At 45.1% G+C, this 215,058-nt stretch overlaps 6 protein-coding genes, 1 long non-coding RNA gene and 1 pseudogene across 13 annotated transcripts; 2 read left to right on the top strand and 6 right to left on the bottom strand.

Annotated features, from left to right (window-relative positions):
* Nucleotides 1-6,514: 6,514 nt before the first annotated feature.
* LOC117367628 lies at nt 6,515-31,371 on the top strand (annotated as a pseudogene).
* A 13,225-nt stretch (nt 31,372-44,596) lies between these two features.
* LOC117367658 (ARL14 effector protein-like) lies at nt 44,597-64,956 on the bottom strand. 3 transcript variants are annotated; one of them, XM_033960441.1, is made up of 3 exons: nt 64,813-64,956; nt 46,466-46,503; nt 44,597-45,840 (listed from the first exon to the last, which is right to left on the bottom strand). In XM_033960441.1, exon 3 carries the CDS (start codon nt 45,824-45,826, stop codon nt 44,738-44,740), a length of 1,089 nt encoding a protein of 362 aa, XP_033816332.1. In that variant the 5' UTR covers nt 45,827-45,840; nt 46,466-46,503; nt 64,813-64,956; the 3' UTR covers nt 44,597-44,737. The 3 variants fall into 3 exon arrangements, with proteins under 3 accessions (XP_033816332.1, XP_033816331.1, XP_033816330.1); XM_033960440.1 differs by lacking the exon at nt 64,813-64,956 and adding an exon at nt 48,527-48,721; XM_033960439.1 differs by lacking the exons at nt 46,466-46,503; nt 64,813-64,956 and adding an exon at nt 48,527-48,721.
* Nucleotides 64,957-79,711: 14,755 nt separating this feature from the next.
* On the bottom strand, nt 79,712-112,839 carry LOC117367634 (zinc finger protein 708-like). Its single transcript, XM_033960393.1, has 8 exons — nt 112,639-112,839; nt 108,272-108,398; nt 106,932-107,045; nt 106,560-106,673; nt 101,352-101,480; nt 99,422-99,529; nt 92,254-92,367; nt 79,712-81,760 (listed from the first exon to the last, which is right to left on the bottom strand). The coding sequence occupies exons 1-8, from the start codon at nt 112,660-112,662 to the stop codon at nt 79,854-79,856; spliced, it is 2,637 nt and encodes an 878-aa protein (XP_033816284.1). The 5' UTR covers nt 112,663-112,839; the 3' UTR covers nt 79,712-79,853.
* Nucleotides 112,840-116,438: 3,599 nt separating this feature from the next.
* LOC117367635 (zinc finger protein 345-like) lies at nt 116,439-152,095 on the bottom strand. The gene is made up of 9 exons (XM_033960395.1): nt 151,842-152,095; nt 148,607-148,733; nt 147,039-147,152; nt 146,706-146,819; nt 144,014-144,142; nt 135,960-136,067; nt 129,232-129,360; nt 127,022-127,129; nt 116,439-120,214 (listed from the first exon to the last, which is right to left on the bottom strand). The coding sequence occupies exons 1-9, from the start codon at nt 151,863-151,865 to the stop codon at nt 118,494-118,496; spliced, it is 2,574 nt and encodes an 857-aa protein (XP_033816286.1). The 5' UTR covers nt 151,866-152,095; the 3' UTR covers nt 116,439-118,493.
* Nucleotides 152,096-152,363: 268 nt separating this feature from the next.
* On the top strand, nt 152,364-213,172 carry LOC117367672. Its single transcript, XR_004540814.1, has 7 exons — nt 152,364-152,535; nt 154,002-154,101; nt 158,597-158,736; nt 167,036-167,113; nt 174,430-174,522; nt 210,059-210,172; nt 212,590-213,172. It is a non-coding gene; the product is annotated as an uncharacterized LOC117367672 (long non-coding RNA).
* LOC117367663 (ferritin light chain, oocyte isoform-like) lies at nt 161,349-163,972 on the bottom strand. Its single transcript, XM_033960447.1, has 4 exons — nt 163,769-163,972; nt 162,323-162,469; nt 161,868-161,993; nt 161,349-161,583 (listed from the first exon to the last, which is right to left on the bottom strand). The coding sequence occupies exons 1-4, from the start codon at nt 163,868-163,870 to the stop codon at nt 161,425-161,427; spliced, it is 534 nt and encodes a 177-aa protein (XP_033816338.1). The 5' UTR covers nt 163,871-163,972; the 3' UTR covers nt 161,349-161,424.
* Nucleotides 168,965-171,744, bottom strand: LOC117367664 (ferritin light chain, oocyte isoform-like). Its single transcript, XM_033960448.1, has 4 exons — nt 171,541-171,744; nt 169,877-170,023; nt 169,437-169,562; nt 168,965-169,150 (listed from the first exon to the last, which is right to left on the bottom strand). The coding sequence occupies exons 1-4, from the start codon at nt 171,640-171,642 to the stop codon at nt 168,992-168,994; spliced, it is 534 nt and encodes a 177-aa protein (XP_033816339.1). The 5' UTR covers nt 171,643-171,744; the 3' UTR covers nt 168,965-168,991.
* On the bottom strand, nt 171,695-207,611 carry LOC117367620 (zinc finger protein 271-like). Of its 5 annotated transcripts, none has more exons than XM_033960353.1 (11): nt 207,365-207,591; nt 203,905-204,031; nt 199,889-200,002; nt 197,978-198,129; nt 195,619-195,745; nt 193,516-193,629; nt 193,257-193,370; nt 189,959-190,072; nt 185,625-185,732; nt 181,287-184,919; nt 171,695-171,830 (listed from the first exon to the last, which is right to left on the bottom strand). In XM_033960353.1, exons 1-10 carry the CDS (start codon nt 207,386-207,388, stop codon nt 181,291-181,293), a joined length of 4,623 nt encoding a protein of 1,540 aa, XP_033816244.1. In that variant the 5' UTR covers nt 207,389-207,591; the 3' UTR covers nt 171,695-171,830; nt 181,287-181,290. The 5 variants fall into 5 exon arrangements, with proteins under 5 accessions (XP_033816244.1, XP_033816245.1, XP_033816247.1 ...); XM_033960354.1 differs by lacking the exon at nt 171,695-171,830 and having other exon boundaries at nt 175,857-183,507; nt 183,676-184,919; nt 207,365-207,611; XM_033960355.1 differs by lacking the exon at nt 171,695-171,830 and having other exon boundaries at nt 175,859-181,549; nt 182,390-184,919; nt 207,365-207,611.
* Nucleotides 213,173-215,058: the final 1,886 nt, after the last annotated feature.

The following is a 215,058-nucleotide window of genomic DNA, read 5'->3' as shown; positions in this document are numbered from 1 at the left end:
CCCCATGTTTAGGGGATGAGCTGTTCGGAGATTCTATGGACTCAACGACCCAGAAGCTCTCGGCTCATGAAACCCGCTGGGATACCCTTCTTAAGACCAAGAAGAAACCTCCACCTTCACGGCCATTCAGACAGCAAACGGCCTATCAGCGGCGTTTTGTGGCTCGCCCCTTGCAGCCTTCCACTCAGCAACCTAGGAGGCAGCGTCAACAGCAGCGGCAAACACCTAGACCTCAGCAGCAACAACCAGCTAAGCAGCCTCCTCCACAAAAATCGACTCAGCCCTTTTGACTTGATCCTAGAGGGCATAGCCAGCGTTCAACCATCTCCTCTCCTCCCTCAACCGATAGGAGGACGACTGTCTTTCTTTCTCAGCCGGTGGGAAGTTATCACTTCGGACCAGTGGGTCCTCAACATCATCCGCCACGGCTACTCTCTCAACTTTCACACCCTTCCGGGCCAAAGTCTACCAAAAGAGTCTGCTTTGCACACTCCTCAATCTGCCCTCCTTTGTCAGGAGGTTCAGTCCCTCCTACTTCTAAACGCTATAGAGGAAGTTCCTCTGGACCAAAGAGGGCAAGGATTCTACTCCCGGTATTTTCTAGTCCCCAAGAAAACAGGAGACCTCAGACCAATTCTAGATCTGCGAGATCTCAACAAATGTTTGGTCAAAGAAAAATTCAAAATGCTATCTCTAGCTACGCTTTATCCTCTCCTCGATCACAACGACTGGCTATGCTCTCTCGATCTCAAAGAGGCCTACACTCACATTCCAATTCATCCGGCCTCCAGACAGTACCTTCGCTTCATGATAAATCACTGTCATTACCAATACAGAGTGCTCCCCTTCGGTCTTGCCTCCTCTCCAAGAGTGTTCACAAAATGTCTGGTAGTGGTGGCAGCATTTCTACGCTCCCACCACCTTCAGGTTTTTCCCTACCTGGACGATTGGTTAATCAAGGCCATTTCATCTCAGACTGTTCTTCTGGCCACCAACCAGACCATCTTTTTTCTACAACTCCTGGGGTTCGAAATCAATCTACCCAAGTCTCACCTTCTTCCTACGCGGAGACTTCAATTCATTGGAGCGGTACTGGACACGGTCCAGATGAGAGCCTTCTTGCCGGACAACCGTCTTCACAACCTCCAATCGCTCTGTCAGCAGGTGCTGTCCCAGCACTCCATTTCTGCAAAGCAGATGATGATTCTCTTGGGTCACATGGCCTCCACAGTTCATGTCACACCCCTGGCACGGCTTCACCTGCGCACTCCTCAATGGACCCTGGCTCTCCAGTGGTCTCAAGCGACAGACTCTTGCTCACGACACATATCTGTGACATCGTCTCTTCGTCAGTCTCTGCAATGGTGGTTGATATCCTCAAATCTCTCCAGGGGCCTTCTGTTCCATCTGCCTCCTCATCATCTGGTCATCACCACCGACGCCTCCCCTTATGCATGGGGAGCCCATCTGAACGAGTTCCAAACTCAGGGCCTTTGGACTCCTCAGGAAAAGAAGCATCACATCAATTTCCTGGAACTCAGGGCAATGTTCTATGCCCTCAAGGCCTTCCAACACCTTCTATTTCCTCAAGTCCTTCTAATTTGCACAGACAACCAGGTGGCTATGTACTACATCAACAAGCAAGGGGGAACGGGCTCTCGCCTCTTATGCCAGGAAGCCCAGAGAATCTGGTCTTGGGCATCCTCGCGCCGCTTATTCCTGAAAGCAATTTATATTCAAGGGGAACAGAACTACTTAGCGGACAAGCTCAGCAGAGTTCTCCAACCCCACGAATGGACTCTCGACCCATCGACTCTACAGTCCATATTTGCACAATGGGGCACTCCTCAGGTGGACCTTTTTGCAGCTCCTCACAATCATCAGTTGCCCCAATTCTGCTCCAGACTTTACTCTCCTCACCGTCTGGCAGCGGATGCATTTCTTCTGGATTGGTCCAATCTGTTCCTTTATGCTTTCCCTCCTCTGCCTCTCATGCTTCGGACCTTGTTCAAACTGAAGAGGGAACGAGCCACCATGATCCTGATTGCACCACGGTGGCCCAGACAGCATTGGTTCTCCCTTCTACTTCAACTCAGTTCCAGGGATCCATTTCTACTTCCACTGTTTCCATCTCTGCTTACACAAGATCAGGAAACCCTCCTCCATCCCAACCTGCAATCTCTGCACCTGACAGCTTGGTATCTCTCGGGCTGACTTCAGCTGATTCTTTGTTATCTCAGCCTGTTCGCTCCATCCTGGACGCCTCCAGGAAACCAGCCACTCTACAATGTTACCATCAAAAGTGGACGAGGTTTTCTTCTTGGTGTCTCCTACATCATCATGACCCCAGGTCTCTTGCTGTGGAACCTCTATTGGATTATCTGCTTTCTCTGTCTACTTCTGGTCTCAAGTCTACTTCCATCAGAGTTCATCTCAGTGCCATTACGGCTTTTCATGAGCCAGTCCAGGGGAAACTCCTTTCAGCTCATCCCCTGGTCTCCAGATTCATGCGAGGTCTTTTCAATCTGAAACCACCTCTCAAAGCACCTCCGGTGATCTGGGATCTGAACGTGGTTCTCTCCGCCTTGATGAAGCCTCCATTTGAACCCTTGGCTACTGCCTCTTTCAAGTTTCTTACTTGGAAGGTACTTTTTCTTATTGCTCTCACCTCTGCCAGGAGGGTCAGTGAGCTACATGCACTAGTTTCTGATCCACCTTTCACTGTCTTTCATCACGACAAGGTGGTTCTACGTACACATCCAAAGTTTCTCCCTAAGGTTGTTTCTGAGTTCCATCTCAACCAATCTATTGTACTACCTGTTTTTTTCCCTAAACCTCACTCTCATTCCGGGGAACAGGCTCTTCATACTTTGGACTGTAAGCGGGCTTTAGCTTACTATTTAGACCGTACTAAGCCCCACAGATCATCTCCCCAACTTTTTCTGTCCTTTGACCCGAATAAATTGGGACGTCCTGTTTCTAAGCGCACACTATCTAATTGGCTTGCTGCGTGCATTTCATTCTGCTATGCTCAGTCCGGACTGACACTGGAAGGTTCTGTCACGGCACATAGAATTAGAGCTATGGCAGCATCTGTAGCTTTCCTCCGTTCCACGCCCATTGAGGAAATCTGCAAAGCTGCTACGTGGTCCTCAGTCCATACTTTTACATCTCATTATTGTCTGGATGCTTTCTCCAGACGGGATGGACATTTCGGCCAATCTGTTTTACAAAATTTGTTTTCCTAATGGCCAACCTTCCCTCCATCCCTCTTTTTGTTAGCTTGGAGGTCACCCATCAGTCAAGAATATGCTGCCTGCTTGTCCTGGGATAAAGCACAGTTACTTACCGTAACAGGTGTTATCCAGGGACAGCAGGCAGATATTCTTGCGTCCCACCCACCTCCCCGGGTTGGCTTCTTAGCTGGCTTATCTTAACTGAGGGACCGCGCGTCGGGGTCGGGCGGGAAGGCACTCGCGCATGCGCGGTGCGGTCTCTAGAACTTTCCAAGTTCTTAGAGTGCAATCACTCTAAAAGTGTCCGTACCGGGGCTCCGTCGGTGCCGTCACCCATCAGTCAAGAATATCTGCCTGCTGTCCCTGGATAACACCTGTTACGGTAAGTAACTGTGCTTTACAGATCGATAGAAGGAAAATGGAGTCACAATAAGCGTGGGAGCGAAAACAGAAGACAGGGAAGAGAAGAAAGCGTGTCAAGATGGTGGCAGAAGCACATGTGAGATCCAAACAGCAACGGTTGTAATAACGAACATCAGAAGCAGATCGTAGCATCAGAAAAGCTAAAAAACTAATGTTTAAAGCAGGAGTTTAAGATAAACAGCATAATAGTGAAACATGTTGTGAAATAGGTAGCAGGGTTTGACAACAAAGTCATCAATTAACGCCGTGCGATAACAGCAAGTCGGAAGGAGAACGTTCTTTTTTCCCCTTTTGGATTTTACAAAATATCAATAAATTTTCATGGTAAAAAGAACTCACATAATCCAATTTCGCAACAACTTCCTTTGAAAATACAGAGTTTTGATTAATGACTGATTTCAAGAAACCTTCCATTCTACTATTATTAACCATAAATTTTCCAAGAAAATTTCCTGTGGAATCGCCACTGCATTTTGTTCCTCGGTCATATCTTCTTGCCAAGAGAAAACTTTAGGCATTTTCTTATAGGACATTTTTGAAGATGCCTGAGGTTCCAAGTTTTCAGGTGGAGAAACATTAGGACCTCTCTCAGAACCTAAATCACTGGTGGAGGAGTTCGATCTAAAGGACTGAGAGATGCCCCTGACATGGAATCAACTCTTATAGTTTGTGGAGAAGTCAAATTAGGAGCAGTCAAGTGACGCTCAATCGGACCGGATAATACAGGAGTAGAACTTTGAGTTTTAACCTTCCTTAATAGAAAAGAAAAATTATTACCTTAGAATTCAAACTTCAAGAATAATATTTTTTTTTTCAAATAAAAGCTTTTATTGAAAAACACAGAAGTATACAGCAATGGCACACAGCAACAGCAAAGTACTAAAGAAAGAATCAACATTGCTGTCAGCAACTGAAACAGTAGTTATAACCCTAACATTTCAAAAACCCCAACCACAAGTCCATCAAAACCACAGCAAACCCCCCCCAGGGATAAAGCATAATGTCCACACCACTCCTTTGGGTAAAAGATCTCCTAACCCCACCAAGAAAAACAGGCATGATAAGGTCTCTTCCAGGCCCAGAGTCCCAATTAAACATCCAATCCAACCCCCCACTCCCCCCTCCCACTAATCCCTATAGAAGCCCGAAACCTATGCCATATATGAGCATAGCCATGGTATCAGCCGGAAGTGAAGGTCCACCACCACGGCCTCCCCTCCCACTCCGGAATCCACGATCCACTTGCTGCCATCTCGAGGCGGGTGGAAGCCCCCCACGACTGGGCCCCGCACTCACAGGAGGAGCAGGTTCTTCTTCAAAAATAATATTCATACTCCTCGTGGCTACAAGGGGCCTAGCATGCCCCTTAGGCCATGCCCTGCAGTTGCGTGCTGCTGCAGTGGCGGCTTTTCCAAGCAAAACCCTAGGTCCTCAAAGATGTCACCTATTTGTGTTCATGAGTGCTAGATGGAAATCGGCACTTCTAGAAGCAACAGTTCCAGATGAAACTAGTCATTCCTTAATCTTATACCTCTTTTGAAATAGATTCTGATTCCCTTAACTTTCCTCACCTTTAACGAATTACTGTTCTTTATCAGAAAATTTTCCTGCCCAAATTTGCCTCATGGTTCCATTGAATTAATTGTTCACTACCTCTTCTTGTACTGAGGTGCTGAGTATTTCTTATTATTGAGATAAACATTGAGATATTCTCTTTAATAACTTTATTTTATAATCTTCCTTAACTGGTATTTTGATCTGCTCATACTCTTTGGTTCATACTCTGCGTCAGTTCTCATTAACTTTCAGTGAATTAACCAAAAAAGTTAATGAGCTGCATTGCCTGCAAACTCATACAGATCAATCCATTAATATTAAAATGCATTAATATAAACTTCATTATGTACTGTTATATATACTACTCCACCATCAATACAAACATCCAAACTGTATCCTGTTCATCAAGGTGACGGGAGAAAAGCGCGTGAGACTTCAGCGCACTGACAATTCGGCGCAAGACTCCAGCGCACCGCCGAAAAAGTTACTTTTAAAGAGCTCCGGTGGGATGTGTGTGTGGGGGAACCACTTTACTTCATACTCTTCGTGCTGTCATTGGGGGGAGTGTGGGGGGTGCAACCCCCCCCCCCATTATAGAGAAAACTTAACTTTTTCCTGCGCACAAATGACTATGAACCGTCCATCAGTCGTGTTCCCTCCATAACAGAGAAGCCTCCTCCTCACCACCATTTCTTTTAACAATACGGATTTCTCAGCCCCATGATATTAGGATTTGCAGATCTGATCTCAGCTCCATCAGCTGCCTCCTCCATCTCCAAGGCAGCCTACTCCATGCTAAGTAGGGGAGAAAAAACCCCCAAATGGGATGAAGTGAGGATGATGACCTTTTATGCATCTAGCATTAAATGACTGAACGGTCCAGGCTGACCTTAGTAAAAATGTGCAGGATCTTCCTCTTGCTTAACTGTCAGTGATGAAACTCAGACGTTACAATAGGAATTCTGCAGCTACAGAGATGGATTCTGGCTGGAGATTTCTTGGAAAGATGAACAAGAGAGGAACAGACTTGGCAGATATAATCCTTCCTCTCCCCCTCTGCAGGAAGGGACCTGGGTCTCCCAGGGATTTCCAGTTGCAGGACCCAGAACGCTTCTGATTCTCTTCTGAATCTTGAGACAGCAGAGTAGATTCCACCCAAGAACGATCTGCTACCTGTAGCTGCTATTTCTACAGCTCCACCTTAAGGAGGCGGGATATTCCAGGATGACCTCACTGGAGGGGTGGGGTGAAGAGCTCTGCACAGACTCAGTTGCTTTCTCTACTTCCGCAGAGCTGCAAAGAACAGACAAGATTTAGAAGAGAAGCAGAAACTTTCTGTGTCCTGCAACTGGAAATCCCTGGGAGACCCAGTTCCCTTCCTGCATAGGGGTGAGGAGGGATTATATCTAAGACTCAGGGATCAGCCCAATCTGCTAATCTTTCCAGGAAGAGGGAAATCTCCAGTCTGAATCCATCCCAACAGCTGCAGAATTCAGAGGGAAACAGGAGGGAAATGTCTGCCCTGGGTTGTGATCAGGTAATTCAAAGAAAGTATTTAGTCTAATAAAAAGATGTCTTATTTTATTTGCTTTGATTTCTATGTCTATTGCCTTGTATCACAGGTAAGAAATTCTTCTTTCTATTCTTGAAAAAGGAAAACCTTTCCCTGTGCATCTCTTCCAGCTTTCCCTTCTCTTTCCTTGTTCCTATGAGAGGCTTCTTGGATAAAGGGACTGAGGGGACACTTTTGGGCAAAGGGACCGAGTGGGAACTCTTGGACAAAGGGGCTGAGAGGGACTTTTTGGACAAAGGGACTGAGGGGACACTTTTGGGCAAAGGGACCGAGTGGGAACTCTTGGACAAAGGGGCTGGGAGGGACTTTTTGGACAAAGGGACTGGGAGGGAACTTTTAGACAAAAGGGCTGAGTGGAAATCTCCAGAAAAAAGGCCCACAGATGCAATGCAGGGGCCCAGTGCCCAAACGAACCTTACAGGCATGGTTGAAAGAGAACAATGGGAGCAAGAGGACCATCCAAAAAAGGAGATACTGGATGGGGGCAAAACGGACACGCCACGGGAGGTGGATGACCGAGTAAAGGCAAGCCAGGTGGGAGCGCCGAGCCATGGAAAGAAAACAGCAGGGCGGGCGACAAATCAGGACCTATATTGCCTCTACACAAATGCGAGGAGCCTCAGGGCCAAAATGGGAGAGCTGGAAATTATAGCCAGTCAAAAAGCCCTGGACATAATTGGAATCACAGAAACGTGGTGGGCTGATGACAATAAATGGGATGTGGTCATACCAGGGTACAAACTTTACAGGAGAGACAGGACACACAAGAAGGGTGGAGGAATAGCGCTATACATAAAAGACTCCATACCCTCAACCAAAATGGAAACAGCAGTAAGGTCGGAAGGCTTGGAATCAATATGGGTTAAGCTACCAGGAGGATCTGGAACAGACATCAAATTGGGTCTATACTATCGTCCGCCTGGCCAATCGGAAGAAATCGACCGGGACCTGGAGACGGAACTGCGGCAGGTATGCAAGAATGGAAGTGTGGTGGTGATGGGGGACTTCAACTACCCTGGGATAGACTGGAGTATCGGGCACTCAAGTTGCGAGAGAGAGACCAAATTCCTGGAAGCCACGAGGGACTGCTTCCTGGAACAGCTGGTCACGGAACCTACACGAGGAGGAGCTACTCTTGATCTAATCTTCAGTGGACTGGGGGACCTGCAAAGGAAGTAGCGGTATCAGACCCACTGGGGAACAGCGATCACAACATGATCCAGTGCAGACTAGAACTGGGATCATCCAGGGTGAAAAGAACCACAACAACAGCGCTCAACTTCAGAAAAGGGAATTATGATGCAATGAGGAAAATGGTGGGGAAGAAACTCAACGGCAGCACAAGGAAGGTAGAGTCCGTAGAAAGCGCCTGGACCCTGCTCAAGCGTACGGTGCACGAAGCACAGAACCTGTACGTCCCCAGGTTCAGAAAAGAGTGCAAGAAAAATCGAATAAAGAACCCAGCATGGATAACGGCAGCTGTAAAAAAGGCAATCAGTAACAAGAAAGCATCTTTCAAAAAATGGAAACAGGACCAAACGCAGGCCAACCAAAAGGAACACAAGGAAAGCCAGAAGGAGTGCCACCGAGTGGTTAGGAGAGCAAAGAGGGAATATGAAGAGAGACTAGCGGGAGAGGCAAAAAATTTCAAATCATTCTTCAGGTACGTAAAGGGAAAGCAACCAGCGAGGGAGGAAGTGGGGCCCTTGGATGATGGGGATAGAAAGGGAGTAGTGAGGGAGGAAAAAGAAATAGCTGACAAGTTAAATGACTTCTTTACGTCGGTCTTCACGAGGGAGGACACATCCAACATTCCGGAACCAGAGGAAATAGAAAATGGAGATCAAGATAGCAGGCTGGTCCAATTAGAGGTGAGCCAGGAGGATGTCCTCAGGCAGATAGACAAGCTAAAGAGCGACAAGTCACCAGGTCCGGACGGCATTCACCCAAGGGTGCTCAAGGAATTAAGGAATGAAATAGCAGAGACACTTCAGCAAATATGCAACCTATCCCTAAAAACTGGAGAGATCCCGGAGGACTGGAAAATAGCTAATGTCACGCCCATCTTCAAGAAGGGTTCGAGGGGCGACCCGGGAAACTATAGGCCGGTAAGCCTCACATCGGTCCCGGGAAAGATGATGGAGGCACTGATTAAGGACAGCATCTGTGACCATATCGAAAAAAATGGACAGCTAAGGTCGAGCCAGCATGGGTTCTGCAAGGGTAAGTCGTGCCTCACAAACTTGTTGTACTTCTTTGAGGGGGTAAATAACCAGGTGGACAAAGGTGAACCCATAGACATAATTTACCTAGACTTCCAGAAAGCCTTCGATAAGGTACCACATGAGCGGTTGCTCAGGAAGCTATGGAATCATGGGGTGCGCGGGGAGGTCCACCGATGGATCAAAAACTGGCTGGCAGACAGGAAGCAGAGGGTTGGTGTAAAGGGCCATTACTCGGACTGGCAAGGGGTCACGAGCGGGGTTCCTCAAGGATCGATGCTGGGACCGCTCCTGTTTAACATATTCATTGACGACCTGGAGGCGGGAACAAAATGCGAGGTCATCAAATTCGCAGATGACACCAAACTATTCAGCAAGGTTGAAACCACGGTTGACTGCGAGAATCTCCAAAGGGATCTTACGACATTGGAAGAATGGGCGAAAAAGTGGCAAATGAGCTTCAATGTAGGGAAATGCAAGGTCATGCATATAGGGAGAAGGAACCCGATGTTCACTTACAAAATGGGGGGATCAATGCTAGGGGTCAGTAATCTGGAAAGAGACTTGGGAATGATGGTAGACACGACATTGAAGGCGTCGGCACAATGCGCCACAGCCTCGAGGAAAGCAAACCAAATGTTAGGTATCATTAAGAAGGGTATCTCGACCAGAACGAAGGAAGTCATCCTGCCACTGTACCGGGCTATGGTGCGCCCGCATCTGGAATACTGTGTACAGTACTGGTCACCGTACCTCAAAAAGGACATGGCAATGCTTGAGGGAGTCCAGAGAAGAGCAACTAAACTGATTAAGGGTATGGAAAACCTTACATACACTGACAGACTGAAGAAGTTGGGGCTGTTCTCCCTGGAAAAGCGGAGACTCAGAGGAGATATGATAGAGACCTTCAAGATCCTGAGGGGCATCGAAAAGGTTGACAAAGACAGATTTTTCAATTTGAAAGAAACCACAAGAACAAGGGGTCACTCGATGAAATTGAAGGGGGACAGGTTTAAAACAAACGCAAGGAAGTACTTTTTCACACAGAGGGTGGTGGACACATGGAACACCCTTCCGGAGGCCGTGATAAGAAATAGCACAGTACAGGGTTTCAAGGATGACCTGGATAGGTTCCTGGAAGACAAAGGGATTGAGGGGTACAGATAAGAGCAGTGGAAGGTTTAGAGATAAGTGTAGAGGTAGGCAATAAAATTAGTCAGGGACCGCTGACCAGGCAATATGCCTGATGGGCCGCCGCGTGAGCGGACCGCTGGGCTGGATGGACCTCTGGTCTGCCCCGGCGGAGGCGACTACTTATGTACTTATGTACTATCTGTTTTGGAGGGAAGACTAACCTGTTGGAGGTAGATTACAGTAGTCTGTATAATGGGGTTTATGAGATCGGAAGAATAGATGGTAGGCTCAAGACCAGGGCAGGATTAATTCGTAGAGGGCCCCCCCCTCGCTCTACCCCACCATGCCCCACCCCCATTTAGTTACCCATTTTATTTACTTCTTTATTTCCACTTTATTTCTTTTATTTATTTATTTTTCTCACTTAGCTTTCAGAGGTTAAAACCTTTTTCTTCAGGTAAGTAAACTATACTGCTGTTACAGTTTCCCTGTCCTGACTTGAAGAAAGGAGTTATGGTCTCTGAATTAGTAAAAAATGTATTTAAATTAGTCCAATAAACAGGATCACTTTTTTTTTTCATTTTCTATTAATAAACGATTATCAACACAGCTACAATAATACTTTATCCTAAAGCAAAAAGAACTAAAACAAATAGAAATTTTTTCCTATCTTTGTTTGGTTTCTGCATTCCTCATCTTCTCATCATTCTCTTCCTTCTATCCACTGTCTGCCCTCTCTCTGCCTCATCCATATGGCATCTGCTCTCTTTCTATGCCTCTTCCAGAAATTGTCTGCTTCTCCCTTTCATCTCTTGCTCCCTCCCCCCTCATTGGTGTGGCATCCATCTTCTTCCCTTTCCTCCTCCAATGGTCTGGCATCATTCTTCTCTCCTTCCCTTCCCTCTCCTACACACCCTTGGTCTGGCATTTCACTCTCTCCTCTCCCTTCCTCCACTTCCCTCAGCATCTGCCCCCTTTCTTTCCCTCCAACCCAATTCCATCTGGTATCCTTCCCCATTATTTCTCTATCCTTTCCCTTCCCCCCACTTCCATCAGCATCTGTCTCCTTTCTCTCCCTCCACCACCCTTCCATACCACTCTGCCCCTTTTCTCTCCCTCCACCACCCTTCCAAAGAATCCTTCCCACCACCCTTCCATACTACCCTGCCCTCTTTCTCTCCCTCCACCATCCTTCCCACCACCCTTCCATACCACCTGCCCCCTTTCTCTTCCTCAACCACCCTTCCATACCATCCTTCTCACAACCCTTCCATACTACCCTGCCCCCTTTCTCTCGCTCCACCACACTTCCATGCTCCTTTCTCTCTCCCTCCAAATATTGCAGCTGCTGGCTCTGCCCTCTGAGCTCCTTTGCAAAAGGCAGCCCAAAAACAGAAATAGAACAGCTGGTTACGCCAACACCCCCCCACACACACACATCAACGGCAAAGGGCCCCCAGCATCAACTGTAACGTGGCTGGTTCTGTTACAGGAAGGTCCCGCGATGACTGTATCTGCCGGTCGATCCCCCTTTGACGTCACTTCTTCTGGAGCAAGTACGTGACATCGGAGGGGGATGGACCAGCAGACGCAGTCATCGCGGGACCTTCCTGTAATAGAGCCGGCCACATTGCCGTCAATGGAGGGGGGCCCGTTAACATTGATGCCGGGAGGTCTGTTGCCTTTGATGGTGGGGGGGTCTGTTGCTGTCGATGGGGCGAGGCCATTGCTGTTTATAAAAAATGGCAAGGTGAGTCGAACTCCTTCAGCGGGCTCCCCTCACAGTTTCGGGCCCTAGGCACATGCCTACTGGGCCTATTCATTAATCTGGCCCTGCTCAGGACTGGGGTCTACTAGAGTGCATTTACTGTATGCAGCAGAGGATGTGGGATTTCCCTGCTGCATTACTGCTTGCAAAGATCTACCATATATGCTAATGTAGCCTGGAGGTAAATTCATATCCCAAAGGATATGAGATTGGGTGCATGAATCTCCCCAGCCTAAGCAAAGAACATTAGCAGTCTCTATTTTAGGGCTACCTATGTGTTAAAGGTGGATTAGAAAAATGGATAACAGCAGCTCTGGACTGGAGTTCCTGCCTCTTAGTATAGGTCAATGAAACCTGACATGCATTGTTACTGAACAGGAAACAGCTTGCAATGTCTAGAAATGTGCAGTGCATAAGACCTCAGGCAGGGCTTGGATCTCTCTGGTGGATTCACATCAATATATGACTGACATCAACAGCGATTTCTTACACTCCTGCCGTGGGCGGAAGAATGTCTTTTGGGCTATGTCCACCAATAGATCAGATTCCTATCAGCACAGGGGATCGCACAATTACGAGATATTAAAACAACATGCCATCTTTAATATACTTGAATATGTAAATAGTTTGTTGTTTTGTCCTGCAACTTGCTGTTCTAGAAGAGCCTCTCTTTGGTTCTAGAGAGATGGAATAAATTTAAAGTTTTGTTCACTAAAACCATCTGTATAGTCTGGCATTATTGAGAAGAATACTTTCTCTGGCCTACCAGCAAATGTCTGGTCCTGGCTCACAGCTCGCCTAAAGGAGTAAATTCTGAGGATCTCTACCCTACTGCTGGGTAAAACAAGGGGACCATCCTTACACTAAAATTTAAACCCATCCAAATGTAAACTGAGGTAAACTTTTAACTGAAAAGAAGGTTACAACTGCTGCCTCAGCACCCTGAGGTTGTGAGTTCAATCCCAGCCTGTCCTTGTGACTGGGCAAGTCACTTAATCTCTCCATTGCCCCAAGTACCAAAGTTAGATTGTGAGCCTGCAGGGACAGAGAGGCAAAATACCTATGACTTCCTCATTACTATTCAATGTATTGTAAACCATTTGGGGTGAATCTCTTCATGAAAAGGTAGTAAATAAACATAGTATCCACTGTGGGAACTCGCGTCGGCCATTTTGAATAGTGGGACTGCATGGGGCAGGAGCAAGGAGGATCGCTCTTGCTCCGGACTTGCCACTGGACCAGCAGGGCTTAAACTGGGCCCAGGGAGAACACTCAAATATAAACCGAGACCCCCATTTTTCGGTCATTTCTTTGGCCCAAATATCTAAGTTTATGTTCAACTATATGCAGTATTCATCCTTCCTTACTCTGCCATCTCTATCCTTTCTAAACAGATTACAGACTGTTAGTAGCAACAACACAGACAGACAGACTGACCCCAGAACTCTTCTGCACTTTCCTACCTTCAGATATCAACCTACTTGCTTCTCTCTTTTCCTTCTCTTTAACTTTTGCTGAAGTTCCTTTGACCAAAACCAACTACCTTCTTCCAACTACTAAATCAGCCAACATGAGAGATTTACAGACTTTGTCTAAGAACTGTATTCATACTATAATGTACCAGAGATCTGATCTTACTGATAGAAGTTATAAAACAAAGTCTTCTATAATAATAATAATAACTTTATTCTTCTATACCGCCATAGTCAGATGATTTGATGATAAGGAAACTGACTGACTGTGTCCTGTCTGCTTTCCAGACATCCATCACATTCAAGGATGTCGCTGCTTATTTCTTGGAGATGGAGTGGGACATTCTGGGAGAATGGCAGAAAGAGCTGTACAAGAAGGTCATCAAGGAGATTCATGACATCCTCATCTCACGAGGTGAATACACCTTCTTTATCATCTATCACAGGTACGCTATGGAATAGGTGCTGTTATTTTCTGAACCCTGGAGAAATCCCAGGTATTGGGTCCCATCATCATCTTAAATTTAGAACCTGGCTTCTGATGCCATCCCATATCTAATAGGAGTCAATGTAAGAAGCCTCTAGTTTAAGGTCTTTCAACTCAAAATTGCTACAGAGACACAGACACACATGGAAGTAGATGGGATTCTACAAATATAATGTAAATATCATTTTCCTATTTCTTATTAACAGGTTATTTAATCGTTAATCCTGATATTATATTCAGGATTAAAAAAGATGAGGAGAAATATTTTCTACAACACTGTGAAATGGAGGAAAAAGGAAACCCAAATGAGCCCACCAAGAGTAAGCAGGCTTTGCATTTTCAGAGCACGATTGACATTAAACATTTAGGGGCCCTTTACTTAAGCTTAGAGGGTGCTAATGGAAGTGATGGATGCTGAATCCTTAGAAGCTCATTTTATATGTGTGGGCTTCTTAGCAGTGGCATACCAAGGGGGGGTGGAGGTCCGCCCCGGGTGCAGCCTTAGGTGGGGTGCACAGCCAGACAGGTCAGGAAAGTTCCTGGGCTGCGACAGCACTCAGCGGCATCGGCACCCCCCCTGCCCCGCGACAGCACACAAGTTTGGCCTCCTTCTCCCAGGATCAGCAGAACTTCAGATCGGCAACAGGTGCTCAGTCAAAAGCTTCCCCTGACTCAGCTTCCTGTTTCCGCCCAGGCAGTTCAGTCAGGGGAAGCTTTTGACTGAGCACCTATTGCCGATCTGAAGTTCTGCTGATGCCAGGAGAAGGAGGCCGAACTTGAGTGCTGTCGCAGGGCATGGGGGGCGCCGATGCCGCTGAGTGCTGTCGCGGGGGGGGGGGGGCACCGACACCGCTCAGTGCCGTCGTGGGGGAGGGCCTTGCCGATCTTGTTGCCAAAATCGGAAAGGTAAGGGAGAAAGATGGGCCTGTGGTGGATGGAGAGATTGAGAGAAGGGGACAGATGATGGAAGTGAGGGGGAAAGAGAGAGAAAGGGCAGATGATGAAAGTGGGGAGAGAGAAGAGGGCAGGGGGGGAAGAGAGAGAAGGGACAGATGATAGAAGGGTAGAGAGAAGAAGGTAGATGATGGAAATGGGGGGAAAGAGAGAGAAGGGGCAGATGATGGAAGGGGAGAGAAGGGGAGAGAAGAAAGCAGATGATGGAAATGGGGGGAGAGAGAGAGAAGGGGCAGATGATGGAAGAGGAGAGAAGGGGGAGAGAGAAGAGGGCAGATGTTGGAAGTGGGGGAAAGAGAGAAGGGGCAGATGATGGAAGTAGGGAGAGAGAAGAGGGCAGATGATGGAAGGATGGGGGAAAGAGAGAGAAGGGGCAGATGATGGAAGGGGAGAGAAGGGGGAGAGAGAAGAGGGCAGATGATGGAAGTGGGGGGAAAGAGAGAGAAGGGGCAGATGAAAGTGGAGAAAAGGGAGAGAGAAGAGGGCAGAGGATGGAAGGAGGGGATAAATAAAAGGAGGGCACATGATGGGGGAAAAGGATTGAGTTAGGGAAATACTGGGGGTGAGGGAAAGAGGTGGCGAGCTATAGGTAGACAGTAAAAAAGGAAATTGATGAGAGGGTAGTAAGAACGTAATCTAGATGGATGCAGAAAATAAATAGAAAAGGAAAATGAGGGAAGAAAGAGATTGCAGAAGAGAGGTGTGGGAGAGGGAAGGAGAGGAGAGAGATGCCAGACCAATGGGGGTGGAAGGAGAAGACATACATTTCTGGAAGGGGCATAGAAGGAGAGAAGATGCCATATAGGGGCAGAGAGATGAGGAAAGCAGAAACCAGAGAAGACAAAGGTAGAACAAAAATTTTCTATTTATTTATTGCTTTAGGAGACATGTGTCACTGTTTCTGTGGTGTTGCATTGTATGCAGAGTCCAGCTTCTTGCTGATTTAATTTAACCTTTGTCTATGTATTTCTATTTTATCCCCCCTTTTACAAAACTGTGGAGCGTTTTTTAGCGCCAGCTGTGGTGGTAGCAACTCTGATGCTCAGAATTCTATGAGCGTCAGAGCTGTTACCACCGTGGCTAAAATCCACACTACAGTTTTGTAAAAGAGGGAGGGGTTAGTTTGTGATGACATATTCCATACTAGGTGAAGGTATTTTCTGTGTTTTGTGTGTTCGAAAGACATGGTTTTCTGTTAGGATTGACGGTGTAGGATTGATCTGTGCTGGTCTGACTTGTTTAGTTTTACAACGGGTGTATTGATGTACTGCTCACTGCAATATGTAAGATGCTGCTTTTTCCTAGGTACTCATGTGTGACGTGTGGCTTGTTACTAAAAATCATGTTTTTCGTACAGATGGGGGGGGGGGGGGGTGCCAAAAAATGATGGGTCCCGGGTGTCACATATGCTAGGTACGCCACTGCTTCTTAGTATTTAGCACATGCTAATTCCACTAGCATGCACTAAACTTTAATAAAAGGTCCCAATACAGACTTAAAATCTATTTCCTAATTTATTAGTATCAGATTCTTGGTGAATCCGAGATATGTTTTCTTTTAACAGTGTTTCCGATTGTAACATCCGTTTTCTCGCTGAGCGTTAAACAAGAGGAGGATCTCCCCTTCATAGATCCTCATGAATCAGAGGCATCTGAACAGACTCACTTTTCTGTACCGAGTAAGTATCAAATTCCTTCTGCACAGCTTTACTAAGGTCAGCCGAGACCATTGAGGAACTTGGTGGTGGTGAGAGGCCATCATCCTCTTCTCCTTCCAAATTTCCAAGTTTATTGAAAACTTACTATACCGCTGTCCGTTCCCCTATTTTGATGAAGTAAAGTGCCCACAAAGGCAGAGGAGGTGGGTGTCCTAGGGGTGGGATCAGGTCTATAAGACCCTTAAACTAGAATCTAAAGGGGATGAGAAAGGGTTGGTGGTGGAGAGGCTTCTCCATTGTTACAAGGGGGAACCTGACCGATGAACGTGGTGCATTTTGACTTAGGCATGGAGAGCTTTATTGAAGGTGGATCAGTGCAAATCACAGTACATAATGCAGTTTACAATAATGCTTTAGATTATTTAGGGATCTATTGGGATTTATTATCCACCTTTATGAAGAGATCCATCTGAGGCTGTGTACAGGAGGTACAGTTTAACATAACACAATTTGGTTAACAGCATAACAATAGTAAAATGACCGAATATATACAGTCAATGAGGTAAACTTGGAAATGGTGAATTGAAACCTAGTGATAAGAGTAACATTAAATAGGATCTGAAATACACACATTTAACTGCTGTAGAAGAATCACATAACAGAAATATAATAAATGTCTGTACGAAACACAGTCCCATAAGAGACAGCAGGGAAGAACATTCTAATTAATTGACTGATTTGGCCCTGATTCTATAAACTCTGCCTACTTTTAATTGATCTATAGACTTAATCAGTGCTGATACTGGCACTCAGCACCTCACAATCGACCTTAATTGGACTTAATTGAAAGTTAGGTGCCTAACTCGAAAAACGCGATTCTATAGAAAGTAGATGCCTAGTCCAAATGCCTACACTAAGGTGCGTTAGGGCCTTAACGCGAGGTATAGTGCAGGCTAAATTGCTTCGCGCGCTAGATCTTAATGCCAGCATTGAGCTGGCATTATTCTAAAAGCATACCGCGCAGTTTAGCGAGCGGTAATTTCGTGCGTGTGCTAAAAACGCTAGCGCACCTTAGTAAAAGGAGCCCTAAAAGTTCCCAGGGGGAGATATTCAGGGGCCCTGACCCAGAAACTGCCCCTGAATATCTCCTCTGACGGCTGTAGCACTATCCCAGAGCCAGTCGTGGGGGGTCCCAGAATTAAACCGGGTAGCGGTGTTGTTCAGTCCACTACCCAGTTGCTCATTATTATTATTGTAATTCAATATTTTAATTGTAAGCCCGTGAGATGTTTTGCAGATTCAGCTGTAGCAGGGACTGTCTTCTTCTTTGTGACTTTGTACAGCGCTGTGTACAATAGTAGTAGTCGTATATCAAGAATAAATGAACTTACTGGGGGCTGACGACCTCTCCAGCCCCGTCTCATTAAATCCGAACACTTTAGCAGATCTCCAGTTGGTGGTGTCAGGCAACAGAAGGTGGCAAATGTAAATGCTTCTAAATCAATCAATCTGTGTAAAAAGAAATAAAACAAACCTCCTGATGACCAGAGCTGTTTGTAGCTCTTGAGGAAAGGACTTGCCCACTTCAGTAATAAGATAATCGGGGTCTGGGGTAATATTTTTTTAAACATATTGTACTAATGAAAACTATCATCCCGTAATAGGCTCCAACAGTATCAGGCCTGAGATTTTAATCCGGTTTGAGCAAGAGGGATTCAGGACTGACCCTCCAGGATCTGAGGAAACAGAAAATCTGACCACCACAAGCTCATGTGAGGAACTTCATGAAACAGGTGATGGAGTTTGAATTAAAACTAGTAATGACGAGATACAAACTTTTCCTATAAGAAAGATTCCTCCTCGGGATCTGGCACAATGAGAACGAGATGTTATCATCACAGTCCCTCCTTTAATTATGTGTGTGTTCTAGTTTCCTTATTTTTACTTTTCTCCTTTCATTATCAGGTCTGATTTTCTATTTTATTTAATTTGGGGGGAGGGGGCAGGGGGTTATACCTTCTCTTTTTCTTATTCCCCCTCACCCTTTCCCCATGTTTCTCTCCTTTAAACATCTACTGTCTCTCATCCTATTTGTGTTGAATGCCACGGTTCATTTTCCTTAACTCCTTCCACCAGGACACTTGAATTTTCAGAGCTCATCTCAATATTAGCAAAATACTACTTCTTTAGCACTCTCCAGACCAGTAGAGGTTAACTTTACGAGTGGGTATATATCTAATCATGACCAGCAGGTGGAGACTGAAAACAAAACTTTGGGACAGTATATCCTAGCCCCTCCTCTCTATTTCCCTCAGTCTTCTTTCAGTCTCCAGCAGGTGTTGATGTGATCTGTACCCATCTCCCTTGGTAGGGCTGTTGGAATTTGTTTAGGGGGTTTATTGTCCCTGTTTTTGGCCGGACGGAGCTTGGGCGGACTCTGTTTGGGGGTTCGTCCGACCTCGGGGGTGTCAAACCCGGCGGGTCACGAGCGGGGTCCCTCCCCCCACTTCCTCCACCTCCCCACATTTTTTTAGAGGAGCCTCAGCAGTAAGCCTTGCCCCCTAAATCAAGCAAGGCATATTGCTTCGAGAGCCTGTGGAGTCTGTTCTGTAAAAAAAAAAAAAAAAAAAAAATCCTGAGGTAGTGCTGGTCTGAAGGGTTGTTTCCCTTTAAGAAAACTGTATTTTACTGTATTTTTTCATGTAACCGGCACTTTTTTCTAGCTAGGTCGCGTATGGAGCAATTGTGCCCTTCTCCGGGGGAGTAGGACACAAATTTAGTCCAGCCGCGAGGCACTCGCGGCCGGCCTGAACTCGGCGGTTTGGGTCGGTGAGGTGGTGGAGCTCCGTCGGCAGCGGCTGCAGGCGCCCAGAGCTCCCCGCCGATGGTGCCTCGCGAGTCGGCAGGGAACGGTGGGGAAGCCCGGTCTTCTCCGTCCGCCCACGGAGGGAATCCCCGAGCCGCCGACGGTCGGGTTTTAGAGGATTCCCTCTCAGCTGATTTTTTGACAGCTGATGCCGGCTTGCCTGCTTTAGCGGCTGAGACTATTCAGGTTTCTCAGCCGCTTCAGGCTATGGAGGGAGCTTTTTTGGCGGGAAAACCGCCATCTTCTCTGTCTGGCCCCTCCATTTTGTCTTCCACCTCAGGTGACCTTCCCCCTGTTTTGACTATGCAGGGGCAAGGTTCTGCTGGGTCCCCTGCTGTGGCAGGGAGTCCCTTGGGACCCTCGGGGGGTTTTCCCCTGAATTTTTCTTTTCTTTATGCAGAGCCTATTTTCAGGCGGCTGGGGGTCCCGGTTGCGCCCAGGGGGTTTCGGGGGGTGGGGTTTCCTCCGCGCTCCCTGCGGCTTTGCCTCTCTCGTCTGACGTGACGTCCCCTCCGCCGCCTCCCTTGTCCAAGCGTCCGCGGGTGTCGTGGGACGAGAATTTGTGGTCGGAGGAACGTGTCGGTCTGGAGGAGGACCTGGACCCTTCGGAGGAATTCCAGGACCCTCTGGAGGGGACGGAAGCTGGCGGCGGGTTGTCGGATTTCCCGTTCTCCAGTGACGAGGCGTCCGTTGTGCGCCTTTTTCAGAAAGATGAGCTGCCTGACCTTATTCAGCAGGTTTCTTCGGTTTGGCGTTTTGAGGACGCGCCGCCGGGGACTCCGCGTGTGGGGGACCCCCTGTTACGGGGGATCCGTTCCGTTTCCCGCTCTTTTCCTATGCATCAGGATATTCGGGATATTATTCTGGAGCAGTGGAAAACGCCGGAGACGCCGTTTCGGCTGGCGCGCAGCATGGCTCGCCTGTATCCCATTCCTGAAGGGGATCGGGCTACGTTAGCTTCGCCAGTCGTGGATGCGGTGGTCTCGGCAATTTCCAAGCGGCATACCGTGCCTGTTGAGGGCGGTTCTGCCTTGCGGGACTCTGAGGAGCGCAAATTGGAGAACATCCTTAAGCAAAATTTTCAGGTCTCTGCCTTTGGGGTCCAGGCGGCTATTTGTGGGGGACTGGTCGCTCGCGCCGTGTTTCGGTGGGCGGAGCGGGTCTTGGATCGAGAGTCTGACAACTGGTCTCTGGTGGATCAGGAGGTAGCGAAGATTGAGATGGCGGCCTCATTCCTCTCAGATGCTCTCTCTGACTTGGTGCGGATCTCGGCTAAGTCTATGGCTTTTGGCGTGGCCGCAAGGCGTGTGTTGTGGCTGCGCGCTGGGGCGGCGGATGCTGCGTCCAAAGCTAAGCTTACTAAATTTCCCTTTCGGGGGTCGTTTTTATTTGGAGAGGACTTGGATAAGTTGATTCAGACTCTGTCGGACTCGAAAGTTCCCCGTCTGCCGGAGGACCGTGCCCGCCCGGCGTCTCGGGGGGGTGCGGCCCGGGGGCGTTTGCGGGAATTTCGCAAGTATCGCCCTGGGCGTGGGGCTGCTTCTTTCCAGTCTCCGGGGTTTTCCCGGGGTCGGTTCTTCCAGCGCATGCAGCCCTTTCGGGGGGCCCGTCGGGGGGCAGGGAATCCCTCCGCCGGTCCCCCGCTTCCCGTCCTGCGCAATGACTCCTTGCCGGCGCCCCCTTTGGTTCCGGTGGGGGGCCCGGCTGCGCAAATTTTTCCCCAAATGGGCCGAGATCACGTCCGATCAGTGGGTCCTTGAGGTGGTGCGGGAATGTTACGCTCTGGAGTTCACCCGCTCTCTGCCGGACCTTTTTCTCGCTTCTCCATGTCAGACTCCATGGAAGACGCAGGCTTTTCGTCAGACCCTTTGTGGTGGCCATAAAGGAGGGGACCTTTCGGCCCATCCTGGATTTGAAAGGGGTCAACAGAGCTCTCAAGATTCTGTCTTTCCGCATGGAAACGCTGCGGTCGGTCATTCTGGCGGTTCAGCCGGGGGAGTTTCTTACGTCTCTCGAGCTGACGGAGGCCTACTTGCAGGTTCCAATTCGGGCCTCTCATCAGCGCTTCCTTCGCTTTGCGATCTTGGGGCGGCACTTTCAGTTCTGTGCGCTTCCCTTTGGTCTGGCCACGGCTCCTCGGACGTTCACCAAGGTAATGGTGGTCGTCGCGGCAGCCTTGCGGTCGGTGGGCATCCTGGTTCACCCCTACCCGGACGACTGGTTGATTCAGGCAAAGTCGTTGCAGGAGAGCTCCCGGGTTACGGCTCGGGTGGTGGAGTTTCTCCGGTCGCTGGGCTGGGTGGTCAACCTTTCCAAGAGTCGGTTGGTCCCGGCTCAGCGTCTGGAGTGCCTTGGGGTTATGTTCGACACCTCCTTGGGGAAGGTCTTCCTTCCAGAGGTCCGGGTGAGCAAATTGCAATCTCAGATTCGCCTGCTTTTGGCGTCCCGGGGTCCTCGGGCGCAGGATTTCCTCCAAGTCCTGGGGTCAATGGCGGCGTCCCTGGATGTGGTGAGGTGGGCGCGGGCCCACATGCGTCCTCTTCAGTATGCTCTGCTCCGGAGGTGGTCTCCCCGGAGGCAAGATTTGGATGTTCCGGTTCCCCTGCGAGGCTTGGCGCGCTGCAGTCTGCGCTGGTGGCTCCGGACCCCTCACCTGGTTCAGGGGGTGGGTCTGGATCTCCCGCAGTGGACGGTGCTCCTTACGGATGCGAGTCTCCTCGGTTGGGGGGCTCAGTTTATGGGCCACTCAGCTCGGGGCACCTGGTCCGCGGAGGAGGCCTACTGGTCGATCAACGTGTTGGAGACCAGAGCGGTCAGGCTGGCGCTGTTAGCTTTCCACTCCCTTTTGCTGGGCAAGTCGGTCAGAGTCCTGTCGGACAATGCCACGGCGGTGGCTTATGTCAATCGTCAGGGGGGCACCAAGAGCACTCCTGTGGCGCAGGAGGCGGCTCGGCTCATGGTTTGGGCGGAGTCCCATCTTATGGACCTCTCGGCTTCTCATATAGCCGGGGTAGAAAATGTTCAGGCAGACTTCCTCAGTCGACACTTCCTGGATCCAGGAGAGTGGTTTCTCGGCGCCGGAGCGTTTCGGTTGATAGTGCAGGCTTGGGGGCAGCCCCTGATGGACCTGATGGCCACGAGTGGCAACGCCAAAGTGCCCCGCTTCTTCAGTCGGCGCATGGACAGTCTGGCCGAGGGTCTGGATGCTCTGGTCCAGCCGTGGCCAATGGAGGGGCTCCTGTATGTGTTCCCTCCTTGGCCGCTGGTGGGCAGAGTACTTCTTCGCATTGTTCGCCATCCGGAACTGGTGGTTCTGGTGGCTCCGGATTGGCCTCGGCGTCCGTGGTATGCGGATTTGGTGAGGCATCTGGTGGCGGATCCTCTTCCTCTGCCTCTCTTGGACGACCTTCTGACGCAGGGTCCCATGTTCGACCCGTCTCCCTTCTGTCTTACGGCGTGGCTCTTGAAAGGGGTCGCCTGAGCAGGAAGGGTTATTCAGGCAAGGTAATTTCTACACTCTTGGGGTCCCGTAGGCTTTCTACCTCTCGGGCTTATGTGCGGGTTTGGCGTCTCTTTGAGGGATGGTGCCGGGCGCGGGGAGTGGTCTCTTTTCGCGCTTCCCTGCCTCACATTCTAGAATTCTTGCAGAATGGCCTGGATAGAGGCCTGGCTTGGTCTTCTCTCCGGGTGCATCTTGCGGCCCTGTCGGCTTTTCGAGGGTTGGTGTCAGGTCAGCCTTTGTCGGCCCTTCCTGATGTGATTCGGGTTTTGCGGGTGGCCAAGTTGCTTCGGCCTCCCATTCGGCCCTCGGTTCCCTCTTGGGATCTCAATCTGGTTCTCTCGGTTCTGGTGCGTCCGCCTTTTGAGCCTTTGGATGGCTGTTCTTTGAAGGACCTTACTTTGAAGGCGGTCTTTTTGGTGGCCATTACGTCTGCTAGGCGTGTTTCTGAGCTGCAGGCGTTCTCTTGTAGGGCTCCCTTCTTGGAGTTTTCTAGGGAGCGGGTCGTCTTGCGGCCTGTTCCTTCCTTTCTGCCGAAAGTAGTGTCTTCTTTTCAGGTCAATCAATCGGTGGTCCTCCCGGTCTTGGGAAATCGGGAGGGCTCGTCTGAGCAACAGCAGCTGCGCAAGTTGGATGTCGGTCGGGTTCTCCGCTCTTATGTGCAGCGGACTCGGGAATTCCGGAAATCCGATCATCTCTTTGTCCTTCTGGCGGGTCCTCGTCGGGGTGCTGGCGCTTCTAAGGCTATTATTGCGCGCTGGATCAAGGAGGCGATTGCTTCCGCTTATCTTCTGAAACAGAAGCCTGTTCCGGAGTTTCTCAAGGCTCATTCCACTTGGGGTCAGGCGGCTTCTTGGGCTGAGTCGTCGCTCGTGCCTCCAGTGGATATTTGTAAGGCTGCGGTTTGGTCCTCCTTGCATTCCTTTGTTCGACATTATCGGGTAGATGTTCAGGCGCGTCGGGACGCGGTGTTCGGTGAGCGTGTTCTGGTTTCGGCCCTTCGGGGGTCCCGCCCGTAAGAGGGACTGCTTTGGTACGTCCCACTCGTAAAGTTAACCTCTACTGGTCTGGAGAGTGCTAAAGAAGGAGAAATTAGGTTCTTACCTGCTAATTTACTTTCTTTTAGCTTCTCCAGACCAGTAGAGGTCCCCACCCTGTCTGTTGTTGTTGTTGTTGGGGCTGTTGCGCGGGCAGTTTTTGGTTTTTGCTGCGGGTTCTAGTATTTTTCTAGGGCCGGGGAGAATTGAAGAACAGCGGCTGTGGCTCGGCTGGCTTAGCTGGCGAGCTGTGGGGACATTCTTCCTTCGGGAATTTCTCCTCTGCATTTTCCAACAGCATTTTGGGTATGTTATTTGTTACTCCTTTCGGAGTATTGTTTTTTCTCTCTGTTTTTTTCCAGTTCTTGGTTCTGCTTGGCTATTCGGCAGACTGAGGGAAATAGAGAGGAGGGGCTAGGATATACTGTCCCAAAGTTTTGTTTTCAGTCTCCACCTGCTGGTCATGATTAGATATATACCCACTCGTAAAGTTAACCTCTACTGGTCTGGAGAAGCTAAAAGAAAGTAAATTAGCAGGTAAGAACCTAATTTCTCCTTTTCTTAGGTTGTAATCTCTCCTTTAAACCTGAAGCTATTTTTCCATTTTTTCCAGCCAGCCAAAGTTACACTGCTGAGAATACAATAGAGAATCTGAAAATGGAAGAGGATCCCGACAGTGACCACCTAGAGGGAGTAGTTGAGGATACTGATACCAAGAGCGGTGAGCCAACAATTCCTTTATAATCAAATCCTTGCTAGTTGTTGTGGAGTATTTCTAAATTTTCACTTAGATGCAAATACTAATATTCAAGATCCTACATGGCATTCTTCTTCCCCTAATTCCACTATCCTGGAATTCTTCGAGACCTGACACTACCAGATCCACCCATAAACTCTAACTATCTTTCCCCTTGTTAAAAGGCGTCATGTGTGTAGGTAAATTAGGGAAATCCCTTTTCTTCAAATTCACTGAGCTTTGGAATAACTTCCCTGCCCCGCTGCGGAACCTAGGCTCATTCCAATTATTCCGAAAGCATCTGAAAACCTGGCTTTTCTCCAAAACATATAGCTATCTATTTAAAATGTAAAGCTAGCTATCCTCTTCATATCCTCTAATTTCTTATTATGTCCTTCCCTCATTAAATTTACCTGTATACCGTGCCGAGCTCTATCTTTATGGAGATACGGTATACAAATTTAAGGTTTAGTTTAGTTTAGATCAGGGCACCTAGGAAAGAGGTATAGAGAGAGAAGAGGTCCTAAGATAGAACCCTGGAGTACACCAACCATTATCGGGTTAGCGGAAGAAGAGGATCCACCAACACACACACTAAAGGTGCGTTGGGAAATGTAGGAGGCAAACCAGGAGAGGACAGATTCACAGATTCATAATGAGGACAGCATATCAAGGAGTAAGCTGTAAGCTGTGATTTAGTTTCATATATTGCAAGTGTCAACTGCAGTCTATGCAATTGTCAGAAATAACAGAGATGTTTAAAGATGAGCAGCTGAGGACTGTCACGTAAGGTGTCCCTTCTACGGGACACTCTGCCATTTCAGGCAAGCCAATGCGGAAACAGGCATCTTAGAGACAGTCCCCGCCACTATAGCAAGGTTCAATGTAGATGTCGCCAGTTCTGGAAACAGTTTCAATGCCTCCTGCAAAGTGCACAACCACTGCAATTTACCCTCTCAGTGGAAAGTTAGTGCAAAGGGGTATTGCCATTTATATTTGATACCCCTGTCAGCCAGTAGATGCGTGCAAGGCCGCAGGTCACTCCTGCAGCATACTGTGGTAGCAGCCAGATCCTGAAAGAACTGAATAGGGTATGTGTCCCATGTAAAGGCTTCTACTTTGCGTGCAATTGATAAAATAAACTCCTTCAGCTTAAATTCAGAAAAACATACCACACTATCCCATGGGACATTCATGCGTAATCGACCCAGGGTATAATGAGCCCGCATACTCGATATTCTCTCAGGCACCAGTGGTTTGGACGATTCAGCTAAGAGCACACTCACTAGTCTCTGAGTAGTAAGCTCACAATTGTTATATTCAGATAGCTCTGGTAACCCCTGGATTCGCAAATTGTTACTTTGAGACCTATTTTCCAGGTCTTCAATTTTATCCATAAAATATGAATTGGTGGTCTTACATTCATGCCAAGAGGTCTCCAAAGCGGTAATCGTATCTTGATGCTTCTCAAGTCAGTTCTCTGATTCCGCCACGTGGCCGCTCAGTTCCACTATTTCTCCTCATAGGTCTGCTGAGAGAGTAGTTAGTTCCAATCAAACTGCTTTTATATCAATTTTGATTTCCTCGAAGTTGTCAAAATTCCAGAATTGGATCTGACATCGTCAAAATTAAAGGCTGTGATCCTGCACTGGGCTGCGACCCAGATGATGGGTCTCCCTGCACATTCACAATCTTTGCTGGACAATTCAGCGTGGGTGAAGGTTGATAGGCAAAATGGTCAATTCTGACCAAACCGCGGTCCTGCTGTGCATACTCCCTGAAAGCACCACTATTGAAATGGAGGCTGCTCTCTCGCCGGATGGGGAGAAATGAGGTAAGACGCTAATTATTGCAAAATAGGGCCAGGTCCAGCATGGGCTGTGATGTCACTTCCTCTCCCCTTCGCTAGGTTTTACTTCATGTTATTCACACCATCTGGGGTGACTACTCTATTCTATTGCAGATTTTGGTATCATCCGCAAAGAGGAAAATCTTACCTGACAGCCCTTCAGCAATATCGCTTATAAAAATGTTAAAAAGAACAGAACCTTGAGACACACCACTGGTAACATCCCTTTCCTCAGAGCGATCTCCATTGACTACTACCCTCTGTCTTCCACTCAACCAGTTCCTAACACAGCCTGCCACTTTGGGGCCCATCCCGCCGGCACTCAGTTTATTTACGAGACGTCTGTGTTGAACACTGATTTTGCTAAAATCTAAATACACTACATCTAACACACTCCCTCTATCAATTTCTCTGGTAGCCCAGTAAAAGAAATTGATCAGATTTGTCTGACAAAACCTACCTCTAGTGAATCCATGTTGCCTCTGGTCCTGTAATCCACCAGATTCCAGAAACTTCATCATTCTGTGTTTTAAAAGCGTTTCCATTAATTTGCTTACCACAGAAGTCAGACGTACTGACTTGTAATTCCCTATTGTGGAGAGACCACATCCGCCCTTCTCCAGACCTTCGGTACCACTCCCAAACGTAGAGAAGCATTGAAAAGGTCAGTCAGCGGAGCCACCAGAACTTCCCTAAATTCTATGAGAGCCCTGAGAAAGGGCTGTGAGGTTGCGGCCGCCTGTTCCAGAATGGAATTTTGACCTTGTCCTGGATTCCATGAGCAAAACCCCTTATGAGCCTTTGTAGGATGCTTCGCTTATGGATCTCATGGTCGAGATGTTTTTTCTTGTAGCTAGCTCCTTGACGAGGAGGGTTTCAGAGCTTCAGGCTCTCTTGTGTAGGGAGCGCTTCCTTCGATTCTCCTTGCGCACAGTGCCTTCTTTCCTGCTCAAGTGGTTTCTGCCTTCCATATGAATCAGGAAGTTCGGCTGCCAGCATTTAATCCAACAGATTCAAAGATGTAGGAAGAGGCCTTTGCTCAACTGGATGTCCACAGGGTTCTGCTCCGTAATCTGGAGGAAACAAATGCCTTTCGCATTACAGATCATCTTTTCATGTTGACTAATCCTAGCCATTTGATTTCGAAGGCCACTATTTCCAGGTGGATTCATGCAGCTATTTCCTCAGCATACATCGGATGTGGCAAGCAGCATCCGGTTTCTTTGCAGGCACACTCCACCAGAGAAGTGGCTACTTGGTCCCTGCTTCATAATTTCATCCAAATTTTCCAGAGTGGACGTGGCAGCTTGAATGGACGCAGCAGGCTTATGTGTCCCACCCTAATCTTGAGGGACTGCTTTGGTACATCCCACTGGTACAGACTCGTACGCCCTTTGCACTAGATGGGAATATTAGGTACTTACCTTGAATATTCTTTGTAGTAGAAGGGATCAACAGAAGGAATGAGGAAAGATGGCCAAATTGGTGACTCCAGGAGGGAAAGCTATAGGAAGGACCACACTGATAGCAGTAGAGGGTGTGAGTGGGGCAGAATGACAACATGGTATTAATGGAATGGAGGCATTCTCTGAACTAAGGATCCTTATCTCCTCTTACATTTTCAAAAGTCATAAAAGTCCCATCATCTCAGTTTTAGCCAAGTTTTCACTTTTCTTTTAAATCTTGAAGTGATTTTCTATTCTTATTATAGGCTGCCAAAGTAACCCTGCTGACCCCACAGGAGAGATTCTGAAAATTGAAGAGGATCCTGCCAGTGACCAACTGGAGGGAGGAGAGGAGGATGCTGATATGAAGAGTGGTAAGCCAAGAATTGCTATGTAATGAGATTTTGGTTAGTGAGTATAATCAGAGTAAAGGGAATCATTGCAGATATTGGAGGGGAGGATGAGATGTTCAGAACCAGCAAATGAGATCCGGATGGTCTGTTTATATCTTTTCTTGTGCCATCGCTCACCTGTCTACAAAATGACTTTAAAGATATCTTTGGAGATATTTGCTTATATATGTGTTACTAATAGCTGTATAATTTACGCATATACTTTCATTTTTAACCAACAGATGATGGATTTGGGAATAAGAGAATGAGAGTATGTTATGGGCAGCAGAGGGAGGAACGGACACACAAAGACCCTTCAAGAGACAGCCCAGAAGGTATTAGTAGTATAAAACCACCTAGCATGAAAGAAAAGACCCCAAAAGGAGAGAGTTCAAATGTATGTACTGAGCAAAAGAGAAATTCCATCAACTGCCCAAATCTCAGACAAAGTGAGAGAATCGGAAGGCAGAAACTTTGTCAGAGCACTACAAGTAAGGAAATGTTCACTGGGAAGTCAAACTTCAGTCAGGTACTTGAACTGAGAAAACATGACTTAATCAGTATTAGCAAGATACAAATGCATCAAATGAACTCCAAGGGAGCAAAGCTATTTAAATGTTCTGAGTATTATAAAAGCTTCAATCAAAAAAGTAATATTATACCTCATGAAAGAATCAGCACAGGAGAAAAAACATATAAATGTTCTGAATGTGGAAAATCCTTCTATAAAACAAGGAACCTTATAACTCATAAAATAATTCACACGGGAGAAAAACCATATAAATGTTCTGAATGTGGAAAAGCCTTCAATAACAGAAGTACCTTCAACACTCATAAAAGAATCCACTCTGGAGAAAAACCATATAAATGTTCTGAATGTGGAAAATCCTTCTATAAAACAAGTAACCTCATAACTCATAAAAGAATTCACACGGGAGAAAAACCATATAAATGTTCTGAATGTGGTAAAGGTTTCATTACTAAATACAAACTCAGAACTCACGAAACAATCCACACAGGAGCAAAACCATATAAATGTTCTGAATGTGGAAAATCCTTCAATAACAGTAGTAGCCTCAACAGTCATAAAAGAATTCACACGGGAGAAAAACCATATAAATGTTCTGAATGTGGTAAAGGTTTCATTACTAAATACAAACTCGGAACTCATGAATCAATCCACACAGGAGCAAAACCATATAAATGTTCTGAATGTGGTAAAGGTTTCATTACTAAATACAAACTCAGAACTCACGAAACAATCCACACAGGAGCAAAACCATATAAATGTTCTGAATGTGGAAAATCCTTCAATAACAGAAGTAGCCTCAACACTCATAAAAGAATCCACTCTGGAGAAAAAACATATAAATGTTCTGAATGTGGAAACTCCTTCAATAACAGAAGTAGCCTTAACACTCATAAAAGAATCCACTCTGGAGAAAAACCATATAAATGTTCTGAATGTGGAAAATCCTTCTATAAAACAAGTAACCTCATAACTCATGAAAGAATTCACACGGGAGAAAAACCATATAAATGTTCTGAATGTGGTAAAGGTTTCATTACTAAATACAAACTCATAACTCACGAAACAATCCACACAGGAGCAAAACCATATAAATGTTCTGAATGTGGAAAATCCTTCACTAATACAAGTACTCTCAGAACTCATGAAAAAATCCACTCTGGAGAAAAACCATATCAATGTTCTGAATGTGGTAAAAGTTTCAATCAAAAAGCTAATCTTCAAGTTCATGAAAGAATCCACACAGGAGAAAAACCATATACATGTTCTGAATGTGGAAAATCCTTCAAACATAGAAGTAGCCTCAACACTCATAAAAGAATCCACACGGGGGAAAAACCATATAAATGTTCTGAATGTGGAAAATCCTTCAATAAAACAAGTAACCTCATAACTCATAAACGAATCCACGAGAAAAACCATATAAATGTTCTGAATGTGGAAAATCTTTCACTAAAACAAGTAGTCTTATAATTCATAAAAGAATCCACACGGGAGAAAACCCATATAAATGTTCTGAATGTGGAAAATCCTTCAACTATACAAGTAGCCTCATATCTCATGAAAGAATCCACACGGGAGAAAAACCATATAAATGTTCTGAATGTGATAAAAGCTTCAATCAAAAATATAATCTCACAGTTCATGAAAGAATTCACTCTGGAGAAAAACCATATAAATGTTCTGAATGTGGAAAATCTTTCACTAATAGATGGAGCTTCAAAATTCATAAAAGAATCCACTCTGGAGAAAAACCATATAAATGTTCTGAATGTGATAAAAGCTTCAAACGAAAACATAATCTCACAGATCATGAAAGAATTCACTCTGGAGAAAAACCTTTTAAATGTTCTAAATGTGGAAAAGCCTTCAATAATACAAGTAGCCTCAGAATTCATAAAAAAATCCACTCTGGAGAAAACCATACAAATGTTCTGAATGTGGAAAATCCTTCACTAACACAAGTAGCCTCAGAATTCATAAAATAATAGAGGGGCCTCACAATTCATAAAAGAATCCACAAGGGAGAAAAACCTCATCAATTTTCTGAATGTGGAAAATCTTACAATAATTGAGGGAGCTTCACAATTCATAAAAGAATCCACCCTGGTAAAAAACAATATAAATGTTCTGAAAGTGGTAAAGGGTTCAATCGAAAAGATCATCTTGAAGATCATGAAAGAATCCACATGGGAGAAAAACCATATAAATGTTCAGAATGTGAAAAATCATTCAAAAATACAAGTAGCCTCAATATTCATAAAAGAATCCACTTTGGAGAAAACCAAAATAAATGTTCTGAATATGGTAAAAGTTTCAATCAAAAAGATCATCTTGAAGATGGAGAAAAATGATATAAATGTTCTGAATGTGGAAAATCCTTTAATAAAACAAGTAACCTTATAAATCATAAAAGAATCCATATGGGAGAAAAATGAATTTAATCTTCTATTTGCATCGCTCATATCTAGGTAGGCTCAAGGTGACTTAAAGAGGGGTTGAGGAAAGAGAAGGGGGAGGAGAAGTGAAGAGGGGAGAATGGGGGAGGGAGAGGGGGGAGAAGGGAGGAGAGGATACAGGTGATTAAGTGTCAAATAGATTAGTTTTCAGTTTCTTCCGGAATAGGGTGCAGTTAGGTTCCGTCCTAGTCATTTCAATAAGGTCATTCCAAGTTTTTACACCTAGAAAGGTGAGCATGGAGTGGAAAACACATTTGTCATAAAAGAATCCACTCAAGTAAAATCATATAAATGTTCTGAATGTGGTAAAAGTTTCCATCGAAAAGCTTATCTTGAAGATCATGAAAGAATCCACACGGGAGAAAAACCATATAAATGTTCAGAATGTGAAAAATCTTTCACTAATACAGGTAGCCTCATAACTCATAAAGCACAGTTACTTACCGTAACAGGTGTTATCCAGGGACAGCAGGCAGATATTCTCACATGTGGGTGACGTCATCCACGGAGCCCCGATGCGGACAGCTTTTCAAGCAAACTTGATTGAAGATTTCAAGTTTGCTAGTGCTGCAGCACGCATGTGTGTGCCTTCCTGATCCACTAGAGGGCGCATCCCCTCCTCATGGTCTTCAGTTTAGATAGCTAGCAAAGAAGCCAACCTTGGGGAGGCGGGCGGGTTGTGAGAATATCTGCCTGCTGTCCCTGGATAACACCTATTACGGTAAGTAACTGTGCTTTATCCCAGGACAAGCAGGCAGCATATTCTCACATGTGGGTGACCTCCAAGCTAACCAAAAAGGGACGGAGGGAAGTTGGCAATTCAAGAAAACAGATTACGCAAAACCGGCCGTCGCTCCTGGACAGAGTATCCAGACAGTAGTGGGAGGTGAAAGAATGAACCGAAGACCAAGTGGCAGCCTTGCAAATCTCGATAGGCGTTGACCTGAGGAAAGTTACAGAAGCCGCCATCGCTCAGACTCTATGTCCCGGGACTCGACCATGCAGCGCGAGACCAGCCTGAGCGTAGCAAAAGGAAATACCAGTAGCCAACCAGTTGGACGAGGTGCGCTGGGAAACTAGGCATCCCACCCGAGTAGGGTCGAAGGACAAAAACAATTGAGGAACCGTCCGATGAGACTGAGTGCGTTGAAGATAAAAAGCCAACGCCCTCTTACAGTCAATCGCAGGAAGCGCCACCACGCCAGGATGAGAGTGGGGCTTCGGAAAAAAGACCGGAAGAACAATGGAATGATTGAGATGAAAGTCCGAAACCTTCTTGGGCAAGAACTTGGAATGAGTACGCAGGACCACTGTGTCCTGATAAAATACAGCAGAAGACGGGTCCGCAACCAGAGGTTGCAGCTCACGAACTCTACGAACAGACGTGAGACCAACCAGGTATACCACTCGCCAGGTGAAACAGATCAAAAGAGCGTTATCAATGGGTTCAAACGGAGGTTTCACCAATTGAGCTAGGACTACCCTAAGATCCCAAACCACCGGAGGGGGCTTGAGCGGAGGATGAACATTGAAGAGACCCTTCAGAAAGCGGGAAACCGTCGGATGGACGGAGAGCAGCTTCCCATCCAGCGGCCGAGGAAAGGCAGCAATCGCACAGAGGTGGACTCGGATAGATGTCGATTTGAGACCAGACCGAGACAAGTGGAACAGATAATCCAGCACTGAAGGCAAGGAGGCAGAGAGTGGATCCATGCAGTGCTCAGCACACCACGCAGCAAATTAGGAGCATTTCTGGGAAAAGCATTGCCGACTGGAGCCCATACGAGAAGCCTCGAGAATATCCCCACCGACTGAGAGAAACAGAAGGAGGGAGGCACGATGCGAGGAACCAAGCTGATAAGTGTGGAGACTGCAGATTGGGAGGCAACAGAAACCTCAACACTGAGACAGCAGAGAAGGAAACATAGGAAGAAGCAGAGGCTCCCTGACACGCTGAAGGAGCAGGGAGAACCACAGCTGTCAGGGCCACAGAGGAGCCAGCAAGATCATGGTGGCGCAGCCCGACAGGAGGTGCATCAAAGATCTGAGAATCAGAGTAAAGGGAGGGAACGCATAGAGGAACCTGCCCATCCAATCGAGAAGGAAAGCATCCACCTTGATGCGAACCCGGGAGAACATCCTCGAGCAATATCGAGGCAACCAGTGAGTGAGGGGCGAAGCGAACAGAACTACCTGTGGGGTTCCCCACCGAACAACCACATGCCGCAGAGTCTGAGAATGGAGCGACCATTCATGCGGCCGAAAAGGGCGACTCAACGTGTCCACCAGACAATGCTGCTCGAAGAAAGAAGTAGTGGTGTAATGCCCCCTGCCAATGACGAAGGGCTTCCCTGCAAAATAACAGGGAACCTGTACACCCTGGCTTGGTCACAGAATACATCGCCACCGGGATGTCGGGACGCACCAGGGCCCCGCAATCTTGCAACCAATAATGAAAATCCACCACGGCATTATAAATGGCCCGGAGCTCCAGCAGATTGATGCGGCTGCGACGGTCCGCACCCGACCAAAGACCCTGAGTCCGAAGGCCGTCGAGGTGCACCCCTAAGCCCATGCCGAGGAGTCCATCGGCAGAACCTTCTGATGCGGGGATACGAAGAGGTGGCCCACCAACGAAACAAGCGTGTCAAGGAGGGAGGCACCACAATGTGCTGGGAAGCGGGATCCCGATCCTGCCATCACTGAGATGCTCGGGTCCAGCGGGGAACACGAAGATGAAACCAGGCGAACATCGAACCCATGATCCCAAAAGGATCAGCATCAGCTCGGCCGAGGCCGAAGACCGCTGAGACACCAGCTGACTCAAGCGCAGACAGACGGCCTGCCGAGGCAGAAAAGACCGGAGGTGGGCCAAGGACAGAGGGGCCACCTTCCGGCATAAACAAACAAGGGCCTCCCCCTGAGGCCGAGACAAGAAGGATCACAGACAAACTGGGTCCAGGTCCGCCCCGACGGACTCCCGAGACTGGGGCGGGCAGAGTCTGAACCACTCCCGGACTAGAAACTAGTGCAGATCACGAAGGGCCAGGACCAGACGCAGATGGGAGGATGGGAATGCCCAACCGACAGAAGCAAGGCTATACTCCCGGTGCGCAGATACGGAGACAACCCTCCCGAAGAGAGGGGAGGAATCCCCAGAAGGAGAGCAGCCCGGAGGCTATGCGAGAATAGTCATAAAGACGGCCAGGAGTCCATAACCCGGCGCTGCTGCAGCTATTACGGCTGCTGCGAAGGAGGCCGAGATAACACAAGAAAGGAATCCGGAGGGCCCCACCGGAGAAGGAGTCCAAACCACCAAGGCAGACGGGATTCAGCTGAAGGCATCCCGATAGGCGAAGGACCGGTCGCGTTCTGAGAGGCGGTTAGTGGCCACTGCAAGAGAGGCCTCAAGAAGCACAGAACTCACGCAAGTAAAAGTGGCGAGACGATCCTGGAGGTTCAGATCCTCAGCCACACTCTGCGCCAAGCGAGATGACGCATGGCAGGAGCAATAGAGCCGGAGCAGGGAGAGAGTCTCCTCCAGGAAACCAAACTCCGTACTACAAGATTCCGTCACGGCTGCCCGGAATGAACCGAAGAGAAAGCGGGGGACCCTTTCGAACAGGAGCCGGAGACGCCGAGGCACAGAGCCCCAGACGACGTCAAGGCACTAAGCCCCCGTCGATAACAGGGCGCAAACCCGCAATCGACGCCGAGGCCCAAAGCCCCAGCCGCTGCCGAGGTATAAAGCCCCCAGCGACGTTGCGGCACCAAGCCACAGTCGACATCGAGACACAAGGCCACAGCCAACCAAAGGGCACAAAGCCCCAAGTGACATCAAGTCACAAAGCTCCAGTCGACGGCGAGACACGAAGCCTTGGCAACGAAGAGGCACAGAGCTCCAGCCGACAATGAGGCCCCCAGCCTCAGTCGACGATGAGGCACAAGCCTCAGGCGAAGTCGAAGCACCAGCGTCAAGTGACGCGGAGCACACGGCCACAGCCGACGTCAAAGGTACAAAGCATCCATCGACGTCGAGACACCCAGCCTCAGTCGACTTGGAGACACCAAGCCCCAGTCGACGTCGAGGCAGAAAGTCGAAGCACAAAGCCTTAGACGACGTCGAGGCACCAGGCCGCATCCTACGTCGAGGCACAAGCCGGAGTCGAGGTCGAGGCACGAAGCCCCAGTCGAGGTCGAGGCACCAAGCCCCACACGACGTCGAGGCACGAAGCCTCAGTCGACGTGGAGGCACGAAGCCCCAGTCGACGTCGAGGCAGGAAGCCCCAGTCGACGTCGAGGCAGGAAGCCCCAGTCGACGTCGAGGCAGGAAGCCCCAGTCGACGTCGAGGCAGGAAGCCTCAGTCGACGTCGAGGCAGGAAGCCTCAGTCGACGTCGAGGCACGAAGCCCCAGTCGACGTCGAGGCACGAAGCCCCAGTTGACGTCGAGGCACGAAGCCTCAGCCGACGTCGAGGCACGAAGCTCCAGTCGACGTCGAGGCACATCGAGGTTCAGAAGTCGGCACCGTACCAATGAAACTGGTAATAAAGGTGCAGCAGTGCGCTCCATAAAGGGCAACCTCGAGATGAGTATTCCCATGAAAGGAGGCACGCTTCGAAGGTCTCGTAGAGGCAGGCACGACTGCACACGATGCCTGGAATGCCTGAGACTCAGCCGGTGGCATTACCGAGGTAACGCAGCTAGAAGAACAGAAAGAAAGAAGACTTATCGGGGATCGAAGCTACTCAGTCCGATTCCAACGAAGGAAAAAGGGTCCCGGCCATCCTGCTCACACGAGGTGAGCCCAGAGAGAGGCCAGGGAAGAAGAAAATACAGCTGCAGCCAATTGAGGCCTAGTCGCATGGCTGAGGCCCAAGAAGGGCCTTCCGGTAGAACCAGCAGAAACACAATAAAAAGTCCTTTTTTTTTTTTTTTTGAAACAAAGAAATACACGATCAATCAACAAACGCACAGTGACTCCCTAACAAAATAAAGAAGCCACGGTGCTAGAAAGGCACTTAGAAGAACGCAGAGAAGAGAGACAGGGCTTTCTGGCTCCGCGGAAAACTAAGAACTGAAGACCATGAGGAGGGGATGCGCCCTCTAGTGGATCAGGAAGGCACACACATGCGTGCTGCAGCACTAGCAAACTTGAAATCTTCAATCAAGTTTGCTTGAAAAGCTGTCCGCATCGGGGCTCCGTGGATGACGTCACCCACATGTGAGAATATGCTGCCTGCTTATCCTGGGATAAAAGAATCTACACGGGAGAAAACCATATAAATGTGCTGATTGTGGTAAAAGTTTCACTACTAAATACAAACTTGAAACTCTTGAAAGAAGCCATACTGGAGAAAAACCATATTAATGTTCTCAATGTGATAATTCCTTCAATAATATAGTTAGATTTATAGGTGCTGATTCTGTAAATGGGTATCCCGATTGTAGGCGGCGGTACTCATCCCACTGCTGTCCAGCAGCCAATCAGGACACATCTTTTTATTTAAACAAAAAACCCTCGAGGCAAGGTACATACACTGTAGGTGCTTGTTGCGATTGAGGGAGACGCATCAAGCGTGGAATTGCCCAGAAGTGGTCTTGGGTTAGCCTCAGCAGCTCTAGGTGTCTCCCTAGGGCCGCAACACTCTCTGGCCTACATTTCAAATAGATGTGATCATTGAGCTAATCACGGCAAGGAAATTCCCCTACCATGATCAGCTGAGCGGCTGCATCAAGGAACTCCCCCTTCCGTGAAGTCTCCCAGCAGGAAGTATGCTCAATCCCTCCAACCGGAACCCCTGAACCCCTTCCGAAGCAGCCACACAGTAGGGATGCCAACTCTCTCCTGCCACCACATCCCCGGAATTTCCCACCCCAACAACTGGTTACACCACCCTTCCAGACCCAGCACCCCCCATACCATTCCAGAAAAATGTCCTGCCAGAGGGATGCTTACATCCTTTGGTTGGCAGGCCTGCCACTCCAAAGGCTTTCCACTTTCCAGTGCATTCTGGGATACACCAGGGAGGGGGCCTAGGCATTGATTGGCTCAGATACCTAATGCCCCTCCCACCTGGGCTAATTGGAGTTTTAAGCCTCCTTCCCAGTGCCTCTTACCCTTTGGCATCCATCGAAGTCTTAGGCCACTTCCACTGCATCCCAGGATGCACTGGGAAGGAGTACTAAGACTCAGATTGGCTCAGGTGCCTAAAATCCCTCCTATGGTAGGGGCTTTAGGCATCTCAGCCAATCAGGGCCTTAGGCTGCACTCCCCTGTGCATTCCAGAATACACCGGAAAGGGAAATGCCTTCCAATTTGGATTGACTGGACTGCCGGCTAGAGGGTGTAAGCATCCCTCTGGCTGGACTTTCTTCTGGAAAACTGAGGGGGGGCTGCAGGAGGGAGTGGACATTCCTCCTGCTCGGCTGGTTCGAGAGGTGTTTAGGGATAGAAAGGAGTGGGTATCCCTCCCGCTTGGCTGCTTCTTAGGGAGGTGGTCAGGGCTGCGGTGGCAGGAGGGAATGGGCATCCTTCCTGCCAATTTCAGTGGGACTTGTGGGGGTCCCCTGCTGCAGTTGCTCAGCTGATGTGACAGGGGGATTCTTTTGCTGCGATCAGCTGATGGCAAGGGATCTCTCGATCAAGCAGGTGCGATTCTCTAACCAACGCCTGTGACACGGATGCTGGTTAGATAAATGCGGTTCTTTATAGGACACTGATGTATGATTCTCAGCAGGCGGTTGATGAGACTAGTGTCCTATACAGAATCTGCCCCATAACTCATAAAGGAGTCTACACTGGAGAAAAACCATATAAACATTCTGAATGTGGTAAATGCTTAAATACTAAAGCTAAACTCAACATTACAGATAAACTCAGAACACAAAAAAGAATCCACTCTATAGGAATACACAAAAAATAAAACCAGACAACCAACAAACACAAAAACAAAATACACCATGGAGAGAAGTCCTACTAAACACGAGATCCATGAATAAGAAGGGAACTCAGATTGCGGACTTAATACAGGAACAAACACTGGACTTCCTACTGGTAGCAGAATCCTGGCTCACAGACAACAGTGGGGTCGTCATAAGTGAAGTGTGCCTAGCAGACCACATCATGCTCCAAAATAGAATAGGTGGTGGGGTAGGGATTTAGCAGTAATATACAAATCCAACCTGGACTTCCAACAAATGAAAACTACCCAGCCAACAGGAGCAGAATGTCTACTTCTTAAGAGTAGGAAACACAGTGAGCATAATGGTGTTATATGTCATCCCTAGACCTAGACACAGAAGAGTAGGAAAAATTGTGAACCTCATCACAGAAGTCAACCTAAAATTCTCCTCATTCTGAATATGTGATGACTTTAATCTATACGTAGATGACCCTGAATGCCAAAAAGCCCAACAAATAGTCCAACAAATGGAAGGTCTAAGATTACACCAAACAGTGATGGAGAAAACCCGCCTTAAAGGACACACATTAGATGTACTGTTCGGCAGAGAGAAAGATATAGGGGACTGCAACCCCACCTCTATGAAAGTATTAGTACACTTCGAAATAAGACAACCAGACAGTAGGAAGCAATCAAAAACTCCGGAACGAGACCAAAAATAGGGAGAGGATTCATAGACAGCATCAAATTCAAAAACAGACTGGAGACATACCTCAGAAAAGTAAAACCCGAGATCAGAGACTGTGAGACGAGGTACTGGAATGTAGCCTAGAGGAGGTGGCTCCATTAAATTACAAAAACCAATTTAAAAAAAGATGGGTTCACCCCTTAGATGAAATCATGAAGAGAAAGAAAGAAAGAAGAAAACTCAAAAGGAAATGAAAGAAATCAGATGAAGATAAAAAAATCCAGAAAAACCTGGTTTAGAGTCAACAAAATTACTATCAAGAAGAAAAGAAAAGAGGGAATTCCTCTCAAAAAAGATCCTAGAAGCCAGAAACTCCACAAAAACCCTATATCAGGTAGTGTAGGGTTTCTTGGGGAAAATAGAAAGAAATCACCAACAAATGTTCCCTAACCAATAAAGAATTCAGCAACTTCTAAAATAATGAAAGACAAGGGAAATGGGAGCCAGAATGGAAGAGTTCAAATCCATCGCAGAGAACCGGCTGAAGAAACTTCTGAGATGAGTGAAACCGGACCCACTAATCCTGGATATATGCCCGATACACCCTATGAGAGAGCTTGAAAGCCCAGGACTCTTACCTCACAGACCTTATCACAATCTGGACATGTTCCACTTGAAACTGAGGGCTAGATTCACTAAGCAAACCGATCGTGTATGCGACCCGATTGTTCCCAGACCCGATTCACTAACCATCCTTCCGATCCAATCAGCACCCGACCAGATCAGCGCATGCAAATGAGGGAAATGGCATGAAAATTTTGGAAGGCAGCAATTCACTAAACAGTTTGTACAACACCGATTGGGCTTGCCGATCAGAAAAGCAGTGACTGCTGAAGACCAGTTGCTTCTATCCTTGCCCAGGCTCGCAATGCTTTTTTGCAGAATATATAAAAAAGGAAAAGTTCCTTTTTTATATATTCTGCAAAACTTTGCAAGCCCGTGGTTTTAACCCGACAGTGTGCCCCCCTCCCGGAACCAAAAAATGCCCCCCCCCCTCCGCATCAAAATCCACTGCCATTGAGCTCGACTCTGCCCACCAAAGAATGAATATGGCAGGAGGGATGCCAACTCCCTCCTGCCATTGGCCCAGCTGAGCCCACCCCTGCCCGTATCTTAAAACGCCACTCCTGCCATCTCTACTACTTACCCACCCCATAAAACAAATGGCAGGAGGGTTGCAGATACCCTCCTGTCACCCAAGGGATGCCCCCTCCCGTTTCCTGGCTGGACCCACCCCCTCCCCGTACCTTTACAGTTGGGAGCAGGAGGGGTGCTCAGTCTCTCCTGCTCCAGGCCTCTGACGAGTGCAGCCTTAGGCCCTGCCCGGTGCATCATGTGATGCATGGAGTGGGGCCTAAGGCCCTGATTGGCTGAGGTGCCTCTGGTTCGTGCCTTGGGAGGGGCCTGGCGAACCTCAACCAATCAGGGACTTTCTTAGGGAGGAGTCCAAGGAAGTCCCTGATTGGCCATTGTTTTTGGCTAAAATAGAAGAAAACAATTTTTGCTTTTGAGGCCGCAGGTTCTGCAGTTAGGAGCATCTTTCACTCTGTTACCCCTGTAAATGTGTAATGATATTTAAACAGAATAGATATATATATATTTTATGAGCCGCAGCATCTTTCTAAGTTTATTGTTACTAAAGGTCAATTAACCTCACTGTGAGGATTGAATTCAAATAGATCTGCTCAGTGAATATGGTTCTGGGGTTGTCAAGCCCCGTCTTTATCTCATTTTTAAGTTTTCCTGAAATGATGTTACTCAGTCTATTCTTTAGTTCTGTCTTCGGTTACTGTGGATTAACTATACTTTGATAAGTACAGCTTATTACTTTAAAATTATGGATCAAGAGTATTTGATTCTTGTTGATAAAAACTGTTTCGGTTCATTGTATTTTTGCTTTTTGATGGATATTATTGTCAAATATTGAAAATTGTCAAATGTTGAAAATATAAATAAAGAAATCAGAAAATGTCTGAGCTGCATATATGCAAAAAAGTCCCCTCGAACCCCATTTACTCTAGTAACTAGATCATCAAAAGTAGGTATGATCCTCTTTGCATTACATCTCTAAAGGTAATTAGCCCCTGAGACTCCCATTGCTCAAGAGCCCCCCCGTTCTTTACCCACCAAAAACTGGGGCTCACCCCAAATCGAAGACAGAGAGAAGATACCAAAAGATCCCCGCTCCGTAAGACGGTAGACCACAATTGCAACAAATGTTTTAAGAAGGGAATAGCCCCCCTCCCGAATCCTCTCAGCTCAGAATAAGAGGCCCTAAACCAATATTTCAAAGTCTCTTACAGAATACAGCTTTGCTCTATCCGCACCCCCACTTTAAACTCTGCTATAGACCAATCTACTAGAAAGCACAACTGCTAAATAGTACCAATGTAAATTCGGAAACGCTCACCATCCTAACTCTCTTGCTGTCGGCTGACTCGAAACTTCTACGTTTCTACAAGCAAGTCTGCTTGTGAGGCTGTCCGCATCCAGGCTCCGTGGATGACGTCACCCATATGTGAGAATAGGCTGCCTGCATGTCCTGGGCTAATGCTAGGAATGATCAAGAAAGGGGATCATGAACAGATCAGAGAAGGTTATCATGCCGCTGTACCGGGCCATGGTGCGCCCTCACCTGGAGTACTGCGTCCAACACTGGTCGCCGTACATGAAGAAAGACACGGTACTACTCGAAAAGGTCCAGAGAAGAGCGACTAAAATGGTTAAGAGGATGGAGAAGTTGCTGCACAGTGAGAGATTGGAGAGGCTGGGCCTCTTCTCCCTTGAAAAGAGACTGCGAGGGGACATGATCGAAACATTCAAAATACTGTAGGGAATAGACTTAGTAGAGAAAGACAGACTGTTCACCCTCTCCAAGGTAGGGAGAACGAGAGGACACTCTATAAAGTTGAAAGGGGATAGATTCTGTACAAACGTAAGGAAGTTCTTTTTCACCCAGTGAATGGAAGAAAACTGGAACGCTCTTCTGGAGTCTGTTATAGGGGAAAACACCCTCCAGGGTTTCAAGACAAAGTTGGACAAGTTCATGCTAAACTGGTGAGACTGGACTCATTTGGAGCACTGGTTTTGATCTTGGGGCTGCCGCATGAGCGGATTTCTGGGCAGGATGGATCATTGGTCTGACCCAGCAGCGGCAATTCTAATGTTCTTACCCAATGGGAAAAGCCATCTGTACCGATGCCCCTCCGCCCGAAGCACTTATGTCACCTCTCTCATTTTTGTAGTGTTGCCCAGGCCAAGTCTTGATATATTCCAACAAACACATTCTGCCAGCAGAAGTCTTGCTTCTGGAGCACCAGTAGGAGAAGTTTTTCTTTAAGCGCAAATTGTTCAACGCAAGCTATAATGTCTTTGCGCTTGAGCTTCTCGTAGGGTTCAAATTTTGGTGGGCCCAAACAATGGCAACAGATGCAGGAGCGGATCCATCAGCCTCAGTAAGGAGTTCCAGACAAATAATGTGCACCACCGCCACGCAGTCTTTATTGTCATCTGTTTCTGGAACGCCTTTAAATTGCAAATTATAGCAGCGAGATCTGTTCTCCAGATCCTCCACCTGGCTCTGTAGGTCATGAATTGTGGAGACAGTCTTATCAGCTTCCGCTCTCATGTCTGCCACCGCTGGAGTGAGCCCAGATACATGCTCTTCCAAGGCCGACATACAGCCTCCAAGTTCCGCTACCTCACCACTAAGCTCCACTAATACTGCCTTGACATCCTTACGGACTCCCACCTGAACTGCCACAAAGGAGGCTAACGCCTCCAATTTGTCCAAATTTAGGCGGAATCCTGCTTAGTCACCATATTCTTTAAGTCCAATAAGGACATTAAAGAGGGCAAAGGATCCATAGGGTGTACTAAGATATCATCCGCAAAAACCGATAACTTAAAGGTAGTAGCTCCGATATCAATCCCCCATATGGACGGCATTGCATATTGTGACAAACCTAGCACCAGCACTAGTTTTGCCCCTAATAAGATCTGGTGCAGAAGAGCTGACCAGTTTAATTCTGGTGACCAACTTGAGGCTGACCTCCCTTGCCCATATGATCAGAGCAGTAGTGATCCGGAGCAGAGGCAGGCAGACTGGCAACAGCAGCCTCCGGTCTATAAGGCAGCTAGGACAGCCAGAGAGAAATTAGCTGCACCTAGAAAACCCAGGCAAGGAAAGCCTACATGGGAACCAAAGCCCATCCCCCTCTACAGGCTGAAGGGGATTGGCTGTGGGTTGATTAAAAGCAGGCAGAGGCAAGCAGCAAGGAGAGGAGCGAGTGACGAGGGTGAATCACTCCAGCAGCCCAAGGCAGTGCCAGAGCCTTGGGATCAAGCAGCAGAGGCAGAGTTTTCAGATTGGCCAATGCAGGAGGTGGAAGAAAGCCTCCCCACTTCTGACTTCCAGATTCCTGAAGGTGTAGAAGGAATGGAAGTACAAGACGCTGGCCCTTTACCAGAGAGCCAGGCAGATCTCATGAACACAAACTGAGAGTCAGTGAGTAGCTGGAAAACTGGTGGTGTTTTGTTCCTTTCTAAGACACAAAAGCTTTAAGTATTTTTGCTGCCTTTGAGCTATCTATTATTTTGGGTACAAGAAGGGTACTTTCCTGCATGTGGATAGCTTGTTTTCCTAAATGGAAGTTTGTGGCTAAAGAGCTTAGGAACTGTATGAATGGGTTTCTTTTTTTTCTGTTTGAAAATCTTACTGTGACTGCCGTTTGCTGGTAAAATAAAGAGGGAATACACATAGGAACAGCATAAGCCCTATTACCAGCCGAGATGATTATTAATTCCCTGGGACTCCTATTAGATGATACTCACAAGAGGCCGGAGCAGGAGGTGCACACAAAGCTTCCGACGGTGATGTCAATTTATGTCACCCCATGCTGCTCACACTCAAAGCAGTGGCGGTTGGGCAGGCTGAGCCCAACTCCTGTACTCACTGACCCCCGACCTCATCCTGCTCCTTCATGGGCTTCTTTACCATAACGGCAGTGACAGACAACGAGGGGAGGGACGCGGAATTGTTTCTAGACTAGGCCCCCTTCTACTAAACCTCGCTAGTGGTTTTTATCGCCGGGAGCTGCGCTGAACGCTGCACATAGTTCCCAACACTCATAGGAACTCTATTCAGCGCAGTTCCCGGCGATACAAACTATTAGTGAGGTTTAGTAAAAGGGGGCCTAACCTTCATTCGTTCACCGTTTCCTTCACCAGCCGCGAGCCACCGGAGGAAGTGGGGGAACTAACCCGCCCGCACAACCGTCCACCAATCACCTACCAGCTCTCTCCCCAAAGGGGAAGGGAGAAGGCGAGAGCAACACCGACTCACACACTTCAGATTCAATCCGTGCCACGCATAACCCCACCCCGAAGCAACAGCAGCCAATCTGTGGGCACCAAATCGGGAAGGCCAATTTTTTTTTAAAAGGGAATGAATTCGAATCGATTCACCCGAAGTGAATCGGTGAACTGATTCGAATCGTGAATCAGGCAGCAGTAGTGTGAATCCACTGCTTAAATTCAATGATATCATCTGGATCATGTTCACCAAAGAACTCAGTAAAATATTCCTCCAGAGGGATCTGCCTAGGACATATTTCACACCGCTGCAACATGCAGTTTTTTTTTGTTTATATCACATACAGTTTTATTTAGAAGCACCTTGTAGTCATCTGGAACTGCAATTGCTGAAAGCATAAGTTTCACATTCTGGTGGATTGTGCAGACACAGACTGAATGAGTCCCCGATGAACTGACTGTGACACACCACTTTGGTCAAAGCTCACAGAACTTTGAGAACCTAATTTCAGGCCCATGCTGACTGCAATAGGTGGTGTACAGTTCCTTCAGATTGCATAATAACAATCTTTTCTGCTTTTGCACTTTTTCACCACTGATCCAAACAGAGACATAATCTTTTTCGCCTGGGCATATTCTAGAGATTTCATTGTCTTCATAAAAATCCAGGACTTTCTGTGTAATCTGCTGAGCAAGCACTTTTCCTCTCTTTGTTACTGGAACAGCAAGAATGCCATCCTGCTGTTTTAGCTTCCTGGCCTTTTTAACCATTCTTGTTGAAACACCAAATTCTAAAGCAGTTTTCTCAACAGTCCAGCTGTGTGGAGCAAGAGTGAGAATTTGTATTTTCTCCCTATTACTAGATAGTTCCAGTTTCTGCTTCAGTTCAGTCAATAGAAGATCACAGTCAGAACACCTTTTACATTGGCCACTTTCTGGTTCTGCTTTGATATTAGCTGGAGTTAAGTCATCAATAACTGCAATTTGGTCTGCAATTGCATTAGGGGCTTCAGAGAGTTTGTGTTTAGCATAACTTAAGGAATTTTGCTTGCTAATCCGTTGAATCTTTAGAGGAGAGATTACTAGTGGTGAAAAGCTGGCACTGAGGTTTTCAGATGCATTGGTAGGGTCATCACTGTCAGAATCAGACTTAGGGCTACTTGGATCTTGCAGTTTGACACACAAGTCTTGCCTGCATCTTGGGGAAAGCTTTTGGCCTGGTTTAAATTCGTGTTTTGTGATAGCTTTTAAATCAGCTGTAGGAAGATCAATTGGGTGTAGACCTTTGATATTGCTGTGATTCTGTTTTCTGAGCAGATTACAGCAGTTTTTCTGTAGAAATTCAAACTTCGTCAGAATCAAGGCTTCATGATGAGTACAGATATTAGATTCCACGGACAAAGTAGAAAGTCCAGAACGTCTTTTAATTAATTCTTGGTCAGGCAAAGAGAAATCAGAAATAAGCTTCAAGCAGCTTTCTCCAGAATAGAAGGTAGATGATTTCTGGCACTCAGAACTATCATAGATTCCAATATTGCAGGGCTCTAGCTTATTATTAGTCTCCATAAGATAAGAATCACCTAAAAATACAGAATAAAAGTAAGGTGAAAAATATCAGTGTAAGAACACAATGAAAACAGAGCAAAGCAAGTTGTATATGTCAGCAAGTGCAGAGTAAGTTTCCAAAATCCACACAGGCATAGCCTAGTTAACAAGGGAAAGAACCAGATGCTGCACAGAAAGAATAGATGAAAAGCAACACGCCAAAGGAAAGCTTTGTCAAATAATGAAGTCATATGGTGTTATAAGGTCATAATGAACCTTAAAGTCAGTCTTGTTCATACAGCCACTGTGCTGTGATAGTTGCAAGTCAGAACAAGTCCAGAAAAGCTGCATGTATCAGACATACTACTACAGCTATGCGTACATTCTTGTGAATCACATGATTATGCATTTGGGCTTGCACGCAGTAAGTAGTTAGTGCAAGCCAGTGCATGTTTTAACTGTCATCTTGCAAAAGTACACAGTAAGTTTGTCAAACGCTGAGCATAGTATGAGACGAATACTTGTGGCTGGCAAAGCTTGGTTATAAGTTTTCAGATCAATATAGTTCCACTGCACATTCACAATGAAGTGCCATTGACCCTTCAACATAACATGTTTACGCAAGCAAGTAATGCTTATCTTTAAACCATCAATTCTCACCAAAGAAAGGTCAGGTCCAAGATGAAACAGCATAGCTTCTGTAGCAAAAAAAAAAAAAAAAATGCTCTTTCAAATGATATAAAAAAACAAACAAACTCCACATTAGAGATATTTGAATCTGAAAAACTGTGAAAATTTGCATAAATGCATAAAGCCCTATTTTTTTGGATGGTCATATCTTCAGCTTCACTTGACTAAAAGCTCATACTGCAAATCTTGGAAGTACTTCATAGTACATGTCTGCTGGTAAAGTTGTACCCTCAGCTGACTTACCTACCAGCAGCAATATGGAGCCAAACAGTGCCAAAAATTTTCATTTGTGAATTAAGCAAAGTTGGCGTTTTAGGTCACACGAGGCATGGGAGTGGATCGATTGCTTTTGTTCAACCACCCCTAGCTCCTGACCAAATTGAGATAGACCCGAAAAATTTTGCAGTTTAATTTGAGACACTAGACAACACCCCTGTAAAATTTGGTTGGATTTCAAGGGGGTCAAGCGTGGGCGGTTTTCAGTATTGGTCAACTTGACATGGAATGACCCTCTATAAGATGCACTTTGTCCACCCCCAAAAACGGGCAGGAAATAAGGGTACATCTTATGGAGAAAATACCCCCCGTAGGCAGCCCCCTGGTACCTTTCTTGAAGTTCATTGGTGCTTTCCCTGCTCATGCCTGTCTCCCTCGCCGGACAGCTCTTCATCAGTTTGGGCTGAGTGGCGCAGAAGACAGGCGCATGCTGTTCGCATTCCTGCCTGGTCTGGCGCCGCTCCCCGATTGGCTGCAGTCAGTTCTCGCGAGCGGCGCCAGACCCAGCAGGAACATGAACAGCACGCGTCTGCCTTCTGCGCCGCTCTGCCCGAACAGAAGAGCCATCCGATGAGGGAGATAGGCAAGAGCAGGGAAAGCTCCAATGGACTTCAAAAAAAGGTATCGGGGGGGGGGCTGCCTGTGCTGCCTCCGGGGGGGGGGTGTGTGCCTGCCTCTGCTGCCTACAAGGGGGGTGCCTACGCTGCGTAAGGGTTTTTCACTCTATAAGACCTTGTCCCGGCCTACCACTAGACCACCAGAGGGGGGTATAGGGCAGGGTGGTGCGAATTATTTTTCTTGGGTTTTCCTCCTCTACAGGTGGGTGCATCTTATGGTCAGGTGCATCTAACAGAGCAAAAAATATGGCCTACACTAGAATAGATGACATGTATATCGTGTACATAAGAGTCTGTCAATGTTATGAGCATCTACTTGCGTAAGGATACAACTACCCAGACAAGAATCATTGTTTGACGTGAAAACCAACAGTATGTAATTTTAGTTTTTATGTAGTAGTTATCCTAACTTGAGCAACAAAGCAATCAAGGCTTTGTTGCCGTTTGGATCTTCTTATCTTTGTGGACTTGGATTTTCAACTCTGACAGAAATTAAATTAAAAAAAAAAGAGAACTGCAGATGGTGGATGGTGAAATGCCTGTTTGCTTGTCGACTATCGAGCTGCATTTTGATTTAATTTGCACACAAAAACAAGCACATCCATCACATTGAATAGCACTTTTATTCTATCTACTTTAAACCCCTTTTTATGAAACTGCAATAGTAGTTTCTAGTGCGGAGAGCCGCGCCGAATGGCCCGCGCTGCTCTCATAGGAACTCTGGCTGAAAGGTGGGAATGAAAGGGAGGGGGGAGGGGTGGTGTGGTAAGAAACTTTAACCTGCCAGAAGTGGTAGTCCCCTTCCCCATCTGCCTTATCACTCCCTCTGTAATTCCCTACCTGAACAGAGTGTGTAGATTCAGCCTTTTTGTCCTGGCTGCAAAAATGCATCAGTGGTAAGACCTGATCCTCAAAGACCAGACACAGGCCTCAAAGACCAGACACAGACCTCTTCCTATTCTCATAAATCCCTGGGGCCAGATCCCCCAAGGACAGAATGCTGCAATCTACCTCCAACAGGTTAAAATCTAATACCAATAATCAAAAGAGACCAACAAGGAAAGAGAAGGGAAGATTTTCCTTTTAGTAGTAATATACTGGCAGCCTGTGTGTAAGAGGAGAAACAAGAATTTCTTACCAGACACGTCCTTCCTGTTTCCCTCTGAATTCTGCAGCTGCTGGGATGGATTCAGGTTGGAGATTTCCTTCTTCCTGGAAAGATGAGTAAAACTCATCTGATTCCTCAGATATATTCCCTCCTCTCCAGGAAGGGAACTGGGTCTGAGATTTCCAGTTGCAGGACACTGAAAGTTTCAGTTTCTCTTCTGCAGCTCTGGGGGATGTAGAGAAAGCAACTGAGCATGTGCGGAGCTCTTCGCACACCCTCTCTACTGTGAGGTCATCATAGAATATCCCACCTCCTTAAGGTGGTTCTGTAGACACAGCGCAGCAGGTCCCACCCAACAAGTATCTGCTATTTCTACAGCTCCACCTTAAGGAGGTGGGATGATCCAAGATCACCTCAGCAAGGGGAAAGGTTGAAGAGCTCTGAGCATGCTCAGTTGCTTTCTCTACTTCCCCAGATCTGCAAAGAAACAGACAAGATTCAGAAGTGGAAGCAGAAACTTTCTCTGTGCTACAACTAGAAATCCCTGCAAGCCCCAGTCTCTTTTCTGCAGATGGGACTTTATCTGAGACCCTCATCATCAGCCCAGCCTCCTCCTGTTTTACTCATCTTTCCAGGAAGAGGGAAATCTCCAGCCTGAATCCCTCCCAGCATTTGCAGAATTCAGAGGGAAACAGGAGGGAAATGTCTGCCCTGGGTTGTGATCAGGTAATTCAAAGAAAGTATTTAGTCTAATAAAAAGGTGTTGTCTTATTTTCTTTGCTTTGATTTCTATGTCTATTGCCTTGTATCAAGTAAGAAATTCTTCTCTCTACTCTTGTAAAAGGAAAACCTTTCCCTGTGCATCTCTTCCAGCCTTCCCTTCTCTTTTCTTGTTCATCTGTTTTGGAGGGAAGACTAACCTGTTGAAGGTAGATTACAGTAGTTTATGAGATCGGAAGAGGGAAGGAGAGCTGCATGGTCCCTTTAATAGGGTCCACTAGAGTGCATTTATGCAGCTGAGGATGTGGGATTTCCTGCTGCCTTACTGCTTGTAAAGACCTACCATATATGCTAATGTAGCCTGGAGGTAAATTCATACCCCAAGGGATGTGAGATTTGGTGCATGAATCTCCCCAACCTAAGTAAAGAACATCAGCAATCTCTATTTTAGGGCTGCCTATGTGTTAAATGTGGTTAGAACAATGTGAATTGGATAACAGCAGCAGTCTGGACTGGAGTTCCTGCCTGTTAGTATAGGTTAATGAAGCCTGATATGCACTGTTACTGAACAGGAAACAGCTTGCAAAAAGGCAGTTGTAAACTCAGACCAGGATTCTCAAAAACCTGCATTAAAAAGCGACGGTCTGCTAATGCAGCCGTTTTGATACCGAATCTAAAAACCCGAGACATTCTTTAAAAAAACTGCACATGCAAATGAGGTTGGCGGATCGCAGCGAAGATTCGCTAAATTTGCATGTGGCCATCGCTGGTGATAGCAATGGGCACATGTGCAGAAAAACGCTGACAGCTGTAAAAACAAAACACACAACAACAGCGGGAGAGAGGCCCATACTCTCCCGCTGCCCTAAAATCCTGGCCACAATCCCCCTGCAACAGGAGAGATGCCCACTCTCTCCTGCTGCAATAAACTCTGCTACTGCGTTGTCTAAAATGGGAATTCCCCTCCCGGGTGCATCTGGGCCTGAGGCTCTGATTAGCCCAGGTTGTTTAAGGCCCCTCCTATGAATGCATCGGGAAGGGTCCTAAGGCTCTGATTAGCCCAGACATACCATAGGAGGGGCCTTAGGCATCTAGGCCAAACAGAGCCTTAGGACCCTTGCCAATGCATCCAGGTAGGGGCCTGAGGCTCTGATTGGCCCGAGTTGTTTAAGGCCCCTTCCATATGAGGGGCCTTAAACAACCTGGGCCAATCAGAGCCTCAGGCCCCTCCCTGGCACATCCCAAGATGCACCTATGAGGGGAATTCCTATTTTAGACGACGCAGCAACAGCTGGGAGGAGGGTGTTCACATCCCTCTGGCTCATCTATTGAGGTAAGGGGGAGGGAGGCGGCGGAGAGGGGGGGTCACTACTAAGTGGGGGAGCGGTTGGGTCAGGTCGTGGCATGGTTTAGTGCAGCAGGAGTGGGCATCTCCTGCTGCAGGGATGGGGAGAGGCGGTCGGATCACGGCAGGATTTAGTGCAGCAGGAGAGAGTGGGCATGTGCTAAGGCCACTTACCAAGTTTTTATCTTGGATCATCAGGTTTTCATATTTAGCCATTCCCACTCTATTCCTTCGCTACCTTTTATGTTGTATGGGAATTGTATGGTTTTCTGCTTTTTTTGTAGAATGCAGTAGCAGTTCCATAACAGAGCTTTTTGTAGCTCTTCAGGAAAGTTGTTATCTATCTCAGTATTAAAATGATCATGGTATTGTTAAAATTAAATTTCTGATGATGATCAGTACAGCAGCACCCTTCTTTTTTTTTTTTTTTTCCTCTCTCTTCTGATGGCTCAAGTGACTCAACATGGCATTAGTGAAATGGATGGAAACATTTTCAGAACTACCCATATTTCATGAAGGAATCCACACTGGGAAAAAATTGTATACATGTTCTGGATGTTGTAAAAGTGTCATTAACAATGGTAGCTTCAGTAAAAATGAAAGAATTCACACTGTAGAGAAACCATATACCTGCTCTGAATGTTGTAAAGGCTTCAATAGTAAGGATTGCCTCAGAGCTCATGAAAAAAATCCACACTAGAGAAAAACCATATACATGTTCTGAATGCGGTAAAGGCTTCAATACTAAAGTTAAAGTCAGAACTCATCAAAGAATCCACAATGGAGAAAAATCATATAAATGTTCTGAATGTGATAAGACCTTCAATTACATAAGTTCTCTCAGAACTTATGAAAGAATCCACACAGGAGAAAACTATATAAATGTCCTGAATGTGGTAAAGGCTTCAATACTAAAGATAATCTCGGAACTCATGAAAGAATCCACACTGGGGAGAAACCCTATAAATGTTCTGAATGTGATAAGAGCTTCAATCACATAAGTACTCTAAGAACTCATGAAAGAATCCATACTGGAGAAAAGCTATTTAATGTTCATAAGAACATAAGCAGTGCCTCCGCCGGGTCAGACCATAGGTCCATCCTGCCCGGCAGTCCGCTCCCGCGGCGGCCCAAACAGGTCACGACCTGTCTGAATCACCAGAAGGGGCTCCCTTGCCACCTTGGTTTCTCATTGAAGTCCTATCTTCCCATCGAAGTCCTAACCCTCCGGTCTTGCACATGCACGACCTGGTTGGGTTTCTATACTTGTGTTACATCCCAGCTCCTCCCTCAGTATCCCACGATCCCTTTATCCCTCAGGAATCCGTCCAATCCCTGTTTGAATCCCTGTACCGTACTCTGCCTGATCACTTCCTCCGGTAGCGCATTCCAAGTGTCCACGACCCTTTGGGTGAAAAAAAACTTCCTTGCATTTGTTTTCAACCTATCTCCCTTCAGTTTCTCCGAATGCCCCCTCGTACTTGTTGTCCCCTTCAGTCTGAAGAATCTGTCCCTATCCACCCTCTCTATGCCCCTCATGATCTTGAAGGTCTCTATCATATCTCCCCTGAGCCTCCTTTTTTCCAGAGAGAAGAGCCCCAGCCTATCCAACCTCTCGGCGTATGGGCAGTGTTCCAGCCCTTTTACCAGTTTCGTTGCTCTCCTTTGGACTCTCTCAAGTACCGCCATGTCCTTCTTGAGGTGCGGCGACCAATACTAAACGCAGTATTCCAGATGTGGACGCACCATCGCTCGATACAATGGCATGATGACTTCCCGCGTCCTGGTTGTTATGCCCCTCTTTATGATGCCCAGCATCCTGTTGGCTTTTTTCGAGGCTGCTGTGCACTGTGCAGATGGCTTCAGTGATGCATCCATCAGCACACCCAAGTCTCTCTCAAGTCTGCTGTCTCCCAACAATGAATTTGTAGTTGAACAACGGGTTCTTTTTCCTTATATGCATGACCTTGCATTTTTCCACGTTAAAGCGCATTTGCCATTTGTTTGCCCAGTCTTCCAGCTTGTCCAGGTCCCTTTGCAGGTCCTCACACTCCTCCCTGGACCTAACTCTGCCGCACAGTTTGGTATCATCTGCAAATTTTATAACCTCGCACTTTGCCTCCTTTTCCAGGTCATTGATAAATATGTTGAAGAGTAACGGCCCCAGCACCGATCCCTGTGGCACACCGCTTGTGACTCCCCGCCAGTCAGAATATTGGCCCTTCACTCCGACCCTCTGCAGTCTGCTTGATCCATCTGTGCACATCCCCTCCCACCCCGTGGTTCCACAGCTTCCTAAGCAGCCTTTCATGTGGCACCTTGTCGAAAGCCTTTTGAAAATTGAGGTAAATGATGTCTATGGGTTCCCCATTGTCCACCCGACTGCTTATTCCCTCAAAGAAGTACAGAAGGTTCGTTAGGCACGACCTTCCCTTACAGAATCCGTGCTGGCTTGTTCTCAGTAGGCCATTCCTCTCGATGTGCTCGCAAATGCCGTCCTTGATCATAGCTTCCACCATCTTCCCTATAATTGAAGTCAGGCTCACCGGCCTGTAGTTCCCGGGGTCACCCCTCGATCCCTTCTTGAAGAAAGGTGTGACATTCGCCAATTTCCAGTCCTCTGGTACCTCACCAGTTTTCAAGGATAGGTTGCAAACATGCTGGATTGTGCCCGCTATTTCTTGTCTTAGTTCCTTCAAAACCCTTGGGTGGATCCTGTCCGGGCCCGGTGATTTACCGCATTTTAACCTATCTGTTTGAGGACATCCTCCTTACTTACCTCTATGTGCTCCAATTTTTCGGCCTGTTCCCCACTCATGAGCTCCTCTGAGTCCGTGATAAATGATTCAATAGTGATGATATGAAGGCTGCCAATCAGGTGGAGATGGCTTCGTCCAAGGCAAGACAAATGATGGGCTGCATCCGTAGGGGTTTTGTCAGCAGAAAACCTGAAGTCATAATGCCGTTGTACAGATCCATGGTGAGACCTCATCTGGAGTATTGTGTTCAATTCTGGAGACCGCACTACCGGAAAGATGTGTTGAGAATGGAGTCGGTTCAACGAATGGCTACCAGGATGGTCTTGGGGCTCAGGGAACTCACGTACGAAGAAAGGCTAAAAAAACTGCGGATGTACTCGCTGGAAGAACGGCGAGAGAGGGGAGACATGATTGAGACCTTTAAGTATATTACGGGACGTATAGAGGTCAAAGATGCTATCTTCTGTCTTACAGGGCCCTCGGTTACAAGAGGGCACTCGCTGAAAGTCAGGGGAGGGAAATTTTACGGTGATACCAGGAAGTACTTCTTCACCGAAAGGGTAATCGATCATTGGAACGAGCTACCTCAGCAGGTGATTGAAGCCAACAACGTGTCAGATTTTAAGGGAAAATGGGATATTCACGTGGGATCTCTAGGGGAATAAACGTTAGGGAGTGGGTCATTGGTGTGGGCAGACTTGATGGGCTAAGGCCCTTTTCTGCCGTCAATTTTCTATGTTTCTAATGTCTGTGATAAATGCTTCAATTATGCAAGTAACTTTAGAATTCATGAAAGAATCCACTCTGGGAAGAAAAACATATAAATGTTCTGAATGTGATAAAAACTTCAATCAAAAAGGTAATCTCAGAACTCATGAAAGAATCCATAGTAGAAACAAACGATGGGCTCCTTTTACAAAGGTGCATTAGGGCTTTAAAGCGTGGAATAGCGCGCACTAAAATGCCACGCACGCTAGCTGCTACCGCCTCCTCTTGAGCAGGCAGTAGTTTTTTGGCTAGCACACGCTAATCCGGTGCATGTGCTAAAAACGCTAGTGCACCTTTGTAAAAGGAGCCCAATATAAATGTTCTAAAAGTGATATATCGTTTAATCATACAAACAGTTGTAGAATTCATGGAAGAATCCACTCTGGAGAAAAATCATAAAATGTTCCCAATGCGATAAAAGTTTCAATTGAAAACATAATCTCAGAACTCATGAAAGAATCTACCCTAGAGAAACTCCATATAAATTTTCTGAATGTGGTAAAGGCTTCATTACTAAAAAAAAATAAACTTAAAACTCATGAAAGAATCCACACCGGAGAGTAACTATATCAATGTGAATGTGATAAAAGCTTTGATCAGAAAATCTTAGATGTCATAAAAGAATGCAAAGTGGAGAAAAACCATATAAAATCATGAAAGGCATAGAGAGGGTGGATAGGGACAGATTCTTCAGACTAGCGGGGACAACAAAAACAAGAGGTCACTCAGAAAAACTGAGAGGGGACAGATTCAAAACGAATGCAAGGGAGTTTTTCTTCACTCAGAGGGTGGTGGACACCTGGAACACGCTTCCAAAGGAGGTAATAGGACAGAGTACAATACTGGGTTTCAAAAAGGGACTGGATGACTTCCTGAAAGAGAAGGGGATTACAGGGTATAGATAGAAGGTTACACTACAGGACAAAAGCAAAAAGCATATGTGAGTTTTAGGGTAGGAGCACTATCAGGTCCTGGACCTGAGGGGCCGCCGCGTGAGCGGACTGCCGGGCACGATGGACCTCCGGTCTGACCCGACAGAGGCAAGTCTTATGTTCTTATGTTCATGAAAGGCATAGAGAGGGTGGATAGGGACAGATTCTTCAGACTAGCGGGGACAACAAAAACAAGAGGTCACTCAGAAAAACTGAGAGGGGACAGATTCAAAACGAATGCAAGGGAGTTTTTCTTCACTCAGAGGGTGGTGGACACCTGGAACACGCTTCCAAAGGAGGTAATAGGACAGAGTACAATACTGGGTTTCAAAAAGGGACTGGATGACTTCCTGAAAGAGAAGGGGATTACAGGGTATAGATAGAAGGTTACACTACAGGACAAAAGCAAAAAGCATATGTGAGTTTTAGGGTAGGAGCACTATCAGGTCCTGGACCTGAGGGGCCGCCGCGTGAGCGGACTGCCGGGCACGATGGACCTCCGGTCTGACCCGACAGAGGCAAGTCTTATGTTCTTATGTTCATATAAAACACCATATAAATTTTCTGTTAGTGATCTGTAAGATTAGAGCAGTGGTGTACCTAGCATATGTTAGGATAAACACTTTCAAAAGGAGTGTGGTAAAGTCCAATAAAGTAAATCAGACAGACACAAGCATAGACCAAATCACTTCAATATGAAGGAAAAAGCCTCAGAAAAGGCCCTCCCACCTCACCAAAACGGCTTAAAGAGGCGGTCGAGCGGTCACCTCACTGGCAAAAAACCTTCAGTTTATTATGTTCATGTCTTATGCTGTGCTGTATAATGCCAATGAACTTATCCTGCTGATCGGTACACCAATGGTGGCCAGCGTTTCACATTCTCATGCTGCCGATCAGACTCTACAACACATGGTGTACCGATCAGCAGGATAAGTGGATTTTATTCCTCTATCTTTAATGTTCATTGGCATTATACAGCACAGCATAAGACATGAACATAAACTGAAGGTTTTTTTTGCCAGTGAGGTGACCGCTCGACCGCCTCTTTAAGCCGTTTTGGTGAGGTGGGAGGGCCTTTTCTGAGGCTTTTTCCTTCATATTGAAGTGATTTGGTCTATGCTGTGTCTGTCTGATTTACTTTATTGCACTTTACCACACTCCTTTTGAAAGTGTTTATCCTACCATACATTGAGTTTTCATGATATCTGGGTTTTTCCAGCTATAGTACCTAGCATATGTGACACCCGGGGCCCATCATTTTTTTGACACCCCTCCCCCCATCTGTATGAAAAACATTATTTTTTTAGTAACAATCCACACGTCACACAAGAGAGTACCTAGGAAAAGGCAGCATCTCACATACTGCAGTGAGCAGTACAACATCAATACACCCATTGTAAAACTAAACAAGCCAGACTAGTACAGATCAATCCTGCACAGTCAATCCTAACAGAAAACCATGTCTTTCAAACACACTTTCTCCTAGTATGGAACATGTCATCACAAACTAACCCCTCCCCCTTTTACAAAACTGTAGTGTGGATTTTAGCTTGGGTGGTAACAGTTCAGACGCTCATAGAATTCTGAGCATCAGAGCTGCTATCGCAACGTCTGGCACTAAAAAACGCTCTACAGTTTTGTAAAAGGGGGATAAAATAGCAATATATAGACAAAGGTTAAATTGAACCACCAAGAAGCTGAACTCTGCATACAATGCAACACCACAGAAACAGTGACACGTCTCCTAAACCAAAAAATAAATAGAAAATTTTTTTCTACCTTGTCTTCTCTGGTTTCTGCTTTCCTCATCTTCTTGTTACTCTCTTCCTTCCATCCACTGTCTGCCCTCTTTCTGCCACTTCTATATGGCATCTTCTCTCCTTCTATGCCTCTTCCAGAAACTGTATGCCTCCCCCTTCCATCTCTCCCTTCACCCCAATTGGTCTGGCATCTCTCTTGTCTCCTTCCCTCTCTCAAACCTCTCCTCTGCAATCCTTTTTTTCCCTCATTTCCTTTTCAATTAATTTTCTGCATCTCGATGTAGGGACATTGGATCTTCTGCTGTTCTATTGTCCCTTGATACTTAAGATTTTGGAGATCCATTTGGGGTCAAGCGAATAATTTATTGGAAAATCCAGTGTCATTGACATACAATACCGTGCTATTTGGAACGTCAATGAGTGTTAAAAACCAAATATCTTCTCTTAATAATAAACTTCTCTTTATAATGACAGGGGTTGCCATACAACTTATTATGAAAAACTGGAAAAATTGGGATCGGTTAAATTATAATTTCTCATGAAACTCTTTATGCCACATTTTTAAAATGGAGTGTGTGATAGCCATACAGCAAGGGCATTATAGGAAATTTAAGGATGTTTGGGAGCCATTAACAAAATTCTATAAGGAATGATTAATATTTATTCCCTTTGAATATACACGTCCAAGGTGGGTGGGGGATACTTTGATTTACTTATGGTCAAGGGCAACTGTCATGTATATACTGGGAGGGGGGGTTGATATACATATTTGATATGAAATATAATTTGATGAAATATTAAGTGTTGTTAAAGTGTAAAATGTTTCTTTATTATGTTGCACTTATTGTTAGTTTTGAACTGAATAAAGATTAAAAAAAAAAAAAAGAAGCTTCCAAGCCTGCCTCAGCTCAGTTGGAGGATACTTCAAAGTGTCAATCGAAGCCTAGGTCATGGATCCCTGCTTGACACATGCAGCATCAGATAATTTTTCTTATCACACACCTGAGCTATGTCCCTATACATGTGTCAGAGATGGTTAACTTCATATGGTGCTTTTCCATCTCTTATTAAGAGTTTACTGTCTAAGAAACATGTTCTACTTAAATAACCAACGACCCCTTTTATCAAGCTGCGCTACAGGATTTTAGCGTGGGCCAATGAGGTAAGTGCTTCTAGGCTCATGGGAATTCTGTGAGTGTCGGAGCATTTACTGCGTCAGCCCGCGCTAAAAACCTCTAGTGCAGCTTGCTAAAAGGGGCTGTGAATTTGAAGACACATTTTATAACTGGTTTTTATTTTATTTTGACTTTATTTAGTAATTCCTGGAATGATTACTTCTAATGTGTAATCTACCCTGAACTAGTTTTGGTGTTGGTGGAATAGAAATACTGGATAATGTAATGAGATTTTAATCAGCCGTTGTCTGCTAATCAATAATAGCGATGAGCTATATTTTGTAATCCAAAAAGGAGCCGCTGAACAGTTCAATAAAGTTTATTAATCATCAACCTTTGATTTAACAATGTGTTTGTATTGTCCTACCATGCAAGTGTGTTAGAAAAAGCCCAACATGTTTCAGCAGCTGACTGTCTGCATCAGAGACACATTAGGTTCTTATAATTAGGACAATTGCCACATCTAAAATAACAGATCAGGTTAAGTACAAATAATGGAATGTATAATTATAAATAATATGGTCTTAATGGCTCAAATTCATATTTAGAGTGTACATACAAAGCAAAGCACTGTGTTAAAAACATGCAAAATAACTCAATCGAAGAAGGAAAGGAAGAGGCTATTACCTTACAATAGGTCTTTCAAAGTAGAGAATGGCAAGGTGACAAAATTCATCACCGTTCCCGTCCCCGCGGATAACCGCAGGAAAAGCACAGTTACTTACCGTAACAGGTGTTATCCAGGGACAGCAGGCATATATTCTCACATGTGGGTGACGTCATCTACGGAGCCCCAGCGCGGACAGCTTTTCAAGCAAACTTGATTGAAGTTTCAAGTTTGCACACTGCACCACGCATGTGCTAGCCTTCCTGCCCACTAGAGGGCGCATCTCCACCTCGTGGTCCTCAGTTCCATATCAAGCAAAGAAACCATCCCCGGGGAGGTGGGCGGGTTGTGAGAATATATGCCTGCTGTCCCTGGATAACACCTGTTACGGTAAGTAACTGTGCTTTATCCCAGGACAAGCAGGCATGATATTCTCACATGTGGGTGACCTCCAAGCCAACCAAAAAAGGGCAGGTGGGAGGATGGCAATTTAGGAAAACAGATTACGTAACACCGACTGGCCAAACCGGCCGTCGCTTCTGGACAAAGTGTCCAGACAGTAGAGAAAAACGCAGCGACCGCGCCGAAAACAGGACACAGCCGCGGCGACAGAAGGCAAATTGAAGAGCACAATTTTCCACAGGGCTTCTGGCTCCGCGGATGAAATTGAACTTAGGACCACGAGGTGGAGATGCGCCCTCTAGTGGGCAGGAAGGCTAGCACATGCGTGGTGCAGTGTGCAAACTTGAAACTTCAATCAAGTTTGCTTGAAAAGCTGTCCGCGCTGGGGCTCCGTAGATGACGTCACCCACATGTGAGAATATCATGCCTGCTTGTCCTGGGATAACCATCTTCATGTCATTCTTTAAGGAGCGAGGAAAGAATCAGAGTATAATTCGGCACAACCACTGACCCACAAGCTTTGCTTTGAAGAATGCTGGTGTAGAAGGACCAAGGTTGAAATAGACACTAGAAAATGACATAGGATTATTTCCCGCGGTTTTCCACGGGGACGGGAATGGTGATGAATTTTGTCACCGTGTCATTCTCTAATTCAAAGCACAGAGGTTGCTTGCCCTGGGCTCAAGAGGCCACTGTAAATAAGAAAAAAGAAAAGCACAGGGATTGCATCGAGTCATTCTACAAAACAGTGTTCCAAGGCAATTGAGGCGCTAAGCCTAGGAAAAAGCCAATAACACTCTTAGTGGCTGATTCTGTATAGAACGCTGGTCTCATCGAGAACTGACCTCAGCCAATCACGGAGCAGCGCAGGACCAGGCAGGAAGCACAAAGGTCGCACTCCTGCGTTGTTTACCGCTCTGCAACGAAAGGCAGCCGTCCATCAGGAGACCACGCTGGACCACCGCCAGTTAAAAAAAGGTACCAGGGGGGGCTGCTTTAAGCTTTCCAGCACCAGACACACCTAGGGGGTGCGTGTTAGGGGCCCGGTGCATCTTATAGAACGAAAAATACGGTAATTACTGAAGTACTTTCTTTTTCTTTTAGTGGGGTTAGACTTATTGATAATCTATTTCTTTGAAAGAGAGAGATTTTGTGGGTGACCAAGGGAACATGTTAGACTTGAAGAAGATGATTGCACTGGCTTTGTTGTTTTCCATACCGGAGTGGAATCAAGCCATCATTGCCGCTCCAATGTAGAAATCAAGAAAAGTACACTTTAAACAACACTTCACAATTAAGGTAACAGAAACCAACAACCCACAGGTGATACAATTTGATGTGTGCGCTTTGATAGACTGTGGGGATGTGCAAAGTTAAAGAAAGTATAGTGCTGAAGAAAAATATATGTATGTAGACACCTCCTGTTCTGTTTGGGAGCAGGTGTGGTAGTCCACCCAGGCATCCGGATTAAGGAGTTCATTTCCATTGTAAAGGGATACCTTAATCCTAGTTGTGAAGATAAGCAATGCCACACCATTTACATGACTATCAAGCAAACTTCATGGAGAGAACACATTGAGGGACAGAATCAAGACAATAGTGTAAATAACACTTTGGGCTAGATTCACTATGCCCACCGATCAAGTCCCGACCACTTAGCGACCCCTTTGCGACCCGATTTTCCTGCGACCCGATTCACTAACCTCTGTCCCGCTCATCCTCCGATCCGCGCATGCAAATGAGTGGGAACGACATGCAAATACAGGCAGGCAGTGATTCACTAAAAATGAGGCACACCCACCTGGGTTGGACAATCCCAAAACAAGCGTCTGCTGGGGGGATCGGTCGCTCACGTCTTTCCAACTGCATCTCCTGCTCTCCCCCCAACTTTCCAGCTCTGTCTGCCCCAATCCCCACCCTGCTTCTGCCCCGACTCTCCTGCTCTCTCCCCTAGACTTTCCAGCACTCTGCCCCGATCACCTTCCCTGCAGTGCGAACCTGTGGTTTTAACCCAAGGGTTAAAACTACAGGCTCGCAAAAAATTTTAAAAAAACTCTGCCAGGCTTGGAGGGCCAGCACATGCACAGACCATCTACAGATGGTCTGCGCATGCGTTGGGATCACTGGGACGCGATTCCGAAAGCCCTCATGCTTCGTGAATCAGCCCCTCGGCCATGGATCAGATCCGATCCATGGCCTTAGTGAATCTAGCCCTTTATTTGGATGGGAGATACTGGAATCAGGGATAAGAACATAAGAATTGCCACTGCTGGGTCAGACCTGCGGTCCATCGCGCCCATCGGTCCGCTCATGCGACGGCCCCCAGGTCAAAGACCTGTGCCCTAACCGAGACCAACCCTACCTGCGTTCGTTCTGGTTCAGCAAGAATTTGTCCAACCTTGTCTTGAATCCCTGGAGGGTGTTTTCCTCTATAACAGCTTCTGGAAGAGCATTCCAGCTCTCCACCACTCTGAGTGAAGAAGAACTTCCTTACGTTTGTACGGAATCTATCCCCTTTTAACTTTACAGAGTGCCCTCTCATCCTCTCTACCTTGGAGAGGGTGAACAATCTGTCTTTATATACTGAATCTAATCCCATCATTATCTTGAATGTTTCGATCATGTCCCCTCTCAATCTCCTCTTTTCAAGGGAGAATAGGCCCAGCTTCTCTAATCTCTCATTGTACGGTAGCTTGTTGCTTTAAAATTCTAGTGGAAAAAGATAAGGCAGAAAGGTAAGATCAGCATTCTCTACTGCCCCAGCACACGCCTTTCAAACCTCCCAATGATCCCAAGGTGGTAAAGGTTTTTGAAATAAAAGACTAAAGACAGACCACAGAAATAGAAACAGGTTCTAGGGATACTAATGCCTGGGTAGAATGGGTTAAATTTACAGTAGCAAGTTTGCAGAAGAGTAATTATTATGCATGTGCCTCTGAGCGACCAGTGGCTCAGGTAGTACCCTTCCCTTTGGGATGGGAAAAGAAGACCCAAGGAATGCACTGCATGAAGGCGCTGTACTAGGATCCGAATGGACGGGGAATAAGGATTGCCAGTCTCTCTCTTGAATGTTCCCCGCTATGCAACTAAATGACAGAAAGGTGCCACCTGTGCTCTCTACGGTTAGTGGGATCCACACTGCTTGCCTCTCATGGCAGGGGGTAAAGTTCACACATAATTTGGGGGAACTGACTATCTTTCACGTCACAAGCAGGGAGGAAGAGAAGAATCCTTTGGTTGTCCCAGCAGCTGCCGACACTCCTGCGCCAGATGATACAAACAAGACATGACCCGAGCATTCCGCAAAGGAACTCTCCAGAGAGTCAAAGTGTTCTGTGACTAAAAAAACTCAAATCCGGATGCCAGGGAAAAATGGCAGATTGGGCACGCGTACTGCGGAGCCATGGAGAAGAAGAGGAAGGAGGGGGCTTGTCATCCAAGCCCAATTCCTGTGAGGATTCAGCAATCAAGTGGGGGAGAGCCGCAACTTTAAAACAAGCGCACCACAGTTGGGTCTTCTCCAGGATCCAGAGTAGAGAATGACATGGTGACAAAATTCATCACCGTTCCCGTCCCCAAGGATAACCACGGGAAATAATCCCATGTCATTTTCTAATGTCTATTTCAACCTCAGTCCTTCTACACCAGCATTCTTCAAAGCAAAGCTTGAGGGTCAGTGGTTGTGGCCATTCATATTCTGATTCTTATGGGAGCCAAGGATAATGAAGCCATTGTGACATCACTGATGTGATTGGTTCTTAGGCACTGGTGGAATGAGGCATTATGACATCACAATATCTGTTCTGGATACCAGAGACTGTCATTCTGTAGTGTCTGTTTCAATCTCAGTCCTTCTACACCAGCATTCTTCAAAGCAAAGCTTGCGGGTCAGTGGTTGTGGCCATTCATACTCTGATTCTTATGTGAGCCAAGGATAATGAAGCCATTGTGACATCACTGATGTGATTGGCTCTTAGGCACTGGTGGAATGAGGCATTATGACATCACAATATCTGCTCTGGATACCAGAGACTGTCATTCTGTAGTGTCTGTTTCAACCTCAGTCCTTCTACCCCAGCATTCTTCAAAGCAAAGCTTGCGGGTCAGTGGTTGTGGCCATTCATACTCTGATTCTTATGTGAGCCAAGGATAATGAAGCCATTGTGACATCTCTGATGTGATTGGCTCTTAGGCACTGGTGGAATGAGGCATTATGACATCACAACATCTGCTCTAGATACCAGAGACTGTCATTCTATAGTGTCTGTTTCAACCTCGGTCCTTCTACACCAGCATTCTTCAAAGCAAAGCTTGCGGGTCAGTGGTTGTGGCCATTCATACTCTGATTCTTATGTGAGCCAAGGATAATGAAGCCATTGTGACATCACTGATGTGATTGGCTCTTAGGCACTGGTGGAATGAGGCATTATGACATCACAATATCTGCTTTGGATACCAGACTGTCATTCTGTAGTGTCCTTCTACACCAGCATTCTTCAAAGCAAAGCTTGCGGGTCAGTGGTTGTGGCCATTCATACTCCGATTCTTCCCTCTCTCCTTAAAGAATGACATGAAGATGGTTTCCCGCGATTATCCGCGGGGACGGGGACGGTGATGAATTTTGTCACCGTGTCATTCTCTAATCCGGAGCCCCTAAGAGATCCAGTATCCCAATCCGGATCCTCCAATCTGGGGAACAAATAACCAGCGAGGTCCAGGTCCGCTGCTGCCATGTCCTGAACAGGCTGTGAAACAGCTTGAGCGGTCTGAGAAACTGACAGCCCTGAAGAAATACAGGCACTGTGCGACGGCAGAGGGGCAACAGATGAACACCCTGCAGCCAAAATTTCATGAACTCCGAGAACACATCTGGGGCATAGAGACACCCTTAGATGACTTAGACTTGCGTTTCTTAGGCTGCGGAGAGTCCGTCTCGCGGCGGACGGACAAAGCTGCAGAAATCTAGCCCCCCCCTCCCCCCAATAAATGTGGCCACCCCAAAGGGCTAGCTGAGCGTGTAATCATCTGCTTCTGTGAAGTTTCAAGTTTATTTAGATTTAATGGTTCGCCTAATAAATTCTAAGCGAATTACATAACAGTTTAATAGGGATAAAACAATTAATTAAATAAAAAATATTAAAAGAAAAAACAAAAAGAGACAGGGTTAATACAGACTAACAGTTTGGACAAGACTGGAATAATGGGAAAGAACATAAGGGAAAGAAAGTTACAAATTTGTTGAATTCCCAATGGGAAGAGAAGAAGATAGTAAAGGATGGGAAAAAACACTAAGGATGGGGTTTTAAAAAAGTAAAAACTTTTCTCTTTTATTATTTTAAATTGTCAAGGAAAAAGTTCCTTTTTAAAGATTGAAAGAGGCTTTAAAGAGAAATGTTTTTAAGTTAGTTTTAAATAGGGAGAGGTCTTTGATATTTCTAATATATAAAGGGAGAGTATTCCAAATGATGAATTCTAATAATGAAGGGGGGGCTGAACCAGTCGTTACCTTCCAGCCACCCACCCCGGACCGCGCCACGCTGCACGTGGCGCAAAACGCTCTACACGCAGAAATTTTTGCCCAAAATGTGGCATAAATCCACACAAGGAGACCCTAAGGACTCCATTCCGGCAGTTTTCCTGGCAAAAGTTTGAATTTTACAGAGGCAGGGGAAAGTTGAAAAACGGCTCATTAACAATTCAAAATGGCCGACGGACCCGAATGACTTCAAAATCGCGCCCAAAAAAACCCCCACATTTGTGAAACTTAAAAAAATTACAAAAATAATAAATGTCAGGTGGGGGAACATAGAGGAACATTAGGAAACCTTCAAACCCCCCTCGAAATTACTTTTTAAGAGATCGATTTTGGAGCTTCTCAGCCAGTAGCGTACTAAGGGGGGGACGGTCCGGTCCACCCCGCCCCGGGTGCCAACCCTGAGGGGGTGCTCCCGGCCTTGCCGTTCAGTCCCCCCCCACCCCCGAAGGACCGCTCGCCTCCCTGCACCACCTATGAAGCAGCCCGCAGCTGGATTGCGATGTCGGCGATCCCTGAGCTGCTTCCTGCGCCGCGGTCCCGCCCCCCCTCCTCTGACGCTAGAGAAGGGGCGGGACCGCGGAGGAGGAAGCAGCTCCGAAGCGGCTGCTTCAGATGGTGCAGGGAAGCCAGGGGGGGCGAGCGGTCCTTCGGGGTGGGGCGGGCAGGCAGGCCTTCAAGGGGGGGGAGGGAGGGGTGACAGGCAGGCCTTCAAGAGGGGGGACAGACAGGCCTTCAAAGGGGGGACAGGCCTTCAAGGGGGGGGGGGGGTCAGGCAGGCAGGCAGGCTTTCAAGGGAGGGACAGGCCTTCAAAAGGGGGGGGGACAGGCAGGCAGGCAGGCTTTCAAGGGAGGGATAGGCCTTCAAGGGGGGGACGACGACAGGCAGACCTTCAAAGGGGAGACAGGCAGGCAGGCCTTCAAAGGGGGGACAGGCCTTCAAGGGGGGGGGTCAGGCAGGCAGGCTTTCAAGGGAGGGACAGGCCTTCAAAAGGGGGGGGGACAGGCAGGCAGGCAGGCTTTCAAGGGAGGGATAGGCCTTCAAGGGGGGACGACGACAGGCAGACCTTCAAAGGGGAGACAGGCAGGCAGGCCTTCAAAGGGGGGACAGGCCTTCAAGGGGGGGGTCAGGCAGGCAGGCTTTCAAGGGAGGGACAGGACTTCAAAAGGGGGGGGGGACAGGCAGGCAGGCTTTCAAGGGAGGGACAGGCCTTCAAGGGGGGGAAAGGTCTTCAAGGGTATCAGGCAGGCAGGCCTTCAGGGGGGGGGAGTGCAGGCCTTTAAGGGGTGGGATGCAGACCTTTAAGGGGGGCCCTGGTGTAGAAATACACGGAGGGAATGAGGGGGTTCAAAGAGACGCGCATATGCCGGACTTTGGGTGGGAAGAAATAATGGGTCTGAAAATAGAGAAGAGGGAGAGATGATGGACCATAGTTTTTAGAGAGGGAAGGAACAGAAAGGGAGAGAAGTTGGACACAAGGGATGGTGTGGAGGGGGGATAGAGATACTGGATAGGAGGGTAGTTGGGAAAAGAAAGGGAGAGATGGTGGACCCTGGGGTGGTGGGGAAGGAGGGAGAGATGCTGGATGAAAGGGTAGTTAAGAAAAGATAGATCTGTGGAGGGAGACGAAAAAAGGATAGATGCCAGACCTCCTGGGGAGGGAAGGGAAACGGGGAGGACAGAGATGGCAGATGGATGGTTAGCATGCAGGAAGAAGGAGACCCTGGCAAGCAAGTTATCAGAAGACAACCAGAGCCTTGGACCAACAAGATTTGAAAAATAACCAGACAACAAAAGGTAGAAAAACTAATTTTATTTTCTGTTTTGTGATTACAATATGTCAGATTTGAAATGTGTATCCTGCCAGAGCTGGTGTTAGACCGCAAACGTGAGCTAGGATTTAACAGAGAGGAAAAGTCCTTTTTGTTTCTTTATTTTATTTACACCACAGCGCCAGTGTGGTTAGGAGAGGCCAAAGGGGGGTGAAAAAGCTATAAAATAAAGCCACCAGGATGTTTTTAAAAAAACAAACAAACACCCAATTGGGCAGGAAAGTTGAATTGAAAAACCAATTCAATAGGCTGAATTGAATCGAAAATATTTTTTTTTTTCTTGAATTGGGCAGCACTAGTTTGCACTACTGTCTTAGACTTTAGGACCTGGGATTGGAGAGAGATGGCATCCTCAGTACTTTATAATGCAAGTGAAACGAGAATTTGGTCAGACTTTTGAAGGGTCTGCAGAAGAAAAATATTGTATAGGCCGGGAACATGAGACAGCAGGAAACAGGAACTTTTCTTCCTTCTATTTTTGTGAATGGCAAGGCTGAGGATGTCAGAGAGTTCAGTTAAAATATGTGCTTTATAAGAAAATATAATAATGTGTTTTATAAAGTTTATAGCATTGCTGGCCTACCCGGTGAGGTGTTCCTAGTGGTGGTGGTGGTGGCAGTGTGTCAATGTGTTGAGAGGAAGAGGTGGTCTGGGAAATTCTGCTGAGCAAACTCCGGGCCCATTTCCACCCCCCAGTTAGTCCACTCCACTCAACTGGTTCACACACTGAGTGGGTCTTTGGGTGTTGTTTTGGGATCTCTTCCAGTGGTTTGTCAGTATCTCCTTCTGGTCCAAGGAAGGAAACTTTGTTAACCTTAGCATTGACCTTCAGAATATGTTTGTAACAGCGCTGCTTGTGTGGCATTAGACTATGTAGTGATCGAAAGAAAAAAACAGATCTTTGCACATTTTTGCACTATATGGTGGGTGTATGAGGAGATTCACATTTCCTGCACAGCTAAGTCCTTGTGAAGTTACCTTGTTCTTTCTGTATTTGACATCTAGCAAGGTCTCTGTTTGGAAGGAAAGAACTAAGCTAAAAAATGAAGTGGCCAGAAGTTATGGTAAAAGCAGATAGCATTGCTGATTTTAAGAAAGGTTTGGACAAATTCCTGGAGGAAAAGTCTATAGTCTGTTATTAAGACATGGGGGAAGTGTCTGCTTGCCCTGGATCGGTGGCATGGAATGTTGCTACTCTTTGGATTTTGACCATGTACTAGTGACCTGGATTGGTTACCATGAGAATGGGCTACTGGGCATGATGGACCATTGGTCTGACCCAGTTAGGCTATTCTTATGTTATGTTCTCATCTGTAGGGGCCTTTGTGTTCACTTCTTATTTTAATGTATTTTTTTTCTAGGAACTTATCAGTGTTTTTTTAGAATGGGAACAAAAATGGAAGAGAATTAATGTGTGTGGAATGGGGGGGGGGGTTTACTAATTTCTTCAGCTAAATAATTAAATCCACTTCAACCAGATATAGGAGAACTCACGCACCATTCACACACCCTCCAACCAAAATCGTCAAAAGAAAAAAACTGTTCGACAACCTCCTAGCCATTCGAGCTGCAACACTCGACCCCCAACTCTACAACCTATTGACCTCGACCACAGACTACAAAACCTTCAAAAAAGAAATAAAAACCCTTCTATTCAAAAACACATAAAACCGAACTAACACAATCAGAACTGTCCCAAGCATCACCTGCAACTACTCCATATGTACTTCTGATGTCATGACAATTCAGACATAATTTATGTTATGTTTGGATTAATGGTTACATATATGAGGTTCAATAAAAGAAAATTTTCAGTGCCTGTTTCTATTATGACCATTTATTTTTCATGGTTATTACAAAAAATATTTTTTTACATGGTGGGGGTGTCAAAAAATGATGGGCCCCGGGTGCCACATACCCTAGGTACGCCACTGTTCTCAGCTCCTACTCACAGTTACAGAGAGACCCCCTCCCACCCCCCCAAGCCTTTGCACTGGCCAGTCTAGAATTCATTGCCACCCCGCTGGAAATTAATCTTTCAAACTGATCTTCGGGCTGCTAGTCAAACACCCCCTGTCTGACTAAGACTCCACCCCTGCGGACCACCGGATGTGCATCTGGACGGACGGAGGCGCGAAAAAAAACCAACAGTCAGCGCGCTGCGGAACACCGCTGAGCCCCCCTAAGCGCGCTACAGAATCTGCGCTCGACACCCCCCCCACCCCCACCTTGACGAACAGGGAGTGAGACTAGGTCAAGGACGGCCCTGAACTCCAAGGAAGACTAAGCAGACTGGCTAACGGGTACCGCGAAGGGATCGGCCTGTCAGCTACAGGCCCAAGTCTGTAAATTCTCACGCAGGAAGTGCTTGAAAAGCGAAAGGGAACCAACTTCACCCAATTAAAAATAATAAATGTGGTTATTCTCAAAAATGTAACTCCTCCTCCCTCTCTGGTTATTCTAGTCCTCTAAATTTTCTCTTCATTTTGCCTCCTCCCTCCACTGGAGTTCCTTTCTACCCTAACTCTTGTTAACCGTGTCGAGCTTTACGAATGTAGAGATGATGCGGTATACAAACCTAAGGTTTAGATTAGATTAGATTAAAGAGCAGAACTCTACCACCTGCAGCCATGCAGAAAAGAAAGACTGATGGGAGGAGCTAAGCTAGGCTGTGATGTACTCTAGAAGCCGAATGGAAAACCTGGAATGGTTCTCTTCTGCAGTCCATGCGGGTAAAGAGAAATAACCCTATGGTCTAGACCGGGGTAGGCAATTCCGGTCCTCAAGAGCCGAAGCCAGGTCAGGTTTTCAGGATATCCACAATGAATATGCATGAGATAGATTTGCATCTCAAGGAGGCAGTGCATGCAAATCCATCTCATACATATTCATGGTGGAGATCCTGAAAACCTGACCTGGCTCTGGCTCTCGAGGACCGGAATTGCCTACCCTTGGTCTAGAACAGTGTTTCTCAAAACTGTGTGCCTCCTGAGATTCCAAGTGTGCCAGCTGACTTCCCTACGCAGTACAGCGCCAGTGTTGCCCGATTCGCCGAAGGCCTGCATGTTTCCCCCTTCTCTCTAGTGGGGAAGGGGTAAAACACAGACCTGACGGACCTCGCAGATCTAAAACCACACATCCTTAAAAACCTGAGGTCCGTGCCACTTGTAGTTTCTGGCCCTGACAGACCTCGATGACAATTTAGCTCTGACGGATCCATCTCAGCATAGGGAGGGAAAAGTATTAGGATCCGTCAGCGCTAAAATGTCATAGAGGTCTGACAGAGCCAGAGACTAGTGCTAGAGCAGGGATCTCAAAGTCCCTCCTTAAGGGCCGCAATCCAGTCGGGTTTTCAGAATTTCCCCAATGAATATGCATTGAAAGCAGTGCGTGCACATAGATCTCATGCATATTCATTGGGGAAATCCTGAAAACCCGACTGGATTGCGGCCCTCGAGGAGGGACTTTGAGACCCCTGCGCTAGAGCATCTCTAAAACAAATCCTTTAAACCGGTTTCCTGGTAAAAGAAAGTGAGAGGTGGTTGTGCTTGCTATATCCCTATCCCACCCTGCCTCTGGGGGTCTGCTTAAACCCAGCCAGTCAGGTTTTCAAGATATCCCTAATGAATATGCATGAGAGATATTTGCATACCTGTCACTTCCATTATATGCAAATCTCTCTCATGCATACTCATTAGGGATATCTTGAAAACCTGGCTGGCTGGGGGGTCCCCCAGGCCAGGTTTGGGAACCACTGCTCTAGCACTAGTCTCTGGCTCTGACAGACCTTTGTGACATTTTAGCGCTGACAGGTCCTAATACTTTTCCCTCCCTATGCTGAGATGGATCCGTCAGAGCTAAATTGTCATCGAGGTCTGTCAGAGCCAGAAACTACAAGTGGCACGGACCTCAGATTTTTGAGGACGTGTGGTTTTAGATCCGTGAGGTCCGTGTTTTACCCCTTCCCTCTCTAGTGTCCTGTGGCTTCCCCTTTGGCCTCCCAGTCTTACCTTTAAAGCTAATTACAGTAGCCTGTAGAGCAGGGGTAGGGAACTCCGGTCCTCGAGAGCCGTATTCCAGTCGTTTTTTTCAGGATGTCCCCAATGAATATGCATTGAAAGCAGTGCATGCAAATAGATCTCATGCATATTCATGATGCAAATAGATCTCATGCACATTCATTGGGGAAATCTTGAAAACCCGACTGGAATATGGATCTCGAGGACCAGAGTTCCCTACCCCTGCTGTAGAGGATCGCCGGTAGGTAAAATGATTTTATTTTCAATATAGTGATTGAAATGTGTCAGTTTTGAGAATTTATATCTGCTGTGTATATTGTGTGTATATGAAAAATGACAGGAAAAAATTGCATTACCAGTTAATAAATCTGGGACAGAGCTTGGGTCCATGACCTAGTCCTCGACTGATGCTTTGAGGTACACTTGGGCTGAGCTGAGGCAGGCTTGGAAGCCTTTAAAGCCTATGAAGACTGTGTCTGCAGTAGCCCCGAAAGCTCTCGTTTTGAGCATAGCCTGAAACTACTTTTGAAGAGACGGTGTCAGTACTGGACAAGACATTGGCATGAAGGAGCTTGATGTACTGATTGTCGTGTTCACCATCCTTTCTCTAATAATTCCTAGCATCCTATTTGCTTTGTATGTCACTGCCGCACAGTGGACGGAAGTCTTCAGTGTACAGTACTCACCCGATATTCGCGGGGGTTCCGTTCCAGGAACCCTCGCGAATCTTGACAAACCGCAAATGCGGTTTTTCGTGGGGGAGAGGGCAGCGGGAGAGGCAGAGCAGCGGGAGCGCTGGCGAGTGCAGGAAATCACTGGCTGTATGCTCCGATCGCCTCTTCCTGCACTAAGTCGGGCCTTACCAATCAGGAGCTGCTCTCTCCTGCCTCTCCAGCTGTCCTCTCTTTGTCGGCGGTTCGCGGTCGGAAAATACCGCGAATGACTGGGATCGCGAACCGCCGACCACGAACGACCGGGGGAACACTGTATTGTAAACAGTGACACCTAGATCCCTCTCTTGGGTGCTGACCTCTAAGGTGGACTCCAGCATCTGTGATTTGGATTATTCTTCCCCATGAGCATCACTTTGCACTCACCACATTGAATTTCATCTCCAATCTCCCAAGGTCTTCCTGCAATTTTTCACAGTCCTCATGTGTTTTGACAACTTTGAACAGCTTAGTGTCATCTGCAAATTTAATCACCTCACTTTCCATTCCTATTTCCAGATCATTTAAAAATATGTTAACCCTTTCAGGACCATAAGGATCGTAGGCCAATTTTTGTGGTTTTGACGACATTTTTATGGTAAAAAGGGCTTGCAGATGCCAAAAAATTGATTTTTTGTGTGAAATATCATTATTTTTTTAAAAAAAAATCACACTTCTGGCTTATGGACAGTGTGGCAAGTGAATCTTCTCGTCAATCTGGCAACGACGCTAATGAATGAATGTCGGAACCAGTTTGTTTACATAAAGGCAGTATCCTATGGAATCCGTACATATCAAATTTAGAACTGTAGACTATCCCAATCAAAATTTATAGGATTTTAAAGTTATGGGACAAATATGTCCCTTGGTCCTGAAAGGGCTACATAGCATTGGTCTTGGTACATACCCATTTACACTCTTCCATTGAGAAAAATGACCATTTATTTTCAAATTTATATACCTCACAATAACCATGCGGTTTACAAAATTACCATGCATACATATTTAACAAATGCTAAACGTGTTTCAACAAGACAAACACAGGAAGACCTTAACAAATGGTATCATTCTGTAAATCTTTCAATTCATCCTTCAAGATGGAATCACAAGATCCCATAAAATCATTTACGGGACAGGAAGGCATTGACAACTAATTGCTTTTTAAAAATTTTCTTAAAGTTCAATCTCTCATCACAGATTCGCGGAATACCAGGCAGCGCATTCCAGAGCTTGGCGCCAGCCACAGGCAGCATTGTTGTCCCGATCTTAACATTGAACCAAACCCTCCTGTTTTCTGTCCAATAACCAATACGGAAAATTGCCTCCTAGTCCAAGACTCTTCCATTTTCTCATGAGTCTGTCATGAGGAACTTTGTCGAAAGCTTTCTGGAAGTCTAGATACACTGTGTAAACTGGTTCACTTTTATCCACATTTATTCACACTTTCCAAAGAAATCCAGCAAATTAGGGAGGCAAGACCTCCCTCGGCTGAAACCACGCCAACTCTGTCCCATTAAACCATGTCTGTCTATGTGTTCCGTCATTTTATTTTTAGAATAGTGACCAGGATTTTCCCTGGCACTGGTCAGGCTTACAAGTCTGTAATTTCCCAGAGCACCCCTGGAACCCTTAAAAAAATTTGCCACTATCTAATCTTCAGGTTCTATGGATGATTTTAGTTATAGGTTACAGATCACTAATAGCTATTCAGCACATTAATATATATATATATATATAGCTTTTCTCCAGTGTGAATTCTTTCATGAGTTTTCAAGCTACTTTTTGATGGAAGCTTTTATCACATTGAGAACATTTATAAGGATTTTCTCCACTGTGGATTCTTTAGTGAATTTTAAGGTGACTTTTTCAATTAAAGCTTTTATCACTTTCAGAACACTGATATTGTTTATTGAAAGCTTCTATACTGCTAGGTATACCTTGAACTGCAAGGTAAAAGCGGAATAGAAATCACTAATGTAATGCAATGTAATGCTACTAATAACTGAGGAGTCAATTAAGAACGGTTTACATGAGCTTCTGTAATGGTGTTACAATACAGAGTTAGCGTTTTCTGAGAATGTGTTCAATACAGACACGTTTATACCATAATCAATCATCCTACATATACAGTATATACATATAATACTAGTATCGTGTAATATATTCAAACTAAATCCTACATATTTGTACACGTAATTCCTGTATCATGCTCTATGTCATGTTCCTAGTGGGGACCAGCCAGCTATCTCCTCTATGTTGCTTTATTAATTACAGTAGTCTGTGAAGAGGATGAACTTTATCCCTTTCTTGAACTTTCCGGTGTCCTTTCCTAGTTTTAATTCCTTCGGAAGAGAGTTCCACCACCTTGGAGCCATCACTGAGAACATTCTTGTCCTGACGCTTTTGTATTTGACGTCTCTGAAGGAGGGTATTTCCAGCAAGTATTCTTGGCTTGAGCGTAGGCTGTGTGCTGGTGTATGGTAATGTAGTCTGGCTGCTAGATATAGCGGTTCTGAGAGATGAATGATTTTGTGTGTCAAACACAAGATCTTGAATTTCACCCTGCTTTCAATCGGGAGCCAGTGTAACTCTTTCAGTAGTGGGGTGACACTCATCTCCCTCGATTTTCCCAGCAGAAATCCTGCTGTGTTTTGTACCATTTGAATCTGCTTGATCATGTACTTTGGAATGCCCAGTAGGATTGCATTGCAGTAGTCAAAGATTGAGAGTACCAGGGTTATTATGATGATAGACTCTGCTTGAAGGATGAGTTAGGGTTTAAGTCCTCTAACCCAGTAGAGTTTGCAATAAGCGTTTTTTATGATTTGTTTGATCTTTAGCATCATGTTTAGGGTTGAGTTCAGCATTATACTATAACCCTTAGGAAAATAGCCAATACTATCCTAAAAATGATAATACTAAAGAATTGGCTAACAAACTTAATCCCTTGGGTAAAAAGTCTGAATTAAAGAAAAAAAATAAGAAAAGAAAAAAAGAAAAAACTTCTATAAATAAAGTATGAGCCCTTGGTGGATACACGAGAACTTATGGCTCAGGCGATATCTCATAGGTGACCAGCGCCAGACCGCAGTCTAAATGAGAACTGCCTCATACATCATATAGTCCATTGTGAAATAGATAAACATGTGAATGAAATCACACTCCCCCCAAAAAAGGAAAAAAATTTTTGCTCAGACTTATGCACCCAGGGAAAAAGGTGACAAAGGCACAATAAATACATAATTTACCCCCCAAAAAAAACCAACCTAATAAGTGAGATAATACAATGCAAGATATAAAGTGCTGAGTGATAAATGACAATAAGATGAGTTTAAGGCAAAAGTGCAATTCTAAATAATAAACAAAATATACTATAATGAGATGCTAAATAACAAATGCAAGTGCTCACTGGCAATTCATGAAATTCAAAGATGGATTCAAGTGTGATATAAAATTATAAATATAAAGTGCAACGTGCCAAAATACACTAACAGTTCATATATATGTAAAAAAGGGGACAATCTTAATGCAGACCCACTAACCACTAACTAACCATACGAATATAAATACATAAGATGGGCCCAAAAACACTAACTACTTCTATAAACAGAACATGCATACTTATAACAAATCAATACATTCTCCGGACAATAATTCATAAGATTGCTTAAAGAAAAAAGATTAGAAAAAACTCATACAAAAATTGAAAGACCAATGTACGAGTCCTCAAAAATCCATACGGACATAATGCATGAGTCCGATAAAGTTAAAAAAAATAAATTATTAAATAGATGAATGACTAAATAAAGTGAATGAAAAAATACATGTCCAAAGCAGTGCATGAATTAATGAGTCCCTAACGTCATTAAGTAAATGGCATTTTTCAACCAAAAGTACTTCTCATTTCATAGAAGGGTTCATTCACAATAAAGAGACCTCATAATAATATGAGGCCAGAAGCACCCATACAATGAAAATTGCTAATCAATAAATGTCGTCATTGGGATTCCAAAATCACACATAGAATGAATGTCACCAGTCGAAAAGTATCACCACTCAATCAATAAATATCATCAAGGAGTTCCCAAATCACATAGGATAAATATCACCAATCGATAAAAATCACCACTCGACAGAGCTCCGTTTCGCTTTTTCGTCAGGAGCGGAGATAAACTGACATCAGCTGCTCAAGCCTGTCGATCAGAAGATCCACAACGTACAACAATCAAAACGCTGGAACAGGAAAAGAAAAAAGCATGGCGTCTTTGCACTTTATATTTATATCCCACTTGAATCCATCTTTGAATTTCATGAATTGCCAGTGAGCACTTGAGTGATCGAGGACTTGGACGCTGGCCGACAATGGCGAAGTACAGCAATCGGGACAAAAAGGTGATCAGACAGCCCAAAATCATTAGCACTCTCCAAATAGTGAAGCAAGACTCTCCGAACATCCAACTTGCGTAAGAGCTGATCTATGCGCTCCGAAGCTATGGAATGAAACGCAGGTAAACAAATCTCCTGGTTGACATGGAAGGTTGATACCACCTTCAGCAGAAAGGAAGGTACAGTATGAAGGACAACTCCTGTATTTGTAATATGTAGAAAGGGTTCCCTGCATGAAACAGCCTGAAGCTCCGATATACGCCGTGCTGAGACAATCGCGACCAGAAAGACAGTCTTGATCGTTAGATCAAGAAGAGAAGCATCCTTCAGAGGTTCGAATGGGGCCTCTTCAAGGGCCTGCTGAATAATGTTAAGATTCCATGAAGGGACAGGAAGACCCTAGGGAGGTCGCAAATGAAGTGCCCCTCTCATAAACCTTGTCACATCTGGATGAGCAGTAAGTGAACTAGCACCTCTGCGTGCTCTAAAACATGAAAGACCTTCAACCTGAACTTTAAGGGTGGCCACTGCTATATCTTTTTCTAGGCCCGCCTGAAGAAAAGCCAGGACCACCGAAATGGGAGCCCTCTCAGGCTTCACCTGACCCTTAGCACACCACTGTTGGAAAGTCTTCCAGGCTTTGGCATAAGAAGCCATAGAAGAGGGTTTCTTTGAGTGCAATAGAGTCAAGATAACTACACCCGAATAACTGCACTTCATCAAAGCTGAGTGCTCAAGAGCCACACCATAAGACCAAAATGTCATGGGTTCTCCAATCTCCAGTATTGGTCGCCGCACCTCAAGAAGGACATGGCGGTACTTGAGAGAGTCCAAAGGAAAGCAACGAAATTGGTAAAAGGGCTGTAACACTGCCCATACGCCGAGAGGTTGGATAGGCTGGGGCTCTTCTCTCTGGAAAAAAGGAGGCTCAGGGGAGATATGATAGAGACCTTCAAGATCATGAGGGGCATAGAGAGGGTGGATAGGGACAGATTCTTCAGACTGAAGGGGATAACAAGTACGAGGGGGCATTCGGAGAAACTGAAGGGAGATAGGTTCAAAACAAATGCAAGGAAGTTTTTTTTCACCCAAAGGGTCGTGGACACTTGGAATGCGCTACCGGAGGAAGTGATCAGGCAGAGTACGGTACAGGGATTCAAACAGGGATTGGACGGATTCCTGAGGGATAAAGGGATCGTGGGATACTGAGGGAGGAACTGGGATGTAACACAAGTATAGAAAGCTAACCAGGTAATAAGTATAGAAACCCAACAGGTCGTGCATGTGCAAGACCGTAGGGTTAGGACTTCGATGGGAAGATAGGACTTCAATGAGAAACCAAGGTGGCAAGGGAGCCCCTTCTGGTGATTCAGACAGGTCGTGACCTGTTTGGGCCGTCGCGGGAGCGGACTGCCGGGCAGGATGGACCTATGGTCTGACCCGGCGGAGGCACTGCTTATGTTCTTATGGCACCGGCCCCTGACTGTAAAGGTATCAATGAAGAGGGAACCGGAGTTTTTCGTCCCACTGAAGACAGACAAGATCCACAATACCATGGAGCTATTATAATCACTAGGCTGAGATGCGTTGCTATCCAGCGAATGACCTGACCGACCAGAGGCCACAGAAGGAACATATACAGGAGCTCATGAGCCAGCCACGGCTGAACCAAGGCATCCAACCCTAGGCTTCTGCGCTGTTTTCATCGACTGAAAAAGTGCCTGGCCTTAGAGTTCTCTGCTGAAGCCATCAAGTCCATCTGGGGCTGAACCCTTCTAGCTGGCCTGGAACTTCCTCCCCAATGTTAGAATTGATGTTGGAGGTAAAGTCTTGTGGGCCCGGCGCTTGTACGCGCCAGGCCTGGCTCGGGGAAGCAGCAGGGAGAAATTGGCGTGGTGGCTTGGGGGGAGGGCAGGGAGAGAAAGAAAGACAGGTAGGCAGGGGGAGAGAGAAAGAAAGACAGAAAGAAAGAAATATTGGCTTTACAGAAGAAGGAAGTGCAACCAGAGACTCATGAAATCACCAGACAAAAAGGTAGAGAAAATGATTTTATTTTCAATTTAGTGATCAAAATGTGTCCGTTTTGAGAATTTATATCTGCTGTCTATATTTTGCACTATGGCCCCCTTTTACTAAGCGGTTTTTAGCGCAGGGAGCCTATGAGCATCGAGAGCAGCGCAGGGCATTCAGCGTAGCTTTCTGCACTAAAAACCGCTATCGCGGTTTAGTAAAAGTAAGCATCCCTCTGGCTGGACTTTCTTCTGGAATGGTATGGGGGTATGTGTGAAAACTTATGGGTGCCAGGAAGGGGGGTTTGGGGAGGTGTCTGGAGGGGTGGTGTTGCTGGTTCATGGGTGGGAAGTTCCGGCGGGGTGGAGGCAGGAGGGAGTGGGCATCCTTCTTGGCAGGGTACTTTGGAAGGGGTTTTGGGGGTAGGAGGGAGTGAGCATCCCTAATGCTAGGGGACTTCATGGGGGTTGGGGTTCCCTACTGCTCAGCTGATCACGGTAGGGGGATTCCCTTGCAGCGATCAGCTCAGCAGCTGCATCTATTTGAAATGTATGCCAGCATTTTCCTGGCCTACATTTCGGGTGTCTGTCGCGCTCTAGGGAGAAGCCTAGGACCACTTAAGCTCGACAGTCACTTCTTGGTGAAACCATGCCCATGCCCAGCCTTGGGTGAACTTAAGTGTCCCAAGGCATCTCCCTCAACCGCAACAAATGCCTGCAGTGTAGGTGTCCCACCTCTGGATTTTTTGTTTAAAAAAATGTGCATCCCGATTGGCTGCTGGACAGTGGTAGGGTGCATACCGCTGCCTACAATCGGAACACCTGTTTATAGAATCAGCCCCTATGATTCTAACTTTATTACTGAAGGATTTATTCCATTGAGAACATTAATATGGCTTTTCCCAGCATGGATTCTTTCATGAGTTCCGAGTCTGTATTTAGTATTGAAACATTTACCACATTCAGAACATTCATATGGTTTTTCTCCCGTGTGGATTCTTTTATGAATTGCGAGACTACTTGTATTATTGAAGGATTTTCCACATTCAGAACATATATATGGTTTTTCTCCTGTGTGGATTCTTTCATGAATTCTGAGATTATATTTAGTACTGAAACTTTTACCACATTCAGAACATTTATATGGTTTTTCTCCCGTGTGGATTCTTTTATGAGTTATGAGGCTACCTGTATTATTGAAGCATTTTCCACATTCTGAACATTTATATGGCTTTTCTCCCGTATGGATTCTTTTATGAGTTATGAGGTTACCTGTATTATTGAAGGATTTTCCACATTCTGAACATTTATATGGCTTTTCTCCCGTGTGGATTCTTTTATGAATTATGAGGCAACTTGCATTATTGAAGGATTTTCCACATTCTGAACATTTATATGGCTTTTCTCCCGTGTGGATTCCTTTATGAGTTATGAGGCGACTTGCATTATTGAAGGATTTTCCACATTCTGAACATTTATACAGTTTTTCTCTCGTGTGGATTCTTTCATGAGTTCTGAGATTATATTTAGTATTGAAACTTCTGCCACATTCAGGACATTTATATGGTTTTTCTCCTCTATGAATGCTTTCATGATCTCTGAGATTATCTTTTCGATTGAAACTTTTATCACATTCAGAACATTTATATGGCTTTTCTCCTGTGTGGATTCTTTTATGAGTTATGAGGCCACTTGCATTATTGAAGAATTTTCCACATTCAAAACATTTATATGGTTTTTCTCCTGTATGGATTCTTTCATGATCTTTGAGCATATATTTTTGATTGAAGCTTTTATCACATTCAGAACATTTGTATGGTTTTTCTCCCGTGTGGATTCTTTTATGAGTTATGAGACTACTTGTATTATTGAAGGATTTCCCACATTCAGAACATTTGTATGGTTTTTCTCCCGTGTGGATTCTTTTATGAGTTATGAGACTACTTGTATTATTGAAGGATTTTCCACATTCAGAACATTTATATGGTTTTACTCCCGTGTGGATTCTTTCGTGATCTCTGAGCTTATCTTTTCGATTGTAACTTTTACCACATTCTGAACATTCATGCAGTTTTTCTCTTGTGTGGATTTTTTCATGACTTCTGAGATTATAGTTAGTAGTGAAACTTTTACCACATTCTGAACATTTATACAGGTTTTCTCTTGTGTGGATTCTTTCATGAGTTCTGAGATTATAGTTAGTAGTGAAACTTTTACCACATTCTGAACATTTATACAGGTTTTCTCTTGTGTGGATTTTTTCATGAGTTCTGAGATTATAGTTAGTAGTGAAACTTTTACCACATTCCGAACATTTATATGGTTTTTCTCCCGTGTGGCTTCTTTTATGTGTTATGAGGCTACCTGTATTATTGAAAGATTTTTCACATTCAGAACATTTATATGGTTTTTTTTCCCGTGTGGATTCTTTTATGTGTTATGAGGCTGCCTGTATTATTGAAAGATTTTCCACATTCACAACATTTATATGGTTTTTCTCCCGTGTGGATTCTTTCATGATCTCTGAGATTATCTTTTCGTTTGAAAGTTTTACCACATTCAGAACATTTATATGGTTTTTCTCCAGAGTGGATTCTTTTATGAGTGTTGAGGCTACCTCTACTATTGAAGGATTTTCCACATTCAGAACATTTATATTGTTTTGCACTAGAGTGGATTCTTTTATGAATTGTGAGGCTATTTGCATTGTTGAATGATTTTCCACATTCAGAACATATATATTGTTTTGCACTAGAGTGGATTCTTTTATGAATTGTAAGGCTATTTGCATTATTGAAGGATTTTTCACATTCAGAACATTTATATGGTTTTACTCCCGTGTGGATTCTTTCGTGATCTCCGAGCTTATCTTTTCGATTGAAACTTTTACCACATTCTGAACATTTATATGGTTTTTCTCCCATGTGGATTCTTTTATGAATTGTAAGGCTACTTACATTATTGAATGATTTTCCACATTCAGAACATTTATATGGTTTTTCTCTGGTGTGGATTCTTTTATGTGTTATGAGGCTACTTGCACTATTGAAAGGTTTTCTACATTCAGAACATTTATATGGTTTTTCTCCTGTGTGGATTCTTTTATGTGTTATGAGGCTACTTTTATTATTGAAAGATTTTCCACATTCAGAACATTTATATGGTTTTTCTCCCGTGTGGATTCTTTTATGTGTTATAAGGCTACCTGTATTATTGAAAGATTTTCCACATTCAGAACACTTATATGGTTTTTCTCCCGTGTGGATTCTTTCATGATCTCTGAGATTATCTTTTCGTTTGAAACTTTTACCACATTCAGAACATTGATATGGTTTTTCTCCTGTGTGGATTCTTTTATGAATTGTTAGGCGTTTTGCATTATTGAAGGATTTTCCACATTCAGAACATTTATATGCTTTTTCTCCCGAGTGGATTCTTTCATGATCTCTGAGATTATCTTTTCGTTTGAAACTTTTACCACATTCAGAACATTTATATGTTTTTTCTCCTGTGTGGATTCTTTTATGTGTTATAAGGCTACCTGTATTATTGAAAGATTTTCCACATTCAGAACACTTATATGGTTTTTCTCCCGTGTGGATTCTTTCATGATCTCTGAGATTATCTTTTCGTTTGAAACTTTTACCACATTCAGAACATTGATATGGTTTTTCTCCTGTGTGGATTCTTTTATGAATTGTTAGGCTATTTGCATTATTGAAGGATTTTCCACATTCAGAACATTTATATGCTTTTTCTCCCGAGTGGATTCTTTCATGATCTCTGAGATTATCTTTTCGTTTGAAACTTTTATCACATTCAGAACATTTATATGGTTTTTCTCCAGTATGGATTCTTTCATGAAGTATGAGGTTACTTTTTTGATTGAAGCTTTTATAACGCTCAGAATATTTAAATAGCTTTGCTCCCTTGGGGTTCATTTGATGCACTTGTTTCTTGCTAATGTTGATTACTTCATGTTTTCTCAGTTCAAATACCTGACTGAAGTTTGACTTCACAGTGAATATTTCCTCACATGTAGTGCTCTGACAAAGTTTCTGCCTACTGATTCTCTCATTTTGTCTGAGATTTGGGCAGTTGCTGGAATTTCTCTTTTGCTCAGTACATGCAATTGAGTTCTCTCCTGTTGGGGTCTTTTCTTTCATGCTAGGTGATTTTACACTAGTAATACCGTGTATATTATCAGCTGAAGAATCTAGGCTGTCTCTGGAAGGGTCTTTGTGTGTCCATTCCTCCCTCTGCTGTCCATAACATACTCTCACTCTCTTAATCCCAAATCCATCATCTGTCAGATAAAAATGAAAGTATATACGTAAATTATACAGCTAGTAATAACACAAATGGTGAAATTAGGTTCTTATCTGCTAATTTTATTTTTTTTAGCCTAAATCAAACACAAAGAAACAAAAATTGACCCTTGATACGCCACAGAACCAAAAAGCAACCAAAAATAAAAACACTGTGGAGAAGATGTCTTAGATGCAGGCTTTATTACATGATAAAACATCTAGGACCCAAATGATGGGGACTAAGGACCCAACACGGTCCGTGTTTCGACTACCCTGTCTTCCTCAGGCATCCTATGGATAAAAAGTTGAGTGAAATATATTTTGGAATGATATGTAGTTTATTTGTGAATTAAATTTGTGATTAAATTAACAAGTCAAAAAAATGACTGGTGTCAAAATGACATTTTGTGAATGTATAAGTCTTGGAAAATGTCTTAAAATGACCGAATCAAAACTGTGATAGAAAGTGTATAAAAAGGAAGCTCCATATTTAAAAATGGTGAAATAGCGAACTTGCATTTGATAGTGTAAAAGTGACGTATGAAGTGGGAGTGAGTGGATTTAAAAAGATACCCTTTCAGTGAAAAACGTGATAAATGTATACAGCATACCTGAAGGGGGGAAGAGAAAAATGAATGGACAGAATGACATTGTGAAATGTAAATACGTACCCTAAAAGTCCTAAGGCGAAAACACGTGGATCAAAGGCTAAAGACTAAAGTGAGTCTGTGTATATCGAGATAACTAGATTTGATATAAAAGCATTTACTATTAAAAGAATCCATTTTTATGTTCAAAAGACTAAATTTTACATTACATTACCTTACATTACATTAGTGATTTATATTCCGCTTGTGCCTTGCGGTTCTAAGCGGATTACAATTTATAAGACTGGACATTTCCAGTAGCGATGCAGTACATAGATTCAAGAATGTGTCAAGATACAATTGTTAATCTGGGTTTTTCGGAAGAACTTGAAAGCTAATAGTAGATTGTGATAAGTAGTTGTGATGAGTAGATATAATAAAGTCAGGATTCTGGTAGGTTGTTGTGATGAATAGAAATAATAAAAGTCAGGGTTCTGATGTATTGCTATGGTGGTGATGGTGGTGGTCATGAGAGTATTTTCTATTGTTGTTGAGGGGTTATGATGATGGAAAGTGTTTTTTGAAGAGATGAGTTTTGATTTCTTTTCGGAATATTTTGATGTCTGTTGAATTTATCAGTAGATTGTTGATGGTGGGATCAATCTTTGCTGCTTGTGTCGCTAAAAGGCTGTCGTATATTTTCTTTCGTCTTGTTCCGTTGAGAGGGGGGTGAATGAATAGGCTCCAAGTTCTCCTTAATCTATGAGATAGGTTACGGTGTACTCTGTTATTTAGGTATATGGGTGCTGTTCCGTGTGTTACTTTGTATAGTAGACAGTAGAATTTGAACTGGGATCTTGCTTTTATTGGTAGCCAGTGTGAGTCTAGGTATGCGTTGGTGATGTGGTCATATTTGCCAAGGGAGTAGATGAGTCTGAGGGCCGTGTTCTGAACCGACTGCAGTTGCCTTAACATATAGTTTGGGCAAGACAAGTAGAGGTATAAGGTTAAACTCAGGATTAGAAATTAAAATTCTACATCTGAAAACAAAACAAAATAACTAACATCCTAAATTGTGAAAACAAAATCTAAACACAGTATCTAAAAACAATGTGCAGTAAAAATCCATCAGTGGGGACCCAAGATTGTTGTCCCGTGTCAACTGGGCTCACGCCGATAATACAAGTAATGCAGTAAATGAAGCCTAACCGGTATATACGAGCAATGCCAAAATAAAATGAAGAAAAGAAGAAAGGATATGGAAGTAAAAAGTGCTTGCCAGTCCTGATCAAGAACTCTGCAGCTCAAATGCTGTAAAAAAACGTGCGATTGCAGGGGAAGCCATTTAACCAAAATGGTGGATCATCATGGAAACCGGAAGGGCCCGCGAAGTGATGTCAAAAGGGGGGGAGTCTAGAGTAAAAGTAACGTGATTAAAGAGAGGCGGAGCCCAGGGTGTGATGTCAAAAAGGGGGAGTCTAGAGTAAAAGTAACGTGATTAAAGAGAGGCGGAGCCCAGGGTGTGATGTCAAAAGGGGGGAGTCTAGAGTAAAAGTAACGTGATTAAAGAGAGGCGGAGCCCAGGGTGTGATGTCAAAAGGGGGGAGTCTAGAGTAAAAGTAACGTGATTAAAGAGAGGCGGAGCCCAGGGTGTGATGTCAAAAGGGGGGAGTCTAGAGTAAAAGTAACGTGATTAAAGAGAGGCGGAGCCCAGGGTGTGATGTCAAAAAGGGGGAGTCTAGAGTAAAAGTAACGTGATTAAAGAGAGGCGGAGCCCAGGGTGTGATGTCAAAAGGGGGGAGTCTAGAGTAAAAGTAACGTGATTAAAGAGAGGCGGAGCCCAGGGTGTGATGTCAAAAGGGGGGAGTCTAGAGTAAAAGTAACGTGATTAAAGAGAGGCGGAGCCCAGGGTGTGATGTCAAAAAGGGGGAGTCTAGAGTAAAAGTAACGTGATTAAAGAGAGGCGGAGCCCAGGGTGTGATGTCAAAAGGGGGGAGTCTAGAGTAAAAGTAACGTGATTAAAGAGAGGCGGAGCCCAGGGTGTGATGTCAAAAGGGGGGAGTCTAGAGTAAAAGTAACGTGATTAAAGAGAGGCGGAGCCCAGGGTGTGATGTCAAAAAGGGGGAGTCTAGAGTAAAAGTAACGTGATTAAAGAGAGGCGGAGCCCAGGGTGTGATGTCAAAAAGGGGGAATCTAGAGTAAAAGTAACGTGATTAAAGAGAGGTGGAGCCCAGGGTGTGATGTCAAAAGGGGGGAGTCTAGAGTAAAAGTAACGTGATTAAAGAGAGGCGGAGCCCAGGGTGTGATGTCAAAAGGGGGGAGTCTAGAGTAAAAGTAACGTGATTAAAGAGAGGCGGAGCCCAGGGTGTGATGTCAAAAGGGGGGAGTCTAGAGTAAAAGTAACGTGATTAAAGAGAGGCGGAGCCCAGGGTGTGATGTCAAAAGGGGGGAGTCTAGAGTAAAAGTAACGTGATTAAAGAGAGGCGGAGCCCAGGGTGTGATGTCAAAAAGGGGGAGTCTAGAGTAAAAGTAACGTGATTAAAGAGAGGCGGAGCCCAGGGTGTGATGTCAAAAGGGGGGAGTCTAGAGTAAAAGTAACGTGATTAAAGAGAGGCGGAGCCCAGGGTGTGATGTCAAAAGGGGGGAGTCTAGAGTAAAAGTAACGTGATTAAAGAGAGGCGGAGCCCAGGGTGTGATGTCAAAAGGGGGGAGTCTAGAGTAAAAGTAACGTGATTAAAGAGAGGCGGAGCCCAGGGTGTGGCCCAGGGTGTGATGTCAAAAAGGGGGAATCTAGAGTAAAAGTAACGTGATTAAAGAGAGGTGGAGCCCAGGGTGTGATGTCAAAAGGGGGGAGTCTAGAGTAAAAGTAACGTGATTAAAGAGAGGCGGAGCCCAGGGTGTGATGTCAAAAAGGGGGAATCTAGAGTAAAAGTAACGTGATTAAAGAGAGGCGGAGCCCAGGGTGTGATGTCAAAAGGGGGGAGTCTAGAGTAAAAGTAACGTGATTAAAGAGAGGCGGAGCCCAGGGTGTGATGTCAAAAGGGGGGAGTCTAGAGTAAAAGTAACGTGATTAAAGAGAGGCGGAGCCCAGGGTGTGATGTCAAAAGGGGGGAGTCTAGAGTAAAAGTAACGTGATTAAAGAGAGGCGGAGCCCAGGGTGTGATGTCAAAAGGGGGGAGTCTAGAGTAAAAGTAACGTGATTAAAGAGAGGCGGAGCCCAGGGTGTGATGTCAAAAGGGGGGAGTCTAGAGTAAAAGTAACGTGATTAAAGAGAGGCGGAGCCCAGGGTGTGATGTCAAAAGGGGGGAGTCTAGAGTAAAAGTAACGTGATTAAAGAGAGGCGGAGCCCAGGGTGTGATGTCAAAAGGGGGGAGTCTAGAGTAAAAGTAACGTGATTAAAGAGAGGCGGAGCCCAGGGTGTGATGTCAAAAGGGGGGAGTCTAGAGTAAAAGTAACGTGATTAAAGAGAGGCGGAGCCCAGGGTGTGATGTCAAAAGGGGGGAGTCTAGAGTAAAAGTAACGTGATTAAAGAGAGGCGGAGCCCAGGGTGTGATGTCAAAAGGGGGGAGTCTAGAGTAAAAGTAACGTGATTAAAGAGAGGCGGAGCCCAGGGTGTGATGTCAAAAGGGGGGAGTCTAGAGTAAAAGTAACGTGATTAAAGAGAGGCGGAGCCCAGGGTGTGATGTCAAAAGGGGGAGTAGATAAAAATAACTTGAGAAACTCTAACTTTACTGGGGTGGGGTGGGTAACTAAGGGGTGGGGATAGAACGAAGTTTCAGTCAAGGGGGAGATAATCTTCCAGACTTAAAGGTGACTGAGGCAAAAATATATAAACTCGAGGTGTGTACTCGAGTGGTAACACTAAAGAGTGTGTTCTGTGTTAAAAATAATGAATGAATGAATTGCCAAATAACAAAACCAAAGTGCATCTAATATAATAAAACGGTAAGCCGCATATGCGCACTTCCTATGCGTGCGTCCGTTTTCCATAAGCTGAAGTGACCCATAGGAAGTGCGCATGCGCGGCTTACGGTCTGGCCTCGCGCGAGGCAAGACAAGTTCACATGCGCGCCCTTCCCTGCTCTCCCATCTGTGGAGCGGTGGCTGCCGGCCGCTAGCACCCCCTGCCCTCTCCGTCGCCTCCCGGCTCCAGCGGCGTAGGCAGCACTATAAACACACTGCTTCGCGCCCTTCTCTGCCGATATCCTCTGCCGCGTCTCTGATGACATCATCGGAGACAGACGCGGCAGAGGAAATCGCCAGTAGAAGGCCGCGAAGCAGCGTGTTTAAAGTGCTGCCTACGCGGCTGGAGCCCCGAGGTTTGTCGGCGGTGGGAGGGTCAGGAGCAGGCCGGATCGACAACGGCAGTAAAAGAAGGGGGAGGGGCCGAACGGAGCAGGGAAGGGAAGGTAAGAGAAGGGAAAGGGGGAGTGGGGGGAAAATGCTGCTACTGCTTCTACACAGGAAAAGGGGGGGATAGGAGGGAAATGCTGTTGCTGCTGCATAGGGAAGTGGGATGGAAATGCTGCTGCACAGCGGGAGGGAGGGAGAAAGAAAGAAAGAAAGAAAGACACAGGGGCAGGGAGAGGGACAGAAAGACAGACAGAGAAAGGGGGCCAGAGAGAGAGTCAGCAAGAGAAGGAAAGGGGACTGCTTTGGGGGGAGGGGTGTGCTTTGGGCAAACAGCTTTGCTCTGGGGGGGAAGACAGAAGGGGCCATGGAGAGACAGAGAGAGGGATAGGGGGCTGCTTTGGGGGGAGGGGTGTGCTGGGGGGAGACAGAAGGGGCCATGGAGAGATAGGGAAAGGGGGCTGCTTTGGGGGGAGGTGTGCTGGGGACAGACAGCTTTGCTCTGGGGGGGAAGACAGAAGAGGGCCATGGAGAGGCATTTGGGGGGGAGGTGGGTGCTGGGGGCAGACAGCTTTGCTCGGGGGGGAGGGGGAGACAGAAGGATACAGACAGCGGCCAAGGAGAGAGAGATAAAGAAACACAGACAGACAGATACATCTATTCTAGCACCCGTTAATGTAACGGGCTTAAAGACTAGTATGATATAATACATATGTGATGCATAAAATAAATTGATAAGTGAAAGGTACTTTAGGTAGTGAAAAGTCAGAGAAAGTACTACATAAATGTGTGATGGTGAGGAATCGTTTCCGACGTGTTCTCTCCGGTAGACTCAATTCCCTCTTTGACATATAAAGAAATACCACCTTTTTGACCCACTCTGTTTCTGCGGTATAGCTTGTTTCCCGGTAGCACAGTGTCCCAGACGTTTTCCTCATTACACCATATTTAGAACATAAAAACAAAAGAAACGCCTTCACCGAATCAGACCCTTGGTCCATCTAGTCCGGCGACCCGCACACGCGGAGGCTTAACTAGGTGCTTCCTGATGAGACCTTGCTTACCTGTATCCCTCAATGTGATTTGCAAGGAGGTGTGCATCCAACTTGCCCTCGAATCCCATAATGGAGGTCTCCGTCACAACCTCTTCCGGGAGAGCGTTCCAAGCATCCACCACTCGCCGTGTGAAACAGAACTTCCTGACATTTGTCTTGGGCCTGTCGCCTCTCAATTTCAGTCCGTGACCTCTCGTCCGAGTCACATTTGACAACGTGACTAACGATGCTTCTTGCTCTATTTTGTCAAATCCTTTTAGTATTTTAAATGTCTCTATCGTATCCCCACGCAGTCTTCTCTTCTCAAGGGTGAACAAGCTCAGTTTTCTGAGGCGTTCTTTGTAGCTCAAATTTCCCATACCTTTTACTAGCTTTGTGACTCTCCAGCAGGGTTATATCCTTCTTTAGGTAGGGAGACTAGTGTTGGATACGATACTCCAGGTGTGGCCTGACCACTGCTCTGTAAAGCGGCATTATGACGTCCGCCGATCTACTCGTGATTCCCTTCTTTATCATGTCCAACATCCTGTTGGCTTTCTTTGCCGCCGCTGTGCATTGTGCCGACGGTTTCAGAGTCCCGTCTATCAGTATCCCCAGGTCCCTTTCCTGTTCGCTCTTGCCCAATGCCACACCTAACATTTTATATTCATGTTCCTTGTTTTTCATGCCCAGGTGCATCACTTTGCATTTTTCTATATTGAACTTCATCTGCCACTTTTCCGCCCATTTCTCTAGCTGCTTCAAATCTCTCTGGAGTTCTTCACTGTCCATTTGTGATCCAGCTGACCGACATAGTTTCGTGTCATCTGCGAACTTGATTATATTACTTGTTGTTTCCTCTTCCAGGTCATTTATGAATATATTGAATAAGATTGGCCCAAGGACCGAGCCCTGGGGCACACCGCTTGTCACCTTTTCCCAGTTCGAGAACTTCACATTTATGCTTACCCTCTGCAATCTGCTCTCCAGCCAATTGGCTATCCATCTTAGTATATCCCCTTCAATTACATGGATTTTATTGTAGATCTTTTTTTGCATATTTGTCCTGTAATCTATTTCTCCACCCAATCTATTAAGTTATTTATGTTAATGCTATCTACTTTATATTCATTATATCAATGTGTTTTATACTATGTATTTCATCAACTGGGGGACATCATGTTTTTTTACCAACTGGGGGACATTTTTCATACACTTCTTACGATTCCTCACCATCACACATTTATGTAGTACTTTCTCTGACTTTTCACTACCTAAAGTACCACACGTTTATTCACAAATAAACTGCGTATCATTCCAAAATATATTTCACTCAACTTTTTATCTGTAGGACCCCTGAGGAAGACAGGGTAGTCGAAACACGGACCGTGTTGGGTCCATAATTCCTATCATTTGGGTCCTAGACATTTTATCATGTGGATTAAATGACTGTATCTTCAATAAAGCCTGCTTCTAGGACATCTTCTCCACAGTGTTTTTGTTTGCTTTCTTTTAACCTCTCCAGACTAGAGAGTTGCGCGGGAACAGAAATCCTACCCGTCCCCGCCAAAGTCCCACCCGTCCCCGTGAGGACTCCCACCCGTCCCCATGAGGAATCCCTCCGTCCCCACCCGTCCCCGCGAGGAATCCCCTCCGTCCCCGCGAGGAATCTCCTCCGTCCCCGCCCGTCCCTATAAACTTCAGAAATAGATATTTCATTTAATTATGCTACTGAATTAAAGGCTCTGGTAGAAACCCATTTAAAAATAAGCAAAAAGACTTTATTAATTTGGAAATATTAATTGGAAAGAATACATACTTTGTAAACGGGTTTCTACCAGAACCTCTAATGTTTATAAATTTTTATCAACACAACTAATATACTACTTTATCCTGAAGCAAAAAAAAAAAAAAAAGAAATAGAATTTTTTTCCTACCTTTGTTGCCTGGTTTCTGCTTCCTCATGTTTGCATTCAATTCCTTCCATCCACTGTCTCTCTTCTCTCTACGTCTTCCATTTGCTCTGTTACTGTGCCTCTCCCTTTCTCCCCCCTTCCAAATTGGTCTGGCACCCATCTTTTTCCCTCCGCTCTCCCCATAGTCTGGCACCTCTGTCTTCTTCCCTGCCAACGTCTTCTCCCCACTCCCTCTTCCCCATTTCCTTTCAGTGTCCTTCTCCCCCCCATCTTCCCCATGTCCTTTCAGCAGCCTTCTCCACCCCTTTGTCTTCCCCAGTGCTTTCAGGGTCCTTCTCCCCCCTCTGTCTTCCCCATGTGTTGTCAGGGTCCTTCCCCCCTCCTCCCGTTTTCCCCATGTCCTTTCAGCGTCCTTCTCCACCCCTTTGTCTTCCCCAGTGCTTTCAGCGGCCTTCTCCCCCCTCAGTTTTACCCATTTCCCTTAAGCGTCTTTTCTTCTCCACTCCACCTTTCCTCCCTCCCTGCCCCTTACCTTTGTGGCACTTCCACACCCGACCGACAACAGAACAGGCTCGGTCGGACAAATCTGGAGTAGTGAAGCTGCTGTAAGAGGTAATTTAGATTTGCGGCTACAGGGCAGGGAGGTTTGTCGGCCGGTCCTGTTGTCGGTCGATCGGGGGACCTGACTGGCTGTGCACACTCCCCGGGGCACACCGCCCCCCCTCCTCTTTCGTACGCCATTGCCTTCTTCCTACCTGTCCTGCTGCACACAGCCGACCGGAAGTCTTCCCGATGTCAGCGCTGACGTCGGAGGAAGGGAGGGCTTTGCTTGAGCCCTCCCTCCGACGTCAGCGCTGGCATCAGGAAGACTTTCGTTTGGCTGTGTGCTGCGGCAGGGCAGGTAAGGAGAAGACTAGCCTCGCGGCTCGAGTGCACTGCGATCCAACCCCGCAGGAATCCCGCGACCCTAGGGGGCGTCCCCACGGGATCCCCGCGACCCAAGGCGGGAACCCGCGGGATTCCCGCCGTCCCCGTTCCCGTGCAGCTCTCTATTACAAACCCAACGCCTTAAGGACATGCATCCAGAAATGTCATTCAGAGTCAACACACCTACGCCATCTAATATCACCAGATACTACTTAATGTATATGTTTTATTGTCATGTCTATATTGTAAATTATGTCATCTCTGTCCTATCTCGATTATATTATGGATGTACTTTGTAACCCGTTTCTGGGCTCCTTTGGAGGACTATGGACGGTGTTGGGTCAAAAGCGCGCCGGGATAAAGGTGCGTGCCGAAAAAAATGACTGTTTTAAAGGGCTCCGACGGGGGGCTTGGGGAGGAACCCCCCCACTTTACTTTATACAGATCACGCTGCATTGTGGGGGCGTTGTGGGGGTTTGGGGGTTGTGACCCCCCCACATTTTACTGAAAACTTCACTTTTTCCCTAAAAAACAGGGAAACAGTTAAGTTTCCAGTATAATGAGGACGGTTACAACCCCCCAAACCCCTCACAACGCCGCCGCGATCTGTATTAAGTAATGTGGGGGGGGTTCCCCAACAAAACCCCCTGTCAGAGCCCCTGAAAACACTCTTTTTCTTCGGCGCGCGCTTCCGTCTTGCGCTCAGTTGTCGGGGCGCGCCTTTGTCTTCGGCGGTTTTGTCTATGAACCCTATGGACTTTTCCTCCAGGAATTTGTCCAAACCTTTCTTAAAACCAGCTACGCTATCTACGCTTACCACAACCTCTGGCAATGCGTTTCAGAGATTAATTTATTTTCTGAGGGAAAAAATATTTCCTCCTATTGGTTGTAAAAGTATTTCCCCTGCAGTTTCATCGAGTGTCCCCCTAATCTTTGTAATTTTTGACGGAGTGAAAAATCGATCCACTTGTACCCGTTGTAGACTTCAATCCTATCTCCCCTCAGCCATCTCTTTTCCTAGCCTTTTTAATCTTTCCTCATACGAGAAGAGTTCCATCCACTTTATCATCTTGGTCGCTCTTCTTTGAACCTTTTCTAGTGCCGCTATAGCTTTCTTGAGATAAGGAGACCAGAACCGAACGCAATACTCCAGGTGAGGTCGCACCATGGAGCGCTACAGAAGCATTATAATATCATTAATCTTGTTAATCATTCCTTTTTAATTAATCCCTAGCATCTTGTTTGCTTTTTTGGCTGCCACCGTACATTGAGCAGAAGGTTTCATCGTATTGTCTACGATAATACCCAGATCCTTTTCTTGGGCGCTAACCCCCAAGGTGGACCCTAGCATCCAGTAACTGTGATTCAGGTTGTTCTTCCCAATATGAGTTTGTCCACATTAAATTTCATCTGCCACTTGGACGCCCAGTCTTCCAATTTCCTAAGGTCCACCTCCAATTCTTCACAGTCCGCATGCATTTTAACAACTTTGAACAGTTTGGTGTCGTCTGCAAATCACCTCACTCGTCATTCCAATTTTCAGATTGTTTATAAATCAGTTAAAGAAAGATGTGCAGGAGAAATTTACCTTTTATTTTCTTTTTTTAGCATTGTAAACCGGCCAGATACATGCTGATGGTCGGTATATTAAAAAATAATAAAACTTGAAACTTACTCAGTACGGAACGATGAGTCTGTTCAGATGTCTCTGATGCAGGAGGATCTATGAAGGGGAGATCCTCCTCTTGTTTAACGTTCAGCGAGAACACGGATGTCACAATCGGAAACCCTGTTACAAGAAAACACATCTAGGATTCACCAAGAATCTGACAATGATAAATTAGGAAATAGATTTTAAGTCTCTAGTGGGCCCTTTTTGCTAAGGGCCTCTTCTGTTAAACTGTGCTAGCAGTTTCTAGCACGGGGGAGCCGTGCTGAATGGTCCGCGCTGCTCTCGACGCTCATAGAGTTCCTAGGAGCGTTGGGAGCAGCACGGGCCATTCAGAGCGGCTCTCTGTACTAAAAACTGCTAGTGCAGTTTAATAGAAGAGGGGGTAAAGCTTAGTGCATACTATTGGAATTAGCGCATGCTAAATACTAAGAAGCCCAAACATATAATATGGGCTTCTAAGGATTCAGCATCCACCACTTCCATCTAAGCTTAAGTAAAGGGCCCCTAAATGTTTAATGTCAATCGTGCTCTGAAAATGCAAAGCCTGCTTACTCTTGGTGGGCTCATTCGGGTTTCCTTTTTCCTCCAATTCAAAGTGTTGCGGAAAATATTTATCATAAGAACATAAGCAATGCCTCCACTGGGTCAGACCCGAGGTCCATCGCGCCCAGCAGCCCGCTCACGCGGCGGCCCAACAGGTCCAGGACCTGCGCAGTAGACCCCTATCTATACCCCTCTATTCCTTTTTCCAGCAGGAAATTGTCCAATCCTTTATTGAACTCCAGTACCGTACTCTGTCCTATTACGTCCTCTGGAAGCGCATTCCAGGTGTCCACCACACGCTGGGTAAAGAAAAACTTCCTAGCATTCGTTTTGAATCTGTCTCCTTCCAACTTTTCCGAATGCCCTCTTGTTCTTCTATGTTTTGAAAGTTTGAAGAATCTGTCCCTCTCTACTCTCTCTATGCCCTTCATGATCTTGTAGGTCTCTATCATGTCTCCTCTGAGGCTCCGCTTTTCCAGGGAGAAGAGCCCCAGGCTCTCCAATCTTTCAGTGTATGAAAGGTTTTCCATGCCCTTAATCATTCGTGTCGCTCTCCTCTGGACCCTCTCAAGTATTGCCATATCCTTCTTAAGGTACGGTGACCAATACTGAACACAGTACTCCAGGTGCTTGAATATAATCTTGAATATAACATCAGGATTAGCGATTAAATTACCTGTTAATAAGAAATAGGAAAATGAAATTTACTTTCTATTTGTTGAATTCCATCTATTTCCACGAGTGTCTTTGTCTCTGTGGCAATTTTGAGACCAACGCTCTTGCCCTCACTACACCCCATAGACTGCCAGGGATTGTAAAATAGGCCCAAGGGGGCACCTACAAGTGAGAAGGGAGTCAAGGCAACTTCTATTTAGAGGGGAGACAGACAAACAGGATGAAGCACAAATTTTCAGCTTCCACTAAAGTCAGTGATCCTCAAACGATTGTCGCTAAACCAGTTTTTGGACGAACGGATTTGCTAACCTGACGCAGAAAATGGCTCATCACGTGGTTTTCTGCAGGACTGCTCATTCTCCACCCCGGCCATGCAAATAAGCTCATTTATATTGAAATGCCACATAAACAGGCAGAGCGACTGATGCTCTAACATAGCTTCCCGATGCACAAAAATAAAGTGATCGCTGTCCCACCGATACAAAAATATTTATAACATGCCAAACTTTTTATTATTAATGAGCACTTATGCTGTGTGTGCGTTACACATGCACAATATCTGCCCCATTAAAAAAGAAAAAAAGCCCCCCCCGCTCGCTGATGACGGACCTCCCCGACATCCCCCTGATGACTCGGCACCAGGGACCAACCCCTCCCCCCGCACCAGCGAAAATTGGCAGGAGGGATATCCACTCCCTCCCATCAACAGAGGCCCACACCCTGCACCAGGTGCCATCCCTCCAAACCATTCCCTCCCCTCAACCTCTTCTCCCCCCCAAAAAAAAAGGCAGGAAGGATGCCCACTCCCTCCTACCAACAGATGCTCCCCTAAACCTCCCTCACCCCCTACCCGGGCATCCCTCATGCCAATTTTTTATTGCGTGGGGTGGGGTCGGCATGGCCAGAAGGAGTAGGCATCCTTTCTACAAATTTTCACTGGCACAGGGGCTCACCTGTGTCTGTTCGTCAGGGAGGGCCGTCATCAGCAGAGGGGGGGGGGGGTTCTTTTTTTAATGGGGCAGATATTGTGCGTATGTAATATACACAGCATCTGTGCCCATTAAGAGAAAAAGATTTCCTGCCCTGAATAGCTGAATGGCAGGAGGCTTCCCCTGCCGTTCAGCTGTTTGGGCTTCCCCTTCCGGCTCTGCGCATGTGTAAGAGTCGCTCTCACAGCGATCAACCGGACGGGAGAGACTGGGATTACGACGAACCTCTGCGCAAAATCTTTTGTTTGTTTCAATACATTTTTATTAAGATTTTCAAGAAAAGAACAATAAGCAAACTTCAGGATGAACAGCAACAAAATAGGACCAAATCACACCAACTAACAAATTGTGCAATACACAAGACATAAAGAAAAAAAAAATTGTTGCATACTCGACAGCAAGCAAGATATATCGCTCATAAGTACATCATCATCAGGGGCGGAAAATTTCATGGCGACACCAGAAAGTATTTCTTTACAGAGAGAGAGGTTGATCATTGGAACAAGCTTCCAGTGCAGGTGATCGAGGCAGACAGCGTGCCAGACTTTAAGAATAAATGGGATACCCATGTGGGATCCCTACGAGGGTCAAGATAAGGAAATTGGGTCATTAGGGCATAGACAGGGGGTGGGTAAGCAGAGTGGGCAGACTTGATGGGCTGTAGCCCTTTTCTGCCGTCATCTTCTATGTTTCTATGTTTCTATCATCAAACAATAGAAACTGCGCACCCCATATCATCCATAATTATCTAGTTCCCCAGCCCTCCCATCCCACCCCATCTCTTCTCTCTGTTAACACACAGACATCAATTGTTTGAGAGCAACCCCCCTCCCCAAATTAAACAGCATCAATTAGCTACTGATTTTCTGCAGAATCAACAACCAGACCTTACATTGGGTCTCAAAGTCCTTTACGTTTAGTCGTTATACATTCCAAATGAATTAGACATTGTAGACGGGCCTGCCACTCAACTATGGAGGGTGCCTCCTGATCTTTCCGATGCAGTGCAATTAGGCATTCAGCCGCCACCAACCCTTGGCGGAGCAAACGGCTTTGCCACTTCAAACATCTCTTATTAGTGAGCCCCAACAACTCCAATCCAGTTTGTCAACTGTGTCGTCAATTGAGTCCAGAAATTTTGAATACATGCGCAGGCCCACCAAATGTGTAAATGTTCCCCCTGTATACCACATCTCCAGTATTTATCTACCACCGAGGGATAAATAGTGTGTAAACATGTTGGGGAAAGATACCATCTAGACAGTACCTTGTATGCATTTTCCTGCACCAATGCCTGTTGGACCTCCAAACAAATGGTACACCATTGGATTTTTGTAAAGGATTGATTCAAGTTGCTTTAGAAGGACAACTAAACTTCTCCCCTCCCTGAAAGTAAGCATACATCACTGAAATCGGCCTTGGCACTCTACCCAATAAGACCCATAAATTTTCTAAATACTCTGAGGGTACTGAAGGAGAATCCAACCAGCCTTGCCGCTGCATGAAATGACGGAGTTACATATATTGCAGAAAATCCCCAGAAGGGATCTGATAATGATCCTGTAGGACAGGGAAAGCTATTATCCGACTTCCAGATAGGAAATCGCTAAACACCTGGAGACCTAACTCTTCCCATCTAGCATAAACCCCACTGTCCCTCCCCACAGCAAAGGTTGGTTCTTCCCTAAGAACAGCTAGAGTGGATATCCTACCCCTTCATTCTCAATTTCCCCCAAAGTTCTATCAAATTATGCACATAAGGGTTGGTCACTTGGCGTAATCTCTCCCAAGTAGGATATGAAGCCCACATCCATCGTTTTAAGGGCTGGGGGCCCACAAAGGATTGTTCAAGCTGCACCCCAGGGTTGGTATCTGAAATTGACTGATCTAAAATAAACCTCAATTGTGCAGCTTGATAGTACCACTGCAAATTAGAAACAACTTTACCCCCTTGTTCCCTTGTAGCCCAAAGAGTTTTCCTCCCCAATCTAGGGGATTTGCTCCCCTCCAAATAAATGTAGAACATTCCCTCTGTAACTTGTGTAAGAGTCCTTTTGGCATCTGCATGGGTAGAGATTGGAACAAGAGCCGTAGCAAAACATTCATCTCCAATACAGCTATCTTACCCCACCAAGGCAGCCATAACTCCTTCCAACTTTGAAGATCAGACCGTACCTGCCGCAATATCCGCTCGTAATTACACTGAGACAACTGGTTCAATTGACGTGGTAGGTAAATCCCCAAATATCTAATTTGAGGCCCATCAATTTTAAAAGGAAATACCACCCCTATCCTTTCTTCATCCTCATCGCTCAGATGTACTCCCATAAACTCGGAGTTGTTCATGTTGACCTTAAATTCCACTAATGCTCCATATTGTTGATGAACATCCATTATGACCGGAAGTGTAGTCTCCGGATCCCTCATATAGAGTAAAATATTGTCTATGAATAATGCTATCCTGTGGTCCTGGCCTCCTGCCCATATTCCCCTCAGATCTGGATGCTCCCTAATATACACTGCCAAAAGCTCCACCGAAATAGCAAATAAAAGGGATGATAGGGGGCAACCCTGTCTCATTCCCCTCCCGATCTGAAAGAAATCCGTATAAGAGTCATTAATCTTTAAACAAGCTCTAGGTCGAATATATAAAGCCTGAACCCAAGAGCAAAAGACAGGTCCCTGGCTCATTTTTTGCATCACAACCCATAAAAAGTCCCGATTTACCCTATCAAAGGCCTTCTCTGCATCAATGGCCAACATAAGGGACTTGTCCCGAGGGCTTCAGGGTAAAGTAACATTATTCGCCGATGACGCCAAAATATGTAATATAGTAAGTGAAAGCAATCTGCAGGATAGTATGACGCAGGATCTGTTTACATTGGAAAACTGGTCCTCGACATGGCAGCTGGGCTTCAACGCTAAGAAATGTAAGGTCATGCATCTCGGCAGTGGAAATCCATGCAAAACTTACACCTTAAATGGAGAAACATTAGCTAGGACTTCAGAAGAACGAGACTTGGGAGTAATCATCAGTGCAGACATGAAGGCTGCCAAACAAGTAGAGAAGGCCTCATCCAAGGCAAGGCAAATGATGGGATGTATCAGTAGAAGCTTCATCAGCCGCAAACCTGAAGTCATAATGCCACTATACAGAACCATGGTCAGACCTCATCTGGAATACTGTGTGCAATTCTGGAGGCCACATTACCATAAAGACGTGCTTAGAGTTGAGTCGGTTCAATGGATGGCCACTAGGATGATCTCCGGGCTTAAAGGTCTCCCATACGAAGAAAGACTAAACAAATTGCAGCTCTACACTCTAGAGGAATGCAGGGAAAGGGGGGACATGATTGAGACATTTAAATACATCACAGGACGTGTCGAGGTGGAAGACGACATCTTCTTTCCCAAAGGACCCTCGGTCACAAGGGGGCATCCGCTCAAACTCAGAGGAGGGAAATTTAATGGTGACACCAGGAAGTATTTCTTCACAGAAAGGGTAGTAGATCACTGGAACAAGCTTCCAATGCAGGTGATCAAGGCCACTAGCGTGCTTGACTTTAAGAATAAATGGGACATACACGTGGGATCCCTACGAGGGTAGAGTTAAGGAACTAGGTCATCAGCACTCAGACTTAATGGGGTGGGTCAGAAGAGTGGGCAGACTTTGATGGGCTATAGCTCTTTTCTGCCGTCATATTTCTATGTTTCTAACGCTGTTTTCTCTGGATGCCTCTTTGCATGCCAAATCAAATGCAAAGTACGACGGATATTATCCTGCACCTGCCATCACATAATAAAGCCTGATTGGTCAACATGGACAAGTCTTGGGAGTACTCCGGCCAACCTATTTGCCAAAACCTTTGCTATAATCTTAACATCTATATTTAATAGTGAGATAGGTCTATATGATCCACAGCCTGTGAGATCTTTTTCCAGCTTTAACAAAACTGTAATCCCTGCTTCCCCCATGGAAGGAGGCAAGGACCCCCCTTCTTGCACCCCATTAGCCACTCTCGCTATGAGGTCTCCCCAAATCTCTGAAAATTTCTTATATAAAAGAGACCCATAAAACCATCTATACTTGGCGACTTGCCCAGTTTCAATTGTTTAATCACCCCTAAAACTTCCAAAGGGGTAATAGGTTTACTCAATTCCCTTTGATTCTCCCCAGTCAACTGAGGGATATGCAAACATTGCAGAAAGGTTTCCAAAGCTTGTCCTCTATCTCCCTGCTCTTTTTGATATAACTGGGTATAAAATCTCATTAAACTCATCTGAATATCAGTATCTGTCCTATCTCGATAGTTGACCAAGCTCCCTACAATCCAGGAGGCACCCATAATAGAAACCATAATATCAAGACTACAACACCAGATATAGCCAATCTTCTCTCCAAACCACATGCCATAATCACATGTCTACACGAACACAAACCAAGTTATCTGTGTCATGAACCCTATTGAAATAACACAATCCCTGGATTGCATTACATTCTAAATTGTACATCGCGTTGAACTCCTTCTGGGACATATTAGCAATCAATAAATACTAATGTAAAGCAATGTCTAACCAGCTGCTTCTTGCAGTACTTCTGCTATTGAAAGTATTATGCACACTGTATACACTTAAGGCAGGGATCTCAAAGTCCCTCCTTGAGGGCCGCAATCCAGTCGGGTTTTCAGGATTTCCCCAATGAATAAGCATTGAAAGCAGTGCATGCACATAGATCTCATGCATATTCATTGGGGAAATCCTGAAAACCCGACTGGATTGCGGCCCTCAAGGAGGGACTTTGAGACCCCTGACTTAAGGGAATTATGTACAAAAAAAATCCCAAAATAATGTACAGAAAAATAATACAACATATTGAACAGAATAGTATTTGTGTCTACGTGAAAATTTAGAAATACTCCACAACAACTAGCAAGGATTTGATTATAAAGGAATTGTTGGCTCACCACTCTTGGTATTAGTATCCTCAACCACTCCCTCCAGTTGGTCACTGTCGGGATCCTCTTCCATTTTCATGATCTCTGTTGTATTCTCTGCAGTGTAACATTGGCTGCCTGTAAAGAGAATGGAAAAATAGCTTCAGGTTTAAAGGAGAGATTAGAACCTAAGAAAAGTAGTATTTTGCTAATACTGAGATGAGGGGAATATTATGAGCTCTGAAAAATCAAGTGTCCTGGTGGAAGGAGTTAAGGACCCTCTGTAGCTCGGAAAATGAACCGTGACATTCAACACAAATAGGATGAGAGACAGAAGAGGAAGAGAAAGGAAAGGAAGAGAAAGGAGAGAAGGAAAGGAAGAGAAAGGAGAGAAACATGGGAAAAGGGTGAGGGAGAAGAAGAAAAAGAGAAGGCATAACCCCCCTGCCCCCTTCCCCCAAATTAGATGCAAACAACTGCAAATACAACGCTAGGGCACCCCAAAGGTGCACAGTACAATGATGTATCATATACAATAATATAACAAGCATGGACAAAAGAAGAGTAACTTCAACCAAACTCCCCCCCCATCCTACTCTACAGAGGGTGAGCGAGATTAATGCGGGCGGAAAAGCACTCCGAGGCCCTGGACTCTTATGAGCCCCGAAGATGCTGCACCATCCCCTCCCCCACCTAAGTCCACTTATCCTATCTGTGACTAAGTGCCAGAACCTTTCATTCCCCCCACCTACCCTCCCCAATCCCTCCTCCCCCCCAATGGTACTCTCCACCCCGCCCCACCAGTACTCGCCATTACTCTCCCAGCCCGACTATCTGAGCACCCAAATTAGGACACCCATCTTAAGACCGCACTGCGGCCCTTTGGATGCAAGGCTTGCAGATATGGCTCCCAGATATTCAAGAACATCTTTCGCTTCCTGGCCCCCTCCGGCATCTCGCGCCTCCCAGATGGCCAACTGATGCAAACTGGTTCCGCCAATGCCAAAACGCCGGAGGGTCCGGGACCGTCCAGCACTGAAGAATACATTTCCAGGCCAGTAAGCTCATCTTCCTGCACAGAGCCCGATACCCCCTAGGCAAATGGCCAAAAGCCTCTGGCAGATCCAAGACAAAGTGGGCCGGGGTACTGTGCAAGGCTCTCCCAATTAACCCTGACATGTAAGAGATTTTTCGCCTCCAGAAGCACTGAATAATAGGACAGGACCAAAAGGCATGTCACAATGTGTCCCCCCCTAACACATTTATGACACGGTGGTGTAGGGAAACCGCCACTGTAATACAACTGCGTACAAGTGTAGTAGGCGCGTAAGGTCACCCTATAATATCTTTCCCTCAACCAAGCACATGGGGTCACCCCAGGCGTCGCCCTCAAGGTACGGGCTACATCCCAATGTCCCAATTCCCCCTCCCATTTACCCTGGATGCCCAGGTAGTCCTTGGCTGGTTGTAACTCTTGCAAACCAGCATGAATGCTAGACACCGAGAGGGACACCCCCCTCCTCCCGAGCAAAAAACTCCCACAGCCGGACCCCCAAGTGCTTGCGCAATTGTGCTCTGTCGAGGGATCCCACATAATGCTCCACTTGAAGACACGCGAACTGCGCTCCCCAGGTCTTCCCCCCACCTTAGCTAGCAAATCTGCACGGGTCAACAGCTCCCCATCATCCCCCAAAATATGTTCTAGACATGAAACTCCTTTCGCTCCCCAGGACAGGTATCCTTCCCAAAATTAAATAAAATAGAAAAGCAGACCTGACAATGAAAGGAGAAAAGTAAAAATAAGGGAACTAGAAAACCCCCATAATCCTCCCAGCAAAGGTTAAAAGAGGGACTGTGATGATAACACCTCGTTCTCATTGTGCCAGATCCAGAGGAGGAGTCTTACTTATTGGAAAAGTTTGTATCCCGTCATTACTAGTTTTAATTCAAACTCCATCACCTGTTTCATGAAGTTCCTCACATGAGTCTGTGGTGGTCAGATTTCCTCTTTCCTCAGATCCTGGAGGGTCAGTCCTGAATCCCTCTTGCTCAAACCGGATTAAAATCTCAGGCTTGATACTGTTGGAGCCTATTACGGGATGATAGTTTTCATTAGTACAATATGTTTAAAAAAATATTACCCCAGACCCCGATTATCTTATTACTGAAGTGGGCAAGTCCTTTCCTCAAGAGCTACAAACAGATCTGGTCATCAGGAGGTTTGTTTTATTTCTTTTTACACAGATTGATTGATTTAGAAGCATTTACATTTGCCACCTTCTGTTGCCTGACATCACCAACTGGAGATCTGCTAAAGTGTTCGTATTTAATGAGACGGGGCTGGAGAGGTCGTCAGCCCCCAGTAAGTTCATTTATTCTTGATATACGACTACTACTATTGTACACAGCGCTGTACAAAGTCACAAAGAAGAAGACAGTCCCTGCTACAGCTGAATCTGCAAAACATCTCACGGGCTTACAATTAAAATATTGAATTACAATCATAATAAAAGAATTAAAATCATTAAGGGGCCCTTTTGCTAAAGCTTAGAGTGTACTAATGCTTTGTGAAATTTAACCCATGGAAATGCCCTAACTTTACTCAGTGAGCTAAGCGGGTAGTGGACTGAACACCACCCCTACCCGGTTAAATTTCTAGACTCCAATTCTGAGCGTGGCGCAGTGGTTAAAGCTACAGCCTCAGCACCCTGAGGTTGTGGGTTCAAAGCCACGCTGTTCCTTGTGACCCTGGGTAAGTCACTTAATCCACCCCCCCAAAAAAAAATTGCCCCGGGTGGTGGACACATGGAACGCGCTTCCAGAGGTTGTGATAGGCCAGAGCACAGTACAGGGGTTCAAGGAAGGTTTAGATAGGTTCCTAAAGGATAAGGGGATTGAGGGGTACAGATAGAAGCAGAGGTAGGTTAGAGAAATGGTCAGGAACCACTTCACAGGTCATGGACCTGATGGGCCACCGCGGGAGCAGACCGCTGGGCGCGATGGACCTCTGGTCTGACCCAGTGGAGGCAACTTCTTATGTTCTTATGTACATTAGATAGATTGTGAGCCCGCCAGGACAGATAGGGGAAATACTCAAGTACTATAGAAAACTGAGCAGTCAGAGGGGATATTTAAGGTGTCCGGGTCAGTGTCCCTGAATATTCCCTTCTGGGCAGCTCAGCATAAGAACATAAGCAGTGCCTCTGCTGGGTCAGACCAGAGGTCCATCATGCCCAGCAGTCTGCTCACGCGGCGGCCCATCAGGTCCAGGACCTGTATAGTAATCCTCTATCTATACCCTTCTCCCGATTGGTGAGGCCCGACTTTAGTGCAGGAAGAGGCGGTTGGAGCATACTGCGAGTGATTTCCTTCACTCGCTGGCGCTCCAGCTGCTCTCTCCTGCTTCTCCGGCCGCCCTCTCCTGTCTCCCCCCCCCCCCTGCTAAAAACAGTATTCGCATTTTTTCAGCATTCGCGGGGGGTTCCCGGAACGAAACCCCCGTGAATATCGGGGGAGTACTGTATTCCCACTGTGAACTGCAATATCATTATATTCACAAAAGGCTTTTTGACCCATGATAAGAATTGATGCCTTAATGCACCGTTTAATGAGGTTGAAGCCTCTCCTATCCAGTTGCATGGTTTTAAATATCAACCCAAAAAAGAATTCTTAGAAGGCGAGGAGGAAAACAACAACAACGGCACAAAGGCCCCGATTCTACAGTCAGGCATCAAACCTAAGCAACCATTATCAAATCACGCTCAGCACTCTGACCTTTAGATGTCCCCAATTTATGCCACGGTCTTCTATGCCTAAAGATAGGCACCAATATCAAAGCCTAACGGCACCTGATTCACAAAGAGACGCCCAACTCAAAACCACGCCCAGGATCCGCCCCCCCCCTTAACCACACCCACCTTTAGTGTAGGCAATTTGGGCCATGCACCTATATTGTAATTCACTTTTAAAAGGAATATATCATAAGGACTTGAAACGTTTGCAGTTAATTCAAAATACGGCCATTAAGTTAATTTCAAGAGCATCAAAGTACGATCATGTTACCCCTTTGCTAAAAGATGCCCACTGGTTGCCAATTTCACATAGGATAACTTATAAAATAGCCCTTTTGACATTCAAAACCATGCAAACTAATTCTCCAGCTTTTATCGACAGATTATTGATCCCTTATGACCCACCAAGATCTTTGAGATCCATATCCCAATTTAATCTTAATATCCCTTCATTAAAAATAATTGGCACACGCCGTACTACCATTTTTTCTGTAACAGCCCCAACGATTTGGAATTCTCTTCCGCTTTATTTAAAAATGGAAAATAATTTAAAAACATTCAAAAGCAACTTAAAATGCTTCCTTTTTAAAGATGCTTTTAACTGAAGTTTTATTTTATTTCAAAGTTGATTTTAACTGATGTCTTATTTTAGGGTTTTTTTTGTTTTTTTTTTTAACTCCCTGCCCTTTTGTACTTGCCATTAATGTTTCTTCCATTTACTATAGCTATTGTATTTCCTCCCTCTTTACCTTGTGTGTCTTTTGTTCGTTCGTCCACAATAACTTTGCATGTATTATTGTTCGCATTGTAGTTTTTAGAAAGTATGTATTAACTGTAATATTGTTTGTCTAAAGGAAAAATTTTTTACTCTGTACAACGCTTTGTAGAATCGATAAAGCGTTTAATCAAATAACTAAATAAACAATAAACAATATTTTAAAAGACACTTAAAAGCACATTTGTTTCCCAATTGGCTTTCTCAACTTAGAACAGAGTTTGGGACTGTGATCGGTGTTTTACGGTTTTACTATTAGAATTGTTACTGTTCAGATATTTGCTATGATATTTTATAAAAAATAAAAATTTAACTTTTGTTCTCAATCTTTCCCTTTCTATTTTTAATGGAGTTCTTTTCTTCATGAATATGAATTGTGTATTGTAAACCACTTAGATCAGGAATCTCAAAGTCCCTCCTTGAGGGCCGCAATCCAGTCGGGTTTTCAGGATTTCCCCCATGAATATGCATGAGATCTATGTACTTGCACTGCTTTCAATGCATATTCATGGGGGAAATCCTGAAAACCTGACTGGATTGCAGCCCTCAAGGAGGGACTTAGAGATCCCTGACTTAGATCCTTTTAGGCTGTTATGCAGTATAGAAAGTTCTTAATAAACAAACATTAAGGTCGACTGTGGGGTGCCGAGTGCCAGTATCAGCACTGATTAAGCCTAGAGATCAATTAAAAGTAGGCGGAGTTTATAGAATCAGGGCCAAAATGCACACAAGTTCCTGCAAATCAGTCAATTAATTAGAACGTTCTTCTTTGCTGTCTCTTATGGGACTGTTTGTTTCGTACAGACATTTATCATATTTCTGTTATGTGATTGTTCTACATCACTGTTAAATGTGTGTATTTCAGATCCTATTTCAAGTTACTAGATTTCAAGATTCAAGATTTTATTAATACTTGATGAATTGCTTATTCAATATACTAAGCGATGTACAACTTCATAAAAACAGGGATGTGTGGACAAACAAATAACTTAAGACTTCAAACTCCAGGACAGACAAGACTGGTGATGGATAAAGGGAAAAAGTTACAATTCTTAGTTAGAGAGAAGAAACAAAAATGGGGGAAGAGCTGACATGTTTTCTGTTATGGGCCCACAATGGTGGAACTCTTTACCACAACATATTACAAATGGAAGAGATCTTCTTTCTTTTAAAAAAATCTTTAAAAACTCACCTTTTTAAAGATACTTTTAATACTCAATATTAAAAATTTTTTTAGTTTTTAATTTTTTACCTACCCCCGTTTCCTTACGTTTTTCCCCGTATTTGTTTTTCTAGATATAACAGATGTAATCTTTGCCCTTCTTTCCTTCCCATTTCAAGTCTGCCTTGTCTTAAATTGGATGTTAATGACTTTTAATTTGTATCTCTATAATTTTATGCTTTTTTAAATTGTGTACATCGCTTTGTAAACAGATTCAGCGATACATCAAATATTAATAAACCTTGAAAAACAAAAGGGAAGGTAAAAAACTAAACCAGAAAATATTGGTCTAGAATTAAATGTTGAATGCATCTTTAAAAAGATGAGTCTTAAGTAATTTTTTTAAAAAATTGAGATCTTTTTCTTCTCTAATGTGTTGGGGGAGTGGATTCCACAGTTGAGGGGTCATAACCGAGAAAATATCGGGTCTTCTGGTGCCTATAATTTTCAAAGATGGAACAGTTAGAAAGTTATGAGACATTGAGCGAAGAGGTCTGGAAGTATTATGAGGAATGAGCATTCTGGAGACAAATTGAGGTTCATTAAAATTTTAAAGACTAAAATAAGTATTTTGAAAGTAATGTGATGGCTGATGTATTCCTCTTCCTGAAAACGTCCAGCTATCAGTTTGATGTATTAGGCCCAACGTCTTTGATTGTATTCCTCTTCCTGGAAATGTCCAGTTATCTTTTTGATGTAATCTGCTTAGAACTGAAAGGTACAGGCGGAATAGAAGTCATTAATGTAATGTAATGTAATGATTGGAAGCCAGTGAGAGTTAATCAGTAAGGGGGTGAACGCGATTGTATTTTTTGGCATTACGGATAAGTTTTATAGCCGTATTTTGTATTATTTGAAGCCTTCTTTTTTCTTTTAGAGTGATGTTAAGTAAAAGAGAATTACAATAGTCTAATTTAGTCAATTCACAGTTTCCAAGTTTACCTCATTGATTGTATTTGTGTATATATTCGGTCATTTTAGTATTGTTATGCTGTTAAAAAAATTATAATATGTTTTGCTGTACACCGCCTTGGGTGAATCTCTTCATCAAGGTGGATAATAAATCCCAATAAATAAGTAAATTATCTAAATAAAAATAAAACTCTCCATGCCTAAGTCAAAATGCACCACATTCACTAGTCAGGTTCCCCCTCATAACAACGGGGAAGCCTCTCCACCACCAACCCTTTCTCAACCCCTTTACATTCTAGGTTAAGGGTCTTATAGACCTGATCCCACCTCCAGGACCCCCTCTGCCTTTCTGTGCACTTACTTCATCAAAATAGGGGAAGAGAGTATGAAAGCTTCTCACCACCACCAAGTTCCTACATGGATTCAGCTGACCTTAATAAAGATGTGCAGGAGGAATTTTATACTTACTCGGTACAGAAAGATGGGTCTGTTCAGATGTCTCTGATTCAGGAGGATTTATGAAGGGGAGATCCTCCTCTTGTTGAACGCTCAGCGAGAAAATGGATGTTATAGTTGGAAGCCCTGTTACAAGAAAACACATCTAGGATTCACCAAGAATCTGATTATAATAAACTAGGAAATAGAGTTTAAGTCTCTAATGGGCCCTTTACTAAACCTTAGTGCATGCTATTGGAATTAGCGCATGCTAAATACTAAGAAGCCCAAACATATAATATGGGCTTCTAAGGATTCAGCATCCACCACTTCCATCTAAGCTTAAGTAAAGGGCCCCTAAATGTTTAATGTCAATCATGTTCTGAAAATGCAAAGCCTGCTTACTCTTGGTGGGCTCATTCGGGTTTCCTTTTTCCTCCAAATCACAGTGTTGTGGAAAATATTTCTCATCTTCTTTTTTAATCTTGAATACAACATCAGGATTAATGATTAAATAACCTGTTAATAAGAAATAGGAAAATGAAATTTACTTTCTATTTGTTGAATTCCATCTATTTCCATCTGTGTCTATGTGTTTGTGGCAATTTTGAGAGCAGAGCCAGCAGGGGAGGAACAGCCAAGGATCGCTCTTGCCCTCACCACACCCCATAAATCGCCAAGGATTGTAAAACAGGCCCAAGGGGGCACCTACAAGTGGGAAGGGAGTAAAGGCAACTCATTTTTAGAGAGGAGGGAGACAAAACAGGACGAGGCACAAAGTTTCAGCTCCCACCAAAAACACATGGTCAGTTTCTGTCAAAACCGAAACCAGGCAGAAAACGAATTTTGGGACTGTAAACAAAATTTGGTCAGCCTCTAGTGCAGTGGTCTCCAACTCAAACCCTTTGCAGGGCCACATTTTGGATTTGGAGGTACTTGGAGGGCCTCAGAAAAAATAGTGAATGTCTTATTAAAGAAATGACAATTTTGCATGAAGTAAAACTCTTTATAGTTTATAAATCTTTCCTTTTGCCTAAGTCTTAATAATAATATTGTCATTTATAGCTAAAGAGACATATGATCAAGAAACGGTTTTATTTTACTTTTGTGATTATGATAAACATAACGAGGGCCTCAAAATAGTACCTGGTGGGCCGTGAGTTCGAGACCGCTACTCTGGTGTGTATATCTATCTCTCTTTATTGGAATTTGAGTAAAATGCCTGACAAAGCTTAAAGGTTAGAGAAAAAAAGGCAGCTACAAATTGCCACTTGATTAAGAATAAATCTTAGAGATTTGCTGGTACAGATATTTCTCTTCATGGCCCTCCTAGATGGAGACATTGCAGTCGCTGTCTTCTTGGAGATATCTGTTACCATCTGAAGAGGGCTATATAGTGCACTCTTTTAAGTAAATCCTTCCCCTGGCCTTCTGTACCAAATTTTTGTAGTTTAGGAAAGAAAGATAGACTCCAACTGAAGTTGAAAGACCTTATACTAGAGGCTTCTTCCATTGGCTCCTATTGGATATGGGATGGCATCAAAAGCCAGGTTAAAAAGAGATAATGGTTACTGCGGATGGGCAGACTAGATGGGCCATTTGGCCTTTATCTGCCATCATGTTTCTATGTAAAAATTTTTAGATGATTATGGGACCCAATCCCTGGGATCTCTGCAGGGTTCAGAAAATAACAGCCCTCATTCCATAATGTACCTGTGATAGATGATAAGAGGACGTATATTTACCTCGTGAGATGAGGATGTCTTGAATCTCCTTGATGACCTTCTTGTACAACTCTTTCTGCCATTCTCCCAGAACGTCCCACTCCGTCTCCAAGAAATAAGCAGCGACATCCTTGAATGTGACGGATGTCTGGAAAGCAAGACACGGACACAGTCAGCCAGTTTCCTTATCATGTTTCTTTAGTAGACTTTGTTATATGACTTCTGTCAGGAAGATCAGATCTCTGGTGCATTATAGTATGAAGACAGTTCTGGAAATTTTAAAAGGAACAGAATCAGATTTCCTGCTCCTTAAACAAATTCTGGAAATATCTCGTGTTGGCTGATTTAGTATTTGGAAGAAGGTAGGAACTTCAGCAAAAGCTGAAGAGATGGGAAAGAGAGAAGCAAGTAGGTTGATATCTGAAGGTAGGAAAGTGGAGAAGAGTTCCGAGGTCAGTCTGTCTGTCTGTGCTGTTGCTACTAACAGTCTGTATTTCTTTAGAAAGGATAGCGATGGTAGAGTAAGGAAGGACTTCTACTACTACTCACCTGTATACGAATGCAAAGTCTCAGAGATTTCCCAGAGCTCCTGGCAGCGGTACTCCAACTACTGGTGAACCCAGCCATCTGACTCCCATTTCGCACACAGCGGCTCAATGATTTTGGGCTAAGGAGTGCCCCTCTGCAGAAGGGGGCAGACTTTCAGTTTTCCTGCTGGCCTAGGCTCACATTTCGTCTGACTGGTGGGTCTTTGATATTATTCGGTCAGACTATGAGTTGGAATTTGCCTGGCCTCCGATGGATTGGTTTGTGGACTCTTCCGCAGGTCGACCGGCCAAAGCACTCAAGGTGCAAGCCACTGTACCACGCTTGCTGGATTTTCAGGCTCTAGTGCCAGGGCTGCCTGCACTTTGAGGCTCAGGCAGATTCTATATATGCTTCATTGTACCAAAGAAAGGCTCAGACGATCGGACACGTGTTCTGGATTTCCAGCAAGTAAATGTGGCTCTCATGTTTCCACACTTTCACATGCAGACAGTGTGATCTGTCATGGAAGTGGTGGCCCAGGGAGAGTTCCTCACATTCTACTAAAAAAAACCAAACAAACCACAATTTCTTCCCAGTTTTCAGCTATGGACTGGCTCAGCTCCCCATACCTTTGCTGAGGTGATGGTGGTCATGCCAGCTTTTTTACAAAACATGGATCTGCTCGCACACCCTTACATGGATGACTGCCTCTTAAGGACTCCCATCGTTGGCCGTGTTTGACCTACAGTGGATTCGGCGATCCTGGAGGTCCTTGGTTGGATTGCGAGCTCCAAGACAAACAGTCTGACACCCATGCAGTCTCTGAACTATCTGGCTGTTCTGTTCAACAGTGGGTTGCATCTATCTTCCAGAGGCATGCAGACAGGAGCTGTGTTCTCCCAGTTTCTTCCTTCTTGAAGCAGCAAGCTCCATCGTAATGGACTCTATTCAGGTCCTAGGGTCCTTTGCAGCCACGTTGGCTTTGGTTCATTGGGTGCGGGTGCACATGTGTCCTATCCAGCATGCCTTACTCTCTTGCTGGGCTCCACACAGGGTTGCTTTACAGACCAGTCTGCCCTGGACTTGGAGGCTTGGACCAGCATGGCTTGGTGGCTTCTCCCACAATCATTCTGCAAGGGTGTTCCACTGCGGCTTGCTTCCTGGTTCGTGATAATGTAGGAGGTCAGCCTTCAGGGCTGGGGAGCCCGCTGCAATTGGTGTCTCATCCAGGAGTGCTGGACACCCTCTCAGAGCAAATGGTCGATCTACAGGTTGGCGCTGAGAACCATTCGTCTGGCTCTGGAGTGCTTGTAAAAGACTCTGGTGGGCCAAGCGGTCAGGGTTTGACATTTCCACAGCAGTAGCCTATGTCAATCGCCAGACAGGTACCAAGCGCAACTCTCTGCTTCAGGAGGCCTGCCTCTTCTTTCTGTGGGTGGAACGCCACCTCTGGATGCTCTTATCAGCACATGTGGCGAGAGTTGACAATGTTCAGGCCAAGTTCCTCAATAGACAGACCATGGTTCAGGGCGCGTGGGCGATGTTTTGAGCTATTGTGCAGCTTCAACCTCATGGCCACAGCAAAGAATGAGAACGCAGATCAATTCTTCGGGAACTGAGCTTGAAAGCGAGGGTCTCAACACTCTGGTGCAGCCTTAGCCTCAGGGAATACTCCTGTATGCTTTCCTCCCTAGCCCATGATAGGCTGAGTCATTTGGTGGATCACGGTCTCCCTAGGACATGACATTCTGGTGACTCCAGGCTAGCCTCACATATCATGGTGCACAGATCTGATGTGTCTTCGCAAGGGGTGTGGCCTTCGGTTGTGTGCCTATCCAGACCTACTTATGCAGGGTCAGGTTTGCATGGAGGGCTCGAGATGCTTTGCTTTTACAGCTGCTTACACTAAGGTGTGGAAGACTTTCCCACATTGGTATACTCAGGCACAATGAAGCTGTATTCTGCTCTGATTTTGATGGTGCTTGCCTTTCTCCAGGCTAATCTTGATAAAGGCCTCACTGTTGCGTCCCTTCGGGTCCCAGTGTATGGGCTCTCTCATTTTAGAGCCTGGAGTCTCACCCTGACATTGGCAGATTTCTGAAAGGGGCTCTTTGCATCAAATCACTGATTAAACCACCGTTCCCTTCTTGGAACCTCAACCTGGTGCTGTCTAGTCTCGACAAGGCTCCCTTTGAGCCCCTTTGAGATGCTTTCCTCTTGGACTTGTTGCTCAAGATGGTCTTTTTGGTCGTGTTCTGTTAGTGAGACATGTTTCTGATCTCCAGGCTTTTTCTTGCAGGGTACCGTTCCTCTGATTCTCAGAGACTGGGGTTTCCTTGAGAATGGTTCCTTCCTTCCTGCCGAAGGTGGATCACAAACAGATCGGAGAAGGTTATCATGCCGCTATACCGGGCCATGGAGCACCTCCACCTGGAGTACTGCATCCAACACTGGTTGCCATACATGAAAAAGGACATAGTACTACTCGAAAGGGTCCAGAGAAGAACGACTAAAATGGTTAAGGGGCTGGAGGAGTTGCCGTACAATGAGAGGCTAGAGAAACTGGGCCTCTTCTCCCTTGAGAAGAGGAGACTGAGAGGAGACATGATTGAAACATTCAAGATATTGAAGGGAATTGACTTAGTAGAGAAAGAGAGATTGTTCACCCTCTCCAGGGTGGAGAGAACGAGAGGGCACTCGCTAAAGTAAACCGCTTCGAACTTAGGGTATAGCGGTATATAAGAAATAAAATTATTATTATTATTAATAAAGTTAAAAGGGGATAGATTCCGTACAAACGTAAGGAAGTTCTTCTTCACCCAGAGTGGTAGAAACCTGGAACGCTCTTCTGGAGGCTGTTATAGGGGAAATCACCCTTCAGGGATTCAAGAAAAGGTTAGATAAGTTCCTGCTGGACCAGAACATATGCAGGTAAGGCACTGGTCTTTGACCTAAGGGCCGCTGCGTGAGCGGACTGCTGGGCACGATGGACCACCGGTCTGACCCAGCAGCGGCAAATCTTACGTTGCTATCTCAAAACCCCATGATACAGACTACTGCGATCTATCTCCAGCAGGTTAGTCTTCCCTCCAAAACAGATGAGCAAGGAAAGAGAAGGTTTTTAGTTACTAGTTTTTAACTTCGTAAGTTTTACTCTATTTGTAGCATTTTTAACTATTGTAAACCGCATGGAACTTTACGGTCTTGCAGAAGGTAAACTTTTTATTATCACAGGGAAAGGTTTTCCTTTTTCAAGGAGTAGAGAGAAGAATTTCTTACCTGTGATACAAGGCAATAGACATAGAAATCAAAACAAAGAAAATAAGACATCTTTTTATTAGACTTGAAAGGTCACTTGGATACACAAAGTCAGAGGCGTGAAGAAAGTACAAGAGTTTTATTCACAGCATGCCGGGACTCTAGTGCAGTTAATAGCCTGCCTACTAGAGTGTCAGAAACAGGAAATACACGGACTTTTATGCCCTTTTCACAAACTAATATATGCAAAAACTACAATTTTCATTTGTTACTTCTATAATTTTCTACAATTATTATTGGTCCTAAGCCAGCACTTATGATAGGTTCAGGGATACAACTTATAGTCCTATAGGAAACTAGCTCATTTCTCTGCTTATCTAAATCTTACAGGTCTAAATGTTACATGTACAGAAGGGCAGGGCACATCATGGCTCAAACTCTTATCTATTCAGCTTACAATGTGGTAAGGCAAGGACATACATTTCAGGCAGATGAAGTCAATAGATTGTACACTGTTTTCAGCTATTTAGGCCAGTGCAATATTTTAAACAACAGTTAACTATTTCATGACCCTACAGACTAAATACTTTTCTTTGAATTACCTGATCACAACCCAGGGCAGACATTTCCCTCCTCTTTCCCTCTGGATTTTGCAGCTGCTGGGAGGGATTCAGGCTGGAGATTTCCCTCTTCCTGGAAAGATGAGCAGATTGGGCTGATCCCTGAGTCTCCCCCTCTGCAGGAAGGGAACTGGGTCTCCCAGGGATTTCCAGTTGCAGGACACAGAAAGTTTCTGCTTCTCTTTTGCAGCTCTGCCGAAGTAGAGAAAGCAACTGAGCATGCTCAGAGCTCTTCAACCTTTCCCCTTGCTGAGGTGATCTTGGATCATCCCACCTCCTTAAGGTGGAGCTGTAGAAATAGCAGATACTTGTTGGGTGGAACCTGCTGCGCTGTGTCTACAGAACTACCTTAAGGAGGTGGGATATTCTATGATGACCTCACAGGAGGGGGGGGGTGTGGTGAAGAACTCTGCACATGCTCAGTTGCTTTCTCTACTTCCAAAGAGCTGCAAAGATCAGACAAGATTCAGAAGAGAAGCAGAAATTTTCTGTGTCCTGAGACCCAGCAGAGGGGCAGAAGAGGAGCCTTATGTGAGACCCTCAGGAATCAGCCCAATCTGCTCATCTTTAGGAAGAGGGAAATCCCCAGCCTGGATCCCTCCCAGCAGCTGCAGAATTCTGGGTTCTGATCAGGTCAGAAATTCTTCTTTCTCCTCTTGTGCACAGGTTGAGCAGCTCTTCCAGCCTTCCCTTCTCTTTCCTTGTTGGTGTCTTTGGTAGGATACCTTAACCTGTTGGAGGTAGATTGCAGTTTTCTGTCCTTGGGGGATCTGGCCCCAGGCTTTATGAGAATAGCAGGAGGAAAGGCAAAGAGAGCGGCCTCTTTTCTTTTGCCTGGGTCTGGTCTTTCAGGATCAGCTCCTACCACTGATGCATTTTTGCAGCCAGGAATATGCGATTTCCCAGCTGCATTAATGAACCTAAAAGTACTGTGAGATTGCCTAACTTGCAGACAGGATACTGCAGTCCACTTCTACTACTTATCATTTCTATAACGCTACCAGACGCACACAGCGCTATACAGTAACACAAGATACAGTCCCTGCTTGAAAGAGCTTACCGTCTAACAGTGTATGGCCATTTGGTGGAGGATGGGCAGGGGAGGGCTTCAATGGCTGGGAGGGTGTAGATGGGCTGGAGTAAGTCTTAACAGAGATTTCGGCAGTTGGAACCCAAACACAGTACCGGGTAAAGCTTTGGATTCTTGCCCAGAAATAGCTAAGAAGAAAAAATAAAAAAATTTAAATTGAATCAGGTTGGGCAGACTGGATGGACCATTCGGGTCGTTATCTGCCGTCATCTACTATGTTACTATGTAATTATGGCAGACAAACCCGTTCCCCTTAACTCAGGGGTCTCAAAGTCCCTCCTTGAGGGCCGCAATCCAGTTGGGTTTTCAGGATTTCCCCGACTGGATTCCAGCCCTCGAGGACTGGAGTTGCCCACCCCTGCTCTAGATCCAACCAATATGAAGAACCTATATCAGGGGTCCCCAAAGTCCCTCCTTGAGGGCCGAATCCAGTCGGGTTTTCAGGATTTCCCCAATGAATATGCATGAGATCTATTTGCATGCACTGCTTTCAATGCATATTCATTGGGGAAATCCTGAAAACCCGACTGGATTCCAGCCCTCGAGGACTGGAGTTGCCCACCCCTGCTCTAGATCCAACCAATATCAGGGGTCCCCAAAGTCCCTCCTTGAGGGCCGAATCCAGTTGGGTTTTCAGGATTTCCCCAATGAATATGCATGAGATCTATTTGCATGCACTGCTTTCAATGCATATTCATTGGGGAAATCCTGAAAACCCGACTGGATTGCGGCCCTCAAGGAGGGACTTTACTGTATCCATGACATACTGTTTGGCTGTCTTGCCTGTTTAGATTGTAAGCTCTTTTGAGCAGGGACTCTGTGCAGCGCTGCCTGCGTCTGGTGGCGCAGTAGAAATAATTAATAGTAGTAGACAAACAGGACAAAAAGGATGAATCTATACATGCTGCTCAGGTAGGGAATTACATTTGATTGGTTCAATCCAAAATCCACGCTTGTTACTTGTCTGGTGCACAATTTTTGTACTCCTCCTTTACAAAGCCACAGTAGCGTTTTTAGCGCCGGCCGCCGTGATAGTATTCCTGCGAGTGTCAGAGCTGTCATCGCCGCAGCCAGCACTAAAAATGGTTGGTTTTTCATTTATTATTTTTTGGGTGGGCTTTTCACTCAATTTAAAAGGATTTGTATTTGACCCCACGATAACACTTTTCACGCTGGCACTTCACATGTTGACTTTTTCTGTGCACCCTCAGGTTCGGCGGTTCAAGTGGTCATGTCGTTCGTCGCCCTTTAATTATTTAAGGTTTTCACTGACCTTATGTGTTATGTCACTTCATTAATATGTAGTTTGTACACTGTCTTTTTTTTTTTTTAATCTGGGCATTGGTTATTTGCACACATTTGCATTGTTCATGTTGGATGTCTGATGTTCTTTATGTAGACGTTTACTTCTTGTTTTCTGGTGATCCAGTTGCGTACCTACGGTATGTGACACCTGGGGCCAATCTTTTTTTAACAACCTCCCTCCCCCCCCAATATAAAAAGGGATCAGAGGAGAACCCACTGGGAACTGCACCCAGGGCAGACCTCCCCCCCTCCCCGCTAATCCTCCATCCCCATTTGGTACGCCACTGCCCGAGTAAGGGGATATTTGGTCTCCAAATGTTAGAAAAAAAATTTATTACCTTATTTCCAATTTCTATTTATAAATGTTTATCAATACAGCTCCAATACTACTTTATTCTAAAGCAACAAAAAAAATCTTTTTTCTACCATTTACCATCTCTGGTTTCCTCATCTTCTTTTCACTCTCCTTTTGATCCAGCATCCACCCTCTTTCTCTGTCCCTTCCAGCTTGGGCTGTCTCCAGGCCCGTTGAATTGGAGGGGGGGGGGTCGCCAGGGCCAGGAGGGCTTGGGCTCCCTCCTGGCCAGATCGAGTCAGGGGGGGGGGGGGGGCACGATCGCCGGACCAAGAGGGCTTGGGCTCCCTCTTGCCCCGATGTTGTATGTGTGTGGGGAGGTGATGCATCGTGGCAGGAGAGATGCCTCATCTCCCCTACCACGATGCCATCACTCCTCTACCCGAGCTGCCGCGACCCGCAGCATTTCGGGTAGAAGAGTGATGGCATCGCGGTAGGGGAGATGAGGCATCTCTCCTGCCGCGATGCTCGCGGTGGGTAGGTTGCCGGGCCGCTGAACTGATGGCGCCAGCGGCCATCAGCTCAGCGGCCCCTTTTTCGGCACTTAGACCTGGTTTGACTTCGTCCAAGTCAAAAAGGTCTAAGTGCCGACTAGGCAACCTGTAAATGTTTTGGTTATACCTGTTGTAGGTCGGCCCACCTCCCGCCCACTGCCCGCCCTTTCCCCTCCTCTAAACAATCCTCTTTTCTCTCTGTGCGTCTAGAGGCAGGGGAAAGGCCTAAGCTGGTTTTAGATACGTCTAAAAACCAGCTTTGGTTATGGGTACTTGGACGATCAGGCTTTTTGATCGTTCAAGTAGCCATTTAGGACACTTTTTAGATGGTTTTTTTTTATTATGAACCCCATATTATTTCTAATTATTTGTTTCATTATTTGCACTTATTCTGATCTGTTATTTTTAGATGTAGAATTGTCCCTATGATAACATCTTAATGTGTCCCCGACGCAGGCAGTCAGCTGCTGAAACATGTTGGACTTTTTCTAACACATCTGTATGATAGGACAATACAAACACACCGTTGAATCAAAGGTTGATTTTGAATAAACTTTATTGAACTGTTCAGCTGCTCCTTTTTGGATTACAAAATATAGCTCATCGCTATTACAGATTAGCAGCCAGTCCCATCAACATCGACTGGTTATCATTACATTATCCAGTATTTCTATTCCGCCCACACCAAAACTGGTTCGGGGTAGATTACACATTAAGAAACTAGAAGTAATCATTCTAGGAATTACAAACCAAAGTAAAACAAAAAACAAACAGTTATAAAATGTGTCTTCAGACTAAGCTAGAGTACAAATTCACGGCCCCTTTTAGCAAGCTGCACTAGAAGTTTTTAGCTTGGGCTGACGCAGTAAATGCACCGACACTCATAGAATTCCTAAGAGCATCGGAGCACTTCTTCGCCGGCCTACACTAAAATCCTCTAGGCACAGCTTGACCAAAAGGGGCCATCAGTTATTTAAATAGTACATGTTTCTTGAACAGGATACTCTTGTAATAAAAGATGGAAAAGCACCATAGTTAGTTAACCATCTCCGACACATGTAGAGGTACAGGGACATAAGATAAGAAAAATCATCCGATGGTCCACACTGAACCCAATGCTTGACATCGAGCAGGAGTCCATGACTTAGTCCTCGATTGACAATTTGAGGTACCCTTGGGCTGAGCCGAGGTAGGCATGGAAGCCTTCTAAGCCTATGAAGACTGCGTCTCCAGTAGCCCCGAAAGCTCTTGTCTTGCGCATAGCCTGAACTCCTTTTGGAGCGATGGTGCTGTAGCGGGAGAGATATTGGCATGGAACGATGCAGAAGCACCGTAACATTTCTAGTCTTATTCACCAACCCTTTTCAAATCATTCCTAGCATCCGATTTGCTTTGTTTGTCGCTGCTGCACAGTGGACAGAAGGCTTCAGTGTATTGTCCACAGGACACCTAGATCCCTCTTGGGTACTGATCCCTAAGGTGGACTCCAGCATCCTTGATTTGGATTATTCTTCCCCAGGTGCATCACTTTGCACTCACCACATTTTCATCTGCTATTTGGATGTCTAGTTCTCCAATCTCTCAAGGTCTTCCTGTAATTTTTCACAGTCCATGTTTTTGACAACTTTGAACACCTTAGTGTCTTTTGCAAATTTAATCAGCTCACTTTCTATTCCAATTTCCACATCATTTATAAATGTTAAATATCATTGGTCCTAGTACAGGCCCCTGCAGTATTCCACCATTCACCCTCTTCCACTGAGAAAAATGTTTTCTATCCCATAACCGATTCCTAATCCATAACATAGTCCTGTCCCGTGACTCTTCAATTTTCTCAGAAGTCTGTCATGAGGAACTTTGTCAAAAGCTTTCTGAAAGTGTAGATTCACTATGCCAACTGGTTAATTTATCCACATTTATTCACACCTTCAAAGAAATCAAGCCAATTGGTCAGGCAAGATCTCCCTTGGCTGAAACCAAGTCTGTCCCTTTATCCATGTTTGTCTATGTGTTCTGTAATTTTAGTTTTTTTTATAATAGTTACCAGGATTTTGCCTGGCACTAGTCAGTCAGGCTTACAAATCTGTAATTTTCTAGAGCACCCCTGGAACCCTTTATAAAAATTGCCACTATCCAATCTTCAGGTATTGCGAATGATTTTATTCACGTTACAGGACACTAACAGTAAATCAGCACATTTGGTTTTTTTGATATGGTTTCCCCCCAGTGTGAATTCTTTCATGAGTTCTAAAGTTACTTTTTGATGGAAGCTTTTATCACATTGAAAACATTTATAAGGATTTTCTCCACTGTGGATTCTTTAATGAATTTTAAGGTGACTTTTCAATTGAAGCTTTTATCACTTTCAGAACATTTATATGGTTTTTCTTCACTATGGATTCTTTTATAATATCTTGGATTACTTTTCTGATCGAAACTTTTATCACTTTCAGAACACTGATAAAGTATGGATTTTTTCATGAGTTCATCTTTAGTATTGAAGCCATTACTGCATTTAGAACATTTATATGATTTATTGCCAGTGTGGATTCTTCCATGAATTCTACAACTACTTGTACGACTGAAGTTTTTATCAACATTGAAAACATTGATTTGATTTTTTTCCACTGTGGATTCTTTCATGATTTTTCAGGCTACTTGTACTACTGAAGGATTTATCACATTGAGAACATTGATATGATTTTTCTCCAGTGTGGATTCTTTCATGATTTTTCAGGCTAATTGTATTACTGAAAGATTTATCACATTGAGAACATTGATATGATTTTTCTCCAGTGTGGATTCTTTCATGATTTTTCAGACTACTTGTATTACTGAAAGATTTATCACATTCAGAACATTGATATGATTTTTCTCTAGTGTGGATTCTTTCATGATTTTTCAGGCTAATTGTATTACTGAAAGATTTATCACATTCAGAACATTGATATGATTTTTCTCCAGTGTGGATTCTTTCATGATTTTTCAGACTACTTGTATTACTGAAAGATTTATCACATTCAGAACATTGATATGATTTTTCTCTTGTGTGGATTCTTTCATGATTTTTGAGTCTGTCTTTATTATTGAAGGATTTTCCACATTCAGAACATTGATATGGTTTTTCTCCAGTATGGATTATTTCATGATTTCTGAGATGATGTTTTTGATTGAAACCTTTTCCACATTCAGAACATTTATATGGTTTTTCTCCAGAGTGGATTCTTCCATGAATCCTGAGTTGATGTTTTTGATTGAAACCTTTGCCACATTCAGAACATTTATATGGTTTTTCTCCAGAGTGGATTCTTTCATGAATTCCAAGATAAAATTTGTATCTGAAGCTTTTACCACATTCAGAACATTTGTATGGTTTTACTCCACTGTGGATTCTTTCATGATTTTTGAGGCTACCTTTGTTATTGAAGGATTTTCCACATTCTGAACATTTATATGGTTTTTCTCCAGTATGAATTATTTCATGATTTGTGAGATGATGCCTTTGAGTGAAACTTTTACCACATTCAGAACATTTATATGGTTTTTCTCCAATGTGGCTTCTTTCATGATGCACGAGGTTACTTTTTTGACTGAAGCTTCTATAACATTCAAAACATTTATATGGTTTTTCTCCAGTGTGAACTCTTTCATGATGCACGAGGTTACTTTTTTGACTGAAGCTTTTATAACATTCAAAACATTTAAATGGTTTTTCTCCAGTGTGAACTCTTTCATGATGCACGAGGTTACTTTTTTGACTGAAGCTTTTATAACATTCAAAACATTTAAATAGCTTTGCTCCCTTGGGATTTAGTTGATGCACTTCTTTCTTGCTAACGCTGACTAATTCATGTTTTCTCAGCTCAAATACCTGACTGAAGTTGTTATCATGTATAGAACATTTTGAAGGTTTTCTTTCTTTAGGCACTTTTTCGTGAATTGTAAGTTGTGATTTATATGTAAATGATTTTTCACACTCTATAGACTGGAGCAGTTTGTCTTGTTTCTGAAATTTGTTTTGTCTTGTCAGGTTTTTCTCAGTAAACATTTCCTCACCCTGACAAAGTTTCTGCCTGCTGATTCTCCGATTTTGTCTGAGATTTGGGCAGTGGGTGGAATTTCTCTCTTGTTCAGTACATACATTTGAGCTCTGTCCTTTTGGGGTATTTTCTTTCATGTTAGTTGGTTTTAGCCTACTAATGCCTCCTACAATTTCAGCTGAAGAATCCGGGTTGGCTCTGGAAGGGTCTTTGTGTGTCCATTCCTCCTTCTGCCCATCACATACTCTCATTCTCTTATTCCCAAATCTATTATCTGTTGGAGAAAAATGAAAGTAAGTACTGTATACAGCTATTAGTAAGATATATATATATAGGCAAATATCTCCACAGAAGTCTTAAAGTCATTTGCTAGTAGACAGGTGAACAATGGCACTTGAAGAGACAGAAATAGACCATCCTTATCTGGTTCTGGACATCTCATCCTCCCCTCCAGTCTCCCTTTCCTCTGATTACAGACATTAATCAAAAACTCTATGTGAAAAATTTAGAAATACTCCACAGCACAAAGCAAGGATTTTATTACCGTATTTTCACGCATATAACACGCGCGTTATACACGATTTTACAAACCAAGCATAACCATACGCGTTATATGCGCGAGCGCGTTTTACAATTTGTTTTTTACATTGCTGGTTCCCCCCCCCCCGACATCCGATTCATCCCCCAGCCCTGAAAGCCTGATGCCCCACCCCGAAGGACCGCTGGCCCCCCCACCCTGAAGGACTGCTCGCACCCCCCCCCTGAAGGACCGCTCGCACCCCCCCGACGTCCGATTCATCCCCCAGCCCCCCCCCCGCACCGTTTGCGGTGGAGAAGCAGCCTACCGTGGGTTCGCGATGCCAGTGAACCCTGCTGCTTCCTTTGCCGGCAGTCCCGCCCCTTCTCTGAGCCCTGCGCTGCTTCTTCTGCCGCGGTCCCGCCCCTTCTCTGATGTCAGAGAAAGGGCGGGACCGCGGCAGAGGAAGCAGCGTGAACCCACGGTAGGCTGCTTCTCCACCGCAAACGGTGCGGGGGGGCTGGGGGATGAATCGGACGTCAGGGTAGGTGCGAGGTGGGGGTGCGAGCGGTCCTTCAGGGTGGGGGGGCCAGCATTCCTTCGGGGTGGGGCATCAGGCTTTCAGGATGGGGACAGGACTTCAAGGGGGACAGGCAGACCTTTAAGGGGGGACAGGACTTCAACGGGGGACAGGCAGACCTTTAAGGGGGGACAGGACTTCAGGGGGGGACAGAACTTCAAGGGGTGGGGGGGGGCTAGTGTGGTTAGGAGAAGCCAAAGGGGGTGAAAAAGCTATAAAATAAACCCACCAGCATGTCAATGTGTTGAGAGGAAGAGGTGGTCTGGGAAATTCTGCTGAGCAAACTCTGGGCCCATTTCCACCCCCCATTTAGTCCACTCCACTCAACTGGTTCACACACTGAGTGGATCTTTGGGTGTTGTGCCTGGGTAGTTGTTTTGGGATCTCTTCTAGTGGTTTGTCAGTATCTCCTTCTGGTCCAAGGAAGGAAACTTTGTTATCCTTAGCATTGACCTACAGAATATGTTTGTAACACGCTGCTTGTGTGGCATTAGGCTATGTAGTGATTGAAAGAAAAAACCAGACCTTTGTACATTTTTGCACCATATGGTGGGTGTATGAGGAGATTCACATTTCCTGCATAGCTAAGTCCTTGTGAAGTTACCTTGTTCTTTCTGTATTTGACATCTAGTAAGGTCTCTGTTTGGAAGGAAAGATCTAAGTTATGGTAAAAGCAGATAGCGTTGCTGGTTTTAAAAAGGTTTCGACAAATTCCTGGAGGAAAAGTCCATAGTCTGTTATTAAGACATGGGGGAAGTGTCTGCTTGCCCTGGATCGGTGGCATGGTTAAATCTAACCTCTACCGTTAGATTTAATAATGAGGAATCCGTCCCTTACACCTCAACCTTTGGAATTCCACAAGGATCTATTTTGTCTCCCTTATTGTTTAATATCTTCCTTGCTCCTCTATTAGAACTTTGTCAGGCCATAGGCTTCATCCCCTATTCATACGCAGACGATATCCAACTCATACACCCTTTAGACCCAGAAAACACTACAGATATTTCCTGAATAAATCAAAAGCTAGAGCATGTGCAAAATTGGTTAAACACAAATAAATTGGCATTAAATATTAATAAGACTCAATCCATCCTATTCAATTGGAAAAAAGATATTTTTCTTTCTAAACCTTTTCTTCTTAATAACACCCCCATTAACATGGTATCTTCAACAAAAATTCTTGGTGTTTACATAGATGATAAACTATCCTACCATGAACATATATCTTATATGGTTAAAAATTGTTTTTTTAAATTACGGCAGATAAGATCTATTGCCAAATTTCTCACTCCTTCTTCTTTAAATATACTAATCCATTCATTTATAATAGCTAAAATTGACTACTGTAATGCCCTACTCTTAAACATTACACAAAAAGAAATAAGAAGAATACAAATAATTCAAAATACAGCCATAAAATTAATTTATAATTCTAAAAAATTTGACCACGTATCTCCATTACTGATAGATGCACACTGGTTACCAGTAAATCATAGGATCTTTTTTAAACTAATGCTCCTAATTTTCAAAACTCTAACATCCAATGAACCGCAATTCATCTCCAAATCTCTAATCCCATACAAACCTCATCGATCTCTTCGCTCTACTGATCAATGCTTATTAGCAGTTCCGTCTCTGAAAATCATAGGCACCAGAAGAGCAGATATTTTTACTGTCGCCGGTCCGCAAAGGTGGAATAAACTTCCTCAATTTATTAGAATTGAAAAAAATATTACAACATTTAAAAAACTTTTAAAAACATATTTATTTAAAGATGCCTTTGATTTTTAATAGTTCCTTTAAATTACCTATGCTTTGGTATTATTGTTTATGAAGTATGCTTAAGCCATTTTGTGCTACCTATTTTACCCTACCTTTTGTACTTTCCCTTTTTTCTTACAAAACCCGAAATTGTAACTTTTTATTTTTCCCTTGCCCCTCAAGTATGTTTTGAATGTTTTTATGTTATGTTAATATAATTATTACGTTAAGTTTCTTATCTCTTTTTATTATATTATGTACATCGCTTAGAAATTGTTATAGGCGATCCATCAAAAGATTGAATAAACTTGAAACTTGAATATTGCTATTCTTTGGGTTTTGACCAGGTACTAATGACCTGGATTGGTTACCATGAGAATGGGCTACTGGGCATGATGGACCATTGGCCTGACCCAGTTAGGCTATTCTTATGTTATGTTCTCATCTGTAGGGGCCGTTGTTTTCACTTCTTATTTTAATGTATTTTTTTCTGGGAACTTATCAGTGTTTTTTATAATGGAAACAAAAATGGAAGAGAATTACCGTAATGTGTGTGGAATGGGGGGGGGGGGGGGGGTTAACTACCGTAATTTCTTCAGCTAAATAATTCAATCCACCTCAACCAGACAGGAGAACTCATGCACCATTCACACACCCTCCAACCAAAAACGTCAAAAGAAAAAAACTGTTCATTCTTATAAACTACAATATAACTTTTAATCTAGAGTTAGTATGAATTCAGCAACAAGAACAGAAATCGCATGTTCATTCTTATAAACTATAACATTTAATCTAGATCAAACGAAGTATCAAGGACAAAATAATCTAAATAGTTACCGTAATTACGGTAAAGTTGTAAATAAACAAAGTTTACTGGTTTATTCAATCATCATCATCACAGTCATCTGAATCGTTGAATCCATCAAAATCCGAATTGTCGTCATTGTCATTAAATAAAGTGAGCACAGCCTGCAGACGATCCTCGTTTATTTCCAAAGTGATATCGTCATCGTCGTCATCATCATCGCTGATATCCATATTGTTGCCTCCTTCCGCTGCATGATTACCGGTAGTAGTGTCATTGGTTTCATAAACAATGCCCGCTTTTCTAAATCCGTTTCGAATAGTATCTGGTGTTATTTTATCCCATGCTGACGCCACCCACTTGCAGACTTCTGTGAAAGTTGCCCGCTTCAGCCGCCCCGTGGGTGTGTACTCGTGCGTGCCGCTCTGCATCCACTCCTCCCACTCCTTTCTAACAAAAGTCTTGAATGGATGATTCACTGCGATGTCAAGTGGCTGCAGCTTACACGTCAGGCCTCCAGGTATCACAGCGATGTGGGCACGAGTAGAATTAATGTAGGCCTGAACATTTTTTTCTTTGTGGGCAGCCATGGCATCAAAAATTAACAAGGATTTTTTTGCAAAGAATCCACCCTGTCTTGCCCTAAAGCATTTATCTACCCACAATCTCATTATGTCGCAGTCCATCCATCCCTTCTTGTTGCAGTGCACAACCACACTGGTGGGCAGTTTTTCACGGGGCATAGTGATCCTTTTGAAAATGACCATGGGCTTTAACTTAACCCCGCTAGCTGAGCAACCAAGAACGACTGTAAAGCACGTTCTTTCATGCCCAGTTGTGGTGATGGCAACAGATTTAGTACCTGTGGGGGCTACAGTTCTTGTCGCTGGAATGTCGAATGCCATTGGAATTTCATCCATGTTGATGACGTCCTTTGCGGTGATGGCAAGTTCTGATATTTCTTTGGCGACAAAGTCACGGAAATCGATCAATTTTTGCTGCCAGTCATCCGGAAGTCGCTGGCCATCAGTTGTTCTCATTTGAACCGATAGTCCGTTCCTTTTCAGAAATTTTGAGATCCAGGTGAAGCCAGCTTTGAAGTCGGGTATTCCTCTTCCGTTGGCAAGTAGTTTTGCCTTCATCTGAATCGCAACGGTAGAGACTGATTGATTTTGCTCCCTTCTCCCCAGAATCCACTGCTTCAAGTCATCCTCCAGCTGAGGCCATTTTGGTTTGGCCCCACGACGTGCCCGTTTTTGCGGATTGCATTTCTCCAGTTCCTTCTTATCTTTTCTCCATTCACGCACCGATGTTTCTCCAACATTGAACTCTTTCGCTGCGGCCCGGTTGCCTATTTCCTCAGCTTTCGCAACGACTTTAAGCTTAAAGTCCGCTGTATATGACTTTCGTTTCATTCCTGGCATTATGGAGATAAATTTAAATTTAATTGATAAACTCTACTAGATAAATGCAGAATACCAATCTGAAGAGATCAAATTAAAATGTGGGCTCTACATGCAGCATTAATGATCTTTTATAGGCTTACCCAAAGGCTGGGATGCTGTTGTATAGGCAAAATACTATTCAATGGGTCACTGGGCAAATTACAAGGCCAGATAGACAACAGAATGAGATGAGGGGGGACACGGCCACGGTGATCAAAAGTGCGCCACGACAAAGGCGCGCTGACAACCCGGCGCAGAAAACTGAGCGCAAGCATGCTCAGACCATCTTCTTTGTCTGTAGATGGTCTGCGCATGCTTACAGAGCTGGGAGCAGGGCGGCGATTCGGGGCAGAGGGCAGGGCAGCGAGAGGAGCGTCGGGACGTCAAGGCAGGAGCAGGGCGGCAAGAGGAGAGTCGGGACAGCAAGGCAGGAGCAGGGCGGCGATTCGGGGCAGAGCGGCAAAAGGAGAGTCGGGACGGCAAGGCAGGAGCAGGGCGGCAATTCGGGGCAGAGCGGCAAGAGAAGAGTCGGGACGGCAAGGCAGGAGCAGGGCGGTGATTCGGGGCAGAGCGGCAAGAGGAGAGTCGGGACGGCAAGGCAGGAGCAGGGCGGCGATTCAGGGCAGAGCGGCAAGAGGAGAGTTGGGACGGCAAGGCAGGAGCAGGGCAGCGATTTGGGGCAGAGCGGCAAGAGAAGAGTCGGGATGGCAAGGCAGGAGCAGGGCGGCAAGAGGAGAGTCGGGACGGCAAGGCAGGAGCAGGGCGGCGATTCGGGGCAGAGCGGCAAGAGGAGAGTCGGGACGGCAAGGCAGGAGCAGGGCGGCGATTCGGGGCAGAGCGGCAAGAGGAGAGTCGGGACGGCAAGGCAGGAGCAGAGCGGCAAGAGAAGAGTCGGGATGGCAAGGCAGGAGCAGGGCGGCAAGAGGAGAGTCGGGACGGCAAGGCAGAAGCAGGGCGGCGATTCGGGGCAGAGCGGCAAGAGGAGAGTCGGGACGGCAAGGCAGGAGCAGGGCGGCGATTCGGGGCAGAGCGGCAAGAGGAGAGTCGGGACGGCAAGGCAGGAGCAGGGCAGCGATTCGGGGCAGAGCGGCAAGAGAAGAGTCGAGACGGCAAGGCAGGAGCAGGGCGGCAAGAGGAGAGTCGGGACGGCAAGGCAGAAGCAGGGCGGCGATTCGGGGCAGAGCGGCAAGAGGAGAGTCGGGACGGCAAGGCAGGAGCAGGGCGGCGATTCGGGGCAGAGCGGCAAGAGGAGAGTCGGAACGGCAAGGCAGAAGCAGGGCGGCGATTCAGGGCAGAGCGGCAAGAGGAGAGTCGGGACGGCAAGGCAGGAGCAGGGCAGCGATTCGGGGCAGAGCGGCAAGAGAAGAGTCGGGATGGCAAGGCAGGAGCAGGGCGGCAAGAGGAGAGTTGGGACGGCAAGGCAGAAGCAGGGCGGCGATTCGGGGCAGAGCGGCAAGAGGAGAGTCGGGACGGCAAGGCAGGAGCAGGGCGGCGATTCGGGGCAGAGCAGCAAGAGGAGAGTCGGGACGGCAAGGCAGGAGCAGGGCAGCGATTCGGGGCAGAGCGGCAAGAGAAGAGTCGGGACGGCAAGGCAGGAGCAGGGCGGCAAGAGGAGAGTCGGGACGGCAAGGCAGAAGCAGGGCGGCGATTCGGGGCAGAGCGGCAAGAGGAGAGTCGGGACGGCAAGGCAGGAGCAGGGCGGCGATTCGGGGCAGAGCGGCAAGAGGAGAGTCGGGACGGCAAGGCAGGAGCAGGGCGGTGATTCGGGGCAGAGCGGCAAGAGGAGAGTCGGGACGGCAAGGCAGGAGGAGGTTTTAATTCAATGAGCAGCATGCGCGGTATACGCGTGTGCGCGCTATCTGTTAATTTGTTTACATAAATTTCAGTTTCCCGCGCACTATACCCGTGTGCGCGTTTTACAAGGGTGCGCGTTATATGCGTGAAAATACGGTACATAGGAATTTTTGTCTCACCACTCCTGGTATTGGTATCCTCCTCTCCTCCCTCCAGCTGGTCACTGACAGAATCCTCTTCCATTTTCAGGATCTCTTCTGTGGGGTCAGCAGGGAAACTTTGGCTGCCTGTAAGAAGAATGGAAGATAACGTCAAGATTTAAAAGAAAGCTTAAGACCTAAGAAAGTGAAAGCTTGGCTAAAACTGAGATGGAGGGATTTTTATGACCGCTGAAAAAGTAAGTATCCTGGTGGAAGGAGTTAAGGATCCTGAGTAGTTCTGAAAATGCCTCCATCCATTCCACTAATGCCATGTTGAGTCACTTTGCCTCACTCGTACCCTCTACTGCTATCAGTGTGGTCCTTCCTATATCCTCCCCTCCTGGAGTCACCAATTTGGCCATCTTTCCTCATTCCTTCTGTTGATCCCAGTGGGGGCTGTCCTTCCTCCAGTCTCTTTCAGGAAGACCATCCTGCCTGCCTGCCTGCCTGGTCCCAACTGGCAGCATTGTGTGATTCACAGAGAACAAAACTCACAGGCCGGGGAGGTGGAAGGAAGGTCAAGCATCCGGGACCAGCAGAGAGAGAGAGGACAGAAACAGTGAGAGCTACAAGGACAATTACAAAACCTGATAAAGGATGAGAGACAGTGGGTGCAGAAAGAAAATTAAGGGAAGAAGGATTTTGGGGACATGGTGAGGGAAAATAAGAGAAAGATAAGGACACAAAATGCAAGCAAAAGGCAGATCAGATAATATAAGGAGAAAAGTAGGAATATGGGAAACAGTGCAAACACATTATCCACACAACCTCCGTGAAGTTCACAGCAGTTTACATAAAGAATTATGAAGATACAAATTATTAAGTAGTATTACAATATTTAGGAATTATTAATAACACATTCTTGAAATAGGTCTTTAGGCCTTTTTTGCAAATCTTAAAATTAGATTGCTGGTTAATATATTAGTTGGTAAAGTTTTGCTGCTTGATAAGCCCATGTGGAGTTAAAAGATCTATTGTATCTTATATTCTTAATGACCGGATACCGATGTACCGTATTTGCCGGCGTATAAGACGACTGGGCGTATAAGACGACCCCCCAACTTTTACAGTTAAAATATAGAGTTTGTTATATACTCGCCGTATAAGACTACCCCTTCTTCCGCACACCTTCTCTACCGCCCCGGGTGCAGCACAGCCGGCCAGGTCCCCTTACTTTTGTGGCACTTCCCCGACCGACCGACAACAGCCCCGGTCCGACAAACCTCCCTGCCCTTAACCGCGAATCTAAATTACCTTCTTACAGCTGCTGTAAGAAGGTAATTTAGATTCGCGGCTACAGGGCAGGGAGGATTGTCGGACCCGGCCTGTTATCGGTCGGTCGGGGAAGTGCCACAAAAGTAAGGGAACCTGGCCGGCTGTGCTGCAACCGGGGCGGGGCGGGCCGCCCCTCTCCCTTGGTAGCCACTCGAACCGCGAGGCTACTCTCCTTCTCCTTATCTGCCCTGCCTGCAGCACAGAGCCGAACGGAAGTCTTCCCGACGTCAGCGCTGACGACGGAGGGAGGGAGGGCTTTGTTTAAGCTTTGTTTAAGCCCTCCCTCCCCTCCGACGTCAGCGCTGACGTCGGGAAGACTTCCGTTCGGCTCTGTGCTGCAAGCAGAGAAGGTAGGGAGAAGAAGAGCCGCGTACATCCAGAAGACTGAGTACATCCAGCCCTGCAGGAGCCCCGCGACCCTCGGAGGCGTCCCCATGGGATCCCCGCGACCCTAGGGGGCGTCCCCACGGGATCCCCGCGACCCTAGAGGCGTCCCCGTGCAGCTCTCTAATGTAAAGTAAGGGCATGTAAACAGTACCCGGCGTATAAGACGACCCCCGACTTTGGGGAGGATTTTAAGGTACTGAAAAGTCGTCTTATACGCCGGCAAATACGGTAATTGTTTCTCAGATTCAAAGATGGATTATTGGAAAAAATTAAAGAATTGAGGCATATAATCTGGAGTTTCTCCAAAATGTATTTTAAATAGTATACAATAGAATTAAGTATTCACCCTTCTATAGGTAGCCAGTGCAGTTCATGTAGGTAGGTGTAATCTTATTACTTTTCTTCAATCTAAGCAAAGACTCTGTTTTAAAACACCTCATCCTCCCTGTTCCTGGTCTAAAGCAGCTGTCTTCCTTGTAGGAAAGTTTGTGCTACCTTATTACTACCTTTAATTCAAGCTACATCACCTGTTTGATGCACTTCCTCATATGTGTCTGTGGTCGTCAGATATCCTCTTTCCTCATATCTCTGAAAGTCAGTCCCTAATTCCTCTTGCTTGACTTGGAATAAAATGTTAGGCTTGACATTGTGGGAACCTGTTGTAGGAAAAAAAAAGAGTAAAATATGATTTAAAAACAGTTACCACAGAGCTTATGATTACTTAGAATTATGCTGTTTTCATAAGCATTGCGACCAGAAGAGCCGAAAAAGAGGAGTGCTGCTGTACTTATCATAAAAAATTTATTCTAACAATACCAAGATCACTTTAATATCGAGTTGGACAACTTCGTTCCTCAACAACTACAAAAGGGAAAAGTAGGTAATTACCTTGATGATCGTCCTTCTAGTAGAAGGGCATATGAATATGGACCAGTGGGTTATATATCCCTACTCGCGAGTTTGTGTAGAAGGCATCATCTATATTTTTCAGCTCCACCGACCTGCTCTGTGCTTGCTTGCTCAGTTCATACCAAAGCAGTAGAGAAAGGAAAGAACAAGGAGGGGAACGGGCAACTCAACTCCCTCAAGTCTACTCTGACTTCAAAACAAACCAACAAAATAAAATGGAAAAATATAACAAGCCACATATAACAAGGTAGAATACTATACAAGCCCACAACTCTTAGCGCAACCGGCACTAACACTGATAAAATAATCTAAAACAGTTTGGATTCATTTGTTTTGTTTTTCCAAAGTGAAAATGGCACAACATCACCTCTTGAACAGGCTCTTACCTGAAGTCAGTTAAAACATCCAGGATATTCAAGACCCTGCGGACCCTGGAGCAGCAGAAGATCAAGCATTGACAAAGAATGCAGATGTCTGAAACAGTAAGCATATATTTCAGCGACTTGAGTCGGCTCCAAATGGCTCTTCTGAAAGTTGATCACCCAAACCAGATCTTGCAGGAGTTGGACAATCCGCGCCACTGACTTGATGCAGAATTCCATGGAAGATGCCCAAATCAACCAGTCATCCAAGTATGGATGCACCTGAACATGTACAAAGCAGTTGCTAGTCAAAATGGGAGCGCCTTGAACTGGAAATGCTGACCCAACTCATGGAACCTCAACTACTTCCTGTGTGCCAGAAATATGGGGATATGCAAATAGGCTTCTGACAGATCCAGAGAGGCCAGAAATTCCCCTGGCACCACTGAGCCAGACGCATCCTCTGAGTCTTTCTTGGGCACAATGGTACCGGCAGTATGGCATCCAGAGTTAACAGCCACCACACCGTCGCCCAGACCCTTTCTGCCTTCTCCAGGCATCTGCAAAGAGAATCCATGAAGAGATACGGCAGATGAGATGAGAACTCCAGCTTGTAGACCTCTTGAACGATGTCCAGCACCCACTGATCCGTGCAAATCGTGGCCCAAGCCTCCCAGTGAGCCAACAGCTTCCCCCCCTTTCCAGGGCAGGTTGGCCTCTATCCTGTGAGCACAGAGATTAAGTGCCGATTGCAGCCCAGGAAGCCCTGACGCAGCTTAGCGAAACGCTGGCTGGCCATCGTCAAGCATAGTAGTGGCTTTTTGAGTTTTAAGTCCACAGTGCATTGTTGAGCCTTAGGAAGAGGTTTAAAAATTATATTATTCTAAAGAGTAAAAAGACAAATCGCTTTTTTTGAGAACAGGATTTGCACTAAGGGTATTTGAGTTTTTTGGAGTCAACCCGGACCAATACCTGACTTTCGAAGTCCATACTAATGCTCAGGTTAAAAAATGTTTTGTAATCCTCTGGAAACTTCGCACCATCAAACACTATTTCGACTTCCTCTCCTTCCGACTTCTGGTCCAATCACTAATCTTAAGCATCCTTGACTACTGCAATATCATATACCTGGGATCCTTTAAGAAAACATCAAACGCCTAAGAATCGTTCAGAATGCCACTGTTCGCCTCATTTACGATCTCAAAAAATCAGATCATGTAAGCCCTTACTACAACAAAATTGCATTGGCTGCCGATGGAGGCAAGGATCATCTTCAAATTTGCTTGCCTCTGCTTCAAAACCATAACAGGCTCGTCTCCAATCTACCTGTCTGATCACTTTGAGCATTCAGGCCCCACCCGCACACGTAATGCCCACCTGTTTGCCTTCCCGTCCCTAAAGGACTGTGTCTACAAGAGATTCCTTGACAGATCTCTGGCATTCCAAGCAGGCAAATGGAATAAATGTCTCATTTCTAACTCACCCTCCTACCAAACTTTCAGGAAATCAATCAGAACCTATCTCTTTGATAAATTTTTCTGACTCCCTCCCAGCCTTGTATCTCCGATATGCCTCCGGATCTCCTGACTACTCCCGACTTGCTAAGTTAACATCGCTGTATATGTACAGTCTCTTACTCTGTTAACCGCTTTGAACTGTTATGGTACTGCGGTATACAAAAATAAAGTTATTATTATTATTATTACAGTCCCTTTGTGTTTGTGAGTGTGGGCACGATGGACCACTGGTCTGACCCAGCAGCGGCAATTCTTATATTCTTATTAAATAGTGGGGTTCCCCAGGGGCCAGTGCAGGACAGCTGCTTTTTATCATATTTATCAATTATCTACAGATGGGAATAACTAAATTTGTTGATGACACAAAGTTGTTCAATCGCAAAAGGATTGTGAAAAATTGCAAGAGGACCTTGCAAGAATGAGACTGGGCATCAAACTGGCAGATGATTTTTAATGTGAGTGAGTGCAAAGTGATGCATATGGGAAAGAGGAACCTGAACTCTAGCTACGTGATGCAGGGAGTCACCGCCCGGGAAAAGAATTAGGGGTCACTGTTGATGATACATTGAAACCCTCTACTCAAGTGTGTGGCAGCGGCTAGAAAAGCAAATAGCATATTAGGAATGGAAAACAAATTGAAATTGTTATACACTTCTCCCTCCGTATTCGCTGTGATAGGAGATTAACAGAACCGCAAATACAGAAAAACCGCAAATAAACTTTTTTATAGATGTTATTCGCGGTTTTCTATTAAAAGCCATCGTGAATAGGGTGAAACCGCGAATAACGCGGTGGGAGACCTGGCCTGTTCCTGAAGGAGAGGCAAAACACGGTGAAGAAAGCGATTTCTCTGTGCAAGCTGATGTAATTTGGGGGGGAGGAGCCAGCAAGCTAAAAACCGTGAATAATCGAAACCGCGAATGCTGAAACCGCAAATACGGAGGGAGAAGTGGAATGCCTTTGCATCGCTCTATGGCAGTGGTCTCAAACATGCGGCCCAGGGGCCACATGCGGCCCACCAGGTAGTATTTTGAGGCCCTAGGTATGTTTATCCTAATCGCAAAAGTAAAATAAAACAGTTTCTTGATCATCTGTCTCTCTAGCTATAAATGACAATATTATTATTGGAGACATGGCCAAAAGGAAAGATTTATAAACTATAAAGAGTTTTACCTCATTCAAAATTGTTATTTTTTTAAAATAAGACATTAACTATTTTCTCCAAGAACCTACAAATCCAAACTGTGGCCCTGCAAAGGGTTTGAGTTTGAGACCCACTGCTCTATGGTATGCTGGACCACAAATACTGGGTGCAATTCTGGTCACCGCATCTCAAAAAAAAAAAAAGACATAGCGGAATTAGAAAAGGTACGGAGAAGGGCGACAAAAAAAATGATAAAAGGGATGGGACAACTTCCCTATGAGGAGTGGCTAGGGCTCTTCAGCTTGGAGAAGAGATGGCTCAGGGGAGATACGATAGAGCAGCCAGCTTCTACAGCACCACCGAAAGATATCAGAACCAGAAACTTAGGGGTCCTTTTATCAAGCTGTGGTAGGGGGGGGTGTTTAACGCGCGTAATACCGCAGGTTAAACCGCCTGCCGCGCTAGCAGGCGTTAGTTGTTTTTTTTTAGCCGGCCGCGGGGGTTCACGCGTGATGAAATGTCCGACGCGCTAACCCTGCTAGCACGGCTTGATAAAAGGACCCCTTAGGGCTCCTTTTACAAAAGGTGTGCTAGCGTTAACGCACGTGCCGGATTAGTGCACGCTGCCCGGAAAACTACTGCCTGATCAAGAGGAGGTGGGAGTGGCTAGCGTGTGCGCTATTCCACGTGTTCAAGGCCTTAACGCAGCTTTGTAAAAGGAGTCCTTAGTTTTTATCCGCAAGGCCTTGTGCAGAATTTCAGTGTATGTTCTCCATCCAACTCTCTTGGGACTTAACCCTTTCTCTCTCTGTTTGCTCATTAGTGTTTCAGCTCGGCCGGGCCTAGTGCATGTATAAAAAAAAACTAGATGTCAAAAAATCAAGTCTCCTCTTCTCCAGGGAAAAGACACCCAGTTTCTCCAATCTCTCAGCGTATGAAAGGGGCTGGAAAACCTTTCATACGCTGAGAGATTGGAGAAACTGGGACTCTTTTTCCCTGGAGAAGAGGAGACTTAGAGGGGATATGACAGAGACTTACAAGATCATGAAGGGCATAGAGAGAGTAGATAGGGACAGAAAGAGAGAGAGAAAGGGAGAGAGAGAGAGAGAGAAAGAAAGAGAGAGAGAAAGGGAGAGAGACAGAAATAGAGAGAGAGAGAGAGAGAAAGATTGGAGAAACTGGGACTCTTTTCCCTGGAGAAGAGGAGACTTAGAGGGGATATGACAGAGACTTACAAGATCATGAAGGGCATAGAGAGAGTAGAGAGGGACAGAAAGAGAGAGAGAAAGGGGGAGAGAGAGAGAGAGAAAGAAAGAGAGAGAGAAAGGGAGAGAGACAGAAATAGAGAGAGAGAGAGAGAGAAAGATTGGAGAAACTGGGACTCTTTTCCCTGGAGAAGAGGAGACTTAGAGGGGATATGATAGAGACTTACAAGATCATGAAGGGCATAGAGAGAGTAGAGAGGGACAGAAAGAGAGAGAGAAAGGGAGACAGAGAGAAAGGGAGACAGAGAGAAATAGAGAGAGAGAGAGAGAGATAGATAGAGAAAGATTGGAGAAACTGGGACTCTTTTCCCTGGAGAAGAGGAGACTTAGAGGGGACATGATAGAGACTTACAAGATCATGAAGGGCATAGAGAGAGTGGAGAGGGACAGATTCTTCAAACTTTCGAAGAATAAAAGAACAAGAGGGCATTCGGAAAAGTTGAAAAGGGACAGATTCAAAATGAATGCTAGGAAGTTCTTCTTTACCCAACGTGTGGTGGACACCTGGAATGCGCTTCCAGAGGGCGTAATAGGGCAGAGAACGGTACTGGGGTTCAAGAAAGGATTGGACAATTTCCTGCTCTCCCTTGTAACTGTATATATTCCTGTCTCTCATCTCTTCATCCTTCCAAAGTACTTTAGATCAATGTAGTCTTGTTAGAATGTATATTTTCTTATTTTTCCTCTATCCCTATTTTTCACTTCTTTGTTCTTCTCCAGGTACTTTAGTTAGATTGTGAGCCTTCGGGACAGTAAGGGAATTTCTAAGTACCTATCTTACTTTTTAATTGTTATTGTTACTGGTTACTTCGACTCTGTATCTTCACTGTAAATGTACAGTCTCTTCTCCTGTAAACCGCTCTGAACTGTTTTGTGGTATTGCGGTATACAAAAATAAAGTTATTATTATTATTAGATAGAGGATTACTGCACAGGTCCTGGACCTGTTGGGCCCAAGCGGACTGCTGGGCACGATGGACCTCAGGTCTGACCCAGCGGAGGCATTGCTTATGTTCTTATGCTTATACTGTTTGTTAAGCTCCATGCCCTCACACAGGCTATGACCACCAGAAACCAAACCAGACACAAACTACCTCTCCTATCTCGATAGTTGACCAAGCTCCCTACAGTCCAGGAAAGAGGCACCCATAATATATCAAGACTACAACACCAGATATAGCCAGTCTTCTCTCCAAACCATATGCCATAATCAGACGCCTACACAAACCAAGTCATCCGTGTCATGAACCCTAATGAAATAATATAATCCCTGGATATGGCCGAGGATTACATTACATTGCAAATTGTTTTGAACTCTTTCTGGGGCAAATTAGCGATCAATAATGTAATGCAGTGTCTAACCAGCTGCTTCTTGCAGTACTGATAGTATTATGCATGCTGTATACACTCCAGAGAATTATCTACCCCCCAAAAATCAAAATAATGTCTTCTTTGTGACTCTGTACAGTGCTGCATACGTCTGGTAGCGCTATAAAAATAATTAATAGTAGTAGTATTAATACCGTGTTTCCCCCCCAAAAAAGACCTACCCCGAAAAAAAGCCCTAGCATGATTGTCGGGGTAGGTCTAAATATAAGCCCTACCCCAAAATTAAGCCCAAGTTAGATTGCCCCAAAAGCCCCTCCCCAACTCCTTCCCTGGATTGACCACCAGTAGTGCTTCCCGCCCTCCTCCCCCCAGCGCAGCTGAACCCCGCTGACTCTTCCACCCAAGGGTTCTGCTGCACAGGGGGTGGGAGGGAGGGATTGAAAGATGCTGCAGAGGGAAGGCACAAGGGAATGGGTGAGAGGGAAAGAAACATGTGGGGGAAAGAAAGGAAAGAGGAAGAATTGCAGTGGAGGAGAGATGATCATTGTACATGAAAAAAAATAAGACATTCCCCGAAAATAAGCCCCGGTGCGTTTTTTGGACCCAAAATTAATATAAGACACTGTCTTATTTTCGGGGAAACATGGTAGTATTTGTGTCCAAGTGAAAATTTAGAAATACTCCACAACAACAAGCAAGGATTTGAATATAAAGGAATTTTTGGCTCACCGCTCTTGGTATCAGTATCCTCAACTACTCCCTCCATCTGCTCAGTGTCGGGATCATCTTCCGTTTTCAGGATCTCTATTGTATTCTCAGCAGTGTAACTTTGGCTGCCTGTAAAGAGAATGGAAAAATAGCTTCAGGTTTAACGGAGAGATTAGAACCTAAAAAAAGTAAGATTTTGCTAATACTGAGATGATGGGAATATTATGAGCTCTGAAAATTCAAGTGTCCTGGTGGAAGGACTTAAGGACCCTCTTGTCGTTCTGAAAACGAACCGTGACATTCAACACAAACTGGGTCCTACAATACTATGGTAATGAAAATTGCAGCAGAATCTGTCTTTGGTATCGGATCCCACCTCCCTTCAACCTGCTTCTATCAATGTTGGTCTTCCCGTCTCCCTTTCCTACTGCCAGCCATGAGTTATTCAACCTTCCCCTCTTCTAATATGGATATTGGTAGTCAATCTCGCCTTCTCCCTCTTGCTGCTTTAATTCCGGGGGGTGGGGGGGGCATATCTGCTTCAATCCCTTTTCTTTCTTCAATTGGGGCAGGGTCTATTTGCTTCCTTTCTGCCTCCCTCCATTCAGCTGATGATATCTTGAGCCATTCAGCTTCCTCGCTCATCCTGCTGATCCCAGTGTCTTTATTCTTATCCTCTCTGTCTCTCGCCACCTAGAAGCACTGTGTATTTCATAGAGAACAAAACCCACAACCTGCTGGGTGGAAGGAGAAATTAGGTTCTTACTTGCTAATTTTCTTTCTGTTAGCCTGTAGAGCGGTACAGTTCTTCATTACTGATGGGTAATATCTCATCATGACCAGCAGGTGGAGACTGAGACCAGGTCAGATTTTCAAGATATCCACAATGAATATGTATGAAATGGATTTGCATGCACTGCCTCCTTGAGATGTAAATAAACAACCAAAATACATGAAGGCTGTTGGAAAATGCATAGGAGAGGCCCCTGCAGTAAAATGTCCCCACAGCTCGCAAGCTACGCAAGCCGAGCCACAACCGCTGTTCTTAGATCTCCCCGGCCCTAGAAAAATACTAGAACCCACAAAAAAAGCAAAATCTGCACATGTACAAAACCCACAATCACCGCAGAAAGGCAGATAGGGTGGGGAACTGTACCGGTCTTCGGCTAACAGAAAGAAAATTAGCAGGTAAGAACCTAATTTCTCCTTCTGTGTCACCCGATAGATCGGTACAGTTCTTCATCACTGATGGGACATACCAAAGCAGTCCCCATCATGGGTGGGACCCCTGAAGGGCCGACACCAGAACACGCTCACCGAACACCACATCCGACACGCCTGAAGGTCCACAAGGTAATGTTTGACAAATGAATGCAGGAAAGACCAAACTGCAGCCTTACAAATATCCACTGGAGGCACTAGAGAAGACTCGGCCCAAGTAGCTGCCTAACCCCGAGTGGAATGAGCCTTAAAAAATTCCAGAACAGGCTTTTCTTGAAGAAGATACGCGGAAGCAATGGTTTCCTTAATCCAATGGTAGCTTTGGAAGCTCCATCCCCCTTTTGAAGACCCGCTAAGAGGACAAAAAGATGATCCGATTTCCTGAACTCCTGGGTCCGCTGAACATAAGAGTGAAGGACCCAACAGACATCCAATTTGCATAATTGTTTCTGCTTCGAAGATCCCTCCCAACTACCCAACACCAGGAGGACCACTACCCGATTGACATGAAAAGAAGAAACTACCTTTGGCAGAAAGGAAGAAACAGGCAGCAACACTATCCACTCTCTAGAGAATTTCAGGAAGGGAGACCGACAAGAGAAAGCCTGCAACTCAGAAACGCGTCTCGCAGAAGTAATGTCCACCAAAAAGACCGCTTTCAGAGTAAGGTCCTTCAACAAGCAGGCACCCAAAGGCTCATACGGTGGGCACACCAGCAAGGACAAGACCAGATTAAGATCCCAAGAAGGAACAGATGGTCAAACAGAAGGCCTGAGCAACTTGGCTGCCTGCAAGAAGTGAACGACATCAGGAATGGCAGTCAAATGCTGAGCTTGTAACAACCCACGAAAGGCAGACAAGGCTGCAAGCTGAACCTGGAGAGAAGACCAAGCCAGGCCCATGTCCAGGCCATCTTGCAAGAACTCCAAGAGGTTAGGCAAGGAAGCGCAAAAAGAGACCACTCCACGCGCAGCACACCACTCCTTAAAGAGACGCCAAACACATACATAAGCCTGAGAGGTTGAAAGTCTCTGGGACCCCAAGAGAGTGGAGATCACTTTATCTGAATAATCCTTCTTACCTAGGCGTTCCCTTTCAAGAGCCAAGCCGTAAGACAAAAGGGACCCGGATCGAACATTGGAAGGGGCCCTGAGTCAGAAGGTCAGGCAAGAGAGGCAGTGGCAGAGAATCCGCTACCAGATGATAAACCAGGTCCGCGTACCATGGATGTTTGGGCCAGTCTAGGGCCACTAGGATCGCAAGGCTGGGATGTCGAACAATGTGAAAAAGAACTCTGCCCACCAACGGCCTCAGAGGAAACACTTACAGAAGATCCTCCATTGGCCATGGCTGAACCAGAGCATCCAGTGCCTCGGCCTGACCGTCCCTGTGACAACTGAAGAAGTGGAGTGTTTTGGTGTTGGCAGCCGTGGCCATCAGGTCCATGAGGGGCTGACCCCAAGACTGCACTATCAACTGGAAGGCCACAGAACTAAGACACCATTCTCCGGGATCTAGCACGTGACGACTGAGGAAGTCCACCTGAACATTTTCCACGCCTACTATGTGGGAAGCTGAGATATCCAGGAGATGAAACTCTGCCCAGACCATGAGCAGAGCCGCCTCCTACGCCACCAGAGAACTCTTGGTGCCCCCCTGACGATTGACATAGGCCACCGCCGTGGCATTATCCGAGAAAACCCGGACCGATTTGCCCATCAAGAAGGACTGGAAGGCTAACAGCGCCAGACGGATGGCTCTGGTCTCCAGAACATTGATTGACCAAGCCTTCTCCGGGGACCAACTGCCCTGCGCAGAGCGACCCAGACACTGAGCTCCCCAGCCAAGGAGACTGGTGTCCGTGAGAAGCACCGTCCACTGGGGCTGATCCAGACTCACCCCTTGTACTAGATGGGAGGCCTGAAGCCACCAACGAAGACTGCAGCGAGCCGCCCCTGAAGAGGGACATGAAAGTCTAGACTGTGCCTCTGGGGCGAACACCTCCGAAGAAAGGCATACTGAAGTGGATGCATTTGGGCTCGAGCCACCTCAGAACATCTAGAGAAGCTACCATCGACCCCAAGACTTGGAGGAAATCCTGCGCCTGAGGACACCGGGATGCCATAAGCAGGCGAATCTGAGATTGCAATTTGCTTACCCAGGCCTCTGGGAGGAAGACCTTCCCCAAGGAGGTGTCGAACGGGGACTGTGTTTCTGAAGTTACAGTGGGTGATCATCTGGCATCCAGTGATGGGTATAGAGAGGGCTCATTCAAAAGCAAAGGTTCTAGACTTTAAAAAAACTAACTTTGTTCGGATGGGAATTTATGTCAAGGAATTATTATCTGGAAGGAGTGGAAATGTGGTAGGGAAAACTGAAAGGAGCGATTGTAAGGGCGACAAACCTTTTTGTGAGGCATGTAAGTAAAAGGAAGAGGAAAAGAAGGCCACTTTGGTTCTCAAAAGTAGTAGCTGAGAAGGTAAGGAATAAGAAGTTAGCTTTCATAAACTACAAAAGATCGCAGTAAGAGGAAGACAGACAAAAATATCTAGAAAAGTTAAGAGAGGCTGGTCTTGTAGTCAGGAAAGCAAAGATGCAAATAGAAGAAAAAAATTGGAAAGGTTGACAAGCCATCCCAGCGAGTCCAGAAACTCCACCACTTGAGCCATGACCCGGGTGCTCTCCTGGAAAGACTTTGCTTGAATCAACAAGTCGTCCAGGTAGGGATGAACCAGAATGCCATCCTTGCGCAAAGCCGCCGCCACGACCACTATAACCTTGGTGAATGTCCGCGGAGCCGTGGCCAGACCAAAAGGGAGCGCACAAAACTGATAGTGCTGACCCAAGATCGTAAAGCGAAGGGAGCGCTGATGAGAGGACCGGATTGGAACATGCAAGTAGGCCTCCATCAGATCTAGAGAAGTCAGATACTCCCCCAGTTGAACTGCCAGAATAACAGATTGCAGCATCTCCATGCGAAAAGATGGAACCCTGAGGGCCCAGTTGACCCCCTTCAAATTCAGGATGGGCCAAAATGACCCCTCTTTCTTGGGCACCACAAAGTAAATCAAGTACCTGCCAGTGCAACACCCCTGAAGGGGCAATGGAACCACTGCTTTGAGAACTAGCAATCTGTGAAGGGTCTGGCGAAAGGCCTGCTTCCTCCACACCATGTGACAAGGAAAAGCTAGAATAAGATCTGCAAAGGAGCGGGCAAACTCCAGAGCATAACCGTCCCGAATCACCTCCAGGACCCACTGATCGGACATGATCGCAGCCCACTTTGGAAAGAACTTGCACAGATGGGTGCCCACCGGAACCAGAGGGAGCGCCTACAAGGAGCCATGGGGCTGGACGGGCAGTGGGGGAACCGACGGAGGGATTCACAGCTCCCCACTGGGAATGACCCCGGGAAAAACCAGAGGTCATGAAGGAAGCAGCCCCTCGAACAGGGCGGTACCTGTGGAACTTACGCAGACGCCCACAAGCAGTGCCACCCCGAGCAGCCGGCTGGGCATGATCTTCAGGCAGGCGGGGCACTTTAGAGCCCATAAGAATCTGAACCAACTTATCCAAATCCTCTCCACACAAAAAAGACCCCCGAAAGGGAAATTTTGTAAGTTTAATCTTGGATGCCGCATCCGCCGCCCAAGCACAAAGCCACAAGGTACGACGCGCGGCCACACCGAGAGACAAGTGGCAGCCATCTCAATCTTTGCCACCTCCTGATCCACCAAGGACCAATCATCAGACTCAAGGTCAAGGACATGCTCGGCTCACCGAAACACGGCCCGAGCCACCAGCCCCCCACAAATGGCCTTTGGACCCTCAAAGCAGAGATATCAAAATTCCGCTTAACCCTTTCAGGACCAAGGGACATATTTGTCCCATAACTTTAAAATCCTATAAATTTTGATTGGGATAGTCTACAGTTCTAAATTTGATATGTACGGATTCCATATGATACTGCCTTTATGTAAACAAACTGGTTCCGACATTCATTCATTAGCGTCGTTGCCAGATTGACGAGAAGATTCACTTGCCACACTGTCCATAAGCCAGAAGTTTGATTTTTTTAAAAAAAAATAATGATATTTCACAAAAAAAATCAATTTTTTGGCATCTGCAAGCCCTTTTTACCATAAAAATGTCGTCAAAACCACAAAAATTGGCCTACGATCCTTATGGTCCTGAAAGGGTTAAGAAGGGTCTCCAACTTACGCTCTATGGTTCAAGATTCAAGGTTTATTAATATTTGATGTATCGCTGAATCTGTTTACAAAGCGATGTACACAAGTAAAAAAGAGATAAAATTATAGAGATACAAATTAAAATTCATTAACATCTAATTTAAGACAAGACAGACTTGAAATGGGGAGGAAAGAAGGGCAAAGATTACATCTGTTATATCTAGAAAAACAAATATGGGAAAAAAACATAAGGAAACGGGGATAGGTAAAAAATTAAAAACTAAAAAAGTTTTTTAATATTGAGTATTAAAAGCATCTTTAAAAAGGTGAGTTTTTAAAGATTTTTTAAAAGAAAGAAGATCTTTTCCATTTGTAATATGTTGTGGTAGAGAGTTCCACCATTGTGGGCCCATAACAGAAAACATGTCAGCTCTTCTTGTTCCTATTGTTTTAAGGGAAGGTATAACTAGTAAGTTGTGAGAGGATGATCTGAGTGAGTGTACGGGATTATAAGGAATTAACATTCTTGATATAAACTAAGGCTCGTTGTGGACTAGGGTTTTAAAAATAAGCATCATTACCTTAAATAAAATGCGGTGGCTGACAGGAAGCCAATGAGCACCTTATGCCACTTAGCAATAGCTGAGACCACTATGTTCACCACTGGTGACTTCAAGGTATCCCGAGCCCCCTCCGGGATGGGATACAGACGAGCCATGGAGCGCGCAAACCAAAAAGGCGCCTCCGACATCTTCCACCATGCCAGGACGACATCTTCCACAATGCCAGGACAACATCCTGAATATCCCGATGCATGGGAAAGGTGCGGGATGCAGAGCAGAACCCCCCCTAAGAAGAGGGTCCTCCACACGCGGGGTCTCCTGAGGCTCCTCTGCAAAGCGTAACACAGAGGAGACCTGCTGAATCAGATCCGGGAGCTTGTCCCACTGAAAAAGGCGCACCATGGACGCATCCTCGCCGGTAGATGGAACCGCAGAGACCCCACTACCAGCATCCATCCCCCCGAGAGGATCCTGGAGGTCTCCCCATCCAATGAAAACCGCTCCTCAGAAATAAAGTCATTGTCCCAAGACACCCGCGGGTGCTTGGACGAGGGGGGAGGAGGGTGGACACTAAGGGCACTGAGGGGGGCAAAACTGGAAAGGGTGCAGAGGGGACCCCCGAGACCCCTGGGGCGGAAGCAGGACCCCCGGCCGCCTGAAAATAAGCTTTGCATAAAGTAAAAATAGAAATCAGGGAAAAATCCCCCAGGTGGCCCCATGGGACTCATTGCCAAAGCAGAGGACCCATAAGAAACCAGCTCCTGTCTTTCCGACACAGGGGGGAAGGTCACCGGAGGCTGACAACAAAATGGAGGGGCTTACCGCCAAATCTGGTGAAGAACCCGCCAAAAACGACCCCTCCGAGGCCTGTAGCGGCTGAGAAGCCTAAACTGTCCCAGCCACTAAAGCAGGCAAGCAGGCAGCAGCGGTAAGGGAATCCCCAGCCGCTTTGACAGTATGGGAATCCTTTTTACCCTGACCGTTGGCGGCTGGGGAAATCCCTCCGTGGGCGGCGCAGAAAGCCCAGGCTTCTCCGCTGTCAGCTGCCGACTAGCGAGGCACTAGCAGCGGGATGCCGACGAGGCTCCCCCCACCGCTTCGGCCTGTACAGCGCTTGCACAGGCCGGCCGCAAGCACCTCGCGGTGTGGAGCACAATGAGCACTTTTTCCCTTGCCAAGAGCTCATTGCTCCACACGCGACCTAGCTGAAAGAAAAGTGCTGGTTAGGTAAAAAATACAGTAAATGACATTAAATTTAAAGGGAAAGCAGACTTTTAGACTGGCACTGCCTCAGGATTTTTTTTTTTTGGTAACAGAGCAGACTCCACTGGCTCTCCAAGCAGTATGCCTTGCCTGTATTGGTGGCAAGGCTTTCTGCTGAGGCACCTCTACAAAATAGTTGGGGAGGTGGAGGAAGAGGGGGAGGGTCCCAGCATGAGATCCGCTGGGTGTAACACCCTCCTGAGGTCGGATGGACCCCCCAAGTTCAGTCCGGCACCAAAAAGGGGACTAGGAGCCTTAAACAAATTCCAACACTTGCTGGAGATGGGTACAGCTCACCAACACTTGCTGGAGACTGAGAAAAGACTAAGCTATATTGGGAAGGGCCAGCCATTATATACTATACCAAAGTTTTGTTTTCAGTCTCCACCTGCTGGTCATGATGAGATATTACCCATCAGTGATGAAGAACTGTACCGGTCTATCAGGCGACACAGAAGGAAGGTTTAACACCTTAGAGAAGCACTGAGGGAGATCAGAAATAGAGATATAAGAAGATATAATCAACTGATAAAGGGTGAGAGAAAGGTATTGAAAGAAGAGAAAGAGAAAGGAGAGAGACATGGGGAAATGGTGAAGGAGATTAAGAAAAAGAGAAGGTATAACCCGCCCCCCCCAAAAAAAAAAAAAAATTAATAAATAAAAAGCAGATCTGACAATGAAAGGTAAAAATAAGGGAACTAGAAAACACCCATAAATGTTAAAGGAGGGACTGTGATGATAACACCTCGTTCTCATTGTGCCTGATCCAGAGGAGGAATCTTTCTTATAGGAAAAGTTTGTATCCCGTCATTACTAGTTTTAATTCCATCTCCATCACCTGTTTCATGCAGTTCCTCACATGAGCCTGTGGTGGTCAGATTTCCTGTTTCCTCAGATCCTGTGGGGTCAGTCCTGAATCCTTCTTGCTCAAACCGGATTAAAATCTCAGGCTTGATACTGTTGGAGCCTGTTATGGGATGATGATCTTCGTTAGTACAATATGTTTAAAAAAAATATTACCCCAGACCCTGATTATCTTATTACTGAGGTGGGCAAGTCCTTTCCTCAAGAGCTACAAACAGCTCTGGTCATCAGATTGATTTCTGATTTATAGCAAGAAGATAAAGAATAGATTGATTTAGAAGCATTGCGATATACCACCTTCTATTGCCTGATACCACCAACTAGAGATCTGCTAAATTGTTCTGATTTAATGAGACGGGGCTGGAGAGGTCTTCTTCAGCCCCCAGTGAGTAAGTTCGTTTGTTCTTGACATCCAGTTGAGATTGCAAAGCATCTCACTGGCTTACGATTACAATCATAATAAAAGGATTAAACTCATTAAAGGGCCTTTTGCTAAAGCGAACAGGTATAAAATAAGATGCTCAGCATTTAACACACAGAAATATCCTAACTTCACTCAGTGAGCTAAGTGGGTAGTGGAGTGAACACCACCACTACCTGGTTAAATTCTGGGACCAGCACGACTGGCTCTGGGATAGTGTTACAGCAGTCAGAGGGGATATTCAGGGGCGGTTTCTGGGTCAGTACCCCTGAATATCCCCTCCTGGACAGTTCAGCGCCGTTTAATGGGGTAGAAGCCGCTCCTCCCCAGTTATGTCGTTTTAAATATCAACCCCAAAGAATTCTTGGTTCATAGACAACTCCGCGAAAGACAAAGGCGCGCGCCGACAACTGAGCGCAAGACGGAGGCGCGCGCCGAAGAAAATTAAAGTTTTTAGGGGCTCCAACGGGGGGTTTTGTTGGGGAGCCCCCCCCCCAGTTTACTTAATAGAGATCGCGTCGGTGTTGTGGGGGGTTGTAACCCTCCACATTTTACTGTAAACTTAACTTTTTCCCTAAAAACAGGGAAAAAGTGAAGTTTTCAGTAAAATCAACGCCCCCATAACGCGGCGCGATCTCTATTAAGTAAAGTGTGGGGGGGTTCCCCCCACACACCCCCCGGCGGAGCTGTAAAAACAGTAATTTTCTGCGGCGCGCACCTCAATTGTCTGCGCGCACCTTTGTCCCGGCGCGCTTATGACCTGACACCGAATTCTTAAAGGCGAGGCGGAAAACAACAACGGCACAAAGGCCACGATTCTATAGTTAGGTGCCAATATCAGCACCGATTCTATAAAACGTAGGCACCCGTTATAAAACCACACTCAGCATCCTGACATTTACCTGTCCCCAACTGATGCCAGGGTTTTCTGTGTCCAGAGCTAGGCGCCGATATCAAAGCTTAATGGCACCTGAATCACAAAGAGACGCCCAACTCAAAGACATGCCCACGATAGAAACATAGAAAGATGACGGCAGAAAAGGGCTACAGCCCGTCAAGTCTGCCCACTCTACTGACCCACCTCATTTAGTCTGAGTGCTAATGACCCAGTTCCTTAACTCGACCCTCGTAGGGATCCCACGTAGATGTCCCATTTATTCTTAAAGTCGAGCACGCTGGTGGCCTCGACCACCTGCACCGGAAGTTTGTTCCAGTGATCTACCACCCTTTCCGTGAAGAAATACTTCCTGGTGTCACCGCTAAATTTCCCTCCTCTGAGTTTGAGCGGGTGCCCCCTTGTGACCGAGGGTCCCTTGGGAAAGAATATGTCGTTTTCCACCTCGACACGACCTGTGACGTACTTAAATGTCTCAATCATGTCACCCCTTTCCCTGCGCTCCTCTAGAGTATAGAGCCGCCTCCTAACCACGCCCACTTTTAGCTTAGGCGCTCTGGGCTAGGAGCCTACTTTTTATAGAACCATGTTTTTGGAGTTAGGTGTCTAACCTTCAATTAAGTCCACTTAAGGCTGATTGTGAAGTGTTGAGTGCCAGTGGCAGCACTGATGAAGCCTATAACTCAATTAAAGTAGGCAGACTTTATAGAATGAGGGCCAAAATGCACACAAGTTCCTGCAAATCAGTCAATTAATTGGAATGTTCTTCCCTGCCGTCTCTTATGGGGCTTTGTATTGTGCTGACGTTTATCATTTTTCTCTTAAATTATTTTTCTACAGTCCTATCACAAGGTTTCAGTTCACCGACTCCCAAGTTTGCCTCATTGATTGTATGTGTGCTTATATTCGCCTTGGGTGAATCTCTTTATAAAGGTGGATACCAAATCCCAATAAATCCATCAATAAATCTTAAAGCACTATTGTGAACTGCATTATGCACTGTGATTTGCACTAACCCGCCCTCAATAAAAATCTGCATGACGAGTTCAAGTGCTTCACGTTCATCAGTCAGGTTTCCCGTAACAATGGAGAAGCCTCTCCACCAACACCAACCCTTTCTCAATCCCTTTTTACATTCTAGGTTAAGGGTCTTACAGATCTGATCCCACCTCCTCTGCCTTTGTGGGCACTTTGCTTCATCAAAGTAGGTTTAAATATACTTGGAAATTTGGAAGGTGAAGAGAGGATGATGGCTTCTCACCACCACCACCACCACCACCACCACCACTGATTTCGTAAATGGTCTCGGCTGACCTTAATAAAGATATGCAGGAGGAATTTGATACTTACTCGGTACAGAAAGATGAGTCTGTTCAGATGTCTCTGATTCAGGAGGACCTATGAAGGGGAGATCCTCCTCTTGTTTAATGCTCAGCGAGAAAACGGATGTTACAATCGGAAACCCTGTTAAAAGAAAACACGTCTAGGATTCACCAAGAATCTGATAACAATAAATTAGGAAATAGATTTTATGTCTTTAAGGGAATACTAAGAAGCCCATACATATAAAGTGGGCTTCTAAGGATTCAGCATCCACCTCTTCCATTAGCACACTCTAAACTCTAGTAAAGGCCCCTAAATGTTTAATGTCAATCGTGCTCTGAAAATGCAAAGCCTGCTTACTCTTGGTGGACTCATTCGGGTTTCCTTTTTCCTCCAAATCACAGTGTTGTGGAAAATATTTCTCATCTTCTTTTTTAATCTTGACTACAACATCAGGATTAACGATTAAATAACCTGTTAATAAGAAATAGGAAAATTAAATTCACATATTTGTGTGATGTACTGCAACCAAAATATTAACTTTGCTGTCGTGAACTATTGTGAATGTTCTTATTGTTAACCGCTTAGTTATAGGCGGTCTATAAATTTTAGAAATAAATAAATAAATAGAATCCTATCTATTTCCATGTGTGTTTGTGTCTCTGTGGCAATTTTGAGAGCAGAGCCAGCCCTCTTGCCCTCACTACACCCCATAGACTGCCTGGGATTATAAAATAGGCCCAAGGGAGGTGACGTACAAGTAAGAAGGGAGAAAAGGCAACTCCAGTTTAGAGGGGACGGAGACAAACAGGATGAAGCATAAATTTTCAGCTTCCACCAAAAACACAGTTTCTGCCAAAACCAGGCAGAAAACAAATTTTGGGACTGTAACCAAAATTTGGTCAGCCTCTAGTGCAGTGGTGTCCAACTCAAACCCTTTGCAGGGCCACATTTTGGATTTGGAGGTACTTGAAGGGCCTCAGAAAAAATGGTTAATGTCTTATTAAAGAAATAACATTTTTGCATGAGGTAAAACTTTTTATAATTTATAAATCTTTCCTTTTGGCTAAGTCTTAATAATAATATTGTCATTTATAGCTAAAGAGACATATGATCAAGAAACTATTTTATTTTACTTTTGTGATTATGATAAACATACTGAGGGCCTCAAAATGGTACCTGGCGGGCCGCATGTGGCCCCCGGGCCGCAAGTTTGAGACCACTGATCTACATACTGTATTGGAATTTGAGTAAATGCCTGATAAAGCTTAAAGCTTAGAGAATAAAAAGGCAGCTACAAATTGCCACTTGATTAAGAATGAATCTTAGACATTTGCTAGTACAGATATTTTTCTTCATGGTCCTCCTAGATGGAGACATTGCAGTCGCTGTCTTCTTGGTGACATCTGTTACCATCTAAAGGGAGGTTATACACTGCACAGTACAGGTGACTAGTCTGCAGTTGAGATATCATGGCCTTACACAGATGTTGTAGTTCTCATCAAGAAATCTGACAAGCGAATCATTCCCCTGGCCTTCTGTAACAAATGTTTGTAGTTTAGAAAAGACAGACAGACTCCAGTTGAAGTTGAAATACCTTAAACCTTGGGGGGTGGGAAGGGTTATGTTTTGGTTTGTTCTGTTTAGCATTTAGAAGATGGGGATTTGACTCTATGGGATGATGGTTGTATTGCTCATCGATACGCTTATATTTGCAATTTTTCAATAAATATTTAAAACTAAATAAAAATACCTTACACCAGAGGCTTCTTACATTGGTTCCTATTGGATATGGGATGGCATCAGAGCCAGGTTCTAAATTTCAGATGATTATGGGACCCAATACTTGGGAATTCTCCAAGGTTGAAAAAATAACAGCACCCATTCCATAACGTGCCTGAGATAGAAGATAGAGAAGGTGTATTTACCTCGTGAGATGAGGATGTCATGAATCTCCTTGATGACCTTCTTGTACAACTCTTTCTGCCATTCTCCCAGAACGTCCCACTCCATCTCCAAGAAATAAGCAGCGACATCCTTGAATGTGACGGATGTCTGGAAAGCAAGACACGGACACAGTCAGCCAGTTTCGTTATCATGTTTTTCTTTTTTTTTTTCTCTCTCTTTCTTTCTTTATAATTATATTTGTTACACCTCATAACAAATCCTGGCAAATACAAAGTATTTAAAAAAAAGAAAAACCTTGGCATGTTTCTGTAACAGATATTTGTTATATGACTTCTGTCAGTAAGATCAGATCAGATCTCTGGCGCATTATACTTTGAAGACAGTTCTGTTCCTTTAAATCTCCAGGAGCAGATTTCCTGCTCCTTAGACAAATTCGTGAAATTTCTCACGTAGGCTGATTTAGTAATTGGAAGAAAGGTAGTTTTTTTTTGGTCAAAGGAACTTCAGCAAAAGTTAAAGAGATGGGAAAGAGAGAAGCAAATAGATTGATATTTGAAGGTAGGAAAGTGGAGAAGTGTTCTGGGGTCAGTTTGTCTGTCTGTGTTGTTGCTACTAACAGTCTGTAATCTGTTTAGAAAGGATAGAGATGGCAGAGAAAGGAAGGATGAATACTGCATATACCGGAATATAAACTTAGATTTTGTGGCCAAACAAATGGCCCAGAAATGGGGGTCTCAGTTTATATTTGAGTGTTCTGCCTCTCAAGACCCCATTGCAGGCCTCTCTGCTGGTCCAGTGGCGAGTCCAGGGCAAGAGCGATCCTCCTATGCTCCTTCCCCATGCAGTCTCACTATTCAAAATGGCCGACGCGAGTTCCCACAGTGGATACTATGTTTATTTACTGCCTTTTCATGAAGAGATTCACCCAAAATGGTTTACAATACATTGAGTAGTAATCAGGAAGTCATAGGTATTTTGCCTATCTGTCCCTGCAGGCTCACAATCTAACTGTGGTACCTGGGGCAATGTAGGGATTCTTGCCCAGAGTCACAAGGAGCAGGCTGGGATTGAACTCGCAACCTCAGGGTGCCGAGGCAGCAGCTCTAACCACTAGGCCCACTCACTCCCACAGTCACCTTGCAAGACTGACACGAATTGGGTTTACAGTACATTAGGGTTACCAGATGTCTGGATTTAACCGGCCGTCCTGGCGTCCGGACGGCTTTTCAAAATCCGGCACTTTGCCCGGCTTTTGAAAAGCGTTGAGCTCGAGGGAGGGGCCACGTCTGAAGGGGTGCGCGCGTTTGTGATGTCACTACATCGCATGCGCCGATGCCCTCCGGACTACTGCAATCTACTTCCAACAGGTTAGTCTTCCCTCCAAAACAGATGAACAAGAGAAGGGAAGGATGGAAGAGGTGTACAGGGAAAGATGGTCCTTTTACAAGAGAAACATAGAACATGACGGCAGAAAAGGGCCACGGCCCACCCAGTCTACCCACCCTAATGGCCCACCCCTAACTACCTCCATGAAGAGATCCCACATGCCAAATAGAAACATAGAACGTGACGGCAGAAAAGGGCCACGGCCCACCCAGTTTGCCCACACTAATGGCCCACCCCCTAACTACCTCCATGAAGGTAGAGTACGGTACAGGCAGAGTACGGTCAGGCAGAGTACGGTACAGGGATTCAAACAGGGATTGGACGGATTCCTGAGGGATAAAAGGATCGTGGGATACTGAGGGAGGAGCTGGGATGTAACACAAGTATAGAAAGCTAACCAGGTAATAAGTATAGAAACCCAACCAGGTCGTGCATGTGCAAGACCGGAGGGTTAGGACTTCGATGGGAAGATAGGACTTCAATGAGAAACCAAGGTGGCAAGGGAGCCCCTTCTGGTGATTCAGACAGGTCATGACCTGTTTGGGCCGCCGCGGGAGCGGACTGCCGGGCAGGATGGACCTATGGTCTGACCCGGCCGAGGCACTGCTTATGTTCTTAAGAGATCCCACATGCCAAATAGAAACATAGAACATGACAGCAGAAAAGGGCCACGGCCCATCCAGTCTGCCCACACTAATGACCCACCCCCTAACTACCTCCATGAAGAGATCCCACATGCCAAATAGAAACATAGAACGTGACGGCAGAAAAGGGCCACGGCCCACCCAGTCTGCCCACCCTAATGGCCCACCCCCTAACTACCTCCATGAAGAGATCCCACATGCCAAATAGAAACATAGAACGTGACGGCAGAAAAGGGCCACGGCCCACCCAAATGGCCCACCCCCTAACTACCTCCATGAAGAGATCCCACATGCCAAATAGAAATATAGAACATGACGGCAGCCACGGCCCACCCAGTCTGCCCACCCTAATGGCCCACCCCCTAACTACCTCCATGAAGAGATCCCACATGCCAAATAGAAACATAGAACGTGACGGCAGAAAAGGGCCACGGCCCACCCAGTCTGCCCACCCTAATGGCCCACCCCCTAACTACCTCCATGAAGAGATCCCACATGCCAAATAGAAACATAGAACGTGACGGCAGAAAAGGGCCGCGGCCCACCCAGTCTGCCCACCCTAATGGCCCACCCCCTAACTACCTCCATGAAGAGATCCCACATGCCAAATAGAAACATTGAACATGACGGCAGAAAAGGGCCACAGCCCACCCAGTCTGCCCACCCTAATGGCTCACCCCCTAACTACCTCCATGAAGAGATCCCACATGCCAAATAGAAACATTGAACATGACAGCAGAAAAGGGCCACAGCCCACCCAGTCTGCCCACCCTAATGGCTCACCCCCTAACTACCTCCATGAAGAGACCCCACATGCCAATCCCATCTTTTCTTAAAATCTGGCACGCTGCTGGCCTCAATTACCTGTTGTGGAAGATTATTCCAGTGGTCAACCACCCTTTCGGTGAAGAAGTATTTCCTGGTGTCGCCATGAAATTTCCCCACCCCTGATTTTCAACGGATGCCCTCTTGTTGCCGTGGGTCCTTTAAGGAAAAAGAGACATATCGAGGTGGAAGAGGATGTCTTTTTCCTTAAAGGACCCACGGCAACAAGAGGGCATCCGTTGAAAATCAGGGGTGGGGAAATTTCATGGCGACACCAGAAAATATTGCTTCACCGAGCAGAGAGAAGAATTTGTTCCCTGTGATAAGAGGCAAAAAAACAAACAAACACAGATATTAAGACGATGCCTTACTATTAGACTAAATACTTTCTTTGAATTACCTGATCCGAACCCAGGGCAGACATTTCCCTCCTGTTTCCCTCTGAATTCTGCAAATGCTGGGAGGGATTCAGGCTGGAGATTTCCCTCTTCCTGGAAAGATGAGTAAAACAGGAGGAGGCTGGGCTGATGATGAGGGTCTCAGATAAAGTCCCATCTGCAGAAAAGAGACTGGGGCTTGCAGGGATTTCTAGTTGTAGCACAGAGAAAGTTTCTGCTTCCACTTCTGAATCTTGTCTGTTTCTTTGCAGATCTGGGGAAGTAGAGAAAGCAACTGAGCATGCTCAGAGCTCTTCAACCTTTCCCCTTGCTGAGGTGATCTTGGATCATCCCACCTCCTTAAGGTGGAGCTGTAGACATAGCAGATCCTTGTTGGGGGGGACCTGCTGCGCTGTGTCTACAGGTCCACCTTAAGGAGGTGGGATATTCTATGATGACCTCACAGGAGGGTGTGTGTGTGGTGAACGGCTCTGCACATGCTCAGTTGCTTTCTCTAGTTCCACAGAGCTGCAAAGATCAGACAAGATTCAGAAGAGAGGCAGAAACTTTCTGTGTCCTGAGACCCAGCAGAGGGGCAGAAGAGGAGCCTTATGTGAGACCCTCAGGAATCAGCCCAATCTGCTCATCTTTCCAGGAAGAGGGAAATCTCCAGCCTGGATCCCTCCCAGCAGCTGCAGAATTCTGGGTTCTCATCAGGTAAGAAATTCTTCTTTCTCCTCTTGTGCACAGGTTGAGCAGCTCTTCCAGCCTTCCCTTCTCTTTCCTTGTTGGTGTCTTTGGTGGGATACTTTAACCTGTTGGAGGTAGATTGCAGTGTTCTGTCCTTGGGGGATCTGGTCCCAGGGATTGATGAGGAAAGGAGAGCAGCTGCCTCTTTTCTTTTGCCTGGGTCTGGTCTTTCAGGATCAGCTCCTACCACTGATGCATTTTTGCAGCCAGTAATGTGTTTATTTCCCAGCTGCATTAATGCATGTACAAGAACTGTGGGAATTTCTAACCTGCAATCCACTTCTACTACTTATCATTTCTATAGTGCTACCACACAGCACTGTACATTAAACACGCAAGAGACAGTCCCTGCTTGAAAGAGCTTACAGTCTAATTATGGCAGACAAACAGAGCAAAAAGGGTGAATCTATATAGAAACATAGAAAGATGACGGCAGAAAAGGGCTACAGCCCATCAAGTCTGCCCACTCTACTGACCCACCTCATTTAGTCTGAGTGCTAATGACCTAGTTCCTTAACTCGACCCTCGTAGGGATCCCACGTGGGTGTCCCATTTATTCTTAAAGTCGAGCACGCTGGTGGCCTCGACCACCTGCACCGGAAGTTTGTTCCAGTGATCTACCACCCTTTCCGTGAAGAAATACTTCCTGGTGTCACCGCTAAATTTCCCTCCTCTGAGTTTGAGCGGGTGCCCCCTTGTGACGAGGGTCCCTTGGGAACGAATATGTCGTTTTCCACCTCGACATGACCTGTGACGTACTTAAAAGTCTCAATCATGTCACCCCTTTCCCTGCGCTCCTCTAGAGTATAGAGCTGCAGTTTGCCCAGTCTTTCTTCGTATGAGAGACCCTTGAGTCCGGAGACCATCCTAGTGGCCCTCCGCTGGACCGACTTGGCTCGAAGCACATCTTTCTTATACACACTGCTCAGGTAGGGCCTGTCCTCTGATGCGCCAGGGCTGATCATGAGCAGCAGCCTGTTTTGGGACTGCTGACTGGCTGCGCTTTGGGTAAGGAAGGGAGGGTGCAAGGGGTTCTCGGCTAAGGACTGGGCTTGAGGGCGGGAGAAGGGTTTTGCTTGTTTGTATTTTGAAAATTTATTAGTGGGTGGAGCTCAGTGGCAAATATGTAAATACATTTTTTCAATCCTGTTGCTTGTTTTCTTTATAAAGCTAAGGATTTTAGCAGCACCCCCTCATACCGTAGTTAAGTTAATCACACACACCATGGAGTACTGCATTAAGAGATTATTTTATTCTCTTTCAGTGACTCCAACATTGCTTTTTCAGCCACAATCTTACAGGTAAGAAGGTTAATGCATTCTCCAAATTGACACCTGCTCTTTTTCCTTGGTGGCAACTGGTATGGATCATTAAAGCATATAGCTATAAATTTGGCTTATTCTTCCAATGCGTATCACTTTACATTTGTATAGGCACATGGCTACTCAGTCGCCCAATGCATTCCTGCATTTCTACAAGGGATAAGAGCCGGGAAGAAACACAGGATAGAGACACAGATGAGCAAGCTGTGACGTAAGTGTGTAGTGGAAGGGGGAAAAAAATCAAAATGAATTATAACTTTTGGTGGAACTCTTTATGCCATATCTATAAAACGGAAAGATTTATTGCATTACAACGGGGATATTTTAAGAAATTTCAGGATGTGTGGAATCCATTAACAAAATATTGTACGGATTAGTTGAAATTGTTTCCCTTATATTTATCAGTTTAAGGTGTAGGGAAGGGGATATTTAATTATTACATATTTTATATGATAATGGAATCTATGGTTGGGAGGGATGGGGAAGGGATAAGAATTTATGTAATGTACCAATGATTGTAAGTGATATATTTATTATTATTGTGAAGGAGTATATTTAACACTTAATGAAATTTTGAAAATGAATAAAGAATTAAAAAAAAAAAAAATCAAAATGAAGGCTCCGCAGTACTAAACAGAGGGGAGAGAACAGTAGCTAGAAACCCCATTCCTATTTTGGTCTCATAGCATACTCTTCTGGTTCCTGATTCTTAGGTGGACGTGGCAGGGCAGAATCAAAAGATACTTTTAAGTCTGATTTGGACATAGAAACATAGAAGATGACGGCAGAAAAGGGCTACAGCCCATCAAGTCTGCCCACTCTGCTTACCCACCCCCTGTCTATGCCCTAATGACCTAATTTCCTTATCTTGACCCTCGTAGGGATCCCATTTATTCTTAAAGTCTGGCACGCTGTCTGCCTCGATCACCTGCACTGGAAGCTTGTGCTGATTACCCAAAGTTGGCAGCAGCAAAATGTCTATAAAAGTACATCCAAAATATTTTCTTTTGAATATCTATCTGTAGGTCCAGGCTGCCACTACGTCTGTCTTTATACCACATTCTCAGCCAAAAACTCGTCCAAGTCTCAACCATCCAGAACAAGACCTTTTGGACATGGGAGGGGCCAGTATTGTGATAGACCGGCCACCCAGACATGGCAACAGAGTAGTGGGGGTATCTTACAGGGCACTGCTGTGAACTTCACAAATAGGGTGTCACAAACATCTCACCATAACTCCCTTATAGGTTACGGTGAACCCTCCCCCAAACCCGCCTGTCTATAACTCAATAGCCCTTATGGCTTCAGGTGGCACCTATATGGCAGTACAGTAAGGTGTTTTTGGGGGGGCTTACATTTTACACCATGAATGTAGTGGTTAGAGTGGCTTATGGGTCTGGGTCCTCCTCTCTATGGCTCACTAGCCCACCTGCTGGGCTACTTAAGCCAAATCTATGCAGCTGTACTAGGCTTTCCTATACCAGGTGCTGATATTCCAGAGGTAAGTATGTACATTTTTATTTTGAACTTTGTGGGGTTGCAACAGGGTCAGTGCACATGGGTGGGTGTGTGTGTGTGTGTGTGGGGGGTCTTTACTTTATCCCTGCAGTAGTTATCTGGTCACTTTGGCTACCTTTTGGGCACATACCTGTTTTTACACTGTCTAACTCACAACGCATAAGTTCCATCCAGGAAGTCTTGTTAAACCTTCGATTATCCCTGCAGGCCGACTAACTCTAGATCGGCTCACATCCCGTCCTAACCATTCCTCCACAAACACCCCTTTCAGTGGGTGCGCAGCAGGTTTCAGAGGCCTAAAAAGTCCCTGGATACGTCTAAAAAGCCGTTTCGATTATCGACACTTGGACGACCTGGCTTATAGATCACTTGGGCGGGTTTCTAGATGTTATTTCAGTTTCAATTATGAGCCCCATACTATAACCTTAGCACACTGACTTTTCAGTGTTCACTGCCCCCAATGTAAGAGACACCATTGTCCTGAATGTTGCAGCAGGAAGTGAAAGTTGAGAGCAAAAGGATGTGGCAGATATGAGGGAGTAATTAGGTAAACATAGAAGATGACGGCAAAAAGGGCCATGGCGCAACAAGTCTGCCCACTCCAATGACCCACCCCCCTAATTTCTTCCTTGAAGTGATCCCACATGCTTATCCCATTTTCTCTTAAAATCCAGCACGCTGCTGGCCTCAATTACCTGCAGAGGAAGACCATTCCACCCTTCAGTGAAGAAATACTTCCTGGTGTCACTATGCAATCTCCCACCCCTGAGTTTCAACAGCTGTCCTCTTTTTGCCGTAGGTCCTTTAAGAAAAAAGATTTCCTCTTCCACCTCAATACGGCCCGTGACATATTTGAACATCTCAATCATGTCTCCCCTCTCCCTACATTCCTCGAGTGAGTACAGCTGCAACTTACCCAGCCGTCCTGAGACCATCCTGGTGGCCATTCGTTGAACCGACTCAATTCTAAGCACATCCTTTTGATAATGTGGTCTCCAGAATTGTACACAATATTCCAGATGAGGTCTCATCATGGATCTGTATAACGGTATTATAACTTCGGGCTTCCGGCTGACGAAACGTCTTCGGATACAACCCATCATTTGTCTAGCCTTGGATGAAGCTTTCTCCACTTGATTGGCAGTCTTCATGTCTTCACTAATGATCACTCCCAAGGCTCGTTCTGCTGCAGTTCTTGCTAAGGTCTCACTATTTAGGGTATAAGTTCTGCATGGATTTCTGCTGCCAAGGTGCATGACCTTACACTTTTTGGCATTAAGACTTAGTTGCCAAGTTGAGGACCAATGTTCCAGTTAGAGTAGGTCCTGCGTCATACAGTCGGGCACTGTGCTTTTGCCTACTATGTTGCATAGTTTGGTGTCATTGGCGAATGTAATTTTACCTCGAAGCCCCTTATGAAGATTATTAAATATGATCGGGCCTAAGACCGAGCCCTGCAGCTCTCCACGGATCACTTCCGACGTTTCGGAGAGAGTACCGTTCACCACCACCCTCTGAAGTCTACCTCTGACTTCAGAGGGTGGTGGTGAACGGTACTCTCTCCAAAACGTCAAGTGATCAGTGGAGTGCCGCAGGGCTCGGTCTTGGGTCTGATCCTATTTAATATCTTCGTAAGGGACCTGGCTCAGGGGCTTCGATTAAACTATTCCAATTTCCAGAAATGAGAGGCTGAATCATGCAAGTGTGGGGTCAGATTGCTCAAGGTAAAAAGACGTGCTCCTTAGACAGGGGGGGGGGGGGGAAGAGATTAGTGTGACTAACTCATAGGGACAAAAGGTCCAAAACACGCATAGGGCTTGGGGTAAAGAGACAAGACCAATAGGGACTGAGCTTGCTAACATGATACAAAGAAGAGGTTATGGCCTTGCTGACCCATCAGGGCAAAGGTAGATGTGATCATGGAGACAAAAGACCCAAGCCCAGTTGAGAAAGAGAAGGGTGGTCTTTACAAGAGAAGTGACCGCTAGCCATGAAGCTAACAGGTATGCAAGAGTGGCTGCAGCCTGCACAAGATTACCCACAATGCATTGCACACATCATGGCAGGATGACTGCAACATTATAGTTCCATGAAGTGAACGTTAATACATCTTTGAGCCATGTCATAAACTAGTATAAGGCAGCACAAATTACTTATAGGAGTATTTTCAGATATCATGTTAAGCAGATACAAAATGATGAAAACTGTTGGCTAAAAGGTAATCTCTGACTGAATGGGCTGAAGTAGGATTTTTTTTCCTTCATTAACCACACAACTTTCAAGTTCACCACCCTTCCATTACCAGGAACAAACTATGAAGAGGCAGCACAGCTATTCTAATGGATCCTAGAAAACCAACTTCACTATTGCCAGCTAAGTGACTAGAGCCCGAGTTCAGACCATTAGCTCTAATTCCACTAAGCCAGTGGTTCCCAACCCTGTCCTGGAGGATCACTAAGCCAATCGGGTTTTCAGGCTAGCCCTAATGAATATGCATGAGAGTGTTTTGCATATAATGGAAGTGACAGGCATGCAAATCTGCTCAATGCATATTCAGTAGGGCTAGCCTGAAAACCCGATTGGCCTGGTGGTCTTCCAGGACAGGGAACTCCGGTCCTCGAGAGCCGTATTCCAGTCAGGTTTTCAGGATTTCCCCAATGAATATGCAGGAGATCTATTTGCATGCACTGCTGTCAATGCATATTCATTGGGAAAATCCTGAAAACCTGACTGGAGTTCCCTACCCCTGCGCTAGATCAAACATGTCAAATTTGGCCCACCGGGCACTTCCAAATTTTCAATTTAAGCTGGCCTACCGCCAGGTACAAGCAGCCTGCAGAGGATCACTAGTTGGCTGTAGCGATCCTAGCATGTTCCCTCTGCCACAATCCTGTACATCAGAGGAAACATGCTGTGGCAGCCGACAGCAGCCTGCTAGGTTCGCTACGGCCGACCAGCAAGCCTCTGCAGGTTGCTTTAGGACTTTACAACAATTCATAAAGTCCTAAAAACTTTGCTGTTTACACAATACAGTACCTAAATAGTTTACCTACAGGCCCAAATTGATAGCACTGCAATTCTCTCTTACGTACTCTGGTCTTTAATTGTCTGTGAACCAAGTCGAGCTCCGTTGGGAGATGACCCGGTATATAACTCTGAGACTAGACTTTATTTTGTTTACATCACAGAGGGTAGTGATCAAAATGGTGACCAAGAAGAACCTTAGTTCAGACTGTGAAGAGAGAAAATGGCATCGGACAGCAAAAAGGTTTTCATGAACGGTGACTTTAGTTTTCAAGGACTAGAAAACTGTTTTGCAAATACTGTGGTAAGGATTTTTTTTTTAAATACCATTGAAACCTCACTACAGGGATTGGGGATGCTAGTATTTGATGGGACTGGGGGGGAGAGGTGGGGGTAAGAAAAAAAAAAAGTTCTCTGTAGAGAAGACAATTGAATGAAGGAGGGGGAAAGAGGACAAATGATTGAGCTGTTTGGAGAGAGTCAGGAATAGGGGAACAGATGAGTAAACAGAGCTTTACAGTTGGTGCAGTTACTATGTCTAGGTATGGTGAGCAGGAGCAAGAGCAGGATGTGACATCACTAAGTGTAACAAAAGGAAGACAGCATGAAAGAAAGAGGAAGGGAAACAAGATTTGAATAATGACCAGACAACAAAAAGGTAGAAAAAAATAACTGTTCTGATTACAATATGTCAGATTTGAAATATATATCCTGTCAGACAGCAGGCGTGAACTATGACCTAAAGAGGAAAAGTCTTATTTTGTCATAGAGCCAGCGTGGGTTAAGAGAAATTATAACCCTATACTTCTACTACTAAGACTAAGGGGGTCCTTTTATTAAGGTGCACATTTAGCAAACAATTGCTTAGTGTACCTTAATAAAAAAAGGACTCCCAACCCTCCCCCCAAGTATCTTAATAAAAAAAATTCAGCCTGCGATTTGCCTATGTTTTAGATTTCAGCCCCTTATGTGATTGAGTTTGACACTCCTGAGCTAATTGCCTCAGGAAATCTGCTGCTATCAACCCAACACAAATCCTTGCTTGAATGACTAAGGTTATTTAAGTTACAAGGCAGAAAACCCTGAAGCTCAGTACACAGCAATAAGAACATAAGGCTTACTGGTCATACCAATGGTCCATCCAGCCCAGTATCCCATCTTAATGGAGGCCAAGTCACAAGGACCTGGCAAAAACCCAATTAATAGCAGTATTCCATGCTACCACTCCATGGCAAGCGGTGGTTAAGTCCATAGTCTGTCTCAATGGCAGAGTATGTACTTCTCCTCTAGGAACTGGTTTAAGAAATGTTTGGACAGTTTCCTGTCCCAATACTCTGCCATTGGGACATGGGATAAGCCACTGCTTGCCCTGCATCGGGTAGCATGGAATGTTTACACTCTTGGATTGGCCACCATGAAAATGGGCTACTGGGCATGATGGACCATTGGTCTGACCCAGTAAGGCTATATGTTAAACTTTAAGATAGCTACATAAGCTGCTCTTGCAACACCCTCTGGCAGACTCATTCTAGAGCTTAACTATTCTGAGTTAAAAAATTTTCCTCCTATTGGTTTTAAAAGTATTACTCTGTAATTTCATTTGAATATCTCCTAGTATTTGTAAATCTTGATGTAGTGTAAAAAAAACCCCCACAAAAAAACAAAACAAAAAAAAAACAAACTATCCACTTGTACCCATTCTATACCACTCCAGATTTTGTAGACTTCAACTATAACTCCCCTCAGCTCTCTTTTCCAAGCTGAGGAGCCCTAACTTCTAGTCTTTCCTCATACAAGAGGAGTTCAATCCATTTTATCTTGGTTGCTCTTTGAACCTTTCCTAGTGCCGCTATATCTTTTCAGATAAGATATCTGAATATCACACTCAAGGTGAGGTCTCACCATTGAGCGATAGAGGTATAATATTCTTAGTCTTGTTTACCATGCCCTTTCTAATAATTCCGAGCGTTGTTAGATATACTGTATAGAATCATGCTTAAATGCTCAAGATTTAGGTGCATCCTAGTCCAGGGGTGAGCAATCTGGTCCTCAAGGTCCAATGAATATGCATGAGATCTATTTGCATGCACTGCTTTCAATGCATATTTGTTGGGGAAATCCTGAAAACCCAACCAGATTCCGGCCCTTGAGGACCAGAGTTGCCCACCTGTCCTAGCCTAAAAGCTAGGTGCACTGATAGGCACCATTTTTAGTTAGACTTTTTTTCACTAAGGACTAAAAAGCCTATTATATACCTTAGGGGTGTTTTAGTATATGCTAAACCTTTGTAAAAGAGCCTTAAGTTAATGTAGTGGTACCTTCTACTGCGAATAGTAGAACTCAATACTGGATGAAGAATACCATTATAAAAAAATTAAGTCAAACACATTTGTGGTTGTTGCAATTATAGCTAGAAATATACAGAAACACCTGAACCATTTGTTCCCTGCTGCTCAGAGAAGTATCTCATGAAGGATTAGTGTCTTTCCTCTGTACCATCTAGTCCAGGGATCTCAAAGTCCCTCCTTGAGGGCCGCTATCCAGTCGGGTTTTCAGTATTTCCCCAATGAATATGCATTGAAAGCAGTGCATGCACATGGATCTCATGAATATTCATTGGGGAAATCCTGAAAACCCGACTATTGCGGCCCTCAAGGAGGGACTGTGAGACCCCTGATCTAGTCTCTGCGCCCTGCCTCGAGTTTTGGAACTGCAGCAGAAGACAGTTCTCTTCCTCAAGTTTGGCCCAGTTCTGTAGGTGAATTTAGGAAGCCTTCTTAATTGCCTTGCCTAGAGCTGGCCCTGCACAAATTCAGCCAAATCTGAATGGAAGAATCCTGCTGTGGAACATGTTCCCTCTAATCTAGAAGAAAATTGAGGAAAGCCTCCACTCACATCAGAGAATGAAAGCCAGTGAGAAGAAAATTTTTTTTTATTTTGTTTATCACAAAAAAAAAAATATACAGATTACAGCTCCACTTGGAGTAACTGCCTAGCTGTCACCTTCACCCAGGGTCAGTTTATCAAAGAGGTACTCTCCCATGCCCACTTCTGATGCCTTCAGCCTCTTCAGGTTGGTCAGGTGGTCTCCCAGCCTCTTGATGAGCTTCACCTCTTCCTCCAGGAAGCAGGACTCCAGGAAGTCACACATCTGTCCAGAAATGAGATCAGACATTACTACAGTATTTGAAATATGCTATACCAAGAGCCCAGTCATTCTGTAGCTCTTGACTAAGGAGACAGCAAGCCTAGTAAATGTATTAGGTCACAGGAATTAGTACTAACCCACTCCCCACACACACACACTAAGTTAGCTGCTACATTCTGGTGTGTATTGTAAAGCAACTAACTGGTCTGTTTATAGCCAGAGGGAGCTCAATATTACCACCACAGATAACTATGTAGTAGACACCCCCCAAAGTTACTTATACATACATGGGGATCAATATGGTCCATGGCAGTCTTGTGCAAGTCTAGCAGAGCCTGGTTCAGAGTCTTCTCCAGTTTTAAGGCAAACTCCATGGCCTGGGTCCCATTCCCCCACTCATCAGATTCTGGCTTCTGAAACACAGGGTACAGGGTAAATACCAGCCCAGGAAACTGTTTTTTATATTGCAGGACAGATTACCGAGCAAGTTAGTGACTGAGATATAAAATATTCAGCCAGACAAGTTTATGACAGACTAGGAGAACATGTGGAACACTTGCCATCTTTAAATAGTATATTATTCACTAGGCAGAAAAAGAAATCTATAACCAAGCCATCAATGGTTAAAAGTTCCTGCAAGCAGGAGTGCAGAGCCAAGATATCAATACCCATCTTGCCTGAAAGATCAAGGGATAATTGTGTCAGAGGGGGGTACAGTGGCTGGGTGAAGCCCCTTTTTTACCTTCACGTCCTGCAGGACTACAAGCCCCCCACGCTTGTTCTGGAAGTTCAGGAATCGCTCCGACTGCTCACGTTTCTCCTTGGACTGCTTCAGAAAGAACTTTGAAAACTTTGCTAAGGCCACATCATCCCTGTCGAAGTAATGTCCCTGAAACAGATAAGAGCAGCAGCAAAGTCAAACAGATCCCAGGACAGCTGGACCCCCTCCCCACCCCACCCCAACAAAAACACACCCTATATACAAGGAATCAGCCTAAGTATTGAGCAAGGGCTCAAAGGATTAATTATACAGTATACTTGTGGAAAGGAGTATACTGTATAGGTTAATAAGCATAGCTTTATTTTTACCTAGTTTGCATTTTGTCCGCCAGTTCCCTAAAGGTAATGGAAGGCTAGCATAAAAATGCCACAGAATGAACCCGGTTAGACTAGAACTATAGTCAAGTCTAATCTTCAACACGTTTTCAGTACTTAAAGCTTCTCTTATGCATGTGTGAGCTCTGCTTATTTAATCCCCAAAGTCAAGAGCCTTGGGTGAGAAACCAGGCCTGATGGACCTCTTTTCCTTCTCCTCAGGCACATCCAAGCCAGCTCCAATGCCCAACCCATTAATCAGATTTAAAGTTTAACATGTGGCATCAAGTTAAGAAGAGTGTTCCTTCTTCCACCAAGGACTTTGAGGACGTTCTGGGTCACTAAACTAGACCCATACCACATAAAGTTAATCAAATACCAGCCATGCACCAACAAAAGCCTTTCAAGTATCCTGAACCTGAAGGTTATGAAGTAGCACAGAAGAGTCCATAGTTCAAGGCATATGAGACACTAACTGCTGGAAACTCTAGCTCCTTTCATTAAATGGAAAGAGACACTTGCTTTAATGAATTTGATAATTGGTATCTAATGATACCAGAGATAAGGTAATGAATGTAATCTCAAGCTTCTGCCTCAACTCCAGAATGAAGGGGCTCCTGGCACCCTCCCTTCAGGCCAAAACATTGATGCGAGGGTAGCCAGGTCTTCCTTCCCACCATATAGTGCACAGTAATAAACTGGCCCTTACCTTCCTGTGCAAAAACTAAGCCAGCAGAGCAGTGGCCTTAAGGTTGCCACTGGCTACACCAAATAAGGGAGAACTCTGGGTTGCTGAAGCAGGACCTTCTCAGCTGGCAGAACTTGAGGAATCCGGCCAACCGTATCAAGGGCATCACAGTTTTGGGTAGGCTCAGGCTTCCATAAGCCAACCCTAGCCTACAAACACTACTTTCACCAAGGGGAATTAGACAATTATGTACACCTTGCTCTAGTTAAGAGTGTTGGGAGGATTTTTTGTACATTCACACTCTCTCATTCTCTACCCTACCAGGTATCCTGGTGGAATGGTAGATCCTTAAAGAAAGGCACACTCTGCTCCTCACACAGACACACACAACCCCTTTACACTTACCAGTGACAGGTAGGCATAAGATGCCTGCAGCAGCAGATTCACCAGCCTGTTAACTCCGGCCTCACTCTCCTGGTGGAAGTTCTGACAAATCTGAGAACTCATGGTGGCGGTCGAAAGAGACAGTAACCTCCAGAAAGGCAGCAGAAACTGGGGCAACAAGACTCAACGAGACTTCCCGCAGTCTAGAAGTGGAGAGCGTGCTGGATTCTTTTTATAGCCCAAGGAGGCCACGCCTACTTTTAATTCCAACCAATGGTCTGCCTCCCTGATGGCAGATCCAATGAGAGCTCCTGAAAGAGAAATCAGACTTACACACAGCTGAGCACAAAGGCAAACATCCTCATGCAGACAGACTCAAAGGGGCACAGGGTGCATATGGACACAGAAACACATACTGTTATTCCGGAATTAAATAGAAGAAAACTGTCTGCTGTCAACTTCCAAAACAACACACTCTGAACTTTCTGCTCCACTTCTCCTCTGCAGTATTTTAAACTGCAAACACCTGATGGGGGAACCAGAAAACTTGCTAAGCTGAGGTGAGCTGGGTTGTCAGTGTCACAGAGCAAAGACAGTCTCAGGATGACTTCCTGGAGAGAGTGAATGCATGCATGTGTATGGGAGAGTGGGGTCAGGAAATCTGGAGTTGGGGATTTTAGATGTAAGTACTTCTCCTTCCAAAACCTGAACTCAAGTCGGCTTTAAGTGGTCGACCTAGAGCAGTGGTCTCAAACTCCAACCCTTTGCAGGGCTACATTTTAGATTTGTAGTATTCTAAGACTCCAGCTAATCCAGAATACTGCAGCCAAACTGATCTTCTCAAAACGCAAGTCTGACCATGCCTCCCCACTCCTTGCCAAACTTCATTGGCTCCCAATAATCTCCAGAATCCATTTCAAATGTTCCTGCCTGGCTTTCAAGATCATTCACGGAATCCTGCCTCATCCCACTGTCTTTCAACTCCTCCAGTCCCGACTCCTCCAGAACTGCCCAAAGGCTTAAACTAGCCTTCCCCTCTCCACGCGGCATTCACTATTCAGGCAAACTGGGGAAATCCCTTCTCTTCAAAATCACAGGTCTTTGGAACGACCTCACCACCCCGCTGCGGAACCTGAGCTCCCTTCAGTTATTCCGCAAACAACTGAAAACCTGGCTTTTCAGCAAATTGTAGCTCTATCCTTCCCCCCCTTTCTCTCCCCCCTTCTACACATAAGTTCATGTAATCCTTTTTCTTCTTCTCTACCCACTATTTTAAGTTCTTGTAAACCGTGTCGAGCTCCATTCTCATGGAGATGATGCAGTATATAAACTTAAGGTTTAGATTAGATTAGATTAGGTACTTGGAGGGCCCCAGAAAAAAATAGTTAATGTCTTATTAAAGAAATGACAATTTTAAATGAGGTTAAACTTTTTATAGTCTCCCTTTGTTCATGAGACTTGAACAAGATTTGCAGAAATTCAAGAGTAGTTTAAAGTGTCTTCTTTTCAAAGAAGCCTTCAACTGAATTTACTAAGTCTATCATGAGATAACATCTTATGATTTTTCTCATTCATGAAACCAGTTCACTAGTATTTTTCTCTTTCGATCTCTCACATCCACTTTCTACTTTCTCTTACCCTCCCAATGTACTTCCCTTTTATGTACTTTTCTTGAAAAATTGTATTTCTCCCTCCATTCCTATTGTTTCTCAAGTTTAATTACCCCTGTTGGTCTAGTTATAAATATTATGTATCAGTGATTTCTTTAAAATCTCATTTTTATTTTTGTAAAACGCTTTGTAATTTGAAAAGCGTTTCATCAAATAATTTGAATAAAAAAAACTTGAATAAAATCTTTCCTTTTGGCTAAGTCTTAATAATAATATTGTCATTTATAGCTAAAGAGACATATGATCAAGAAACTGTTTTATTTTACTTTTGTGATTATGATAAACATACCCAGGACCTCAAAATAGGACCTGGCGGGTAGCATGTGGCTCCCGGGCTGCGAGTTTGAGACCACTGACCTAGAGGGCTCACATTCTAAGTTGTCTGCTTGGTGATTCACAGTGGGCGTTTGTGTATTAGGGGGGGTCTCCGTTCTATGATTTCCAGTGCCCCCCCTTATAACACTTTGTTTACAAGCTGCATTCCTGCAGTATAGCAATGGAATACTAAGTCCTGGCTGTGTGCAGTGAATTGGCAAAACTGGTCAAAGGCAGGTTTAAGTTCTGTTGAAAACTTGTTGGGGTGGAGCGGATATTTAACTCGCTACTCGCATACCTTGGCACCAAGACCTGAAACGATCTTCTAATAATTATCAAACCAGAACTTAACTACCCCAGATTTTGAAAGAAACTGAAGCCTTTTTCCTTTTTGAGAACATATACTCCATCGATACTCAGCGTTTCACCTTTCCAGAAACCACAAGAGTTCCCTCCCCAAATTCGACATAACATAATTGCACCAACTCGACTGTATTTGTACTCCAAACTGCATTGCTGTAATTCTAATGACAGCTCAATGTTCTCCTCTACTGATTACTACATCTCTTAGCTCTACTAACTACCTTATAGTATACTGCTTACTTTATATTTCCTTGTTGTAACTCCTAAATGTAAAGTAAACTTGATTTTGTAAGTCACCTTGAGCCTAGATGGGCACAGAGTGACCCAGAAATTGAAGCTTAGATTAGATTTAGGCAAGTCTTTAGTTCATGCAGCACTGTGAAGACAGGGCCGTAGCAAGAGAGGTGGGAGTGCTAAAACTGGGCCTCCCTGCTGTCCCTTCCCCCTAGGGCACACAGTGCGGAGCCTCTGCCTATCCTTTTCCTGCCTACTCTCTCCAAGGGTCTCCTTCTCTTCGAGACTTCCATTTGTGGGTGAGGGACCATGTTCTGTGGGCGCAGCAGTGCTCCGTGGAGCCTCCTGCTCGGGCGTGTTACGGGCATTGATGAGTCCCACCCCCTTTGATGCGCACTTCCTCTTCCTGGGTTGTCAGGGCCTGGATGTGCTTGAGTGAGAGGCTCTGCGGAGTGTTGCTGAGCGACGACTTTTGCCTGCGGGTGAGGAGTTTGGAGAGGCGTGACGGATGGAGATACTGCATTGTGTGTTTGGGTAAGGCAGGAGGGAAATATGAAGGCATTCTGCGTGGGGGGGGGGGTGGTAGGAGCAGGTATGGCTTGCTACGGCCCTGTGTGAAGCGAAGGGGAACAGAGCTAAGATTTCAGGTACCCCCTTCCCTCCTCCAGTCCTGACATCTCATCTTTCCTTCCCTATCTTTATCCAGGTTGGGAGAAAGAGGAAACCAGCATGGTATGAGGCCTCCCAGCACAGGCCCACGCTGAAGTGCTGCCACAACCCGCATGTAAGTGAATTATTGGTAGGCGTCAAAATACCTTATAATTTTTATTTCAAAGATTTTATGTTCTTGGATTGTCTTTAAGTTTCTTTTTAGTGTTCTCACCAGTCACCTACCTGACAGGACCTACCAGTCACCTACCCACCCATCCCTCTTCCTATCCCTGAAATGCTTTCCTTATATATACTGATACTTGTCAACATTTGCTTATTTCTAATCTAAAGAAGGGTTACCTTCAAAAGCTCTTCATAAAATGCATTGAGTTAGTCCAATGAAAAAGATATCACCTTATTTTCTTTGTTTTTTCTATTTCTTTATACTACCAAGAACAGTTTCAAAATTGGTTTCTTTCTAAGTCGGATGATATCATCTAGTTTTGGCTGGTCACATGCTTCCTATCTGGGCAGAGTCCTGATGGGATTTTGCCTGGAAATGTTCAATGGCTTTTATCTCATTCCAACCTCTGATCCAACTTTATATCCCATTTTCGACCAAATGTGGAAAACATCCAAATCCAGACCATTTGGACTTTAGTGTGGCCACCTTTATGATGGACTGGCCACATAGACATGCCAACAGAGCAGCAGGACACCTTAGAAAGTACTGCTGTGAACTTTACATAAAGGGTGCCAGATGTACATCTCATCCTAACCCCCTTATAATTTATGATGAGCCTTCCAAAACTCCCCCCAAACCTAATAGACCAGGGATCTCAAAGTCCTTCCTCGAGGGCCACAATCCAGTCGGATTTTCCCCAATGAATATGCATTGAAAGCAGTGCGTGCACATAGATCTCATGCATATTCATTGGGGAAATCCTGAAAACCCGACTGGATTCGACCCTCAAGGAGGGACTTTTGGGACCCCTGATATTGGTTGGATCTAAAGCAGGGGTGGGCAACTCCAGTCCTCGAGGTCTGGACTCCAGTTGCGTTTTCAGGATTTCCCCAATGAATATGCGTGAGATCTATTTGCATGCACTGCTTTCAATGCATATTTGTTGGGGATATCCTGAAAACCCAACCAGATTCCGGCCCTTGATGACCAGAGTTGCCCACCTGTCCTAGCCTAAAAGCTAGGTGCACTGATAAAGGCACCATCTTTAGGTAGACTTTTTTCACTAAGGACTAAAAAGCCTATTATATACCTTAGGGGTGTTTTAGTATATGCTAAACCTTTGTAAAAGAGCCTTAAGTTAATGTAGTGGTACCTTCTACCGAGAATAGTAGAACTCAATACTGGATGAAGAATACCATTATAAAAAAATTAAGTCAAACACATTTGTGGTTGTTGCAATTATAGCTAGAAATATACAGAAACACCTGAACCATTTGTTCCCTGCTGCTCAGATAAGTATCTCATGAAGGATTAGTGTCTTTACTCTGTACCATCTAGTCCAGGGATCTCACAGTCCCTCCTTGAGGGCTGCAATCCAGTTGGATTTTCAGGATTTCCCCAATGAATATGCATTGAAAGCAGTGCATGCACATAGATCTCATGCATATTCATTGGGGAAATCCTGAAAAACCGACTGGATTGTGGCCCTCGAGGGACTTTGAGACCCCTAGTCTAGTCTCTGCGCCTTGCCTCGAGTTTTGGAACTGCAGCAGAAGACAGTTCTCTTCCTGAAGTTTGGCCCAGTTCTGTAGGTGAATTTAGGAAGCCTTCTTAATTGCCTTGCCTAGAGCTGGCCCTGCACAAATTCAGCCAAATCTGAATGGAAGAATCCTGCTGTGGAACATGTTCCCTCTAATCTAGAAGAAAATTAAGGGAAGCCTCCACTCACATCAGAGAATGAAAGCCAGTGAGAAGAAAATTTTTTTTTATTTTGTTTATCACAAAAAAAAAAATATACAATATTACAGCTCCACTTGGAGTAACTGCCTAGCTGTCACCTTCACCCAGGGTCAGTTTATCAAAGAGGTACTCTCCCATGCCCACTTCTGATGCCTTCAGCCTCTTCAGGTTGGTCAGGTGGTCGCCCAGCCTCTTGATGAGCTTCACCTCTTCCTCCAGGAAGCAGGACTCCAGGAAGTCACACATCTGTCCAGAAATGAGATCAGACATTACTACAGTATTTGAAATATGCTATACCAAGAGTCCAAGTCATTCTGTAGCTCTTGACTAAGGAGACAGCAAGCCTAGTAAATGTATTAGGTCACAGGAATTAGTACTAACCCACTCCCCACACACACACACTAAGTTAGCTGCTACATTCTGGTGTGTATTGTAAAGCAGCTAACTGGTCTGTTTATAGCCAGAGGGAGCTCAATATTACCACCACAGATAACTATGTAGTAGACACCCCCCCAAAGTTACTTATACATACATGGGGATCAATATGGTCCATGGCAGTCTTGTGCAAGTCTAGCAGAGCCTGGTTCAGAGTCTTCTCCAGTTTTAAGGCAAACTCCATGGCCTGGGTCCCATTCCCCCACTCATCAGATTCTGGCTTCTGAAATACAGGGTACAGGGTAAATACCAGCCCAGGAAACTGTTTTTTATATTGCAGGACAGATTACCGAGCAAGTTAGTGACTGAGATATAAAATATTCAGCCAGACAAGTTTATGACAGACTAGGAGAACATGTGGAACACTTGCCATCTTTAAATGGCAGAAAAAGAAATCTATAACCAAGCCATCAATGGTTAAAAGTTCCTGCAAGCAGGAGTGAAGAGCCAAGATATCAATACCCATCTTGCCTGAAAGATCAAGGGATAATTGTGTCAGAGGGGGGTACAGTGGCTGGGTGAAGCCCCTCTTTTTACCTTCACGTCCTGCAGGACTACAAGCCCCCCACGCTTGTTCTGGAAGTTCAGGAATCGCTCCGACTGCTCACGTTTCTCCTTGGACTGCTTCAGAAAGAACTTTGAAAACTTTGCTAAGGCCACATCATCCCTGTCGAAGTAATGTCCCTGAAACAGATAAGAGCAGCAGCAAAGTCAAACAGATCCCCTCCCAACCCCACCCCACCCCACCAAAAACACACCCTATATACAAGGAATCAGCCTAAGTATTGAGCAAGGGCTCAAAGGATTAATTATACAGTATAATTGTGGAAAGGAGTATTCTGTATAGGTTGATAAGCATAGCTTTATTTTTACCTAGAGTTTGCATTTTGTCCACCAGTTCCCTAAAGGTAGTAGAAGGCCAGCATAAAAATGCCACAGAATGAACCTGGTTAGACTAGAACTATAGTTAAGTCTGATTTTCAACACGTTCTCAGTACTTATGTATAACAATTTTTATTGAAAGAATCAAATCATCAATACAATAGGATAATACAAAAATACATTTTAATACAATAAGAATTACAATAATATTTCATACAAATTTAAATCATTCTTTCAAATTTAATTTCCACATGAATTAATTCAATCTTATCTACACCCCCCTTAATTCCATCCCCTACCCACTATCTTCCCCTAAATGAAATCCCTCAGTTCTCAGTACTTAAAGCTTCTCTTATGCATGTGTGAGCTCTGCTTATTTAATCCCCAAAGTCAAGAGCCTTGGGTGAGAAACCAGGCTCGATGGACCTCTTTTCCTTCTCCTCAGGCACATCCAAGCCAGCTCCAATGCCCAACCCATCAATCAGATTTAAAGTTTAACATGTGGCATCAAGTTAAATTAAAAAAAAAAAAGAAAGTGTTTCTTCTTCCACCAAGGACTTTGAGGACATTCTGGGTCACTAAACCAGACCTATCACATACAACTAATCAGATACCAGCCATGCACCAAAAAGCCTTTGAAGTATCCTGAACCAGAAAGTTAAAAAGTAGCACAGAAGAGGCCATAGTTCAGGCATATGAGAAGCCAACTTTGGGAAACCCTACCCCTTTCATTAAATGGGAAGATACTTGCTTTTATGAATTTAATAGATGGTATCTGAGACCAGAGATAAGGTCAGGAATGTAATCTCAAGCTTCTGCCTCAACTCCAGAATGAAGGGGCTCCTGGCACCCTCCCTTCAGGCCAAAACATTGATGCGAGGGTAGCCAGGTCTTCCTTCCCACCATATAGTGCACAGTAATAAACTGGCCCTTACCTTCCTGTGCAAAAACTAAGCCAGCAGAGCAGTGGCCTTAAGGTTGCCACTGGCTACACCAAATAAGGGAGAACTCTGGGTTGCTGAAGCAGGACCTTCTCAGCTGGCAGAACTTGAGGAATCCGGCCAACCGTATCAAGGGCATCACAGTTTTGGATAGGCTCAGGCTTCCATAAGCCAACCCTGGCCTACAAGCACTACTTTCACCAAGGGGAATTAGACAATTATGTACACCTTGCTCTAGTTAAGAGTGTTGGGAGGATTTTTTGTACATTCACACTCTCTCATTCTCTACCCTACCAGGTATCCTGGTGGAACGGTAGATCCTTAAAGAAAGGCACACTCTGCTCCTCACACAGACACACACAACCCCTTTACACTTACCAGTGACAGGTAGGCATAAGATGCCTGCAGCAGCAGATTCACCAGCCTGTTAACTCCGGCCTCACTCTCCTGGTGGAAGTTCTGACAAATCTGAGAACTCATGGTGGCGGTCGAAAGAGACAGTAACCTCCAGAAAGGCAGCAGAAACTGGGGCAACAAGACTCAACGAGACTTCCCGCAGTCTAGAAGTGGAGAGCGTGCTGGATTCTTTTTATAGCCCAAGGAGGCCACGCCTACTTTTAATTCCAACCAATGGTCTGCCTCCCTGATGACAGATCCAATGAGAGCTCCTGAAAGAGAAATCAGACTTACACACAGCTGAGCACAAAGGCAAACATCCTCATGCAGACAGGCTCAAAGGGGCACAGGGTGCATATGGACACAGAAACACATACTGTTATTCCGGAATTAAATAGAAGAAAACTGTCTGCTGTCAACTTCCAAAACAACACACTCTGAACTTTCTGCTCCACTTCTCCTCTGCAGTATTTTAAACTGCAATCACATGATGGGGGAACCAGAAAACTTGCTAAGCTGAGGTGAGCTGGGTTGTCAGTGTCACAGAGCAAAGACATTCTCAGGATGACTTCCTGGAGAGAGTGAATGCATGCATGTGTATGGGGGAGTGGGGTCAGGAAATCTGGAGTTGGGGATTTTAGATGTAAGTACTTCTCCTTCCAAAACATGAACTCAAGTCGGCTTTAAGTGGTCGACCTAGAGCAGTGGTCTCAAACTCCAACCCTTTGCAGGGCTACATTTTAGATTTGCAGTATTCTAAGACTCCAGCTAATCCAGAATACTGCAGCCAAACTGATCTTCTCAAAACGCAAGTCTGACCATGCCTCCCCACTCCTTGCCAAACTTCATTGGCTCCCAATAATCTCCAGAATCCATTTCAAATGTTCCTGCCTGGCTTTCAAGATCATTCACGGAATCCTGCCTCCTCTTATCCCACTGTCTTTCAACTCCTCCAGCCCCGACTCCTCCAGAACTGCCCAAAGGCTTAAACTAGCCTTCCCCTCTCCACGCGGCATCCACTATTCAGGCAAACTGGGAAAATCCCTTCTCTTCAAAATCACAGGTCTTTGGAACGACCTCACCACCCCGCTGCGGAACCTGAGCTCCCTTCAGTTATTCCGCAAACAACTGCAAACCTGGCTTTTCAGCAAATTGTAGCTCTATCCTTCCCCCCCTTTCTCTCCCCCCTTCTACACATAAGTTCATGTAATTCCTTTTTCTTCTTCTCTACCCACTATTTTAAGTTCTTGTAAACTGTGTCGAGCTCCATTCTCATGGAGATGATGCGGTATATAAACTTAAGGTTTAGATTAGATTAGATTAGATTAGGTACTTGGAGGGCCCCAGAAAAAAATAGTTAATGTCTTATTAAAGAAATGACAATTTTAAATGAGGTAAAACTTTTTATAGTTGATAAATCTTTCCTTTTGGCTAAGTCTTAATAATAATATTGTCATTTATAGCTAAAGAGACAGATGATCAAGAAGCTGTTTTATTTAACTTTTGTGATTATGATAAACATACCGAGGGCTTCAAAATAGGACCTGGCGGGTAGCATGTGGCTCCCGGGCTGCGAGTTTGAGACCACCGACCTAGAGGGCTCACATTCTAAGTTGTCTGCTTGGTGATTCACAGTGGGCGTTTGTGTATTAGGGGGGGGTCTCCGTTCTATGATTTCCAGTGCCCTCCTTATAACACTTTGTTTGCAAGCTGCATTCCTGCAGTATAGCAATGGAATACTAAGTCCTGGCTGTGTGCAGTGAATTGGCAAAACTGGTCAAAGGCAGGTTTAAGTTCTGTTGAAGACTGGTTGGGGTGGAGCGGATATTTAACTCGCTACTCGCATACCTTGGCACCAAGACCTGGAACAATCTAATAATTATCAAGCCAGAACTTAACTACCCCAGATTTTGAAAGAAACTGAAGCCTTTTCCTTTTTGAGAACATATACTCCATCGATACTCAGCGTTTCACCTTTCCAGAAACCACAAGAGTTCCCTCCCCAAATTCGACATAACATAATTGCACCAACTCGACTGTATTTGTACTCCAAACTGCATTGCTGTAATTCTAATGACAGCTCAATGTTCTCCTCTATTGATTACTACATCTCTTAGCTCTACTAACTACCTTATAGTATACTGCTTACTTTATATTTCCTTGTTGTAACTCCTAAATGTAAAGTAAACTTGATTTTGTAAGTCACCTTGAGCCTAGATGGGCACAGAGTGACCCAGAAATTGAAGCTTAGATTAGATTTAGGCAAGTCTTTAGTTCCTGCAGCACTGTGAAGGCAGGGCCGTAGCAAGAGAGGTGGGAGTGCTAAAACTGGGCCTCCCTGCTGTCCCTTCCCCCTAGGGCACACAGTGCGGAGCCTCTGCCTATCCTTTTCCTGCCTACTCTCTCCAAGGGTCTCCTTCTCTTCGAGACTTCCATTTGTGGGTGAGGGACCATGTTCTGTGGGCGCAGCAGTGCTCCGTGGAGCCTCCTGCTCGGGCGTGTTACGGGCATTGATGAGTCCCACCCCCTTTGATGCGCACTTCCTCTTCCTGGGTTGTCAGGGCCTGGATGTGCTTGAGTGAGAGGCTCTGCGGAGTGTTGCTGAGCGACGACTTTTGCCTGCGGGTGAGGAGTTTGGAGAGGCGTGACGGATGGAGATACTGCATTGTGTGTTTGGGTAAGGCAGGAGGGAAATATGAAGGCATTCTGCGTGGGGGGGGGGGGGTAGGAGCAGGTATGGCTTGCTACGGGGCGCAGTTATGGCTTGCTACGGCCCTGTGTGAAGGGAAGGGGAACAGAGCTAAGATTTCAGGTACCCCCTTCCCTCCTCCAGTCCTGACATCTCATCTTTCCTTCCCTATCTTTATCCAGGTTGGGAGAAAGAGGAAACCAGCATGGTATGAGGCCTCCCAGCACAGGCCCACGCTGAAGTGCTGCCACAACCCGCATGTAAGCGAATTATTGGTAGGCGTCAAAATACCTTATAATTTTTATTTCAAAGATTTTATGTTCTTGGATTGTCTTTAAGTTTCTTTTTAGTGTTCTCACCAGTCACCTACCTGACAGGACCTACCAGTCACCTACCCACCCATCCCTCTTCCTATCCCTGAAATGCTTTCCTTATATATACTGATACTTGTCAACATTTGCTTATTTCTAATCTAAAGAAGGGTTACCTTCAAAAGCTCTTCATAAAATGCATTGAGTTAGTCCAATGAAAAAGATATCACCTTATTTTCTTTGTTTTTTCTATTTCTTTATACTACCAAGAACAGTTCAAAATTGGTTTCTTTCTAAGTCGGATGATATCATCTAGTTTTGGCTGGTCACATGCTTCCTATCTGGGCAGAGTCCTGATGGGATTTTGCCTGGAAATGTTCAATGGCTTTTATCTCATTCCAACCTCTGATCCAACCAAGGACCTTTAGGATGCAACTTTATACCCCATTTTTGACCAAATGTGGAAAACATCCAAATCCAGACCATTTGGACGTTAGAGTGGCCACCTTTATGATGGACTGGCCACATAGACATGCCAACAGAGCAGCGGGACACCTTAGAAAGCACAGCTGTGAACTTCACATAAAGGGTGCCAGATGTACATCTCATCCTAACCCCCTTATAATTTATGATGAGCCTTCCAAAACTCCCCCCAAATCTACTAGACCAGGGATCTCAAAGTCCCTCCTCGAGGGCCGCAATCCAGTGGGGTTTTCAGGATTTCCCCAATGAATATGCATTGAAAGCAGTGCGTGCACATAGATCTCATGCATATTCATTGGGGAAATCCTGAAAACCCCACTGGATTGCGGCCTTCGAGGAGGGACTTTGAGACCCCTGCACTACACTAATAGGCAAAGAAACCCAAGACACAAAAAAACTATTCCAAATGCTAATACAGGGGTCTCCAAAGTCTCTCCTCGAGAGCCGAATCCAGTCGGGTTTTCGGGATTTCCCCAATGAATATGCATGAGATCTATGTGCATGCACTGCTTTCAATGCATATTCATTGGGGAAATCCTGAAAACCCGACTGGATTCGGCCCTCAAGGAGGGACTTTTGGGACCCCTGATATTGGTTGGATCTAGAGCAGGGGTGGGCAACTCCAGTCCTCGAGGGCTGGAATCCAGTCGGGTTTTCAGGATTTCCCCAATGAATATGCATTGAAAGCAGTGCATGCAAATAGATCTCATGCATATTCATTGGGGAAATCCTGAAAACCCGACTGGATTCGGCCCTCAAGGAGGGACTTTGGGGACCCCTGATATAGGTTCTTCATATTGGTTGGATCTAGAGCAGGGGTGGGCAACTCCAGTCCTCGAGGGCTGGAATCCAGTCGGGGAAATCCTGAAAACCCGACTGGATTGCAGCCCTCAAGGAGGGACTTTGAGATCCCTGTACTAGACCCACCTACCATACCAATAGTCCTCATGGCTATAGGTGGCACTTTTAGGGCAGTAGAATAAAGGTTTTGGTGGGTTTTAGTGGGCTCACATTTTCCAGCGTAAATGTAATGGTTAGAGTGCCTTATGGGCCTGGGTCCTTCTCTCTATGGTTCACTAGCTGCTAGCACGTCTGCCAGGTTACTTCAAACACCTGTGTGGTGGTCTACTAGACTTTCCCATACCAAGTGCTGCTGTTCTGGAGTTTTTTGGGGTGGGAGGGGAATAGTGAGCAGTAGGGGATCATACCTTAATGTATCCAGTGGTCAGTTTAGGTCCCTTTGTGGCACTTAGATGCTTCTAAAACAGGACTAGCTCAGAATGTCTAAGTTCCATCCAGAACATCATGGAAAAGGTTCAGTTATCACCACAAAACGTCCAAGTTAAGCCTACCCAAAGCCCGCCCAAAACAAGCACATAACATGCCTTCCCCTGGAACTCTGGACGCACAGTGAAACATCTCACTAGATGTCCAGGAGAAGGGTTTTGATTATTGTCATTTGGCTGTCCTGGCAGTTAGAACAGCGCGGTTTTGGGGACATTTTAGGGGTTTTTTGATTATGAGCCCCTTAGTCCAGCGAGCTTCTACTTTTTTCGTTCGATGGAGAATGCCCCAACTTGGTTGGTTGGTTTGAGAATCTTTCAGCGGCCCCTTGTGTACATTGCCCAAAGCTAATATATTTCAGTCAATAAATTCCTTTTTTTAAAAAAATCTTTATTGTCTGGAGAATTATTTTTCCATCAAGTTGGCTCCAGTTTCTCTTTTTTGTCTGCTTTCCTCCTGTCCTCTGCAAATTCTTCAAGCAGTCGCTGTCCATTGGCTTCTCCTACCATGGTCAAGCATTTCTTTCTCTCTCTCTTCCTTGCTACCTTCTGTCATGGATCCAGCTCCCTCTTTTTTCCCCTGCACAGCATTTCTTCCTCTCTCTCCTCCATCCCCATGTCTCCCTCTCTCTAATTCCCTCTGTTGCTGCAAAGGGAGTGGGGAAAGAGAGAGAGATCGAGATCCAGGGTCCATCTCTTCCACTCCCTCTACTGCCACATCCAACATTTCTCCCTCTCTCATCCCCTGGACCCTGTGCAGAATGTTTCACCCCTGCCCACTAGCCCCATGCTCACCATTTCTCCTATTACCCCTTTCCAGCACCATGCCACAGCTCTCCTTCCATTCCTTCCACCACCATATCTAAAATTCTTCCCTCTTGCGTCCATTTCCATCGATCCTACCCTTCTCTTTCCACAACATCCAATATTTCTCCCTCCCTCCTCTCCACCACCATGTCCAACAATTCTCCCTCTCTTCCTTTCCCCATGTGCACCATCTCTTCCCCTCCTGCTCCACACACCCTTTCCAAACCATTTTACCTTTCTCTCCTGCCTAGAGCATTTCTCTTTCCCTCCCTTCTCATCCCCCCAAGCCCATACTTGCAGCAATCTTACTTCTCGCCGGCAGTGGCTCCTCACACACACTGCCGGAGCTGACCCAGAAAGGTTTCCCTCTGATGTGTAGAGGAGGAACCGCAGCCAATGGCCATCTACCTCCTCTCCATCCGCTGCAATTGAATCTTCGGGCAGCTGGCAGTGGCAACGAGGAGCCTGCTGTCATCAGCCTGCCCAAGACGTCGCCTCTCTTCAAGTCCCACCTATGCAGGAACATGAAGTTGCTGCTGATAGGCAGCGTCTGGGGCAGACCGACAGCAGCAGACTCGCCTTGTTGCCACTGCCTGCTGTCCGATGGGTAGTTGGGAAGGTTCTTCTGAGCAGAAACAGTTGCGCAAGCTAGATGTCTGTCAGGTTCTTCGCTGTTATGTGTAGAGGACCCAGGAGTTCAGGAAATCAGATCATCTCTTTGTCTTTCTTGCGAGTCCTGGTAAGGGGGATGGCGCTTCCAAGACTATCATTGTGCGTTGGATCAAAGAGGCTGTTGCATCCGCATATCTTCAACAGAAAAAGCCTGTTCCGGAATTTCTCAAGGTTCATTCCACTTGGGGGTCAGGCGGCGTCTTGGCCTGAGTGTTCACTAGTGCCTCCTGTGGACATTTGTGAGGCTGCTGTTTGGTCTTCCTTGCATTCCTTTGTTCAGGCGCATCGGGACTTGGTGTTCGGTGAGCATGTTCTGGTGTCGGCCCTTCGGGGATCCCACCCATGATGGGGACTGCTTTGGTATGTCCCATCAGTGATGAAGAACTGTACCGGTCTATCGGGTTCTAGTATTTTTCTAGGGCCGGGGAGAATTGAAGAACAGCAGCTGTGGCTCGGCTGGCATAGCTGGCGAGCTGTGGGGACATTTTTCTTGCTGGGATCTCTCCTTTGCATTTTCCAACAACGTTTGTGTATGTTAGTTGTTACTCCTGTTTGGAGTATTGTTTATTTCTGTTGCAAGTTATTAGTTCTGCTTGGTTATTCGGCAGACTGCTAGAAATAGGGTAAGGTACCTATTATGTACTATTCCACAGTTTGGTTTTCAGTCTCCACCTGCTGGTCATGATGAGATATATACCCTCTTGTAAGATTAACCTATATCGGTCTGGAGAAGCTAAAATAAAGTAAATTAGCAGGTAAGAACCTAACTTCTCCTTCACTTCCTTTGCAAATTCTGTTGTTTCCTCCCCTTTTGACAACAAAGTAAAGACCAGGGAGTGTCTGTAGACATGTTTCCTCCTAGGATTTTCACCCATTCCTTCTACTCAAGTTGGAATACTTGTCCAAGTTTAATAGTGGAACTAGATTCAGGAAGTTTTCTTCCATATTTCAACACCTTTTGTATTTTGAGATCTGACAATGCCCCTAACCTTCTGATAACCTTCACAACTAACCCCCCTCCCCTAAGCCCAGTCATCACCAACAGGTTTCAAAATCTTCAAGCCCTCAATCCTTCTACGTTCTCTACCACTGTTTTACTTTTGCTTGCCTCCACTATGTTATCCAAGTCTGTCCACAAGGCTGTCTTTTCATACAAGTCTGTTCTCTGCTCTGGACACCCTTACTCCCCTTGTTCCCTGCACTCTCAGGCATACCAAATCTCAACCTTGGCTCACTCCCAGTATCTGCTACATACATTCCTGTACCCACTGTGCTGAGCGCCTTTAGCTCAAATCTTGCACACTTTAAATTTTTGCTGACCTCCTTTAGTTCTACCCTTACACTGGTCCGGCAAACCAGGCAGGGGAAGCCCAAAGATCCAGGCTCCAGCAGTCAACTCCCTAGGTGGCAGAAACCCACAGTATCCCCCATGTGGTTAGGAGCAGGAATCCAAGCAGGCTCACAAGGCTGCAGTTCCAAGGTAGTCCCCCGTCAAGAGGCAGGCAGCTTGTCCAAAAAAGAGCGGACATCTGCTGGAGTATCCAGGGTGATGGTCCCGTTGTTATAATTTATCCAGACTTTAGCAGGATACTGGAGTGTAAATTTGATCCCTCTTGAGTGCAGCTGGGTATAGTAAGGGGCCAGGGTCGTCGTCGCTCAGCCAGCTATCACTGGCCTTGGCCAGGCGCCCTCCACCCTTGGGACCCCGATGCGATGGGCCCGCTCCACATGGACAGGGCCCAGGGAAGGCGCTAATCCCAAAGTCTGTGGCAGCCAGCTCGCCACCAGATCTCCCAACTCCGAGTCCCGAACTGATTCTGGCAAGCCGATGAGCCTGATATTGTTTTGGCGGCCACAGTTCTCTGCATCTTCCGCCCTGTCCTCTAACAATTTTATCTGGGCTTCCAACGAGGTAAGGCGCTGATCCGATGTCTCCGCCCGATCCTCCTAAGCCGATATTCTCTCCTCCACATTCTAAATGCGTGCCACGTGCCAGGCAATGCTGTCTTTCACTTCTTCCAGTACTATGTGCAATTTAGACAGCTTTTCGTCAAACAGTTGGGAGAGACGACGGACAGAAACCTGCATGCTTTTCTCTTGTGCGAGCGTGCTGCAGGACGCTGGGTTTGGAGTCGCCATGCTGGTGGATTTGGTAGGCTTGTCTTTTCCAGACCGCGTCGTCTTTATCAGCATTCCTGCCGCAATGTGCCCTTGCTGGCTCCGATAAACCCCGCGGTCGGGATCAGGAACAAATCTGGGGTAGAAGGTGCTTTTAGTGCTGACAAGCACGAGTTAGGGGTACTTTTAGGAGGAAAGAGAGCAGAGTTCGAGCAGGAAACGTCTGGTTACAGTGCTGCCATCACGTGACCCCCCCATAATTTACTTCTAACAGGTTTCCCACTAAACCGCCTCTCCCCCCCTGCAATCGATGCAAAACTCAGCAGCACAACTTATCTATTGTCAATCTTGCAACACTCACCTTATTCCTCTCCTGAAATCACTTCACTGGCTCCCTATCTGCCTCCGCATATAGTTCAAAATCCTATTACTAACCTACAAGTGTGTTCATGCCACAGTTCCTCAGTATCTCTCCTCTATTATCTAACCTCATACGTCTCCCCGAGAACTCTGTTCCTCAGATAAGCTACTTTTAGCTTTACCTTTCTCCTACACTGCCTATTCCAGGCTTCATTCCTTTCATCTAGTTGCCCCGTATGCCTGGAATAAACTACCTGAGTTTGTCCGTCACACCCCTTCCCTTGTTTGAAAGCAGACTGAAAACCCATCTTTTTGATTTAGCCTTCAATCCGTTACCCTACACCCCTCTTCCCACTGCTCACCACCCTAGGCAGCAGGCTAACCATTCCCCCTAACTGTATCCCCACCCTGGCATCCAGTTTGCCTGTCTTGTCTGTTAAGATTGTAACTCTTTTGAGCAGAGACCATCTCCTTTGCGACTGTACAGCACTGCATACATCTGGTAGCACTCTAGAAATAATTAATAGTAGTAAGCTTGGAGGCCTATGATAGTTGTCAATAGATGTAATCCATAATCAATAATCCATAATCAATAGATGTAATCCTTAATCAATAATCCATAATCAATAGATGTAATCCATAAAGTCTTGGCACACACTGATTCTTACAAATCTCCTTGTGGGCATGGAGGATTTTCTCATTTACACATCTAGTTTTTAAAATATTTAAGTGGCCAGTCTACGATATCAAAGCTATATGAGAATGCAGGAAGAGCCAGTTGATTAACAGCCAGCATCTTATTCCATAATGTTAATATATTCTTTAATATCAGGTTTAGTCTCCTATAATATTCTTTACTGATTTTTTTCTCTCAGTGATTCTTGCTTAAGAATGGCTCCTTCCTCAATTCCTAGATATTTACCTTCCTATTCAAGTTCTTTTATTTCACAGTCATTAGTCAGAGAAATGTATTCAGTTTCTTAGCTTTTCCCTAAGTAAAATCACCTTATCACATTTGTCCACATTTTTCTCCAGGGTGGATTCTTTCATGCTTTCTTAGATTAGATTTGCCATGGAAACTTTTATCACATTCAGAACATTTATATGGTTTTTCTCCAGTATGGATTCTTATATGAATAATGAGGTTATCTTTTCGATTGAACCTTTTATCACATTCAGAACATTTATACATTTTTTCTCCAGTGTGGATTTGTTCATGAATTCGGAGTCTATATCTTTCACTGAAACATATACCACATTGAGAACATTTATATGGTTTTTCTCCAGTATGGATTCTTTTGTGTGTTGTGAGGTTACATCTTCGACTGAAGCATTTACCACATTCAGAACATTTATACGGTTTCTCTCCAGTGTGGATTCTCTCATGAATTCTGAGTTCATTTCTTCGACTGAAGCGTTTACCACATTCAGAACATTTATACGGTTTCTCTCCAGTGTGGATTCTCTCATGAATTCTGAGGTCATTTCTTCGACTAAAGCTTTTGCCACATTCAGAACATTTATTCATTTTTTCTCCAGTGTGGATTCTCTCATGAATTCTGAGTTCATTTCTTCGACTGAAGCTTTTACCACATTCAGGACATTTATATGGTTTTTCTCCAGTGTGGATTCTTTCATGATTCCTGAGGTCATTTCTAAGACTGAAACTTTTACCACAGTCAGAACATTGATATGGTTTTTCTCCAGTATGAATTCTTTTGTGAGTTATGAGGTTAACTTTTTGATTGAAGCTTTTATCACATTCAGAACATTTATACGGGGTTTCTCCAGTGTGCATTCTTTTATGAGTTATGAGTTTATCTTTTCGATTGAAGCTTTTATCACATTCAGAACAAGTATATGGTTTTTCTCCAGTGTGCAATCTTTTATGAATTGTGAGGTTTTGTTTTCGATTGAAGCTTTTATCACATTCAGAGCATTTATACGGGCTTTCTCCAGTGTGCATTCTTTTATGAATTATAAGGTTATCTTTTCGATTGAAGCTTTTATCACATTCAGAACATTTATATGGTTTTTCTCCCATGTGGATTCTTGTATGAGTTATGAGGCTACTTGTATTATTAAAGGATTTTCCACATTCAGAACATTTATACGGTTTTTCTCCAGTATGGATTCTTTCATGCTTTCTTAGATCAGATTTGCTTGAGCAACTTTTATTACATTCAGAACATGTGTATGGTTTTTCTCCAGTGTGGATTCTTTCATGAATTATTAGGTTACCTTTATGATTGAAGCTTTTAGCACACTGAGAACAATTATACGGTTTTTCTCCAGTGTGGATTCTTTCATGCTTACTGAGGTCACTTTTTTGACTGAAGCTTTTATGACATTGAGAACATTGAAATGGTTTTTCTCCAGTGTGGATTCTTTCATGCCTTTTGAGAACACTTATATGATTAAAACTTTTATTACATTCAGTACATTCATATGTTTTTTCTCCACTGTGGATCCCTTCATGCTTTCTGAGTATACATTTTTGATTGAAACTTTTATTACATACACAACATTTATATTGTTTTTCTCTAGTGTGGATTCTTTCATGAATTTTAAGACAACTTTTTTGACTGAAGCTTTTACCACACCCAGAACATTTATACGGTTTTTCTCCAGTGTGGATTCTTTCATGAATTTTAAGACAACTTTTTTGACTGAAGCTTTTACCACACTCAGAACATTTATGAGGTTTTTCTCCAGTGTGGATTCTTTCATGCTTACTGAGGTCACTTTTTTGACTGAAGCTTTTATGACATTGAGAACATTTATGAGGTTTTTCTCCAGTGTGGATTCTTTCATGCTTTTTGAGTGCACTTATGTGATTGAAACTTTTATTACATTCAGAACATTTATACGGTTTTTCTCCAGTGTGGATTTTTTCATGTGCAGTGAGGCCAGTTCGTCGACTGAAGCTTTTCCCACATTCAGAACATTTATACGGTTTTTCTCCAGTGTGGATTTTTTCATGTTCACTGAGGCCAGTTCGTTTACTGAAGCTTTTCCCACATTCAGAACATTTATACGGTTTTTCTCCAGTGTGGATTTTTTCATGTGCAGTGAGGCCAGTTCGTCGACTGAAGCTTTTCCCACATTCAGAACATTTATACGGTTTTTCTCCAGTGTGGATTTTTTCATGTTCACTGAGGCCAGTTCGTTTACTGAAGCTTTTCCCACATTCAGAACATTTATACGGTTTTTCTCCAGTGTGGATTTTTTCATGTGCAGTGAGGCCAGTTCGTCGACTGAAGCTTTTCCCACATTCAGAACATTTATACGGTTTTTCTCCAGTGTGGATTTTTTCATGTGCAGTGAGGCCAGTTCGTTTACTGAAGCTTTTCCCACATTCAGAACATTTATACGGTTTTTCTCCAGTGTGGATTCTCTCATGAGCTGTGAGGTTACCTTTTTTATTGAAGCTTTTACCACATTCAGAACATTTATACGGTTTTTCTACAGTGTGGATTCTCTCATGCATTTTGAGATCATTTTTTTGCCTGAAACTTTTACCACATTCAGAACATCTATACGATTTTTCTCCAGTGTGGATTCTCTCATGAATTTTAAGATTACTTTTTTGGCTGAAGCTTTTTCCACATTCAGAACATTTATACGGCTTTTCTCCAGTGTGGATTCTCTCATGAGCGGTGAGGTTACCTTTTTGTTTGAAACTTTTCCCACATTCAGAACATTTATACGGTTTTTCTACAGTGTGGATTCTCTCATGCATTTTGAGTTCATTTTTTTGCCTGAAACTTTTACCACATTCAGAACATCTATACGATTTTTCTCCAGTGTGGATTCTCTCATGAATTTTAAGATTACTTTTTTGGCTGAAGCTTTTTCCACATTCAGAACATTTATACGGCTTTTCTCCAGTGTGGATTCTTTTATGAGTTGTGAGGTTACCTTTTTGTTTGAAGCTTTTACCACATTCAGAACATTTATATGGTTTTTCTCCAGTGCGGACTCTATCCCGAATTACGAGTTGATCTTTTTGATTGAAGCTTTTATTACATTTATATGGTTTGCTTTTAGTATGGATTGTTTTATGAATTCTGAGGTTAAGTTTTTGAGTGAAGCCTTTATCACATATTGAACATTTAAATAGCTTTGCTCTTTTGGGGTCCACTTGATGCACTTGTTGGTTGCTTATGCAGCTTAATTCATGTCTTGTCAGTTCAAACACCTGATGAGAGTTGTTATCAGTTATAGAACATTTTGACAGTTTTCTTTCTTTAAGCATTTTTTCATGAATTATAAGCTTTGATTTATATGTAAATGTTTTTTCACACTCCGTAGGCTGGAACAGTTTTTGTCGCTGAATTTTTTTGGGTCCTGGCGGCTTTGACTTCCCAGTGAACATTTCCTCACATGTAGTGCTCTGACAAAGTTTCTGCCTGCTGAATCTCTCATTTTGACTGAGATTTGAGTAGTTGGTGGAATTTCTCTCTTGTTCAGGACATACGTTCAAGCTTTCTCCTTTTGGGGTATTTTCCTTCATGCTAGGTGGTCTTACACTATCAGCTGAAGTATCCGGGCTGTCTCTGGAGGGGTTTTCATGTTTCCATTCCGATTTCTGCTGCCCATCACATACTCTCAATCTCTTATTCCTGACTCCATTAACTGTTGAATAAAAATGAAAGTATATACATAAATTATACAGCTATTTAGTAAGACATATAGAGGCAAAAATCCCCATAAAGTTATTTTCTGGTTGACAAATGCAAGTTCTGGACATCTCATCCTCCCCTCAAGTCTCTGCAATGATTCCCCTTACTCTGATTACATTCTACAGCCAACCTTAACAGGACAGCTGTGAAACCATAGAGGGAAAAAACAGAGAGAGAGAGAGAAAGAAGAGAGACCTGGCCAGATAGACAGCAGAAATAAAGTCTTAAAGCAAATCGAAGATACAAGTTTTCCTCTATACCCCCAAATCTTAACCCACTAAACATATAATACAATATCCCCAAACACTATGCCTACATACAAAGCATTAATTCCTCCTACGTCTGAATTTTAATTTTTTTTTTTCCTTTTTTCGATTAGTATTATTATTCAAATAAAATATACATATAACTCACGGTATTCCGTAGCTTCAAAGAGGCCCCCCAGTCTGTTAATCAAAGAACAGACATACCTTATGTTGCACGTCCAAACGAAACCCCTGTCCACCAAAGGTTCAAAAATATGAAACCTAGAAACGCAAAGTACGCTTGCGGTCCTGCCGCGGTCGCCAATTCACTAACCAAAACCTCAAGTGTGAAAATTTAGAAATACTCCACAGCAGCTAGCAAGAATTTTATTACATAGGACTTGTCGGCTCACCACTCGTGGTATCAGTAACCTGCTCTCCTCCCTCCAGTTGGTCACTCACAGGATCCTCTTCCATTTTCAGGATCTCTATTGTGGGCTCCGCAGTAGAACTTTGGCTGCCTGTATGGAGAATGGGCAAATAACTTCAGGTTCCATAGGATAAGTTTCGACCTAAGAAAAGCAAAACTTGCTTAAAACTGTAACAAGATATGAACCTGAACAATGACAATTTTTGGTGTCAGGACAAAGGCGCGCCCAGACAATTGAGCGCAACACGGAGGCGCGCGCCGCTCTAAATTACTGTTTTTAGGGCTCTGACGGGGGGGGGGGGAACCCCCCCACTTTACTTAATACACATCGCGCCGTGTTGTGGGGGGTGTGGGGGGTTGTAACCCCCTACATTTTACTGAAAACTGAACTTTTTCCCTGTTTTTAGGGAAAAAGTTCAGTTTATAGTAAAATGTGGAGGGTTACAACCCCCCATAACGCCGACGCGATGTCTATTAAGTAAACTGGGGGGGGTTCCCCAACAAAAAACCCCCGTCGGAGCCCCTAAAAACTGTAATTTTGTGCGGTGCGCGCCTCCGCGCTGCGCTCAATTGTCGGCACGCGCTTTTGTCTTTCGTGCCGTTGTCTATGAACCCAATTTTTCCTGGAAGGCAAGGCAGTTTCTAGGAACCCGGAGAGTGAAGCCAATGTCCAGGAACCCGGCCGAATATAAATTTGATTAACAGTCTCCGTATTTCCTTTTGTCTTTTTCTTAATTCCAACTTCCCTGGGTTGCGACAGGTTTTTTCTCTCTCTCTTTCCCCTTTTGTGGACTGTAATATTGTAAGTAAGATGTGAAAATATTTCTCTTGATTTTTATTTCAATTTCTTTTCAAATTTTTTGCTTTGATGTAAATAAAAGATAAAAAGCAAAACAAAACTGTAACAAGATGACAGGAAGGACAGGATATGTTTGTCCTGTAAATGGGAGCTTTTATTAATAAAGCTGGAAAACTGAAGTCTCATCGTAGAACCACAGCTGTAGCTGCTGGTAAAATTTTTGAATTCATTTCAGAAAGTGGCCGACATGGCTACCAACATACTTGTATTTTATGTCTAAACTAGTATTTTAGCCCGTTACATTAACGGGTGCTAGAATATATGTCTGTCTGTCTTTCTTTCTGTGTCTCTCTCCCTCCTGCTGTCTTTCTTTCTGTCTGTCTCTCTCCCTGGCCCCCTTTGTCTGTCTGTCTTTCTGTGTCTCTCTCTGCCCCTGTGCCTTTCTTCTTTTCTTTCTTTCTATTTATCTGTCTCTCTCCCCCCCCCACTTCCCTGTGCAGCAGCCGTAGCAGCATTCCTTCCCCCTCCACTACTTCCCTGTACAGCAGCATTTAGATCCTCCCCTTCCCTGTGCAGCAGCCACAGCAGCATTCCCTCCCACCCTACACCACTTCCCTGTGTAGCAGCAGCGTTTCCCTTACCCCCCCTTTCCCTTCCCTCGGTCTTTTGCCTGCTCCCTTAGTCCCTTGCCGCCTCCACCCTTCCCTTCCCACGGTCCCACAAACCTGCCTATTCCAGCAGCGTGTGCAGCACTCTACACATGCTGCTTCGGGGCCTTTTACTGCCCTGATTTACTCTGGCACGTCCCTGATGACGGAGATATTATGGACAAGGAAAAAATGTCTTCGCTTTTCATAAGAATTTTCTTTTAGTGCCACTTCCTTAAAGGACCAGACTAATGCCAAAACTTTCAGTGCTTTATCAATTTTACCACATAACTTCAGCACTAACTACAATTCCAGAGATCTTATTCTCCCAATTTTCAATGTAAGGCCATGTGCTGCCAGCTCATTCTCAGCGGCACCACAATAATAGATAAGAAACTGATTCTTTGTATATGTAGCTAGATATTGATTTTATTACTAGCAACAACACGGCCTGCTTTTCTTTAATGATTTTGTATTTCACCTCCCTCCTTTCCTTGTGTTTATGAGTTTGTTAAGTTAGTCCATTAGTCCCCAAGGACATTATATATAGTTATGTATTGTATTGTCTCCCAAATATTGTAATTTTAACATGTTCATCGCTTAGAAATATGATTAAGCGATTAATCAAAAAATCTATTAAACTTGAAACTTGTCTTCGTGGGTCCAATTTATTGTTTATTTCTTAACGTTTTTAATATGTATAAAACCAGCACTTAGCTTCAATGATTCATTCTTAATTTCAGTTATATTTCATTTATATGTCCTTTCATTTCAATCCGATTAATTAGGATTAATTTCTTTCATTCATTTACAATTCATAGTCCTGATAATAACCATGGCTACGTTGCCTTGAGGTAAGCTCTCAATTTTCATCAATGCCTGTTTCAAACTAAGTTTTTCTTCAGGGACGAGTCAAGGGAGCAGTTATCGGTTGCAAAACATATCTTGGTGAGGACTACGAGGAATGTTTCAGGCCGCACTGGGTGTTAAAATGTGTCAAGCAGTGAACCCGCAAATCAGTGTGCACTGTTCCCCAGTGGCGTGACGGCCTGCACTAGTTCACACGTTAAAAGCGTGTTGGGTTAAGGGTGGGAACCACACAGTGCAACCAACGCACGGTCACTCGTACAGTTAGGGTGGGTGGACTCGCCGCATCCTCGAGAGGAGACGTTACGGGCATCTGTGCTAGGCGCAAACAGTTCTCCTAGGACAAGCAGGATGAGTCAGCCACATATGGGTGTTGTCCCAACAGCTCCCAATTTGCGGATGAGCTCTCCAATAGCTCAGAGAGATTTTTTGGTTTTTTCTCTCTCTCTCTCTCTGAGCACGTGCAGTGCCCGGGCCCCACTGGGCATGCCCGAGCCCTACCCATTTCCCTCTGCTTCCCTCTAATCCCCAGTCTTTAGTTTCCGCCCGTTCCCATCGGTCGGATTTTTCCACAGCTCTCCATCACCATTTTGTCTACAATCAAGACTTTTTCTACTTACCATCTTGAAGATGCCAGAAACATCTAAGAAATGTCCAGGCTTGCTCTAAGTCTAATAGGTGTTGGCATTGTCATCTTGAAGCTGAAACTTTAGATCATTTATTATTTTATTGTCCTTTTATTAAAACTATCCTTCCCCTCGCTAAAAGGCATTTCCCACACAGGAAAGCTAGGGACCTCCCTCCACTTCAAAATCACTGAGCTCTGGAACAACCTTACCTCCCCTCTTCGGAACTTGAGCTCTCTCCAAGTTTTCCGCAAACATCTGAAAACCTGGCTTTTCTCAAAAAATGTAAGTCTCCCTCCAACTTAGGAATCAGGGAAACTCTTATATCTTGGCATCCCAAGTCCTCTAAATTTTCTTCACACTTCTACCTCTAACCCTCTGTTGTAGTTCCTTCCTATTTCTCCTACTGTAAACCGCGTCGAGCTCTACGAACGTGAAGATGATGCGGTATGCAAACCTAAGGATTAGATTAGATTAAGATTATTAATGCTTTTTGGAAATTGATATGAGACCAAATAAATTGTATGCTTGAGAATCCTGTAGCTCTGTCATATGATGCCATCTTATTTGGCATGGCTATGAGGGCTAAATCTCAAATATCTTCTAACAATAATAAGCTTTTGATGATTTTAACAGGAGTTGCCATTCAACAGATAACTTATAATTGGAAAGATTGCACAAGATTAAATTATTGCTTTTGGTGGAATTCGGTGCGTCATGTGTATAAAATGGAAAAAATATTAGCTGTTAAAAAAGGATGTTTTAATAAATTTAAAGGATGTATGGGGGCCATTAATAAATTACTATAATGAATAATTAGTATTTTCCCCTATTAATATATATGTTATAGGGAGGGGGAGTGGGTTTTAGTTTTCTTATTATTAAATAAAAGAATAATGTAGTTATTGTATTATGAGATATTATTTATAAAGTATGTTTTATGTGGGGTGAGGAGGGGTTAAAACTTTTTTGTGTGAGTATTGTAGAATTTCAAGTGGAATTGTATATTATTTGAATGATTTTCTGAACACTTGTTGTAAAATTTAAAATGAATAAAGATTTAAAAACAAAACAAAACCATGCTGGTCCCATTTGCTGTTAAGGGCCCTGTGGTAAGACCTGATTACTTTCATCTGCCTTCACCTGTGTAGAATTCATTTTTATTTTCCGTTGAACCAGTTTTAAAATGGGGTTGCTTTGTTTTTCATTCTAGTAATTGTTACATGGATTTTGTGGATGTAAATTTTATCGCTTTGGTCCGGCTGTTATTTATTGGTTTTCATTGTACTGTTGGATATTATTTATATTTCATGTTCTATCTTTTATCTGGAGTCCATAAGTATAAATAAATTACGTAAAAAGTAAACGTTACACTTGCCTGTTCCAGAAGAAGGATTCTGTTCAGATGCCTCTGATTCAGGAGGATCCGTGACGGGGAGATCTTCCTCTTGCTTCACGCTCAGTGAGAATGTAGACGTTACGACCGGAAGTCCTGTGGTGAAAAATCAAACGTGTCTAAGATGGGATGTGAATGTATGGACTGAGGTCCAAGAAGCTGTTATCAAAAGAAATCCTCAAGCTGTAAAAGCCACTGAATCTGCAATCGCTTTGACTTTGTGGGCCGTGACACGACCTTCCGGTGGCAGCCCCAGCCTGAGCATAGCAAGAGGAGGTGCAATCCGCTAACCACATAGAGACTGGAGTCTCGGACACTGGAATTCTGAATCTGTTAGGATCGTAAGTGAGAAGCAGATGAGATGACGCTCCATGTGGCTTGGTGAGATCCAGGAGGATGCTTACAGTAAAAGGGCAGGCGTGCAAGTTCACCAGGGTGGGTATGTTGTATTTGTTCAAAGCGAGGCAAGACAGTGAACTGGAAGCGATGAAATGCTGGAATGATAGAGGTACCGCCACTCTATCAGGGGAGGGTGTGGTGCGGTGGTTCGAGTTGCAGCCTCAACACCCTGAGGTTGTGGGTTCAAATCCCACACTGCTCCTTCTGACCCTGGGCAAGTCACTAAATCCCTCCATTAGATAGATTGTGAGCCCACCGGGACAGATGGAAAAATACTTGAGTACCTGAATGTAAACCACTTCGACTATAAGTGGTATAGAAATACCAAAAACAAAAATAGTAGAAGGCGGATCATACACTATTTATTGATTTAATTCGTTTTCTATCCCGATGTCCCCAAAGAGCTATACTTCTCCTAATTTCTTTCCTGATATTTTGCTTTTTGTTCAATAAACTCCTCTTTTACTAAACTACGATAGCAATTATTAGCGCAGGAAGCTGCGCTGAATGCCCTGCGCTGCTCCAATGCTCATAGAGTTCCCCACCCCCACCCCTGTAGATTCCGCGACCCCCCACCTCAGATTTCACAACCCTCCACCCCCACTAGAACTCCTCCTAACTCCCCCACTCCTTCCAGACCCCCCCTAACCTGTAACATGACTAGCCGGCCGGGTCTTCCCTCCGTCCAGTCCGCCTCCGTCGGAATGAGGCAGGCCTGCCCCTTCCTGGTGCATTATGGGATGCACCGCGGAGGAGCCCAAGGCCTGATTGGGGGCCTTAGGCACCTGGGCCAGCAGGAATCTTAAAAGTAGGCCCAGGGGAGGAGCCTTAGGCACGAGCCAACCTAAGATTCTGGTTGGTAGCCAATCACGGAGCGGCACGGGACCAGGCAGGAAGCGCAATGGTCGCGCTCTTGCCTTATGCGCCGCTCTGCTTTGAGCGGACTGCTGGACATGATGGACCATTGGTCTGACCCAGCAGCGGCAATTCTTATGTTCTTACATTAATGTAATATTAAAAATGCTTTACTATAAACTGCATTATATACTGCGATTTGCATTAATCCATCAGCAAATGGAAATCCTCCATTTCTAAGTCAAACTGCACCGTGTTCATCAGCTATGTTCCCCTGCAACTGTGGGGTAGCCTCTCCACCACAACCAGTCCATTCAACAATACAGGTGAAGAATTTTTCAACCTAGATCCGATCCCCCGAGACACCCACTTCCATCAGTGTCTCTTCCATCTCCAGAGGCAGCCGACTCCATCCAAAGTAGGGAAATAGACAATGGGAGGACGTTATTCCTTCTCTAAAATGGATTTAATACGTTGCGTTCCAATAACTTTGCCATCACAGCCCCCACTCTTTGGAATTCGATGCCTAACCATTTGCGTAGCGAACCAGACTTAAAACAGTTTAAAGCAAAACATTTTTGTTCCAAGACACCTTTGGATAACAACTGTCCTTTTAAGGGCATATTTTAAAATCTTAACAATGCTGGTTGTCCTCTAACACTCCGACTGTATCCCATTGGAGGACTCAATTGATTCAGTTGGCAGGATTTGAACACTTGGCTATCTCTAATATGGACACCAAAGCAGGTTCCTCTTACCTTACCTGCTGGTTGCCATTTTGTTCTACGTTACAACCCGCTGTACGTAGCAGGTTACTTAATTAATTATTTGAAAGTTAGCTGAGGTATTGACTGTTCCCATGGGTGGGTGGGAGGGGGGTAGGGGGGGGTATGAGAGATGATTGTTCCTATGCACTGTTTCTAATATGTTTGTTTCCTTGCTGTGTTCAAAAATTAATAAACAGATTTAAACATAAAATCTTAATACAGTGGTACCTCGGTTTACGAGGGCACCGGTTTGCGAGTGTTTTGCAAGACGAGCAAAACATTTGCAAAATCGGTGTCTCGGAAACCGAGCATGGCTCGATTGACGAGCACCCCCCCCCGCAATCCGGCACCCCCCCGCCACGATCTGACTCCCCCCCCGACACGATTGAGCACCCCCCGACACGATCCGACATCCCCCCCGACACAATTGGGCACCCCCCCCGCCGCGTCTTACCCTCATCTGGGCTCTTGAAGATCGGCCTACTCGTCTGCTGGGCCTTGAGCATCTGAGCATGTTCAAGGCCCAGCAGACGAGTAGGCCGATCTTCAAGAGTGCCCAGATGAGGGTAAGAAGCGGCGGTGGGGGGGGGGTGCCCAATCGTGTCGGGGGGGGGTCGGATCGTGGTGGTGGGGGGTGCCGGTTCGAGGCAGGGGGGTGCTGGATCACAGGGGGGGGCTTCGAGGAGAGCAATGCCGGTTCTCGGGGGGGGGGGAACGCATCAAAGCGAGTTTCCATTATTTCCTATGGGGAAACTCGCTTTGATAAACATGCATTTTGGATTACGAGCATGCTCTTGGAACGGATTATACTCATAATCCAAGGTACCACTGTATTTTAATATCTTAATACATTCTGATATTTTAACATTTTAAAAATTTTGAAATTTAAAAATTTCATAAAATTTAAAATATTAAGTTAATTTTTACCCTAGCCTATCGTACTTTCCTTTTATGTTGCATCTTTTCTATAAAAATTGTAGTTCTTCCCCACTCTCCTATTGTTTGCAGTAGGTCCGTACGTCTTGCGCTTCCAACACTTGGATTGTCTTCCAGTATCCCTTGCTTTTATTTATCTTTATAATGATATATGTTTTTATGTAACATTACATTGTAAACCGCTTAGATATTTGATTAAGCGGTCTAAAAAAATCTTTTAATAAACTTGAAACGATGACAGCCTCCTTAGCTTGCCAGTGCCAAATTCCTAAATGGTCCTGGATCACTTTAGCAACGATGGGCAGGAGGAATTTTATACTTACTTGTTACAGGAGGGTGAGTGTCTTCAGATGTCTCGGATTCGGGAGGATCCATGAAGGGGAGACCGTCCTCTTGTTGAACGCTCAGTGAGAATACGGACGTTACAATCGGAAGGCCTGTGATGAGAAAACACAGCCAGAAGGATTCACCAAGAATTTGAAATTAATTAGGAAACGGATTTTAAGTCTCCAAATGTGATGCCGGTGGTCCATCTCCTGCAATACAAAAATGCAGAGCCCTTTAAATTCAACATGTACTTACTCGTGGTAGGGCCATTTGGGTTTTCTTTTCCCTCCCACTCAAAGTGTTGAGTGAAATATTTCTCATTTTCCTTTTCAATCTTGACTATACCATCAGGATTAACAATTGAATAACCTGTCAATAAGAACATAAGAACATAAGTTGCCTCCGCTGGGTCAGACCAGGGGGTCCATCGTGCCCAGCTCACACGGCGGCCCATCAGGTCCATGACCTGTAAGTGATCCTTTGTCTAAAACCTTTCAATCCCCATTGTTCCTTTTTCTATACCCTTTCATAATCCTATCTGTTCCTCTATCCTAATCCTATTTCTACCTCTATCTATATCCCTCAATCCCCATATCCTTCAGGAACTTGTCCAATTCCTCTTTGAATCCCCTTAATGTACTCTGTCCTATCACATCCTTCGGAAGCGCATTCCAGGTGTCTACCACCCTCTGAGTGAAGAAAAATTTCCCAGCATTTGTTCTAAACCTGTCCCCTTTCAATTTCTCCGAGTGCCCCCTTGTTCTTGTCATTCCCAATAGGCTGAAGAATCCCAATAGGAAAATGACATTTAAACTGTATTTGTAGAGCCCCTGGGGAGTTTCCATCCATTTCCTGTCTTAATGAAGCAGGATGTGTGCACAAGGATGTGTGTGTCTGTATGTATATTTATCTGATGAAGACTGGAGAGAAGGGGCCGCAGTGGCCTACCACTTGACTAATATTATACCACAGAGATTTTCTGGTACGGACGTTTCTCGTTATGACCTTTCTAAGTGGTGGTATTTCAGGCGCAATCTTCTGGTTACCATTTGAAGAAGTTTCAAGTAGAGAATTCATCACCGTTTCCGTCCCCACGGATAACCGCGGAAAATAATCTCATGTCATTTTTTAATGTCTATTTCAGCCTCAGTCCTTCTACACCAGCATTCTTCAAAGCAAAGCTTGCGGGTCAGTGGTTGTGGCCATTCATACTCTGATTCTTATGGGAGCCAAGGATAATGAAGCCATTGTGACATCACTGATGTGATTGGCTCTTAGGCACTGGTGGAATGAGGCATTATGACATCACAATATCTGCTCAGGAATGTTGCTGCTCAATCTCAGCATTCTTCAAAGCAAAGCTTGAGGGTCAGTGGTTGTGGCCATTCATACTCTGATTCTTATGTGAGCCAAGGATAATGAAGCCATTGTGACATCACTGATGTGATTGGCTCTTAGGCACTGGTGGAATGAGGCATTATGACATCACAATATCTGCTCTGGATACCAGAGACTGTCATTTTGTAGTGTCTGTTTCAACCTCAGTCCTTCTACACCAGCACTCTTCAAAGCAAAGCTTGCGGGTCAGTGGTTGTGGCCATTCATACTCTGATTCTTATGGGAGCCAAGGATAATGAAGCCATTGTGACATCACTGATGTGATTGGCTCTTAGGCCCTGGTGGAATGAGGCATTATGACATCACAATATCTGCTCTGGATACCAGAGACTGTCATTCTATAGTGTCTGTTTCAACCTCGGTCCTTCTACACCAGCATTCTTCAAAGCAAAGCTTGCGGGTCAGTGGTTGTGGCCATTCATACTCCGAATCTTCCCTCTCTCCTTAAAGAATGACATGAAGATGGTTTCCCGCGATTATCCGCGGGGACGGGAACGGTGATGAATTTTGTCACCGTGTCATTTTCTAGTTTCAAGTTGTACAGTATATTTAACTAGTATGGACTGACTTGTCATGTCCTTACACAGAAGTTGTAGTTCTCAGCAAGAAATCTGAAAGGCAAATATCATCTCTGGTTTTTGTGCCAAATTATTCTCTATAGAAAAGGGAGGCAGACTCAGTTTCAAATTGACTAAAGATTTGTTATACCGCTTAATCAGGCTTCAAGGTGGTTTACAAAGATTTTTTTTTAAAAGCCTCTATTTAAGGTGTACATTTGATCTCTTAGCACAGAGCAGCATCTTTGGCAGAGCTTGAAGCAGTGAGGTCTTTCACTGGCTCCTGTTGGATATGAGATGGCATCAGAAAACAGATTAGACATTTCTGGTACCATGAGACCTAGGACCTGTGATATTTATACCGCTAATATGCCTGTGTGGTGATGATAGAGAAAACATTTACCTCGTGACTGAAGGATGTCATGAATCTCCTTGATGACATTCTTGTAAAGCTCCTTCTGCCATTCTCCCAGCATGCTCCACTCCACTTCCAAGAAATAAGCAGCGACATCCTTGAATGTGACCAACGCCTGGAAAGGAGAACAGGACACCCTAAGTCACAGATTCTTTTTTTTCCCCCATTTAATTAAAATGATCCCCACCTATCATCTAGGCAGTTTAAAAGCAAAAGACTTACATAGATTGCAAATCATCCAGAACACTGCAATCTGACTAATACACAATGCACAAAAGTACGATCACGCCACTCCACTGTTAAAAGAATCACACTGGCTCCCAATTACCCATCGAATCACTTATAAAACCCTTCTGTTGGTTCTCAAGGTACTTCAGAGGAATAAACCACCACACCCTACACCCCCTTTAGGACACTGACTAGAAACAAGTCATCATCCCAGCCCATTGTGAAGTCTAAAATGAGCACATTCGCCAATCTATCTTCTCTGTCCAAGGCCCTTCCCTCTAGAATTCACTACTCGTAATCCTACGCCTACAAACTTCCCTAAAAAGATTTAAAACTTTTCTGTAGAAAGGTGCATATTCATAGCTTGACCCACCATCCTCTCTCAGATCCTCCGCCCAGGTGAGGAATGATTTTCTGAGACACAAAAAGGATACCCTTGTGTGTTATCCTTCCTCATTAGTCTATACAAACTGTAGTTCCATCCCCTTTCCCTCACAGCCATGTAGACGTCTAATCTCGTGACTTCCCCTTACTCCATCATTGTAAGCCACCAATCAAAGGTTGTGCGCATTGTAAGCCACCGATCAAAGGTTGTGTGCAGCTGAGCAAAGGTTTTAATGGTTCCATCATCGTTAACCAACTGAAAGACATAATGAATACCCTTCATTTCCCACCGAGCAAAACTCGGCCCATCAATCCCAGGTAAAAAGGAACTATTAAAGCGAATAGGCAGGAAGGGAGAGACCCAACGCCAAACCTTCCGCAAGGGTCGGTGTAGTATTTTCACTGAGAGAGAATCAGGTTTACATTTACTTTTATACTTTTAGCTTTGTAAACCGGCCAGACACACGCTGATGGTCGGTATATTAAAATGTAAATAAACTTGGAAACTTAGGATGGTGCAAAGGTGGCAGACCTCGTGTATCGCCAAGATAAGATTTTAGACAGTGCTGAGGAGGAACCAGCTGTCTAGTAAAGTACCGGAGACTTTGGAAAGTGTGGACAGAGGTCCTGGAAGCTACAGTTAGGCTCTTACATAGAAAGTTGAAATCTAGCGGCTCTAGGGTAACATTATCAGAAATCCTTCCTGCTCCACACACAGATCCCAAGAGGTAGCCAATGGTGTAGAGTTTCAATGCATGGATGAGACAGCAGTACAGGGAAGATGAATTTAAACAGGGTAGGATCAGATTGGTCATACTAAAGTTTGAACAGGAGATATAGCAGCTCTTAAACTAGAATCCAAGGAAAAGTTGATAGTCACTTAAGAGTACACAGATGGAGTAAGGTACTTTGAAGGATACTATTTAATCAAGGAAGTAAAGGCATCATAATATAGAAGCTGCAAGAAAAGCAGAAGTATTTAAAGGAATAGCAGACAAAGAGTAAAGATTGCTAACTATCCTGGTCAACTACTAAGCAGGCTGTAAATACAAACAAAAAGAATGCTTTGAAATGTATGTATGCCAATCCTTAAAACCTGAAAAATAAGGGAGATAAGAGTACTTTGCACTAAATGAAAAGGTGGATATAATAGACATCTCAAAGATCTGTGAAAGGAGGATAACCAATGAGATACTGTGATATCAGAGTACAAATTATATTGCAATGATACAGTGGATCAAATTGGAGGGTGGTAACATTATATGTTAAAGATGGAATTGAGTCAAACAGAATACAAATTCAACAGGAAACAGCTGCAATGTGTAATCCTTATGGATAGAGAGAGGTCAGAAATAGTGAGAGCTAAGAGGAAATTGTAAAAACTGATAAAAGAATGAGAGAGAATAGATATTGAAAGAAAGGGAATGGGAACTTGTATCCCGACCTTTTGTTGCTTTTGGTATTTCAAAGCGGTGGGCACTGGAGGATTTAGTGACTTGCCCAGGCCACAGAAAAGAAACAGAGAAACATGGGATAATGGCAGGGGAGAATAAGAGAAAGAATGAAAGATACGAAAAAGGGAGAACCGACAATGAGAGGAGAAAGTAGAAATAAAACCAGAAGAAACACATTAGCTACACAACAAAGATTAAAGCCAGAGGCTGTGATTTTAATCTCATTCACACTAGGCCTGGTCCAGAGTAGGCATCTTTCTTTTGGGAAAAGTTAGTCTTACCTCATTACTAGCTTTAATCCAAGGTTCATCACCTGCTTCCTGCAGTTCTTCATATGTGCCTGTGGTAGTCAGATTCTCTCTTTCCTCAGATCCCTGAGGCTCAGTCTCTCTCTCAAATCGGATTAAAATGTCGGGCTTGACATTCTGGGAGACTGTTATAGAAGAACAATAGTACAAAATGTTTTTTTTAAAATATTACCACAAAGTCTATAAGCGCTTAATGTGATGTTTTCATCTTTTTATTTATCCAAATGTTCTAGGTGGCTTCCATAAAAAAAACCAAACATGCACAATAAAAATCTTAAACAGTACAGAAAAAAAATGGAAAAACACAAATGTATTAACAAATTATACGAGGATGCACAACATATAATATGTTCATATAATGATTTAAAATGTTGTGTGATCATGGCACCAAGGTACCCCCACCCCACCTCTTCAAACCCAGCATGCACCCAAAAAGAGGGAGAAAAAGCCTCAGACTAATACAGCAATATAACACCATAAGGTACAAATCAAAACTGTTTTTGATACTTTCACTGGCAAAAAACTTTCTCACAGAACAGCTCAGGTTTAGAAAAGGGCAAAGTCACCCGGAGGCACGTTCAAGGACTTAGCTGACAAAAGACGACTTGAGCTCCAACGCTGTCACGTCTTCTCCAATCTTCCCAACAAGTGACCTTGTTTCACCAATGTTTGGCTCATCAGGGGAACAAACAGTATAGTCTTGAAAAGTGCAGCCTTGGAAAGCCTCAGCGTGGGCGCACTTTTCAAGGCTGTATTGTTTGTTCCCTGCAAAGACAGCTGGAAGCTCTCTACTCACCCTGAGTGGAAAAGAGAGCTCACAACAAGCATTTCTCCTACTCCCAACTATTTTAAAGGCACTGGGTGAGTGGGCCAGGCCCGACCGCCTGGGCCGACCAGGGGTGGGCCAGGGGATGGTTGGCCTAGGAGCAGGAGGGACGGAGCACCCCTCCTGCTCCCAACTTTAACGTGGTCGGGCCGTTCGGGTGTGGGTGGGCCGTGCCGTGTTGGGTCGTAGGAGGGGGGGAAGTTAGTTGGCGGCAGAAGGGAGTTGGCATCCCTCCTGCCATATTCGTGCGGGTGGGGAGGGCAGCATTGGGTGGAGGCAGGAGGGAGTGGGAATCCCTCCTGCTATATGTAGGTCGCTGGAGGGCCCTCGCGTTTGTCGGGGGGGGGGCTCGGTCTTTTTTTTGACAGGTCTGCCTGTCTTTTCATTTTTTTTATGGGGCATTTATTTTGTGTGTGTAACACACGCAAAATATCTGTGCCATGAAAAAAAAATGAATAAAAAAGACAGGCAGGCCTGTCAAAATACCTGCAGACCTGACGGTAACTCAGTTACCGACAGGTCTGCAGCAGTTGGGTTTGCCAATAGTAAAACCCGATCAAAATAGCCAAGCAATTGTTAGTGAATTAATCGCTTGGCTATTTTGCATGGGGCTTTACTAATTTGCATGATACGATCGGGATCGGATCGCTACAGACGTTAGTGAATAGTGCAGGAGGGAAATCTGGTCATAGTAACATAGTAGATGACGGCAGATAAAGACCCGAATGGTCCATCCAGTCTGCCCAACCTGATTCAATTTAAAATTTTTTTTTTTTTTTTTTTTTCTTCTTAGCTATTTCTGGGCGAGAATCCAAAGCTTTACCCGGTACTGTGCTTGGGTTCCAACTGCCGAAATCTCTGCCGAAATCAACTGCCGAAATAAAGGGCTCACAAAACCGATCGGTACACGATCGGTTTGCTTAGTGAATCTAGCCCTAAGTCTATTCCCTTCTAAGGGATTTAGCATGCACCAGTTCCATTAGCACCCTCTAAGCTTAAGTAAAGGGCCCCTAAATGTTTAATGTCAATCATGTTCTGAAAATGCAAAGCCTGCTTACTCTTGGTGGGCTCATTCACGTTTTCTTTTCCCTCCATTTCACAGGGTTGTGCAAAATATTTCTCATCTTCTTTTTTAATCTTGAATATAACGTCAGGATTCACAATTGAATAACCTGTTAATAAAAATATAGGAAAATGGCATTTACATTTTATTTGGTTTGTAAAACCCCTGGGGAGGTGAAATGAGTCTCCTGTTCTGATGGAGCAGTGTTTTAAGGGGTACATAGAGAGGTGGATGTGCGAGGAGAGCGGATTAATCTGTTCACTGAATCTTGTAGAGGTTTCTCTATTGCAGTGTCTCGCAAACTATCCGGAGCCGTGGCACGCTAAACACCTCGAAGCGCGTGGACGTTGATGCGATGATGTGCACATGTGCGAAGGCCCTGCAGACAGGCCCTGAGCTGACAGTGAGAGCGTGCTCAACAGGAGAGACACCAGCTGACTGTCTATAGGACGTGCCTCTCTGTAGGCAGTCTGCTAGCGCCGGCGAATCCCAGCGCACCTGCAATCTCGCCGTGGCACACAGTTTGCGATTCACTGCTCTATGTCCTGGCAGTGGGGAGGTTGTCATGCACACTGTGTGGACTCCTCCCACTGCGTGGAGCAGAGAGCTACTATTGGCTCTTGGAGCAGAGAGCTACCATTGGCTCTTTTGAAAGTCGGAGTTCTTTTTTTCTGCCTGATATAAACAGTGTAGCGCAGCGGTCTCAAACACGCGGCCCGTGGGCCACATGTGGCTCTCCAAGTTTTATTTGCGGCCCGCGGTCTGGACTGGATCATTCCCTTCCTTTTGGAGCAGCAGCGTGTCTGGCCGGTTCGTTCCGTTCAAAGCCGCGGGTTGGCGGCTCCTTGCGCTATTCACGCCTGCATCGGAAGCCTCTCTGACATCACAACATCAGAGAGGCTTCAGACGCAAGCGCGGATCTCGCAAAGAGCCGCCACCCGCGGCTTTGAATGGAATGAGCCGGCCAGACACGCTGCTGCTCCAGTGGCGTACCAAGGGGGGGGGGGCGGTCCGCACAACTGGTCACCCTCCACTGTTCTTCCTAGAGTGCGGCTCGCGGCTCGTCTAGAGCAGGGGTGTCCAACTGCTTCCCTTCCCTTCTCACCGCTGCCATCGGGGAACAGGTCGGCACCATGCTCTTTGACCTCCCTGCTTCTCTCGCCGCCTGACCTCAATTCTGACGTCGAGAGGACGTTCTGGCTAGCCAATCGCTGCCTGGCTTCCCGGAACGTCCTTTCCGACGTTAGAATTGACGCCGGGCGGCGAGAGTTGGTCGGCCCCATGGAGATCTCGGCCTGTTTCCGATGGCGGCAGCAGCAGCAACAGCAGCCTATTCCCCGGCGGTGGTGGCATGGGGGAGGACAGGAAGGAAGAAAGAAAGAAAGAAGGGGGGGACAGGTAGCCAGAAGGAAAAAAGAATGAAGGGGGGGGTGTCAGGGAGCCAGAAACAAAGCAAAAAAATGGGACACGGAATCAGAGAAAGACAGACATAGAGAAAGAAAGAAAAAGTTGGGAGAGGGAATGAGGTCTGGAGGAGAGGAAGCATACAGGAGGCTGAAAGAAGAGAAGAAATATTGGATGCACAGTCAGAAGAATAAAGTGCAACCAGAGACTGATGAAATTATCAAGCAAAGGTAGGAAAATGATTTTATTTCCAATTTAATAATTGAAATGTGCCAGTTTTGAGAAAGAAAAGATATTAACCTTTAAATGTGAGTGCTGCAGAAAAAATAGAGTACTTGGAGGGCCGCAGAAAAAGTAGTTAATGTCTTATTAAAGAAATGACAATTTTGCATAAGGTAAAACTGTTAAAGGAAAGTTTTATAAACTATAAAGAGTTTAACCTCATGCAAAATTGTCATTTCTTTAATAAGACATTAACTATTTTTTTCTGTGGCCCTCCAAGTACCTCCAAATCCAAAATGTGGCCCCGCAAAGGGTTTGAGTTTGAGACCACTGGTGTAGAGCAGGGGTGTCAAAGTCCCTCCTCGAGGGCCGCAATCTAGTCGATTTGTCAGGATTTCCCCAATGAATACGCATGAGATCTATGAAAGCAGTGCATGCAAATAGATCTCGTGCATATTCATTGGGGAAATCCTGACAAACCGACTAGATTGCGGCCCTCGAGGAGGGACTTTGACACCCCTGGTGTACAGAAAAGCAGAGAGAGGCAGTTTGGGAGTCAGAAGGGAGTAGGGAGAAACAAGTTTGTCTCTCTCTGGTTACTACTTTTAGGGGAGCTGGTTGCGAATTTCTCTAAGCATCAGGCTACCTTTATGCATATAGCTCTGGGGATCAGCGTCCCAGAACCCTGAATATACTAGCAAAGAGGGAATTTCTAGTGGCACTATTTACTCTCCTTTTATTTATTTAATATATTTAAAATATTTTAATCTGCTTAATGCCTCAGCGGCTCACAATAAACATGCATACCATTTGAAGACATCATTTATCTCCCAATGATATAAAACATAATTAAAATGGAAGAGTTCCATCTCACAAAGTATGACCTTCTTACATCAGTAAAAGGCTTGAACAAAGAAATGTGTTGTTCGGCAATTGTCTGAACGTCAACAATCTCCACAAAATCGCAGAGTACCTGACAATGCATTCCACAAAGCCGGGCCCGCAATGGAAAAGCAAGACTTCATTGTGCTCACATATCTGACTTCCTCTCTTTTATTCACATCCAATAGTAAACATTTTTCAGACCTCAATGATCGAGACCAGTGTTCTTCAACTGCCGGTCCGCAGAAATTTTCTGCTGGTCTGCAGGGCCAGCACGTCCATCGGGCCCAAGACAGTGTTCTTTAGCTGCTGGTCCACGGTGCGATCAATGCGGCGTCTTCGGGCCGGCTCCCTGATTGCTGCAGTGCACAAAGCCGTGGGACAAGGCTCCTACGCGCATCCTGCGCCTGAACCGGAAGCCTTCTCTCTCTGATGTCGCAATGTCACAGGGAAGGCTTCCAGATGAGGCACAGGACACGCGTGAGGAGCCAATGCCCACAGCTTTGTGCACTGCAGCACTCAGGGACCGGCCTGAAGATAACACCGGGGGTCAGAAGGCAAGGCACAGCATGGAGGGAGAGAGACAACAATGGTAGGGGGAATGCTTTTATTTTTTTTAATTTAGTGATTGATTTACATCTGCTGTCTGTTCAGGAAGAAATGCATTTGTTTCTTTTCCTCTGGGGTTGTACTGTTTGCAGTCTTGCATCTTAGGGTTTTGTTCGTATATATTAGTACTTTTAGTTTTTGGTCCTGCATTTGCATGGGGGTTATCTGTTGAAAAGCATAGAGTATGCTTTAGAAACATAGAAAATGACGGCAGAAAAGGGCCACGGCCCATCTAGTCTGCCCACACTAATGACCCACCCCCTAACTTCCTCTATGAAGAGAACCCACATGCCAATCCCATCTTTTCTTAAAATCTGGCACGCTGCTGGCCTCAATTACCTGTAGTGTATTTTAATTTTGTGGTTAACTATTTTGTGTTGTTAATACGATTATATTGTGTGTATATATGAAAAATTAATGGAAAACTGGTGTTACAATTAGTAGTATTATGGGGGCGGGGTCTGGGGCGGAGATGGGCGGAGTCTGGCCCATGACTTAGCCCAGTGTTCTTCAACTACTGGTCCACAAAATAATTCTTTTATTTCCGCCGGTCCATAAGTGTCAAAAGGTTGAAGAACACTGATCTAGACGGCCTATACAATGTCAAACACTTTAACAAATAGATAGAGTGTCATAGATTCCCCGCTGGACAAATTTCAAAATTTTTAATTATATACGGAAGCGAAATGGCAGCCAGTGAAGCTTCTTCAAAATAGGATTAATGTGTTCATACCTGAACATAACCAGCCACAGGGTACCATAGGAAGCCAGGGGCTACATATGTATATTGGGATTTGAGTATTTACCTGGCCCAACTACGGTAGGTGGAGACATTACAGATGCTAATCTTCTTGATGACAAGCCTGCGATAGTTTATAGAAAAAGTGTATTTACCTCGCGAGATGAGGATGTCATGAACCTCCTTGATGACCTTCTTGTACAGCTCTTTCTGCCATTCTCCCAGAACGTCCCACTCCATCTCCAAGAAATAACCAGCGACATCCTTGAATATGACGGACGTCTGGAAAGCGGACAAGAACACAGTCGGCCAGTTTCCATATGTTTCTGTAGCAGGCTTTGTTATATGACCTCTGTCAGTAAGATCAGATCTCTAGTGCATTATAGTATGAAGACAGTTCTGTTCCTTTAAAAATTCCAGAAATAGATTTCCTGCTCCTTAGACAATACTGGAAATATGTTGGCTGATTTAGTCCTTGGAGGAAGGAAGAGGAAAAGAGAGAAGCAAGGATGTGAAAAAAAAAAAATCTCTCTGAGCTATTGGAGAGCTTATCTGCAAATTGGGAGCTGTTGGGACAACACCCATATGTGGCTGACTCATCCTGCTTGTCCTAGGAGAAGTGGAGAGTTTTGGGGTCAGTGTATTTGTCTGTGTTGTTGCTATTAACAGGAAGGACAGAGATGGCAGAGTAGGGAAGGACGAACAGTTCTTAATGTGAAAATAATATCAAAGAAGTGAACATGGTGGGCGCATGGGAAAGGAGATGCTGTGGACCATCTGAACATTTCTGAGTCAGATGGAAAACCTGGACAGAGATCTGGCTGAACGGTGTCAGGTCAAAAGTGCGCCGGGATAAAGGCGCGTGCAGACAACTGAGCGCAACATGGAGGCGTGCACCGAAGAAAATGACTGTTTTAAAGGGCTCCGATGGAGGGAGTGGGGGGGGGAACCCCCCACTTTATACAGATCGCACCGCATTGTGGGGGGGTTTGGGGGGTTGTAACCCCCACATTTTACTGAAAACTTCACTTTTTCCTTAAAAAACAGGGAAACAGTTAAGTTTCCAGTATAATGAGGGGGGTTACAACTCCCCAAAACCCCACAACGCCGCCACAATCTGTATTAAGCAAAGTGGTGGGGTTCCCCAACAAAAACCCCCGTCGGAGCCCCTAAACATACTCTTTTTCTTTGGCACGCGCTTCCGTCTTGCGCTCAGTTGTCGGCGCGCGCCTTTGTCTTTGGCGGTTTTGTCTATGAACCGGCTGAACACATACAAAGTTGGGAATGGGGCGAGTGAGTGTTGGTAAGAAACTTAGGGCCAGATGCACTAAACAGGATTGGTAAAACTCCGTGAGTCAAAATCTAATCAGATTTTTGGCCAATTCTAAAAGAGCTATTGATGCACTAAAAATTTTGCATGCAAATGATTTGAGTGGAAGTTCGTCATAATCCTCATCTCTCCCACCCGATTGATCGCTGTGAGAGCGACTCTCACACATGTGCAGAGCCGGCAGGGGAAGACCCAAAGCAGCCTCCTGCCACTCAGCTGTTCGGGGCAGGAAACCTTTTTTATTCTTTTTTTATGGGCACAGATGCTGCATGTGTGCTACACATGCACAATAACTGCCCCATTTAAAAGAAAAAAGCCCCCCCCCCAATGATTGTCCTCCCTAACAAACTGGCACTGGGGACCAACCAACCCCCCTCCCCATGCCAGCGAAAATTGGCAGGAGGGATGCCTACTCTTTCCTGCCTTGCCGATTCCCCCCTCCCAACAATGTGAGAAAAGAATTGGCAGGAAGGATGCCCACTCCCTCCTGCCAACAGAGGCCCACCCAGGCACCCCTCCGAACCATCCCCTACCCTCCCTCCACCTCCCCCCGAAAAGACAGGAGGGATGTGCACTCCCTCCTGCCACTGGCTTATCCCCCTCCCCCCTCATCTTAGTGTGAAGTCAGCAGGAAAGAGACTCTGTCTCTCCAAATCTGAGACCCGTCGATCCAAAATGGTTGGCCTTTCCCTCCTTGGTGCATCATGTGATGCAAGGGAGGGGGGGCGCAAGGCCCTGATTGGCTCAAATGCCTAAGGCGCCTCCTGCCTTTTTTTTTTTGGGGGGGGGGGAAGGGATGGTTCGAGGGTGTCTGGCATGGGAAGGCCTCTGTTGGCAGGAGGAAATGAGCATCTCTCCTGCCAATTTTTTCTCACATTGTGGGGGGGGGGGAAAAAGCAAGACAGGAGGGAGTGGGCATCTCTCCTGCCAATTTTCACTGGTGTGGGGCAGGTCAGTCCCCAGTGCCAGTTCGTCAGGGAGGGCCATCATCGGCAGAGGAGTGCTTTTTCTTGAGGGGGGGGTCATGGGGCAGATATTGTGCATGTGTAACACATGCACAGCATCTATGCGCATTAAAAAAAATTTACTGGCAAGACACTTAAGCAACTGGTCTTGACCAGTCGCTTTTTTTGTGTGTATTGCCAAACAGTGTTAGTGCATCATTCGCTCGGGTAGTTTGGACCGGGTTTTAAAATTAAACAGCTAATTTGAATGGCCGGATCAGAAAATGGGCGATCGAGGGTCTGTGTCTGTGCATGGCCGTTTGGAGGAGGATGGGCAGGGGAGGGCTTCAATGGCTGGGAGGGTGTAGATGGGCTGGAGTAAGTCTTAACAGAGATTTCGGCAGTTGGAACCCAAGCACAGTACCGGGTAAAGCTTTGGATTCTCGCCCAGAAATAGCTAAGAAGAAAAAAATAAAAATAAAAATAATAATTTAAATTGAATCAGATTGGGCAGACTGGATGGACCATTCGGGTCTTTATCTGCCGTCATCTACTATGTTACTATGTTACTATGAGGGGGAAAACACATGCTGAGCCGTTTTGCGCATCGGGTCGGCAAATGCAATTGTCGCTAAAGCAGTCAAAACTGGCTTAGCGACACCAACTTTAGTGCATCTAAGACCTTAACCTGCTGGAGGTGGATTGCAGTATTTTGCCTGCAGGTTATGAAATCCCACAGTACTTTGACATGTATTAATGCAGCAGGGAAACCACATATCCTCAGCTGCACAAATGCACTCTAGTCTAGTGGACTCCAGCCTTGAGCCTAACATCTATTAAAGCAGTGGTCTCAAACTCGCAGCCCGGGGGCCACATGCGGCCCGCCAGGTACTGTTTTGAGGCCCTCGTTATGTCTATCATAATCACAAAAGTTAAATAAAACCCGTTTCTTGATCATACGTCTCTTTAGCTATAAATGACAATATTATTATTAAGACTTAGCCTAAAGGAAAGATTTATAAGCTATAAAGAGTTTTACCTCATGCAAAATTGTCAATTTTTTAAATAAGACATTAACTATTTTTTCTGTGGCCCTCCAAATACCTACAAATCCAAAATATGGCCATGCAAAAGATTTGAGTTTGAGACCACTGTATTAAAGAGACCATGCATGAGTAAAATAACCAGAGACATCCGTCTTTCCCTCTTCCTATCTCATAAACCCCTAGGACTGGACCCAAATATACAGATTACTGCAATCTACCTCCCTTCCCTCCAAAACAGACAGAAGGAAAGCGAAGGGAATCACTGTATATAAGAGGAGAGAAAAACATTTCTTGCCTGATCACAGTCTAGGACAGACATTTTCTTCCTGTGTCCCTCTGAATTCTGCAGCTGCTGCCACAGATTCAGGCTGGAGATTTCCCTCTTCCTGGGAAAATGAGCAAGACAGGAGGAGGCTGGGCTGATCCTGAGGGTCTCAGCTAAGTCCCATCGATGCCCCTCTGCAGAAAGGAGACTGGGTGTGGTAGGGATTTTCAGTTGCAGGACAAAGAAAGTTTCTGCTTCCTCTAATGAATCTTTTCCGGTTTTGCAGCTGGGGTGGGGGGAGTAGAGAAAAAAGCTGAGCCTACTCCCCCCTTGCTAAGGTCATCCTGGAACATCCCACCTCCTTAAAGGTGGAGCTGTAGAAACAGCAAATGCAGGAAAACCCCTTTGCAGGGCCACATTTTGGATTTGTTGGTCCTTGGAGGGCCTCAGAAAAAAATAGTTAATGTCTTATTAAAGAAATGACAATTTTGCATGAGGTAAAAACTTTATAGTTTCTAAATCTTTCCTTTTGGCTAAGTCTTAATAGTAATATTGTCATTTATAGCTAAAGAGACATGATCAAGAAACTGTTTTATTTTACTTTTTGTGATTATGATAAATATACCGAGGGCCTCAAAATAGGACCTGGCGTGTGGCCCCCGGGCCGTGAGTTTGAGGAACTCATTTAATCGTCTTTGTGGGGGCTGCCTGAGCTATCTCTAAAGAACCACCTTAAGGAGGCGGGATATTCCAGGATGAGCTCATCAAGGGGGGACCCTTTGAAAGAGCTTTGAGCATGGGCAGCTCTTCCTCTACTTCCCCAGAGCTGCCAAAGGGGAAAAGATTGAGAAAAGGAAGCAGAAACTTTGTGCTGCAACTGGAAATCCCTGCAAGCCCTAGTCTCAGATCTGCAGATCAGGATCAGCCCAGCCTCTTCCAGGAAGAGGGAAATCCTCAGCCTGGATCATGCATTTGTGCAGCTGAGGATGTGTGATTTCCTTGCTATATTAATGTGTGCAATAGTACTGTGAGATTTTCTAACCCGCAGAACAGGGATACTACAGTCCATTTCTGGCAGGTTAACATCCCCCCCCTAACCCACCGTCTGCCACTTACTCCCATATCATCTCCTTTCTCTATAGCCCCTGTATTTCAGTCACTTTGATATTTACTCCCAGAGGGGCTAAATCTCCCTCTACTTCAGGAAACAGGTGAAAGCACCCCTTGATGAATCCCCCCTCCCCTCCATTATTGGGTTTATGTTTACATTTGATCATTTTACTATTGTTACGGTGTTAACAAAATGCTTATCTAACTCCTTCAATTTCATGCCGTTAGGCGTTAGAAACCCCCAACTGACCTACAAATGCATTCACTTAGCAGCCCCTCATTATCTCTCCTCACTTATCTCCCCCTATGTTCCTAACCCCCCTTCACCCCCCCTTGGTGAACTCTGCACATCCAGTAGGTTCCTCCTGTCTGTGCCCTTCTCCTCCACTGCCAACTACAGACTCTGGCCTTGCTGCGCTATATGCCTGGAACAAACTGCCTGATTCCCTACAGTGGGCTCTGTCTCTGGCAGTGTTCGAGTCCAAGTTAAAAGCTCACCTCTTCGAGAATTGCTTTCAACTCCTGACTCCTCCTCGGTGAACCCCAAGGGCATCCCCAGCCCTTATGTCATCTCTGTCCCGAGCAGGGATCGTCTTTTCACAAGGTAAATATGTCTAATTATCATCTACACCAGGGGTGTCCAACCTTATGGCTTCATTGGCCAAAAAAAATGTTTCTGGGGCCGCAGATTGGACACCCCTGATCTACACAGACCCATTAGGAAATCGGTGGTTAAAAAAAATCACAGGTTTCAGGTACCATGGGCATCTGAAACTTGGAACCTGACTTCTGATGCCAACCCATATCCTCCAGGAGCCAGTGAAAGACCTTAATATAGAGGTTTCATACATGACCAGTCAGGTTTTCAGGATACTCACAATGAATATGCATGGATAAATTTGCATGCTCTGAGTCCATTGTGTATGCAAATCTTTCTTATGAATATTCATTATGAATACCTTGAAAACCTGATTGGCTTGGTATGTCCCAAGGACTGGTTTGAGAACCTCAGCTATAGAATAAAAATTTGGTATAAAAGACCAGGAGGAAGATTTACCACTCAGATTTCTTACTGAGAGCTAAAACTCTGTATGAGGACATGACATGTCAGCTGCACACTTCAGATGGTAGCAGATGTTACCGAGAAGACTGACATATGCAATGCCTCCAACTGGAAGGACAATGAAGAGAAATGTCTGAGGTTTTTAAACTTAATCAAGTGACAGGTTGTAGCTGCCTCTTCTCTCCAAGCTTTGTCAGACAAATATTTAACTCCTCTCCATCCACACACACGTAAACACACCTCCATGCACACTTTCATGCATTGCTTCTTCAGAATAGGAACCAAATGGAACCTTCACATGGTTTCTAGATACAACTAAATGTCATTTTCCTGCTCCATATTAACAGGATATTCAGTTGTTAATCCTGATGTTATATTCAAGATTAAAAAGGAAGATGGGAAAGTCCCATGGCCCCATGAAGAGTGAGTAAATGTTTAGGATTTAAAGGGCTTTGCATTTTTCATAGGAGATGGGTCCTGGCCATCAAACATTTGGAAACTTAATATAATTATATCCTTGGTGAATCCTTGTAAATATTTTCTCATCACAGGGCTTCCGAGTGTAACATCTGTGTTCTTGCTGAGTGTTAAGTAAGAGGGAGAGCTCCCCTTCGTGGATCCTCCTGAATCGGAGACATCTGAACAGATTCACCCTCCTGTAACAAGTAAGTATAAAATTCCTCCTGTACACCTTTACTAAGGTCAGCCTAGACCATTCACTAATTTCATGGAGAGATAAAAAGTCATTATCCTCTCTCTTCTTCCCATGGCCTGTTCACTTTGGATGTAGTAGGCTGCCCCGGGGATGGAGGAAGCAACTGGCAAAACCCTGCATTATTAAAAGAAACGGTGGTGATGAGAAGGCTTCTCTGTTATGGAGGGAACAGGATGCAGTTGGAATGAAGTTTTTGGATTGCTGGTGGATTAGTATAAATAGCAAAAGAAACTGACCCTATTCTCCCCACAAGAAGAACACACGAGAAAACAGAAAATTGTGGAGAGTCGATGTCCAAGCTGATGGCTTTATTGAAACTAACAAGTTTTGCTCAAATTTAGTACATTTTTCATAGTAAAAATAGCATAATCCACAGTGGCTGTTGGCTCTTGCAGTTATTAGGTTTCATGCACTATACTTGGAACACAGGTCTATCTAACCCCACCTCCTCCCCCAACCTAGAGAGTTTCGCGGGGACAGAAATCCCACCCGTCCCCGTGAGGAATCCCTCCATCCCCACCCATCCCCGCGAGGAATCCCATCCGTCCCCGCCCATCCCTATAAACTTCAGAAAGTTAGTTATTTCATTTAATTATGCTACTGAATTAAAGGCTCTGGTAGAAACCCATTTACAAATAAGCAAAGAGACTTTATTAATTTGGAAATATTAATTGGGAAGAATACATACTTTGTAAACGGGTTTCTACTAGAGCCTCTAATGTTTATAAATTTTTATCAACACAACTAATATACTACTTTATCCTGAAGCAAAAAAAAAGAAATATAATTTTTTTCCTACCTTTGTTGCCTGGTTTCTGATTTCCTCATGTTCTCATTCAGTTCCTTCCATCCACTATTTCTCTTTTCTCTGCGTCTTCCATTTGCTCTGTTACTGTGCCTCTCCCTTTCTCTCCCCTTCCAAATTGGTCTGCCACCCATCCTCTTCCCTCCGCTCTCCCCATAGTCTGGCATCTCTGTCTTCTTCCCTGCCAGCGTCTTTGCCCCACTCTCTCTTCCCCATTTCCCTTCAGCGTCTTCTCCCCACTCTCTCTTCCCCATTTCCCTTAAGTATCTTCTCCCCACTCTCTCTTCCCCATTTCCCTTCTGCGTCTTCTCCCCACTCTCTCTTCCCCATTTCCCTTCAGCATCTTCTCCCCTCTCTCTTCCCCATTTCCTTTCAGCGTCCTTCTCCCCCCATCTTCCCCATGTCCTGTCAGCGTCCTTCTCCTCCCTCTGTCTTCCCCATGTGCTTTCAGTATCCTTCTCCCCCCTCTGTCTTCCCCATGTGCTTTCAGTGTCCTTCTCCCCCTCTGTCTTCCCCATGTCCTTTCAGCGTCCTTCTCCCCCTCATCTTCCCCATGTCCTTTCAGCATCCTTCTCCCCCCCCCTCCGTCTTCCCCATGTCCTTTCAGCGTCCTTATCCCTCCTCGGTCTTCCCCAGTGCTTTCAGCATCCTTCACCCCCCTCAGTTTTACCCATTTCCCTTTAGTGTCTTTTCCTCTCCACTCCACCTTTCCTCCCTTTCTTCCTCCCTGCCCCTTACCTTTGTGGCGCTTCCCTGCCCGCCCGACAACAGAACAGGCCCGGTCCGACAAATCTCCCTGCCCTGAATCCAGCTGCTGTAAAAAGGTAATTTAGATTCGCGGCTACAGGGCAGAGAGTTTTGTCGGACCGGGCCTGGTGTTGGTCGGTCGGGGGAAAGCGCCACGAAGGTAAGGGGATCTGGCTGGCTCTGCACCCCTCCTAAGGCTGCCCCGGGGCGGACCGCCCCCCCCCCCTTGGTACGCCACTGCCTTGAATTTATCCTACCTGCCCTGCCACAGCACACAGCCAACCAGAAGTCTTTCCGATGTCAGCGCTGACGTTGGAGGGAGGGAGGGCTTTGCTTAAGCCCTCCCTCCGTCAGCACTGACATTGTGGAAGACTTCTGGGTCGGCTGTGTGCTGCGGCAGGGCAGGTAGGGAAAAGAAGACGAGCCTCGCGGCTCGAGTGCATCCAACCCCGTGACCCTAGAGGGCGTCCCCACATGATCCCCGCGACCCTATGGGGCGTCCCCACGGGATCCCCGTGACCTGAAGGGGGAACCCACGGGATTCCCGTCGTCTCCGTTCCTATGCAGCTCTCTACCCCACCCCCACAGCTTTCCCTGCCCTGGTCCCCCCTGGGATCCTAATTGAACCTTAACCTCTGACCAGGGAGGTACACCTCAGGGTCTCAGACAGACACATTCCAGCCCCTCTCCTCCCCCAGTGCTTCAGGCGCTCTGTGCTATGGTTTGAGAACTATCGTCACTGTAAATCTGATGCAGTTCCATGTGTTAACTTTGTAATTTCTCTCATTTGTCACCTTCACCCCTCTGTGCTGTAGCCACTGAATCACCAGCTAAAGCCTGTCTGTTGGAAGCTGGGAGTATCTCAGACCGAAATGCTGGAAGAGGTGATGAAACCCTGATGCAAGACTGAGGGACAGACAGCCTAGCTAACGGCTGTAGGGTGAGGCGCTGGTGCTTGGGTGAGGGACCTGCTAATGGTGAAACTGCTTTCCTTTGTATGTAAGCTTTTCCACAAAACAGTCAAGAGGTCGCTGTAAACCTAAGAAGAGGGTAACATATTTCTCCACTATAATAAAGCAGGTGTATTTATATATGAACTGAATAGTTAAAGAAGTTCCTGGGGTTCTCCGTGCTTTGGGACCAAGTGTGGAGGACTCTTAGGCCTGAATTAAAAAGAAAACTCTTCTTTTTTGTAAACGGCTTTGCTGTTCATTTTCCTCTCCCTCCTCTTCCGTTCCCTCTTTCTGTGTTGTGGTAAAACCTTTCTGGTATCTTAAGGCTCAGTGGCCATCACCCTTGCATGTACAAACAATTATCAGCCATCCCGTGTGGCGTGTAAGATGGACGATCACCTTGCTTGGTGCAGGGCTGTTTAGAGTTTCCAGATGACTCTGAAAACCTGGACATGTCCAGATCCATTTTCAAAACCTGGCAGTTTGTCCATGTTTTGGAAGGCCCTGGGCTTGAGGCTGCATCTGGAGGGCCTCTGAGCATGTGCGGATGTAATGCAATGATGTCACATCTACTACTACTTATCACTTATAAAGTGCTGAAAGGCGTACTCAGCGCTGTACATTTTGATATTTATAAACGGTCCCTGCTCAGAAGAGCTTATAATCTAACTTGGACAGAGACATGACATATAGAAACATCTGCACATGCTTGGAGGCCCTCCAGATGTGGCCTGGACTCAGGGAAAGAGAGATGAGCTTTGTGTGGGGGCAGGGCTGGGGACAGAATGAGGTGGGGCCACATGTCTTTTTTTTTTTTCTGGAACAAATCTGGTAACCCTAGGGCTGGCTCAAGGGTATTAGGAGATTCAGGTGAACCTTGAACCGCACACCCCCCTCCACCAGCTTACCAACCAGTAACAGATCCAATGCAATGCTGCCTCCTACTGGGAACTACTCCCTCCTACCACTCGGGCATGGCATCTCCTTCTGCCCAGAATTCCTCTCCCGTTGCCCAAGTGTCTTCTCTATTTTCATCCCTCCATCTTTCTTGAGTAGGATTACCATATAGCTCCAGTGAAATGACTTTGTAAGCTGGCAGGTTGGCATGTCTGAAGGCGTGACTGCTAATATCACAAGTCAAGGAAACCCTACCCACATGTTTTACAATGCAGAAGCGCAAAGATAGCCAGGAGGGAGTTTTAAGGCCAGTCCTGGTGCCTAACGAGACCTACAGTACTGATTTCAGTGCCCCGAATCAGGCTACAAATCCCACACCTTGGGGTGTGAGTTCAGAACCAACTGGCCAAAAGGTCTCCCTCCTAGAATTGGGTTAACTTGGCAATTTTCTGACAACACCTTAAGGCTTTTGTAATTTGCCAGCCCCCCTTCCTCAAACATGAAAAGGAAAGGGCAGCAGTTTTGATGAGATGAAGATAGTACAAAAGTCTCAATTGCTGGGCGAGTCTGTGCCTTCCGACAAGATCTGCTCTCTATATAAGTGTTTGAGGAATCTGATTTGAAGGGATTTCTCATGAGGATTAGTACCTGGAATAATTTATTTTATTGTATGTTTAACCTCTTAAATGAATGAGATGAGAAAAAAAATGTGTTAAATATATAAATTATTTACATCTATTGAAAACAATGTACACACTTGAATTTGCACCAGAGGAGTTTAGTACTTCAACCAACCAACCTTTGGATAACATCTTTCTTTGGCAGTGATCTGAGCCTGAAATAAGGGAAAAATAAATTCCTAAAGTGTTATAAAGTTCAAATCCTATCCAGCCCCTTTTTGTTGTAAAAATGTCTAAGGTTTACCTTCATTTGAACACACAATTCTGAAGATTTCCCACAAGAGGGCACCATTGCCTCAGCCATCCCTATTATGCCCAATGCTGCCCTCCTGTGGTACTTTTTCAGAATACAGGGTAGATGATGGATCCCTGACCCATTTTTAACTGTGGAAATTAATAGAGATTTTAAAAAAATACACACACACACAAATAAAAGAAAATGAGAAGATACCTTTTTATTGGGCTAATTAATACATTATTTTATTAGCTTTCATAGGAACTGCCTTCTTTGGCTTTTATTTGTATTAGGATCTGGAGCTGGGAGGGAAGGAAACCCCTCAACTTTTCATTTTGTCATGAGGTCTATCTCACACATATGATTAATATTTAGATTTTATTTTATTTTAAAAATTTATATCCCGCTTATAAACTAAGTAGGTTACAATTCTTAAATACATAAAATAACAACAAATACATAAATAAACAGGTTACATTAGAGTACCATTCTCTTGTTTTCAGTATGTCAAGGGAAGCG

The sequence above is a fragment of the Geotrypetes seraphini genome, chromosome 10 (assembly GCF_902459505.1).
Source record: "Geotrypetes seraphini chromosome 10, aGeoSer1.1, whole genome shotgun sequence".
Classification (NCBI taxonomy): domain Eukaryota; kingdom Metazoa; phylum Chordata; class Amphibia; order Gymnophiona; family Dermophiidae; genus Geotrypetes; species Geotrypetes seraphini.
Note: the sequence above shows the minus strand (reverse complement) of the source record. Positions and strands in the feature narration are given on the sequence as shown.

Coding starts and splice junctions, on each gene's coding strand:
- LOC117367658 (XM_033960439.1), bottom strand. CDS start 48,623: ATGAGTTTTACTCATCTTTCCAGGAAGAAGGAAATCTCCAACCTGAAT. Junction 45,841..48,526: donor AAACAGGAAGGACGTGTCTG/GTAAGAAATTCT, acceptor CTGTATTTTTAG/GTGATTCTTATCTTATGGAG.
- LOC117367634 (XM_033960393.1), bottom strand. CDS start 112,662: ATGTCTGCCCTGGGTTGTGATCAG. Junction 108,399..112,638: donor CTGCCCTGGGTTGTGATCAG/GTAATTCAAAGA, acceptor CTTGCTTTCCAG/ACATCCGTCACATTCAAGGA. Junction 107,046..108,271: donor AGACATCCTCATCTCACGAG/GTAAATATACGT, acceptor TCTTATTAACAG/GTTATTTAATCATTAATCCT.
- LOC117367635 (XM_033960395.1), bottom strand. CDS start 151,865: ATGTCTGCCCTGGGTTCGGATCAG. Junction 148,734..151,841: donor CTGCCCTGGGTTCGGATCAG/GTAATTCAAAGA, acceptor CTTGCTTTCCAG/ACATCCGTCACATTCAAGGA. Junction 120,215..127,021: donor GGATACCAATACCAGGAGTG/GTGAGACAAAAA, acceptor TTTCTCCAACAG/ATAATAGATTTGGGAATAAG.
- LOC117367663 (XM_033960447.1), bottom strand. CDS start 163,870: ATGAGTTCTCAGATTTGTCAGAACTTCCACCAGGAGAGTGAGGCCGGA. Junction 161,994..162,322: donor TAGTCCTGCAGGACGTGAAG/GTAAAAAAGGGG, acceptor CCTGTGTTTCAG/AAGCCAGAATCTGATGAGTG. Junction 161,584..161,867: donor TGGACCATATTGATCCCCAT/GTATGTATAAGT, acceptor ATTTCTGGACAG/ATGTGTGACTTCCTGGAGTC.
- LOC117367664 (XM_033960448.1), bottom strand. CDS start 171,642: ATGAGTTCTCAGATTTGTCAGAACTTCCACCAGGAGAGTGAGGCCGGA. Junction 170,024..171,540: donor CTTATGCCTACCTGTCACTG/GTAAGTGTAAAG, acceptor TATCTGTTTCAG/GGACATTACTTCGACAGGGA. Junction 169,563..169,876: donor TAGTCCTGCAGGACGTGAAG/GTAAAAAGAGGG, acceptor CCTGTATTTCAG/AAGCCAGAATCTGATGAGTG.
- LOC117367620 (XM_033960352.1), bottom strand. CDS start 207,388: ATGTCTGTCCTAGACTGTGATCAG. Junction 200,003..203,904: donor TGACATCCTCATCTCGCGAG/GTAAATACACTT, acceptor TTTTATTAACAG/GTTATTCAATTGTGAATCCT. Junction 198,130..199,888: donor CGTGAATGAGCCCACCAAGA/GTAAGCAGGCTT, acceptor CTTCTATAACAG/TCTCCCAGAATGTCAAGCCC.